The sequence below is a fragment of the Struthio camelus genome, chromosome 7 (genome assembly GCF_040807025.1).
Source record: "Struthio camelus isolate bStrCam1 chromosome 7, bStrCam1.hap1, whole genome shotgun sequence".
NCBI classification, from domain to species: domain Eukaryota; kingdom Metazoa; phylum Chordata; class Aves; order Struthioniformes; family Struthionidae; genus Struthio; species Struthio camelus.
In genome coordinates, this window is record NC_090948.1 from 16,128,144 (window position 1) to 16,413,354 (window position 285,211).

The 285,211-nt window shown below is 46.3% G+C and overlaps 6 protein-coding genes and 1 long non-coding RNA gene across 19 annotated transcripts in view; 4 read left to right on the forward strand and 3 right to left on the reverse strand.

Annotated features, from left to right (window-relative positions):
* The first annotated feature begins 11,098 nt into the window (after positions 1-11,098).
* BTRC (beta-transducin repeat containing E3 ubiquitin protein ligase) lies at positions 11,099-136,655 on the forward strand. 9 transcript variants are annotated; one of them, XM_068949821.1, is made up of 16 exons: positions 11,115-11,288; positions 27,716-27,784; positions 39,230-39,337; positions 59,946-60,023; positions 72,815-72,904; positions 104,893-105,124; positions 109,954-110,140; positions 114,633-114,729; positions 115,661-115,798; positions 116,324-116,442; positions 118,828-119,077; positions 119,765-119,883; positions 124,219-124,329; positions 125,661-125,739; positions 129,393-129,586; positions 130,607-136,655. In XM_068949821.1, exons 1-15 carry the CDS (start codon positions 11,241-11,243, stop codon positions 129,552-129,554), a joined length of 1,887 nt encoding a protein of 628 aa, XP_068805922.1. In that variant the 5' UTR covers positions 11,115-11,240; the 3' UTR covers positions 129,555-129,586; positions 130,607-136,655. The 9 variants fall into 9 exon arrangements, with proteins under 9 accessions (XP_068805923.1, XP_068805928.1, XP_068805922.1 ...); XM_068949822.1 differs by lacking the exon at positions 27,716-27,784 and having other exon boundaries at positions 11,099-11,288; XM_068949823.1 differs by lacking the exon at positions 59,946-60,023.
* Positions 136,656-142,518: 5,863 nt separating this feature from the next.
* LOC104138164 (solute carrier family 2, facilitated glucose transporter member 9) lies at positions 142,519-149,966 on the forward strand. Its single transcript, XM_068951159.1, has 12 exons — positions 142,519-142,597; positions 143,979-144,077; positions 144,564-144,724; positions 144,815-144,939; positions 145,239-145,384; positions 145,500-145,632; positions 146,034-146,221; positions 146,361-146,471; positions 147,361-147,462; positions 148,048-148,123; positions 149,361-149,488; positions 149,727-149,966. The coding sequence occupies exons 1-12, from the start codon at positions 142,589-142,591 to the stop codon at positions 149,964-149,966; spliced, it is 1,518 nt and encodes a 505-aa protein (XP_068807260.1). The 5' UTR covers positions 142,519-142,588.
* Positions 149,967-167,342: 17,376 nt separating this feature from the next.
* POLL (DNA polymerase lambda) lies at positions 167,343-178,665 on the reverse strand. 2 transcript variants are annotated; one of them, XM_068949832.1, is made up of 8 exons: positions 178,537-178,665; positions 177,961-178,255; positions 177,109-177,277; positions 173,642-173,965; positions 172,868-173,041; positions 171,868-171,996; positions 169,717-169,885; positions 167,343-169,334 (listed from the first exon to the last, which is right to left on the reverse strand). In XM_068949832.1, the coding sequence occupies exons 1-8, from the start codon at positions 178,649-178,651 to the stop codon at positions 168,970-168,972; spliced, it is 1,740 nt and encodes a 579-aa protein (XP_068805933.1). In that variant the 5' UTR covers positions 178,652-178,665; the 3' UTR covers positions 167,343-168,969. The 2 variants fall into 2 exon arrangements, with proteins under 2 accessions (XP_068805933.1, XP_068805932.1); XM_068949831.1 differs by having other exon boundaries at positions 177,961-178,258.
* On the forward strand, positions 178,291-187,760 carry DPCD (deleted in primary ciliary dyskinesia homolog (mouse)). 3 transcript variants are annotated; one of them, XM_068949834.1, is made up of 8 exons: positions 178,291-178,542; positions 178,626-178,739; positions 179,188-179,359; positions 180,310-180,378; positions 181,072-181,196; positions 181,962-182,095; positions 186,228-186,330; positions 187,557-187,760. In XM_068949834.1, the coding sequence occupies exons 2-8, from the start codon at positions 178,650-178,652 to the stop codon at positions 187,659-187,661; spliced, it is 798 nt and encodes a 265-aa protein (XP_068805935.1). In that variant the 5' UTR covers positions 178,291-178,542; positions 178,626-178,649; the 3' UTR covers positions 187,662-187,760. The 3 variants fall into 3 exon arrangements, with proteins under 3 accessions (XP_068805935.1, XP_068805934.1, XP_068805936.1); XM_068949833.1 differs by lacking the exons at positions 178,291-178,542; positions 178,626-178,739 and having other exon boundaries at positions 179,200-179,359; positions 180,310-180,390; XM_068949835.1 differs by lacking the exons at positions 178,291-178,542; positions 178,626-178,739 and having other exon boundaries at positions 179,262-179,359; positions 186,887-187,760.
* A 2,683-nt stretch (positions 187,761-190,443) lies between these two features.
* On the reverse strand, positions 190,444-255,795 carry FBXW4 (F-box and WD repeat domain containing 4). 2 transcript variants are annotated; one of them, XM_068949836.1, is made up of 9 exons: positions 255,255-255,795; positions 244,997-245,092; positions 242,016-242,201; positions 240,721-240,853; positions 238,292-238,386; positions 206,528-206,593; positions 191,761-191,901; positions 191,438-191,579; positions 190,444-191,182 (listed from the first exon to the last, which is right to left on the reverse strand). In XM_068949836.1, the coding sequence occupies exons 1-9, from the start codon at positions 255,530-255,532 to the stop codon at positions 191,066-191,068; spliced, it is 1,254 nt and encodes a 417-aa protein (XP_068805937.1). In that variant the 5' UTR covers positions 255,533-255,795; the 3' UTR covers positions 190,444-191,065. The 2 variants fall into 2 exon arrangements, with proteins under 2 accessions (XP_068805937.1, XP_068805939.1); XM_068949838.1 differs by lacking the exon at positions 242,016-242,201.
* On the forward strand, positions 254,881-256,527 carry LOC104138118 (uncharacterized). Its single transcript, XR_011142125.1, has 3 exons — positions 254,881-255,388; positions 255,884-255,993; positions 256,333-256,527. It is a non-coding gene; the product is annotated as an uncharacterized lncRNA (long non-coding RNA).
* Positions 256,528-281,267: 24,740 nt separating this feature from the next.
* Positions 281,268-285,211, reverse strand: part of FGF8 (fibroblast growth factor 8) — a 7,629-nt gene continuing 3,685 nt past the window's right edge. The window contains exons 2-3 of the mRNA XM_009665624.2: positions 284,169-284,275; positions 281,268-283,017 (exon numbers count right to left, since the gene is read on the reverse strand). Coding sequence (XP_009663919.2) covers positions 282,730-283,017; positions 284,169-284,275 — 395 coding nt within the window. The 3' untranslated portion in view covers positions 281,268-282,729. The remainder of the gene's footprint in view (positions 283,018-284,168; positions 284,276-285,211) is intronic.

The window sequence follows — 285,211 nt, forward strand, 5'->3', positions numbered from 1 at the left end:
GACTGTTTAGGGGCTTTCTGTGTGTTCCTGGCTTTGCTGTCTGATCAGCAGTGGCTCTATAATGGAGGAGATGTGTAGGGATAGAAAGAGGATAGGTAGCATGATACATAACAGGATGGGCTCAACTCATCCAGCTTCACTCACCCTAAAGTCAACACTTGGTCTGGACTCCTGGGACCATCTATGGGGACACCTCAAGGGAGACAGCTCAGTCACATGGAGCCTGACCACCTGTGCTCGTGGAGTCCTCCAGTGAGTGATGGCAATGCACCATGCTCTGCATTTCCTTCACCTCCTTTTGCCCTGGCCAAGGGCACAAAAATCCCAAGAGCTGAGACTGCTATGAGGACTGCGTCAGGCCAAGCACTCCCGGCTGCAGCTGGGATTGCAGCCCTTGGATTGGCCTTTCCAGCCAAAGGCCGGGACTGTATTCCTGGCTTTCAGCCTGAGCTTTGGGTTTTTGTGTGTTGGTACTTGGTGTGGTGAGAGCTGGGAGAAAGAAGAAATCCACTGCAGCAAGAAGAGCATCCACAGGGTAGCCGCATGTGTGCATGTACAGGTAAGAGCAGGGACATACTGCTCTGCTGTTGTGGGGAGGGGATCACTGCTATCCCAGCCCAGTTCCCCATGTGAGGGGGCTTCAGTCTTATTTATCCCACCAGCAGGTAGGAAGAACCTTAAACTTCCCCACGAGCTGGACACTGCTCGCTCCCTCCCTCCCTTAGCAAAGATGCAGTCTGGGGCTGTGGTGCAGGGGTCACTCTGTAGTGTTCCCATCGGGGAGGAAGCCTTCCTGCACCCCGCAAACCCCTAGTGAAAGACAATCAGGCTCACTGTCACCAAGCTAATTCCAACGGCATAAAAGCAGTAATGAAATTCACGGCAGGATTAGCCTCTCCATCCAATGGGCCGGCGCCACAGTGACATATCGTGCTTCTTGCCCGAATGTAACACACCATCTAATTTACGTCGTGTAGCGAGCGGGAATGAAATGTTCATAAAGAATTGCTGAATCTTGTCACCTTAACTGCGGCCCCAGGCTCTGAGGCATCTGTCAGGGAGAGGAGAGCAGAGGAGGAGGCTCCTGCCTCGCTAAGCTGCGACCAGGGCTTTGGGAAAGGGGAGATAGCTGTATTAATCTTCTGGGTCTATGTAATGGAGATTCAGCATCCAAGGATGAGGACTCCAGGATGGATGTGGCCAGTCGGGGGGCGGGGGGGAACAGGACTGTACAGCTCCCTTGTATCCTTGCTGGCACCACTCAATACAGCGTGCAGGTTCAATGGGGAAGGGGCTACATCCTCATTAATCCTCCCCTTCCTCCTGTAATTACGTGCCTGGGATGTATGTGAAGGGACCTGTACATGGATAAGGGACAGCATCCCTGGAGATCCATGTGCTCACGACAACACAAGTGACAGTCTTCATGTCTGCCCCATGTGCTGGCACATGCTCGTTAGCAACTGTGGGCATTTGCCTGTCTCAGAAAGCGTGTGCGCATGTCCCTTCTGCTTTGGCTCGGCAGCCCTGTCTTCCCCCCTTCCCTCCCCATATGTTTATTTGCAGTTAATTTTCACAGATCCTAATGGCTCAGATCCTGCTAGGGGGGATCATGCTTGCCTCTTCAGTCAGAAAGTTTGCAGAAAAAAATAGCCCTTTCCTGTTGTGTTTGAAGTAATAGCGTCTCAGTGTCCGGAGGGGAGTTGGCAAGGAAACAGGGAAGTTTATTAAGAGTAAGAGATTGAATTCCACTGGGTTTAATTGGAACTGCTTGAGCAAGCTGGGGAGGGGAGCCGTCCGGTCTGGCCCGGCCCCCTGGAAATGGCACTGCTTGCCCTGTGCGTGCAAGGGCTGGCAGGTACCTGGCTGCTTGGAGCTGGGGCTACCTCCTGCCAACGATGGGCTCCTCCCGCAGCTGCGCTACCCCGCCGCCTGCCTGGGGAAGTAGCAAGCTTGGGCTGTTTCGCTTCTTCAGGGGGATCTATCCAGGCTGAGCTTGGCCCTTTGTCTGTCACCAGTAGGTAGGATCCCCCTAAGGCTCTCGAAAGTCGGGGTTGGGAAGAATACAGCTCTGAAATGGCTGTGGAAAAGCAATATTTGGGTGTGCTTCTTACTCTAGAAGCACAAGCTAGTTCAGGGCGTGCAGCTGTGTGAGCAAGAGAGATGTGGATCCTGTCCCTACCGCTCTGACCCAGTCACCTGTGTCACGAAAACCTGCTGGGTTTTCCCCCAGGACAGGGACAGCAGAGGCCTGGTGTGCTCATCACAGCCCAGGGCTCAGCAAAGGCTGCATGGTGTGTGGCTAGGTGATTTGCAGCTGGGATACAGACTTGGGGAGAGTGTCCTAAATTTAAGTGGCCTGCTCTGGTATCTCATGCTAAAGGGAACAGGGAGTCAATTCACTCTTGGTCTCATGCCATCTTTCAGATTGCTGAGCAGTCTCAGAGTCTGATGCCCACAGATGAACCCACTCCATGGTCTCTGGCTGGGACAGCTGCTGCCTGCAGAACGAGCCCCAGTGCCTTTGGCCCTCTGCAGCGCTGGTCTTCATGTGCATGCAAAGCAATGTGGAAATGCGCCTTTGTGGCTGCAAAAGGAGCCAGGCACTGGTTCATTTGGGCTGATCCCCTCTGGTGAGACCCTCTCCTGCCCAACACAGAGCTGAAACAGTTAGCAAATATTTTATTTGCTGACCAAGGTAAATGTGGGCTCGTGGAGACGACATTTGAGTTTTACCTTGAATTTGGCTAATTGCTCGGCTGAAAACAAAACTTCCAAATTAAAGAACAACTCTAAATAATTTATAGGTTTATTTACTTTAATTTTAAGAATTGCTTCTCTTCAAATTAAGATATATTGTTTCAAATTAAATGTTTTATTAAATCTAAAATTAAACTTTTGGGGGCTGGGGAAAGGAAGATCTTTAATTTGGCCAAAATCCTGAAAACTACCTTTTCCCATTGCTTTAATTATGGACTGTGGAACAAGTGACAAATGTTACAAAGTGCTGGTTTGCTCTCTGCTCCCGTTCTTTTGGGAGACCAGTGGCTTTCTCTCTTTGGGTGGCACGTGGCTGCAGACTTCCAGTTGCGAATCCAGAGGAAGTCTGTTTCAAAATCTAGACCTCTCAGGAACAGAATTTAATCAAACCAATTTGTGGCATTAGGTTTTGCAAAGGCTTCTGTCTCTACAACCTCACTTTGTGGGTGAAATTGTCCCGGTGGCTGGCTGTGCTCCAACTTTCACAGATGAAAACCTTTCTAAACAGATGAAAATCAGGAATGTCCAAGGTGCAACTCTTCCCAGCCTTGTCCTGCTTGTGTATGGCACACTGCAGGATCCTTTGAGACATGCACACACACATACACACATATATATTGTTCTTGGTTGAAGCCCTGTGCTGGGACTCTTGAGGGCGAGATTTCAGCTGTGCACTATACCCCAGCCTCCAGATGTGACTTTCACATCTGATGGACATGAGATGTAACCTCCTGTCTGTTCTCTTGTGACCTTACCCACACAGAGCTTTTCTGCAGGTTTCTACTGGTACAATATCCAAGCCACAGAGGTCAACAGGACAGATAACTTAGCACATATGGAAGTCTATGCAGGCAGAAGCAGTCATGAGTTTGCTAGTTCTCCAGGGCAGAGCAATGTGCTTTGTTTGCACTGCACCTGGCACGGTTGAATCTGCTGTGAGGTGGGATCTCTGCAGCCTCTCTGGCTGCTGCACATCAGTGCCAGCCTTTGCAAATTTATCGGGGTTGTTAGCGTGGCCTTAGTTCAGCATGCAGCTCCCTAGATACACATGCACCTATGCACCAACATAGTCACTTTACAGCACCTTGGTGCCCCATTTCCTTTAGAAGCAGTGAAAGATGTCTGGGCTGCTCGGGTTTAAGAATAACCTCTGCATGGACTCGACTGCAGGAGCAAGTCATTGCTAAGGGCTCTTGCTCCATCTGCTCCAAGCCTACAAAAAAGACAAAGGTCTGCTCTGAGACCAAGCAGAAGGACTGTGAGTGCTTTGAGGGGGTGTTGGAGAAATACCTTCTCCCTTGTCAGCAGTGCCCCTGGCCAGCAGACCTTGACTGGTAGAAGCATATAAACCACTCGGTGTACCCGCACTCCTCCCTTGTGACCTCTTCTCCTCCCTCTTGGACGCAGGGTCATTGCTGTTGATATGTCCTTCAGTTCTATCTGCCCCAGGTTTGTAAAGCTAGGACCACAGTCACCTTTCACAGGAGGGTTAGAGCAGCAGGAGGCAGTGATTTGGGATATTCAGAGGTGTCCAATGCAGGGAGGAAGGCCTTGCGGTGCCTAGGCTGAGGTGCCTCACACCAGGCTGACCAAAGCCCGAGGACTGCCCAAGACTGCACGTAACATTCCCTATGTTTCCCTTTACCTTTAAAGGGATCCGTGAGGGAAACATCTCCTGAGGCCCGAAGGACCCTCTGGCTGGAAAATTCATTTTTCCAGATCATCCTTCAGGCTCAGAGTGATGGAGACACACACCATGAGGAGGACAGCACTATGGGGTCTGCTACACGGGGCTCAATTCCCCTGCCCCCCCCCCCCCCCCCCCCCCAGCCTGAGAAGGTGAACAGTGCTGGAGAAAGGACCTCTGAACTGGGCATGTGTCCATCAGCATCCAGTTGCTCGTGGATACTGGGTCTCTGTCAGAGGACAATTGCTTTTGGACCGGCAAACTGTAACGGCCCTCCCCAGCCCTTCGAGGCGTGGGGAAAGCAATAATCGCTGCGGCGAGCGGGCATTTGCCAGGCGAGCTCTCTTATGTAGTTACTATGTAAGTCAAGAGTATTTACAGGAGATCTTGCTGCCTGTAACTTAAAGCTTTAGCGAAACAAATTGGAATTGCCTTCTGGAGGCCATTGTTATAAATTACAGCCCCAACATCTGTCCACATCTGCAACGTCTAGACAACCCGTCTCGGATACAGGAGTGAGCGGGGGGGAGGGAGCGCAGCAGGGAGGGGAAGCAAAGGGCTTACGCCAGCGTTGAGTCGGCCGCCAGGGCTTGCGCGAGCCCCGGCCCCGGGCCCTTCTGCCTTTGAGCACGGCTGAGCTCAAAACAGGGGTCTGCCCCAGCCCAGCCAGAGGGGATTTCCAAGGGCGCCCGAGTCAGGGAGCCAGCAAAAGCTGCCTCTGCCTTCCCCGTTGCAGCCTGTGGACTGACACCAGCAACAAATTTGACCCTTGGAAGCCTCGACTGCTGTTGCCTTATTTATTGCATGTTGGAGGATGTGAAGGAAGCCAGCGCCTTCAGGCAGGCTTGTTCCTGTCTCTCCCCAGCCCCTGTGCAGTGCTTGCGATAAAGAGACTGGGCCCGTCAGCTGAGCGATTGTATTTTTTTTTACAGTTCCTAGCGCAAACCTTCTCATTTATATGTAAAGTAGCCATTAGTCATAGCTCTGTTCCCTCACACTGCCTGATGTACAATCACATTTTGCAGTGGATGAATCTTTCCACACAGCTGCTCTGCTATGAATAATCCGTTGCTGGGTCCATAAATCAGAAAAAAATCATGCACCTCCTTTGCCTGATCCTTACACAAAGTCATATATTTTACATGAGGACAAGCTAAATATTCATGAGGCTTTAAAAGGCTTTTGTGACTACGAGGGACTTGTTGGGGTTGTTTTTGTTCTGTCAGGTCAGGTTTGGTGGTTTGGGTTTGTTTTTCATCTTAATAAAAAGAAATCTTTCTTTCCCCCTTTCCCGCCACTTCAGACAGCAGTGCTGAGCCCCCCAGTGATGCTCGTCCAAGGCATCATTCCTCTCGCGTTTGCCAGAGGCCTGATGAATTCGTCGGTGCTGCCATTTCAAGGACAAGCTGCCAGAAGGTGCTGCAAGCGTGCGGATGGGTCCCTGCAGCACAGGTGTGTGGGGAGGTGGCCAGGCCTCAGCCAGCAGAGCAGCTGCGTTTGGAGGCAAAGCAGCACTCAGCTTTGTGCGTGGGGGGCCTGAGCCCGGGACCAGGCAGGCTGTGAGTCGGGATGTGCATGTTTCTGTATGTACCCCTGTACGTGCACATCCTGGCAGGGCAGCTTGAGGCTTGGTGCAGGGGCCGAGGATTCCCATAAGGAAATCCCTCCCAGGATTTTGGCTTTCCCAAGACGTCCCGCGGCTCTCTGCCTTGGCCTTCCAGCGTCTCCAATAGCAGTGATGGTGCTCTGCCAGCAGGGAGAGCCCCTTATCCCCAGGGCAGTCAGCAGACCCCTGACTGGGCAAAGACGTGGGGCTTTTCACCTTGTACCTGCTGAATCAGCAGCTCTCCACCACATCCTATCCTCCCCAGCCTCAGGTGTGATTCCCACCCTCTCTCGTGCTAGCTCTGACATGTGTCTGATCACAAGAAAAGCCAATTTGACTCGCCAACAAAGAACTGTTTGGTTTGTAATCCCTGCTTTCTGCCAGTGGAGTGAATTAAAACAGCTTGCCACGCTGGCAAATGAGCATCAGAGCTAGCTCAAGGTGCGAGGTGGAAGCATGTGGCCAGGCAGAGGTGGGAGAGGGGATGCATCTCCCCTTTGCAGCAGCATGAGGTGTAAACTCAGCTCAACTTGTAATCTGAATCCACAGCCTGACTCATCTGAGGACAAGCCTCTCTCTCTAGGCACTACTGAGTCAGCCTAGAGCAACCACTCTCCGTGCCTGGACATCTAACCTATCCCATCCATATCGGTGGCTTCACACCCTTCATTAGTACTAGCTAATGGGTACTCTCCTGTCCAGCCACAGAGTGAACATACTTCATGCTCTGTGGTCTTGGCCATGTTCTGGGTGCCGTATCCCTGTCTCACACTTAGCTGCTTCTCCCGCTCACGAGCTCTAACTCTATTGAACTTTATCTGGGTGTTCAGCATTGTACGACGCACCTACAATAAGGGCTGTTGCGGCCCCAAAGATCTTGCAGGGCAAAGGGAATAGCAAAAGGTTCCCACACTGGTAGTCTGCTCTCCTGTCTCTTCCTTTCCTTTCCTCTTCTGTTGCAACCTGGAAAGAACAAAGCCAAGGGACTGCCAAAGCAGAGGAAAACAAGGCCAAACATACACAGATGGCGAGCCCACAAATTTAATTTAAAATAATCCTTTATTATTCAAAATATTAAAATTCAGGCAATAACGCCCAAAGGAACTGCACTGATTAAAGCTCCCTAACGTTTCATGGCCAAATCTTGCTGCTTCCTCCAAGGGTCACTGGGACAAGAAGTGAAACCCCTCTGGAGTGCCGAAGAGGCAGGGCTGTACCTGCTGCACATCGTTTAACCAAACAGTTACTTACTGACCCAATCTGTTTCACTTAAAGCAAAGCACCAGCTGTTCCTTACCCAATTAATGATTGCCACAGCAAATTAACATGGCGTTACACCAGGCGTGGATGTGGTCCGTAGAGTCTAGAATGCACAGAGCAATATGCTATTGCAAAAATAATCACAGTAATATCTTTACTGTTAGGTAGCATCCTTCATCTGGAAGCTCCCTGTGCGCTCTATGGCTCGCTTCATGCAACAGACTCTGTAGTGAGGGTGTTTAGGGCAGGAAGGGAAGAATAGGATCTTGTTTGAATTGGGGGGTGGGGGCAGTTAGGGGAGCTGGCCAGGGCAGCTCTACTGTCACAGAGAGTCGGCACTGGCCACACTTGTCTGGCTCTTGGTTCCTGTGATCCAAATGAAATGTTATTTAATTGATTGAAAATCTGCTGAACTTGCGGTGTACCTTCCCTATGCCTTGAACGCTGTAGATCTCTCCAGTGTCTCTCCTTCTTCTGCGTGATGAGGGTGCCTCAATAGCACAGGGCTGTAGCAGGGATCTTCAGCCCTAGCCTCCAGTAGGTGTCACAGCTCAGCAGCTTAGCCACTCTCCTGCTCTGGGACATGCTGGACGTGGCAAGCTGGTGGAGCGCAGAGCTGGCTGACCGGCCGCAACGAGCAGCCCTCAGCAGGAACGCGCTACAAAGCTGGGCTGCAAACACAGGAAATCCAGGCAAGGTTCAAGTGTTAAGGCATTATGCTTTGTGCTGAATGTTGTTGGGTTAAACGCTGCCTCTCCGATTACTTCCTCGATCTCTCTGTGCTACGTACTGCCTCATAACCCACACATAAATTGCAACGCTCTGGGGCAGAGGCTGGCCCCTTGCCCCTCTGTGGTCAGCCTGCACCGTGGGATCCTGACAGTTGTATAAGAGAATAACTGAGTTGCGCTCTCCTTCCACTAAGGTCGAGTCCAGTACCTAAACACTGACTATCATTTTGGCCCCACTACAAGTCTGTGCTTTTCATGACCCAGAGAAATTAACCCCTATGAGTTACAGTCCAGATAGATCAATCAGCCTAAAGGGCTTTGGGACAGTGGTATCTAGTGCTGAAGCATTACACATTTCAATTTTCCTACAATTAAGCTAGCATCAAATATTATTGACAAATAAACCAGGCGATCAAAGCCCTTGAGCCCTTCACGCTGCTACAAAAAGGATCCATTTACATCCCAGCCAGCTGCATCATGCCCAGAGGGAGGAGACGCAAGCGGCCATGCCCCAAGCTTCGGCAGCTCCCAGCCGCCTCCAACACAGTTAGAGGAGCCATCCCTTTGTAATTATAGGACTCATTGTAATTACTGTTACTTATCTAATTGTGGTAAGTGTTTTTAGTGCTGTCAGCATCCTGGAAAATGCCCGGGCCCATTACAGCCAAGCATTTCAGGTGTTTCATCACTGAGAATCTGAGCTTAAAGTACAATGACCAGGAGTGTGGCTGGGACAGTCCAGGAATAGCAGCCCATGTCCTGGTGACCTAGAAGCTGTCTTTGGAAGATTTCTACCTCCTGGGACTTTAGAGGCAGGGCATACGGTTATCCCTGCCTCATTCTCTGGCGCCACTGCTCTAGGCACCTTCCCGATCCTAGCATTGCGACTGACCGGAGAGGAAAAGGCAAGGACCCATCCCCGGCGCCTGCATGGAGTCATGTCACAGTGTCACCTGGGCTGGGTAATTTGCTGGAGGACACACTCCTACCATTGGGTTAAGAGATGCCACCCAGGGCACATGTCCCTGCAAGGAGTTCAGTAATGGGCATATTCTCTGCATCTTTTCTCTTTTTCTCTCTGATTATCCTGTGTAGAAATAGGGATATGAAGGGGCGTTTAAAGAAGATGAGGAAAGGGCTGGTGTGTAGAATGTGGCAAATTGGCCTCCGTGTTTTGCAGACAAGAACTGTCTCCTTATTTCGTACCGTGCAACAACACAGCGAGGCCATCCTTGGCTCTCGGCTTTTGGCCTCAGTACCAGATGTGATAACAGGTTGGTGTTACCAGTCCCAGACACTCAGAAATCATGAGTCAGGCCTCAAAATCTGTGAAGCTGGCTTTGAAATCCTGAGGTTCCTTTTAAATAGGGTGAGTTTGCGGGGGGTCCCTTCTTTATTTCATATTTCTGGACCACAGGATGAATGCCAGTTCACGTTTTAGACTTTCCTCTATAAACTGCAACAACTAGAAGCCCCAAGCCCTGATGTAACTTCAAGTGCTCTGAGAAAAATACGGTAAAGTTGGCAACATTATTCTTACCAAATACTCTGTTCAGAAGTGTGCGCAGCAGAATAATGAAATGTATTGCAAATAAAATGCTTTGGGGATAACATTTAGAATTATGTATTTGTTCATTGATGGATTCTATCATTTTAAGATTATTCTTTTCCCCACGATTACGAGGGCTAGAAATGATTTATTTGTCATAAAATAATTTCCATCCCCACTGTTACATTGATCCCATACTTGTCAGCACCGCAGTGTTATGGGAAATGCCAGATATGGGAAGGGTTGCTGTCATTTCATAAGAATTAGCAACAGATGGTAGATAGGTCCTGGCTCTGATTATCAGAAGATGCTGGTATCATTCCTGCAACATGAAGCTTTACTTTGTAGATTGAACAGTGACAAAGAGAATGGGTTTAGGTTGCATGTTGACAAGTAAATGCTGAGGTTTGTGGCTTCTAAATAGGAAGAAATTGAAGGCACCTCACTTAAGATGCAGAGTCAAATATAGAAAGAATGTGAGTGTTTTACCGGATCACACCCTAAGTAAGAGTCAGTGCTGTGCTTGCTGTAGAGAAAGGTAAAACAAAAGGGGGACAGTATGGTAAACACCTTCCAGCCTATGCACAGTTGTTATAAGAGGGCTCCTGTCAATTGTTTTTTTTCTTGTTTGCTGCTTTATACAGCAAGGAGAAGTAGGTGTAATTTTCAGAGAAAATAGATCTAGCTTTGTTATTAGAAACAAATCTAAGTGCAAGGGCAGTGGCAGGTTGTTTTCATGTGAGGAATTGTCTTTGCAGCAAGTTTTCAACAAGTATCTCTCAGGGATGGTGTAGGGCTACTTGATCCATTCCAGTGTTGCAGGTTTCCCAATTTCATGTTCCCCTGCCAGGAAGCAACACTTAACCCGCTCGACCCAACTTCCACTCCATACTAAGACACCAAACGTTTTTGGTACCAACTCTATGCATATTTGCCATACGTACATATATGCCAGTGCACAAGATTCATTTTAGATGGTATTTGGGGCTGTACTAAAACAAGCAATAATTGACTTAGAAATCAATCGCACTCAGGCATTGAGCGCAACTGCAGCAAAACAAAACAATTAGCGAAACTTTTATCGGCACCATAAATTGCCGGTAAGCAGCTATGCGCGCTCTCAGGTGCCAGGCACCCTGGCAATTAGCCGCACCCAAGGCACTAATTGGTAACCGAGCAGGGCTCTGACTTGGGAGCCGGGCCGAGACCTCATCGGGGAAGGTTGGGGCTGGAAGGCCCCAGACGCCCCCAGGGAAGGGGCCACCCTCGTCCCCGCAGCGGCCATGCGCCCTGCTCGGCTCTGCCCTCCGTTACGCCCGCCACAGCCCCTTCCTACTACAACTCCCATCAGCCCCCGCTCCCTCTAGCGGCGCATGCGCCGGCCGGCTCCCGGCGTGCCCCTGGCCGCGAGGCCTTCTGGGCCTCGTAGTTTTCATGTCTTCCTCAGGCCCTTACTGGCAGAGCGGCCAGGGACTCCATTTCCCGTGGGCCTGCGGGCGGCGCATGCGCCGCGCGGGCAGCGGGGCGAGGTGGAGCGGGGGGGACGCGGGGAAGCGCAGGTTCCTGTCTGCGCTGGCTGCGGCCTGGCACTGAGGGAAGGGGCGACCCCGGCCCCGGGCCCGGCGGCGGTGGCGGCGGCGCAGGACTATGGACCCGGCCGAGGCCGTGCTGCAGGAGAAGGCCCTGAAGTTCATGGTGAGGGGCCGCGGCGGTGGGAACGGGGGCACCTGCGGGGGTGGGGGAGGGGCGCGGGGTGAGGTGGAGGAGGAGAAGGGGGAGCCAGGCCGGGGGGGGCCCTCGCTGGCGTTGCGGTGAAGCAGGGGGAGGTGGCTGTCCCGAGGGGGTGAAATGTGGGGGGCTGGGGAAGGGGTCTGGTGCGCGGTGCGCAGACCGGGGGGCCGCAGGTGCCGCCTGGGAGCGGGAGAAGTTCAAACCGGGCTGGGAGGGGGGAGGGGGCGCTGCGTGTGTCCGCTGGGTTTCTGCTTTTATTTGTGTACTTGAGCCTCCCTTTCTGTAGTGCGCACCAGCCCGCTGCGGTTCTTGTTCTGTTTTTCCTGCCTCTCTGCCCCCAGAGCTGTATGTATTGCCACTTTAATCCTGCGCCTCCTCCCGCTGTGTATCCCTGATAATGAATGTAAAGAGCACTTATATTGTCTAGGTTTGCGAGTGGGTCTTTGACACAGAAAATAGCCTTGGGGTGCTTGCATCCAAGATGTTCTTTGAGCGTGGCTAGCTCACTCTAGGTTTGAGGCATGATACACTTGAGTTAAAACATTATTTCATTCTTTTTTATCATTTATTGGTATTTTCAAAACTTTGGGCTACAAACAGTAAGATTTGGAAATGGAAACAAACTGCTGCCAACCAACTTGAGTATTAACTTTAGCCCCAAACTGTTCTTTCCCTAAGGATGTTACTTAAATGAATGGCAACACTTGCTAAAAGTTTGTTTTGGATCAGTGCTTTCCATGGTACAGAGTTAAGTTTAAGTTCATCAAGAAGAAGCAGTTCTATTAGATCTTCGGAACGTATGCTCAAAATGAAATTGAGGAAATGCTAGTTGCAAATTTTAATTTTTAACTGCTCTTCAGAACACTTGCTTGGCTTGCGGCTTTTAATCTTGTAGAACTTGTTTCTCTTGAGACTTTTTGACCCTTTTGCTAGTTTTCTTAAAGCTTGTCAAATTTCTAGAGTCTCAGTTCAACAAAGTGGGAAAACTTTGTGGATAGCTAAGTAGGCACGGAAGCAAGTAATAACAAATTATCCTCTTTGTTGCGTGATTGGCTGTTGGAGTATGCCAGGTCCTGCTGTGCGTGCATTTGGTCAAGCTTAGTAATTACAGTCTGCATCTGGATAGATAGTGAGTTTCATATCCGGAAAAGTTTCTCTTGAAAAGTTTCTGTCTTGCACCAAAGGACATTGTAAACACATTATCCTGACATCTCATACGCTGCTTTTTTCCCACCCCTTGTGCAAAGATTCCCATCTAAGAGTTTATTCCAGGTACTTGAAATCCTCCATAAGATTGGGCCTGGCTACCTGAGGGAATTCTTGTCCATCTTGCAGCTGGCTGTGTTCCACTCAAACAATAAAAGTCCCTGGCACTAGGGAGAGGCCTGAGTGTGAGAGAGTGCAGCCTACAGGAGCTGTATCTGTTAAGAGCACAAGACAAAGGAAAGAATGATCAAGGGTGGGGCTGCACTGAGAACTAAAAGCTAAACTAAGTTCTTCAATATTTTATTAAAAAAAAAAGAAAAACCTCTCATATGCAAAACAAATCTAAAAAGTGCAACAGAACATGTAGCCTCCCTCTGTTGCCTCCCAACTGTTTAGGCATTTTTGTTTGCAGGTTGACAGGAGAGTGAGAAAGGCTTTTGTGTAACGCATCTTAAGCTTTTTCTTTCACATGCATTTATATAATACCTGCCTCTCACTTTAGTTATGTTGACAAAGTAAATCTTTTATTGGACATTGTGAGGTCTTTCAGTCTTCCCCCTTTGCAGTTCATGGAGATGTAGCAGAAGTAGGTTGTTTCAATATGTAAGATTGTCTTATTTAACTTAGATATCAGCTTGACTGTGCTAGAAAGTCTCTTGTTTCTGTCTTTTACACTCAAAAAGTCTTTAGGTACCGCAGTAATAGCGTTGCTACAATTACCTACCTAGATTGGCTAATGCATCCTCTCAACTGATGCTGAATCATTCGCAATGTATTATCCTGTTCATCCAAGTGTGTGAAACGCTTCATGTACTGTTTTCTTATTAGAGGGGTCACAGTTTGGGTTGAAGGGGACTATGCTATTGAGTATTGATTTTTCTCAGTGACTTTCCCAAGTGCCAAGATATTTCATCGTAGTAAATATTCAAATATCCCTTGTAGGGATGGGACCTGCTACCTCCACAGCTTTGGGTGGTTTTGTTTCTGATACAGATTTCGACTGAATTTCATTTCATGTTGAAAACAGCCTTGTAGGTGGTAGTATTTTTGTCCTTCTCTAGAAAAAAAATATTACTTTTTCCACTTAAAAATAACTGTGCCTAATTTTTGGCAGTAACTTTGAGCTTCTCTCTTGAATCACAAGATATCAGGTGAGACAGACAGTTTTTTTTTTTTTTTAAATGTCTAACTCCAGCAGAAAATGTCATGTTGAAATTTTGTTCCCTGTTAATCTTATGGCCGAAGTAGATACTTTTTAGAAAATCACAGTTTTATTTCTTGTTTCAGAAATCAAGGCTATATTTGACACTTTGAAATACTGTTTTTTTCCGGGTGCAAATGTATATGTTACTTTTTGATGGAAGAGAAGAAGGTCTTTTTCTTCCTGGCTGGTATTGGCTAGATTACCTGCCAGCAAAATGATATTACATTTAGCTAATATCCTCTATTGGTTTCTCAAGCTATCTGTGTTTAGATGTAATACATATAATCCAATACTTCCAGGTTTAAGTAATTTATTTAATTATACTTGCCTCTTCAAGTTACCTCTACTTTTCAAGAAGGCCTAATTTATTTCCAGTGTTAAACTGCTGTGTATTAGTATTGTGCAATACTAAGCAACTTCTCACTGATCATGACTGTATTTACTGGTGGATGACTGCTATTTGTCATCTTGTAAAGTTTGTTTTGAATGAAAGCCAGTTGATAGAATAAGATCTTGTGAATTATATATTCCAGTGTTCTGTAACTATACCAAGGATTTTGCTAGGGTGGAATTTATGTAAGTTCATCTTGCCCCCTTTTTATGTTTCTAAAATACTGCAGATAAAATTACACTCTTCATAAAGTACAGTTTTTAAGAGACTGATGCACAAGCTAAAAGGAGAAACAAATATGCCCATTAGTTTGGGAAAAAAAAAAAACAACAAACCCTCTTGCCTTAGAGAGCTCTATTTTTATTCTTTCAAGAATATGGGATTTCTGTTGTCATAACCATTTGCAAAAGTACCAGGAATGAGGCGCTCAATAAGTAACTTCCATATTTGAATAAACTGTTTAAAAATGTAGATACAGTATTTAAAGCATGAGTTCAATAGGCTCAACTGAGACTTTGATTAAATGTCATATAAACTAAACTACATATGCCTGCGTAGAATAGTAGAAGTAGCTCCAAATGGTTCTGTTAAGTGTACGAATGTTCTGATGATTATCTTTTTAATTAAAATGAGAAATCTTTGTTTAAAGTGGCATTCTTTTTTACGGCCTGTTACAGTCTCCGTAACAATCATTTCTTAAGTCTGAATGTTTTTAATTCCAGGAATCCATTTATATAAAACTATGTTTAGACTTAATTAAGGAATGATTCTTACAAAGCTTGTAAATAGCCAGGAAAAAAGGGACAGAAAATAAAACTGACATTCACACTTAACAAAGTGATTGTTACAAGGTATGTAATATGCTATAAAAAATACAATAAAGCTCTTTTTATAAGAGTTCATATTTTTTGTTCCTCATTTTGAAAGGTATTTAAGAAAAATATCAAAGCTCTATGAAGCAACATCTGTTTTCTTGAATGGACTAGTGACAACTTCTGTTGTACTTAGTTATCTGTACTCGAATCTGTACCTGACCAGTTTGGAATCCTATGGAGGATGGTTTGGCAGGCAATAACTTGCTATATCCTGAAGTTTAACTTTCTCTTTCTAATTTTTTTTTTTTGAATGAACTGGTTTGCAGTATTTGATTTTTCTTCCCTGGGTTGTGAATAAGATGATGTTGACACTAGCATTCTTCCTGAGTGTCTTTTTCCACTTCACTTCTAAATTAATGTTTTCTTTTTCTGGGGAGAAGTGATTGTAGGAGGTTCTAATGGCCTTCCAGTTTCACAGGAGAACCAAACCGTTGTTTTTTTTTTGTTTGTTTGTTTGTTTTTTTTTAAACAAGAGAAAACCCTGAAGTTCCTTAACTGATATTCTTATGTTTGTAATAACTTCCAAGAGACTGTCAGGTGGTATAGCAAGGAATAGTCATAATTGGAGGCTGAAGTACTGAATCTCTGAATTTTTTTCTTCTATTTTTGGGAAGGAGTAGATGGACAAAAGGTTATACTGTAAAGAGGTCCTGTTTGCACTGAACTTGTAAATTTATGAAATATATGATGTCAGTAGGGTTGGCTTTTAAAGATCTAGAACTTAGTAGCTGTTGTTTTAAAGCTCTGCTTTGAAAACCTTCGATCTTCCTTACAGCGTATTTGTGTCGGTGGTATTTTGGCAAAGGGAGGGAAGCAGGGAAGTAATGAGAATAATTTTGTAAAACAGCTGGGATAGCATAGACTTGCCTGTTGAATACTTTTGAATATTAAGCAATTGTTCTCTCTAATAGTACTGAAATAACATCCTCTTGGGATTTGTTGGAACTAGTATGTCTGAAGAATTTGTTGAATTATTTTTCTTCCTCAATTTTTCCTTGTATTGCAGATATTTTTGTGCAATTGGGGCAGGCCTTAGGTACTTCAGTAACTTCACCCTTGTTTTTCTGGTAATGTTTCATTTCAGCCACTTTACTCCATTAAGTGTATGCAATTAGAAAAGCAAATGGCAAATTTGCTATCACATAACTGAAGTATTTAGTTTCATAGACTTAAAAAGCAGAATTTGTTGCACCGTGCTCTCCCCACTATTATATATACTATAAACATCAGAGAGAATAGGCTGACCTTAATATTTGCTTCCCAGCCTAAATCGCCGCCTTGCAGCAGTTATTTCCCACTGAATAAAAAGTTTAATTTCACGCCCTGATTAGTGCTAGTGTGTGCAGGTGGATATTTATTTTATGCAGCTAAACTAATCTGCCTTGGCAAATTATTTGCCAGTCAGCAGAGCTATAATTCCTCATGAGTATTTGATACTAAATTATAGTTCTCATTAGTAATATAAAGCAGACTGTTCTAACTACAACATTTGGTTAGGCAAAGGTTTTCCCAAGAAATTTTTTACAAGTTTGGAGATACGTACAGTGGCCTCAACATTCTCAGTATGCCATAGTGGTGTGCAAAATAGAAGGCGGTTATAAAGATTCCAAAGAAAAGAAAATTATTCTGGAATTCTGTATTGTATCTACAGAGTTGATAGAGAATGTACAACATTCAGAAATTGCCTCTATAAAAGGTGCCTGATGAAGAAAGACCCAACGGCGGTCTTCGGAGCATTTCTGATGCCCTACCAAGCGCTGCTCTCTGGACAGTAAATGAAATGAAAAAATAAAGCTACACTGTTTTCCTGTTGTTTATTTTCAGTGTGAGCAGTTACTGAGCTAGCCAAAAGAGAGATCTGAGACTTGAAACGGAGAGGCCGAAGAAGCTTTGTGGTCTGGTTTCATTTAAAAAGCACTTCATACTATAGAAACATTTAAAGTGGGGATCAGAAAGTATTTCCTGAGGTACAGATGTTGAGTGGATGTGTTTGTCAGCTGGATGCATTCATCCACTGTTTTGTTTTTCTTAGATGTGACGATGTTGGTAGTTTGCTTATATCATAAAACTTGTTAATGCAAAGTACTTATTTTCTATTACAAGGAAAGTCATTTCTACCTTGAAATTATGAACTCCTATTAAGAATTGAGTGAAGGGCCTCCACTGTTTTTTCATCTGTATGGATGCATTTCATGTCGTACTCGTTTTCTCAGGGATCACTGCAACTATATTTAAAGTATAAATGACTACTTGTAAAACCATCATGTTAAGCAACTTGATTTTCTTGTATTAAAATTTTCATGATAAATCCAACGTTTATGTCTGGATTAAGCTATTGCTCTTTCCTCGCTTTCTTGTTTGCTTTCGTTGTGCCATGTCTAGCCTCCATGTGTATTGGTGAGATTTGTGTAGCACTTAACCAGTCTGAGTGGCAAATTTACTAGTGTTTCTAATGCCTTGTATTTTCTTCGGTCTTCCTCATTTCTTCTTTCCTGCAGTTCAGGAGATGCTCAACAGGGCATATTACTTATATATTTTAAGTGCTTATGCAGGGCTGAGTGCAGTATTTGTTTAGCTGAGGAAACTGAAGTAAAAGAAAATGACTGTAGCATAATGGAGTCCATTGGCTGTAGCTCAGTAGTAAGTGTTTAAAATATAATTAATAAGCAATCAGACAAGAAGCTGCTTTCTGGACATGATGCCAGTTAGCGCTAAAAAACTTCTTGGTCCCACAGAAACAGCTGAGAATCAGGCAATTTGAGAATTTTATTAAATACGTCCTGCTTATTGAACAATGATGCTTTCTAATGTCTCTTTATCTGAGGTTTTGAGGAACTCTCATGGTGGAGAAATACTGCCCCTGCTTTGCAGGAGAGGAAGCTGAAGCTCAGAAATTTGCCTAGGGTCATGGACTGGGATGATTTGTGTAGGCTCGTCTGGTAATCCAGTAATAGAAGACAGAATAAAAAGCCTTGTGCTTCTAAGCGTGTTTTGGTTAATTTTACAATTGGCTAACCACCTGTTAAGATAACACATTTTATCATTAAACAAAATTAATTTTAAAAATGACTTGAAACTGTCTGGTTTTTAATGGGATCTGAATATTCTTAGTTTTAATCTGCCTCATGAGGCTTGTCTTTCTTCTGGGAAGTACAGTGTTACATCATTAAAATATCATCCCCTACTGAGAGAGAAATTGGTCCCATTCACTAAATGGAGATGATGAAACAATGACAAGTATTTCTAAAAACTGCATTAAAATTCATTTTTTTTCTTTCATCTGCAAGTTGCATGGTTCCATTAACCAAGGGTGCTCAGTCTGCTTGAAGCTATGTGTGTGCAGCGAAATCTGTTAGTCATGATGGCAGAAGGTATGGAAAGCTGCAATGAAAACTTTCAGTGTTAAATTATTTCACTTTTCCATAGTAATTTTGTTCTGAAACAAAAGATTGATCACAAACTTGCTCTCTCTAGCTGCTTCTAGTCCTCCTCTGCACTAAGAGTTGACAAAAGTCAACTTTTGTTGATTGATTTAATTTTTTTAATTAAAAATTTTTAATTTTTTTCCCCCTCACTTCTGGAACAAGGTCTGCGCATTCATCTTTGAGAGCAACAGAAAGGAAAAAATCAGGAAGAACGGGAAAACTTGGAGAGTGATCCTTTACTTCCATTCTTTGTGAGGGAAGGATGGAGGTGCTTACAGTTTGTGAGCAGGAGCCGTGCAACCTCATGACATGGTCCTCTGGATTAACCAGTTTGGACTGGCAGAAACAAAGAGCTTTCGTGTTGGTTTCATTTCCTTCATCCCACGAGAAGAAAGGAGGAGGGTACAGGGCCATACTTTGGGGGAATGAAGTTCATAATTCCAATTGTATCTTAGTGTACCCATAGTAAGTGTGCTTCTAAGTGAAGTCTAGACAGCTCATCATCTTCTGAGAAGCACCTGAAGCAAAACAGATCTGTAGAGGAAAGGGGATTTGGGAGATACCAGGCAGTGCAGAACTCTGGTGTGGTTTTCCTGTTATTTGACTTTGTGCCCCTATGTGGATTCCCTCAGTTTGCTTCTAGGAGTCCTATCTCCTAATGCCTCCAGCTAAGGACATAGTTATTGTTACAGACTGTGAGGCCTTTCAAATACAGGAAGATGGATTAAATACTCAAGAGAAAAGTGATGGCTACCTCTGCTAGGATTGAAAGCAGAGCTTGATTCCCCTTTCAAGTCAGATGCAGTCTTTTGAAGTTTCCAGACTTGCCCATTTAGCCGCCCAAACTGTCTCTAGTTATTTCAGAGAGAAATGGTCCAGCATGAGGGAAGGTCTATCATACGATATGGTCACTCTCCCTCCCCGCACTTGTAATGTGTAATTTATTGTGAGAGTAATGCAGAACGGAACAGTGATTATGTGGGAGTTGCTTCTAGTTTATGGATAGTTGGCCTCAAATTTTCTCTCATAGGAGAATTCTGGCAATTGTCCAGAGGGGTTGTTCATTGGATCTGTTCAGTGCCCTTACTTCTTATGTGCCAAAACCCTCAACAGAATTGGGAAATGCAGCCAGCTATCATTCATCTCCTGCAAATTAGAACAATGAGAAGTGGGTGTAATCTCAAGAAACTGTGGGTCAATCTTGTTGTAGATGATGTGTCTTGGAAGCCTCTCAAGTTTTCTGAAGAACTCCAGACTTAATAATGTTAACATTCTCTTCAAATATGACAGAAGGTGCTTTCCATTGCGAATAGATTTGAAAGTACAAAGGTCTACGTTCTCTGTTCATTTTTTGTAATTATTTTTCCTTTTTTTGCCTTTTGACTTGGATGACTTCAGTGGAGTGTGTTCCTCTTGTCACAGCTGTTCTTTATTTAAAAAAAAGTATAAATGTCTTGAAATTTTTCTACAGGCAAGAAGATACTCATATATATCCATATCTCATTGACCATAAAATAAAATTATATCCAGAGACAAAACAGCACAGAACCCTTCAGTGAGAGGAAGGGTTTCCACATGGGATTGAAAGAGGTCTCGTGGAGCATTGTTTCTTGTCCTCTATGCTGCATAGTCTATTTTGCAAGCTATTCAAAACAGTTCTTAAAAGTGAGGATGATTTTCTTTGCTATGCTGTTGTGGGGCTACTCCAAATTTTATTTCTTTAATGGCTAGAATTTTCTTCATGTTTCCAGCTTAACTTTAATTATAGCTAACTCATTCTCATTTGTTCTTGTGCTGATGTTGTCCTCGAATTTAAATGGCTCTCTTGTTCCCCTGTGTTCATCCCCTGGATATATTTATGGCGAGCAATCTTATCCCCCTCTCAGCTGGACCTGGCGAGGCTAAACGAGTTTAGCGTTCCTCCCCCCCACCCCCCTTTTTCTTTCCCTCACAACAGGGATTTCCCATAACTTGTGATCATCCTAATAGTCCTTTTTGAACAGGTTCAAAATTGTATTAATCTACCTTGGCCATGAGTGACCACAACTACACAGAATAGTCCAGACAAAGTTGTATTGATTCCTTGTACAAAGGTATTAACGCTACTCTCTCTCTACTGGGAATATTTCACTTGATACATTCTAGAGTAGAATTCGCTTTGCTCGTGGCTGCCTCTTATTGGGGAACCATCATAATCTAGTGAATAACACTCCCTGTGCCTGTCTCCTCAGCTGTTGAGTCTCTATTTTATAACAGAAATAATGTTACTTTGTAATTTGTGGGCATACTGTTTTGATTCTGTTACTCCAGTCTTCAAGATACTGTGTCCTTCTATGTATTTATGACAGCTCTTAAGTTTATCTTTGGCAAATATAATTAGGACGTAGGTAATTCTTGTTTTGTACCTTTTAATGAGAAACTTTTAACATTGAAATCCATTATTAATACTGGAATTGACAAGGATCAGTCTCTTCACAGCTTGATGGTTGCCTTTTCAGGATAACCTGTGATCCTCTACCCTTTTTAGTTTCTTATCCTCCTTACAACTTCAGTATTAATCCTAATCCTCTCCATTTTAACTGATAACTTCCTACACGTCATCTATCAAATGCTTAACTACTTCTAATTTGTCTGGACTTCAGTGATCTTCTTAAAGAAGAAGATTGGGTTAGTCTAGCACTAATTCTAATTTGTTCTAAATCGGGAGTAGATTTACTTACGTCTCTCATGGTGACTATTTCATTTTGCAATAGAGCTCAGTACTTAGGCTCAGTAGATTTCCTGAGGTATAGGACATGCAGTTTTCTTTGATTGGATGGCCAGTCACCTTCTGCAACATTTTAGACTTGTTCTGGCTACTCTTCTTAAGGGTGTGTGTTCTGCACAGGCATACTGTCAGACCGCCCATTAGGTATTTTCAGTTACTTCTGTTGTCCCTGCTTCAATCTTATGCCATAATCCTTCCACCAAGATGGTACAACTACTCTGGTGTTCCTTGTTTTAAGGAGGAATTTCCTGTAGTCAAGCCAGGTGAAAGAGCATTTACATCGGTGGAGTGGAGAACTGTCATAGAGCTAAATTGCTTCCAAGCAATGATTCCAAGCTCTCTTGCACTAGGTGAATAGATCCCACGCTGTAGATGTGGTGCTGTGCTTTGTGAGGGAAATGAATTGGGATAAAATGGCCATTCCTGCAAGAAGGAAATTGTTTTTTTTTCTTTTAGCCACTTTATTGAGCAGAGGAAATTTTTTTTTTTTCAGTGCTATATATTCAGAGCAGGAGAGCTCACTGACTTAACACAAAATGTCATGGTTGACTTCTGGAGTCTGACCTTGGAAGCATTTTCATTTCTTTAGAGAACATGGTATTCCTCTTACGGACTTGTCTGCTTAATGTATGAACTGCAAGTTTCCTTCCAGAATAGCTGGCACAGATCTGTTATCTCATCTCTTCTGTGTGTCTTTATTTCTGCTACCTGGAATTCAGCAGGAGATGAGGAAAGTGAAAGTTAGCACTAGCAGTTCTTATGCTGGTTAAGATCATTGTTTTCCAGTTGGCTTAATTTTATTCACCTTGGCTTCATTTTTTTTTTTTTCTTAAGCATGGAATTTTCTGTTCCCAGTGCTCTGTGTCCCAGTGAAAAATTAGTATGAGGATGAGCTTTCTGGCTTTTGTATGGACTTATGTAAGAGACAAGATGTTTAAAAAGTATCAGCTTTATTTTGCTAATATCTAGACAACGTTCTACCTGCTATTTTATACGTAAGTCTTGCACTGTGTACGCTACTGTTCTTGTTGCGTACTTACCTGGCAGAGCTTCAGACAGTAGCCTGAGAAATGTAGCTTTTCTTTGCTGTGGATCTTTCAGTCTTGAAGGAAGTGGAATATAGACTTGAATTTCAGATTTAAAAAGTGAAGTGATTGTGAAATCGAGAATGCTTTTACTCATGGGCACAAAGGGGATGTCTTTACACTGTAGTAGTAAACGTGTCCTCAAGCTTGCTGTTACTTTGTCCTAAGATTAATAGAGTGTTGTCACAGATCTCCATTTGGTTTTGAATGCTCTAGCTTAGTATTCCTGTGAGCCCTTAAAAAGGTATCGAGGTGTTTCTTGTTACTAAAGTAGATTTCCTGACAGGTGCTCCTTTTGGAGGGCATAAAAGCTTACATCTTTGTATCTGTCAAGGAATATAGATATACATTCTCCAGTGAGGGTTGTTTTTGAACAGATCCTGTTCAGCATACTCCAGACTAACTCGCTAAAGAAATAAATATCAATTTAGAACTAAATATAAATATCAAAATGTGTTATTTTGCTATGGTGAATTCAATAAGTTTCCAAGTGGAGTCAAAGCTTACTGCTTTGCTGAGTCCCTCTGAAAGAGTTTGTATCAAACTGAGGTCCTGCAGTCAACCAAGTCATTGTTTGTTCATTTCCTTTTTGAAAACTAACAAGTGGTGCACATAAATATTGGCAGCTAATGCTTTTGGTGTTGGCGAGATGCTTTTTTCTCCTAATAATAAAGATTTTTGAAATCCTGTGTGTGGTTTTGTTGAGTTAGAGTCCACAGATCTACCTATGCCTTATTTTGAGCACTCCTTCGGACAGTAGAATATGATATCTGTTTGGGTCTTGAAATTGTATGTTCTGCAGTAGGAATTCAATTTATTGCTGTAATGCATACAAACTCATTAACAAGTTCTGGGCCACAGGGGATATTTCCCTTTGCTATGGAAGTCATCTCAACTGGATGATCCTCAGTGCAGCTGGCCATGCCCTCTCATGTCAGGAGCTGACAGATCTAATTCTGCCTTTGTAGATGAGAGCCTGTTAGTTAATGGCATTGTGAATATTGTAACTCGAAGCTCATGTTCAGTATATTAAAATGCATTTTCCTATTCTTCACTTGATATTTATCAGATAAGGTGTTATATCTAATGAATGCAGTGTTATCGTCAAATAAATATTTGTATATAGAGCATAACTTAAAAGGAATGAAAATATAAGTAGCTTCACTGTTGCTTTGTAGTGACAGAGAGAGATGGCTTTAGCTTGCCTGTTTGGATGGTATGTGATGGAAACCCAGGGTGAATGTCCTCTCCAAGGGAAAAGGAAGCATTATGGTTTATATGATCAGATTCATAAAATTCCTAGTACATATATATTTCATATGGATCTCATTTTTTTCCCCCCCATTTCTTGCTTCTTACATTAAAGCAGATAAAATAGAGAAGCAGCAGTACTGTCTTGCAAGTACCATGGTAGGTTTCACTTTATAATTATCCTGCTCTGACATATTTATCCTTTCTTGTGGAAGTGGAGATGCAGATATTTAAGAACCCTTCTTGCACAAAAAAGCCCAATTTCCGCTCAGTACTTAATTAGCACTTGTTTATGACACGGCGTCTGATTTGATTTTCAAAACAAATTGCACAGTAAAGAGGCTGATATTTAAACTGTATAGTAACCACAGCTCCAGCTGTGACTCAAATATTGTAAGCCTTCAGGGGTTGTGTTTAGGTTTAGAAAATAGGAACTCAGGCCTGTAATTAAATGTCCTCTTAAAAAAAATCAGCCTTTTGTAGGGATGGAATGTGGGTACTACTGAATTTTAAATGACTGACTTGTTCTCAGAAATCATTCTGTTATTCTAGATCTTGCTATGGACTGCACAAATCAAATGGGTTAAAAATTGAAGAGTAGATTACTTAATATCAATTACGGGTTGTAGAGAAAAAAAAGTGAGCAAAATAAGTTATTCTGGCCCATGGGTTTATAAAAAAAATTACAGTCTTAATCTATAGATAGTGGTGTAAGTTCTATGGGTACAGAGAAGTGCTAAAGAGAAAGCAGGCATTTCATACAGGGTAAAATTGCATTTCAGAACTACGAGTAAGTCTCTGGTTATGGAGTAAGTCATCTGTGGTGACAGACTCCTTTTTAAAGCAAGTTCTCAGTAATAAACTTGAAACTTGAATGGCTCAGAAGGGGAAGTAGTCAGGGTGGAACTGCAAACTAGTCACATAGATTAGACTGGGAAATAGCCACAAAACGCCATGATAGAAGTTAGCAGTTAGAGCACTTTCTAAGTTACTTTTTGAGAAAGGTGAATATAGTGCTGGTTGTTAGGGGAAAAAAGGAAAATTACCCTAGCAGTCTAACTTCCAATCATGTAAAATGCTGAAGCAGATGTTAAGAGAAAATATTACTCTTATGTATGATATTGCAACCGTGAGCATAAACAGTGTGTGCTCATGAAAATACAAAAAAAAAGTAGATCTTGCTGGGCAATTGTGTTGTTGATAGAATTGCCCTGAATGGATCATAATCATCAAAGATTTGAGTGTTGATTGACAAAATAGTACTACTTTCAAACAAGATAAATATCCCTATCCCAGGTCTTTAAAAGCTGTATGTGTGTGTGGGGGGGGGGGGGGGGGGTATTTTTTTTGTTTTGTTTTTTTTTAATGTCAAGGACATATGGGTTCCTCCTCAGTTGCTTGTATTTGCATGTGTGTTATCATTGGGACACCAAAATTTGCAAAGGTTTAACCAGGTGTCCTTATCTAATTGCTTGTCTGTACAGAAGGAGATATTCTTAAGGAGGTCATTCACAGTGTGCCTAGGAGGACAACACAAATTCAGAGTTCAGGAGATTGGTTGCAAAATCAAGTTTAGCCAATGGCGAATCCATATGAATTAAACGCTCTTGAGTCAGAGCTCAGAGATTTTCATTAAGTTGCACTTTTCTGTCAGTGCTTGCATTTGAAGTCAATGGCACTCGTGCTCCTAAAGGCTCACTCATGCACAGGTCCCACTCTAATGTCTTAAGCAGCAGTGTGTGGGTAGTAACATACCTTATACGATAAGATTTGCTTCTCTTCTGTATAGTTTATTTTCCTCTTAGGTGAGGATAGGCTTAGCAAATATAGAGGAGGTGTATCTTACTGAGGTTATTTTGCAAGTATGGTGCTGAAGAATGGGTGGTGGTGCCTTAGTTTGTCCTATTTGAATATTTAACTTGTGGATAATGGAAAAATAAATTGAGTTTACAGTAACTGTTAACCTGCTGAAAGTCCTGATTACTCTTATTGCTCATACTCGGGCAACTTTATTTGGAAGTCACAAAGATCTTATGTTAGTAAGAGTTGTCTAAATAAAACACATTTTTATCTTTGTTATTGGAGATGCTTCTGCATGGGAGTAATCCTGTTGATGTAAGTATATTAAGAGAGCTACTGCCATGTTTGCTGGACCAAGGTCTTCAAGTTAAATGGTTTAAATCAGTGTCTTAAATCAATTGCTCAAACAGCTCCAGCCTGATGGGCTTTACAAATGCTAAGCAGCCTGCCAGTCCTAAGAGCCCTGTTATCCTTTAATATGTAGGTTAGGTGACCAAAACAGAGAGGGAAGTGAAGTCATTTTTCGCAGATTTGTTGTGTGTACCTGGGCAGGCCTGAGATTAGTATTCGGGTCTCGTTACTCCTGACACTGTGATTTAACCGTAAGGTCATTATTTCTGCTTGTTTATGAGGACTTTATTTATATTCATTTCCTGCTAGGTGTACCATGCTGTGCTACTTTGAAAAAGCAACAAAAACACTTGAATGAAATGTAAAATACAGGTTTCTACAGTGTTCTTGTTAAATATGTAGCGCTTCATACAGATTCTTCCATTTTCAAAACATGCAGAAATGTCAGTGATTCCTCTCAGCAATCCTGTGAGGTAGGTTAAATAAATGTTGTCCTCATTTTACAGTAGTAGAGAGACTAACCACCCATGAAGTTAATGCTGAACTAAGGATTAGGTCTCAGAGCATGATGCTTCTAGTAGTGTAATGAGTCCCCTAAAACATAGTTTGTTAATGTGTTAAGCATTGCAAGTCCAAACTCAGCAGGTGAAAGCAGTAACCAGATATACTTGACTTTAATTTATCCGTATGGTGGTGGTTATTAAAATTTGTGTTTAACTGGGATTACTGGCTAGGACAGCACGGCATAATCTTGCTGCTGCTTTAAAAGATTTAGGAGGATTTCAGTTTAAACCATAGAGGAGCAAAAATGGCTGATGTTCTAAGTCCGTTGTGAAATACTGTCGGTGTACTTTTTAGAGACAAGATTTTAGTATGTTCTAGTTCTTGGAATTTGAAATAAAAACAAGGCTCGACTAACTCCCCACCGTAGCTGTGAAGGTTTTTCATTCAGGGGTGATAAAATTTTCTGTTCAATCCAATTGTATTCTATACAATGTTACAAGTACCAAGGTAGGCACAGTTTGTACAAACTAAATATTGTGTTGACACAGGAACAAATGGGAATAAACTTGCCTTGAAGAGATTTGGTCTGAAGATTAGAAAGAGGTTTCCAGCCTTTCGAAAGGCATGGTGGGGGGTATGCATCTGCTGTTTTGGAGGGGGAGTGCAGTGAGTTGTTAAAGGCGTTGCAAAATAGTTGCCTGCAGTAAGAAAGGACTCTGGACTTGGTGTCTGAGGATGTCCTGTCTGGTCCTGTTGCTTAGATGTGATTTTAATTTCTATGCATCTCCTTTGGGCTGAACAAAGGGGGTCACAGTTGAATCCACATGATTGTGAAAATACCTCTGAACTGCAAATGGATGTAATAAAAGGCAGCATTTCATTTTTGCTATTTTTTTTTCCTAGCTGTAAGTTATGTTTTGTGCTACCAGTGCGACTGGTTGTCCTCCCTTTTCTTCAACCTGCTAAGGGAGGAAAACAAATAGGTGGAGATCATGTTTGTCTATCACTTTGAGGCATAATTTATAGCAGTGTGTGAGTGTAGTTTCCTGTTACCCCTGTGTTGAGGCTGCACCTCTTCAGGGATTTTCCTTAATCTTTACACATTACGCAGTGTGTGGTACAGCCGCGTTGAGGATAGTGACTGTAAAAACACTCTCATAGCTTGACTGCTGCTGTTTTGACACCATTTAGCTTTACATACTAGCAAAAGCATTAATGACCATGAGTATCTATTGCTGCATCCACCACAGGGGCAGCGCTTATCCGAGTGCATTTGTGTGGGAATTTTAAAGAAAAACCTGTATGCTGAGTTGAAATGTAAAATGGCAGAAAATGTAAAAATGATTTGATTGGAAAAGTGTTCTTAAAACAGCTGATATGAGAGTAGTATTTAAACAAGAACTTATTTGGGGGCTGAACCTTCATATGTGGTTTAAGACGTCTGCATTGTTTAAAATAATCCACAATTTAGACTTAGGTTAGCTAGGTCCCAGTGTAAAAGGAGGTCTCTCTTTATGTCTATTCTCTCCTAGCCGCGAATACACATGCCAAAAGATGGATTCCAACTTATATCTTCTGGATACCAAGCATGGCTAAAGCAGGTTGGACTGTATTATTGTTATTCATCTCATGTGAGGGACTGTGTTGGACACCTGTGCTTGTCTCATTAGTGAAATACATAAATGAGGGTGTAATGAAGTTATAGTGCCATGTTAGCTGATACCCTTCATAGCCATCACTGTTTTGTGTTTATGCATGCTGTGTTTGTGTAACATTTTCTCACATGTCTTATGAATGTGCACTTCTTGTAAATACAAGTTCAAAATGCAGTCACCTGAAAAGAAAAAAGGGTCAGAGTCTGAAAAGAAATCTGCAACAGCAGCTCAAATTACAGAATTAAAATGGGCCTTCAAACGTAAAGCTGCGTGGTGGTGGTGGTAATAATGGGGAGGCCAATGGGTTAAAACACATGAGAATTGCATCTAGAGTCTAATTCAGATCTGACTGGGTGAAACAAGTATGGACACTTACTCACATCACCTAACAATTGTGCAGTTTGACACAATCTGACACTGTGGGGACTCCCCACTCAGAAGTGGCCTAGTGCTATATTACTCTGGCTGTTATTAAAGGCCAGGCTTTAGATGTCTCAGCAGTCTGCCTCTAGCAATTGCTGTCAGCTTTTCACTTTTGTGAGTGAAATATTCCCCTTCAGGAAAAAAAAAAAGCTTAATTTACAAATTGCGTTTATAAATCTCTTCATCATACGTGTATCTTCATGAGAGAGTGCAGTGTCCTTGAGAAGGTATAGCTTGAAGTTGCTGTTTTTGTAGAAAGCCAGAATGATTGTGTTGTTATGGCAACGAAAAGTGGAAATATGAAAACAGCACAGATAAGCTGCATCCTGTTGTCGTGGCAACTAGAGTTGTGAAAATGATGAAATATGGTGGTGAAAGGATATGTGGTACTGTGAGCCCAACAGAAACAAAGAACCAAGTCGCTCGGGTTGAGTGGGAGAGAATTAAAAACAACCGCAAAAAACCTTAAGACACAAGTTTCACTGGAGATGCGAACAGGATGGATTTGGTTCTCTCCAGTAGTGTCTCTGTACCTTACAAGTAATAAGTGGCAACTTGTTTGTGCAAGTTGCTTGCTGCTGTCAACTCACATTGACTTCTGTGAAACTGAGGAGAAATTGAATGCTTGTAAGATGATGGAGATTGAATCCGACATTACATTTGCACACCATAACTTTGAGTGATGGGCTGCAAAGGTGCAGCGTGGTTTGGAGCTTCTATCTGAGAGACCATATCTTTCTTTCTTGTAGTCTGCACTAGTGAAGGTCAGTTGGGATGTTGAAGCTGATATTTTCTTGATTTAAACTCTGCTGAGCTGGAGGCAAGGCGTCTCGGAGGGGTCTCAACTCTGCAATTAATGTGTGACAGAGCTCAAGTTTGTTGACGTATGGGGCATGGCACCAGTTGTGTGGTTTTTGTGTTCTCTTTTATCTCCGAGGCAGACAGACCTGCATCTGATCTTACTGTATTGTACTGCCAGTGCTGTGCTGCAGGTGAGGTGTATGCATTTTGCCTGTGAAAAAAAAAAACCAAAATGCTCAGTCAGTGCCTTTCACAGGGAGACTTTCGCATTAGGCAAACTCAAAGGAAGAATCAGAGTAAGTTATTTTATTTGTATATTTTTCTGTGTGGCTGCTTTCCTTTAGGTTTTAGTTTACTGTTATCTGTAACAGTAGGTTCTGAAGTCTTTATCTTAAATCTCGTTACTCCTCCTCGATTCAAGGTAAAGGTATAAACCTGAGCTTGTGTCATCAGCAGATGCTGTCATGGAAATAGCTTTGCTATTCCAATTTCAGTGCTGTGATTTCACCACAAGGTATGTAGGTAAGGGAGTTGATACAGAAGGCTGGAAACTTACTCAAAGGAAAGAGTAAGATGCGGAGATGTTTAAGTATCTATCTGTCTGTCTATCTGCAGAGGTCAGATTCATTTGGTGTAGGGTATGTCCAAAGGCCTTACTTGTAAAAATTCTTAAAACAGTATATTGGAAAGAAAGCCACTTTTATTTAAAAGCAGTAATGTGAACATGCAGCCAGATGGAGTGGTGTCTGTGCATCACGTTTATTCCTCCTTGTGCCTGTGTGTGTGTTTAACAGAATTCAAAAGTAATGATTTTTTTCCTCAGTGTAGCTGAGTATTGATCTGCTGCCTGGTTTATATGGAATGTGAGAAGTATTTCAGTAACACATTGTATTAATGTGAGCTAGAAGCAGTTTATATTACAAATGAGGTGGAGGAAGATGGAGTTCTGCAAGAGTGGACACATACTATAAATATCCATAAAACTGACAATTTTATCTAAAAACAGTGCTGACTGGATTTGCGTATTTTCAGCCTACTTAAACTGGAGATAATAGTTGAACAGTACCTGAGCATGGGTCGCCCACACTAATGCCATTACCCTCTGCCCTTTAATGGCAGGTTTTTATATTCAACGTTGTTGTGCTGCAGTGGAGAGTTGTATTGTGTTGCTATGTGGGCTAGAGGAAATACAATACCAATGGCCAGAAATGCATGTTGCTTTCAAGAATAGGATTTTAAGTCGGCTATTAAGGTCTCTTTACTCTGTTTCCTGTGAGCTTATTCTTTGGAAAAAGCCAAACACCTGCAGTTATTTTATTCAGCCTTGATCTTCATTTAAGCCTTTCTTTGAATGGCAGCATTGTGTTTCTAGCAGCCTGTAACATCCCATCTCCTAGATGTTGACCCTTTTGAAAACAAGCTGCAGTCGACTTCTAAGGCAGGGGCGTGTGTATGTGTTAATTTGTGTATGCATATGATCAATAGGCATGACATATTCCAAATCCTGTATTGTATTGAAGCCTTTTTGAACTAAAGTGTAAAAATGGGCAAATTAAGCTCTTAATTAGCTGAAACATTTACAAAACATTACTTTGATTACATTAATGGGGAAATTAAAACTATCATTTTTGGGTGGCTTGTGACACATGATAATTCAGAGTTAAAGCTAATCCTTTTCCCTCACATACCATTGCGAGCAAGTGTGCATCACATGGGGTATGTAATATAACGCACTCATCTGAGCCTTCCTGCCTCCCACTGTCTTTCGGAGTAGAATTTTTAGGGCCAAGTTATAAACCTGTAAACATGTTTTATACTGGAAATTCTTGGTGCTACCTTAACTAGATTGGTGCCAACAAAGGCCAGTATAATTGAACAAGGCATTTGAGATATTAATGGTCTGCACTACAGTCAAGTCAGCTGGAAAACAGAGTATAAAAACCAGGACCATGGTGAAAACAGGATTCTTCCACTAGAACTGCACTTTCCTAGATGGAAAAATGCAATGACTCTAGAGATGTTTTGATTTTATTTCCATAATTTTGTCATCTGACATCCCCTCCTTATCTTCAAAAGGATGTATTCTATTTCCAGTGAATTGATATGCTTTTTAAAATTCAAATACTAATTTATTGGGAAGAAAGTTAAATGAGCTTTCTATATACAGTTCATTAATAATACTTGGCACTTGCATAATACTTTGAGAATGCGAAGTGCTATGCAGACATTTCGGTTATCCTTGAAACGGTTTTGTTTCGTAGGTGCGTAACATAATCCAGAGTGATTTCAGGGAATTGCACAGAATTAGAGATAGGAGAAAAACTATTGAAACTTCCATTTCATTTCTCCATCAGTGTGGGATTTTTCTCCACAGCTTGTGTTATGAAACTTTGAAGCTAAGTCACAAAAGCGTCCCAAGTTGGGGATGTTTCAACCCATTTCCTATTCCCTTTTTTCTTTCTGTTTAAGCTTCATAGCTGTTCAGATTCAGTAATGGTTAGGAAGGTTAGGTTTCTATTTATTATTATAAAGATAGTGATTTCAGTGTTATGCTCTTGACTCCCTCTTGTCTCAGTTTTTGCTGTTTAGATGCCAGTGCTTTGTAACTGCGAACACGTTCAATCTTTGACACCCCTCTAAGGTAGGGTAGTTCTGTTGTCCTTGCTCTGCAGATACAGGACTGAGATGCAGTGTTGCTCTGATCTCCTCAAACTTATGCAGAATGTCTATGTCAAAGAATTATATTTTGAGCCTCCTGAATCTCAGGCTGTCTTCTGCATCCTCTTCCATTTATCTCTTGTGGCATAATAAGATTTTAAATTGTTTGAGTTTGTTGCAGAATGAGGCCTCGGATAAGGTGAAGCTTAATAGCAACTGTTTTCTTATGAAATGCTCTTGGTCTTATTTAAAAGATCTCAATTTAAAGCCTTCAAATAGTTTCATGCTTTAGACCTTGGTGAGCTTGCTTTTAGGGAGTTTAAATAGGACTTACTGTTATTAATGCCATCTTTGGTGTTGCTTAAAGCAGCATGTACAAGTCTCTACTTGTTAGACTCCTGAAGAAAGATATGGCATCTGAATCTTAAAGCTCCGCAGGTGCACTCGTTTGGATTTGTCAGCTTCATGGATTAAAGAGCTATAGTTATGAGAACATTAGTATTGTCTGGTTCAGAGATGATCTGCACAAGCCCCCCCAGGCACTTGGCAACTGAGGATCTCCTATGCCTTATAGATGGGAAGTTGGCTCCTGTCTGGGGCAGGTAACTTCTATTGATCTTGAATCTCAGAGGCTGAACAACTCCTGTAACCGCTCTCTGGGGAAAACAGTTCTTCACAAACATTTATCTAAAAGCTGTGATCTGATCCTCCTGGATCCTGCTCAGGTAAGAAATTATTTGGATAATCTAAATATATGTAGACGGGCCCTTTTGGATGTCTCTTATCTTTGATATTTAAGAGTAGTTAGTGAGCTGGAATCTGTTGCTAAAAGTTACTGTATGCTAGGGAGTTACCAGAGGATTAAAGAAATGTCTGCATAATATGTATGTTCAGGAAAATTGACTGAGCAATTAGATGAAAAGTGGGAGGCTGGAGGAATCATGTACGGTGCTTTGAGCTGCTTGTGCATAGCAGAGCTTGCAGAACCTATTAAACCCACAAGCCATAGGGTGGATGGGGAAACCTCTGCACTGAATGCAGTGATCTGTACCAGGGTAAGAAGTCTGGTACTTCAAAAGTTGGAAATGTGGGAGTGTTGTACTTGAACACTGCCAGAAGATTACAGCTTCTGATTTGTGACACCTAATTGGTTTGAAGACTGTTTCCACAATGTCCAAGGAACACGTTCTCTGCTTTTTGTAAGTTAGATTCTGGGTTGGTTTATTTGCGGTTTCTGAAAATACTTAAAGGTCCTTTAATAAGACTGTTCCTATTTTGCTATAATAAAAGTCATTGCACACAGACCACTTTGAATAGTCCCCAAACATGTTTGTGGAAATGTGACCAAAGTGTCTGAACATAATAGAAGCTGAAAATTGTGAAGAGCATTTTTCTGATAGCAACTACCTGTTGCTCTTTGCGATTCTGGTGCAGTATGTGGCAGCTAGAGCTGACAGTTTGCAGGCTAGTTGAACCCTGAAAGACCCTTCCCTCAGTCACACTCTGAGGAATACTGTACTTCCCTTTCTGTTTTACACCTCTAATCTTCTTGCTGTGGAAAAAGTGCCAAGAAGTCAGTGGCAAATCAGATCAGAATTATCTTGTTTTAAAACACTAAATAAATAACTTCAGGGAACAGTGGTGTGCGATGTAAGGAAGTGTAAGCTCTAACCGTAAGTTTTCTGGATGTTGTTTTTGGCTTAATTAAGACTTACAGTTTTTAATGTTTTTCTTATTTTCAAATGCAAACGCACAAACTTTTGGAGAAAGTTATAAAAGTATTAATTTGCTCTGAGCCGTGCTGGTCTCTTTGGTAAGTTCATAATTAGACAGGATTTTTTTTTTAAATGGGTATTCTTGTCTCTCAGGTATATAACCGTTCCATAACGGGTAAATCTGAATTCATACGTTAGGGTTTTTAAAGGCATATTATTTACACAATTCACTGGAATGGCTCTTCTGGAAGTTGGGTGGCTCTCTCATGTAATTACGTATTTAGTATGCCTTGTATCCACTGTTGGGGTGGAAAAAGAAAGAAAAAGAGCCCCACGAAAAACTACTAGAATACAAACTAAAATAGAGGGGGGGAGGGAAAAAAAAGAATTTGCCGCTCATTCTGTTCTTGCAGATTTTTTTAAATGTTCTATCGTATACCTTTTCCCCGAATGAGAAGCCCATATGGTCAAGTGTTACCCAAGCTAAAAAATTAAATGCATTTGGCAGTTGTTAAATTGCAAAAATACAAAATATGCACTGGGAATTTCTTATCAAATTTCCTCCTTCTGTTCAGATAGGTATTATCTTTAATTGGATACATTTATTTATATATATATATATATATATATATATATGCACACACATGTATGTGTATATATGTATGCACACATACACACACATGCACTTTTATATATCTTATATATCTTTTGTGTGTGTGCATATATAAAAAAGAGGTTGAAAAGATGAAAAGTGAACCAAGGAGAAGAACTAAAATGTCACTTCTTAGCCAGAAGTAAATTTCTGGAATTGTTATTAAGTTTCACAAGACCAGCATTTGTAGTAACGTTTAATGCAATGCATAGAATTCTGTGATGACAGGAATAGTGCATACTGGACGCAATGTGAAAGTGATGTGTGTTTTATTTTTGGCATTGGGTTACTTAAATATGTGGCCAAAAAAAGCCAGTGTGAGTGTGAATGAAGAGTATTGGGGTTTGTTCTGTGCTTCTTCATGTTATTTGATTAAAAAGAAAAAATGATTGTGAGGAGGAGGAAGCCTCCTAACATCTGAACATGCATTTTTGATAAAGCATCATAAAGGATCAAGATTCCTAAGGCACGTTTCCTACTTCTTCTTAGAAAGAATGCAGGAAACAATACTCTGAAAACTTTTTCTTTTCAAGGAATATTGTACTTCACAGCCATCCCATTTTCTCATTCTGAGGTGATGACAACAAAAAATGGGGAAAGATCTTGTCTCATCATACCAAGATTAGGCCTAACTGATGTAGTTTTATTACCCTTCTAAGCGTCTCTCATATTTTATTTGCTCCAATTTGGGTGATAGAATTTCTAGCACTTATTTTCCCCTCTTGTTCTGCTTTCTCTAATAGTTCCAACTTGTGTCCTATTTCTGTTTCTCTTAATACAACCTTATCTGTTTCCTGGTTTAGTCAGCTGGATCAGCTAGAAAAGGTCCTATTTCTCGCCATATTTAAACTCTTCAGCTCTTGTCAGCATGTGGCATATTCTGTTTATGCACCTTAATAAATATTGGGTGAACAGGATGTTAATTCCCATCTCCCAAGAGAAGTAGAAATTGTACTGCTGTATCTTTAGAATTGAACCACATACAGCACAGGGCACTGTCCTAGAAGAGGAATAATTCTGAACGAGGAAAGGACTGAAAAGTGTAGTTAGCAGCTGACCTTAGTATTGTGTACAGTCGATCAAAAATCAGCGATTGGAAAAAAAAAATCAGTTTTCTTTTTGGCTTTGCCACTGACTTCATAAAATGTGCAACTGTATGTTACCTTGCTTGTAAATCAAAGGTGTTTTAGGCACACAGGTTATCATAAGGTTGAGTGTAGGCTTCAGACATGAATAATAGATTATTGAATTTTAATTGTTATGCATTTTAACATATTAACATATTAACGATTAATACTATACTGCTGCGTAATTATTTCTCCAAAGTGTAGAATCTCCTTGAACTAGTTTTCTATTTTTTTGTTTACAGTGAGCTCATACTTTGTTTTTTTCACGTCTTCTGTGTTCTGTGTAGTTGTAAACAGTAGTAGTCCAAGAACTTTTGTTTTTTACCTATGTAGAACTACTTAGTTTTACAGGAGAAGGTGATATATTTCTGACCTGTAACACAATTTCCTAAAACTGTATTAGTTACTCTACTATATTGTATTTGCTGAAGGACCAGAAGGGAACAAATTTGATACAAAAAAAGTCAGAAATTTTAATGTATAATCTTGTAATGCAATAGCAAATAATGAAATTAATTTCTAACACTAGCAAAAATGTAGGCATTGAATGTGTGCTGAGATTTGTCTTTAGTTACATTAAATAATTGGAATAGAGGGTAGATTATTAGAGGCAAAGCATCTGATCTGGTCAAAAACGTTCTTGCAATGCAGTTGCAAGAAGAATAGTTGAATAGTTGAAAGTAGGGCTTCACTTCAGCTCCTGGTTATTGCCCACTCGCCTGGGCCAGTAACTGTGAATGCTTCTGCTCTGTTTTAATTCAAAGTAAGGCAAGCCCATTTTAATCACCAGAGGAGCAGCTGGTACCAGCTTCTGTCAGGAGGAGGTTGTAGATCTTGTTTAAAACAATGTTCCCTGTATTTCTTTAGTGGGAAAACATATTTTTGAGTTTGAGAGAGGACTGGGAGAGGACTTAAAACTCGATCAGAAAAAGAAATCAAGTTGTTGTGAAATCATTCCCCGTCTAGCACCACTTCATGTGCTTGAAAGCTGCTTAGCTTTTATAAAGTACTTTTGGATCAGAAAGGTGCTGCAGAAGTCCAAAATATTAATATAGTCGGGAGTGAGGAACGTAGAGATACTGCTGCCTCCTGGTGCCATCCTTAGCAAGCAATATCCGCGTTCCCGTTTGGCTCTAGCCCAAACTCGGTGCCTCTGTATCTTTGTCCTGAAGAATCGATGTAGATAGACTTGAGTTCAGGAGAGGATTTTGTCAGGCAGCTTTCAGGCAGCGCACGCCGAGCCAGTCCCTTGTTTGTGGAGCTGACAGGACAAAAGTGAGTGTTTGACACGTGGCTTGCTCGGCGGATGGGGATAGAGGCTGCTGAGATTTTCAGAGATCAGGCTGTAAATGAAGTTGTTCTGTTGGGTCACTCATCTGATTTACACGCAAGCTGTTTCTATTGAAGCACCTGGGGCCTTTTGTTCATGCTTGTGAATAAGCCTCTTTTCCGTCAGCGACAGTAATTTAGAGTCTCTGCTTCCTTCAGTAGGTAAAAGGCAAGTAAGTACACTTTTCCCTGTGTGTGCGCAACTTTACCCCTTTATTTACTTTTTTTAAGAGAAGTAACAGGACTGTATCAGTATTATAAACTTTGTTACATACTGGAGTAGATCCAGAAGTCATCTGAGGTGTTGGTTATTTTTTATGGTGTGCTTCCTAGATCTAGGATAATATGAAGCAGCAAGAATAGGTAGGTGAGTAAGAATATCCTCAGGTGCAGGGAGTTCTGCAGAACAGACCTCCAGGATTTTCCTTTGTTATCATGGCAATTTTAGAGGAAGACGTTACTTTGTAAGTGCCCTGGCATAGTGGGGTACGTTTACAATTTCAGATTGCAACCCCCACCCCCAAATAGCCATACCTGCTTCTTGTAGTGACTCAGAAACTGGTCTGAGCCATAATTTGGCATGACCTTTGAGACAGCATAAGCAAGCATTGCCACTGACAGAAGCTGTCCTCTTTTTTCCCTGCCTCTGTCTTTTCATGCTTTGGTCAGTACAACTATTTAAAGTAGCCTCTTTATTTTGTTCACCTACTTTGAGTCGCAATCAGTTCTTCAATCTCCTTCGCCGTCACCAGACAAAAGCCTCAGCCAGCACATGGAAAGAGAAAGCCTGGGAGGAGGGAATGAATAGCTGGGGCAAGACTCTAATAAGTCTGTATTCAAAAAATACTAATTAATTTATTATGTATTTGTACTATATTATGAATTCTAGATTGGGTAAATGGCAAGCAGCTGAATGCTTACCTAGTGAATTTGCTTTGTATTAGCAAGGTTACCATGTTGTAGTTTGTTACTGCTTTGTTACTGTGACTTTCTTCAAGAGTGCTGATAAACAACTTGGCTTACATTAATGCATTTAATGCATTATTAAATTGGTGAGATGTTTAAACATGAAGGTACACTTAGTGTTTTTTTTTTTTTTTTTTTGCTAATGGTCACAACATCTTAATAGCTGGAGTGATACATATTGTGCTGCAAAAAAAAAATTACTGGGATTTGTAAGATTTTTGTATGTGGGAGGGAGTGTTTTCTTGAAGGTCAGGATAGCAAACAAGGAAGTACGGCTCTTTTTTTTTCCCCCTTGTTATGATACTTCGGCCGTCATTCTTTGTCTCTCAGGAAAGGCATCACCTACATTTTCTTGTTAGGTGTAATATCATAGAGATTTTGAAACTCAAGAATTTTATTACTTAAAAACCTCTTTCCTTTTTAAAGAAAGTGAGGTGAGGGAATTATTGTAGGGTGCCATAAAGTTCTAAAAATCACATTTATATAGGTTATGTTCCCCAGTAATCTTGTTACACTATTTCTGGAACAGAAGCATAAATGGCAACAAAGTGCACCAAAGAACATGGTGATAGACAGGGTTAATCTCTCTGTATCTCTACTATGTAGACACAGTAAGAAATCAGAGATGTTGGTGATCACCCTCTTTCTGCTCATTCAAGGACTGGTTGCATAGCTCCTACATATGAACTTAGTGCAAGATTTTCTAGTCCTCTTAAGAGCAGTGAGAAACAGTGGCCCGAAAGGCAGCTGTCATTTCATACCCGTTCCAGCTGCCCATTCCACTCAGACTTCCTACCATCCCCCCTTTAGGGAAAAAAAAAAATCCACAACAATTTAATATGATGAGGGGTGCAAAAAAGAGTACTTACTATGGCTTGAAATTTCTAGCTTCTAAGCTATCACATCTTGCAGTTTTCGTAACTAGCTGCCTGTTTAAAAATATACTTTTTCCCGCCTTACCAGTACTTTGAAAAAATACAGCTGTTGTAAGAGCAATTTTTATCATAATACATCGCTAAATTTAATAGTAGGGATTTAAAATGAACAAGCAATTCTGTATATGTCAGCTTTGACTACCAAAATGAATGGAATTTTCTGTGATTGGCTGCTTTGGCTCTTCTTTTGTATTTCATGTGTTTGGAGGAACAGAATCTATTTGTTGTAGTAATTGTATTTAATGAATAGCAAGGCAAGTAGAAACAGGAAACTCCTAAAAACTGTTATCAAGTTCCTAGTGACCTTGGACTGCAGGACTTTCCTTCTATCTCCTTTGGAATTTAAAAAAAAAAAAAAAAACAAGCCATACAAAACGTTTTCTTTCCCTGCCAGTATTCCGTCTGGAGTTGTCACTTCCTTTTCTGCTTCCCTTGCAAATTGCTTGCTTTGTGTTGTATTGTGTCTGGGCAGTGGCTATGCATGGAGAAGAGGCCTGGCTAATTGTAAAGAAATTTTTTTATTAGCGAGAAACTCACACATTGGCATAAAAAAGATCAAAAACTTACTTTCTTGATCCGTACTGTCTTTTTCTTGCTACTATGACATCTGCTAATCTTTGGGGAAGGAAAAGGCTCATCAGCAGTTTGTATTTTCTTAAAGATGTCTCAGTCTTTAAGGCCAGTTGCAGTTGTGTTGGTGCCAGTCAGCTAATCCTTGAAAGTACCTGTAATCTGTGCCATCCTGTCTCATATAGCCCCATCTCATAGTTGTCCTTTCTCTGCAGTGCTCTATGCCCAGATCTCTGTGGCTGGGCTGCTCCAGCCTGGCGGACAGCATGCCCTCGCTGCGATGCCTGTATAACCCAGGGACTGGCGCACTCCCAGCTTTCCAGGTACTTTCTGTCTCTCCTCGCTCCTTCCTTTCTCTCCGTCTGTGTACGTGTGCATCTGCTTCTCTACTCTTGCTTGCTTACCTCCATTTATTCTGCTGCGTACTGTATGCCTCTCCTGTGTCATGCAGAACCCTTCCAGTATTTAACACCATCTTGTGCAGATTCAGGGTGGCTCAGTACTGGGGCATTTCCATTACCTTGATTTAATATAATTATTTTGCCTAAATTGGTTTGGTACCATTATCTTTTCCATTGGTTTTCGGTTGTGTCAAAAATATACTGCTTAATTATATTTGGCAAACAGTATCCGTCACACAGTCTCCGATCTGGCTGCTCATACAGTGATTCCCTTTCTATCTAAATTTTCTGTATGCTGTTTAGAGGACTGAGGGGGTGGGTTCATTGCCATGGTGATAACTATGCCTGCATTTGTTTACTTTATTAAATTTATTAGCAGTAGTCTGGGCACTTTCACTACACAAAATTATTGCACAAGCAAGCTGTTAATCAAATGGCGAATAAAGTAAACCTATTTTTCTTTGGTCTCTGAGTCTGTTAGATTCTAGCTTTTCTCTGTCATAGGATGGCTTTCTGCCAGACAGGGTCTGTTCAGACGCTTCGGATGACCAGGAAATCTTAAAAAATTTAGCTACTCTCCTGTGGGCAGAGAGCGAGGCAACTATTGGACGAGTGGTTAGAAGCCTAGCTGAGGCTCTCAAGATCACTGCAAACATTTCAAAATGGCATGTAGATATAAATGGGGGGCAGTCAGGACTTGACTGCAGAGATGCTGTGTTCGTGTTGGATGCTCTGCTGTATCTGAGATGATTCTGTGAACTGCGGTGACTCGGGGACCTCGGGGATATTTCTGTAGAGAGCGTGCTTGTCGGAGCTCATGGTAGCATGAATGTTTATTTCAAGGCTTACGCTATTGCATTTTTTTGACCCAACCTGTGGCAAAGAGTTTTATTCAGCAGCTTTTGGAGAAACCAGGCATAACAGATAATCTAGAACCTTCCTGAAATCTTGAATCATTGTGATGAAAGTTCATTACCTGCCTCCAGAGAGAGGGATAGCATGCAAGGATTATTTTGAATTTGGTTTCTGGCTCGTAGGACTGGGAGAGTGCTGTGGAAGTAATCCCCTCGGTCTCAAGGGAGGCTTAAGTGTCTTGCATCATTTTGCTGCGTGTCTTTTTGCTGAGCTAGCAGGAGCAGTGATGGACTCCGGAAGGTGTCCTGCCAGGCCTCCTTTGCTGAAGCAAGCTTTTAGCAGAGCTTTCTGGTGGGGAGGGGATATAAGACTTTTTATTAGTCTAAGAGGACTCTGGAGACAACGGGCAGAATTTAGAATCCTACTTCTAATCCTGATTTGCATAATTTGACTAAATCGAATGGGCCTCATTTTTTGGGCTTTGTGCTATCGAATAAATCTCAGACCTCTTTAAGCTCAGGTTTTAGAGAACCTTAGCAGCCTATGTAAAGCAGTTTGTAAACTCAGATTGGGACTCCTCTCTTTCTGCTTCAATTCTTTTTGATTATTCACAAAAAGCATATGAAGTGTTTAGAAAGGCGAGGGGAACTAGCTTCTTTTAGCTCAAGATATCTTTCCTAATGACAGATATGAACAGCAACTTTACTGCTAATACAGTGCATTGATGTTTGCAATCAGATGAGTCAGCTGCACAACCATTTACTACATATTGCCTTCTTGGAAGTGCAGCAGGACTTTGACATCTGCATTCCTGCAGATTTTGAGACATTTTCTTGGATATTTAGTGACTACAGGGACTGGGGAAATCTGCCTCATTTGCCGTCTAAAATGGTTTGCTAGCATTCTTCAAAGTGCTCCTTGTTTCCTATGTTGAGGAACTCATTTAGTGCCAATTGAGAGAGAACTAAATTGCCAGCAACAGCTTCTGCAGCAGTGAGTCATCCTTATTTGAATCTATTTTTTCAATGGGCTTTGATCCCCATTAGCTTGCATGGTCTGAAGAAATCTCCCCTCTAGGAGGCATGGCTTCTGCATTTTCCAGTGCAGTAATCTAAATGGGAGTGGTTTGGAGCCTGCTTGAAGCTGCGATACTGAAATATTTCATCATTCTTTAATGCTTTCTTTGGTACTGAATCTTCAGGAAAGCATTAAAGACTGCCTTGTAGCCCAGCAAATTTTCTCATGTTAAGTTATTTTATTTTTTCCCTAGCAAGCTTGGAGTAACTGAAGGAGCATATCAATGTTCTTTGCTTGTGGCAAAAGAGAAGGTGCCATCTGGAAGGCTACTTAGTCACCGCTGAATTTGTCTAGTTATTTACATGCTTACCTTCAGATGATCAGACACAAATGTGGAAACAGGCTCTTTTTGAATAGCTCAGTTAAAGCCCTGCTGACTTCTCGTGGGAAGCATTGGCAGATAGTCGATTTAGAGATGATTCTGTTAATATGTCAGATAACTCCATTTTTCTTCTTTGTGTGTTTTTATCATCAGAGACACTTGTGTGCAAACAGGATCTTCTAGTTGCTCAGTTCCATTTGGCAATCCTCTCACACAGGGAAAAGTTTTAAGGCTAAACCCAGGGATGGGGAATAAGCAACTAGAAAACACTAGTTTTGTTTTTTGTTTTTTTTTTTTTGCTTTTTGTTTAAACCTCGTTTATCTCACAATGCTTTGCAACTATTGTGTGTGGTTGTGTAACTGAATTTCATATGGCTCGTGGAGGAAGATGGCATCATTTTGGAACATGAAACCCTGTAAGACACTGGGAAGGTGATAAAGAGGACGTTTTGAGATTAAAAAGGCCAGCCTTTTCATCTTCAGTGTCTTGGATGCCAAGTTTTACTGCACTGTCACCCATCAAAGTAACGAAAAATTATTTTGCATGTAGATTTTCCTAATACGGAAAAATGACTCAGAGTAGATTTTTTTTCTAAAAATCCATGTTTTGAAAGTTTCCAGATATGCCAACAGGTGTCTGTTTTCATGACACTTTTCCTCTGAAGATAATTGCTTCCCCCTTCTTAAAATATTTGCCATGCATGTTCAGAAGGCTCAGTTTATGTTGCATTTAATACTCTCCGTTCTTTTCAAATTTTGATTTACAGTTACACCCAACAACTGTGCTGAGAGAATAACTGTATTAAGCCTTCCAGATTTGCAGAAGACCATAGCGTTTCCTTGAATTCTTTTCTATAGGCTGTGGTGTAGATGAGATGTTTAGGAGCAACCTTACCAAAGGTTATGTACCAAGGTAATTGTAGAGGACTGTCCAGTTATTTCTTTTTACCCAGTGGACACCCCTCACAAGCACTGGGTGCAGTTTAGATTGTAAACTTTTGGAGGGAAAATCATGCTTTTCTTTCTTTCTGGAGCCTAAGCACCAAATCAAAAAGTAAAGAGTAGTTTTGTCAGCTTTTCTCAGCTTTTCTTTGCCACTTCTAAAACGCAGTAGTTCTGTAATGGGCTTTAGTAATCAAAGAGGAGGATTAACAATCTTACGATGGAGTTAGCAGCATCTTGTTGCATGTAGGAGTGTCTCTCTCTGGAATGCCAGAAATTCACCTTCTGTTCCAGACGCAAAGGTCTCGATCATAAAGAACTGCACGTCAGGGTTTGTCGGACGAAGGGGACAGTTTTCTGCACGGTTTTGAAGAAGCGAAGCCTGTCTTCCTTGTTTTTTGCAGGAAGCTTCCGCATAGTTGAGGAAGGCAACTGTGTTAGTCAAAATGAAGTAATACATATAGGAATGTATGTGAGGTTTGTGAAAAGGGAAGAAGAATTGGCCTGCTTTACACTGCTCCTTTTCTTTGGCCAGAGATCTTTTTTTTGGAGAAAGCGGTGGGTCAAAGGTGTAAATGATCTGAAGTGATGGAAGCCTGTTGAACATATGAGTTGATCTCTTCCTCACTGCTCAAATGATTTTTGCGTCTATTTTTTCTGATGTTTCTATTTTCACATTAGGAAATGAAATATTTTCTTAAAGAAGCATTTTCTATACATTCTGTTAGAAACTGGCATCCTTGTAGATTTCCTTCAGACCATTCATGCATTTTGCCTTAAAAGTTGAGTTTTTGTTCCTGAAAAATCTTATATAACTATGAGAAGCAGCAGTACGTTATTTATGGTCTTATAGTAGGTGAAAGCCAAAGTCTTGGGGTGAGCGCAAGCAGTGCATGCTCACGAATCCGTTTGCGAGAAATGCATTTAAAGGAGATCGTTTGGCTTTGGCGAAGATGTTTACTGATATGCATCGTTCTGTACCTAAGTGGGAGCGAGACAGGGTGTCCAGAGAAGAGCCTGTCAGCATGAAGACGTGGCTGCACTCGACCAAGCCTGCTTTGTATTCCCTCCTCTCGCTCCCTTCCCGTGGACCTGTGAGATGTGCCTGTAGGCTGTTGACAGGGAGGCTCTGAAATGGGTTCATAATTTTGGTGACTAATAGCCAGAGCATGTGGCTCCAGCACCCCCCAGCTGGCGGCAGGCGCTCCCCTGTTTATGAATGTAGTTAGGTGGCCCCCAACTGTTTACAAGACAGCAGAGGTGAGGTCTTTGATTGACAAGTCAGAAATGCATTAGATCATTCCCTCTGCCAGTCTCTGGTTCATGCTGTTAAAAATGTCAGCCTCTCCAAGTTTGAATGGCAGCCTGAGGGCCTCAGAAGCTTTTTGTTTTCTGAGATGGAAACACAAATTGGATGTGTGCCTGAGCGCTTCATCCTGGGCTGTAATTTTATCTTTTAGCTAAGAACCACAAGGTACATGAGCAAAGCACCCTGTAAACAATAATACTGGGGAAAAAAATAAACAAGGTCGTGTTTCTGGTACGTTGATCCACCGGTGTCCTGACCTCTATCACGTTGAACATCTCCACTCTGATTGCTGTTCCCTTTGGCATTACAATGAGAAGAGAGAGACTGACACAGGAGGCAGAGATTTAAAGTTGCAGTGTTGTTGCACATTCCTTGTATTGGCTATGAAATATTGAACTGCCACAATGCAACACCTGTTTGTTTGTTTGTTTTTTTTTCAAAGCAAAGTTTCTTGTTTGAGGTGCTCAATGTCCCTTTCTCCTGTTCAGTTGGCATATCACCTGGCAAGAGCAATTAAGGGCATGAGAGGGAATAAGAGAAGTAGCAGAAATGAAGCCAAATTAATTGTGTAGTTTTTGCACTCGACTCTAACCCCTGACCATGTTCAGACTTTCAGGAGCTTAATTGTAGGAGGACCAAGAGGGTTATCCTAGCATGGGATTGTGCAAAGAAAGTAAAGCCACTGCCCAGTGACTAGAGAACAGCTTTGATAAACAAACATATTTAAGGTTTATCCTCCTTTAAATCTAATGACCTTTATGTCTGGCTGGTTTGCTTAAGTACTACATAACCAATGCTGTTACTTGGTGGTGGCTGGAAACCTACCAAACCCTGCCTTAGGGTCCTGCTGCAAGGCCTAAGCTCTCATTTAACAGCAGCAACAACAGAAGCCTCTGTCCTTTCAGGTAGCAAAAAGAGCCTTCTCAGTGGAACCGTGGAGGTCGGTACAGTTTTATTAGGTAGTATATTGCGATTTACTATTTAGAAATCAGCATTTATTCTCCACGTATACTCATTGTCAAAAGTTGGGCATACTTAGGTTGAAGAAATGATAAAAGCATCAAGAAGTGTGACAGTATCTGCTACTGAGGAATACCTCCCTTGCTCAACTCCACCCCTGGGTGGCGAGCATGATGATTAATTTAAACTGCATTGTAGCTAAAAAGTCTCCCTTACTTCAGCCTCTGCATTAATTATCTTGTTACTGTGTAACGTGCCCTTCGTGATAAGGAGAGGGCAAGGTCTTTAGCACACCAGCATTAGTTTGGCTGATTAGCTTAAAAAATGAGAGATAACTAATCTGCCGACCAAACCTGCATTTTCTTTCCTCCCTCGTTAGAAGTCAGAAAGGTGTATAAACTTGTTTTGACAAATGGCATATGCAGCGCCACGTTGAAGGGATACAGGTATTTTTAAAAGCTAGCTCCAGTTCCTAAGGATTGTGAACATCTGCTTAGAGGTATTGTAGAGCTCCACAATGCACTAATTGAATTACTCTTTTCTGGAGTTGCAGACTGCACTAATTGAATTAGCATCAGCCTGTGTGTGTGTGTGTGTGTGTGTGCGCCTGCACACATGTGCCACCGCGCATGTGTGGGTGTTGAGCTAAGCAGAACTGGAGCCTTGGGGAGCGGGGAAGCAGTGGGGGACGCAACCATCATGTGTACTGTGCTGCTATCTCATGGCTTTCTGCGGTACTGCACAGTCTCCAGGGAAGAGAGGGAGGGCTTTCCAGTACTTGGCGTAACCTAAGGCTGAAGTCCTTCGTAACGCCCATGGTCCCAGGATGGTTTAAGATCTGCAGCAGCACTGCTTCTTGACATTATTTAATGGTTTCTTAAAAAAAAGAAAAAAACCCCTTAATTAGCCTAACATTTTGGCAAATTTTTCATGCTCCTCAAAATATCTTAGCCTAATCTTAATCTTTTTCGCATTGTATGAAGAAAGAAGTGATTAAATGTAACTCTCTGCAGTCTCCTGAGAGCAATAATAAATGTTTCAGTGTATTCCTACTGAAGTTAGCACTAGCATAGTCTGTTGTAAATCACTTGGCTTCGTTATCATTTTGATTTTGAGTGACTCTATGGGCAGTTCTTAAGAGATAATCAGTTGTACAAGATCAGTTCCTACCTGTTTCTGCCAAACTGGAAATGTGATACCACATTAATAACAACATTGTATTTTCATTTTAAAATTATCACAAACTTGGGAAATTCATGGTATACTCGATCATCCAGCGTTTAAGCCAATGTCAGTCAGAATTCAGTGACTCTTGTAAAACATAGCATGCAGAGATAATTCTAAGGAACTTTAAATGCACACATATATAGGAGAACAGAATGAGATCTTACAAATCAGGCATTTAATCATAAGCAAGTTTTAGGGGAGGCAGGGGGAAGAACCCTCAGAGTAGGAATGCACTTGCTAAATTTTAAAATTCATAGCTCAAAGATATTTATTCACTTTTGGTGCTTGGGAGGGTTTCTTTTTATTTCTCCTAATTTCTATTGGCTACTACTTACTTTGTGTCTCAAAATAGTCAGAAATTCTTTGTTATATTCTCTTGTCTAGAAGACTTAGTTTTCTGTAAAATTTCAGCAATTTCCACTGTGCTTTTTATGTGCTTTTTGTAGATCATTCTCACCAACTGTATCGGAGATGCGATGGCATTTATTTTGCTTTCATGATGATTCCTGAGATTTTGTTAGTTTTCAAATAGACCAAAATAATGTACTAGGATGCTATGCAAACTAACTAAACTTAAACTATGCTTGTCAAAATACATAAACAATATTTTGTGCGTGATTCTTTTTATTATGTTCATATACTTGCCCTATGTCTGGTGATGTTAAATAAGACTTCTAATTACCTTGAAGAATCAGCAAATTGCTGCTATACACAGAGCTGTTGTGAATTTTTTCATTTAAATTAACCTCCCACCCCCAACAAAATGAAAAACAGATTTTTTTTTTTAAATGTATGAAATTTTTATTTTTAAGTGTTGCTTTTCCAGGAGGATTCACAAACAGATTTATCTATTAAATTTGTTTTGATTTAGTCACATTTGAAGTTGCTTCTCTTTGGCATTATATCAGGTTTTCAACCTCCTTGGGTCCCTTCCAAACAGGGGAATTGTGAAACTTCCTGTGTGTGTATCCATGTATAGCATGGTCAACCATCAGCCTTTTCCCTGCCTTCTAGAAGAGAGCTTGATTTATTCCCCCAAAATACAGCCATGTCTCAAGCGAACAAAGGAAGCAACTCTAGTTCAGCCAATAAAGTTGCATATGTTTTTAGTCTTCCAGGAATATGCTTTTCACTTTTATGGCATCTTCAGAGCAATGAACTCTGCAGCAACCTTTTGATGTAGGTAATAACATTTGACCTTGCAACACAGTGCGTTCCCTGGTTGAAATGAAGACTTCCAATTTTGGATTGTTCTTCATAAAATTTAGTGTGTAGCACGAGGCATCTCCATACAGTGCCTCCTTCTGGTCAAACTCAGAAGCGAAGATGGTCATGTTGTGGGGTTGTCATCTCTAAAATAACGTTGGCGTGAGCCCAGTGCTGCCTTAAGAAGCAGTAAGTGGGAAAGAATCCGTTCCATCCAGTGTGTATAAAATGCTTTTAGAAACAATCTATTTCTAGAACCTAAATTGTCCTGGGACCAGTTCTTGATATAAAAATTCATAGAAACCTGTTTTTCCGAGTGTGGTAACTTCTTGCCATAGTGCTGTAGTGTTAGAATTCACATTGGCCAGGTTGTTCTGTAAATTAAACAGTGACAGCTTCCCTCGGGGGAACAGCCAATGTATTTATGATGATGTGCTGATTACACAAAATACACTGCAAGCAGAAAACAGCTGCAGAGAACAAACCTCTTAAAAGAATACAATTACAAATAGCACCCTCAGTATTTCTAGTGGTGAGAGTAAAATACAGCATGCTAATGCAGGCTTTCTAGTTTCTTTCCAAAGAAGAAAAGGGCTCTGCCGAGTAGAGGCTAAGGTATGGTTGGGTGCACACGCAGTGCCAATATGGAGTGGCATATACTCTGTTCCTGAAGGTGAAGGGCAAGAGCATACATACCTCAGGCCTTCTTTATAGCTGTCCTTGTTTCTTAAAAGTTCTGTGACTGCAACTCCAACAGCGTTGGCCAAGGAAGCATTGGGGCTCTCCAGCTTGTCAGCGTTTTAGCTGCTCTTTCTTCACTAAAAATTGAGATGGGATTAAATTACTAATAAATAGTTTGCATTACCAGTCTGACCGTTGTGAAACATTGTAGGAGATGTTATGGAGAGAAGTCCTGGTTTAAGGCCGATTTTTCTTCTACTGCTAATTGTTTGCTTTAAGGAAACTTTTACAGGAGAAAAAAAAAAAAAGGAATGGCAGATTTCAGTTGTTGTTTTTTCCTAGGCTGCAGTGTTTCTGTTTTATTTTTAAAAGCCCCCTGGCTTGTATGTTCAAGGCAAGGCCTTGAACCAAACGTTTTCAAATCCAATTTCGGATATGACAGAGTAAAACTTGTGGCAAAATGATATTGGAAAGATAGTGAAGATGGGACTGTGCTCACGAAGAGCCTGGAAGAGACAGTGGTGCTTTGGTGAGCCTTTCTTCATCAGGAAACTAAAAAATGAGAAGCAGCTGGAGTTGCTTTGTGTACCATGCCTCTATGGAAGAGAGAAGTTGCAATAAAGACTGCTGTAGTGGGATTATGTGTAGTTTTGTGGAAAGTAAGAGACTGGCTGTGGCAGCCAGCTATTTATTGATAGATAAATGTAATGGCTTTAGAAGTCTGGTATATCTTATGTTTGGTGGTGTTTGCATGTTTGTTATTTTCTAGGACCAGTATCAATAAAACATGATTCAAATGCTGGGAAAGGAATAATCCGTTTAAAACCAGGAAGTGTTGTCCTTTCAATATATAAATCTGATTTTAAAGCAGATGAAGTAACAACATTGGCACTCTAATTTGGAAGGACTTGAATTCATTTGCTTAAAAAGAAGAATCAGGTTTTCTATCTATGGATTGCTGGCATGTACTAATAGACTGTTATTCATCTGTCTGTCTTTTCTTTAAATCGCTTTTGAACCTCCCTGTGTTGTCCTGCTCTGCTGACATGTATCCCATGTGGCAAGAAGGAGTTTGGTATAATCACCCTGCTTTAATCAATAGAATAATTGATAAACCAGATAAGATTTAAACTGATTACCTCCCCGAGTAGAACTCCCTGAGGGCCTTGGACTCTCTTAATTTTGACATGTATGTTGTGTACCCCGTGGATGAAGTGCAGTTTGAATTATCTGTTTTTATTTGCTTAATGACGGGGAGGGTGTTAAAGTCAAATGTTTAATTAACCCAGCAATGGGCTGCGCTGTCACTTACACACACATCCAGCTGATTGAGATATCTCACCGAGAATACTGAATAGGAATGATAATGTGGCACTGAGACGGAAGATTGCTTTTTCAATCCATTTGCTGGGTCACTGCTTTGAATGTCTTATTGGATGAAAGGCATTCAGCCTGGAAAAAAAAAATCAGCATTTAAGTACATTTTGTTTTCCTGGCCCCCTCTCCACCAAGAAGTTAACTAAAACAGATATGTTGTAGGTTTAATAAGCCATTCATGTTCTAGCAAAAAGCTGCAAATAGTGGGTCTCAATAGCCAGTGATCTAGAGCTCTGTAATTTCCTATAGGAAAAAAATCTTTGCTAGCCCCGAGGTATCTGAAGACAAGCTACTGTGTACACCCCCCCCCCCAATCTTTCATTCTTTGATTGCTTGATTACCCCCCTCATTTGATGGTCTCCATCGCGGGTCCAACTCTTCATCCTTACCCAGGGCAATGAGATTTGCAGTGACATTTTTGCAACTCCTTGCTATAGTTCAAGAAAATGCTGTTTCAGAGTTGGAATTATTTTGTAAGAGCAGAACCTAACAGTGGGCTTTTAAATTGAAATGTTACAGAAGGAACTGTTGTGTTACCATGTTTGTATTTGGTGTAGCCAAATCAGGATGACCCAGGGGTTTGTTTCTTGGGTGGCAGCTGTTGTTATAAGGCTGCGGTGCTTGCTAGCCAAATGTCGTAACGTTCAGTGACTAATCCATAGCTTCACGTTCTTTCATTCGAAGATTATGTTATTTGTTTGCTTTATTGAATGGAAGGTTGGTATGCATTTACACTCGCGTGTTCTTGTATGCTGGCAAGGAATTTTCCTCAGTAGTGTATGGAAATGAACACGTGTGTTAGAAGTTAGCTAAATTTGCCCCGCCAGAGGCCAGTTAAGAGTTGGAGCTACACCACGTGAACAGCTCTGTTGCTAATTCTTTCGGTACTTTGAACCTGTTCTAAATGCAAACTGAAGTCGCTCTGGCTGCAGGGTCACCTAGCTCACGTTTGCTATGACGTAAAGATGTGGATGCCTGTATTTCCTATGGTGTAGATAATATGCTGTGAATTCACAGCAATCTAATACTGCAGTAAGCAGACTGAGTAGGCCTTTCTTTAAACAAGTGAGCTGCTTGCATCGACTCTTTTTAGGAGGAATTGTGGCTAAAAGGTTAACACAGTCTGGGAGCCAGAATTTTGGGGTTCTTGCTTTGTGCTATCCTTTTGACTTTGGGCAGACAACTTAACCTCCACTTCATACCTTTCTTCGTTTGTGCTTTCCCCCTTTCCTCCAATGGAAAATAGGCAGAAAAAAACCCACAAAGCTGGAAGGGGAAGGAATAAAACAATACAGCAGGATGAGGGCAGTGTGGCTGAACTGGATGTTTGGAAGATGGGAAGCCATGTGCCCTAAAGAAGGGGTGTAATGACTAGCAGAGGTCTTCCTGTCTACTTGACAGGAAAGCTTAAAACGAGAGATTTTGAAAAAAGGTTAAAATAATAAGAGTAGGAGATGACCAGGAATAGGAGGGGAGGGGGTTTTATAATGGGACTAATGAGACTGCATTTGTCCTTTGAGGGAAGTAGCTGTAAAAAGTTAGAAAATAATGTTTCAAGAAGGTACATGCAGTCTACAGCAGAACTAGGCAGTCATGCAACCCATTCATCAGAGCACTTGCAGTTCCTATGCAGATGAATCTATATAATATTGTATAAAAAAAGTTAATCTGTATCTAGAGAATTTTAATAAATAAAAAGTTTTTTAAAACTCTCCCCAGATTTACTGGCTCTTGCTAACTCTTGTTAGTACTAGAAATCTATTTTGACACCTTTTTTGGATGTTAGCTTATGTTCACAGCCTGTAAAGGCTGGTTTTGTGGGTTTTTTTTTCCCCCCCCTTTATTTGTGGGGGGAAATCTAGAAAACATCTGATTCCGAGATGCATCAGCACAGACAAAAGCCTTGATTTGTGGTGGGGTAAGAGGAATAATCCTGCAAACTGAGAATGGAAGTGAATAACTCCAAAATCCAGTAGTTCAACACTCTGATCCGAGTGTTGAAAATGAATTTGTGTGAAAGGAATGTAGCAAAATTAAACCAACAAGGAAGCGAGAGCCAAGCTGTGATTGATTTTGTTCTTCCATTCCCTCTTTTAAAAAGCTTCTGTTCCATGCAAAATCTGTCTTCCTGAAGTATGTGTGGCAGAAGTCTGCAGTCGTAGAGACAAATTAACCTCAGCTGAAATTGTTTGAAGAGGAATTTGAACGAGAATTCCAAAGATTGGTGAAATCATTAAAGTTGTCCTAGAGAACAGAAGAAGAATACTTTTTTTGTTCAGTGTGAGGAGCAGATGTGCAGAATAATTCACTAGTGTGAAACAAACCAAAGCATAATGATAATATGATTCAGAGCAAGTCCTGAGAACAGCTCTATGCAAGTTGCCCTATTGAATTTTTTGGAAATAAATACCCATATTATTTCTATTATACAGTTAATTGGTAGTTTTCATCTATATGTTTTGGGAATATGGGCTTTCTATTCCTTAAAAAGATGTAGGTAGTTTGGAAGTACTATAAAAGCTTGGAGTACAAGATGTACGCTATAAAACTGTGCATAGAAAGTGCTAGCTATAAAAACATATGTATACCTGGGAAGGTACTGATCAATTTGTGTTATTTAGGAAAAGAAATTCTGAAGCAGACCTGGCTGTGAAAAAATCCAAACAATAAAATTCAACTCAAGCTCCTTAAGGCTTCTTAAGCTCTAACCTTGTTATGAGGAATGGGGAAGTCGAACTGCTGAATGCAGATGTCTGTGAGTTACAAAAATAACCAGATGTCCTGATTAGCAGAAGCAAATGTTCTTCCCTTAATCCACATGAAATTATATTCAAAGGCTCTCCGGATGTAATGCTTGTGTAAATAAGGCACCAACAAACATTGGAATAGAAAGGGCCATTGGCCAACTAGCTTGCGAGGCTTGAAAGCTTGAATATTAAAAACAAATTTACCACTGCTGACTCTCTTAAATTCACAGAACAGAAATGTTAAGCAGGGCTGCTTCCCAGGGAATGTGAAAAGACTGTTCTCATTAGCCGTATTTTGTCTCTCTGTCTCTCTTTCTCACAGAGAGAAATGTCTGTGAAGCGTTTGAGAAACGTCTGTGAAACGGAGCTAAATTTTTAGAATATCCCTAAATAGCTTGTTCCCAGCACCTGGGTTTTTGTTTATTTCCTAACTACAAGTCAAATTTCCACTCTTTAAAATGGGCCGGTTCATCATATCTTTGATGTCCGTACTATCTTTTGAAATTTAAGGATTAAACTGAATTCACTGTTCCTCTGTAATGTTAAGACTCCCCACACCTTTAACTTATGCTTTCTAAGAAACCAATATTTAAAAAGTTAAATCAACTTGATATGAAACTTCTCTTGATGCCATGAATTTCCAGTATCCCATCTCATTGTTTTGAGAAAAAATTTTTTTTTCTGGTCTACAAGTTATGGATTTGAGTGAAAAAGAAGGGAAAATATACAGGATCCATTTTATAGCTGTAAAAAGTAGAATCGCATCATAGTTTCAACTGCAAAAGGAATTTGTTGGAACTTTTGTTGTTATGGCCTGTATTAACATAGATGCAAACCGAGCTTGGACTTGTGTGAACGTGTGTGTGTGAGTGTCTGGTGAGAGGGGCGGTGTTGTGCTTTTCCATTTTCACTGTTGTCAGAGCTTCAATTTTAAGAATTTAGTTTAGCATAGACACCTGAACTGTCAGGCACGGATTTCAACTTTGTTTCTTTAAGGCACCACACACATTCAAAAAGAAATAGTCCCTGTCATGAAGAATTTCTGAACAGATTGGAGCTGGGGGGAGAACAGGTTTCTGTGCAGGTAACTATGTCATCAGGGTACACATACGCACGTCAGTCTATAAAGCAGGCACTGAGCAAGAGTATCGGTTTAACTTCTTTCCTTTCCTTTTCCAGTATCAGTTGCTGCAAGGCAGGCTGCAGTTTCTCTGCCCTCTCTTTCGTTTGAATGCTCAGACTTAAACCGCTTGCAAAAGTACCGTTTAACTTTAAACTTGTAAGAGCTGGGAAACTTGTCTACGCCTTCATTCCCTGCCGAAGTCACCCCCTTGTGCCTACACATTGCAATTTATGGTGTTCTCTAAAAGGATCTAATCTCGTTGAATGTTCGGAGCAGCAAATGCCAAAGAGGAATGGGGTCTAATATTTATCTCTGCATTTTCATTGCTGTGGATCTCCCTGTGTGTTACAGCTGTCATTTTTGTTTTATCTGCTGAACAGACAGAGAATTGCCTTCAAACTTGCCATTTTCGTACTTGTTTTTTTCTTGAAGTACATTAGCCAGTATTAAGGACCATTTTTACATAGTGGAGTGGCTAGCCAAATAAGCATGAATTTGAATGTTTTAGGCTTTGTGAGAGGAGAGAAGGGAGAAGCTATTATTAAATGTTTTTAATGGATGTTTAGGCCCATAATTTTTTTTAAATGATAATACTGCTTTCAGACTGACGTTGGCTATGCCAGGATTCATCCTAGCAGCGTTTGAAATGGCTGAGATATTTATAAACTGACAGACAGCATTTATAAAATCAGGATGCTGACAGTCCCTTAACGATAACAATGGTCTTGGACTCATCTATCACTTAGAAAGGTTATTGGAAAGGGAACGTAAAGCTTATGCGTCTGTAGTCTTAGACTGGCACTTATTTCCACGTATACACATGCGCGCTCTGTGTGTGTGTGTGTTACTCTTCCCCCCGTGACTGTCTCTCGCTGTCTCTCAATCCAGTCTGGTTGATATGGGCATTGGACAATCACAGCGAATTCCCCCCCATCTTTACACAATGTTTCTTTGTCCCATTTCCTGCAATCAGCTAATGCAAACTGGAAGACAACTAACTTTGTGGCATTTGGGGGCAACAAGAAAGAAGAAACAGATTAGACAAGAGAAACTTCCTGACTGCTGGCAGGCTGCTGGCTTGTATTTGGAAAGAACGTTGTGCTTTGACTGACAAACTTAACCTGGGGCTGGACGGGGGTTAAACAGGCCTTCTGCTTTATTTTCCTCTTATACAGCACCAATCTGCAAACAGCATGCTGATGTACTGGCTTTATTCAGTGGATCTCTCTCGGCTGAGGCAGTAGCCCGCTGTCCTCGGCGAGGAGCGTTGTGGGGACACTTCCAGGAACATGAAAGAGGTTATCAGTTGTTTGCAAGCTCTGATTAAAATATTGTGTTCACCCAACTCACCTGTGAGTTTGGGGGTCAGGTTGTATTGGCGGTTTGCACTGGGAAAGGGGAAACACTATTTCACTGGTTTGTGTCAAAACAACTATTTTAATGTGGCTATAGAAATACCAGGACAGCTACATCTGGCATCTAGGTTGCCCTTGAATCATTTACTCTACTGTAGCTGTTTGGACACTGTGTTCCCACTGTATTATTTGCTTAGGGACCTGAAATACCCAAGTAGATTTCCTTCATGCAATTGGATGTGCTTGTATCACTAAAAACACACCCTGCCCCAGCTTCTGTTAGAGCTGGTGTGTACACACGCAATGGCTAGAGTGAGACTTGATTGGCTTGAGGGGCTCTATTTATCAGAGAACTCGATTAAAATACAAACTGCACATGACATCAAATTTGTAATCATTTTTCCACAGCAAGCAAGCAAGCATTTTCTGTATTGGATGCAGGTGTTTAGAGCAGTAGTGTGTTTTAAGGGCCAGTGCAGCACAAATTCTGGCCTTTGGGATAATGACAAGTGTTTTGCCTGCATAAACAATATATATTTTTTTCCCCCTGAGGTCCACGCGCACCTAGTTTCTCTCAAGCTCATCATCTCTGTCAGGTTAATCAATAGGCACCGTATGGCAGAGGGTCAGTAATCAGTGTCATCGTGCCTTTAAATCGTGTTGAAAATTTGCTTAAAGCCTGGGCCAATTAACATCGAGATGATGAATGGATGGGTAGATGGGAAGAGCCTGGCGCTCAGGGGCTTTGTGAGAAGGAGATGCTCAGCTGTTGAGCAGCAGACACCAGCGAATAAAATCAGCCATTCATGTGAGCTCAGTCCACCCACTCTTAATGATAATGTCAATCTAGCAAAATATATACACATTGGAGTTGTCATGAGTTCATAAATCAAAGGAGTTTGTCAAAGGCATTCAGATTAACGAGGCAGCAGCAATAACAAGTCAAATTTGCATAGAGAATTGCCCGAATCTCAGTAAATTATGATCCTGTTTTTCATTTGATTATTTGCTAATGTCTCAAGAGGGAGAATGATTATATTAGCATGCAAAATCTACTCCAGAAGTAGAAATCCGAGGTATAGCAGACCAGCACACGATGACAATTAATCAGTTTCTGCATACTAGCATAAACGCGCAAGGCCCAGAAATGAACTCCTTTTTTTATTATTATTTCTCCTTGCTACTGATCCAAATGGTTCAGCTTGACAGAGACTTTATATTGCTTTAACAGTGTTCTGAATTGTGCCTGCAGGCAAGACATAGTTATGCAGCTATAACCAACCTATCCATCTGCCAACCAGATTGGAATTCTCCTATCCAAGGCTTCCATTAACCCCCACTGACAGCTCCAAACAGGATTAAGAATTTGAAAGCATAAAAAATAGTTGTGCTCTTCGCATAGACATGCCGTTCTTCCTCCACCCCCACCTCCCCGCACTTGGAAAAGGGCTGCATCTGTACTGTTTTATAATTAGTGTTGGGCAGAACAGCACCAAAGAAAGCCTCCCCAGTTGGCAGGGCTTTCATTTCCACCATGACGAGTGAGGCGGTACTAAAGGTAGCTCTGTCCAATTGGTAGTCCCTGGGAGTGCATTTATCCATGTATTATATCTCATTCCCAGCAGTGTTTTGCTGGGCTATGTACACAAAATACTGCATGTCATCTCACATCAAACACTTCAGTCTAGGGGTTTTGTATGCATTGTAGCATGTTGTGTTTAGTGATGGAGGAGACTTCACGGGGAGAGTTAAATAGTAATAATTTTGTGGTGGTCTTTAAGACAACCTGCTATGGAATTATATTCTGTTAATTACAGGCTGAAGTTTTAAATGCAAATCAGATTTAAAAGGATCTCATTATAGACTGAAGCCATTTTAGGAAAAATAAACTATGGAGGGCATATCCCCTTCACAGGAACCTCCTGCTAGGGAGAAATTTTGAAGGTTAGAAGAAATGTGAGGATGGGTTTGCTGGTTTCTCTTTCTCACATTTCCAATGTCATTGCGTGACCTTGGGCAGATTAAAAAAAAAAAAAAAAAAACACCAAAAGTCTTACTGGTCTGTGGAAAGTGTGTCAGGGGCAGGTATATATCTCCCTAGAGTTGAACACTTCGTGCTTTGTAGGCTTTGGCCCTTCTCATCTTATCTTACTTGTCCGGTGCTTGTTTGAAAGGAGAGACCCCTGCACACAAGTGCAAATGCTTCTGTCTAGTTTTAGTGCGTGAAGACAGACATGCCTATGGGACTGTAGAATTTGCTTTAAGGAAAGAGAGTTTGTATGGGTTTTCAGCCATACTTGCTTTTTATGTCCAATATTTTTCTGCACTTCTTTCACCCTAACAAATTCCCTCCTTCCTCTACTATGCATCAAGTACAATCACTGCAGATCTTAATATTCCTAGTGAGTACACCACCCCACCGTCTGGATACCAAATGCTGCTTCCGAGAGCTGTGCCCGACATGTGCATTTCAGTAACCACGAGAGGGTGCTCAGAACAGTTCCTCCCTTTGTCTGCCTCTCCTGCGGCCCAGAGCATCGCTGACGTCCTGCCAAAGTGAACCTTACTCTGACCTCATGCATTTATTCCTCCTCCCACCTTGTTCAGCAAGGAGAAATATATAGATACACTGTTTAACTCGATTGCAGTATACTCTTCCTATGGCCATGGCTAAACATCACCTTATCAAGTGGAATTTGCTTCCACGCAGCTACAGTTCGTCCCAAAATATGCAGGATCTTGTACCTACACCTGGATTGATGGGTTCCCTATGCCTGAGAAATGAGCGGGAGTTATAAACATCTGTGCTTTTTCTTAAGTGTAATGCTTTCCAGTCATTCTGTCTTCACCAAGCGTAACTTACTTGCCGACAAAAGTGCATGAGCAGCGCTCCTCTTTAATAGTCTGCTGTTGGAGCTGCTGTGTTGGTGCTGTAGAATGGTGAGACGCCAAGCTGTGAACCACCATATGCACTTGGCAGTCTTTGTCTGGTCTTTGTTCAGCCAACCTCTTAGCCTTGCCACCTATAAAGATAATGAATGCAAAATGGTCCTCTGCTTGCTCTTAAAATTAGATGCTCAGCTTAAAGAAAAAGTAGATAACTTGATGCGTTGCAGTAACCAGGAATTTCAAAATAAGGGCTGACAGTTCACCATCGGCATTGATTTTCCTACTTTTAACATTTTTGGAGGGAGAATCCTTTACTGGCTTTGCAAGGCTAGTAAAACATAAGATTTAACTTTCGCAGAAAAGATTTTTTGAAAGGGGGAATCATTTTGACAGTTGTTGTAAGGAAGGCGATGAATGTTGAAAATGCATCCAGAAATAGTAAAAAAAAAAAAAAAAAAAAAAAAACCCTCCCTGCCCTTCCACAACAACAAAATTTCTTTCCTGGAATGTATAGCATTCACCTCAAATTCTTATGCCTCTTGCACTTGATCTTTTTCCTCCAAAGCACAAAATTGAAGGCTTTACTTGAATTAACCACTTACTAAACTGCATTTCTTGAGAAGAAAAGAGCAGCTTTTATGTTTGACCTTCTTTTTTGCAGATATGTGGTTCTAGCTTGTGTGATTTTTACGATCACAGTCCTTTCTAAGCCAGATTTAATGTAATAACTTGGTCCTTGGCTGTGGCCTCATATGAAAACTTTTAAAAGCTGGCCTCTTACAGCGATTTATCAGGCCTGTTTAGGATTGATTTCCATTATAAAACCCTGGTTACAGCATCCCAGATGTCATGGTGCCCTGTGAGTTCTATATCTTGTTTTAAAAAAAAAAAATTGCTAGTTGGTCTGCAGGCCTTGATTTACGCAGAATCCTCAGGACCAATTTATGACATCCTGGGTGTTTTTTTTTTTTTTTTTCCTTCCCTTATTTGCCATTTTTCAGCAAACAGCTTATGCTCCTGCCTACCTCCCGGCTGCACCTTTTCCTCCCCTTCAAGAGACCTGCAGACGTGTGAGCTGCGCCATCCATGCCTGCTCGCGCAGCACTGCAGCCTGCTTGCTTTCTGCAAGCCCTACTTTGCCACGCTGTCCACGGGGCTCAGCTCCTCCGTTGCCAACAGATGCCGCTTCTGTCTCCTGAGGTGTGAGGTTGGAAGCTGGCTCTGAGAGAAACTGGGCAGAGCAGCGTTCTGCAGAAGAGGAGGTTATTTGGGGGATGAAGGGGGAAAAGTACAGGATGCAAACTTGCACCTTGAAATACTGCTCCTGAGCTTGCCTGCAAGTAACTGGAAAACCACGCTTTTACTGGCAGAGCTCTCCCTAAGCAGTTTTTCTGTCTCTCTTTAAAACCTGTTTAGTTACTCACTACTGAACGTGTGGGAATGTGGCCTCAGGCTATGAATACTGTGGTGATCAAACTGATTTTAGATGTGTTTGTGGGATTCCCCCAAAGCTGGCTGTCATTACTCTGTCGACACAGAAGCTGGTCCTGTGCTAAGGACCACTGTGTTCCAGAGCTGCTCGCTGCGTCAGCCAGGACAGGATTTCCCCCCAGTACCGAGCAGTTTTTAGTCAGATGTTTGCTAAAGGTTGTGTGTGTTCTGAGATAAGTTATAACCTGTCTTTATTCTAAAGCAAGTAATAACTGGTTTAGAACATGAGGTTAACAGGGCAAAAGTCTCCTGGTGGCCTTTCTATGTTCAACCTGGAAAGGCCTTCACAGTTCTTCTTTCCTGTCCCCATCCCCGTTTTTCTGATACTCTCTTTCTGGAGGTGGTAGTCTGTTTTTCTGGAAAGGTCAAGGAATTGTGTATATATTAGAGGGACAAGAGTGAAAGACATAGCTGTGGTATCGAACCCCCCTACGCAGATTAAACAAACAAACAAACAAACAAAAAACTACCCCCAATCCCTCCCTCCTGACCACCTCATTTACCAGCATTTAGCTAAACGAAATTTCTGAGTGATTTCTGGTGGCCCAGCAGACTCTATGCAATTAATAAGTTAGGCAAATTAAAGCATAGGGGCATAGAGGACAAGTGCACCCATTAACAGTCTTTAGTTTTCAACAGGTTCCTGTTTTAAGTAGTCATTCTGGGGAGTTCAGAAGCATTGGTGTTGCCATACTGATCAGACCTTTCCAAAGTGGCTATTACTGGTAGTTTCAGTATAAATCCCCAAAGCCTGGGCTTCTATAATAGATATCTGCACAGTGGTGCGTTGTTGTGTTGTGGAGGAGAAATTATTTCTCTGCCGCAACAAGCCATTTGGCTAAAGTTAGCCTCCAGTAGACGTATGCGTAAAATAATACGCCCTGTGTAGCTACAAATATTCTTTTTCTTTTCTTCTCACAGAGTAACATTAGGGATAAGAACTGAATTAAAGCTTACTTTCTTTCACAGAATTCTTCTGAGAGAGAAGACTGTAATAATGACGAGCCCCCTAGGAAGATCATTCCCGAGAAGAATTCACTTAGACAGGTATGTGATCAGTCTCTTTAAAAATGCAATAAAACTTTCTAAGCTACCTGAATCCTAAAATGCTTTTGGAAGCTGAAGTCTGACTTGTGCTCATGAAAATCCTTTCTCACCTCCTTTGAAGTTTGAGCAGGTTGCATTGCACCTGAGGAAATCAGACACATGGGCTGAGATTTCACAAGGGTGCGGTCTGATGACTCTTAAGGAAAGCTAGACTGTTCTGTGTAGTGCTGTCACCTGTGTCTTTCTAGTTTTACCTTTCTCCATTTGCTGTTCATCAAGACCTCTTCAGCCTTTTCTTCTGTAATTGTTCCTGTCCTCTTTGTCGTATGTTTTGCCTTGCTTCAAGTTGCGCTTTCAAGAATCTCAGAGCGTTCTACAACGATTAAGCTTCTCATTACTCTTGAAGGTAAATTTTCTTAGAGAAGATGTCCAGGTTAATAACCTGAAAAATGACCTAATTTTTCTTCTAAATTCATATAAATTACGACTGGGTAGAAAGGAGAAAGGGCAGGCTGATAAACATAGCTCTTTATCCCTCACGTGTAGTAAAGCAAATTTCTTACCAGTTCATCAGAAGACTTTTATAATCCCCATGGATGACAGAGGGAATTGGCTTATGATTTTTGGTCGATTTAGGTAGGATTTAGTGATTTCAGATGGTGGTTCAAGTTTGCCTTTCTTTCTCCCCAGTGCAACCTTCAGGCAGCAGAAGCAAATATGTGTGCATGCCTCAGCTGCCCAAGTTTGGTGCCTGATGTATCAGAGTAAAACCATTGATGAAGGTGATGTCAGTGAATACCCAGGCTGCAGACTGAAGCAACTGAGGAGCTGGACCTCAGCTACAAGAGCGGCAGCCTCAGGCAGAGGAGTAGGGTGTTAATACAGTGCCCCGCTACTGCTATTTCTAAATGAAATTGCGAGTCAGAACTATGATAGAATATCTTTTTGATATAGACTGTTCTTATAGCTAACTTGTTTTATAATATACTTTGTTAGGAGTGTTGGATTCTGTGGGAATAGGTGTCATGTGAAGGTCTAGATGTGGCTAAGACACAGGTCCATGGAAGTCTTTTTGACAAGAGGCGATATACTTGGATAATGAGCAAGATATCAGATATCGTTGGAGAGAGGTTCCCTTGTAGAACTGATTAAACGCCTTACACCAAACTTAAAATGTTTTTGGCATCCAGCAACAAACATGAGAGCCAGCAGAAAGGGACAAAGCTACCAAGTGTCTAGAAGGAGTCCAACACACCAGAAAACCCTTTTAAAAAAAAAAAAAAATCTTAGAGTTAGCTTACTGATGACAAGCCTAAGAAGTTATGTGGTGGACTAGTTTGCTTAAGGTTCAAAAAGAAAAAGACATATGTCTCTTCTCCAAGAAAAGGTCCATCGTGAGAGATGTTAAGTCAAAAGGAACACTGGTTACCTGTCTTGTGTGCCTTCTCATCCCACTGAGTCCTTCATCCTGATTATTGGTTGAGGAGGTGACAAATATTCACACGAGCATTATACAGACCAAGAAGGTGTGGTTGCTTGACATGGGCTTCTTTCCATTACCTGCCAATCTCCAAAAGTATTCTTAGTGTCCATGAAAAGCTGCCTGTCCTATGGGTGCACAATTCACCATGAGCAAGGTGCCTTAGTATCAAGAGTACACCTTAAAAACTGCGCTGTCCAAATATTTCACATTGGAAATATTTCATATGGACATTGTTTACAGCAGAAATGATTAGCTCTGTTTCAGGATATTGTTAAGATGTTGTATCACAGTCCCCCTCTTTGTCTGTGCCCAGTCTTTGTTGTGACAGATACAAGACACAGTCCTTGGGTCTTTTGATTGTTGTGTGGCACCTTTTGTGTTGAAAACAGTGTTTGTGGCCAAGTTCAAGCTGGAGTCTTAAAGCCAGCACCCTCCTGTCTAGGGCTTAGGAGGTGGTTACCCAAGATTTTGTGTCTGTGGCAGAAGGAATTTTGGTTCTTTATGTACGCATAAATAAAAACTATCAGATCGTTTTGGAAGCTGAGATGAACTCCTTTTTTTCTCTGTTAGCAACTGGCAAGAAGCAGTCAGAATTTTCCGACTCTATGTGCAAGATTCAGACACATGCAGCCATGTGCTTTCTTCTGTCCTAATGAACGAGTAGAGAGATACTTATTGGAAAGATCTACATCTCCTACAGGAAGATATGCAATGTGCTTACCCTGTCTTATACCTGTCCATACTTTGGAAAACCAAATGACTTGATCTGCAAATGCTGTCAAAGCAGCAGTACGCAAAAAGTGCTGAACTCAGTACTGGTACCTTAGTGGAAAGATGTTAACTTGGTAAATATTGAGTGTACAGTTTCATATTTTCTGTCCCTCCCTTGAGATGCTGCTATTTAAATTTCATTATTGGGAAACAAGGATATACTTACCAGTATGGATGAATGCAGTATGTGTATGTGTGTGTGGAGGGGGTGGGAAGTCTGTTTACCTAACTAGTCTTTCTAGTGGGAATGTCCTCAGATTTAGTCCTTTTCTGATGGTTTAGTTTTAGGAAATGGATGAGATGCATCAGACCACTTCTGGGGAAGCATGGTGTCTTGATATGTTCAGCTGAGAAGTTTAAGTAAGGTGCATTGTCTTGCCTTGTTTGCTGTGCTGGTATGCAGCCTTTGCCATAAATGTTGCCTCAGGTAGGTTTGTGGTGCAGGCATACCAGAAGGTGTAACGGTTACTTCAGCTTCCAGAGTTGCAAGCAGGCTGAAGACCCCTTGCTTAGTACTTATGGACCTCTTACTAGGAGAAATGTAATTCTTCTGTTGATTGAAATGGCTTTTGTAGAAGGGCGTCTTCAGAAGTCTCAGCAAGTGGAGCTGTGTTCCTAGCATGATGGAAGTGAGGGGCATGGCCACTCTTGGACACATGAGGGGCAACAAAGCAGAAGACAAGGAGATGAGCGCTGGGAAAAGAAACAAAAAAAGAGAGTGAGCTTGACGCTGTTCGCTGGAATGGTAAAAAGATCTGTGCTGTGACAGATTTTGAAGTAAGGATGCAAATATTCAGTTCTTGCTGACTGCTTGATCTGACAAAATTAAATTTTGAGGGGGTAAACTGAAAATCATAGTATGAAAACAGACCAGAAAAAAACAATGACAAGTGGCAAAAGTTTTTGGCAACTTTATTTAAGCTAACAAACGAATTTTCGCACTGCAAAGTTATAAATTAATTTTAATAGGCTGATCCAGATGGTCCATTTGGAAAATGGATAGCTTGATCTGTTGAAAATTAAACTAAATTTATCTCTCTCATACTTCAAACTGAAGTAAGCGTGAGAAGAGTGCCCATTAAGTCCAGCTCATACAGATGGACCGGCAGGTCACACATGGGACTAATCTGATTCATTTTAAAAATAAATGCATGAGTTATTGAATCAGGTTCCTGTTTCGAACCCTGTGTGTGAGCGTGTGTGTGTGTGCGTGCCGCCCTTTCAAAGGGACTCGCAAATGCTTCAGTGCCTTTTTAACCTGTGTGTTTCCATTTTAATTCAACTTCCTTGCCAAAAAACATAATTAGCTTTCAGCGCCTATCATTTAGCGTTAGACCCAAACGCTAGATTGATTAGGTCAGGCATTTGTTATTTTAAGGGCTACGTCTCCATTCTTCATTTATGAAGAACATGAGCTCAATAGTCTTGGGGAGAGAGCTGGCCTTTAGAAACTGCGAAGGGGAAGCTCTCTGGGGGCCCCTGCAGCCTTTTAGCTTCTGGGTGTTTTAAACAGAGCCATGAATGCAGATTTGTAAATTTATTGCAGTGCCATCTGGTTTTTTTGCAGGAACCGTATTATTGTTGGCTCGTATCTGTCTATTGTGGTGGTCACTCCCCGGGAGCTTGCCCTCATAGTCCTAAGGAAAGTGATGAATAGGGGGGGTCAACATGAATAGGTCACAGGGCAGCTGTCCGGGGCTGCCCTGAACTTGATTACCCCGCTGGTTTTTTTAAAGAAGACAGGCACAATGCAGGTTGTTTAAAAACCTTCCCTGCCTTCTCTTCGGCAGAGTAGGAATGAAGTGCCTTTTGCTGCTGTGGTTTCTTCTGTGGGCGAAGCTGCGTGGGGGGAAGCGATGTCGAAGGTGCCTTGTGGGGAAATGCTGGCAGCAGCGAGATTGCCGTAACGTACCTCCTGCAAACCGCGCTTTGGGCTCTGCTGTCATTCTGCACAGCTTCCAGATGGAAGTCCAGGGGAAGAAAATCTCTGACTGTTACCCCATTCAAACAGGCCCTTTAGCATTTTCAAGAATTTTCCCTGTTAGCGTTTTGGCACAGGATATTACTCCGTTCAGTCGTAGGGATTTTAGATCGCTTTGTAAAATGACATGTAGCACCCAAAACACGCTCTAGGCGCAATTCCAAAGTTAAAACAGGCACAGTCTGCTCTTAAGAGTTTGAAGTCAATATACAGGCAAACTGTCAGAAGCAGAAAGCAGTTAAAGAAGGTAGAGCAGAGGACAGAGAAAAAGTAGCAGTAATCCCTGTTCACTTCTTGTCGGTGGCTTCACCTGCTTCTGAGGACACCTCCGCTCCAGGTATATTCTAAAGCTCTCCAGAAGCCCTTCTGCTGTGCAGGGTTAATTCCCTCTTTTCAACTGACGGGGAAGGTTACAAGGTGGGGAGGTCAGAAGGAAGAGATTTTGTAGTTCAAATTTTCCTCCTGTTGGAGAGCCAGCTGAGACAGGAAGTACCTCTTCTGTAAGGTTACCCTGTTTATCTCATCTTTTGTGCTATAAATGTTTGCTAGTAAAGAGCTGCTGGTTGAAAAGCCTCCAGAAATGGATAGAAATACAGCCTAGTCTTGCATGTAAGTTTGTTCTTTCTGTTTTTTTCCTCTATTCTCAAACAAAAAATAAATCAATTTCTCTGTAGCACTTAATGCATATTAAAAAAATGAGCGAACCTGGGTTGTGCCGAAGTCTTAAGTTACAATGGGAATGCTGCCTTGTGGCGGAAAGGCCACTGGGTTCTTTCAGCGTTGGTGCTAATAGGAGTCTGTCACCCCGCTGCATTTCTGCATTCCTCTGTAATTGAGTAAATTGCGAGTGTTGTCTACTCCCCCCTGCCCTTTGTGTCCATGTCCACTTACCATCCGAAGAACGTGGGCAGTGATAAATAAAGCGCTGAACAGGGCTCTCAACTCTTTGAAAGCAGCGTGTTGCCAGCCCCCTAGTTATATTTCTTTAAGTGTTTATGTTTTTCTGTATTCTTTCTCTTGTGTGGCTGGAACCCTGGGGATCCAAAGCCATGAGAGAGGCCAAGAAGCTAACAAAGTAGCTGTCCTCTTGTTAGCTTGTTCCTTTCTTCTTTAAAAAACAAGATGAAAACCATCTGGCTCAGGGCATTACATTTTCCTCCCCCATGCACCTCTATAGATGAAGAGTTTCACCTGCAGTGAGGGTTTACATTGATTAGGGAGGGAGCAGTAATTCAAGCCTCTATCCACTTCAGTGATACTTTGCAGTCTTTAAAGGTGCTGACCCATTGAGTTAAACTGTCAAGGGAGGATAAAAAAGGAGCTTCATCCCAGGAGGTAACAGCTGCCAGGTTTTCAACACCTTGTGCGCTGCTGGAGAAATGTCACAAATTGTCAATGGAAAGAAAAATCACTTGGCTGCCATCTTCCCTTAATGACGAGCCTTATAAAATGAAAGATTTAAGGGTTTTTAAATCAGCAAGTAGCTGCCAAGGAGAAAAAAAATCCTGGGGGATTTTGAACAGTGGTCCAAACAAGATTATAGATTCCGCAAATAATGCATCCAAGTTGGACTAACCTGATGCGCTTGGGATGGGCAAGGTTATCTTTGCACGGTGGGGCAAGAGGGAAGTGAAAGCAGCAGCAGTGGCACAGAAGTCTAATGTTACCATGTCTATATTAAAAAAAAAAAAAAAAAAAGTCTGATTCATAAGCCAGTGAACTGAGAGAAGACATACTGTATTTCTGCTCTTTTGAGGACAATTTGTTTTCAAGCAGCTACCAGATGGCTAAATACCACGACATTTCCCTTCTCTTTCTTTCTTTCTTTTTTTTTTCCTTAACAAGAGATCCTGTTCTCCTTGCTCTTTGTTTTTGTTTATTTTAATGCTTTTACTTCCCTGAACAACCCTGTGGTGTCTGGGCATTGTGACATGCTCTTTTTCCCTTGCACTGATGGATGAGGAAAAAAAGATCTTGAGCTTTAATGTAATTTCAGATAACAGGCAGATTGGAATGAGGTTTTTTGTTTGTATTGTCTTGAGGTTTTTTGTTTTAAGGGCCTTTTTTGCTGTTTGTTTTAGGTAAGTCATTTTAATTGTACTGAGTAATTAGAAGGTACACACAGCCGAGGGAGCTTTGTTATGGTAATTGCTCAAGAAAACCCACTCCCCAACTACCATGGCCATGTGTTGAGACGCTTCTTCCCTCTAGTGGCAATATTAAGGACTCTGGCTTTCACAGTAGGCAAGGTGTAATTGCAATATGACAAACTGTGCTTTAGGGAAAATCCTGTAAATGATCCAGTTTTTTGTTTGGCTAGTCTTTATTTTGTCTTATGACTTTCCGTGGAGACTAGCCTTCCCAAGCCTGGGCTACAGATAGCAAAAATTTCGTCTTAAGAAAATACTCAGAGCAAATCATGGGTAATGTCTTACAGCTTGACTTAATTCTAGTCTTCTTTTTAATTACCTGTTTATAAAAACGTTTTTAAATTTGTTGAGATTACTTAATTCTTTCAGAAGCACCTCATTTGAAATAAATAAATAAATTGCATTTATTTTAAATAGTCCATGTGAAAGAACCTTTAAAGGGTAATTAATGCAAGTCTCCTAAGACTCTAAGTAAGATGAAAGCGATCTTTCCAAACCTGCTAGAGTGATTTGTTTGTATAACTTCCCACTTCTGCTGAATTCTTCTGAGTCTAATAACTTTTTTTCTAACCGTTTGGCAATTTGTGCTTAGCTACAAAAGCCCTTGTTCAAAAAGAACAGTTTAATAATCTTTTCCCTGAAAATGACTTGAAGGGAGGGTATGGGTTGTGTCTTTTTGCTGTGTTTTTATTAGTGTTATCTTTCTCTGATAAATCATGTAATTATTAACTATTGTGGGGGGGGAATCTTATTGAACTCCTGGGTTGCAGCTTCTATTAAAAAGTGGAGTTTTGTTCAGGGACTGGGGATTCTCTGGATAAACGGCCAAAGAAATAGATTTCTGTTAGCAGAAAAGCTGCGCGCACACAGTTCTGCTTTGGGTTCAAGACTTCAAGTTGGCATTCTGTGATCATCCAGAGCGACACTGGCACGAATACAAACGTTTGTGTCAAAGAACAGGATTAGTCTTTATTTAAAAAAAAAAAAAAAAAAAAAAGTCGGTCTATAAGACCAAGTCAGAGAAGCATTAGAAAAATGTAACCAAAGACACTTATGGAATGAGATCAGATATAGCTCTATCTTTAGTGAACTACAGTCTAGCGTCTCTGTGGCATTTTAAGCCTTCGGCTGAGAATGAATACAGCTTTGTGGTTCCCCTGCTTCTGACATGATTTGGTGCTGCCATATATTTGTAGATTTTTTTTTTTTCATTAGAGCTTGTTTTGCTATAGGGCTGCTTAACGCTGTTCTCAAACGGCTTTTGCAAGGTTAAAGGAATGCAGCCTGGTAACAAGTTTGTGTCATTTTAAATATATACCTCCTAGTAAATAAGGAAGAGTCTTGCAATCAATCCCTTTTAGTGTGTTATATGTTTCACCTGACAACTAAACCCTCTATTGATTAACCATTACTTTGTTAGATAATCTCGTGTCATTGAAGCCAGTGTAAAAATTAAACTCTTTAAAATGTTTTACCCTAGCAGCAGTGTGAAAATTGAAAACTTGTTCAGAATTACAGCCAGCTTCCACAAAGAGAGTAGTTTTCAACAAACTGGTTTATGTTTGCATGCTTTATATGCAATATAAAAACATATTAAAGCACTCCAACGCAAAGCTATCTGCCTGTGGCGTTGAACCAGGCTACCATTTCAGAGTGCTTTCCCATGGCGAAGAACCCTCTTATCTTGATGAAAGGTGAGGAAAAACTTGAACAGTTTCGGCGCAAACTAGATGAGATTGTTAAAAGGGTTGAGCTTTAAAGGTGAACTGAGAGATTTGCTTTTCTGAGACTTTGTTTCTGGTTTTGATTTTTGTCTTTTCCTTCTGGACTAGTCATTGATTCCACGGGCATCTAAACCAATGAAAGGAGATACTCTGACGTTGCAGGGTAATATGAGACATCATCAAATGTTTCATCTAAAATGTAGGGCTCTGACTTACTACTTGATGACACAACATTCATTTTTCTTTCATTCAGGTCTCCCCACTAGTAACTGTTAGTGTAGGAACACAACTATGAGAGTACCGTATGAAACCAGATGTCCATCTATGCCAGTATCTTGTGTCTGAGAGTAGCCAGTAAGTGCTGCCTTTGGAGAAATTTTGGCAACCATATAGTAATACTTACACAGTGTATTCTCCCAGCTTCTCGTGACTTCTGACTTCATAAGCCAGATGCAGTGCCTTTGCATCCTTATCAATACATTTCCATTGAAGCCTACTAAGTACAGTGACATTACCTCTTTTTGCCCCTGCGCTTTAAGGAGAACTAGGTTTTCTTCCAAGTTTTTCTTGAGACCTTTTTGAACATATTGTAGAATATCCCCATGGATCTTCTCTGGCATTTATCATTTTATTCATTGCACGAGGTGAATGCATTCTTCAATGAGAATGTGAAAATAAGAATAGAAGAACTTTGTAACTGTACAGACACAGTAATGGACATTGAACTGCTGATCACTGTTGGTATGTTTTGTTCTCAAATCTGCATCCTTATGGATTGATTCCGTTATACATACTCCTTTTAATTTTCTCTCTATTTTTTTTTCACATCTTTTTTGAGAATCAAAGAGCTACTGAAGGACTAAACGGTTGTCTAGTAATTTAGCTACTGAAGGACTAAATGGTTGTCTGCTAATTTAGCAGCTGCATGGATCTTTACATAGTAAAATTACTGTACAAAAGTTGATCCTCACAATAGAAGTACGTTCTTGTCCCCATTCTGCGGGTGTCCCAAACGCTGGGAGGGAGAGATTTAAGTATTGTTGTATTGTTATCCAAGGGCAGAGAGGCACTAAGAACACAGGAATGCCCAACTTAGTCAGACGCGTGGTCAGTGCTCTTGTCAACAGCAGCGTAGGTGGAAGATGCTGTTCAGGGAAAGCAAACAAATCTGGCTACTTTCTGTAATCCGTTCCGCTCCTTCTCCTGCAGCCTCCATAGTTGCTATACTAGGATGTCAAGGGGATATCCCTGCCAGCTACTCCATGGACATGCTGTCCATGAGTGTGTTTTTTCTCCTTGCTGATGTTATTTCCCTCCGTAACATCCTGTGGCAGCAAGCTCCAGAAGTTCGCTACTGGCTGTGTGAAGAAGGGGTTTCTTTCTTTTGTTTTAAACTTATCCTCAACTGGTTTCATCAAGTGTCTCTAGTTCTTGCATTATGGGATTTGAAGAAAAAATTGTTTTGTTGTGCTGGAAATTCAGTTACTGCTGTTCATACTAAAATGTACTGTCTTCTGTTTGAATGCAAACAATAAAAATTAAGCAGTTATTTGTAGCTGTATTTTGACATGCACACACCTTCTGTATAGTAGTGTAGTGAGTTTCCTTCCTTCGTAGAAAGTTTTAGATTTGTTAGATGTAGCATTTATTACTTTGTATTTTATATTTGGACTGTCAGCTCTTTCCCGTTTGCTAACGTGAGAGGAAGTCTGTTGTAAACTTGGCTTTTAAAAAACTATTTTGCTTGTGCATACCTGTCTTGGGTGGGAAAAAGGCTGAGGAGAGCTGTGTTCAGTTCATGGCTATGCCACAGGCTCCCTTGTGTTATTGGTTCCTTTCAGTATAAGTTTTTGTGGCTGAGCTTTCCCTGCCTAGAGTGGAGTTAGTATTAGCTTTCTGTGGGTCAGGGCCTGTCTTCAAATTTAGAAGGTGTAGTAGGTAAGTGGTATAGAAATACTGGTACTAGAATGTTAGGAATGAACCTGCAAATGAAAGATTGCACGTTTATGATAAAACAGATGGTTTAAATATACACAAATGTAAATAATGAAGAAAAAAATCTTGTAAGCTATTCATGGTTTTTCACCTTCAGAATCTAGGTTGGATTTGACTAATGTGATGCTTTTAAAATAACGCGTTATATTGTCTGAACATTAGTGCAAAGCAGATGGTATCAACTTTCTGTCCACCAGTTGAGCCACTCCATCTAAGCCACAATTTATAATAGTTTATGCTATTCTGATCTCTCTTCTGAGGAGAAAGTGCTGTGCATACCAGAGTGATGGTTTTATGGTGTTGGCAAATATTTGCAAGAGGCTAAGTTGAGTCCATCAGACTTCTGTTTGCTTGTGGGCTAATCCCAGTTTGAATCTAAACCTCCCCTGCTGAAAGATGCACTCTGTTTGTCTGCGTGGCGCTTTGAAAGGATTCATGTTTGAATTTTTCGGTTTCTCCTTCTGGATCCAGAGTCAGAAATTGCTAGCTGGCTGCTAGTCGCAGCAGATACCAATGTTATGTCTTGTAAGGAGATCTGCTGGAGCCAGGATAGTCCGCATTCCTGTCTGTCACTGGTTCTTTTCTGGTTAGAGAGCTCACTGAGAAGTAAAACGTAAAGTGATAAAGCAGTGGAGAAAAGCAGGATTTTGTGCTCCTTTTTGTGCTTCTTTTTTGTTTTGTTTTTTAAACTTAATCAAGTGTAAAAGTGGTCTGAAAAGAAATATAGATGGAAAGGGCTGTGAATTCCTGAACTGCCTCAGAAGTGTCCGTATGGTATCAGAGCAGTGCAGACCCGCCTGAACCAGTATACCAGTTTTCTATGGTGAGCAGTAATGAGTGTTTAACGAGGATCGTAAGAACCTGGGTGGACAGTGAGTGATGCTTCCCCTGGTTATAATCACCCAGTTCCCATCCGTCAGTGCTTACCGTCCTCCTGAGCCTGGAGACTGTGTTAGGGCTGCTGGGTTCGTGGACTTATCTTCTATTGCCTAGCCTAAACCCCTTTTAATTTGTTTGAAATTTTTGCCTTTTTGACATCCTTGTAGTGTGTGTGTTCCTCTGCTGTTTTGCTTGTTGCTACTGGCTACACCTTGCACGTAGTGTCAGGCCTGTGGCAGAGGGAGGAAAAGGAGAGATCGTTTGGTTGGTTGGTGCTTGGCACAGAGAGTAGTGCATGAGGGAACGTGGCTCTGATGACTTAGCTTTGGAGCAGAGAGAGATTTAGGAGCCCTCACCATGTCAGTGTTGCCTGCAAGTTTTGCAACCTGTTGCATGTTTGGGGTTGAATTAATTTAGAACGAAACAAACAGAAATCCAAAGCATGCCCTGAAAGAAGGCTCTTGAAAGATTGTCATTATAGGGAGGGAACAGACAAACATTGCGCTACAAATCAGTGTGTGTTCATCACTTAAAGATATCATGAAAGTTAATATGTTTGCTTTGGTTTTCTTGGAGATGTCTTTGTGGCAAACATTGTGGCAAAAATTTCATTCTTTTTCAACATGCTTCTCAGGTTTTCCCCACATGACTTAACTATTTTTGGTAGCAACATCTTCTGTGTGGTCGCTTGTTACTCTTTCAGTGAGGTGACTTTGTGTTTTCTTTTGGGCTCCACTTTTGCTTGGGAGCAGTTTTCTGGGAGCAGCCACAGACCAGTCCTTTATTGCAGTGTTCCCAAGAAGGTGGACTGGCTAAGCAGCTGGTGCACAGAGATTGCTGTCTGCCACACTGATACTTTCCCCTTGTACTCTTCTGTCCGTCTGTCTCTTGGTCAGAACAAAGATTGTAAGTTCTCTGGGGCAGAGAATATTGTCTTCTTGCAACACAAGGCCTAGCATGGTGAGGTTTTAGTCCGATACTGGAGCTCTTAGGTGCTACTAGCCTAGTACTACTACCAGTAAAACATGAGCTTAATCAAGTAGTAATTAACAAAATGTTGAAAGTAGGGGGGAGAAGCTTCCATTCGAAACTCCTGAGTTCTTCATGCATATCAGTTTAAATAGCCAAGAACTAAAATATAATTTTAAGCACACTTAACTAAGTATTGTTTATATGCTGACCTCCAAAAAGGGAGGTGCTATGAGAAACACATTTTGCAAAGGCTCCCAAAGTTTGCAGTCCTGGTTGAGGGTCCCCGGTGCAGGGTCTCATGAATTAAAGAAAAGACATTCTACTTTGAAAATATGAGCTTCCCAAAGTTGGGAGAATGAACTTTAATGGGTGAGATCAGACATGCGTTTGTTCACGTTTGGTTGTAACCTTTGTAATGTTCCCACGTATTTTAACCTGATAAAGAGATGAGATTTTCATTAATGTTTGTCATCTATTTTGGTAACTAGCATATAGAAATCTCTGTGCTTTAGTTATTTGGCAGTTCAGTCTTCCACAAAATACTGCATAGCTGAGGTCTTTAAAAGGAAAAGAGGAGAAAAACTTTTCCAGTCTTTGTATCTCAGAAGTGTAAAAAGGCGTATAGCTGCTCAGAGCAAACGCATGCCCTCAGCATAGGTTCTTGATGTAGACTGGCTTGTGTGGATTCAGAACTTTCACACCTTAGGAAAAAGGAAGTGGTTCAGAAATGGAGTAGAATGACTTCATAGACGTGTTGTAGGTTTTTGTGCCAAAAATGGGGTGCCTAAAATAAAATTTGTGTTCTTCTATTCATAACCTTTTTAATCTTCCTACAGACCTACAACAGCTGTGCCAGACTGTGCTTAAACCAGGAAACAGTGTGTCTAGGAAGCACTGCTATGAAGACTGAAAATTGTGTGGCCAAAGTAAGTAACAGAATGGCTTTGGTTTTGAGGTTTTTTTTTTTTTGGCATTTTGTTACTGTAAGCAAAGAAAAACTCTTGTTGAAGTTACACTTGGGAAAAATATTCAAATAGAAAGCAAATATTTTAGATAGACTTTGCCAGCTCTGAAAGCTCTACAGTGAAGAATAGAAACGTACTGTTTTCCTCTCTTGGAAATGATTATTTAAGTCCTGAGTTGTCTGTTTCATTCTGCTATGCAAGTAATAGGCTTTTCCAATGGGATGGTCTACTCCTGCCGTGTAATTAGCTGTGGCAACCTCAAGTGGTAAATGTCCAGATATATTCCAAAACTACTGCATGAGAACTCTTTGTATCATGATTCCCTTTCTTAGCTACCGGGGGGATGTGCAGAAGGAACTGTAAGGAAAGGCCTTTTAATTAAAATAAAGTGAATGCTGTATTTAGGAGAAGGGGAAGAGGGAAATATGGCAGCGGGAGTGGGACTAAAATGGATATATTAACCCATACGAGAAATGTGAATGGAAGCATTGAGATGCCAGAATAAAATAAGATACATGCACGACTGGTTGTGAATGGAAAAGATTCCAACCATGATGCAACATGTATAAAAAGGCTGGCGCAAAGGATGCGTTTAACCTTGCATCAGCTTCGTATTTCCACTGAAGGGAAGTTTAGAATGGGCATGCAGGACAGCTCAGTGCATGCAGCCGTCTGTTACCAAAACCAGCTGACATTTTGTTGCTCCTCTGCCACCACAACCAGACCACTCTAAAGCTTGTTCTCTCTTCCATTTAGTTATTCTTTGGATCTTCCTGAAGTTCCTTTTTTCTCATACTTCTGAATGGTTGTTAAATGTGCCTCATCCCTTCAGGGCCCACTTTTGTGTACCTTTAAAATAATTTCTCAGGCTAAGTCTTTGTGATCGTTTTGCTGGTGGGATTTGGATGTCCCATCACTTTTATTTTCTGTCAGTGAAGATCAGAGAAGTTTTTCCTGGTGCTTGCAGGTAGCCTAGTGCTTGTAAACTGTGCTTGGCGTACAAAGTTACTTTCTAGGGGAGAGGCACTTCTGAGAGAAGTGAGTGCAAAGTGCTGATATTTAATCCCAGCACCTACGTTCCCAGCTCCAGATTGCTGATATTGCACATTACTTCCCAAGGCCTCTTATGATACAAAATAGGTGAAACTCTAAGCGAGTCACCAGAGCAGCTCCTACTGAAATATATGGGCCTACAGCATCATTCTCATGTCATGAAGCAGGTCACAGCAAGCTCCAGTAAACTCGTGCAACCCACCTGCTTTGTACCGTCTTGTTTGACCTGATTGTCTTACTAAGGAGCAAGAATGTGTGAGAACTACAACTGCTAATTTAAGTGATGCCTCTTTTAATTGAAGTAACATCCCTTTGAAGTGGTAATATCCCAAATTGAAAACTTTCCTGAAATCATATTTTCGGTGGAATTGTGTGAGAGGTGTGGGGAGGGATGGAGGCAGGTCTGGCAAGACTTGTTTCATATTATTTAGGATGAATTTCAACTGTGGCCCTGGAGCTGGAAAAGTGTATGCTTTAAAATATCATCTCGTGTATGTTATCCTACAACTTGTATATAAAAAAAACGAAAAAAAAGGGAGGCTTTTCTGGGGATATATTTTCGCTAGTACTAGCTTGTGTCACCATTGTACTCTTTTTCTTTCCCTTTCCAGCTACAAAACAAAGTGAAATAGGTTCTAAGAAAGCGTATATCTTTCAAATTCCAAGTGTTGAGGCATTTATAAATCCAGTTAGATGCAGATGGCTTAGTGATGGCATAGGCAAATGGCACAACTGTTAAATGTACCCTAGGTGAAGGGCTTAAGTGGGATTTAGGGAGTTCAGAGGCCTTCTCTTAGCCTTCTGCACATGGTGAGTTTTATCCTCTGTGATTGATGTGTTCTTACAGCCTTGAACATTAAAATGTTTTGTTAAGAGAGTGAATACTGGAAAGGATGAGCGTGGTTTTCTTTATCTGCAGCACTTTTCCAAAAGTATTGTAGGATATTCTTGTTTTCTTCCCCCCCCCTCCCCCCCCCCTTTTTTTTTTTTTTTTTTTTTTTTTTTACTGGTAGAGAAAGATGAAAAAGATTACTTTGGAGATCACAATTTACCTTTCCTGATTTTGTCGTGCAGTATGAGCTCTGGCTGGGAATCACAGTCAGCATTATCACATGCTTGTCAGAAGTGTCAGTTAGTCTGCAGGAGAGAATGTTTTTTTCTGAAAACAGAATTCCTGATTCTGCACCTACTTTCAAGAAAGAAAATGGTGTGCTGTGACGACTATATTAATGCCATTTGCTGATTTTGTGCTTGATGTTTCTAAAGTTTGTTCGAAGAATGACATGCAGTTTCCCTTGAGGCCACACACATCAATACTGAGATATCTTTTTACAGACTGAACCACTGCCCATCCATCAAGCTTTCTTGTGAATGAGTGCTTCTGTGCAGACCTTCAGCCTGTAACTTACCAACCTACTAACTGGCGTTCTTTCTAAAACAGAGGAAAAATAATGAAGCTTAAAATCAATATATACATATTTTCATGTGTGGAACGAGGCATAAGGCTGCTGTCTTCTGGCCACTTGAGGAAGCATAGGTTTGTTAGGAAACCTTGTCTGCCCGGTCTTTTATTTGATGTTGTGCTTACTGTCTGCAGCCAGGTGCACAGTGGCTTTTGCAAGCCTCTTCATTATCTAGTTTTATTTAGACATTTAAAAATAAAACCGAAACGTCAAGTTATAATGAGTCTCTGTATGTTGTTCTTAGCTTTGCTTTTCTGCTATTTATTTGTCCTCTGAAACCCCATTGTCTACAACTTGGACATATTTGGGTACAGTCAATTAAATAAGGAGCAGTAGCAGTTGTTTCAAGAGTGCGTATGTTTTGGCTGAAGAGGAGGGGCTACATGTTTTGGCACACAGATGTCACCTGTGTGATCTGCAGCATCAGTTCTCTTTCCTTCTCAGCAGTCTTTCCATCCATCTTTTCATATCTTTTCACCTATTGCCTTTGAGCGTTCAACAAGTGTGATATATGTTTAGCCTAATGTTTTTAAAAAGGAAGTGCATTTTCTAGTTGTTTTTTCAACAGACACACACACACAAAATCCTTCTGTTTGTCCCTTTACAAACCACAAAATGTCTAAGAGAGGGTTTCTTTCATGATGCCACTGGTGTGCAACTACAAGTGGATGGCTTTCTCAGGAATTGATGCTATGTGCTTAAATAAGGTAGAAATGTAGCATGAACGTGAGCTCCAAGGACAGGGTGTTTGGTTTTAATGAGGCTTATTGAACTCTGGCCAAATGAGCATCTGTTCCTATTGTTTGTTCCATATTTTATAAGCCAGTATCTTCAGGCCAGATAATGGTGTTGGTGTGTGCTTCATCCTCAATTAGAGAGGGGCACAGTTAAAAATCCCCTGGCATCTGGTATGTCACTAGGACTCTTGTGATGCTCCTTGGTGTGCAAACAAGTTTCTCTTCCGTTCTGCATCCAGGGCCACTTCAGTTCTGTGGTGACCTTCACGCTTTTTATCTGCTGTTCAGTGAGGGATGCTCTAAAGTGTCGTCAGTCTCCTTGGCTGAGTCTTTGCTAGGATGGATTATATATATTCCTGATTTCAAAGAGTGGTCTTATCTTTTCACTCTTGCATAACAGGGACTGTATTAGGCTTGAGCTTGGCTGTTCAGTTAGAGTCTGTTAGATTTTGCACTTCCCTGGATCATAGAAGTGTCCTAATTCAAAGTGCTCTTTGCTTTCCAGCAAGAGGCTGGTGTATAGCTGACCTCACAGGTTTCTACAGACGATACACATTTTCTGTATTCATTAGAGAGGTCTTTATTTTTTAGTAACTCCTGCAGTCTGTTCCAGTTTGCCTGTATCTGCCATATAAAGAAGTGTTCTCAGTTTCATTTTGCCCGTGAAATCCTTTGCTACGTATGCCAGGGACAGGCAACCTGCAACACATCTGCCAAAGGCAGCGCAGAGACACGTTTGGGATGGTGTGCAGGATGCCTGGGTTTCTGCTTAGCTCTGAACTCAGCGGCAGCTGGGAGAGGTTCACTCTCCCTGTCTACCATCTGAGGCAAAGGAAATCGGAGGAAGAAAAATACAGTCTGCACCACCCTTGAAAGATCAGACTTCTCTTGCATATTATCGTTGGTTCTCCTTTTTAAAGCCTCAGCAAACCCACGGCCCTATGTTTGCATTCCTAAATTTACTCTTGTGATAGGAAAATGTCCTATTTCACAAAGCCATATATTATTTTCTTATTTCTTGATCATATATTTATCTCAGAAGGAATTCGCAGGGTCCTTATATGAAATGTTATATCTTCCAGGGAATCTTCTTTGATAGCTGCTCTTCATATTTTTAAATTCGTACACTGTAGTGATTACACTATTGAACTAGGAATCTATAAAGAGTTCATACCCTTTATTTCTAGCGTTGTGATTTTATTCTCTGTGGCCATGATGGCTCTTCTTGCTCCTCTTTGAAAGGGAGCTGAATGACACTATCCGTACAGGAATGTTGTGAAATTTGACTGTATGACGCTTTTGAGATCCTTGGATAAAAGCTCCGGCTTAAGCACACAGTAATGTTGTTCTGCCTGCTCAGCATCCCGTTTGTAGCATACGGGGGGACAGAGCTATGTTCTGCTCGGTTCTGGAAACACATGACGAGGCTTGGCACTTCAAGCGTGCTGAAAGAAATTTTATTTCAAGGATGCTTGGTATTATTTAGCTATAGCTGTACTTTCTATGTTCAAGGATGATTCAACTAAAGCAGGGAGTGGTGGAAGTTGTTAGTAATTGAAATCTGCCTTCCTTTGTGAGTTCTTTCTGCATGACTACTCCTTCAGCATTTTTAGAATAAAAATAATCCGCATAGTAATAACATATTGAGCTTAGAATTTTTATATGAATTCAAAGGAGAAACCACAAGTACTCGTTAAAAAGCAAACATTTAGGGTTCCATGCTGAATGTACCAGTTGGCAGTAGGACAAATTGAGCTGAAGAGCGTCCCTCTTGTGCTCTCAAGTCCTTTTATGTCACAGATTGATGGCTCCTCTTTCCTGAGAGTGTCCCTGCATTTACTTTACATGAACATCACAACCAGCTTGGAGTTCTGCTGTGATGTACCACTGAGTTGGTATATCTTCAAATAACACACAGCTTTCCGCTGTTTTTAAGTCTCTCCAGTCCTTTGAAATTGGAATTAGAGCAATTTAGTCCTAGAGGAATATTATTCAAGTAACTATATTCTGTTTGCTGATGCTCCTTCAGCAGTTTTATTTAGGAAGTATGTTCTTCCATATCTTAATTTTTAGTATTAAGCTTCTGTGTAATGATGGAGAGGAGGAGTCAGCTGACATGCTTCCAGTTCCGAAACTCTCGGTAGCAGTGTTCCCTTTTGTATGTTGGGATATACATTTCTCTGGGACTCCAGTTATTGAGAAAATTGTTTGGATGGAAAGGAATTGCAAACTGAATAAATGCCTCCTCAGCCATTGGCTGATGGGGGTTTAAGCATGTCGCCTAACCGTTTTTTTTCTAGGTATTCTCTGTAAAATGAGGGTAATGCGAATGGCTTGTATTACAGTGACATAGCTGAGGATTAGTTAATGTTCTTAAGATGCTTTGGAACTATGAATGCAGCGCAAAATTCTCAACATTTGGACAATTCAAGTGGAAAACAGAGGTTTGTATAAAAGCTTTGACCTAATAGAGATCCTCCTTCCACAGCAATATGTCTATTTTATCTTAATTGTGAATTTCATTTTTATTTATTTTTTAGGTCAAGACAATCTTTATGCTTTAGCTCCCCCCCCCCCTCGTCTCTAGTAACCTCTTTGCAAATAACTGAGGAAGAAATGTGATATTCCTGCTCCCCCCAGCCCACCCCACCATAGACATTCTCCAGATTTTGATAGACTTGTTTTATTTATTTCCAAAATTATATCCGCAGGAAACAAGCTGTTTAAATTCAGATTATGCTGAAGCAAAATGGTCCTGGTATGAGAAGCAACGTGCTGTTTTATGAGCGCAGAGTCCCTTTTCTCATAACTGATTGATAGTAAATATTTTCCTGAAGAATTATTGCCAACCATGAACAGTGCAACTGTTTCACTTTTTTTTCCGTGCTACTTGCTGTACCAGCCATTGTCTGTAATTAAGATCTACAATTCACAATGCAGACGTTTGCACTTCCTCTGGGTCTGAGCTATTTATAAGGCATTTCAGCTGTTCAGAGTTTCTTTTGAGTGTTAAACTACATGTAAACAGGCTTCTTTAGTTTTCAGTTATGCAAACACTGTGAAGTGGTTGTTTTTTCTGTTTCTCTTACCACCCAACATCACTTTGTGTGTCAGCGAAGCCACAAATTAAAAAAGAATCACAGTTTTTTAAGTGTAAAAGAAACATTGAAAAAATATTAATTTAATCCTTAGCTCTCATAAATTGCTTCATAGCTGAGGGTCCCTAAGAGTATTCCAGAGATGAATTCTTAAAGCTCTGCAATAAGGATGGTCATGTGGGGAAGTGAGTAGATCTTTCTGCTGTCATACCTCAGTCTTGATATGAAAGATAATTCCAAAGTTCAGTCAGCTGGGTAGAGATGCTTTTACTTTTTGGAGCACCAGCTTTGGGAGCTTGAGAAACCAAATTGCATGACCTGCGAAGCTGAGTTCAATAAAACCTTGGAGAGGCTGCCACAGGGACCTTGGAAACTGCCCCCTCAGGTTTGACTGAACATCAGGGAAAACTTTTTTGTGATGAGGACAGTCAGCTGGAACAGGTTGCCCAGGGAGGTTGTGCACTCTCCATCCTTGGTGGTTTTTAGGACCAGACTGGATGAAACCCTGAGCTACGTGGTCTGACCTCAAAGCTGACCCTGCTTTGAGCAGGGGGTTGGACTCGTGTCCTCCTGAGGTCCCTTCTAGCCTGAATTAACTTGTGATCCTGTCAGTGTACAGGTAATGAAAATATAATGGAAATCTTTTGAGAACAAAGACTTGACCTGGCACCCTTAGTCAGAATTCCCCTGCACATGTATTGCCATGTAGTGTCACATGCTGTAATTCCACCCCACGCATTTGCTGTGTTTTGGTGATAGCCTGCGTAAAGGATTGTGATCTTGAGGTCTTCATTCGAGACACTGTCACATTAAACTTCTAAGGACTGTTCGCCAGGGTAAGAGTTATGAAACTGGGCTTGCACTTTTAAAATGCTGTGGGATCTGTCATGATGGAAATGTAAAACAGTTTGGAATATAAATCATTGATGGTTTTGGTGGTAAACAATGTATAAAAGTGTCGCTTCCCAAGTGGTCGCCTGCAGCGGCAGCACCCCCAGGGGTGATAGAGAATGCAAATGCCATCATCATGGCATTGACTAGATACGTTTTCAGTATTTTTCAAATGTAAGGATTGAAATAAGTTGTTTGAAAAATATGACAAATTCTTGCATGAGAGCTTGTGGTGTGAAATCCTGGAATAATCATTTCATACTGTCACCCACTGCAGGGATGCCATTGGCGTGGCCAAGTGTCACATTTCAGAAGGCAAAATGAGTTCTGAGTTTAGGCTAGCAAGGGAGCTGATAAAAAGGAGCCCGTTTTTGCAGACCGATCTAGATTAATATGGGGTAAGTTGCAACATCTTTACTGTTAGGAGCGGGCTGGGGAGGGGAAATAGGATGGAGCAGGTTCATCATCAGGCATGTACTGCAGCATTGCCCACTGATGCATGCCGGATCACCCGCACACAGAGATCACATGGCTCCTCCAAAAGTCAAACGATCAATTCGCCTCGTTTTGGCTCTGTACTTAATGCACAAACAGTGCGATCTGCAGGGCTGTAATTGCATTGTTAGGGCCAAGGAACAAGCCTGTGCCTTTTCAGCAGACAGCTGGCAGGGAAAGAGGCATGTTGTTAGGAAAGAGAGAGGCAAGGCAAATAAAATTACTGCTAACGCTCAGAGATCGGCAGGAGTCCTACTTGCCTAATCTTACCGGTGGGAGCAAGCGGCTGTTGTAATCCAATTATAGCAGCATAAGCAATTTGTTAGACACTCCGCATAATGTAACAATTTCCCAATAAACTCTGACTTGTAATAACGTCGGCAAGAGCCCACATAAATCTGCCCGAATGGTGGGGGCTGGAGCGTTCGGCTGGGGGCTTGTAATTTGTGCCATCAGCACGTTTTGTGGAGTGTGGTGTGGTGCAGTCTTTCAGTGCAGGAATTTTAAGGAGAAAAGCACGGCACGCCCCTCCAAGAGAAAACCATTAGCAAGGGTCAAAAGAAATACCAAACAAAGCTGGGAGGTGGCTCTTCTAGGAGGAAGGAGAAATCAACCCCCAAATACAAAACTCTAGCTGATAAGGATTTAAAAATATTTAAAAAAGCAGTAATGAAAATTATCATGTTTTAAATTACAGCAAGGGGAGGAAGGGGAACTAGAATTACATCTGTTTTGGGGGGGGGAGGTGGAGGGAGAAGAATACACTTCCTTATGTTTAATCCTTTTAAATATTAAAAAAGGAGCTCAAGTATTGAAAGGGATGCGCTGTGCTGTACAAGATAGAGAAGCCGCAGCTCCTGTCCCAAGCAATTCATAATCTACAAAGGGAAAAATTAAACCTTTTCTGGTATCCAGTTACTCTCCCGTTGTCTTTCTTTCAGCTCCTAGCTGGCTTCATGCATATTGGCACAGCATCTTGATGATGTGTCTGAGAGATAAAACGTAGGTCTAGAACCATTCACTTTGAGCGTACCCCAGCGAATTTAACTTTTTTGGCACAATGATGAATGTCCCCTCTGGTTCATGCAGATCTACACAAAGAACTAATCTAATTTAGATATTATTTAAAAGTAAAATCAGTCTACTGTGCCCTGCCTGTCACTCTTGGAGCACGTTGCGAGTTACAGCATCGTAGACACCGGTTTACGGTTTATGTGTAGCAAGATTTAAGATATCATATTTCTGTTAATCCCTCTATTTAGCATTTCCCTCTGCTAAGATGCAGATAGGCAGCAGCCAAAATAGCGCAAGGTCCCTTTATATACAGCGTAGAGACTTTCAGTGGTCCAGGATTTTAAATGGAGTTCTTGCCCCTGCTCTAGTGTAAAAAAGCCTGACTTCATACCGCTAACCATACTTTATGCATTTCCTAGCCGTGGATTCCTGTGAGCCTTCAATGTGGAATGACATTTCTGCTCTGACTCATTCCCAAGGCGCAGCAGCACAGTGCTTTCTCGTAGGGGAAAACAGTGCCCAGCTGCATGAAACAGTTTCTCTCATCGTTCGAAACTCCTGTTCTCGATTCCCGGGTTTTGATGCTGGGCTACGTAAGTTCTTTTACTTAGCAAAAAAACCCAAACCAAGTCGTTGACCTTGTGCGTACAGCCCGCACGATTATGGCCGTAACATGTTTGTCTTTATGTCAGCATGATGGTTGGCATGATTTTAGAGTGTGTTTACATATTCACCTGGAGTCTTAGCAATGAGCTGGTTTTTATTTAAACTGTGAAATAGTAGCTGCGATGTGCAGGCAGGCGTCTGTGTGGGTAATGCTGCATATTTTGCCGTTCTTTATGTGGAACTCAAGCCTCCATTGTTCTTAATTGTCATTGTACGCCAGCGCGTCAAGATAACAGGCTGAGACGGTGACCCTTGCCGGAAGTATCCTAATAAATATTTTCTCTCAGCATAAACATGTACAGAAAAAGCGCGTTTAAACAGCGCAGGTATTATCTTAGTTTACAGAGAAGCTGTATCAACAAACTGCAGTGCTTCTAATAAAGCCACTCAGTGTCGGCGTTTAACTAATGGCTGATTTTCATGGCTTTGACAGTGAGCTGTGTGCGTTATTTTCTCCTGATATTGTAAAAATAATGAGAGCAAATTAGAACAATCAGTTTACCCGGATAGCTCCTGATTGGAGGTGATGGGCAATATGGCAGCGGGTAATCCATCTTCGGGCTCCTGTCACATTAACTTCAGCAGCGTGGAAAAGATCAGGCGGAGCGAGCGGGAATCCTGCCCAATCAGAAAGCCCAAATTAATGAGAAGAGCATTGTTCTGTGATCAACCTTTTAATTAGCGAGAGCGGAGACGGAGGGCGTGCTGAAGCTGGCAGCACAGCTGCACAATGCTGGGCATGTTTTCTGCGAGGGGGAGGAAAAAACATGGGTTTTAAATTACCCCTTCTGTGCTCCCTGCACACCGGCAGTGTGTCTTCATTCGAAACCCCTTAAAAGATCTTAATAAACAGCCGCATCCAGGTTAATATTGCAAACGTGGCTGTTACTAATGAGTAGTTTAGAAGTAGGTCCTTTCAGGGGTCATTTAGGAAAATGTTGATCACTGTTTTTTTAAAAAAAAAAAAAAAAAAAAAGGAAAAGGGAGAGAGGCAGGGTTTGGGGTCGGTTTTAAAGTTTCACTGCATCAAGGAAAGAAGAGGAAGGAGACGGATAAAATTAGAGTAAGGGACTGCCTGTTTTATAACACCCCTCCTTATTTAGTATATGTTTGAAATAAGATTCCTTGGCATATATTTGAAATGAGACTCCTCAGTTAAAAATACTGTGCGTGCCATGTGTCTTTAAGCAGCAAAAAAGAGGAGAGAACAGATACGGCATTAATTTCCTGATAGGCTTTTTTTGTTGGGTTTTTTGTCTGTGATTTTTTTGCACCAACATTTTCAGTTTATTCACTTACGAGCAAGAAATTATAATTTGAAAGATTTGGCTTCTGTATTTGCTGAGATTAACTTGATATTTTTTTTCCTAGAGGACTGATAAAATAGCAGCTTTTCTCAAGTGCACCCTAAAAATAAAAATCGGAATTAATGGCTGTCAGATCTGAGTATCAGTTTTAGAAAAATTAGATATGTTTTAAAGGGGAAAACAATAATACTGGAAAAAGGATGATATTAGGGAGTGATTTCTGGGAAGGAAAATAAGAAATATGATGAAATAGTACTAATGCCTGCGGTGCGGAGGAATCGAGCTGCTTCCATATGAACGCAGTTCCTGTTCTTTCTTGAGAAATGCATCGTGTTTTTCGGGCATTACTTTTCTCCTTCCCCGTGATTCCCGAAGAAGTTCTAATGCCTGAGGAGCAAGGCTCGGTCTTTCTGCTTGCAGTGTCTGCACAGGTTTTCTTTCATTTTTCTAATCAGGCTGCTTACGCGGACTCTATTAGCTTCTAGGTATCCCACTTTCTGATACGGAAAAAACAAGTGAAATAGTTTGAGTGTGCAAGAGAAGCCAAAAACTAGGGTTGTGCTATACACAGCTACCTGTACAGGCTGTTGGTGTTGCTCTCCTGTAAGCACTCTCCCCCTTAGTCAGTTTGGGATTGCTTTTAGGTAGGTAGCAATAAATCAGATGTGCTAGAAAGCCAGGGTTGTGGGGGTACGTTTCTGTTTTGTTTTTCTTCTTCTTTTTTTTTCTTTCATAATTCTAGGTGGACCTCACAGTTGTTGGTTACAATAGTATTTTGGACTTTGTTACTTTGTAGCAGTAATGTTACATCTTCCCTCTCCCTCCTGTTTAAAAGTGAGGGGATGTTGTGAGTTTGGTAATTTCCAGGTAGTTTTTAAAGCTTAAAACACATCCCTGCGAAAAATTAACCTGATAAACCACAGGCCAGTAGTATTGTCTAAACCAACTGTATTTGTGATGTACTTGTTAGTGGGGCTTACGCTTCTGCCTGTTAAGGTTGTCTGCTATTTGCCATTATGAGAAACTGCTTCAGTTGTTCATAACTTTGCTACTATTTAACCCTTTGAGGTAAAATTTTATTTCCTCCTCAGTTTGATTTCCCTCCCTCCCTCCCTCCCTACAGCCTGAGGCAGAAATAAAGTTTGGTGTGTGGGCCGAACAGGATTCACTTAAGGAACAGCTGTTCAATATTTTATTTTATTCTTGTGGTTTATTCTGTGCCCCAGGCTGTATTTATTGCATGCCTCTCAAGCCCTGGTCAGAATATGGAAATATGAACTTCCTCCTGGGGATTTTCCTGTAGTTTGAGTGCTTCTCAAGCCTTAATTAATCCTTCCAGTGTTTCTTGGGGCGAAGGGTGGACTCGCAGCCTCCCTTTTTGTGGAGGAGTTCAAAAGTTACTCTTACAGCTGAAATCCAGGGATGAAATAGTTTATTTATAGTAAGCAGCAAGGCCCCGCAGGAGGCATATTAGATAGGAATTATGGCTCTGGATTTTGAGACATCTTTTGTCTTTGTCGTATTCTGCTTTTCCATCTCAGTTCTTCTGTCTCTAAAACAGGATAATGCCGCTTAACATTCCCTCATTAGACATTTGGGGATCTGCAAAAGTATCAACTGAAGCATGTTTTGAACTTAAGCGATATTTTTGCTTATATACACCTAATGCTGATCTGGGTTCTAGTCCTCTAGCCCCCCTCGCACTCCCCAAGTGTGCCTGCGTTTTAAAAAGGCTGTATTAGAGATGCATCTTGGGACACTAGCCACCCCAAGAAGTTAAAGAATACTTGCAATCAAATTTGCATTCAGATATGATCCTCACAGGAGGCAAGGGGAATGTTTAAGGAAGAAGTGGACTCTTTCCAAGCCAGCCGTTTTTATTGCTGTTGCTTAAAACATCAAAAGATGGCAAAGCTTTTTTTCTTTTTTAATAAAACTCGGAACCTAGTAAATTATTCCACTGCTGCTTAAATCAGTTTGTTCCCAAAAAGGTTCCCTTGTAGCATGAAAGTAAATGGCAAATTCCTGCCTGAAAGTAATCTTATTGCAGAAGAATAACAGGGAAGAGGCGATGTATTGTAGAGTTCAGAGACTCCTGACACCTTAAGTATGGAGCCGCTACCGTGACTCTGTAATGGGATGTCCCAGCATGGGGTATAATATCATAAATAGTGTAAATATGCCACATGTGAATTAATAGGCAGCCTAAGGATTATTAGTGTTTACATTTCTGTTAAAATGAACATACAGTAAATCTTAATTCTTTTTTGACCGAATAAACTTTTGTTTTTCTAGCTCCCAGTTGGATTTTGCAGCTGACTGATTTTACCCATGTTAGATGGTCTCAATTGATTTTTGAAGCCTATTTTGTGTTAATTTTATTTGAAAATGGTTGTATTTAATTCTCTGCATTTTACATTCTCTTGGTGTACTTTTTCTGCATGTCTCTCTTGCCACCTGCACACACTCGGTCTGTTCTGTCCCTTCAGTTTAGGAGCTGCTTTGAGAATGGAGGTTGCTCTCAGTCCCCTGCAAGCTCAGGAAAAAATCATCCTCTGGGATGTCTTGCTTCCCCTTTTACCCTTTCACTCTGAAGGCTTTCTCTACTGGATTTTAAGACCAGAATTGTGTATTGAGTGTTACTGCTTACCGTCTCCTATCTGAAGCTCAGATGGCTTAGAGAGCATTAAGGTAACCTTGCAGTGCCCTGTGAAGCAGTTGTACAGTTTCTCAGGAAAGCAGGGGGGGGCGGCTTAGCCATGATCAGACAGAAGTCTGAGCAGAGCCAGGAGTAAAAGTTGTTCTCTAGCTCTACCGACTATTCAGTCTCGTGCTTTAACTGCAAGTTCATCTTTCCTTTCACAGAGGTATGTGCTTGCTTTCCAGATTCTTCACTGATTTTCATCACAGCTTGAATAAGTGTCACCTCTTCATCAGACTCTCTTAAGATACTCCACGTGTGAACGTAACTTTCTGAACATCAGAACCGACATAAAAAGGAAACCCAGAGAGGAATATACCCACTTCTATAAACCTAGTGATCCTCTGAGCACACCACAAAGGCTTTCATGTGCAGCCAGGTTCTCAGACAGTGTTATATGTGCTTGGAAGAGAGTACAGCAGTATTGACTTCAGCAAACTAAAGAGATCCTTACCCAGCAGGGACTCCTCGCTAGAGAGCTAGCTTTTGTCTTTGAATAAGCTACCCAAAAGGCCTATACATACTACTGCAGGGCAAAAAGAATTTGCCTATCGATCATGTGTTCCTAGCTGACATGCTCGCCCAGTTTGGATCTAATAAAGAAAATCATTATGTAATTAGAGTCCGTACTAGAAGAAATTTTCCCAGAACTCTTCCCTCTTTCCCCCCCTGCCCTGTAGCTTTCAAACAGCTCCAACAGGCTCACTAAACTCATTGCTAGAAGCAAACACCCCATCAACCAAACACACACCAAACAACTTTGTACATAAATAACAAAATGCAAAAGTTCCCAAAGCCTTTACTTGTAACTAGCGGCCCCAAGCAGAACATCAGACTCCATGGATCCTATACCCATGCACTTCCCAGAACATCCTATGTTTTGTCCAGCACACCAAAAGCCTTTATGGATGCTGTTTGTGAAGCCAAAACCAAACCTGGCTTTACTATGTTTTAGAATTTTTCCCACGACTAGCTAAACACTCCATATTTTACAAATTTCAGTTATCCATTTCTTTCTCTGCCCTGTGATGACCAGTGAACTTTGTTTCCTGTCCACAGACACTAGCAACGTCTTTCAAATTTTGTCTCCTTTTTTTTTTTTTTTTTAGCAAAATTAGGTTCGACCATTTTCAGTATCTATTTAAGTTAGAAAATCTTTTTGTGTTTGAAAAACTAGATTGAAAAGTATATCTAAAGGTTTTAAGTTTTTTTTTTTCTAACTGTATAATCAATATTACTGTTCCCTACAAACCCTTCCTCACTTTAAAATTATAGTAGTATCTTTTTATAGCTGAAGCACTTTAAAGTTTGGAAGAGACTAAGCTGTTTACATGATTTTAACTGTCCCCTTTTCATATATACAGTATGAGTCAACATGTGATACATGGTAGCTCTCTGTTTCTCAAGTAATGCAACATGGAATCTGATTTATTCGATGTAAGTACAGTAAACTTTTTATACATGTTAAACATTTGTAAAACATATGTAAAAACGTAAAGAGAACATTTATTTAAAGAGAAATCATTTCATAAATTTAACTATTAACGTTTTAATAGCCATGCACTTATTTATAAACTGTTACAGAGTGTAATTTTTCTTTAGAGAAATTATTAAATTTTACCTAAGGTAATGAAAACAATACAAATATGATATAAAAGCACTAGTTCCCAAAATACATCTTGTAGGTCCATGGAGGTAAGACTGGAGAGATATGAACTTACAGGTTGCATGGATGAGTTATCCGACAGGAAACAGGAGCAGCACTGTTGAGCCTGCAGGCCCGTTTCTTGCAATCCTGTTTAATAAAACACATGCACTTGAGATGGCCCAAAAGATAGGCGGAAGTTTATTAGAGAAATAACATGAGGTTCATTGGTAAATGAACCTGGTAAATGTCTTTTCTTTCATTTCTGACCACTGTCACTGTAGTAACTTTGGATCAAGTACTGATTATTAAGATCTCTTCTCATATGAAAGACCAGATCCGCAGGCTTCACATGCTGTCCTCAGGTGAAGACTCCCGTACCTCCAATATTTCCTGATGCTAAATTTAAGAACTTTTAATCTTATATGGGACCTGAAGTGGCTCAGCATAATAATCTGTCTGGAGGTCAGACACTTGACTCCATCATTCCACCTCTCAAGCAGATGACCATCAACTGGCAGGACAGTTTTTCTTCCTGCTGGCCATGAGAGTTGATTCAGAACCATAGTGGGCTCCAGCTGGTACCTGTCTTGAGTTTTTGCCTCATGGTTGCAAGAATATTCATGAAATGCCTGACAGCGCAGAAGTGTGTGTCGGGATACAAGGTTTCTATGGCAACCCATACCCAGATAACGGGTCAGTTAAAAGCAGAAGCCAGCAGAAGACTACAGCAATGTTGAAATTGGCCAGGTATCTTTTATTTAATTATGGAGACAATAGACAGTTGTCCCTGAAGACAATAGGGTTCATAGTCGTTACAGCTGACTACCAGCAGGTCACAGCCTCATCTTCCCAGTCATTGGTAAGTGAGCTTAAGATAACTCCTCCCTACTACCTCAACAAAAGTGCTTACATGTCTTGGACTCTCAGGTCACTTGCGTTTCCACCTGCCAGCTCCCATCGTCATAGGTGTGGTTGAGGTCCCTGTGCCTCCCATCCAAACATCACCTGAACAAACGGCTCAAAGTTTTGCCCCAGATCCCATGGAAGTTCACTTGGAAACAATGAAAGTATGAAAATAGATCGTCTTCTCTGTTTCTATGTGATGCATTTGTGATAAGTGCATCCGAGACTTGGAGGGGCATCCTGCTGAACCACCTGCAGACACAGTGGATACAGCCTCAGGGATCAATAAGAGGTTACATATGAGTCTCCTGGAGCTGAGACAGATGGATAAAGGCATACCAGAATGAATAACTTTTGTGGAATTCAGCAGCTCGATGCCTAATAAAAAGGTTGTGGGTCATGCATTTGATAAATCTCAGGTACGCTTAAGCTGATTGTGCACATACTAGAGTGAAAATCAGCACCTCCTTTTTTGGGTGAAGCAATTTCCATTAACCATGATAGAGAAATGAAACCCTACGTTTGTATATTTATTTGAGGGGAGCCCACGCTCATATATATTCTCACTTGCTGAAAGTCAGTTTGGTGAGTTGCCAGTCAACCAGATTGCATCTGTGACCTCTTGGTTATATTCTGAGCCAGAAGGTGGTAAATGACCTCGTGCAGAATGGGGCATTGCTTAGTATGCATCATTCCACCTACTGGGACCTCTCAGGGCACTGGTTCCAGCCCCTTGCTCTTGCAGGCGCTACTTTGTCCATGTAATGAACTTACTGAGTTTCATCTTACAGCCAGTTAAAGGTTAGTTTGACAATTTTCCCCCCTGCTGTTTCCATCAGAATATCATTCCAGAACCTGGTTGTTCTAACGATTAGAAATCCTCTCCAAGTTTCCAGCCTAGCTTATTCATGCCCGGATTGTACCGTTGGTTCTTATACTTGTGTCTTCCTTTTGTTTTAATAGTACCTCTTCCCTTTTTGGTGTTTGTCCACATATATTTGTAGAGAGCGGTCATATCCTCTTTGTCTTCTTTTTTATTAGGCTAAATGAATGGTCCTTGGGGAGTGGCTTAGTTTAAAAAATGAGGAAGGAGAAGCAGTGAAGACATCTGAGTGGTTGTGGTTGGAGAGTTTGTTTTCTAGGAGGAATTAATTTACAGTTGCTTTTCTGATCATTCTGTCTTACACCCTCTCTAACAATTGTCCTAAACTGGACTGCAGATAGTAACGTTCACCTTCTTGTAGGCCCAAAGACCTAATTCTTCAGGCCAATGCAGAGTTTGTATTTTAACTGTCATATTAAGGTAGTGACACGATCCAGATCACCTGAAAGGAGAAGGAAGCATGGGCAAATGACTACGTGGTTCTCCATGTTGTTATCTGCTCTTCTGGTCCCTTCATTCTCTTGGAACGTTGTTCTGCCCTTTGCAGAACTCAACAAATACAACTGTTTGACTGGATTAGATCTCACTAGTAGTCACTGTCACTAATTGGCAGATTTTAAAATTCTGAGTTTTCTCAGAGGGATCCTAGAATGAGAAATAACTCACGTTGTGCAGTAAAAGAAACTATTCCATATTTTCCTTCATGTGTATTTAACACAATCTGTAATTTACAGAAATAGATTTGAATTAGTCTGCCTGTGGAAGCTTATATCCAGGATAACTTCAACAAGGCAGGCAGTCCCTTGTTGCATATGACTGACAGGCGTAGTTCAGGTTGCAGTTTGGAGATAGACAGCAATTCTCACTATATGTAGATAGCAACCTTGTTGAAGGAAACTAAAAATGAGCGTACCTGGTATTTAAAGCAGCTGCAATTATTTGATTCATCATAATAGTAAATCTGGACAGCCAAGCAGTCCTTACATACTCAGCGCATGAAGTAGTTTGAAATCTGAGTATGGAAAGGATGTTATACACAGCCAGATTTGGGTTCTGCGTAGAACAGGCAAACTTACTTTTATGAGAGAAATATGCACTAAATCTGTGAATCACACTCTCTGTCCTAATTGTGTGCACAGGTTCAGACTTAAATTTCTTCTCATTTCCATAAATCTGAGATCTTTCTGTTGCTTCAGAATGCAAACTGAAACCCTTAAAACAATGGCCTCATACTGAGAATACAGTTAGAATGCACGATGATTGCAGTATTTCAGCACAGATTTTTCTGACCATACTTCTACTGTTAATAATGCCAGTTGTATGCATGTATTGTTTTAAGTCACCGGATTTTACAGAACAGTGTGATTTGCAGAGTTAGAACAGATCATTCTCCTTCTATGTTATTATGGATATATTAGCCCCATCCTGTATCATAATTTATAATACCAGGCAGTTCTTAGGTGCGTTGCAAGATGTATATTTTGAGATTTATTTTAGAAGAATCTGAACGTGATTAGGCATTACAATCATTATTGTTTGAGGCTTGAATTTTAAAATTGGTTTAGGTCATAAATGAGTTTGAAATTTAATGTTTCATTGAGAGCATGAGCTACAAGGCTGAGACAACACAAATAGTTGGAGGGAGAGAATTGACAGTCAAGACTCGATGTCCAGTCAGGTCCCTTGCATACTACATGCTTCTGTTAAGTGAAATAAATAAATCAGCATAAACAACTGTTACCTGATTTCAGTCAAAACCTAAACAGCTTGTCTCTCCAAAAGCCTGGGATGCATAGATGAACTTTGTCCTGGGGAACATGAGATGAGAATCACAGAATCACTTAAGCTGGAATGGACCTCAGGAGGTCTAGTCCATCCTCCAGCTTAAAGCAAGGTCAACACTGAATTCAGAATTTATTGAATTCAGAATTTATTGAATTCATTAGTCCCAGATAACCCCCCACTATTAGGTAACTGCTTCTCCCAAGTGTGATGTATACAGGACTTCTACCTTACAATTCAAAGCCTAAGTCTGCTACTTCATCCAGAAATGAAGCCAACATGTGGAGTATGTGATGTGTTTGCATGGGAAGAGCTGCATTTGGTACTAGCTTGCCTCCCTTTTATTTCCTAAGATAGCGCCAAGGTCCTCACTGAGTTATGGAATCTGGAAGTAACAAAGGCACGAAAACAAAGGTTACGATGCATCTCCTATCTTCATTTAGGAAGTAGTTTGCCCTAATTTATAGAAGTGATCCAAGACCTAGCGAGATTCTGTAGTCAGGCATGCAGGTGTAGGGGAGTATTGCTTATGCCATGTCTCATTACAGCTGTATCAGCCCAACCTCTGTCTTACCTGTTTCTGATTCAGAACCGAGTCACAATTATTTGTAGACAGTGGGGAAAGCAGTTGGACTGCTTATCAGTCTGAAGAAGCATGCAGCTAAATATTGCCAGCATCATTACTGAATTGCAACTGTGCTCATCTTGCTTTTGCTTCCAGTGTCCTTTTGCTCACATTGAACAGGTCAGATTAACTGACTGTAATCCTCTCTTGCCACACGTGAAAGGTGTGGACAAAAAGAGAAGTAGTTTCCAACTCCTTTCTCCGAGTTCTCTTGAGGGGATAAAAGAAACAGCCTTGGATGCCGTCTGTGCCATGCGAGGGAAGAGGTCTGTATGTCAGGAGTTGGGTGCAGCAGCGGGGCTGTGTGCAGAGAGTTCAGGACCGGAATGGCAAGGGCAGCTGTCGGCAGGGACAGAGGGACAGCGGCAGGTTATGCAAGGAAGTTTGTGTAGTTTTTGTCAGGTGCTTCTGTCGTCTACTCGGGCCTAGTTACTCCTAGTCTTTCTTACTGGACTTGTCAGAGAAGAGAAAAATGTAACTATGGTTAGCATAACACATCCTATTGTATTTCTTCTTCTCTGTCATGCAGTAATATTAAAATTACAAACTTCTAAAACCAAGCAATGTTCAGAAGGTCCCCTGATGGTTAAATATTGAAATTACTGTGATAAGTAAAGGAATTTAACTAAAGTGCACCCTCTCTAGGGCAATTAGGCTCAGGGAGCGTATTAGTTGGTTCCACATTTGTATTGATTTTAAGACTTGTATTCAGGATGCAGTGTCTTGAGGGGAAAGTTTGCACTTTTGTGTAGCGTGGTATGTGTCATTTGGTGTTGCTTGCTCTCACCAAGCACCTTTCATACAGAGGCCTCCAAAGACTTTACCAGCATTATACCTTGCTTTGTCTCTGTGTGACATGTATTAGGATACATCTATTGAACGGATAGACTGTTGAAATGGAGTGATTTGCCTACGGCAATTCAGGAAGATGAAGAAGTTAGGAATAAAACTCAGAAAGACTTGGCTCCCATTTTCATTTCTAATTTTTACATTGTACTGCCAGCTTTCAGTTTATCAGGAATTAATAAGTAATAACCTATGATTAGAAAGGTCTGCCACTCTTTCTGTTATAAGATGTCTCTCTGCCTTCAGCAGAGTATGCAGAACTCAGCAGGGTTACACCTTTTGGGTTTTACTTAAGCTAAGTTACTCAATGTTTGATGCTGAAATGGAAGCACGTAGTTCACAACTACCACTGTGGGCAACCTGTCAGCTACGTTGGGATGTTTGGCAGCTGCAAGGGAGAGTGAGGGTAACAAGACTTTTTTATGCCATGAAAATTGAAATTTTCAACACCTTTTCCATTTACTTTCTTTTTTCATTGTGCATTGTACACGTGGCTGACATGATAATCCCTCAGCTGGCCTTGAGTTACGTTTCAAAATAGAGATCTGTTAATTAGAGCAATCTGAAGGTTGTTAATCAGTTATATTTAGAGAGAATTTCTTTTGGCATTTGTTTCTCCAGAATTTGAGGTAAACTAATGGACACATTCTTAATTATTCATGTGACAGCAAAAAGTAAAGCAAATAAAAATTACAAGCAGCATTACCCAAGTGCTTTGCGTGGCACCGGACAGTCACAGTTCAGCATCTATGGCTTTTCTGTTTTGAGCGTGCTAGAGGGAGCTCTAACCCCTCGATCAGAGGAGCAGGCTATGAACGGTGTGTATCTGTTTGGCTTGCTCTCTGGAAGGAAACGGTGGATTCTCTTACAGTTTAATTTTATTTTGTATCGGAAAGTTGCATATGTTTTTTCCAGGCATAATCCCAAATTGCTCTTTGTAGAGGAGGAGATGCAAATGGTGTGTTTTCAAGTATACTAATACTAGACTTAATATAGGCTATTGTGAGCTGTCTGGAAATAGAGGAAGTAAGTGAGAGGTGATTGCATTGTAGAGGTGTTTAACAAATAGCATTATTAGTAAGGTCTAATATTCTCATAGACTTGTTTTCACCAAGGAGGATAGTTCTCAGAATAGAGGACCTAAGGTTATTTAAAAGAGAGTATATTTAAAGCTATTGGAAGGAAAAGCTACTTTACTCAGCAGGTAATTGTTTTTTAGATGTTTAGCCAATTATTATAGTAGAAGTTAAAAAAAAACAGTTAGTCGTCGTTAGATAAATTCACAATGGGATGCATTAATGCATAAGGATATAAGAAATTTCTCACATGGTGTGTTCTACACAGTAATTCCATTCTTGGTATGACAGGAATGTAACTCGCTCTCAGAAGTGGGATGAAAAAATAAGAGGAAAACTCGCCTTGCACTTGTACAAAGAAAAATGCAGATAGATTGAAGTTATTTTCACCATCTGTTAATTTTGTTTAAAAGGAATAATGGAATCATACCTCTTGAGTGAAAGGTTAAACATTACATGGGACGGTGAAGGACAAAGTGGGGCTAGCAATTATATTCTGACTCAATTTATTGGTTCTTGTTACCGGTTGTTGTATTCAAATAATTCCACTTTAATTAAGTCTGTTCTAAGGATAGAATACTGTAAGGCTTCCTCCTTCCTCTAGTTTGAAGATCTTTTTGAAAGATTATTGACAGCTAGGCACTTAGCAAAGGAGGAGTCTCTACTGCAATAGCCTGTGACTAGGACTTGTAGGTTCCACTGGAATTGGATTATCAGTTGATAGAGATGAGGTCTTCTGTTCAGATGTGAAACCAAATATGCCTTCCTGAAGAGAGATGATGGTCAGAGCTATTTGCTTGTTGTTCGGACCATTTTTTTTACCTTTTTTCTATCCTGTTGTGACTGCAAGGCGGGAAAAGGGAGGGTTGAATACCAGTGTAGAGACACACTCAAGGTTCGTGGAGGGTTAAACAGGATAGATTTAATAAGGGACTTACTTGCTCTCCAAACTGCACGGGATGGCCCGGGAACCGTGTGAAGAGGCTGCTGATGGGAGGCTGCTGGACACACAAGTTGGACACCCAGGCAGGACTCAGCTCATATCCTAAAGGCCCCTTAAATCTACTAGAACAATGTTCGTATCTCAGTTGTGCTAACCTTGAGTAGCTACTGGCTGGGAAGCAGCTAGACATTGTTGACAAAGTGGAATATGCATATCTGGCCTTGATGGCAGTTCGGTCAGCATGTAGAGAACACACTTGGGCTGCTATTACGTACTCTGCCAGTCACCTGACTCCTTACCAGATCTTCCTCAGGTGTTCTCACTACACCTGTACTTTCACATATCAACAGTGTTTGCCCTAGCTCAGCCTAGTGTAATTTCTGAAGATATAGAATGCACTAGAGAATGTCCTTAGTTTGTATTTTGGGAGTCTGTTCCTCAGGCCATGAATATCTTACCAGGTATTAATGAAAGAATGGACCACCACAATCCTGGAACATAAAAGCTTAGAAAAAGTTCAGTTGAGATGAACATCTGGAGGTCTCTAGTCCAACTGCTTACTCCAAGGAGGATTAACTTCACGTTTAGATCAATTTGCTCAGGACCATGCCTACCTAGATTTTGAAAATCTCCAAGAAGGGAAATTTCTCCTCTTTATGTCCAAACCAAATTTTACTTGTTGCAGCTTGTGCTTGTTGCCTCTTGTCCTGTCATTGTGCACCTCAGAAATGGCTGTCTCCTGTATTACCTCCCCTTAGGTAGGGGAGGACTATTAGATCCCCCCAGTCTTCTCCAGGCTGAACACACCAGCTCTGCCACTCTCTCTGCGTATGCCACGTGTGCCAGCCTCCTGACGATCTTGGTGGTCCTCCACCGTGCTCACTCCAGTTTGCCGACAAGGTGACATGCCCGCAAGGCTAGCAGAAAAGCTCATCTCCAGAAGACGATGTGTATTAGTGGGTGACAGTTATGTGATTATCTCACAGGGGTTACGGGAGGCTACAGAACAAACCTGTCAAGGTAGTGGCCGCAGCCTACTGACCAGCTTTGACCTGATGCTGTGCAAGAGTATTTCACAGACTTTTCCTGTTGCAGCTGCATCTGTAATGGCTTCTCTCCCACACATGCTTCAAATCCTCTCTCCTCCTTCTGCCCCATTATTTTTATTTTTGCTGCCTTCCCTCTGTTGGTCCACTCAGGCAAAAGCTACCTGCTACCCAGTGACCTGCTGCTAGCAGCAGGGGTGTGATATCTATCAGTGCGGACTGATGAGATGTCCTCTTCTAGACCTAGCTGTGCTAGTGGAGAAGAATACCACGCAACCTTCGTCCGGCTGCTGCAGGGTGCTGCCCTCCAGGATCTGTCAGCAAAACTGCAAATCTGCTTTCAGTTAAGATGAGATGTTTTAGCTTAGACAGTTTAAATAGCAGGTCTTTGCTAACAAGCTCATTTTGACTGAAATAGGTTAGGGAGTGCTCCTGTGGCCAACTCTACCAGCAGAGCTAAGCAGTACGTTTTCAGTGGGAATGAGCATGTACGTGAATCTTGCAGCTCTTCAGAATGCTGCTGCATTTTTGTTTGATACATATCTCCTGTTTGCCCCGGAAATATGTAGTGCTCCCATAGTTGGGAAATGGTACACGATAGCCGACCTGTATACTCATGGTTTGCAGTTCTGAATCACCAACTCACTCGGCCTTGGCTGAGTTGTTTGGTGTGTTTGTGTCCTCTTCATTGTTGGTAGCAAAATGCTTCTGCAAGGAGAAAACTTGGGGAAAATTATACTACTTTGAGCTGTGTTCTTCTGGGCAAACTATCTTAGAGGGCTTCTGTTTTTTATAATAAAAGCTTTACATAGACAGAACGATAGCATTTCGAAAATTTCAGTAGCTTTACTGAGTGCAGACAGTAGGTCTTTCAGGTCATTTCTTTCCCCCCTGCAGTGGTGCACTGTTCCCAATGGTATAGTCTTCGCTCTTCAGCTATGTTTTAAATCATTCAAGTCCACGTACCTGTTCCTTGCTGCTTTTCTCTGTGAGTTAAGGGAGTACTTGGAGCAAAAAGAAAATCAACAGTAACACCTGTAAAGAGAAGCTTGACTCAGGCAGTAGATCATGCTTGGGTGTTTTTAAAAACAGAAGCAACTGTTCCAGGAAACTATGAAACTGCTGCTTAGAGCATAGCTGATGCCTTTCCCTGCCATAAATGAGCCCTTTGCTTCTACTGGCTCTTACCGGATGACTTTAGTGGACTGGTTCTCCAAGTGATAATGTGCATGTTCCTTCCCTCCGTTAAGAGTAATAACATGTAATAGTCCCAGCAGTTCCACCCTGGTTCTGGTAACCGTTCTGAGGAAGGAAACATTTATTTTGCTAACTTTCACTGAAAATGATCTATTATCACTCTAGGATCTGCTCTGAAATTTGCGTATGATCAATTTACACCTGTGCTCTGAAATCTAGCTCTTAAGAGTGGTGGTGTCTGTCCTCCCCCCACATCTGTCTAGGTATGCATTTGGTCAGGGATCTTAGTTTGGGAAAGTAGCATATGCCAGTGTTGTGCTGATACAAGCAGATTTCTCATCAGCGCTTGTTGTTTTCAAAGGCAACTTGGAGTTAAGGGGGGAGGAGGAGGAGGAGGAGAGGGACTCCCAATTCACATTCCTTCCTGGCATCAGAGAAATTTTATTTTGGTAGTTTTTACCAGCACTTAAAATCTAGATGGAAGACCTATATCAAAGGAAAGTTTACACTAAGAGCCACGAGATTCCAGACAATTAAACTTTATTAGTCTGTCTGAAACATTAAGTATTAGCTTAAAAGAATAGTTTTTTAATCTCCTCTCCCTGTTGCTGTTTACTGTTTAGCAGTGTGGGAGGGGAGCTGCTTCTCCAGCAAGGTATTATTGCTGCTCTTTATATGGCTGGTGTGCAAATGTGCATGGCTCAGTCCTGCCTCCCCAGTCCCTTGAGAGATTCAGCATGTTACTTCTGTGGTGTGTGCAGCTTTCTCTGGTCCTAAAATAAAACAGCCTTTTCCCTTTCTTCTGTGTCTGAGGTAATATCCTTCACCAGGTGCCCTTCAGGCTAATACCATATCATAGGTACTTAGATGGTACCTCTGAAAACTATTGGCCCCCCAGGATTTCAGAAAGTACAGCAGCTTAGGCTGCTGTGTCCAGCTTAATTCCAGTGATCTTTCATCTGGATGTATCCTTTCTTATCAAAGTTTTCCTGCAGTGTGACTAGAAACCAGATGTGGGCAAGCAGCTAAAAGCCAAAGACAGGCAGAACTGCTGGCTCTTTGAGTGTCCAGGGGGCTGTTGATTTCAGTATAAGCGTGTATTTTGAATTTTCTCTTGAAAATAAGTAGTAACGATGCTGTGGTTTCTTTCATGGTGCTTTCTTTTGACTCTCAGATGTGATTGATGATCATCTACTTCTGGGTTATGTTTGTCTTTCGGAATGTTTCAGTGAGCTTTGCAGCGTGGAAACTAATTCAGTACTGAGCGAGCAAGTCCGTATATGTGCTAAACCCATGGTTAACCTCACAGAGTCTGTTATATGAGATGGAGGCAGGCAGAAATGGGTAGCTTCTAAACTGAGCTTTTAAAATAAAACTAAATGGAGTGAGTTGTTTAATGATCTAGCATTGTAGCTTTTGAGCTCTGTCAAGTCAAACGTTGAAAAGCAGGTTCACCCACCGAAAAAAAAAAAGAGAGAGAAGCAGGCTAGCCTTCTCTTGTCGTTCAGGTGCCGGGCTCACAAGATCCTGCTCTTTGTGGTGAGAGCCCCGCTCTCTCCCCCACCCAGTTCTCAAAGCAAAGGAGCTCTTTAATAGTAGTTGCTGGTAAGGAACTACAAAGGACTTCCTCCCTCTTTGCTTAGCCTTGGCGGTTTGGGAATCAGTTCTGCAACATTTGGTAATTACAGGCCCAGAGAGGAAGAAGTCAGCCATAGAAATTGAACCTGTGTCCTGTTAATTATGCTATGTTACTGCCTTTAGGCCATGCAAACAAACCCATTTTGACAGCGTTTTAATATACTATCTCTATCCTTTAGTATGGAGGACTGGGATAGGTACTCAGCTCCACTTCAGCATTTTTGTTACATTGCTACATTGGAGGGGTATTTCATCAGGGGCAGCAGCAAGCAGATTCATGGCCACACAAGTAGCTTTGAAAAAGCCAACCATGCTAACATTCTCGCGCTAACAGTGGCTTTACAGGCATCAAACTGAAATCTCTCACTGCCACAGTTGTACTTTTTAATCCCTCTGCTTTTCCGCGCAGCTTCTAGCATGCTCCAGAATTCCTGTGCTTTGTGCTGCGGCTGAATCTAGTTTCATGTCTAAATTCTCTGTACTTTTTTTGTTGTTGTGGTTAATCTTGAAGAATATTTCAGGATGTATGCACAAGTGTGGCTTTACTTTCATTGTGAAGTTACCCTTTCTTCTTCTCCCACCCTGCACATACACCTCCATGGTACCTTTCTTTGTCATCCCATTACTCGTTTTTTCCCTCAGTGTCTTTTATCTTGTGAGTAAAGTTTGAACAGTACGCAGAAAGTTAACTGCCTGGAGTCTTTTAAATATAAGTAACACGCACCCAGTAATAAGCTGTCGGTTGTTTTTTTGCTGCCTGCAAAGAAACATAAACACAGCGCTCATTTCTGGCAGGTTTTTACTGTCAGAGTTTCTCCTATTATATTTATCTTACAATTTGCCAGGGGGTGAAGTTATTAAGTTTTAGCAGCAGCCATCGATCAAGTTCACAAGTTAACACGATAAAGGCTCTGTGCCGCTCCGATCCGGGAAAATGATGATCCTCACTCGGTAATTAACTAAATGAGAAAGTTAAATCTTACTTGAGAGCTGGGAGAGATGAAAGAGAGGTGTTTGTCAGTTTCTCAGTGGAAATTAGAAGCAGTTTTCTGCAATTCCCTAAGCTGCTGCTCTGTCATATTTTACATAAGCACTGGGAAAACGTCTTGTAATTAGTGCTGTCATGGAGGATTTTTTTTGCTGAAGGATGTTGGAATAATTCATTAGATTATCAAGAAAGGCTTGTGTCCTGAAATGATTAGCACAGTGAAATTTAAACCATTAACGATAACAAGTTTAGAGCTTGCTGCAGTGCAGAGGCACCCGGGGTATGTCTGTGCCTATTTCAATCATTTCTTATAATTAAACATTATGTCCTCTTTTTTCCTCCCCTTCACTAAGACCCATCCAAAATTCCTGTTAAGGTGGCTCTGTCTAGATCGGTGACTTAACCACAACTGGCAGTGCAAGCAGCTAGAGGTGAAATGCTGCAGCTGCAAATAAGCAACAGAAGGCATCTGAGGCAGAAGCTGTAGTCCCAGGGAGTATGGGAAGGAGGGGAGGAAGCCCAGGGTGACCTGTTGGTGCTAGGATGTCAGAAGGAAGTCCCTTCTTTTTGTCTGGAGGGAAACTCAACTGAGAAATTTGCAGTGGTGATATAAGCTCTCAGTCTTCCCAGAACTCCAGGATGAACATGTCATGAAGGCTCAGAAGGTCCCAAACCCTGCTGGGATTGCTGAAGCCACTCTGGAATTTCTAGAAGGAAACAGTTGCTCTTTTAAGGGAAGGAGATGTCTTTTTACATCAAGAAGTGTATAATCTGAATTCGTCTACACTATGAAAAGTCCCTTAACAAAGTCCTCTGCAACAGTTAGAGGACACTGAGTTTTTAAAAATAAATAAATAGAAGCTAATATGGGTGGGGAAACACTACACCTGTATTAGAATCAGAGAACTATGCTGGTGCTTGTTTTTTTTTTTTTTTTCTGTGCTGTAGAAGGATCCCTGGTCCCCTGTCCCGAACAAAAATAAAAATAACCTTCGTTGTCATATATGGGTTACTGCTATGATATACCAGGGTTATTTTGTTTTCTGTGCGGAGCAGTAGACTTACCCAGGCTTTATTTATCTATGTTGAAATATTGCTCTTTCCCATAGTTGCAAACCGTTATTTAGATTAAAGTCCTTTATATATTAGTCCTCTTCTACTTCACTGGGCATACAAATGTGCTTTGTGTTAAATGTAGCCATTTGGAGAAATAGTCTTGTAATTATGGGCTGCAATGGAGTGTAGTACATAGATCCCTGAGCTAGTACCAACCTGCGGCAGTCAATCCCCTGGGTGTCCTGACATAGCTTGCTAGCTCAGGTACACTGCCGAGGGAGAGCACCCATACTGTTTTTGCACATGAGTTGGCTTGCCTAGAGCCATCCTGGACATCTCTGAGCCCTCGCTTATGGGGAGGGCCAAACCTGCCTTCCTAACTTTGCCAAAGAGAAGCAAGAATGGCTTTCACTGTTTTAAGTTGGCAGTTTGCTGCTTTACACCCAGACTTTCTCCTAGGGTGACAGACTACCGAGGCTTATGGTTCTTTGCCACTTTTGGAAGTGAAGCTTATAAAAAGAGTGAATGTATATAGTGCACTCAGTTGAATATTTAACAGAGCAGTATGCACTAACAGTTCTCGTATTTCCAGATTAGGCCTGATTCTTGCACCAGGAGAGGGAAGAGGTTGTAGACTGTTGCACGCTCCAGCAAATAGTTACTGTTACGGTTCTGAGATAGTTTGTCATGAACTTGAGGCAGTGGCTCAGAATGGTTGAGTCATCAGGCTTTCTCAGGAAGCCAAATTGATTCTCTTACCGCTAGTAGCTATTACCCCCCCCCCCCGCTTTAATAATACGGATGCTTGATGTTGTTTTGTTGTTGCTTTTGTAATAACAGGCCTTTTTTATTGAACCCCCGGTGGATTTTCAGGAATCTTCAAACTGAACTTTTGGAATTTTGTTCTTAACTGTAGCTGCAGACGTCCTGGGAGAGGTGCATGTTGTGATCGAGTGGCTTTGGAGCCCTGTGACTTTGTCTGCAGAATGGGTGCGCTCCGGGGTCTGCCCTGTCGTCCTAGTCACAGGCCACAGGACCTGCTGCACACACTGTGGCTACTTGCCTGCTTTTCTTTGCTCCTTTCAAAGGGAAACGGGGGCAGCGAATGGTACAAGCTAGGTCTCAAGCTGACATGGTTAGAATGTGGACAACGTATGCACATGGACCTAAAAAAAATACGGTTTAGATGTACCACTAGTTTAGATGTACACACTGTGACACATACAGTGCTTTTCATAAACGTGTCCAGTGAACAGATCCATTAAATAAACCTAGAGATTGTCTTCTACGAGCACTGGACGATGCACTCTTACTTTACTCATCCTTCCCACCCTGGGGCCCTGCATTCACTTGTGACTGAGGCAGAATGACTTGGCTTGTCCCATCTGAGCCATGTGTTTGTATATACATAAGCCATTGCTTGTTTTTTGCAGATGTTGCAGCTTCTGTTGGATACCCTAGGCTGAAGTTGTAGAGATTATTGGAAAGCTGAAGCTTCCTGGGAGGTGGGTGGTTGGAGGCAAGGTGCGTAGGGCTAGAGTGTCGTGCCGTTCTGTGAAAGGAGGTGCCCCTTTCCTGATCTTTGCATGTCAGCTGTCTCCTCTGCTCCCAGCTCAGCCTATTAGTTGAACGCCACAATCTCTCAAATTGGAAGGCAGAGGTATAGGTTTTTAAAAAGTGCTCTATTGAGACAGCCTGTTGTGAGATTGACTGCGCAGCAAACAAAATGAGAAATGAAATGAGATCAAGCTTGTAAAATACAACATCTCTCCACTGTCTTAATCCAGCATTTTCGGAGGGGTTTCTGTTTTGTGTGCAGCTTAACCGCAGCAGAAATGACCAGAGAGTCCCTTAAGGCCGATGTTCAGTGCAGTCCACTGGTAATCATTTTATGCCAGGCTATTGCCAGCTGTGGACTTTGCCAGGAAGATTCCAACCTTTCTCACCAAGGAGTTCATTCCCACTGTGTCTTTAGAGATTTCTCTATATAATAGTTGGCCCGAGAGAGATTACTTCTTTCCTCCTGCCCAATACTAGGTTTATGACTCGCTTGCAGTCAGCACTGTCTATGTGATGACCAAATGAAATAGCGCAGCTCTGCTATCAGTCATAGCCCTTCGCTAACATGGTCTTACTGAAAGCTCAGAGAAATGAGGAGAGGGTGGAGAGGGGTAAAAAGTAAGGTTGGAAACCTTGAGATGTAGAATTGAGCATTCGTAACGTGATAGGTGTTCTGCGATCTCAAAGAAACTTAATTCAAGCCATGATACTGAAATAGAAAAAACATATTCATAAAAATGTCAGCTAATTACTATGATTTTCTACCAGGCGAAAGTCTCTCCAGCTCTGCTGGATGTGCGGGAAAGAGTATTTAAGTTTTGTGGATTTTCTCTAAAAAAATGAAACATAAAATAGAAAATAAATGAATAGTTCAGTAGGTTTTAAAGTTACTGTTTTTGGTGTTCCAGTGTAAGAATTTCCATCAGGTAAGGGAGGTATTGAGGTACAGGATTTCTTTATTCCAGAGAAATGAGGAATTTCAGCACTCTAAATCCAGTTTTGAAAAACAATTTCTGTGGTCGCTAAACAACTCACTAGCTATGTTTTAACTCATGAGTTAATCCATGCCTTGATAGTAACTAATTAGGTACTGAGGTTTAGGTGCTCATTTTTTCCTTTAAAGTCAATAAAATGTCCCTGTTGAGGTTGACGCATGGAAGTAACATTCAGAACAGAACAGAAATATGACATTCCTAAATATATATTTTATATAGTCTGATATTTGTAATTTGTATTATTTGATAATTAATAGAGAACTACTAAATGTATTTTGTAAGTAAAAAGGATCTAATGACATTGATTGTTGTAGCAGTGCTGTCTGGTGTTAAACCATTGCAGTGAAATAAAGAATGTTTTCTATAGGAATTATGTACAGTAGCAAAATGAGAATTATTGGGGTCAGTGCTGCATGGATACCTCATTGCAACAACGTTTTAAAACTTACTATAAATGTGTGCCCATAGTATGCATTTTTAGATTGAGGTTATAAAGAAAGGAGCCTGTAGGGATAATTAATCCTGAAAAGAAGTAGAAAAGACATTTATTTAGCATTTAATACAAATTGTTTGTTTGACTGGTGAGGGAAAAATAATTTCCCAGCAAACAGTTAATTTTCCTTGGACAAATGATAGACTTGCAATGCAAAATGTGTGCTTTTCTCCCAGGTGAATCAAGCAGAAATTATATCTTGCTATCAAGTAGTAAACTGAAATGTCAGTATTTTGTTATGTCCCGGAAACTCTTTGAGTTGAGCCCTTCTGACAAGATTTAACAGTGCTCAGAAAGTTTAAGATGTTTTATACTGTGAAAGAAGTATGTACCAAATATCAGGGTGTGTTTCAGCTGGCTTTACCCTTGAGGTATAATTTTATACTAAAAATAAGTGCTATTTAGTTTTTTCTTACCCATTTCATGCAATTCCTATTAATTTTAGCAGCAGTCTATTCTTTTTAAGAAAAATAACATAAATACAGTTTTCTGTTGGTGCATTCAAGTAATTGATAACTGTACATTAGGAATCCATCTGCATTTTACTGTGTGTAAGATGTAAATAAAGTTGTGTTCGTATTAAATTGCTATTCATAGTTTCTCATCTAACCAGAATCCTTTGCGTGCAGCTCTGGTGCAAAAAACTGTGTTGCCCTGCAAGGGTTACAGCTTGCTGTGGCTGCGCTTGGAACATCAGCAACAAGTGGGATCCATGATCTTGGCCAACTTAATATAGCAAAAAGCTTTTTTTCCTTCTGTTATTTAAAAAAAAAAGAAAAGTCATAAAACTGCCTGAGCTTCTTTTCATGTGTATGTTTTGGGTTATCTCTCCTTCCCTTTCGCAGACCAAACTTGCCAATGGCACTTCCAGTATGATTGTGCCCAAGCAAAGAAAACTGTCTGCAAGCTATGAGAAGGAGAAGGAGCTCTGTGTCAAGTATTTTGAACAGTGGTCCGAGTCTGACCAGGTGGAGTTTGTGGAGCACCTCATCTCCCAGATGTGTCACTACCAGCACGGACATATAAACTCATACCTCAAACCCATGTTACAGAGGGACTTCATCACTGCGCTGCCAGGTATTTTTGCAAGCGGAGGAAGGTTGATTCTTCATTTTGTCTTTCAGAAAACACTTCTACTTGGCTTTCTGTGACTCTGGCCTGTCTTGCTGAAGAGTTCTCGTCTACGATCAGTTTGCAAAATAGATGATACGTTTTACAATATGAAATGTAATAATATTCTGTTTAGTATTCTTGCTGTCTCTCAAGGCGTATCTAATATCAACATGACTTGGCTAGAAGTAAGTGATAGATTTGTATGTAAAGGGGACGCAACCCAGGCCGCAGGGTAGATGGTTCTGCTCATAACGCCCGTAACGATGCATGAATAACAGAAGTTTTAAAAACTACTCTTTTTTTTGGTCAGTCTGGCAAGCTTTTCCTCTTTTTTTTTTTTTTGTTTCTTTTTACTAGTAGTACTAGTAAAAGTACTAGTTTCCTGAAGCCATTGATTTGATTATCTGTGAATTACCAGCAGAGAATAACATATACCAGCTCAAAGAACAGAAATGTTATGTATATATTTTTGCAGCTTGGTAGAGCTTTTCATTGAGAGTATTGTCCCAGCTATTCTCAGATCTGGCATTGGGTGAATCTCACAGAATACATACATGAAATAAGGTACATACAGTTTTGTACTGTTCCCGTCTCATAGATGAAAAAACTGAAGCCGTGGGAGATAAAACATACTCAGATGTGTACAGCAAAATAGAGTTTCAGAACCAGTCAGAGATTCCTGGCTTTGCGTTCTTTTTTCAGACCATTAGATGATGCCTCTATAGATAGATAGGTAGTTAATAGATTAGCATTGCAATGGCTTAATTCCTTAGTTTCAGATGGACCTTGAGTAAGAAGTGGTACAGTTTTTGCCTCACAAAAATTTCTTGCACAAAGCTTGTTCTGTGAACACCTTTGGAGAACTGCTGAACTCCCACAATGTGTTCAGTCCAGTCATTTGGTTTCTTCAGAAGGGATTTTTCAACGTGAAATTTAAAGTCTAGGGCTGAAAGAGGAAAAAGCATGTTTAGCTGTGAATCTTACTAAGCATAAAGGCACTGGAGGAGCATTGCTATGAAGTTAAAAATATGTAGACTCTCTGGATTTTTAAGCTTATTGTGCCCAGCAATCAAATGGCTATTCTAGTGTTTTAAAAAAAAAATCTTAGTTATGCTAAGTACCTGCTTTATTTGAGTTTTTAGTAGTCCAGTGGCAATAATCTCATGTACTTAGAGCAGCTTTACAACTTGTGGAGCTGTTCTGTTTCAGAAAAATGGAAAGTATTTTGAAAGGGCATTGGTTTCTCCACTTTCAAAGTTGGAGTATACATATAGCTATATACACAATTTTTCCAGGTCTTTCTCCACAAAACTCCATGAAAGAAAGCCAACATATGCTTCAGGCTTTTTCCTGAAAATTTTAGGCAAGCGTTAGAAATATTTTCAGAGGCACCCAAAATTTCCCTGCCGTACTGTGTTTGTTAGTGGTTTTTCTACGATTATCAAGTAGCTCTGTCTTTAAATTTTGCTTCCTCAGAGTGTAGAACAGATAGGAATTAGGGAGCTAACATCTGAGTATTTGAACAGTTGTGGGAATTGTGTGCTTAAATAATGTGAATCAGTTTGCATATTGGTGAAGTGCTAATGTCCTAGTGAATATAGTTTTAAGGGAGAAAACGAGTGGCAAGGAATTACACTGGTTCAGGCTCTGCAGTCAGAGAGATGCAAAACGTCAAGGGTATGGGCACGTTTCTAATAAGGCAAATAGGAAAAGGGTGGGTAAGAAACTGCCTAGGAGGGAATTGTGTTCATGTTTGTGCAGTTTGTAAGTACTGTGAAACCTTTGTCACCAAGGTATTATTAAACGCTTTTTAAAAATTAAAAGATCTCGAGGACAGAAGAGGGAGAGTATAAGCATTTATTTAAACCTAGAGTTATGAATTAAGTCACATAATCTAAAATAAGCTAAGCTCTTTAAGTATTTTGTAGCTTTCTCAAAACCTCATGTGTTCAGTAGTTTCGTTTTTACTCCTTCATTCTCTCTCCTACTCTCCCCTTCAAGTAAATAAAGCAATAAAATTACTCCAAAATCCTGATATATCTTGTCTCTGTCCTCCTAGCACTGTCCCACAGAATGACCAGAATTTCAGGGAGTTTTATGCCATGAACACGCATTATTAATACAGAGTAAAATTAATTCAGGTTATTTTCCCAGTGCTTTGGACAGAATTAAAGACACAGATTAACTGTGCACTTTAACAGACTTTGTTCCCTTTCTAAGAAGTAAGGTCTCAACTTAGAATTTCCAAGCAGCTAACATTTTTTATGAAGAAAGTCATTTTTGTAAGGGCTTCATGTGTGAAATAGCTGAAACGTTCATTCAGCTCCAGCTGCAAAGGACTACTTTAAGAGTCAGTACTGTACTGTATAAGTTGGTGTAGAAGGCTGAAGGGCTAATCATGTTTCACATTAGTTTAGCAAAACCTTTTGTGAAAGGAACCTTCTCTTTTTTAAGGAAGTGATGTTCCAGGAGATATATATCTGAGCGAGTTGTGCTGTTCCTAAGGAACATATTAATTATAAAATTGAATTTGTAGCCAGGCCAAAATAGCTCTGCCCTTTCACTTATTGTACAGGGACGATATTCCTTCTCTACAGAGGGTTGAGGATCAAAGGCAAGGGTGACTTACGGTGATGGAAATACGTAATCCACCTCACAGCAGCAAGATTTAAAGTGTAACTACTGATGGTCCAGAGAGGCCAGGTGGGTCAGAGACAGAGTTGTGGGTGAGGATTACTCTGCCCAGTTTATGCAGTGTAGCCCTCCGTGCTTTATGCCACTGATCTGTTCCCCACATGAAATAACTTTTGCTCTCAATCTACTTATATAAAACCACCAGTATGCATACCACATGGGTGGGCATTTGTAAATGCCCTAATGGGTGGGTGGGTGGATGTCTGTGGGCTTGGCGGCAACACAGAGTGGGAAAGCAAATAGGCAATTTCCACCCACTGGGAAAAGCTCAGGATTGCAGGGTATCAGGGATGGGGAAGCAGGACATGATTGTCCACACTGTTATCCACCTGGCTGAATTGTGGAAGTCCTGCAAATTCCAGTTTTTCACCAAAACATTGTCTTTCTCTTTCTATGGATTGCCAGAATGTCAACCTAAAATCACAAACATTCTTTTTAAATAATTTTATGTAATAGATGTATATGTCTGTTCAGATTAAATACATGCTAAAGGCTGCTGATGCACAGGTTGACATCTAATTTTGCATCTATAAGGATAAGAAATATCGGGCCTCTTTCTCCACTCTCTGACTGCATGTGATATCGTTCACATGCTTTTTGCACTTTATGAATGGAAGCATACGATGCTGGGCATCAGCATAACTGACCCAAAGCCCATTATAAATGTATTTGAAAATGGCTGTACAAAGATACAGGATGTTGCAAAGGTGTAAGAGGAGACATACTGAATTCTCTTGTTTTCATGCTGGGGGAGATAATTTTGAGCTCTGTTGGTTAATGAAACAACAAAGGTTGGCGCTCGTAGTGTCTCGTGAACTCTGATAAAAATCAGCTGATTACACCTCAGTATGTGTTTGCTGAAGTATGGCCATGTGACTGTAAAAATGCATATGCTGCTTCTTCCTTCTGTGTCACTGACAAGCAGAGCCTTGTCTTTGAGGCTGTTGTTTTAAAAGCAAGCAAAGATGCATTTAACTGTGTTCCAAATGTGAAGAGGAGGGAAGATGCATGTAATGCCAATCTGCCATGCTTCGTTTTTGGTTGGTCTGAACATTATGCCTGGGGGATGATGGGGTCTGAACTACGACTTCCACAGAGAGCCTCTGAAATTTGACCTGTGAAGTGAGATAATCTCTTGACTGTGTGCGTCTCACTTGCGAATTAAACCACCTCCAAGAGAAATTGTATTCATGGGCTAGACATCTTATTCTTCTGAAGTCTTGCTAGAGATAAAATTTGAGTGGGTAAGGGCAGATTTTTACTGGGTTAGTCTGTCCAGTCTAAGTAACATAGAATGACCTTCCCTGGCCCTCTGGGTATTCAGGTTACATTGCGCTGTTAGGTGCTAACCAGGCTATGGAGCTAATGCCCTGTAACTGCGGTTGGTTGCTTGCTTCCTACTCAGTTGCCTTACGTTTTACTCCAGCCATGTTGACAGAAAGCCACTCCTGGTATTTGAACTGAAAAAATATTTGTAAATGATACCACTTTGGTGCATAACTTTCTCCACCCACCGAAATAAATGATGCTAGCAAACCTGCTTCACTTTCTCCTTAGACAGCCGCTTCTTCCCTCTTCACGTCCCTGTGCATCTGCATATCTTTCCCTCCCCCATGTCTAAAGGTACCACTACCCTTCAGGGCACACATTGGGAATATATATTTTTTTCTTCATTACGTTTAAAAGCTACTGCTTTAGCAAAAACAGCTTTTGAGCCGTTGGAACATGAGAACAGCTGTAGCAGTGAGATGAGAAATGGTCCTAATATAGAGAGATTTTGGGGGCTGTGTCGCTGAGTTGGAAACGCCATCCATAGAATATCCCCCTAGTGCTAAAACCCATCGAAATAGATTGGAATGACTTCTTGGATTCTTTATTATTTTTAATGACTTGTTGTGTTATATCCAAAGGAAGTTGGAGAACGCTGTTCACTCCTGAACTTAGCCGCAAATGCTCTTCCGTGCATTTAGTCAAGCTCTACATATAGAGGAGTAGATGGAAAGGCATAGGGAAGAGAGGGTATCTTTGTACGGGGCAAGGGGAGTAGTTTTAAACTGTTTATCTCCCCAGCAAATAATGCTTTTTTTTTCCTCCCCTAGCTCGGGGATTGGACCACATTGCCGAGAACATTCTGTCCTACCTGGATGCCAAATCATTGTGTGCTGCTGAGCTGGTGTGCAAGGAGTGGTACCGGGTGACATCGGATGGCATGCTGTGGAAGAAGTTGATCGAGAGAATGGTCAGGACGGACTCGCTGTGGAGGGGGTTGTCAGAGAGGAGAGGATGGTGAGGGAACTGCATCTTCACCCCTTTTGTCCCCACTTAGGACAGTAGGTGCTGTGTGTTTCAGACCATATTTGAAATGAGTTACTTGGCACCCCCCGAAACATGATTTTGGTTCCAAACCTGACATTTGCTTACAGCAAAATTCCAGGGCTGGGGAGTAAGGGCTTTATGTGGCTATGCAGGCAATCTGGGGGCTTTTTCCTCACCTCACTCATGTGATCATGCTCTTATGCCACTGTGACAAGTGAGATATACAGACTGAAATTTTTTACGCCCAGCTGTCATTCAGTTCAAATTAAGAAGCTGTGTATGCCCCAGGGGAACACTAAACTCATCAGCAGTTCAGAGCAGAGCTTTTTTAGGGGTGGCAGTGGGGCAGCATGTGCAATGAATTAGTTTCTGTTAGGTCTGTTTGTTTTCCTCAGCAGATTTTCACTATTAGATATCTGTTTAATTTTCAAACTGGAAGCTGAGGGTAGGTACCACGGAGAATAGGGGACTTTAGAAATGCAGATAGATTAGTTAATAATCATCTGGAATAGCCTTACTAGAATGTGGGTCTCACTCAAGTTTGAAGCTGCTCTGTTAACATTTCATTAGAACTTTTCCTCTCAGGGGTACGTCCTTTAATACATAATTTTCTTTTCCAAGGGTGTCCCTAGGATGTTGGCAGAAACGAAGCTGGGTATGAATATTTCATAAACAAGATAAAAGTGACAGCTCAGGCATTTTGGTTGCTATTAAAAAGAAAAAGATACAGAGTTGCAAACAAAGACTTGTGTTTCACAGTTAATTTTGTTATACTCTTTGTCTCAGGAAGTGAAGGCAAGTAAATCACAATTATGAAATGTCCTTCAAAAATAAGTACTCTGTTGATCTCCTTCCAGTAGCGTAACATGTATAAAAAGAGTAAAATAACTACAACCATGACATTGTTAACTTTTACATCCCCTTTTAGTGCCTTATTCTCTCGTGGACTTTCGTTCTGTATTGTTGCAAGTCTGAAGAGGTCCTTGAGAGGTTATGTAGTCTCTCCTGTTTCCCAAAGGCAGAGCCAACTTTTTCTAAGTTATTCTAGATGTTTGTCTAATTTGTTCTTAAAAACCTTCACTGGTGGTCATTCCCCATGCCTTAGTTGGTCAAGCAATTCCACTGCTTCGTTATCTTTACTGTTAGAAAGATTTTCCTAAAATCTAGGCACAGTCTTTCTAGCGGCAGTTCAGCCCATTTTGTTTGTCCTACCCAGACACAGGGGAAAGTTTCTCATTCCTTTTTTTGCAGCAGTCTTTTACAAGTTTGAATATAATTGTGTTTCCTATATATTGGATGCACTAAGTAACCCTATTCCTATATTTTCTTGTCTTCTTGTCATTCTTGATTTACTTGGTTTAAGCCATCTCCAGTTAGCCCACCCCATTCTTGGAGGGTGATGTCCTCAGCTGGACATATTGCATCTGCTGAGGCCTCACCAGAGTTTGGCAGTGTGGGATGGATTGCTTTGCATGTCTTATGGAGGACATTCCAGTTAATGCTCTCCAGTAGAAAATGTGCTGCTTTTTTTTTTTTTTTTTAACAGTAGTATAATACTGTTATATAACTGTTCTAACAGCCTTTTCTGTAGAACTGCTTGGCCAATGTTTCTCATCTTGCATGTGTATGTTATTACTAAATCGTGAACTTTGCATTTGTCCTTATTGAATTAGATTCTATTTATTTCTTACTATTTCTCCATTTTATCGGGAGCATTATGAGTTTAATCTTCACCTCCAAAACGCTTGTAGCATCATTGTCCATATAATAAAGGTACTCCCTGTTCCATCCTTTGTCATTAATGAAAATGCTCTGTAACAGCAGATCTAGGACAGACCCCCTGCAAGACCCCAGTTGCCTTCCCGTTTGACAGTGCACCATTGGTAAATGATGTTTTCCAACCATCTATGTGTCCACCCTTGAGCCCTTCCACCGAGACTGTATTTCTCTAGCTGACACCTAGGTGTCAGAAGCCTTATGAAGGTTAGGATAATATCACAACCATGTCATAGAAGAAATAGAAGTTAGGTCAGTTTGACATGATTTACTCTCTCCTGATCAATGTTGGCTGTTGTTTGTCACCTTGTCATCTTCGAGGAGCTTATCTAATTGACTGTGTGTTCTGGGACCTCCAACCTGTTGAAGCTGAGCTGGCCGGTGCACAATTTCCCTGGGTCTATCTTATTCCCTTTTCCTTCCTTTTTTTTTTTTTTAATAAAATAACTACATTTGCCTTTTTCCTGTTCTCTGGAGGTTCACCCATTTTCTGCAGCTTGTCAGAGATAATAGCTAATACTTCTGAAGCTGCTCCTTCCAAATTTTAGAATTAACATCAGTACCCCTTACTAGTCTTACAGATACATGCTATTTCTAAAAAAACAGTTACAAAATCCTGCTTCTCGCCTCAAAGAGGCTGTTACCGCACCTCTTCCTCAGGTTTACCTGTGTCCTGGAGGTTGTTCTTCTGACACAGCTGGAGCAAGTCATGCAGTATCTTTCAGACTGCCCTCTGGTTAGCTCTAGAAGATAAAACTGCAGGCATGGCAGGGTGGTTAAGAGAGGCAGACAAGAAATATACAGTGTAATTGCATCTCTGCCGTACGGAGCTTTATAGCTTGTAATCAGCTCTATGAATGGCACAGGGAAGTGACTAGGTGGACAGTTCGGAATGATAGATGACTGGTATTATTTGCTTACAGCTTCTCACTTAGCTTGGCACATGGGCTGCCTTATTTCAAGCATTAGCAGCTTGTGGTTTACAACAGAAACCACCCAGTTGTGTGGTAGCCTTCACTGCCAACTTGTCAGGGAGCAGTAAGGGTTATACAGATTTAGAGAAGAATAAAAGCAGAAGCCCAAAATCTGGGCACTATTTTGTCCATCCAAAGAGCTAATTAAGTTGGCCAGTCATCAAAAACAGCAAACAGTAGTTTCTTTTATCCCAGAGCCGCAGTTCAGTGGTCACTGGGATGCCATGGAAATTCCAGCAATCCCTTAGCTGAACTGTAAACAACTGACTGTATATGCCCCAAGGCATAGTTATAGTTAGTAGGTAGAGACAAGACCTTTTAATGGGTCAGCTAGTACAGTTGGAAACAATAGACAGGTTTTCAGGCAGATATGCTCATATACAGGTTGTCCTAGACATCCCAGGTCATCCAGGATGTGCCCTCAAAATATTTTCAGTCTCCCTGGGCCAATAATTTTAATTCTGTTGCATGGACTTCCAGACTGCTTCACAGTGGATTACAGTGAATAAGGGTCCATCTATAGAGTGGTTTGCTTGCATCCATCTGGCCCTTCCTCTCATATATTTGTCCACATTGAGGGTGGCTGCTAATCACTGTATTTGAAAACTCAGATGATTCCTCTATCCAAAGAGGAAAGCAACTCTCTCTCAAATTGTACCTAAAACAGTTTGGTCAAAGAATTTTAAAAATGCTTTTCTTGAGCATTTATTATTTTGTTTGTTCAGTACTATCTACCTCTTACGATCTAGAGGCCTTGGTTCATTGCTGTGGTTTCTCTAATTCAGATTTTGGCCAGAGTACAGCAGGGCAGCTGATGCACAGTCTCTCAAATGAGTTTCAAGGTATACTGTTTGGAAAGGAGGAGGAGGAAATGCACAAGGAAGTATTGAACAATTAATTACACCATAATGGAGAAAGGGAGGGAGAAGAGGGGTGCTGGCCCGGTGTAGACTCTGTGCCTCTGATGCCAGGATTACACTCGGAGGCATTTGTGCCTCTCTCCGTTTTGTGAGGCATGTTGCCAGGCGGAACAGCAGTTAGTATGCCCATGGTGGGGTTTACTAGCTTCCACACCGTGTTTGGTGGCTTCTTAACTTCAGGATGAGGAATTAAAGTTTTTTACACAGCAGGTAGTGATTGCCGTTTGTGGATTTTTGTTTGTAGCAAAAATCTAGCTTGGGATATGAGTATTCCAAATCAGTATTGAAATGAGGAAGGCACCACAAATGAAGTGTTGCTTACCAAAATCTAGTAGTAGCAGTAAAATTTCCATGTGCCAAAGCTGTTATTGCTCCTGCTAATGCCTATCAAAGCTGAGCTTGAACATGTAGTGATTTGATTCTTTCATTTCCTTTGCTGACTTTCTTTTCAAGGTGACATATGATAAGGGTATATGTGTATTGTGAACATGAGCCATTCTCATCTCATCTTGAGATAAAGCGGCTAATGTCCAAAATAGATAATACATTTCCCTTCCCTGTGTGACTAGTAACTGCTTTCTCATGAATTTATCAGTGTCTGAGTGCAGCACAGATAGGTTGCAGGGCAAACAGAACAAGGAACCATCCTGTCTTGTGGAGTAAAATTAAGTGTGAATATGAATCTGTCTGCACTTTTCAATGGTTGTTATGCATTTGTAAAATGCCAGGAAGACCTTTCTCCAAAAAGCTGAAACAGATTTGTGTTCAGTGGGAGTATTCTTTGTCTTCCAGGGGACAATACCTACTTAAAAATAAGCCTCCTGATGGGACTGCACCCCCCAACTCCTTCTACAGAGCACTTTACCCCAAAATTATACAGGACATAGAGGTAAGAAACATCTTCCAGGTATAGGTGGGTTTTTTTTTTTTAATTCCCCTGGTTCATTCATGAGGCTGAAATTTTGAAATTGGTTTCATTAAATATGATGTGTTTTGTGTTTGTCCAGAGTTTGTAGATCTGGGATACTTATATGAGGTCTCAGGGCTTCATCACTCCCTTAGACAAAGGATGAGTTGGACTGCTCAGACAGCTGTTTGAAAATGGAATCACAGAATAGTTGAGGTTGGAGGGGACCTCTGGAGATCATCTAGGGGCTCTGAAGATCATCTGGTCCAACCCCTGGCTCACGCATGGTCAGCAGTCTAGACAATGTCTATGCATGTCAGGTGTCACAGCAACACCATACCATCTTGATGTTCTCTGTTCCCAGTGCAGATGAGACCTAATAGGATGCTGTGGGAAGGTATCAGGAGCTGAGCGAGGGAGAAAGTACATTGCTAAAGACTGCAATCCTAAGACTCAGGGAAACGGGAAGCAAGTTGGCACTGTTGCCTTGTATCTAGTAGTGAGCAAAATGGCATGTTCTGGCAGTTTCCCTAATGGCCAAAGAGGTGCTCACGTATTGCTGTGGCAGGGTTGTACAAGCACTTGGCTAAAGCTCGGCTGAGACTCTCTTCAGTTATTTAATCATTGACTCACAGAGACTTGGAGACAAAAAAAAACCTTTTAGCTCACTTGTCCCTCACCATTCTAGACAATGCAGAAGAGTTTAGCAAAAAAAGGTTTTCCAGGCCTTTCTCTGTTTAATTGATTTTATCATATGTGTTGCTCCTTCTGGAAAACTACCATCATCGTATGAGCCGAACTGCAGGAAAAGGTGCAAATAAAAGTATATGCTATCTTCTCAAAAAAAAAAGGGAGAGGGAGATGGTTCTGTGCTTTATTTTTATTTCTCTTTTGTCTCCTATCTCTCCTCAAGACAATAGAGTCAAACTGGCGGTGTGGAAGGCACAGTTTACAGAGAATCCACTGCCGAAGTGAGACGAGCAAAGGGGTTTACTGTTTACAATATGATGATCAGAAGATAGTAAGTGGCCTAAGAGACAACACTATCAAGGTGAGAATTTTCCAGGAGGGCGTACCTAATCGCACATAGTGCCTACCCCATAAATAATATTATGTCCTAATTTCAGTGGTACCTGCCAAGACTCTTGTTAAATGGTTTACTATACCAAGAGTGTTTTTCTTCAAAGTATATAACCTGGCATTCTCCTTCCCCCACTGCACCCCTGAACAGCACGTATGCCTGTTGTATCTGGCAAGAGAGACCCTGTTTTCTTACTAAACAGACTTTGCTAGCAGAGTTTCTGTCCGTCTGTAGTTACAGACTATGTAATTACTGTGCCCTGATGAGAAGGGTAAAACCAGCATTCATAATAAAGGCAGAAGTACCAAAGATGTTAATGTATTGCATCAAAGAGCCCATGGAAGACTACAAAGACTGGCCCATGCCACTAAAGAAGTTCTAACTGCAATATGGATGATGCATTGTAGTAAAAAACAGAACAGCCAGACCAGTAAGTACTTACTGTGTGGTGAAAATCTTACTTAGCAGGGTGTTTCTGAATGTTTGCCATCCTAGATCTGGGATAAGAATACATTGGAATGCAAGCGAATTCTCACCGGACACACGGGTTCTGTCCTGTGCCTCCAGTATGATGAACGGGTGATCATTACTGGATCTTCAGACTCAACGGTCAGGTGTGTGTTCTTCATTTTAAGCTTTCTATTTGCACCTAAGATCTCAGCCTTGTTAGCTGCTGAAATGATCTTTCTTTCAACATGTGCTGTTCAATCAGTTCCATGAAGTAGTTCAGCACATTTGTTGAGGAATATACTGTCCTTGTTTATCAGATATCCATGCAAGTGGCTGTCCAGGAGAAATGAGAACTTAAGCAAAGGTCAGTCAAGCTCAAGATGACTTAGGAAGATCATTTTGTTTCATCCCTGGTTTTGCATGTTTGGACGCTCCCTGAGAATGTTTTTAAATTCTCCTTGAGAATAACTTTTTAAAAGTTGGCTGAAGTTCTGAAAGCAAGTTTGAAAGTTTTAGTAACCCATTGTCCCTTAATTTTAACAAAAGATGGGTGACTAGATCTCCTGTGGGTTTATATTAAATTTCAGCATGACGCATCTTCCTATTCAGTCTTTCTAACCTTGTCCTCCAGCCTCTGGTAAAAGGCTGGACACCTCAAGTCAGCACTTGAGGTGCTTGCTTTCACTTTGCAAATGCAAAGTTCACTAGACATATTACATGATTCCAGTCTAAAATCTGCAATGTAAATACAGCCACATTTGAATCAGTGAGTCACAGTATGAACCTGGAGATGAGGGAGCAAGTCTGTCTTCTCCATACTGTTATGTATTCTCTTTTTGTCAGAGTACGAAAAACGCCCATGCAGTGAAGTTACAGATGACAAAAATCTGTGTCAGTCAGCCTTTTCTGAAGCTCTTAGCATGTGTTCCTATGGTTGCAGGATTCTCACCATGCTTGTGTGTAAGCTACCACTGTTACGGTAGTGACCATTAAATTCAGTCCCTTACACGTGATGCATGCAGGCCTGTGATGCTGCTAGATTTTTGGGGTCCTATAATTAGTAGGAATTCAGAATTTAGGCAACGCCACCTGCCTGGAGATCTAGCACTACATTAGTCAGTATGGAGACAAGGGGGTAACCACGCTGAGCTAAACACAGATTGCAAAAGGAGAGGCTGGTCTCTGTAATAAGCACTATCATTTTCCATACCAGACCAGGCAGGCCAAATTGCAGACTGGCCACTTGCCTAGAAATACTTTTGTTTCCCACTGTATCTATAAATGTTTGCTCAGACCCCAAAGGCACATGAGATGCATCACTTTTATCCTTGGGTCTCCTCAGGAAGAGGGGCTCCATCCAATAGACAGTACAGATGGGCTCTTAATGCTTCCCAGATCTCAGGGATGCACTTGTCCAGGGAAGTCAGTAGGTCTCCAGCTCCTGTTCAGTTTGGCAGTCCTGTCTGCAAATTGCTTGTATGCTAATAGCTCAGGTCTGTGGTCTCTTTCCTTTTGCATTCTATAACTGGCAGCATACTTTTCTTTCATTTAAAATCCAGAGGTTGATGTGTTTCAAACTCCATGCATTAGAAAATAAGAGATTGGAAGTCTTTCTCACATCTTGCCTTTTCTCACTGCTTACCTTACTAGCAGAGGAAAGCTTCAGCTTCCACAGTGTCAGTTATGTTTGATAATACAGCTTTTTCTGCTCTCGCTTAGTGTAGCTGGGATACAGTTGTGATACTACCAAAAGAAATCTCTTTATGGAGGGTTAAAAAAATGTGCAAACAGAACAGCTCCAAAAGAACATTTTTAAGGCTTAAAAGCTCCATTTCAAGTCATAGAAGTTCTGTATTGAGCCCCATCTAACTTTTTTCATCCTAAATTACCTTTCATCTGAAACAGTTCATTCCAATAATATTAAATTGATGTAAAAACTCTGTCTTAAGTTGGGTATTCAGTACATTCCTAGAATGTAGCTGTGCGCCAGAGGTGTTGCCAAGTAAATGCAATCCATTGTGCAACTTTTGGCAATTACTTATATTTGTTTGAAAAGTGTTATCTTATCTTCTGCCTCTGTATAAATTAACCTCTTGTGTTGATAGTCCTATGAGAGAGGTCAAAGACTAAATCTGTTTCTGAACTTGCTTCTTACCAGGTCATGTTTGAGTGCTCATAGACTGGAAATGGAGTGTGTATTTGGCTTAGATAACCAGGAACCATCAGCCTTTAGGGCTGTCAATCTCATACCTTTCCTTAGCACTAAATTCCCTTAATTCAGGAATGCTTTTTCTGGCTGGGTTGTTTTTATGGTGTTAACTGCATTGCAGGGTTTTTGGCTGCTGGTCTGTCTCAACATATCCATAATCAACAGGTTTATATAATACATCTTCTAATGAAATATTTAGTAGATTTAGATATAACTTGTGGTGTTTGCTTCTCTAATATTGCTAGAGAGTTGATTACCTTCCTCCAACCCCTCTCTCTGCGGAAGTCTACTGTATAGCTTTTAACCCTTTTCCTCTCTGGTTTAATGCTTGAAATTGCAGGGTGTGGGATGTGAACGCAGGCGAGATGCTGAATACACTGATTCACCACTGTGAAGCAGTACTGCACCTCCGCTTTAATAACGGCATGATGGTGACGTGTTCCAAAGACCGTTCCATTGCTGTGTGGGACATGGCTTCCCCAACAGATATCACCCTGAGGAGGGTGCTAGTAGGGCACCGAGCTGCTGTCAACGTAGTGGACTTTGATGACAAGTACATTGTATCAGCATCAGGTGACAGAACTATAAAGGTGAGGTGTTTCAGAGGATTTTTCTTTACAGCACTGGGAATTTAATAACCAAGGACAATAACCAGGCAGGGAAGACAGTCTTTGGCCGTTATTACACAGATCTTCCTTTAGAAGTAGTGTCCTTCTTGCTGCTCGTTTCCACTCATCCTTCCTCTGTTGAGCTCACAGAAGTTGTTTACAAAGCTGTATGGCACACCTGATACAGGTACCAATGCAGCTGAAAAAGGACTAGTATTTTTTCTGTGTTCTTTTTCAACCCGACTAGTTCCATAATGTGTTTCAGCATCAGTCACGCAAACAGTTGTCAGAGGGCAGCATGAGGGCAAAAGGAAAGGTGAGTGGATAGGCGTCTCTTAAACGTTACTGTTGTGATCCCAATCTGTAGCATTAAAACTCAGAAAAATCTGGTTCCTGTGTATACGAAATCACAGTCTGAGAGTGTTAAAGCCTGATTTTGGAAGCTAATTCTAAGCCAGAAAACCTTCTACATACAGTGACCCAAGCTGCTAACAGTTGCAGGCTGTAGTCACAAGTCATTGAAAGGATAATTCTCCCAATCTTAATTATAGCATTGTCAATTACAAACATTCTACGTTCACCTATATAACACACAGATACCAGCTTTTGTTAGTCTCTTCTTAATAATTTTATCTCTGTATGGTTTCCCCCACCCCTTTTCTGTCACAGGTGTGGAACACTAGTACCTGTGAATTTGTGCGCACCTTAAATGGCCACAAACGAGGCATTGCGTGTCTGCAGTACAGAGATAGGCTAGTAGTGAGCGGCTCTTCGGATAATACTATCAGGTGAGAGACACGTTCCCCATTGCAGAGTTTTGTACAAGCACGTCTCTGTTTCCCTGGGACGTGCGGAAGTTAGATATCTACAGTGGTCTGTACCCTTGTCGTCTTTGAAATATGCTTCCTTTGGTGTAGGACATTGGGAACTCCTGGACGGAGATATTAGAAGCCTTTTTTGCAGTGTTGTCTTTTATCCTCTGTATCTCAAGAGGCCCATACTAATCAACGAGTTGCAATGCTCTGACAATTCTAGTGGATGAAAGAGCTGGCAAGTACCACTTTCTGTGATGTCCTCTTGTGATATTTTAATTGGGCTATGTGTCTGGTTAAAGGGGTCAGATTTGCAGTAAGAAGCATTTAATCCTCTCCAGAAATCATCCTGGGTTCTTGCCAAACTCCTCTTGTGGTACTTGGCACCTGGTAAAGTTTGGAACAGCTGGTTTAGAGCATTAAGTTCAGTTTGCTCCCTTTTGCGCTTCTCCAGCTGCCCTGGTTGCAATCTGAGATTTAACTCCTCCTAATATGAGCCAGGATTTCTCCCTACTACCTGCAGCTGCTGATAGAGAGATGTGCCACCGTCACCTTCACTAGGGGCATTGAGCAAACTTGAATAATAGTGTGAGTGACCTAGGGAAGTGGCTCTATCATGCAAACAGGAAGAACAGCCTCCCATTTAGTTTCAGAGAACTGTGTGCCTTCCAATAAAACTTGAAAGCTGGACAGCCTAGGCAGAAACACTTCACTTTCCATGTTAGAAATCATTTCTCCTGAGTGAAAATTATTCGTGTCGCTGTTTGCCTGTTGGCCTTTTTTCCAGCAAGCTGCCTCCCACTGCTTTGGGTTCTGTAGGAAAATGATGGTCCTTTGGTTGACATCACCAGGTTGTTGTACCAGAATTTACTGTAGAGCTGTCTGAGACCATGGCTGACGAGGAAAACAGCTGGTCGCAAGAGAGAAAAGCTGAGGCTTTTCTCTCTTAAACAGGGGAAAAAATGTTATAGGCATTTGATAAGAATAATAGCACAACTTATGATGGGAACTCCTGCACTTCAAATACTAAAAATATCCCTCTGCAGTTGGTCCCAGAATTAAAGTAAGAAATAGTTAAATAAGGCAGCGCTTAGGTCAGATTTCAAAATATAACTTGTAATATGAATAAAAATAAGTGTCACTATAGTAATAACACTAAAGAGGAATGTGATTACTTTTATGCTCACACTGGACAAAATCCCTAGTTGACAGAGAAATTGTGCTAGAATTTTAGGAATGTCGGCAGTGAAGCTTAATGGAAGTCAAATTTCACAGCTATGTGGGCAAGGCACAAGGCTTACCTGTACTTTTCTTTCAACCATGAGCAGAGGGCACATGTCTATGGAAGGGTGATTAAAAAAGGGCCGATTACTAACTCCTCTTCCTGGGTGGTCTGATGTTTTGTATGTTTTGTTTTAATCTACTGTAAAATACCAGGTGCTGTGTGTTGGCCTTAATAGAGGTTGCAACCTGGTATGGAATTTGAAGTTTGACATTCCTCAGTTGCAAGGAAGCTTTTTTCCAAAAGGAAATGAGACTTTGTGATTTCCAGTTCTGCACCTGCAAATCCAAAGAGCATTTGACATAGCTGGGAAATTAAAATCATTCTTATATAGAGAAACTCCATGTCTGAAAATGATTTAGATTTTGTTTTAGGCCAGAAATTTCACCAGCGTAAAATGACATAGCCCTATAGGCATCACTATAATTGTGCTGATTTCCATCGGGTGGAAACAGGCCCATCAACTTACGTAAATTCAACCATTTCAGTATCCTGGCCTCTAGGGCCAAAGGTTTTCATTACTGCAGACAAGCTCTATATAGAAAAGGAGGAAAAAACACAAAATTTAGAACAAGAAAATAAAGAGAATTGGACTACGTCATCTTGGGTTCATTTTCCAAATGAATGGTTGATTTGCATTTATGTATTCAACCTCCAGTGTGTGTGCACACCCTGGAAATCTGATACTGGCCTCTTCAGATAGCAACTTTCTCTCTAGGAGATGGGGATTCAGGCTTACCTGCATTCTGCACATCTTCCAACTCTGCCAGGACTTCAAGAAAATTAAAGGGTGAAATTATTGCAGGCCTCCCTCTATTTCCAGATGTTTTCCCAAAGCTATATGAAGGAAGAGTTTGTAGTGTCCTTGCCTGCACGTGCTTTGTAGTGAATTTTTGTAGTTAGTTCTTAAACCTAAGAATGGTTGTCTTACTATTTGCTTCTTTGACTGTTTAAAAGAAGTAGAAATTTGAGAAGGTTATCAAATCTGGGAGGTGCACTTGGCACCCAGTTCTGCTAGGCTTCGTGGAGCTGAAGATTTGAGATATGCTGCTCTTACATAGTGGTTATCCCTTTTGAACACAAAGGCCCATTCCCCACCTGACTAGGGGTGTGATCATCTTTTCTAATCCCAGTCAGATTCAGCTAAAAACTCAAACTGAAACCTGTTAATAAAGGCCTGAATTACTGTGATGCAGCCTCCCAAAGCTGCTGGCAAACTCAGGACTGATGGCAAGGAATGGAAACACATGGCATGAAAGTTCCTGGCACAAGATTGCTCTTCGAACCTTTCTGCACCAGTTCATTTCTGGCCTTGTCCATCCTGATGACAGTCCTTGGGAAACTTAATGCTGTCTGACCAGCCAGAGTGCCTTTGGCTGACCTTTGCCATGGAGTTGCTTGCTCTGACCTTGACTGGTGTACTGCTACTAACATAAAAACTGTTGGGATCTTCACAGATTCCTGAAAGATGAACTTCAGTGATCAAAGAATCATCTTCTGCTCCTGCTTGGCCTCAAATGTAGGCATAGACAAATCCTTCCCGAGCCCTGAAATGAAGAAGGAGTTCTGTTCATTCCTCCATTGTCCAAAGGGAGAGCAGCTTGTTTTGGCAGGACTGCAGAAATCCTTCTGCATCAACCTTCAGCACGCATTCACTGGCTCTGGATTATTCCCTGGGGGAATCTCAGGAGTGAAATATGTGGGGACAATTTCTCTCTCTCTCTCTGTGTCTCGCTCTCAAGGAAAAGTGACCTGAGCCCTCAGCGGCTGTGCTGCTTTGAGATGAGTCACCCAGAGAGATTCCATGAACCACCCATCTTCATCATTACTGTGAAGTTCACGTCAGTCTGAACGCTAATTTAATGAACACTTAAGAACTTTTGTGACTGCTCTCTTCTTTCAGCTGTGTGTCAGAGGGCCTCAGTAGATACTGCTGTTAAAAGATTACTGTTTGTCATGAGCGGGGAGTATATCATCCAGAGGTGGAATACATATAGACAATACATCTCAAAGAATTTCAGTTCTTGGAGGCAAATAATCTTTTTTTATCCATGATAATTGAGAATTATGTCAAGAAACTGACAAAAGTGTGGAAAGCAAATAGACTTATTTCCTAACTGTTTCAAGCATTTCTTAGAGATTTCTCAATGTATTGTGTAAGTGTAAAAATTGATATATTTTAATTTATTCTCCATGGTAAAAACCCTTCACGACCCCAAAACTCTTGAGTTATTTACATTTGAGAATAACACATTGCTGGGTCTCTTACTGGAATGCTATGTCCAGTTTTTCATGCCAGAATTTTTTAAGGCTATTGGAGTATTAGAAGTGGTTCAGCAGAGAGCCACAGAAGTTCTGAGAGCAAGAAGAAAAAGCATTACAGAATAATAAATTTAGGACGCCCAACATTTTCGCTTCCACATGAGGTACCTTGATTACAGACTAAACATACCGATGGTGGGAGAAACTGATGAGTAAAAAAGGGCTTGTAATTTCTTGTGCCCGTCACCACTATATTGATGCCTAAATTTGTCTGACATTAGCTTCCAAATCAGAAATAGGGGTATAAAGGCACAAAAATAGTCATATACCCTGTGAAAGAAATTTACCCATTGCAACAAGATGTCAAGGGGATTCATAAGCCTCCCTCTCCTACCATCTTCGAGTCAAGGCAGGATATTTTTATGAAAAATGGACTTCAGTAGACAAAGTTACGAGGCTCACTGCAAGGATAACTGAGAGATATCCTGTGGCTTGTGTTACTAGATCTGCAGATACTAGGCCTCTCTGGTCTTAAAATATCTGGATCTCTGAATCATTTTGCTTGTGGTACTGTAACATAAAAGGGTCACGTTGGAAAACATGCTTCCAGCTTAACTGCAAGAAAAGGAATGATGAAGGTAGTTGGTTCCTTCTTTGTTGTTTCATCATAGACTTTATTTCTAAGTTTCCGTTAATTACAAGAAAGGATCAAAATCGTTCCTTGCAATAATTAAGTCTTCAAAAATTCTCTTCCTAATTTCTTCCAGGCTGTGGGATATCGAGTGCGGGGCATGTTTACGAGTACTGGAAGGCCACGAAGAGTTGGTGAGATGTATACGCTTTGATAACAAGAGGATAGTCAGCGGTGCATATGATGGGTGAGGCTGTCAGTGCAGTCTAGATACCTTGTATCCTCCTGTCTCTTTTTGTCTCTCACATCCTGCTTTGCTAGACATTCCTTATAAAGGTTAGAGTCCTTGTCTGTCGTAGTGAGAGGCTCTTTTCATGGCCAGTAAATGAGAAGCATGCTGCAAAGTACACTTTCTTTTCTTCCTTCGAAAAAAGTCAGTGTGGTTTGATGTGTGTAGTCCAGTTCCTTAGCTCATAAGAACATCTAACAGACTTGATCTGAAACCTCGTCTAGTTGAACCACTGGTAAGAGCAACCTGCAGTTCTCTCTCTGTGAAAGTAAGGTTTTTGTGGCAGATCAGAAACCTGTCCATAATCAAAAAATGCTACTGCTTTTTTACAAATGCAGCACATCTTTTTAACAGCGTTTAGTTGTTCTGTGTGCATGTTTGCATGTATCACTCTTCCCCATAGCAAGAGATCAGGTCATGGCTACCTGCGCTTGGTTTGATAACAGAAACAAGGCTCATATAGCAGTTTAGCAGTATCGTTCTCTCTTGCCCTTTTATGTTTAACTCTTACAATTTCCCGGTTTTGATGCCTTTCCTAGTATATGTTCTAAGACAGGATGATATCCATCTCCCTCCAGGCCTCAGCAGAAGTCTGCATAGCTGAGTTTTTTAGCTGTATCCCAAACCTCTGAGAATTTGTTAGCAGTGCTGGTAGCAGTGTGTGAGCTGTGGAAGAAGGGAATGTTTCTGATCCTTCCCTCTGAAACGTTCAGCATTTGCTGATTCAGGGGGAGACATGTCTGAAATTTTCCATGGAAACCACCTGCAATTGCTATTTGCAACAACTTGCTGTTGCCACAAGTTTAGGTTGAGCAATTTTATTATGCGCCACTGCTGTCCTTAGAAAAGAGAAAGACTGGTATCAGGTAAAGGGGAGGAGGAGTTCCTGCTTAGAAAGTCAGATAAGTGCAGGGGCTGACACACAAGAATATTTTCTAAGATAGTAGCACCTGCCTTACACAAATCCTCACATTCTTTCCCAACTGGGATTGTGTCTTTTGGGGCATTTGGCCAGGTGTCTGCGCTAATTCTCTTCCATGTTTCTATGTTATTGTCACCTGCTTTTGTGTGTTTTACTTTATGTTAACAGCACATTTTTCTCCCATTAAGCTCTGGGAGCTTTACAGAGGAGAAATGCAAGAAGCAGGTCTCAAGAGCAGAAAAAATTCTGTAATTTTCCATGAACTTGTGTATTAGCTGAGTTGTGCTAGTAGTTAGTTTTTCTCAGTGAACACTTCCTTTCTTCTCTTTAACAGAGCCATGATGTTTGTCTATTTTTTCACTACTAGGAAAATTAAAGTGTGGGATCTGGTGGCTGCTTTGGATCCCCGTGCTCCAGCAGGGACCCTCTGCCTGCGAACCCTTGTGGTAAGAGCTTTTGGTAGGGGTTGTGGAGAGGGTAGAAGAGCGAGATTGATCAGGACAATTTGAGCCATGAAAGCTCAAGTCAGTTTAGCTTCAGTATGCAAGAACTAGAAAACAGGGTCCCAAGAAAGCTGCAGGTTTACTAAAAAAAGAGGGAGCTTGAGGAGCTTGAAAGTAGTTGTCTAATATAGATTTGATAGACAGTCATAGAGGGTCATTTATCTCCCGCATAGTCCTGTCATCACTGCACTATTTTGCATCACTGTAAAACTGAGGATTATCTTCAAGTAGATGTATTGGTTTGTACTACCATTAGGCATAATGCACATACTTCCATATGGCTAGAGGAGGTAGTTATATCTTTTTATTTGTGTTTTGGGTGGAGGGGGTCTGACTTCTTACGGAGTCCAACTTTTTTTTTTTTTAACATTACAGGGTAATTAAAAATTAGAACCTATGGCAGTTTCTTTCATTTTTGAAGTTTTATTCTCTGACTTTAAGTTCATAACTAAATCCGTTTATGAGACTTGTCCTCTTGTCCTTCTTGGAATCCATGTGCCAATGGGTTTTCTTCAGCTCACGTATATATCTAACGATGTAGTCCATGCTGTCGGAGTTGTTGACATGAAGTTTCCTGAAGAAAGGTAGTACGTTCCAAATTTTGGAGGAACACGAGCAAAAGCAACCTTGAAATTGCTTTTAACTGGCTTTTGGGTGCTTAAGGAAAGAGAGGCTGATGACTGGAAGGAACAAACAGTGAAACTGTCTCATCCTTAGACAGTGACTACACTGGCGTTGCTCTCATGCTGTCTGTTGATATGTAGTGGAGGTCTGATGATGGTGTGGTGAAAATGTCATTGTGTGAGTGATAACATCATTCACAGCCATGCTTAGCAGTGGCTTTTCACTGGTTTTAGAATACTGTGGGAAGGTTGTGAGAAAAATGCCAATGCAGTCAAGGCCGTGGGATGGTTCCTGTAAGCATCTCTGCATCCCATTCACCCCTAAAACTTGCAGTGTTGCTGCTCTGACAATATTTGACCTGGGGATAAACGAACATTTCAGTCCGGTACCAAATTCACATTGAAAAAGAAGTACTGAAGTTCTTGTTTTTAGAAATGTTTGGGCTATGATGCAGTCAGTATACATTAAACCTGTTCCTGCTGTGGCGTGCAACTGATGTCTTTGCTTTAAACCAACAGCGTACTGAGGCTGTCTGATTCTCTAAACATGTGGTTACGTCTCATCAGCTGAGCTGCTCTAGGTGACCTGTGCACTCATCGACCACCTGAATTGTCCCTGTTGCTATACATTTCACTAATGTATTTTACTTCCCATTTGGCACAGGCTGCGAGGGTTTACAATGACTCAACTGACAGGCAGTAGCTCATTAAGCCACGCTAACTCTTTTTCAATCATGTATTCGAACCATAAGCTGCAGAGTACGAGTCTGTGAGAGCCTTGGATGCCTGCAGGTACTATGTTGAAAAACATTCTTGTTAGCCAGATAAAACCGCATATAGTTTCATGGCTGAAATCCAGAAAAACCTTTTGTCATTGGCCACTCATTTGCAAACTGTGGAACAGCTCTGCGCCCATGAGCACATATCTTGACAATCTAAGACTTCAGCATGCTATTAGTAGTGTTCCTGCTCCAGCCTGAGACAAATGTGTGCCTAGTAACCTGTAGCCTTAATTTAACTACTGTGATTTCCTCTACATTTTCCAGCAGTGGACAGCCCAAGTGCCCCAACTAATTATATTATAAATCAGAAGCGGTGGGATGGAAACGCTGTAGGAATCTCAACACATGGATACTCATAAATCCCTATTTGATAGCAATGGAGGAGGCCAAAAGAGGAGGGGCAGAGGAGGCTGTTGTGGTGCTTTTAGGGCTTTTCATGTTTATGACAACAGGGTGTCCTTATACCCACTTACCCTTTTTTTTTTTTTTCGTCTCTTCCCTCGGCCTCCAAAATTAAACCTGGCTGCACAATGAACATCGTGAGTCTCCTGCTGCTCGTGTTCAATTTTCAAACAGTAGGAGGAAAGCATGTAGATAACGAATGCTCGCTGCATGCCAGGTCCTTTCCGGTTTTGTCTTCTGTTAGCTGAAAGAGAGTATGAGTTTGACGGCAGCTTTCCAGGCTCAGAATAAGCACACAATGCAGCTTTCCTTATCAGCTAAAGAATCCAAGTCCCTGTGGCCTCCACTTGTGAGGTGCAGTCTGTTTATTGCCCCCGCCACTGCAGGTGCTATTGGACTTTTATGACAACCTTCCTTAGCCTGCAGTGACTGGGGGAAAAGAAGAGTTTTCGAAACAGTTTTTGGACATACCCATCTCTCTCAGTGTCTCTGTGAGCGAGCGGGTCCCTCAGTGGATCTGGCTGTTGTAGTGATATTTTTCAGCAGGGACTTCTTTACTTCACTGATGTATCATAGAAACTGGAAACAGAGTTCCCTTTGGAATAGGTGGGGTGTCAGGAACCAATAAAGTATTTTTAAGACAAATTCAGATTATTTGTTTAGAAGTTCAGGAAGGTTCCAGTGATTGGATTTTTTTTAAATTTATCTTACAAATAGAATCTGACTTTGGTGTGTGCATTTTCAGTTAATTTGAAGATTTAAAGATTCCCTTAAATCAGCTGTTGTGTTCTTTCCATGCTTTGCAAACCAAACTTTGTTTCTGGAATCCGGTGCCATAAGACAGAGGCTTCTCATTTAGTAATCAACTATTCTCTTTTATCTGAATATTTGAAAAATCTGTGTTTTTAGTATTAGAATATTGTTAACCACATTTCTGTTCCTGACCCTAGGCCTCTTGCACCATGTGAGCACTGCAGAGAAATATATATTAATGGAAGAGATAGGGCTTGCCCCACTTGCATGGTTTCTGTTCCCTTCTCACTGAGGAGGAGGAGGCCACTGCTCAGTCTTGCAGCAGTAGGCACTGAGAAAAAATAGCCGGCAAACAAGGGAAAGCATAGTGGATTTGCTCTGCAATATCCAGGATCTTGCCATTGCTTCCTGTTAATTGCAGTCTGAACTCTTGCCAAATCATCATGCCTTTTTCACTCAGCCTTAGAGCAGAATGCAAACTGCCTGTAAAGAATGCCCTTTCTAGATCATATTTTTAGAACTGCTTAAGAGGAATTATTACTGTGTCACTGGACTTTACAACAGTCTCCTCAGTGTCCTCCAGTGTTAAGCTCTTTCCTCTTCAGCGGTAGTGATGATGTCTAGTCTTGAATGCAAAATTCTCATCTCTTCCCCTTTAACCTACTGCATATGGCAATAATGTGATTTTGGGAAAGAATTACACAGCAGAGCAAGAAAGACAAAGCATCAGGCTGAATTGTATTGTAGAGGGAGCTTGGTTTGTTCTTCACAGGGTGTGTATGGGGACTGAAGAGGTAATGGGGTAACTATAAACTTCCTGCAAGCCCAAAACTCAGAGATGGCAAGCTCTCTTCACCTCACTGAAAGAGGGCTTAGTTTATGCTGTGTGAGTGGTGATGTACAATGTGTCATGTGGGATTTACTCACTGAGATATTCATTCAACCCTAGAACTGAGCCCAAGTTTGTCTTCCCTGCTCTATCCCAGGAGCCAGCAGCTGTGTGAAGTAACATGCTGCATCTCCTGCTTGCATTTAGGAGCATTCTGGAAGGGTCTTTCGACTTCAGTTTGACGAATTCCAGATCGTCAGCAGCTCACATGATGACACCATCCTCATCTGGGATTTTCTGAATGATCCAGCTGCCCAAGCAGAATCCACTCGTTCCCCGTCCAGAACATACACCTACATCTCAAGATAAATAACACTACACTGTACCTCACACTTGCACAGGTAAGAATAAATACATAAATAAAAAGAGGCTCAAAGGTGATACTGGATGTAGTGCCAAGCATGCTGCTAGCTGGACCAGTCAGTATTTCTCATCTTGGATGAGCAGCAATTACAGTGTCCTGTAAAAGGGCAGAGATGTTTTTGATACCTTAGAGTAGGGGCTTTATCCTAGGATTTGTGGCATGTGGTGCCTATGAATTTCCCTGAGGAACCTTTCCTCCTCTGTCTGTCGTCATCAACAATTAAATCAGCTATCACTGCTATCTAGAAAGGAGGAGGGTTTCTGCAGAGCGAGTAGAGCAGCTGCTGCCTAACAAGGGGATGCAGATGGCCTGACCCTGGGCAGTTGTCACCAGGCAGGAGGATTTTGCCAAGAAGCGTCAGCTTTGTTCCCTCCCTCTGAAGTGGTGACCGTTCTTCTTGCTCTGCAGCAAGCTAATTCAAGAGAACAGTTTGGCTGGGAGAGGAGACGCTGAGGCACAAGCCCAGGCAGATTAAATCAAGATGCGTCAATGTGCAAAATCATTTATTCATAAGGCCTAGCCCTCCTTCTCTTTACCTACTACCGCATATGTGTTAAACTGCTAATGTCAGAGCTCGACTGGTTTGCTCATCATCTCACCCTTTTGTATTGGACAACGCAGTGTGGGGAAGAGATCGTATTTCTTACGCTTGAGTCAGTTGCAGAGTAGATTTGATCCTTGAGAGCGGAGTGGGACAGGCATGATTGCTCACTTTGGTGGGCATCACCCCTGTTAGCGGCTGGAGAAAAATGGCAGAAGGGCTGACAGACTTCTGCAAGAAGATGTTCACAGTGACAGTGACCATGCAAACGCTCTGTTATGGAGCACATCCTATATTCTGTCTGTCTGATGGATAAATATACAGTCATGCTCCAGAGCTGTCAGCCCAGCAGTCTCCATTTTCCTGAACACGCTGGTCAGTCAGGTGTTCTTTTAAATCTTTAAAAGATTTAGTACGAACAGGATTTGTTTGTTTTGTTCTGTTTTTTGTTTCCAGGACTCATTTAAGCTGCAGTATTTAAATTATCTGCCAATGCCAGGACAAAAGAACTATCCACGTAACCAATACTTGCTGAAGAGAGAGGCTCTCAGACTTGTTTCTGGAACAAAGTTGGCATGCGGTTGATCTCAGACAGGGTCTACTCAGCGCGGCTGACTGCTAAAGTGCTGCTATATCAGAAGATGACTTTTATCTTTCATGAACAATTAACATTTTTAAACCTTCCCTTTTTTTCCCTTCCCTTTTTCCCCCTCCTCCCCATCTTCCTTTTCACTCCTCTTCCCTCTACCCTGTTTGGTTCCCTTCCAGCCCCAGTCACAGATGTCCTATGAATATATTTAAGATGTTGCCAGAATGTGTTGCTTTGCTGTTAAGCAGAAGACTTGTAGCCACAGTGCACCCTGCTGAGAGAGTCACTTCAGGGGAGGGAGGGTGGGTGGGGAGAAGGCTGCTACTTTCAGACTGAAATCAATATCCATTGCTGGGCCTTTATAAAAGCATTCAACTCTGAAGAGCAAGAGAAACACTTATAACAGCCAGACCAGGGGCCCTCCTCCCTGCAGCTTTTGGCAGTTCTGACTGCAAAGCTGTTTTTTGCGGAGAGAGGACCCTTGAAATTTGACCATTATGAGCCAAATCCATCTCTTTCCTCTCCTGCCTGCTCTGCTAACCCTTTGGAAGCTAGATGTATATTGTAATCTCCCTTAACATCTGCTTGGCTGGGGAACGCTAGTCAATGAAAAGTTAAACCCTCTTCTGCCATAGTCCCAAGCGTGATGGCCTGGGGTTGAGATCCAGTCCCCCACTAGCGTGGAATGTTGGCTGAGGGTGGTATTTCACTAGCAAAGGGGTTGCCTGAACCAAGGACATTCTTCATCTTGTTGTTGTACCTGGAGCCAGTGTGTTGCTGTTGGCTTAGGAATCATTCTGTATGTGGGATGAAGTTTGAGGCTGGGGTGAGGAGGAGAGCTGGGCATAGCTCCTTTCTTTCCATCCCCTTTCCCCTCAGAGAGGCTGTAGCCCGGTGCTGGAAGTGGAAGCTGCTAAGAACCTTGTGGAGCTCTTGAGACTGAGCCATTCTAGCAGGAGTGGGGACACTACATGCATACTCTATCCACGACAGCAAGATTTTGCTCACATGCACAGCGGTGGGGCACGGTCCCCTGGTGATGGCAAATGGCTAAATGCATGTGGCCGTGAGTACGATCAGTAAAGTTAGCAGTAGCTTGAGGATAGATCTACAGCATTTCTGTGGCTGGCTCTTCCAGAAAGCATTAGGAGGGAGAGCCTTTGGTGTGCTTCCCTAACCTATGTGCATGCTGCATTACAGTTTAGGGGCACAAGACGATTAGCCCCTTTACTGATGGGGGGGCTGGATCTTTGCTTTGCAACTGAGGCTTTTGTGAATTGATGTAGTTTAAAAGAGAAAAGTAGCCCTGAAGAGGAGGGACATGGGGAACAATTCTCATGTCTCTGAACTAGACAGAGAGGTCTGGGAAAAACAGCTGTTTCTGCAGAGCTGAAATGGATTGCAGCAGGCCTGCATTTGGATCAGGAAAGATTGTGTAAACCAGTCCCTGGGTTATTGCAGGTTGGGCCCACGTGTTTTACTGTAGATCTTGAATAACCCCCACTGCCTTAGTAGGGAGTTGCTCCAGTCCCACAGTAGGAAATCAGGGCCCTTTGTCTCTGGGCTAGAGAATTTTTAAGCAGAATTAGTAACACCCTCTAAACTTGAAACTTGGCAGATGGGAAATTTTATTTAGCCATTCTCATCAACTTCACTTTGCTGGGGAAGCAGTTGCATCGTTTCTACATGCTTGGGATGCAGTTTTTCCACCAATGAAATTTTGCAAGGAGCTGAGCCAAGAGTCCCTAGAGAGCAGTCCAGAGGGCTTAAATCATTTTGGTGACAGCCAAGATGGACAAAAGGCGATGGAGTTATGGAGGAAGGGACAGCCAGTGCTTGCAGAGTAACTGGTACAGCTCTAAAAGCGCGTGAGCAGCAGTGTTAAGCACCCAGCTCCATATAATTTCACTGAGCCCGAAACTACAGCAGCGCTAAAGAGTGTCTCAGAGCATGTGGTGACACTCCTGTTTTCTGTTTGTTTGAACTACTATTTAACTACAGGTTAACTCTGTTAAGTACCGTTGACAGTATGACCTATGTCTGCAACGTCTTTAAAGTTCTGAGTCTCAACCATAAGCTCATCCGCAACTAATTGTGGCACTACTTTCAGGTCTAGGAAGGGTGTTTGGGATTTCAGGCAATTAACCATAGCAGACGTACTACAATCCCAAATCAAAACTGGCTGGGGAGTGTAGAGAATCAAAGTTAACATCCCAGACTTCCCTGAGCTGAAGTTCTGAGTCTTATGTGAACGTCGTTCGTCTAAGTTCAGTTTTTACAAGGTCCGCAGTGTGGTCACCTGTAGGCAGTTTATACAACCTTGGCTGGAGATTTAATAGTCATTTTCCATCCTCAGTTTGTCTCATCATCCTCTGTCTTCTATCTTCAGGTTATTGTAGAAAACAGTGATCTGTCTCCCCAGCCTCTGAAGGCTGCAGAGCTTTGTAATATTCTAACTGCGTCTTTGAGGATAATGCCTGAAAGGAATTCTTTTTTTTTCTTTTTTTCTTTTTTTTTCTTTTTCTTTTTTTTTTTTGCGCAAGTTAAGAGAATTTGGGAAAACTAAAAGACTAGTTGGCCACAGAGACAGCACAACTGCAGATTGTCATAGCCCTGCTGCTCCATGCTGCTGTTTTGTAACTTCTAAACACTGTAGGGTATTTGAGCGGTACTGTAGTTTGAACTCTGTGAACTCTGCTGTATAGAGCTGTTTAAGGTACAGTTTGTGAGCAACAGCTGAAATCCATGTTTGGCAAATGGTAAGAACAGTGTCTCATTGACAAGAAGGGACTGTGTCTGGGTACTTAAATGCAGAATTGCAAAAGGGAGAGGATTCCTACCCCAGTTCCTGAGTTGTACAAAGTTTCTGATCGCTAAGAAGGAAACTGAAGTTAACTGATCTAACTTGAACTTGAATCTGCCACAGCTTGACATTTGCTGGTGTTCATTGTGCACCCAGGGAGGAATGAGTAGATCTCCCAGTGTCAGAAGAAAGTGGCTCTTTCAGATGTCCTCCCTAAGGGGATGTGTGTGTGTGTGTGTGTGTGTGTGTGTGTGTGTGTGTGTGTGTGTGAGAGAGTGTGCAAGAGTGCATGTGAGAGAAAGGTTTCAGCATGAACTGAATGGATAATCCCTCAGCCAGGTTAGAGTAATTGCAGATTTTGTAATGAAAAGAACTAGAAGGTGCCTGCTAAAAGGAGATAAAAGCAAGGTTTGGAACTGTCTGTGGGCTGTAAGTGTTGCACATCACTTTGAAATGGAATGAAATAAGATGAAATACCTCTGCTGCGTAGAGATCGTCACTTCTCCCACAGGTAGGAAGCTCACAGTAGCCTTCCCCCTTGGACTATGGGATTGAAAGTACTGGAGGTGTGGGACATTAAGAGCAGGACAATCCATTATGGCCACCCCATCTCCTGCTTGTGACTCCTTTGGCAATGGGGCACCGTTTTGCTGCAGATATTTCTCATCCTCAGAGGAATACAGCTTGCTTTAAAATATGCAAATAGAAAATGACATGAAGGAATTTTGCAGCTGTCTCTTCTGGAGCAGCTCCCTCTGCTCCCCGTTAACCTTCAGGGACAGATACATTCTCTGTTGGAACAGAAGGATTCGGGTGACAATTTTAGAAGCCTGAGATCATCAGAAATGTTGAAATGCTTTAAACTTGTTTCTAAACTGGAAGCTGACTTGGACCACCATGCTCTACCTACCCTCCTCCTGCTCCAAAGGATCCTTTTTTTCCTTTTTCTTTTTCTTTTTTTTTTTTTTTGGAACACTGAAAAAGCTGGAGAGTAACATGCGCATTTCTCTACTCCCAGGTATGTGTTTCCTGCCCCTGCCATGTGGTCCTTTCTCAGTCTGAGCAGAACTCCAGGCTTGGGACTGAGGTTCTTGGCATCCCAACTCCAATGGGGAGTTGCAGATGTTCAGTGCATCTCCAGGTCGAGCTCTTTGCCTAATTCTGTTAGCTTCCTTTAGATGCCATTTTAGATTTGCTTTTTGTGGCTGACGATTCCTAAACTAGCTTGTGGGGGAGCATTTGTGGTTGACCCACGGTACTAGCTGCTCTTCCTAGCTAGGGAATCTGATGAAAAGGAGCAGCCAGTCTTCCTACTGCACACTAACTCTTAACTGAGGGAGGAAAAGGAGGAGATGACTCATGTGGTTGAAAGCTAGGAGGGGAGTGTGGGGATGGAGATGGATCTCTACAGAAGAGGGGACAATACTGAAAATAGCCTAGCTTGTGTACTTGGCTCAGAGGAAAGGAGGTTTTCTGTGAGAACACTGAAAATCATCAGGAGGTAATGAAGTAATGCCTCCAAGTGCCTGGTCAGTTGATGCCCCCTTTTAGATTGCCCTGGGGCATGAGGAGAGAGGGACAGTCTAAATTACACTGGCCAAGAGAAGAATGAACTTTGCCAGGGTCTCCAAGTGGCATGCATGATGCATCTGACATGCTGAGCGTTGCCCTGCTGCTGTTCCCCCAGAAGCAATAAGCAATAGCTTCTAGAAGGAGAGGGGAACAGCAGGTGACCCAGCTGTCCCCCAAAGGAGGTCTTCATATGAAATCCCTCCTTCCTCCTGCCAGCAAATCCCTGCTGGGTTGATTGGCATGAGGGGCCCACAGTCTGTCCCCACTTTTAATGCAGAGAATTATTTGCTGCAGGAGCAGCCGGTCTCTTGGGTGCGTTCCTTCTCCTCAACCTCAGCGGTGGGTTGAGAAGAAAGGTTACCTGCTGAGGCTGAGCATTTGACTTCCCCTTCTTTGCCCTTCACCCCATATTTTTTTTAATAAGGTGTAGCCTTCTGGCTACTGGCAAATTCCCAAAGCTTCTTTCCCAGGGTAAGCCTTGACATACTGCCAGTATGAATCATCCTTTGTCTTGTCAGAAAATTTTTCTCCTGACTTACTGCTTGTTCCCAAAGACCACTGGTTTTCCCTTTTGCCCGGTGCATATCCCACGGAAGTTGTCACCCGTGATTGATCCTCAGTGATGCTAAGCTGATCCTCTCAAAACTGCGGGGATTCTGATGTACATAGATGTACAGCCAGCAAAGATGTCTTTAACATCTGTAACCAGCTCCTAAAATAGGTCCCTTGTTTCAACAGCCTATCACCCTGAAAGTTACAGTGATTTCTGCTCTGGCAGGAAACAAATGCAGCTGTAGCCAGAAAAGCAAGCCTGAAACAGCAACCCTCCTCACACAGCGTCTCTACTCCATGTCTGTATTGTGAATTACAATCGGTTGCACTACAGGCAAAGTGTTTTGATGTGCTAGTGCTGTAGCACAGGTTTACGTATAAGCAAAGCCCCACATGCCGAGGCGTTACTGCTGGAGAAGGGTTGGCCAGCTTATCCCAAGCTGTTTGCAGAGCCAGCAATTGGACTTGTGAAAGGAGCTAGCTGTGAAAAAACTGGGCAGTTCAGTGTGAGATTCTCATGTTGCTTGTGAGAGCGTAACTATGCTTTTGGCTTTTGTCCTTCTCACGTGAGGCATTGCAGCGCTCACCCTATGCACAGTTTTAACATGGCACAAAAATATTTTGGACTTCAATAAAATTGAACTGATCCAGCTTCTCCCAATCATTTTACACCACTACCTTTATCAGAGCTCCATGCCTACCAGGCCAACCTATGCTGCATCACTCCTACCTGCTCAGACTGAGATGGATGTGGAAGTGGGAGAGGTGAGAAAGGACATGGTTTCTCCAGAGTTTTCTGTTTGTTACTGCTATATTTGTTATCTGGATTCTTAAGTAATGAGTGCTTTGAATTTTGTGATTATGTTACGGTGATGTGTAGTTAACGTACTAATGTTCACTTGAGCTAGGATCATGGTAACAGTGTGTTTTTTTTTTTTTTAACTGTTCAGAAAATAACTTAAATACAAATATAAAGATTAAGCTGTGAATCTCTCCTGTTTTCCTTTTGGAGTGAAGGACCTTGTCAAAATATAACGCCTCTGTGTTCTTTGAGCTCTGCTATGTGAGTCACACTTCTGGTGCCGCTGCACTGTACGTGCAACGTTTGCAGCATAAACATCTGGAAGTGCTGCTGCTGTACGGTGGACAGCTTTGCCCCAAGTCCTGGGTAGATGCAGCTTTACATGATGCACAAAATCTACAGTAGTCAGCTCCGTTTCCGAGCTGCCGGATGTCACTCGTTGATGAACGCAGCATAAAAGGCTGCCCTGGCGGTCAGAAGAAACACTTATTCCTAAAGCCACAGCATACTTTTTAATTAAGAAACAGTCTATTCATGGCCAATGGCCTCTAGCTGGGGCAAAAGAGTCCACCTTGTAAGTCAGAAAATGGATGTGACTGACACGTAAGAGCTAAACTGTCCTGCCCGTTAAAAAAGGGGGAGCACGCAAAAGGACTTTATGCTTTTCCGGATACTATTGCGAGCTCCTGGTTGAAGAAGCACAAATTTGTTTCATAAGCTCATCAGAATCCTGCTGCTCAATAATGAGTGAGTAATTGACGTATCTCGGCACCAACGTGCAATGCAACGGCTTGGGACGCTGTCGTGCTTACGGCCAGCCCGAATTTTAACACCAGCAGCCTTGCCCTCAAAACACCTTTCTCCTGGAAACTCTTGCTTTGATAGCAGCCGTGGATCTTTTCATTTTCCTTAACAGCCCCTTTTAAAACAAAGGCTGCAGCAATTTTAAGATCCCGACTCCTAGGGTGGTCAGAAAACAAACAAACGCTGCGCTCCTGCCGGCTCTCTCCCTGCTGGCTCCATTCTTGGGAGCCAGCAGGGGACTAGAGATTGCGAAGCCTCCTGCTTTTCCGAAGCGCTGGGAGCAGGATTCCTGTCACTTCCAATCCCCTTCTCTCCTCCTGACAGGATTCCCAGCAGCCGGGTTTTCGCTTCGGCAAAGGGGGGTTTATATTTACACCACTTTAACCTTTTCTGTCCCCTCCCTGTTCTTTCCTCCCATACGATAATCTTCGTCCATCGTCTTGGTTTGCTCTGTAACGCAGGATGCAGCTTGACTTAAACAGTGTGAGGCTGCCAGTGCACACGAGTGAAACCCCTTACCTTTCGTACTCGTAGTCCCTGGTCTCCTTGCACCTTTTTCTGGTTTCTGTGTTTACCCAAACAGACAACTATCACTCAGTTCTGCGTGAAACCGATTTCACGCCATTTCTTAGTTATTCTCTCTCCTTTTCCCTGATGTTTAAAGACAATGATCAGAATATTTGTTCCAAATTTCTAAGGCTGGGGCAGTGCTCTATTGCAGGGCACAGGCTGGAAAACGTCTTCCAGTATTTCTGGCAACGAGTCCAAAAAACTCAAGAGTTGACGTGCTGGTGTCTTTGAGAAAGAAAAGCAATCTCCATTGTAAATTTCCACTGGAAAAACGAACACCACGGCAGCCTATCTTAAATAGATTCAGTGCTTAATTACCCTTTCTGTTTAAAAATGTGTGCCTTATTTCCACTTCAAATGAAGGAGGAAAGTAATGTTTACCATAGCTTCAAATTAACAGCATATGATCAGCCTACAGCTTAAAAAAAAATATTTGTTTTTATATATTGTATAGATGTGTTTTCAAGAGTATAGTAAGCTTTTGCAAAGGGGAAAGTTGGCCAACTTAGACCTGCTATGCAAATTAATGTAATTCCTACCAAAAATGCTTGGGGTGAATCCAGCAGTTGGATGGTGCTGGGCCTGCTGTGTTGGTTTGAAGAGCGTAGGGCTAGTGAGTCTGGCGGTGGGGGAGGCAGCTCGGCCGAGGACACGAGCCCTACGCGGGCTCTAGTGCTGCCTTGGATGTCTTGTGGACAAGTTGTCACCTTTAGCAAACCCCATGGCTCCTGGCTCAGATTTTTCAAAGGTAGTGTGTAGCAGAGCCTGCCGCGTAATAGCAGACCTTGCGGCATTGAAGGGGGTGTGGAAAGGACTTTGCTTTCAGTGGCAGTAAGACGTGAGGGGTTAAGGGCCTGGCACCTAGGAAGCCGCTGCAGAGCTGGAGGCTCCCACGTGCTCTGCAAGGGCTCCTCCAGCAAATTCCAGTTTTTCTGGCAGCTGCCAGCTGTGGGATCTTCAGAGCTTCTGCTACCCCCACCCAGGCCTGGAGAAACCGGATTTGCCAGGGAAGGAGCACGTCTACATCTGCCTCACACTCTTCTGTCCGACCCCCTGAGGACAGGGGCAGGGTTACCCTGGCTGTCCTCTCCCATTAGCCCTAGGTGCCAGGAAGAAGTGATCCCTCGGAAAGTTTCTCTTTTCCAAGTACTCAAGTTGCTTCACAGCCAACTCACCCCCTGCCCGGGACACTGGCCCAGGAGGAAGGCACTTGAGCTGCCAGAGGGGAAGAGCACCTGAAGAAAATGAGATCCTGCTTGGGCACCATACTCTGCAAATCTGAAGTAACCCCTAATGGGCTGCAGCAATCTGAGGTCCTGCCCTGTGCCTTCCACTGGCTGATCCTTGCTTGGCAAGGACGGCTGTGAGGACATGTGAGCCCTTCTAGCAAGCTCCAGGAAGCATGTGTGTGAGTGCAAGCAGCTTTCCTGTGCTCCAAAAGAGCTCTAATATACATGAATTATATCCCCCAAGGGGTACTCTTGTTTCTCACCGGTTACCTTCCCATCCTGAGCTCCCTCTCATAAGTGCTTTACCAATGTGCACCTGGTTGGCAGGAGCAGCCCTAAATCTCCCTGATCTGCTGGGGACCACCGAAGTTGGATAAGGAACATGAACAGGAAAAGCTGGGTTTGAAAAGGCCTCACCTGTATGGATAAATAGCCTTCCCGCAGCCAGAGAGCAAAGTAGGATGGGTTTCCAACCGGCTGCCAGCAACAGAGCGATGCACGCGTGCTTTGCAAAGATGCTGTGGAACAGACACCAGTGTAAGCAGTATTTTCACAAGAGACAATGCTGGGTTTCTTCTGGAGGCCACCGCTGTTGGCAGAAATGCAAGTCCCTGCTTAACATCACGTGGCTGATGTGTCCAAAACTCTCTGTCCCATGCCCGAGACACCCCGCTGACATTCACAGAGGCAAACCAATGACGGCTTCTCCTCTGGGGGAGACAGCAAGATGGGGAGGCTGCTGAACAGTCTCCGTTTCTCGTGCGTCAACTCAGAAAGGGCAATGCTGGCAAGCTGCTCTGACCTTTCCAGCCGTCTGTGAGCGGCGAGCAGCTCTGCCTGGCGCCGTCACGCTGCGCTCGTGCTGCGGAGGCTCCCTCTTTTCCAGTAGAGTGTGAGCTGTCTGGGCAGAGATGGGGTCCTTGGCTGCTAAGCTATGCATCTCTTCATATTTGAAGCGGCCGTTGCTTCCTCATGGAGCCCGTTCTAGTCCTGGACTAAACTGTGCTGAGCAAACACCAAGGGGCAGCATTGGCAACCATGTCCTTGCTAAGAGATTTCCATCTCACCTTGGAAAAGGGCACGGACGCTCCCAGCAGACCTTTTCCTGCATCTTCCCCAGCCCTACGGAAAGCCTCAGGCTGCATATTTCTCCGCAAGTGATTTATGTCATCGCTGTGGGGCCCCTCGCTGCAGGCTTGCGGCCTGCCGGTGTCCCGGCCCCGGAGTGGCTGCGCAGGGAGGCAGGAGGCTCTGTGCCGCTCCGTGGGGCTGGTTCTGTCCTTCCCTCTGCACCAGCTCCCTGGGGCAGGACGGACTCTGCCTCTGCCTGGACTGCAGGCAGCTGGGCTTTGCTGAGCCCTCGCGCAGCGGCAGGGAAGCGTCCGAGGAACGGGGACGCCTGTAAATTATGGAGACGAGCTCCCTTGGAGCAGGGGGCAGCAGATGCTTCTCACCAGCACGCCCCCATGTTGCTGTCACCCGGTCAGGTCGCAGGACTTTCTCCAGTTAGCTCAGCTCCCTGGGGGCTCTTAATTGCCACCCCAGGCTTTCCTCCTCCTCCTTGTCCACCCTTCCTCTTCCCACCACGTGCTGCTCACCTGAACATCTGCTGCTAAATCTCTGCTCACAGTGTCCCAGTAGCTGCTGTGAACCGGTGTCGATAACCCAGATTTATCCCCTGAATGAAGGCAGCAGCCGCCCCCCTGGCTCAGAGCAGCGGCTGCGGACGCCCCTGCTCAGTGCACCAGTGCTGGAGTGAGGACACAGCAGAGGGGCTGGGATGGAGCTGGCGATGCTGGGGCCGAGCGCTGGGCTGGGTGATGGTGAACGGCGTCTGTGGGGAGGGGATGGGAGGCTCCTGGAGGGGTTTAGGGGGGGATTTGCCAGGATGGCTCAGGAAGGGGAAGCCAGGCTCCCGGAGGGGGACACCACCGGGGAGCCAAGACTCGGGATCCCAGGCTACATCACATCGGTAGCTCTCTTGACCTTGTTGGCTCCTCGTCTCTCTCCAGCTCCCCAGCAGGGACCACCGGACCATGTGCATTTAACCCTCTGGGTGCTGGTCCCAGGGACGAGCTATTTGCCTGGACAACTGGAGCGGCGGGACAGCAACCAGGGGACGCAGCAGGGCCTGGCTTATTGCCCCATGCCCTGAGTTGCTGCTCTGCCCTTTCTGAGTGTGGGGCCTGGGGTGAGCGTCCTGGGGGCGAGCATCCCCCGGCTGCCCAGCAGCATCCCCGCTCGCTGCCGGAGGCGCTCTGCGCTGGCCTCTGCCCCCGCGGCCCTGGGAGGCGGGATGCGCCCGGCCCTTCATCGAGGTCTCCGCAGCCATCTCCAGCCGCGGAGGGAAAGGTGATACGGTGGATCGAGACACGGAGAAACGGAGGCCTGGGAAGATGTAGGAGCCCTTGGAGCTGGCGCCTGCCCTTGGAAAAGCCGAACTGCAGCAGGTTGGAAGAGGATCGTGGCTGCGGCGGGGGGCATGGTAAATCTGTCGGTGGGCTGGGGGCTCGGCCGGAGGGGTGACAGGAGCTGGAGCATCCTGTGGGATCCCAGCTGTGGGAGGAAGAGGCGCCTGGATCAGCGGTGTCTGAGAGACGTCCTGGCAGGGGCTGGGTGCGAGGGGCACGGGGAGCCCTCGGGGAGTGGGGCAGGTGGGGCCAGCCTGCCGGGGCCTGTCCCTTTTAAGCCCTTGGAGCTGTCGCCAGCAGTGGCTTAGTGGGGTCCCCATCCTTTCAACTGGCTGTTCAGCAAATTAAGAGCTTGCTATTAGGCTGCTAATTAAAGGCACTTCATTAGCAGCAGGGGAGGCAGCTCCTGGCCGCAGCAAAATTGGATTCCTCTGAGCTGCCATGAGCCGCATCTCGGCTCTCCGGGGCTGGGGGGCTGTGGCCCGGGGGGCGAGGGGCCGTGCCACCACCGTGCCCACAGCACGGGCAGGCGGGGACGGCCGTGGCGGGGAGCACAGGTTACCAGCCCTCCCACCCCCCGGCCTGGCGGGGTCTGGGGGGGTCTGATGGGGGTGTCTGCCTGTATGAGGCTGTCCCTTCGCCCCCCCCCTCCCCCGGCAGGGGCCACGCAGCCGTGCCACCCGGCACGGTCCCACGGGGGAGATGCCGAGCCAGCCTGATGTCACCCACAGCCCCAAACTCCTTTCTCCAGGGCGCCAGCAGCCAGGGGTTAAACCCCAATATTTCAGCTGGGGGCCAGGGGCCCTCTGAAGTGGCCAAAGGTCACATGGGGGCTCCCTGCTGTCCCCAGCCCCGGAGGTGCCAGCCTGCCTCTGCCCCCGGACTCCTCCTCCTTCGCCCGCTCAGGCGCCTCCAATGAGCCCCACGGGCACCCAGGCTGCTTTGCCTTCCCCCCTCCCTCTTTCTTCCGTCTAAAACTGGGAGAAATGAGTCGGGCAGACAGACTGGGGCTGTCTTCCTCTCCCCCTACTCCTCCTCCTTCACCCCGCTCCGACCGCGGCCTCATCCCCACGGATGGGAAAGGGACCCGGCACCCCGGCAGGGAGATGTCTGGGGTGAGCGCCGTATGGGCAGGGGGCTCTGGGGATGGGGGGGGGGGCTGCCCCATTCCTGGTCCCGTTGTGCCCCTTGGTATCCTCTCCCCCCCCAAACCATGGGCAGCCCCTCTCCCCAGCTCAGGATTCCTGGTGGGATTAGTGGGGATTTGGCATGCGTGAGCCGGGAGCTGCTGGGTGCTATGGATCCGGCTACTGCGCTTCGGGAGGGGGGCGGCTGTGGGGAGAGCCGAGGCTCTCCGGACGCCTGGGCCCTCTCTCTGGTGGAGGGGTGGGACTAGGGGGGCTGCTGGGTTGAGGTTTGGGTGCTGGGACTCAGTGCTGCTCCTGGGGGGACACAGGCTCATCGGCCACCCCTGTGGCAGCCTCGGCACTGCCCAAGCCATAGGGGCCTTGGGCCGCTTACTGCTGGTCGAGTGCGTCCGTTCTCCGGTGGAGACAGCTGGGTGCAGTGCCTGAGGGTGCCCCTGCGGGGGGCACCTCGGGGGGGATCCCAAACCCCCTCACAGACAGCTGAGTTCAGCCCCTGGGCTGGTTGGGGGCAGCAGGGTGTCCCTCTGCAGCCATCACAGGCGCCGGTCCTGCTTGTCCCCCCGCTCAGCCAGAGCAGGGCTGGGGACCTTGGCAGCTGAAGAGGAGACGGAGACAGTGACGGCTTCCCCAGCAGAGGCACCGGCTGGAGCGGGGGGGACGGGCTGCCCAGCCTCCCCCGGGGCTGGCTGTGGAGCAGAGCCAGGCCATTAGGGTGGGCTGGGACCTGTCGCAGGGGTGTGCACTATTCGGGGCTCAGAGGCACCCAGGCAGGGGGCCAGCAGCTGGGCAGCCCTGCGGCACCACGTGAGCTTTGGGATGGGGCATCTCTCCCTCCCCGCTGCCCTTGCTGCTGGCTGCTCCCTCCAGCCCCGGGGCAGGCTCAGCTTTTTGCCCCAGCTGCTGGGGCTGGGTTTGCCAGGCAGCTGGGACAGGCCTTCAGCGATGGGCCATTGCCAGGGGGTTAAAGTGTCATGCTGCAGCCACTCGACCAGCCACGGGGAAGCGGGATCGGCTGGGCAGGGTGCTGAGCGCGGGGCTGCGTGGGGCTGCGGATGGCAGCCCTGTGGCCAGGCTGGTTTTGCAGCAGCAGGAGCGGCCCATGCATGGGCTGAGCCCTGGCTCCTCCCCAGGGCCGGTGCCCTGGCTTGTTTGCAGCAATAAAATCCCATGGACCATGGACGGTGGTTGCCACTGCCTGTGCACCAAAGCAGGGCTTTGCTCTGCCACTGGGACATTCCCCCGCCCCCGCTACAAAAGGGGCAGTGACCGAACACAGCTCGTTTCATGTGTGACCTTGACCCCTGCTCTCCCTCTATGGGCTGATCCAGTTCCATCTCCTCTCTCCCAGCACCTCACCTTCCCGCTGCTGTCGGTCACTCTCCTGGTGTCCTTTGGCTCCTCCATGCTCTACGGCTACAGCCTGGCTGTGGTGAACGCGCCGGCAGTGGTAAGGGGTGGCCAGCCTGTGTGGGGAGGAGGGGAAAGCACCCACATCTCTCCCTGGCCCAGCGAAGGTGGAGGCACCGCTACCCAAAAGCCCAAAGCCAAAATGCTGGATTGGACAGAGTCCCCTGTAGAGAGCGGCCTGGGGAGAAGGACAGGTCATGGGAGGGACATAGGAGTCCTGGCTTCAGGTTTCCCCCCAAAACTGGTCCCTGCCAGAAGGCCTGGTGGTGAGGGGAGCACCCCACAAGCTGCTCTTGCCCCTCCTGCTTCCGCTTTGCCCAAGGGCATCTCTAAGTCATCCTTGAAAGCCTCTGGTCCCATCCTTGGAAGCCACATCCCAGTCGCCACCAGTCACAAGCTGCCCCATCTCCAGACCAGGTCTCCTGGGATGCTGTAAACCCATGGTGTGCTGCCCGTGGGGCCAGCCTGGCCCGGCTGCCCCTCTCCCAAAGCGCTCAGTGCCCGTGCGTCTCTCTCTGCCCCGCAGCCCATTAAGGCTTTCTACAACGCCACGTGGTCCTGGCGGCACGGGCACGGGCTGGCCCCCGGCCCCCTCACCCTCCTCTACTCCCTGACCGTCTCCGTCTTCGCCCTGGGTGGGCTACTGGGCTCCATACTGGTCGGGGTGCTAGTGGCGCGCTACGGCAGGTAAGGGGTGCACGGGGGGACAGGGAAGAAGGGAGAGGATGGGGATGGGAAGGGCACGGAGGGGCTGTCCTGCTGCTTGTACCCTACCAGAAACGGCACGCTGGGCCGCAGCGCTCTCCTCGTCCTCCTGGCCGGTGCCTCCATGGGCTTCAGCCGGGACCTGAGCTCCCCCGAGATGGTGATTTTCGGCCGCTCCATCATGGGGCTCCACTCAGGTAGGTGCTCTTTGGCCCCCGGCCACTCCGGGGCTGTGCACGGCCCTGGCCTCACGGCTTAGTCCCCTACGGCCCTTTTGCAGGGGGCTGGAGAAGACCTTGGGTCCCCCACGGTGACCCCACCATGGTCCCTCCATGGTGGCGGTACAGCAAGGGGATCTCCACTGTGGGGTGGCCGGGGGGGGGGGTCCCCTACCATGGACAGTGCTGACCATGGGAGGGGATGCACCGGGGGTCCAGCTGGGCACCTTCTTCCAGCCGCCTGTTCCATCGCGGTGCCTCCTGCCCTGTCCCTCCAGGCATCTGTCTCAGCGTGGTGCCCCTGTACCTCGGAGAAATCGCCCCCAAGAGCCTGCGAGGTTTCCTTGGCCTTGTGCCCAGCATCTTCATCTGCCTGGGGGTTTTCTCAGCGCAGGTCCTGGGGCTCCCGGAGCTGCTGGGCAAGGTGAGCATGATGCCCCCCCAGCCTGCTCGTGCTGGCCCCCAGCCTGGCATCGATCCACTCTGTCGTCCGTTCCCCCCCCCCCCCCCGTGACACATCCCTTTTTGGCTCCTTGCAGGACAGGTACTGGCCCCTTTTCCTGTCTGTGGTGGTCGTTCCTGCCTCCCTCCAGCTCCTGCTGCTGCGCTGCTTCCCTGAGAGCCCGCGGTACCTGTTGGTAGAGAGGAACAACGTCCATGGTGCCACCAAGGGTGAGGGGTGCCCAGAGGGTGCTGGGTGCTGGCCAAGGTCTCCCAGAAACAGAGTGCTTCCTCACAGCGTCCTCCTGCACACAGCTTTGACCCCAGGCAAAGGACAGCCCACCTCGTGGTGCATCTCCCAGCCCTTTGGGCCTTTAAGCCCCTTACGAAAAGCTGCTGAGGCAGCCCTGGGTTTGGAAGGGCCTCTCCAACCTCATTACTCTGTAGCCTTGTCCGCAGTGTCCATCACCGTGGTGTCGGGGCACCCCCTCGCCTCAACCCCGGAGGTCAGTGAGGTCGCCTGGGGAGGCTGCCCCAGGTCAGGGGCCGAACCCGCGCCCCAGCCCTCGTAGCTGTCAGCGTCCGCCCTGCAGCAGGGAGGCTCGTGTGGGCGACTCCCGCTCTCCCCGCAGCGCTGCGCTGGTTCCTGGACACCACCGACGTGCAGGATGAGATCGAGGAGATGAGGGAGGAGCAGCGGTCGCTCTCTTCCGTGGAGACGGTCTCCGTCTGGCAGCTGCTCCGGGACCGCTCCGTCCGCTGGCAAACCCTCTCCGTGGTGGTGGTGAACGCTGGCATGCAGCTCTCGGGGATCGATGCCGTAAGCCCTGCAGGGTCCTCGGCCCTGGGACCTGGCTCTACAGAGGCTGAGCTGAGACCTGATAACTCATTTCACCTCAGGGCCATCACGGCCCCATCGCTCCATCCTCCCCACTCATGCTAAGTCCCCTCCTCAGCAGATCTGGTTTTACACCAACACCATCTTTGAGAGCGCTGGCATCCCGGCGCCCCACATCCCCTACGCCACCGTGGGCACCGGAGCCATTGAAATCCTGGCGGGGCTGGTCGGGGTGAGTGACGGACAGACGCAGCCTCCCGGGGCATGGTGCCCTGCCCATTCCTACCGCCACCGCACCGAGGGGTGGACGGTCCCCAAAGGCCCTCGGTGCCCCCCTTTGCTGGTGGGCAGAGGGCTTGGCAGGGCCTGGGAGCAGGGAGCCTGGATTTGTGGGGTCACGTCGAGGAGGGGTGGGAGATGGGGGCGAGGGGGTGGCAGGGAGGTCGAGGGTGATGGGGAAGGCTAAGCGGTTCGTCCTGGCTCCTGATTTCATTGTCACTTTGTTAACAGAGCCGATGTCCCCGGCTGCCCCCAGCCAGGCAGATTTAGGGGGGGCAACTCACCCTCACTGAGCTGCAGAGTTAGCGCTGGGCCAGGCAGATTTATGGCCCTCGTCCCATCTGCGAGTGTCACCCGGGGCCAGCCCGAGCCACCCGGCACTGAATCTGCTCCCTGACAATTAGCGAGACGGATGGCAGGGGGTGATGGCTCCCAGAAAATGGGGCAGGGCTGGGGGGGGGCTGCTCCCCTATCCCTGGCGCTCAGCCTGTGGCAGAGCTGACCCCCCCCCCAAGCCCCGGCTGACCCCCAGCCCCTGAGCCCCCCGGCCACCCTGCACCCAGCCCAGCCGGCTTGCTTGGGATCGCTGCCGCCAACAGCCCCCGGCGGAGGCGCCGAGATGGGTTATAAAATTGCAGGCATTTGTTCTGCTGTCAATACCCTGCCCCGCGCGCGCCGGGTCCGCGTCGCGCCTCCGCTCGGCCGGAGCCCGGTGCCTGCTAGAGCCGCAGCTGGCAAAGCGCCTGCTGCCCTCCTGCCGCGGGCTGCCGCCAGGAGCGTCTCACCCTGCTGGTGCCCCGTCCCCCGGGGCGCTCCCGGCCACCTCTGCTCTCCCTCGGCAGTGCGTCACCATCGAGAAGCTGGGCCGGCGGCCCCTGGTCCTCGCGGGCTTCTGCTCCATGGGCGTCTGCTCGGCAGGCATCACCGTCTCCCTGCTGCTGCAGGTAGGGTCCGGCTGCCGCCGCCGCCGCCGTCCCCACACTCCGGCGCAGGCGAGGCTGGGGGCCCCGGCACCTTAATGAGAGCAGGGTAATGAAGGGGTGGGCACTGCCCCGGGGAGGGAGGTGTGAACAGCAATGAGAGGTGGCCTGGCTCTTCCAAGCCATGCAGAGCAATTTGGTTTCCCTTCAGACTTACAGGGAAGGAAATTTCAGGGCAAAGAAGAACCAAAAAATCTCCAAATCCGCAGAAGAACAATCCTGTCACTTCTGGCTGGGTTTTGCAGAAATAAGTGCACTCAGGGGGGCAGCTTGTGAAGTGCTAGGTGTGGGGGGGCCCTTCCCTCCTGCCCGCTCCCAGGGGACAGTCCCACAGCCCTGGGGATGCATCGGTGCCATCAGTCACTGAGCTTTGCCCAGGCCAAATCTCACTAGGGTTGTCCTGAGGCGCCCCTGGCTCTCCTGCCTCTGCACCGCGCATCCCATGCGAGGTGTTTGGGGCCGCAGCCGAGCCGGGGGGCAGGTGTGACCTGGCGCCGGGGTCCCGGGGGAGCACGGCGCAAAGCTCAGGGTGTCTCGTCCCCTCTGCAGGCAGCCCTGCCTGGGATGCGCTATGTTGCCGTTGCCTGCGTGGTCGGCATCATCGCCGGCTTCTGCATGGGACCAGGTGGGTCCTCCGGGAGCAGGGGGGCAGGAGCCGGGGGTGAGCTGCCGGGGGGGGGCAGGAGCCGGGGGTGAGCTGCCAGGGGAGCAGCCCAGAGACGGGCTGGCGGAGCCAGCGGGGCAGGCGGACCAGCACCCTGGCCCCTTCCCCATGGCCTGGCCCTAGTTTTTCATGCTGCATCCTACAAGTAAAACCCCACTGCAATATCTCTCCAGCATCCTACATCTAGGCCAGGCTCCAACTCCTCGGGATCATCCTCACTCACAGACCACGCTGGGAATAAGTCCTGATGGGCTTCCCAAGGCCCCTCCAGAGGTGGCATCTGCTCCCGTCCCTATGCGGCTGGCAAGAGGCTTCGTGCCCTTAAATAAGCGTGGGCTTGAGAGTGGGCTCAAAAAGCGATGAGTGAAACCTGGTCTGGTTTACCCAGTTGATGTATTAGCAGAGCTGTTAGCAGATCTATAATTCATCCTCAGCACAGACTTTCTTTGCTGTAATTACATCTTTAATTAGGATTTTAATGGCTCATTGTTCACAAACAATGATGAATAGGACTTTTAAAACAAAAAAATATATATCTCTATTCTGGGCGAGCTGTGAGTAAGAGTCCATCAGGAGCTCCACTCCTCCCTAAATTAGTATCATTTTTTTGTTTTGTTTTGTTTTTTTTCCACTGGAGTATCTTTTATAAAGAGGTCCCTGTCAGCTCTGTCCCAGGCAATGGGACCACTTTAAATGTCATCCAGTGCCAGATCCCAGTGTGTCCTCCAGGGATGTGTGCCAGACCCCTCAAGCAAAGGGACACAATCCTGGGACCCAGGAGTCCTGAGCTGGTGGCACATGGCAGGAAGGGCTGTGTCCTTGCAGCAGAAGTAGCCACAACCTGTGTCCAGTTGTTAATGCCCAAGTTGGCTGAAAGAACCATTTCCAGCAATTCTGGGTTTTCTTACCCAGTACAGACTAGGGAAAGCTGGTTTGAAAATGGCATTTGTGTGTCCTGTGGGAAATTCTGGTGCCTAGAAATGCAGTTGCTCTTCTTTCCTTCTTGGGAAAAGGCCACAGACTCAAAACTTTGAGCTACTTGATAGAAAGTAATTTTCTAAAATGGAAAGCTGGGAACAACGTTATCCAAGACACCAAGTCTGTACTAGATTTAATATATCAGAGTTTAGGCAAATTATTGCAAAGTGAGGGCCCAGAGGAAAGCAGGAGGGGATTGACCTGTCCCTCCCCTGCCCAGCCGGCGTCCCCTTCCTCATGACGGCCGAGCTCTTCACACAGTCGCACCGCCCAGCCGCCTACATCGTCGGGGGGTCCCTCAACTGGCTCTCCAACTTCACCGTCGGCTTCGTCTTCCCCTTCTTGCAGGTACCAGCCCTGAGGGGCCATGGGAGGAGGAGGAGGAGGGAAGGCGATGACCCCTGCTGGTCTCCTGGGATGGGATGCCAAGCTTGACCCAAGCCCATGCTCCTGGCTCCGCTGGAGTCCAGGGGTGCCCGTGGGAGCTGGCCCTGGGAGGGACAAAGGGAAGGGCAGATGCCTTGTGCCATGCCCAGCTTGGGGTGCATGGCTGTCTGCCCCATGCCAGCTCTCTTGCTGCCCCCAGATGTCAGCTGGTGCCTTCTGCTACCTGTTTTTCTGTGGTGTCTGCCTGCTGGTGGCCCTCTATGTCTACCTCATCGTCCCTGAGACCAAGAACAAAACCTTCCTGGAGATCAGCCAGATCTTCGCCACCCGCCGCTCCTTCCGGTCTCCCCCAGCCCACCTCGTTGGGATGATGAAGCTCAGTGGCTATGGGTCTCTGGAGAACAGCTCACCAGAGGGTCTGGGCCCCCATCTGCCCTGACATCCCCCGGCACCCCCCACTGCAGGAACTCACCCCAGCTGGGAGCACAGGGGATGGTGGTGGAGCCTCTAGGCTGCTGGTGCCAATTCACTTGAGCTCGAGCCAGCTCTGGGTCTGCAGGACATATCATACTGTTGTGCCTTATGCTTTTCCCCACCCTTCTCCTGCTCCTCCAGCCCAGTGATGTGGGTCACAGGTGTGGAGGGGCTGGGTGCACCATCCTCCCCTCCAGCACCCTGCTCCCTCCAAACCTTCCCAGTGGTGGGAGGGATGTGGAGCTGGACCCATGCCATGTGCGTCCTCCAGGCAGACCGGCGGCACTGCCAGCTGCCGTTGCAAGGTGGTATCGTGGGTGAAGCAACCCGCCTCCAGGATTGGCCACGTTGCTGTGGCCAGCAGGTGCCAACTGGCAGGCATCACTCCTGTGCCAGAGAAGCTGCCTTTCCGAAGATGGCACCTCCTGAAACGCCACAGGCAAGGTAACCCCTGGAGCCCAGGCACATGGCCATCACCAGAGCTGTCTGCATGAGGTATTTAATAAAGAGCATTACCTCCAGGGCTGGGCATCTGGCAAGTCTGGGCATGGGGCGGGAGATACCTGGTGAGTGGTGGCATGGTGTGGCCCCTTCCTCCAGCACCTGGACTAATTCTCCTCCCTACGTGCTTAGCTGTGTCGCTGAATGTCAGAGTCCCCTCTCAGTTGCCAGGCGGCCAAGGCTATGGTCAGGGTGCTTCCCAGACCCTGGCATCTCAACCAGGGGAAAGAGGCAGCCCTTTGCTGAGCCTCCTGCAAGGGTGCTCGCGTGGGACTGTGCACCCTCCCAAGTCTCTGCCCAGAACTAGGCAGGCCCAGGTGCATCTGCACCCCTTCCTGCACCTGCCGGTCACTGCCACCTGGGGTGGTCTCTGAGTGCCCCACGTCTCAGTCCTGAATCCAAAGCCCCTAAGGCGCCTCCCTGCATGCAGTGAAGCTGGGGGCTCCCGGGCAGAGAGACCCTCTGGAAGCCGGGTTTGCAGGGAAATTTATTTTGTTCTGGTATGAGGTAAAAGCCAGGCAGCGGGGAAAGCTGCGTGGCCAAAACCCTCCAGCTCCAAGGGAGACACCAATGGATCTAATTTTTGCAAATAATCGAGCCCTCTTCCCCCCACCCCCTCCACTCTGTGACAGGCTTGTGGCTTGCGCGTTTGGTGGCCAGCTGCTGGCTTTACAGATCTGCAGGAATGGTCATGGTCAGTCGTTGTGTCCTGCCAGGAGCTGGCCCTTCTTACCTGACCTGACAAAGCCTCTGGGAGGTGGGAGGTGGGACCGTGGCCTCCAGCACATGCCGAGAGCGGGTCCTGGTGGCCCACGCACTGCTGTGACCAGTTCAGGGCACTGCACCCATGGGGATGAGAGCTCAGCAAACTGGTCCCCCCAGGGCCCAGCCCCACTGTCTCCATCACCGGCAGCTGGCTTGAGGCCTCTCCCTGTGGCTCTGCGCGCAGTCTAAGGGACATCAGTCAAAGCCGGGGTCACAGCTCAACAGCATCAGCCGCTTCTCCCTCCCTCTCCCTCCCAACTCGGCTGCTCTCGGCAGCAGAACAGAGCGGTAAATATGTGCAGCATTACATATGTATAATGGAGTGTAAATAACCCCAAAAAGTGCATTGTAAATAGACTCCAAGTTTATCCTTTATTAATGAGGCACTGAGTGCCCTGCTGTTTTAGAGCAGTGAGACTTTCATAATATCAAAACCTAAATTACACTTGTGTCTCTCATTCCCAGCAAACGACAGCATCATTTCAGGCCTCTTTGCCACTGGTATTTATTTATTCTGGTATTTATTTATCTTTCCCACCCAGCACGCGGGGCAGCTTGGAAGATGCCCCCTGCCCTCCGCGTGGGATGCAGTGAGCCCCCTGGGAGCAGTCCCGTCCCTGGTCCTGGGGAGGCTGCAGAGCCTTTGTTTTTCTTTATGGCCAAGGGCTGCTCTGGGCTGGCTGGAAGAGACATGGTCGGCCTGGGCAACATGGGGTAGGGGTCCCCTCCTGCCCAGAGCTTCAGCCTCCACCAGAGCCAGGAGTCCCATCTCTCCAAGGACTGGAGGTGACTGGAAAAATCCCATGGTGCCTTTTGGGTGCATTTGCTCTTGGGGACACTTGCCAGGGTATTGTGCCACATCTCTCCTCCATCCGGACCTGCAAGGGAGGGAGCAAGGAAACCCCATGGTCATGGGGCAATAGCTTTTCATCAGCTTTTTCTTTAGGATATTGGTCAGGCTCTCTGGGACTGTCAGTCCAACCTGGGCCAACAAAGGCAGGATTAGGGCTTCCCCTCTGCTTGCTGTGAAATGTTTGGGTCACTGCTTTGCCTTCACTTTGTGATGGCTTCAGGCAACACCCCAGGCAGGGCCCAGCACCCACATCCTGGGGAGCAACGTGCAGGGGATCAACTCAGGGCTTCAGTGCTGCACATCCCAGGGAAAGGATTCGTACATGCTTGGAGGTGGCCCAGATGATCTGTGTTGTCTCAGAGATGCCGGGGGGGGGGGGGGGTGTCATATCTTCTAACAGTGTTCAAACAGACCATGAAAAATTGGAGAAGGTGCAAGCAAGAGTCCGAGATACGACGATGCTGGGAAGCGCTCCTGATCCTCTTTCCTTTGCAGAAGAGAAGATGAAGGTGACTTGCTGCACATGTGTAATGACTTCTCCTGACCTACCCGGTGCTAAAGAGTGGATGAGTCTAAGCAACAAAGTGTAACACGTGCAAGGCTGGAGCTCACCCTAGCCCCACTGGAATGGGAAAGAAAGCTCCAGATGAAATGGGCTCCCCAAGGAAATGGCAACTCCCCATCCTTGAAAATCCTCAGAGCCCACAAAGAAGCTTTTCTGGAAGGTGTCTGACTCAGGATAAACTGTCACGGCCTGATGGGAGGCTGCTGAGACACCTCTATGGGTGCCCTCTGGCACTCTGTGCCAGCGCTGGTGGCTGGCAAGCCAGCAAGTGTCCCTGCGCCATGTCTGGGCAGGCAAGGGGGTATTTGCACCCTGCTGATGCACAAGCCCCTGATGGCCCCTGCAGGGATGGGCTGCTGGGGGATAGCCTGCCTGCCTGCCTGAGATGTCCCAGTGGCTAGGAGGGAGTCTGGGTCCTGCCTAACTGTGGGACTGACCGAGCCTCTGGTGCTGAAACCTGCACCCGTTTCAAACACCCATCTCCACAGAAGAACTTATTTGCCTCTGGTGTGCACGGAGACCCCGTAACCAGTTGCTCTCTGCCCATGCCATCCCCCTTTGCTAAGCTAATGCAGCTGTTCCTGGCTGGAGAGCCCAGCCACACTGAGCAGAAAAAACAATCTTCGGAGCTGAGCTGCTCTGTGAAGCTGCTTGCCACTAGATGGTACCCAAAACTACTTGGCCACCTCTGCTGCCAGCCCCAGGGACCACCTGGAGCACCTTGAGGTGCAGTGATGGAGGGCAGAGCTCGCTGCTTTGCAGCGCCAGCTTAGGGAGCACAACCCTTCTGGGCCAGGCTAAGGCCACTGTCCCCTATCATCCAGGCTGCTTCATGCATGCTTTTCTCAGCCCTGTTTTGAGCCCGGTGAGCCACAGGCTTCAGGATGCAGGACACGGGGACAGCATTGCCCAGGGGAGGTCATGTCTCAGGTGTGTCCCGTGCCTGCAGCCTGGGCCCCATGGATGCCAAGGCCCCAGGACACGTGCTGTTTGAGTGGTGGCTTGCAACCCCTCTGGTCCCACCTGCTCGGGGCTGTTTAACACAGAGCAAAACTGGCAGCAGCCAGCCAGCGTGGTGCGGGGCTCTGTCGTCAGCCCTCTCCAATTTCCTCCTGCGAGCGCGGGGGATCCAGCTGCCAGACTGTGCAGTAGGGAGGAAATGATGCATCTGGTGGGTCACGACATGGGGAGCAGACCACGCTGGCGTGCTGCCTTCCGCCCTGCGCAGCCGAACCACTGCCAAAGCACAGTGTCAGTGCAGGACATACTCCAGGCCTCCTAGTGCCCCTCTACCCACGCTGGTGCCCTGTCAGGGGTTAAAGAGGCCCTGGCTGCATTTTGGGTAGGCAAAAATTCAGTAGCATGGAAGCTCTGCCCATCCTGGGGAGCAATGGGGACCAGCCCCACTCCACTGCCTGCCCACAACTGCTCACAGTAAAAATGCCAGGACAGATGTGACCCAGAGAGGGAGGGTTGCATCCCAAAATTAGGAAATCCCCCAGATGAGAAGCCTCCACAGGGGCTGCAATGGGACAGGAGGCTCTCAGCACAGTCCCCGGGTATGTTTTGTTTGGAAGGGTGATCTCAGCTGGGGAAGGGTCCTCGGTCCCTGAAGCCAGGACAGAGGATGGAGGCCAGGAGAGAGCCTGCGCTCTGCTGGCTCCCGTGGCCAGGACTCAGCCCCACAAGCCTCTCCTCTCCTCACACTGTGGAGCAAGCTCCCCCCTGGGCCAGCCGTTCAGAGCAGCTCTGGGCGAGCACCCTTTCGCAGGGAAAAACCTAAAGCGGATGATTTTTCTACCGGGGCTGTTCTGGGTAACGGGCACTCAGGACGTTTGCGAGCAGGAGAACAGTGATTTGCCACTTTCTGAAGCCCCAAATATTTCCTCCGAGCCAGCCAACCCCCCCAACCCTCTCTCTTTAAAATAAAAAAGATACAGGATGAATTTAAGGGTATATCTGGAAAAAAAATACTGAGTTTGTGGCCCTATGGGAAAAGAAAAAATTCTTCTCTGTGGCAATGCCAAGCGGGGCAGCGGCCAGCCGGGGCGGCTGCTCTCCGGGAGCCGGGCCCTGGCGCGGGAGCGCGGCGCTCGGCCGGTGCGCGGTGCCCGGCCTCGGCGCCGGCGGCGTTCGGGTGGCGGAGGCGAAGGTGCCCGGCGGAGGTTGCGTACCGGCAGATGGCACTCCCAGAATTTATTGCTACAGCAAGCTGCCTCTCGGAGAGCAGTCATGTAGGAGATGTCCTATTATATGGGCAGTTGACTTTAATAGTCATTGTGTGCTTAAAGCACAGCAAAACAACAGTGGGAAAAAAAAAGAAAAGAAAAGAAAATCCCCACTCCACTTGGATGGCCCTTTTCCCCCCAGCCCTGCTAGTCTATTTGTACAGTAAATTAAAAATATGAATCACTTCTCTCTACTGCCTCCCCAAACACTCATCCTGTCAGGCTCTGTGTTGTCTTCATTTGTATTACCTTAATTTAATGTTAATTATGTTCTTCATTTACAAAGAACAAGCATTTACACTGCCTGTCTGGGGATTTTCCACGCTCGCGGTCCCCACGGACGCGGCGGCGAGGGGAGCGGCGGCGACAGGCGCTGCGGAGGGGGCTGTCAGCGCGCCGCGCGGAGCGGGGGGAGCGCGGAGGCTCCCGCGCCGCCCCCCCCCCCCCGAACCGCCCTTTGCGGTGATGATGAGCGCTATTGCCTTTCGATTTATGAAACCGTATCGCCGCCGCGCTTAAATCCCCTCTAATAAATCGCTCGTAAAAGGTCCTTGGCCAATGGAGGGAAGTGATTTATCGCGAGGCGCTGGGGGTTTGGTGGGGGGGTGGGCTGCCCCCGGGGGGGCCGTCGCGGGGCTGGGAGCCCTGCCGCCGCCGGGCAGTCCCGGGAAAACTTCCCGGAGGCCTGGCCTGACACCTGCGGGCTCCTCGGCCACCTTACGGGCTCTGCGGCACGGGAGGCAGCGAGAGACCCTTTTGCAGCTGGGCCGGGGGGTTCCCTGTCGCGGGGGGGGTCCCGGGGGCCCTGCTCTGTGCCTCAGTTTCCCTGTTAGCACCAGGGTAATTATCCCGGCCGCAGCCACGTCCCACCGCTTCCCAGGCACGCAGGGGCAAAAGGCTCCTGCCAACGTGCAGGCAGGAAATATTTATTCCTGGCAGCACGAAAATGGCCTCAAAGGATGGGGGGCAGGTCCAGGCCCTCCGGCCCCCCGGGCCCCCCCCCCCCAGCCCAGCCGGGAGCTCTGGGACCGACCGGAGCAGCTGTCGGACGGGGCTCGGGGGCTGCTCCCAAGGGACCACTGGGCTGGAGCAGGGGCAGGCGAAGAAGCGTTTCGGTGCCGAACCCCCCATTTCCTCCCCGTTTCTGGGGCCCTGGGCTATGTCGCCAGGGCTGCATTTTGGGGCTGCAGGGGGACAGCCTGAGAGCTGGGGGGGCCCTGGGCAGAGCTGCTGCGGAGACACCAGCCTCAAAACCCCGCAAAACACCCTAAAATCCAATTTAAAAAGAAAAAAAAAGTAAAGAGAGAAAGAAAAGCCCAAACCTTCCCATCCTGTATTAATACCCAAACTGTAGAAAAGCACAAAAACAAACTCCTCGAGCCAGGAAAACTCAAGACCCTCAAGCCCCCTCCGCTGGCCACGCTCCTCCCTGTCAACATCACCCCCCTTTCCATGGCAAGAGCCCAATATTATTGGGGGGGGGAGCAGCCCCGAGCCCCTTCTCTGCTGACCTGGCCACACCAGTTGGGGAACGAAGCTGCCCGGAGCTGAGACCGCCCACTTCGTGACACGAGTGCCTCCAACGAGCCACGTGGGGCGAGGGCGAAGGCGAAGGGTGGACCGGTGGCGGAGGAAGGCCCTGCGCGCCCCTTATTAGCGACGGCCTCTCAGCTTCCCCGGCCCCAAATAGCTTTTAAACGGGTTTCGGGAGCTGATGCGCACTGTTAAGAGGCCGCGGGCCCCCTGGCCCTGGCCGCCGCGCAGCCTCGCCCGCCCGCCCGGCGACACGCGCCCGCATGCTCGCGCTAACGTTTTAATTAATGACAACAGTTTTTTTATTTTTTATTTTTTTTTAATCCCCCCCCCCCCCCCCCCCCCGCCATGAGCACGTTAATGTGTGTTCGCAGCCCGGCTGATCCCCACAGCCATGGAAATATTAGGTTGACGGATGTGGTCTGTCGCCGGCGCTCCCTCACCGGGTCTGCCTGTCAGCTCGCCGATGATGACATTAACACGGGAAGAAAGTGATGACAAATGCCCGTTATCAGGGAACGAGGCCTGTGACAAATCGCACGGCGCCTCGCGAGCAGCCCCATTACGCTGTAATAAAAAAAGATGGATGGCTCCGCGCGCCGGGGCCTGGCGCTAATGCGATTTCGCCTGGTCTCTCCGGCTTCTAATTAAGGCAGAGACCGGCGAGCGGACAGGCGTTCCCGGGGCCTGGCCCCCCGCGCCCCGCTCCCCCGCCGCCCCCCGGCCGCCCTGGCGCCCGCGGGGACCCGCAGCGGCCGGGGTGACGCAGCGCCGCGGGTGGGCTGGTGATTGGGGGGGTCGGGGAGGGGTCCCCGGCTCGGGGACGGCTCTGCTGGGTGCATGCGAGGTGCCTGCCGCCACGGGGTTGGGGTTTTTTGGTGGGGGGGGGGAGGAACGGATGGCAGCAGCCACATCGCTCGCAGACGAATGTCACCTCTACCATCTGCTGCAGCAGCGCGAGGAGGGGAGGCGGCAGGGAGGGTGGCGCGGGGACAGCCACGGCGCGGGGGAGCCGCGGGGCGCGGAGCGGCCACCCACGGGCGCACAGCGAGGGGGCAAAGCCGGGTGACAGCCCTGGGTGACAGAGGCAGAGGCACGGGCAAAGATGGACAGGTCACTCTGTTGGTCGTCCAGAGGACTGAAGGAGACCAGTTATTTTCTCCTTTTTTTTTTTTTGGTCATTTCATAAACCCAGCTGAATTGAATGGCTTTTCTTTTTTGCTAGTTTTTGCATCCTCCCCTGTCATTTTCCAGCTCCTTTTGTTAAAAAAACGTGGGGGAGGGGGGGAAGAAAAGGAGCAGGATGAGATAAGAAATCTTGTGTTTAAAACCGAAGAGGGACAAGTTTGCCTTGACTGTCCTGGCCGACACGCACCCATTCAGGGCCTTTCTGGCAATGAAAAAGAAAGGGGAGGTTGCATACTTGCTGTACTTGCTGGGGTTTTTTTGGCTGGGTTATTCCCAAGAGCTTGCTTGGGTTCGTTCTCCACACTGGTCACCGCTATCGCAGATGGCAGCAGCTTCACTTCTCTCTGCTGAGTGCGGCCTTTCGCCCACACTTTGCTCTCCGCAGTGCCAATGCTTTTTCTCCTAGATGCACAGCTAAGCTGGGTTTCCTTGGGATGGCTCCATGAGCAATTCCTTGCCTGATTTACCGGTAATTTCAGGGAGCTCTTTAAAGCTCCCAGTTATTTACAGCTCTCCATGCCCCCTCCATGCCGCATGCTTCAAATGGGGTTTTTACAAACCTGAAATATTGCTGGAGCAAAATTGATCCCAAATGGCGACCATTTCCGATCAGAGTATCCTACCTCTGTAGTAAAAGCCACTAGTCTGGATCTGGACTCACCTCTCTGTACTCATCAAATTTTACATCCCGGAGGTATTTTTAGGCTTGTTCAGCGTGAGAGCTTAGCAATGTCCTTCAATATCTTCCTCTAAATGAAGCTCGCAACCTCTGGTGCTGTCTAGCAACACAGACTTGGCCTGCCCTCCTTAAGCCAGTGATCAGAATAGGTGCAGAGGCCATGGAAATTATTTGAAACAAATCACCTTTCCTGAGAGCCAGCCAGCAACGCACTGAGCTCCTGCTCCTGTAGCAGGTTCTGCTCAAGGGACTTGCTTCCCCATGGGCTAGCGTGGGATGGGGTTGGGATGGGGTTAGGGTGCTGCACCTGGATCTGTCACAGCTGACGCCGTGCAAGCCACAGGCAGCTGTTGCCAGAATCCAGCTTAGCCCTAAGATGGACCCTAAAAAAAAGATACCCCCCCCCCCCCACAACATTGGCTGTATTTGTCAGGGACCTGCAATGGAATAGCGTGAAGGGTGCGACAAACATGCTGTGGAGGGCTGGTTCACGAAGCTGCAAGGCTTCACAAGGTAAAAGCTTCTTGGATGAAAAATGGGGAGCAGAAATGCATTGTCAGTGTGAGAAGCACAACAAGCGTCAGCCCAATACTGGCCAACCTCTCAGCTTGCAAAGGCAGCAGAAAGCGTGGCGGGACCGCACGCAATCGGCTGCAACTGTGGCGCAGCCAGGCAGGCCTGAGAGGCTTTCAGAGCAGTGCCTGCCTGGCTGCGGTGGTGGCGGCCAGCATGCCCCAGTCCTGGGCACCACGTGCCACCAAAAACGAGCCCTTCCCATTGCAGGCAATCAGCTATTGCTTCCCATGGGAATGTCCTACTGTCTTACATGAATATGGTTTGCCACCATCGCATCCTCATCCTTCCCCAGCAGATAGTAAAGACGGTGTGCCAGCAAGGCCAGGTGGCAAGGCCATGCTGCCCCTGCTCTGCTGCGCCACTTCAGGAGGCAGAAACCTCCCCGCCAGCCACTTGTTTTTAAGTTATTCTTTTTGTGCTCTTGTAACTTTTTTTTTAATGTGCTCCCCTATCCCTGAGTAATGGAGAGTTCACCGTATACTGCAGCTTGGCAGGTGCTTTTTATATAATTTCCTAGGGTTTCCCCCAGCACCGTTCAGCCCACCTTGACCAGCAGGTCAAGCTGGCTTCACCCCAGGATGGGCAGCAGGAAAGTGCGAACTGCAGCAGCTGCTTGGTGGGTGCACCCCCCCCCCCCAACCCCCGCAAAGCCAGAGTGTTGAGAGGGTTGTGGCTGTGCTACTGCCCCTCAGTTCATACTCCAGGAGAGAAAGGCCAGATGTCTTTAACTCTCCTGGACACAGCAGGACCATGCCCCAGCGGCTATTATCTCCTGGAGCGATGCCTAGGGCCACGCACCCACTCCTTTCCCTGGGAATAACAAGGTTGGAGGGAGGGAGCTGGGGAGAGCAGGGGCTGCTGCAAGCAGGAGCAGGGGTGGCAGCTGAAGTAGGTGACCCCCCCCCCCCCCCCCCAAAGCTCGGCTCTTGTAACCTGGCCATGTTCATGGGCTGGTTCTGCAGTTCGGCTAGGAAAGCAAGCATGGCTTATTGCAAACGGCCAGAGTAGCAGACCTGGGCAGACGCTGCAGGCAGCTCACCTTGAGATCCTGCTTTGCTATGCCTGAGCCAGGTCCTCCCTGGTCCCTAAGCCGAGCAGCGCCTGGGCAGGGCAGGAGCTGGGCTTGGAGACCTGGGGCCCTCCCTGGCTCTGCTCTTAATTTGCAGGAAGCCCATCAATCCATGTGTGCCTCAGTTTCCCCCCAGCGAGCAGCCAATCTGCCAGGCGTGATGCTTCCGACCTAGGAGCCTCCCTGCGTGCAAAAGAAGAGGAGAGCGCAGTCAGGAGAAGCTCTGGGGAGAGCCAGCTCTCTGGCTGGAGGGCGCCAGGCTGGGAGCTGGGGCTGCTGCAGCCCCCGCGGCTCGGAGATCGGCTGTCCCCGGCTCCAGGTAGCTGTGTCGCTGCGACGAGGAGCCCTGACAGCCCCCCGCCCGCCCCGCATCTCCCCTCCCTGGTGCCCTACCAGCCACTTCACTTTCCCTGTAGCTCTGCTGACCTACCATTAGTTATAAGGCCTGAGCCAAAGCAGGAGGTCAGAGCAGGCTGGCCTGGACATAAATCAGCTCCCTATGGGCAAGGAGACGGCGGGACGGGAGCGACAGGCAGCTGCCAGGTGCTGCGGGACTCCTCCTCTCTGTCCTGCCACGTTGTCCATGAAGGAGGCCTGACCCCCTCCTCACATCCAGCCTGGGGACCCTGCTGCCCCCCCCGAGTCACCCACTCCCCAGGCACAGGGCTTAGGAGGGCAGCCAAGACAAGGGTCTGTGCTGCTTTTAAATGCATTTGTGGGATTGCCTTCCCCCAAATCCTGGACATGGCCAGAGGGACTGCACTGGAGAAAGAGCCTGAGACCCCCCCCCAGGGTGAAGGGAGGTGACATCTCCTGTAAGATATCTGCACAGGGGTTTTTGCCCTGGCCCTGAGGCAGGCAGATGTCCTATTTCATGAGCCTCTGCATGACAGCAGGTTTCCTCTCCATCAGCTTTCAGTTGCCCCTCCCTGCAGCCCCTGCCTTGGATCGCCATCCCTGGTCATTTTGGCATCTGCCGAGCCATGCCAGGGGAATGGGGAGGCTTTGGGCCATTCCCAGGGGGAGGTGAGCACGTCTGGGCTACCTTCTGCCCCCGGAGGAGGCTGAGAAGGGGGAGCCATCCTGATGGGCACCAATTCCTCGAGTCGGCTGCCCAAAGAGATGTCAAGGATGAAGCGGACCCAAAGCATCTGGCTTGTGAGCTACGACTAACCCAGCAACAACAGAAACTAAACCTTCGCCCTGGTGGGGATAACGAACAGTGATACCTAAAAGCGGTAACAGAGCCTCAGATATCTGCATCCTCCTGGTGCTTTTGGAAGTGGCGTGGACAAGGGAACACAGGGAGCCAAACAGTGGGAGCACGGTCCTGGGCCACTTGGATAGGGGAAAATCCAGCTGAAGGAGCACTTTGCAGCCAGCCCTGGTTACAGGGGGACAAGGGAGGTGGCAGACTTCAGGCAGAGAGAAAAAGAGCCCCCCTCCACCCCCAATCCCCAGCATCCCAGAGCAGAGAGGCCAGGGACAACTGCAGAGGGTCCCTGCTTTGGCGCCGCCAGGGGCCAATGTCCAGGCTAAGGGCAGGGGAGCCTTGCCACGGCTGCAGGGCGAGAGCTGCTATGCCGCTTTCTCCCAGGGAAGTCGGGCAGGTCTCTGGAGTGCAGCGGCAAGGGGAGGGAGCTGCATGGAGACAGGAGGGCTAAGCCTCCAAGAGGCTCAAGAGGGGCAGAGGACCAGCTCAGGAGGTGCCTACAGCAGAGCGGGAGGCGAAGGTTGTCCATCCACTCTCCCGGCTATGGTGCAGAGTAGCGTAAGTGCATGCATGTGTTCATAAGTGTGTGTGTGTGTGTGTGTGTGCATGTGCCAGGAGGGACCAGGACACTTGCATATGCAAAGCATGAGGGTCAGAGGGGCAGCACCCATGGGGCTGAAGGCCCGTCTTGAAGGCGTGGGGGTGGGGGGGCCATGTATGACCAGGTGCCCTGCTGCAGGGTGAACTTAGTGTAAGCTGAAGGTCTCTCCCATGCCAAGGCTGAGCAGCCCAGCCTGGAGGGCCCTGCAGCACCAGGCACTGGGCTGCTTCCAGCCGGCCGAGCATCGTCGTTACCCAGTCCTCCAGCTCCCTCTGCTGCCATCTCAGCAGCGAGGATGGTGGCGGCCGGGGCCGAAAACATCAGGGCTGGAGCTGCTGGGAGCAGCTTTGCAGCCACCTAGAGCCCCGGGGTCCCCAGCAAGGCCCTCGTCCCACGGGCCCTGATTCACCTCCAGCGTGCTGCAGAGCCGGGCCCCAAACGGGGCAGCTGTGCAGCGAGGGCAGGCGCAGGCACCTTCTCCCGGGAGCGAGGCAAGAGATGAAGCCTCTCTGACTGGCAAGGAGACGGGCAGGTGAGAAACCACGCGTGGCCCCGAGGAGGCAAGTGGAGCCAGGGTTTGCTTTTTCTCACAAGAGCTGGACTGCAGTGTCCGAAGCCACAGCTGCCCTGAGCTAGCACGGCTGCCAGGCCTGCTCCAAGCACACGCTGCCACGTTTCCATTCTTATATATATATATATATATATATATATATATATATATATATATATATATATATATATATTTCCCTTTTGCTATTTTCACCCAATTTCTTAAGGAAACTTGAATTAGGGGAACAGAGAGTGTTTTCACATCTGTCCCTTGCTCCTCAATAACCTCCAGCCTATTGGCTAATTCCAAGCAAACCGGACGGTTCTGTGACCGTCGGGAAGCGTGGTGGCTGGCTACAGCCCCCAAAGGCAGAGCTGCAGCACGAGCTCAGACCCCACACCAGGGCTCCAGCTCCAAAAATACAGGCGTTTGTAAACCACACCATCCAGATTAGGTGATTTTTTTTTGTTTTTCCTCTGGGTAGACACGTGTGGCCACACACGTACGCCACGACTGTCAGGAGCTACAGCACCACCAGTCTATTTCTTTTTAAAACTTGACATAAGCAGGTTAAATTATCCCCAAGTAACACATTTGCCACGAGAGGGGAAGGATCGGCGCTCTCGCTGCAGCCGGAGCAGGAACGCCTGCCTCCCGTTTCCCGTGCTGACGGAGAGCCTGAGTTATGGCCCTGTTGGAAAGACAGCGGGTTTGTAAATGCCTCTGTTTGTGCTGTTTTCCAGCCCAACGAGAGCCCATCGATCACCAGGGCAGAAGTAAATCCTGTGAAGGGAAGTGAAAGCAGGAAAGGCTGAGACACACGGCCACCGCTGTGCACGGACGGAGGCTGGCACCTCCTCACGGGACACGCTTGGGTCTTCTCCAAACCTGCTCCCACGTAGGGCACACGGGGCAGCAGCGCTGGACACGCCTGACCCCCCCTGTCACTGCTGCATAAGAGAGGATGAGGGTCCCTATGCTAGGGTCCCTATGCCATATATATGTGACTTGTGGCACATATATTCAGTGTGAAACAAGGCTGCTTTGGGGGTGAATATCCTACGGAGCAGGACAAGGTGGCTGAGATTTTCCCACCTGATCAGCGACTGCTGCAGGGCTGGACCAGGCAAACCAGCGGACGGACACACAAACGAGCTGAGGAGCAGCCGGCACGGCTAAGGGTTCAGCTTTACAAAGCCAAGAGCACCAACAGCTCCCATTCCTCCGGGTCCTGCTATGCCGGAAGGGCTGCCTGTAGAGAACTGACTGTTCCAGGTCCCTGCAACTATACCTTCCTCCTCGCAGCCACATTTACTGCCCAGGTGTCCAGAAGGACAAACCCAGCTGAAGGACGGGGCTGTTAGCTGGCCATGTCTGACAGCCAATAAATGCTACCAAGGCTCCTTGGGAACCAGGCTGCTGTTTGCCACGCACCTGGCCAAAGAGCAAATGGTCTCCAGAAATATGGGGGGGAGGGAAACTGAGGCGTGGGGTAGCAAATCGAGTCGTCCTGGGCTTGTTCTGAAGCCTCAGCACTAGGCCCTTCTGCGGGGGCTCAGGATCAGCTTTTTTTACAACCTCAAGCACCCGCCGTAGTGCAACCAGTGTTGAGAGACTTGTGTGAGTGATATATAAAAACTGCTTTGAGTGAATTTTCCCCGAAGAGACAGGCGAAAGACAGGCCATTTGAATATGGGTTGAGATTAACTTGAAAAGCACGGGGACTTGTTTCTCCCCAGCCCCATGTTGCAATAGCTCTGCAACAGCATCCCACGGGGCCCCCCACGGAGCCCCCCACGCCAAGCCCCCCAAAGGGATGCTCAGTGGTGGGAGCTGCAGCGAGCATGGTGGAGGCATCTCATAGCACCACAGGAACGTGGTAGACACTAGGGTCATTTCAGACCTCCCTCAAAAAACCTTTCCCTAGGGCTGCACAGGTCATGGGTACTCCAGGCTCAGAAACTGCCCCATAAGAGCTGGTATGCCTTGGCAACATGGTGGCTGCCCCTGCCACCTGCCTGAGCCACTGGCACGGATCACTCGAGGACCACCACACCACAGGCCACATCACGGTGGCCCTGCCATCACCTGGGTGGATCTTCCTCCAGGTGGAGACCACCGGTACCTGGGAATGGAGACTGGGATGCTGAGCACTGACGTCGGGACCCTGCTGAGTCCCTGCTCCCACCGCCCAGGCGGGGCATCGCTGGCAGGGCTCTCTGGCTCCGCATCCCCCTGCTCCGGGGATGCCCTGCAGGGCCTGTCGCACCCCCGCCGGGTCCCACGTGCACCCCCCGCCTGCGCCCCAGCAGCCCTTGCCTCACGCGCTGCGCCACACCGACGTCGCCTGGCCATCAATAGCGCTTGGTTAATTAATTTGATGGGAACAGCAGGGACCGCACTTTGCATTTAGTGAACTTCCGAGAACTTCCAACCTCATCTTCATAATTGGCCTCATAAATTTGAGGAAAGAGAGAAATCAGCAAAGCCAGAGGAGCGAGGGAGGGCGGGAGAGGCCCAGCACGCGGGAGGGCAGGCGAGCGCGTGAGAAGTGACTCTATTTGGTGTCCTTATTTAATTTTATTGCACAGATCCATCTTCACCCGCCCCCTCCCTGCCTAGCCCTTTCTCTCCCGCTCTCCCTGCTGGGTTCACCTAATCATGATAAATTCATATTCATTTCCCTGCCTGCTTCGGCGGGGGGGAGCAGCTCCGTTACATTTGCCCGGCCATGCTGCCATTAGCAAATATTTACTCATGAATATCAAGTGCCACCGTTATAAGCCAAAACACTCCTTCTGCATCCCTTTTTCCCCCAGCCCAAAGCCCTCTGCCAGCCTGCGCTGGGGCTAGCATGGGGGATGGAGGAGGGGTGCCCTCCTCCCCGAGAGGGACTGGGGTGGGAAATGCTGCCGAATGTTTAGCGCTGCAAGGACTTACCTGGGCTTTTTCTTCTGTTGACCCCTGGGCCTGATGGGGGGATTTGTCTGCAGCCCCCAGTCTGTGCCCATGCTGGGGAGGGGGCACAGGGCAGGGCTGGGGGTGGAGTTTGGGGGTGGCAGCAAGGGGCTTCGCGGCAGGAGCTGAGCGCCCGGCCCTGCTCCCCGACTTCCCACTCAGTCTCAAAGTGCTGCTGCGTTTGGGTTTATTTTTAATTTTCAGGATGATCAGACTCACAGCCAGGGAGGGCAGGAAGGGGGTGTGCTGGAGAGGGGGAATATCCAGAGCCCCTTCCTGGGAAGCAGCAACCAGCTGACAGCCCATTAGAGATGCCTCAAACCTTCACCGCTCACCCTCCTGCACCCGTGCCGGGGGCTCAGCACCCACAGCCACCAGCCTCCTCCTAGACACCCTGGGAGGCCCCATCCCTCCAGGCCCCGAGCCTCGTCCCTTCTTTGCACACATGGTGTCTCCAGCGATGTGCTCCACAGCCAACCCAGCCTGACCACTCCTTTGGAGGGGCCTGGGAACAACAAACCATCAGCACAGGGGACAAGTCAAAGACAGCGGGGCCACGTCCCCTGCCTACACCGAGGTCTCTCATCATCCCTGGAAGCAGTAACACCTTCTCAGCACCCCTCTGGACGCCCGAGGTGCCATCGCATCGCTCCCTTCCCTCTTCCAGATCCCGTTGGGGCCGGGCTGTCACCCTCCAACAGTGGTGAGGGAGCATGGCTTTGCCTTACACCAGCACTAAAAGCCACCCAAGGGAGGTGACCCCCCATCCTTGGCTCACTGGGCTGCAGCTGCTGCTGGCCACAGGAAGGCCTTCTGCCCCCTCCGCAGCTCTTGGGCAGGGATTTGGGAGGCGGGCATGCATGCACAGACAGCAGGCCCCTTCCCTGCAACCCCTGGGCCGGCTGGGCTTGTCGGTGCCCCCCAGCAGCCTCCCCTTTATAGGCATGCACTAGGGTCACTCAGGTGCCAGCTTCGCTGCAGCACAGCCCTGGCCCTCGGGCATTTCTGGGGCACCCTATCTCCAGGAATCGGAGGGCTGGCTGCAGAGAAAGGGGTGTTATGTCCCCCCTCTGCCCACCACCCCCCGTGCAGATGAAATTCCCCTTCGTGGGGTATCTCTGCCATCTGCCCCCCAGCCTGGGGACGGCTGAGCATCCCCGACCTGACACCCCAGGATGAGAGCTGCGGCACAGGGCACATTCTGCAGCGTGAATTCTCCCTTGGGCTGAACGGGGCTGGGCCGAGGGGCAACTTGGGTCCCAGGGCCCCTTCCTGAGGGGCTGGGTGAACAGCCCTACTTCTGAGCAGCCCCACACCTCCCTGCATCCGGCCTCCCCTCTAGTAAAAGCAGTGCTAACAGCAGGGCCAAGCCTTTGATGGTGCTGCAGCACCCATATGGCGCCACAGTGGGTCTGATCCCCCTTCGCCCCCAGCGAGCCCAGCCCATCCCTCGCCTCTCCTCACAGGCCCCTGCCCTGGCCTCTGCCCACCCCAGCAGCTTTCCCTCTCCATCTCCCTCTTGAGGACATCTTTCTTGCTGCTCATCTCCATGCAGAGCCTACCACCAGCCCAGACTGTTTGATCTTCTAGCCCATCCCCCTTGGCTTCCAGGCTGTTCAGATTCCCCCAGGTCAAAAAAGTATTCCCATGCTTAAGAGGCCAAGCTGTGCCCCAGGTTCCAGACAGGAGACAAAGCAGCAGACAGTTCCCACACGCCCTAATATTTGATACAATATGGAAAGCTGATGGCAATTCCTTCGTGGCCACACGTCCGGAGGAAGAGCCCAGCCCAGGGCTCAGAGCCGGCGGATTGCTCCCTTCTCTGGGCTTCTACGCAACCAGCCCCAGCTCTGCCACATGGCCACATGGATGCCAGGACAGAGCCAGGTCCTGCTCTGCCTGGACAGCCAGAAGAGGTGACACAACAGTGTCAAAGTCTCCACTGTTTTGTCCCGGCCTGCACCCAGGACAGGGAGCTGGGCCAGCACGGGAGGGTCTCCAGGCCAGGCAGAGGGAAGAGTCCCAACAGCTGCAGGGCAGAGAGCAAAAGGACAGAGAGATGTCATAGATAAAAAGATGAGGAATTTATTATCCATTTTCAAAGCACCAAAACATGCCAAAAGACATTCACTTCCATCAGATATTCGGGAGAGCAGCTGAGCTGACAAAAGACACTCCCTGGGTCGAGGCCTCCCCAGCAAACACCCGAGCCCCGCTGCTGGTGCCCAACAGCCACACCTGACAGTGCAGAGGGAAACTGAGCAAAACCGCCAGGTTCAATGCCCTTGTGCATGCCCTGGCAACAAACTTGCAGCTTATCCCTGCTGCATGTCTCGGGCACAGCAGAGGACAGAGTGGGGGTGGCCAGGTGCCCCACAAGACATGGGAGCAGGAGGCCAGGCCAGGTCCTGGTGGAGAAAGGCCAGCAGGAGCCCTGCAGTCCCACCACAGAAACACGCACCCATTGCCCCCCTGGCAGCAGATGCCTCAGAGCAGTATCTCTGCCAGGAGGAACCGCTGCAACACCCGCAACAAAGACTGAGCACTGAAAATATCTAGGAAATTCATCTCCAGAATATAAAAATAATTGAGGTTTCCTGAGGAATAAAATTTACTCCCTTGGAATCAAAGGGGTTAGCACACACGTGCGTTTATGCACAAACATACACACACACATAAACACACACACACCCCTCACTTCTCTGATCAGCAAGAGCAGGTGACTCCCTGGCCTGCCTCCACACATACAAAACGGGTCAACTTTGCTTTGCCCAAACCAGAGCCATCTCCTCATGCTCATTGCTGCCTCCCGTTGCCTCCAGGCCTCATACACACCAAACACACAGACATGCCAGGTTACACTCAGTGCCGTTACATTCAAACCCTTCCTGAGCACGGCCTCCCTGAGCCACGAGGTTCACGTTTCCCCCCCCGCACTTGGAGGAAAGGGGAAACTGTGGAGCACTCAGGCCTAGATGGGGGGAATCACAGCTCTCTGTAACGGAGATCCCCAGGACATGCTGGGCTGGGAGCAAGCGGGCACAGCATGGTAAGCCTCCCCCAAGCCTTACCTAGCACCAGGGAAGACCGGTGGCAGTCACAGCAGCCCAGCCCACGCAGCGAGACCCACCAGAGGACCCATCTCGCTGAACCCAGCCAGCTCAGATGGAGGGAGGACACAGCAACAGCACAGGGGGATGCTTTTCAATCCCTGCAGCAGCATTTGCCAGCAGCACTGAGAAGGGGGAAGGCCTGTTTCAAGACCAGGCCAGCGATTTTTGGGTTCAGGCATAGAGAGAGATGCATCCCACTTCCTCCATTCCCATGCACTGAGAAGGGTTAGATCACAAGGCTCTCCAGCCCAACCTTCTGAAGCTTCCCCGGGGATATGTGGGAGAGTCACGCTAGGGTAGCGGAAGGCAGCAGCTCTCTTTGGTAGCCAGGCTCTGCCTGAGAGCTGGTCGCCTCAAAGCATGCATGTAGCATCAGGCAGCACTTCCAGCATGGTCCCAGCCCACGCCCTCTGCTGGGTAAAGCCACAAAGCTCTGCTAGCAGCAAGGCTGCGCACTAGCGAGGAGCCTGTTTCGGGAGGGACACAACAGTCACCACAGTGCAGCACCAGCGGAGTCAGCATCCTTCAAAGCAGTGGCACTACACCAGGTACAGGGGGTTGGGTGACAACAGTGTGTCACCAGTCCCGTTCTGAGGGCTCCCGGTAAGGCAGCCCCAGCTGAACAAAGACGTCTCTTTCAGTAGGGGTAGGTAAGATATGGCCAGACCCCACCTTGACACCGCCAGGGCCTCGCACCACAGCTGAGCTGAGGGCGTGCTCTGACAGACTCATGCCCTTGGTCTTGGCCAAGGCCCGCATGGAGCAGTTGAAGTGAGCCGAGCCGGTGAAGTAGAGCAGGGCACAGGCGAACTCGCTGTAAGGCACCACGATGATGTCCAGGCGCCGATGATGCCGGGCTGGCCCGGGTAGACGACACACCCCCAAGTACTTCTTTTGATCACCGTTGTCCTCCTGGCTCACCAAGTCGTCTGTGAGGAAGCCTGGGGAGAGGGAACAGACACAGAGAAGGAGTTGAGAGGCAGAGACTGACCCCTCAGAGCTTCCCACTATCCAGAAAGTAAGTGCTGCAGGGTCCCCAACACCAGCCTCAGCCCTGACAGCCCCACACAGATAGGAGAAGCTGTGCTGAGCTGCAGCAATACTCCCTCCTTAATGCTGGCTGGGGAACTGCCAGGAGCAGGGCCAGGACCCAGGTGCAGTACTCTAAGGATTTACAACATATCCTACCTTTTGGGAAACTGTTGCCAGCCCCTCAATGGATGCCACTCACTTGTAGCTCAGATCTCATTGCTTCCTCAGCTCCTGTTTGCCCGTGCTGAGAACTGCTTTGGGCATCACGTGCCAGCCCCTAAGCTCTCTTACCGCTCCTGCGGAGGCTGTCGAGCAGCTTGCTGAACACCCCACGGTGAGACTGCCCATCGGGGTGAGTGACCAGCACATCCACGTCTCCACAGGTGGCCTTCCCTCGACGGTAGGAGCCACATGCCACACACACAAGCCGAGGGTTCAGGGCCTGGGCTGCTTGTCTGACCTTCAAGAACAGAAAGAGAGGGATGAGGCGTCTGAGGCCTCTTCATCCCTCTCTTGAAAAGTATCTTGCACCCTCCCTTGTACCCCACCTTGCAGCTTTAGGGTCTCCATACAGACCAGATGCTCAACAAGCATAGCAAATTACCCTGAAAAGGTGGCCGGCCTGCTTCCAGGAACCACGTGAGCTTGGGTAGCTCCCACGTAGTTCTGTCCAGCACAAAGTCATACAATGCAACGGTCTACTGTGATGCTGCCACGAAGCAGGCCATCAGCAACCAGGGCAAGCTTGGGAAATGAAGCAACACTGAGTTGGCAGGGTCGGGCACAACCTGCCAGAGCCCTCAGTCTCCGAAAAAAACAGGAGGGCAGAGGGTTTTCAGCACTCCCTGTGGGCCAGAAGGACAAAGCTCCCACTGGCCACAAGGAGAATCAGTTGAACACGAGATGGTCACAGATCCCTGAACTAGAGATGGTCTCAGAGCGAGTTTCCCCAGCAGGACCCAAGACAGAAGAGAATCTGCAAGCGCCCCTTGGACTCCACTCCTGCCTGGGTCTCTGCCTCTGAAGGAGAGCTGGGCTTCCTGAGGAAAACCACAACCATCTCAGCGTTTTAGAGTGAACTGATGCCAACAGGCTGCTGTCCGCAACCAGCCACATATAATCAGATCTTCCCCTAACGCAGCCACCCCTGGGCTGGACCCCAGCCCCTGGTCTGCTCAGACAGCGCTAGTTCTGATGGCTTCATTCATTAAACACTCGAGAAGGGCTCCCAAGTCCTTGGGCAGCAGCAAAGTATTCTCTGTCTGACTGTGCCAATCACCCTGCTGGCAACAAATAATTAGGGGCCCACTGACAAGGCCATCATAGGGGATGGGGTTCAGAAAGGCTGTGTCCATGCCCACAGCCCCTTGTCACTCTTTGGGATCATCCTTCATTAGCAAGAGATAAACCCATTAACCTTTGCCCCAGAGGTGCTCCAAGAAGCCACAGGCCTTTCTCATGCGTAGCAACCCCTCCTCTGGTGCCCTTGCCCCCCTTCTGACTTTAAATGAAGATTTCTAGAAAACTCCCAGCCCCACCCAAGAGCCTAAAAGCTCCTCAGATCTCCCTGTGACAGGCAGCACAGACAGTGACTAATCCCTTATTCTCTCTCCTGGGCCTGGATCAGAGGTGTGTGCGTGTGTACGGAGGGGAGCACAGTAATCCCATCAAGCTAACAATAGACCCACCCTCAAGAGCTACCTCCTCAACCCAGCCTGCCTGGGAAAAGGACCACTAACTGCTGAAACAGCTAATCCGGTACACCAGACTGACACCCCAGCAGGAGCCTGGCAGGAGCGTATTCTTCGTGGCCAGGCCCTGTGGCCGAGTGACAGGGTCACGCTGGCTGCTGCTTCCATGGTGATCAGAGAGCATGGGGGTAGCAATGACAGTCTCCCCTAGCTCTCTGCTCACTTTAGGGCACGTTGGCTTAGCACCCCATGACCCTGGAGTGTCGTGGTTTACTAGAGCAAGCAGCACCCATTATGCAGCTTGAATCCCCTTTGCTTCCCGTTAGGACACCCCTGCTTGGACACTATGCTTGACAGCCAGCTCACAGGGTGCTCACGGCTTCTTTTAGAGAAGCACCCTGGAGACAGCTCAGGGGCCTTGGCTGCAAGCAGGTATCTCAAAGGAGATGAAGGACAGGGAAGAGAGCTGGAAACCTGCTCATTCCACTATGCCAATGCAGCCTTTTCCAAAGCAGGGGCATGGTGTGGAAGTGGCACTCAGGAAGTATACCCTCCTCCTTGCTGAACCCTCCTACCGGGTAAAGCAGGTGCTTTGCGTGCCCATGTCCCAGAAGGGTCCCCCAAGCCCTGATACTGCTCAGGGGTGCTGGAGAGCTCAGCTTTAGCAGAGAGGGACCCTTTCACAGCCTGCATCCTCCCATCAGATGCCAGCAGTCACCGCGCTCCAAGATCCTGGGGCCGAGCTACTCACAGTCTGTTCTATTTCTGCAGCTTCCTCTCGAGACATGCGCTCCAGGAAATCCGCATAGTGCTTCAGTCCCACGGCCTGCTGGCTGGTGAGAGATGCCTTGGTGCGGATATCATCCAGCGTCCGGAAACCCTGGTTCAGATTGTGTGATGATATTCAGACATCTGCTAAGACTCTACTTTTCAAATGCTTTCAACTAAGATTTAGGGGGGATTATATTCAACCTTTCTCGAGTCCAGGCTAGTCACAGCTTCTGAGAGCACGTCGCTTATAGTCTGGTTCCTAAGGAGAAGGATTTAAGCAATCCCACTACCCATAGGCACCTCTAATCTCCACCCCACAATGATGCTGAATCTCAACTAAACTTGACAGAAGAGTAGTTCTTAAGGTACGGTGTTCCTACAGCTTGAGGGAAAACAGGTGATGCAGCTCAAGGAAAGACATCAAGCCCCAGTAAAGGAAAGTCTACAGCGTGAACACAACCATATTTTAGATAGGAAAGAATCCAGTCACAATACCAAACACTGCAGGAAGCCAGCTGTCATTAACTGCTCAAAAAACAAACTGTTTTTAGAGAAGGAACCCACCCAGTGGGTTGATCACTCATGTGACCAGCAGCTGGATCATGAGCTTTCATGGCCAAGACGTCCTTGCTCAAGGCTGGTTCTTAGCAATATCATTGCTATGCTACTTGAGTGGTGCAAGATGAGGTCCAAGCAGTGATGCTAACCAAAAGGCAGTGTGTTCCCCATCTCCCTCTATTGCACATCTTGGTCCTCTACCTGGCCCCATCCAAACTCAGCTCCAGCTAGATGGGCTCCATTTTCCTCTGAACACCCCCACTCCGGGACCAAGCCTTCGTACCTTCAACTGTAAAACCAGACCCAAAGCCCATTCCTGAACACTGAGCACTAGAAACTATTTGTGATGGCAATTCTCCTGGTGTCAGAAGTGGTTTTCTAAGCCATAGTCTGGGAATCTCTTGTGTAGGCACTAAACTTACCTGTTGGTACCACATCTGGGCTGTCTTGACCCCTGCTCCCCAAATGTTGGAGAACAACTCCAGCACGGGCACGGTCTCACTGATGTGATCCAGCTTGCGCAGATGCCCACTCTCCAAGATCTCCAAAATCTTCTCTGCCATCCGCTTCCCAATCCCAGGAATTTTACAGGCTTCCTACACAAGAAATGAGAGGAGTTAGTGGCAAAGTGAAGGCCACAGGTGAGCTGAGGAGCTGTTACCCACTCAGAGCCTGGCTACCCATCTGAACAGTAACTGATAAGTGACAGGACTAGTTCCGTGTGCTGCTCTCCTCTCCGCACCAGCCTTACATATGTAATGCCAAGTGGAGAAAGAGAAGCGTGCAGAAGAGGACCGAAACACTGACACACCTAATGGCTGGGCCATCGCAGTCAATCATGCTCAGATCCAACTTGTCTCATAGACTGTCCCTAACACCTGCCAGCTGGTGATGTTTGAGGGGAAGGTGAAAACATCCCTGCATTCTGGCTGGGAAGGCATTTACTTCATGGGCACTCAGATCTGGCCTTAAAAGGCTCAGACTCTACTTTTCTGGTGATCTGAAAACACTACAGGTGGTTAATGAGTCCAGCTCGCACTGGCTGCACAATTTCCATCAAAACCCTCCCAGCAGGGAACTTCCAAGGCCTGAAAATAAGCTATTCCACACAGAGAAAAAGGAAGGGATCTGGCTCAAAACAGAGCCAGGATGCTAGGTCCATCTCCCTGCTCCACCATTCTGGGAAAGTGTTTTACCTGGTAGGACGTGACTGGTTTGTGGTAGCTCTTGAGTGCATTGATGGCTTTGGAGTAGCCCAGAGCTCTCCACTTGTCCCCCTGGACAGAATAGGCCTTTGCCAGCACTTCCAGCTTCTCTGTGATAAACTGGTTGTGATTCTCCTTCTTGCTGTTGGAGGACCGAGCACAAACCCACTTGCTGGTAGGCTGGGCCACTGTGGAAGAGCTGTCACTAGTCTCCTCTGATGATTTCACAGGGTAGCAGCCAGAAATCAGTGCTTCCAGATCTCCCTGGGTGACGCTAGCATCTTCTCCTTCGCTGTCTTCATCATCGGAGACTTTCTTTAGGGAAAGACAGAAAAGCAGCTATGTGAGAATAACCGCATGCCTCGCATATGTCCCCTTGGCACAGGGTACTCGTGAGAGTAGAAAGTCAGAGCATTAACCAACCTCCAGGGCACGCAATGCTCAAATTGCAGCCTCTGGAAGTTGCTGGTTGTATGTACACCATAGATCCTAATGCCGCCAAGCTTGGTAGGCACCTTTTGAAGCTACACGCACCTCTGACGCCCAAAACACAGGAAATGGACTGCTGTCCAGCTGTGATCCAAGTACACCTGCACCTCCTATGGCCAAGCCTCTAAGACCTAATTGAGGGAAGATACTGGTTAAATGACCAACAGCTGCCAGCGACCTGGCATGACAATGCTGAAATCCCTGACTTGGGACTCCTGACTCCCTACTTCCACAGGGAAACCTTTCGCTGCTCTGGTGGCTGCGTGCGTACCTCTCTCTCACATTCAGACTCTACATATTCCAACCCAAGACACAAATCACAGGAGATATGCGTTGAACTCTGTTTTCATATTACTGACTGAAAATCTTAACAGGGTAGTAAATAACCACCTCCCATTTTTCCCTCATGGCTATCTACAAGAGAAAAGGGGGAAGGAGGAGTGAGACAAAGGACTCCGCATTCCTCAGTGACAGAAGAAAGATCCAATGTATGCATTTGCTGACACCCTCAGCATTAGGATGCCTCTGTGTGGACTTAAGAAACAATAAGCCTTGGCTTCAGGTAACGAACAAAAGGGGATAAAATTGGGAAGCTGAGCAGAGGCTGTGTAAACTGCTTTGCTCACTGGGGTCCCCCTCTCTCCTGACGTACAAACACAGGAGCTCAAAAACAGCCAAGAGTTCCTGTACCGTGAAAGCAACTTCAAACGGCAGAGGGCTGCTTGGGATGAGCCCAGCAGTTACATGTGGCACATAAGTCCTGTTATAAGTTTCTGATGAGTGCTAGCCTGACTAAGGCAGAGCCCGCCTCTGGTTCTGCTGCCTGGGGAGGTCTGGAGACAATTCCTGCAGGATTTACAAAATACAGAGCTGAAGCCTTTAGGGAGAAGAGACAGGATGTTCATTTGCTTTCCCTTTTGTGATCTTATTTTATAAACTCTGCAAACTGGGTCAGACTGAGGTTTTGATAAACTAGTTTTATTCGCCTTGAAACTCTGTACACGTGACTCCCTTAAGACGCTATGTTCCCTCTGAGGGCCACACAGCCTTAGAGCATGCAGTTTGGCTAGCAAGTGCCTTAAGAGCATTTCAGGAGCATTTGACCCAGCACTACGCAGATGTCTCCAAAGGTGGAGCATGCCATTCCTATTTCCTCAGCCAGCAGTGTCAGAGAGGTAAAATTGTACACAAACCCCAGAATCTCCCATGCTTTGCCAAAGCTGATGGATTCCTTACAAAAACACACAAATCTGATTAATCCTGCGAGCTTCTAAGCTACTTCAGAATCCTGTAGCAGCTGACTGCCATCGTGTGCTAGAGCTGGGTGAGAATGAGATGTGCATGGTTTTGTCTGCAGCAGAGCACAGGACCCAGGATAGCAGCTGACGGCCAGTAGTTGAGGCAATACACTGCCTGAGAAGGAGGCAAGCAGCTTGGAGCAACAGCCCCACAATTCAGTCTGCGAATAATTGGCACAACTTGCGAATGCTGCTCTGCAGGAAACTACCAACCAATAACAGAGTTCCCTCACAGAGAGCTCACATCCAAACACAGGACCTCCCGGAGCAGCCCTTGTCCGGTATAAAATACTGGAACACTCACCATGCCCTAGAGAAGAACATTCGCCCAAGCTAGAAAGGACGCTGTGCTTAAATGGAGGCTATTTCCAACCTAAGAGTTCAGCTTCAGCTTTTCTGTTAGAGCTAGGTCTTAAAAGTACTTGGCACTGTCTTTAAAGTATGTCCAATGGATTCTCCTCTCCTCCCCAAACTAACCTAGTCCAAAGCTTGAGCCAAGAGATTTTTCTCCAGTCTGCAGATGGTTCTGGGCACAGATTAACCACAGAAAATATCATCGTTTGAAGCAATTTAAAAGAAAAAAAAGCAATACGGTTTCAAACAGACTCTAACTGCTGTCTGATCACTAAAGTAAACGTGAGCAGAAAGCAAGGCAGCTGCCACGGGATCCATAAGAGTACAAAAGCCCTTTCCTTCAGTTAAGGGTGAGATTCGTTAATAAAGACTGCCATTAAATTAACCAGAGTTACAAGAAACAATAAAGATGGGCTAACAGCAAAGCTGATGAAGAGATTAGAAAGCAGCAGCCAATTCTGTCTATAACACACTGGATAGTAAGTCTGAGAAGGCGCTCCCCACATACACATTCAAGAGAAGGGGAAAGCCCAAAACAAAGGAGCCCTCAGTGGGCTGCCAGCTAGGCAGGAGCTGCAGGGTTTTATGAAACAGAATTGGCAACTGTGATTTTGGAGTGTGCAGGCAAACTTGGCATCAGAGCACTATGAGATGGCTGTGGCTCCCAGAGGTCTGGAGTAACTTTGCTACAGATAGATCTGGACGATGCCAACGCCAAAAAAAAAAAAAAAACAGCAAACGAGCAAAATGCAGAAAAAGAAAAGATAGCTAAGGTCGGGTCTGGAGAAGGCGACTCACAGCAGAGGCCATTAATAACCCAGCATGGATATTTTAAGCACAACACACAATCATTTGAGTGGCAACCTGATCTATTGCACATGTGTCTGAATGGGGTGCTTGCCAAGAAGTGGAGAATGGGTCAGTATGGCTCAAGCAGGAACACAGAATGAAACATCAGAGTTTCCTGAAAGGGAGATATTCTCGGCCAGGGAATATTCCCCAAAAGGAGGCAGAGGAAACATGATCACCAGAGTGAGCCTTGGCCTGATCAAAGCACCAGGACTGCTTCTGCTGGAAATGTTTTGATGGAGACAGGAATTTAAGGGGTGTTTTTTCCACTTTTAACACCTAAAAGGAACAAAGAGAAGCAGTAACTACGTCCACAGCCCAAATCTGCCAGCACCAATCCACTGAAATAGCCAAACGCCTTCGCTTTCCTGATGTTTTCTGGCATCATAGCCCTGCAGGGATGCTCTTAGCCAAGAAAAGCAGTATGCAGGACCCATTCACAAGAATGACCTGTGCTGGAAGCCTCACCTCAGCTGGCTGCTGCTGTCCAAGGATGCCCAGGGTTTGCGGCAAGGAATCTCCCAAGCGTGCTTCAGCCTTTGGTTTCACAGCTCCGTCCCCTGACTGGGGCTGGATCTCTTTGCTAGCCAGGAGCTTCTGCTGCTGCTGTTTTTGCAGTTCTCCCTCCTCCAGGTACCTGCCATAAGAGGTAGCATAAGAGTAGAGCATAAGAGCAGGAAGACTTCTCAGCCCCCAGATGTTTGACTAGGAAATCCTTCTGCAATTTTTAGGGACGGAGCAAACAACCAACAAGAATTTTGCTCTCTCAGATCACAGATTCATTACTTCGGTCTTGGCTCAGTCTCCCAGTCTCCATTCTCTTCGTTGACCTGCACCTTTCACTCCTATCTACCTTAGTCTTAGACTCTTCCTCCAAAGCTCTGCCAATACATTTTGATCCTAACCTGCAGCTGCCTGCTGCTCCGTTTGTGTTTCCTTGCGTGCCTAGTAGTCAGTTCTCTCTCTATTTTTCATCTGCAATAAGCAAAAACAGCATTTAATTCTCAACATTTCTAAAAAAAAAACCTCCTTGCTATCACTGATGGATTAGGAAGAGCTGCCTTGAGCACCTGTAGCAAGCAACAGTACTCCTGGTAGCATTTCCGGGCTCTATTCCAAGTTCTGCTATCCCACAGACCAGTAACTAGTCACAAAGCGACTAAATTTCATGAACTATACAGGGGGAAATGACTTTGAGCCATGCCCAAGGGACCTGCAATGAGTTTCAGTCTAAGATCTTGAGCAGAGGTGAAATACCAGTGCAGCTCAGCTTGGAATAGAGGCACTGTGGGGGAGAACGACAGCCTAGGATTTGCATACCTGCAAGGGATAAAGACACTGTAGCCAGTGGTACTCAGCAGCTTCTGGTCTCTAATGCAAGCACTTAGCCAGGATGCCTTCACTAGCTGCAACCCTGAAGGTAGCTTGGGTAACTTAAGGAGCCGAAAGGCACGATCACAGTCCATGTCTTCAGCCACTATGACGTGCGTCACCTCCGAGGAGAGGTGGGCGTGGACCCGACCCCCATTCTGGACAATTTGCTTGTGGAAGATCTCTGCCCTGGCTTGGCCAATGCCAGCTCGCAACACATAGGCAGTGACTGGTTTCAGCCACTCTGCTGAGGAAAAACACAGGGCAGGAGGTCAGTGTGAGAGAAAGAGTGTCCCAAACCAGTCAGGCTACCTCTCTCATGCGGGACTCCTTGGGATCAACCGCGGCAGGCAATCTTTGGGGGCCACCAGCTGCAGGCCTGTGGCTGGACACACCAAACCTTGCCAGTCGCGGCCTCTACAGGAAAAGCACCTGGGCCAGAAAAAGCCTCTGGGAGAAACACATCTCCAGTTAACAAGCTGGGAGATGAGCACTGTATACGCATGACGGGCAGACTGCACTTACCCTCAGGTACCCCTGCTCCTTCCTCTTTGGTGATCTTTGGAGGGATGCTTTTCCCCGAGTCATCCCTCACCTTCTTCCTCTTGGGAAAGGCCTTGACGATCCCCCGCGGCTCCATGGGCTGCGCGTCGCTTCCCCGCGGGAGGGTAACGCTGCGAACGCCGAACACCGCTAAGGAAGAGGAAGGTTGCTCGGCACAGTATCAGGCAAGCACCCCAAGCCAGGCTCCGCTCATTCGGCTCGCAGGCCCGGCCGGCGCGGGGCCTTCTCCGTGCTGCCTCGCCAAGGCGCGCGCGCCCCGGGGGAAACACCTGGAAGGGAGGGCGCAGGACCCCCGGCAGAAACCGCTAAGGAGCCACTTAAGACGAGCCTGCTCGAGGGCCCTGGAAACCACGAGCAGCAGGTGCTCGCAGCACAGAGGCAACGCTCTGTTAACGACGAGGAGCTCCTTCCTGCCCGGCCAAAAGCTTCATTTCCCACGGGTGTTTTAGGGAGGGAAACACCCCTCGCCACCGGGCGCGGGCAGCCGCCGCCGCCATCACCGGGGCCTCAGGCCGCAGCAGCGGCAAGAAACCCCCAGCCCGCCTCCAGCTGGAGGCAGAAAGTCGCAAAGGCCGCCCGGGCCAGCCCGACAGGTTCCCCCCGTCACTCCAGGCCCCCCGCCACCCCTCTCACCGGCGGGCCCGGCCCGGCCCGCGATGGCGGCGCTTCCGGCAGCGGGCGGAAGCGCGCGCGCTGCCATGGCGACGGCGGGCGGCCGCCATGGCGGTGCCGAGCTGGCTGGAGAGGCTGCGGGCCGCCCGCAAGACCGCGCTGGTGCAGGACGGTAACCGGCGGCCCGGGGCGGCCCTCCGGGAGCGCAGCGGGGCTGGGCGGGAGGGGGGCGCTGGCGGGCAGCGGCTTGGGGCCCTGCGAGCCCGCGGCCATGCAACCGGGGAGAGGGTCCTTGAGCGGGGGACAGGGCCCCAGACTGGGGTGGGGGTGGGGGGGGGACGACGACATGGCCCCTGAACAGGGGACAGGGCCCCAGACTGGGGTGGGGGGGGACAGGGCCCCTGAACAGGGGACAGGGCCCCAGACTGGGGTGGGGGGGGACAGGGCCCCTGAACAGGGGACAGGGCCCCAGACTGGGGTGGGGGGGGGGGACAGGGCCCCTGAAAGGGGACAGGGCCCCAGACTGGGGGTGGGGGTGGGACAGGGCCCCTGAAAGGGGACAGGGCTCCAGACTGGGGTGGGGGTGGGACAGGGCCCCTGAACAGGGGACAGGGCCCCTGAACAGGGGACAGGGCCCCAGACTGGGGGTGGGGGGCAGGACAGGGCCCCTGAACAGGGGACAGGGTGGGACAGGGCCCCTGAACAGGGGACAGGGCCCCAGACTGGGGTGGGGGCGGGACAGGGCCCCTGAAAGGGGACAGGGCCCCAGACTGGGGGTGGGGGGCGGGACAGGGCCCCAGACTGGGAGGGGGGGTGGGACAGGGCCCCTGAACAGGGGACAGGGTGGGACAGGGCCCCTGAAAGGGGACAGGGCCCCAGACTGGGGGTGGGGGGCAGGACAGGGCCCCTGAACAGGGGACAGGGTGGGACAGGGCCCCTGAACAGGGGACAGGGCCCCAGACTGGGGCAGGGGGGCACAGGGCCCCTGAACAGGGGACAGGGCCCCAGACTGGAGGGGGGGGCAGGGTCATACATCTGGGGACAGGGTCGTAAACCCAGGGACAGGGCCTCCGAGAAGGGGCTCCGTCTGCCTCCCACCCTCACCGCCCACTTTGCCTCTAGGGAAGAAGAAGGTCCACTACCTGTTTGAGGATGGCAAAGAGATGGCTGAAGAGTACGACGTGCAGACGGGTCAGTTAGTGAGTAAGTGACGCGCTCGGCTGGCCCCCAGCTGCCCCAGGCGTAGCAGAGCGAGGCGAGTGGCACCAGTGCGTGCGTGCGGCAGCAGGTCTGCGCTCGCCAGCCTGGGGTAATCTCCCGAGGGACCTCCTGGTTAGAAAAAAGTTGCTCCCAAATGGCCCAGAAGACAATTCTGCCTTTAGCGCCCCTGAAATTTGTAGGGATGTAAATAAGGTCCAGCTTGGACCCAGAGGTCTCTCCCTTCCAGGGCATAGCAGACCTTATTTTAACCCAGGATCTCTCCTAAACATCCACTCTGTCACAACAGGCTTGAAGGGACCGAAAGGGATTGCCCTCTCGGTCTGTAGCACGCGCTGGGGTGAAGTATGCTTTTTGACAACTTCTGCAACCGCAAGCAGGCAAGATGTCAGTTTGGGTCTTACCCAAAACCACATCAACTGCAGTGTGGCACCTGCTGCAAGCCCTCTGTGGGTTCAGCACCGACTAACAAAAGAGAGAGACTCAGTGCTGATTTTCTGACTTTAGGAGCTGGCCAGCTAACTGATCGACTTACACCTAAGTGGAAATGACTGGAATTAAGGGAAAAGGCATATCATCTCAATGGGCTGGGCAATTTTGTTGGCTATTTTCTGGAGTACTTTTTATGGAACAGAATAATGAAAACCCTCCTTCTCCTTTCCACAGGTAGAAAATGGCGAGAGAAGAATGCTTTAGGGGGCTCCGGCAAGTGGCAGGTTGAGGTGGGAGAGCCAACCTCACCTCTCGTGGGAACACTGGAATCAGAGCTCATAAAGGAAAGCAGCTCCAATGTATGTAAAGGGTCTGCAGGCACCGCTCCGCCTAGAAACCTAGCCTCGTGCTTACAGTAGTAGTTCGTAGACTGCAGATCACTCATAGCCCCAAGAGGCAGCCTTAGCTGGCCTAGTGCTCATCCCATAGGTGTGGGGCTGAGCAGAAAGGGCACAGTTTAGTTTGTTTGCAGTCTTCAAGAGCTTTGGAGTTTCCTTAAGTAGAGAAACTGTCTACGTTGCTGTGTTGGCTAGCTCCTGTTTTGGCTTCCAAAAAATAGCCTCAAAGGAAGGCCAGTGCCTGGACAAGTCAGTGGATGGAAAGCAGAGGCAGTGACCATGAGAACATGACACCTGCAGTGCATAGCACTGCCTGTATCAGCTTCTCATCCCAACAGCTTGCAAGGCTGTTAGTCTCTAATCTGAAACACAAGCACAGCCCTGCACAGCAAACTGGGACACAGCCAGGACCAAGTGCAGCAGGTCCCTAGGGTAGGGGAAGAGGCCCGGTTTCCACATAACACTGTCGTTCAAGAGCCCCTCGTTGAACATTCCCAGCCTCCTACAGGCAGGGCAGGCAGTGAGTGCCCTGGGTAAAGGCTGTGCCATAGCAGTGCCAGCTTTAGGAGACTGATGCTCAGGCAGTTTGAGTTATTCCCTGCTCTGCTCGAGTGTGAAGGAAGGGCTGCCTCATGTGAAACCTCTCAAGATAGTACAGGAAGAAGGGCTAGGGAAAAGAGAAGACACAACTGGAGGGGACTTGCTAAAGGTACTTGTTTGCTGCAGCCTGTCTTCATGAGGAAGGATACCCTGACCAGCTTCCAGTGGCGGATCCGTAACCTGCCCTACCCCAAGGAAGTTTACAGTGTCTCCGTGGAGAAGGAGCAGCGCTGCTGTGTCATCCGGACCACCAATAAGAAGTCAGTAAGGACAGCACTGCCAGTGCTGAGAGTCCCTCGGGGTGGGCTGGCATAGAGGACAGGCTAGTGATGGCACAGGGGAGGTATCATCTCTTGGCTTTAGGCTCTGCCATGCAAGGACTGAGCAACCACAGCCAGTATACACAGCTGAGTGCCTCCTCCTGTCTGATTTCCACTCCCAGGTACCCCAGACATGTCTCTGGTAAAGCCCCTCAGCTCTGCGCTGCCCTTCACAAAATTATCACACAATTCCAGTAACAAGATGTTTGCTCTGTCCTTTCCCTGTCCAGCAGCACTCCTGTAATAAATAAAATAGGACCCCCTCCCCGACCTCTTGAAGCTAGAGTCGCCAGCTCTAGATGACGGAGCATTTGGATGACACTTTGATCTAGTCACATTTCAGAATGTGTGGAGCTGCAGGATTCAACTGGTATAGCATAAGTCATGTGGGCATCCAGGGAGACCTCCCTCAGTAAACCTATCCTGTAGTTATAAGGCAAATGATACAATCTGGAGGTGGCAAGAAGAAGAAAAGTCAGAATCTTGAAAGAAAGTGTCACTATATTCTACAGAAGGAATTTGAGATGGGAGCAAAAAGTGGCTATTAAACATCATCTTACACAGTGTCATTGCCTGGCCTTTTACCCATGGAACAAGGGACATAGTGTGCCCCAGAGCTTTTGCAGCCTCAGGTAAATGAGCAGGCATGAGCTGCAAGGGGAAGGGATAAGCAAGGAGGGCACATTAGGAGAACAAGGGAGGATACTGGAAGATAAATGAATGCCATTTACCAACCAGGGTACTATGCCAATATGGAAAGGTGGGCAAGGTGCCCTCTGCTTGTCTTCTTTTCCCAGTGTCACTGTAGAATAGAGAAAGATCAGTCATGAATAAGAACCACCCCGTTATTTTCCAACCGGCTTCCTGCTGTCTTTAAACTACTCCTTGTAGCTGGCTGTAGGTGGTGCTATTGGCAAAGAACTCACTCCACTTTGGCCACTTAAAGCCTTTCAGATACCAGAAACCACAAATCTTTAGGTAAGGGTTTACCACATCAGAAGCAGCGGCAAAGGGATGTTTGAACTCTGCACCTGAGCACACCTGGATGCTCACAAGCAGAAGGAGGTTAGACAGAGGAAGAAGCATCTGTCCCATGAAAACAGCAAGCAGTTACAGCGCTACGCCAGTGAGATGTTTGTCTGAATCCATGCAGAGGGATTCACAGGGGAAGAGTGGCCATTTAGTAGGGAGACTTATATAAACAGGACAAGTTAATGAGAATCCCATCAGCTACACATGGGTACCCGTGGAGCTATGAGCTATGATAGGAACCAAGTATGTGAGCCTAATTCCAACCTCCGACTATCACAGACAGGCTTATCTACGCCCAGTCCTACTAATTGTAGAGGGTATGTGGGAACTTCCTTGCCCACTTAAGTGCTCTAAGGTTATAACGTACCCACTGAGGTCATGCCCTGCCTGATTTAAAGTTTTTTGTACCACCCTCTGGACCACAGTAGAGTCTCCCACAAGCAGTACACACCTGCATGCTTGTTGGCTGGTGTGGGAAATAGCTGAAGAACCTGAAAGCTGCCCATGGCCTGCAGATGAAGGCTAAGGGCTTCTGGAATAAAGCTGTAAAGTCACCTCTGTGGGACAAGAACCACTTTGCTGTCAATAGGAGCAGGGACAAACTCCAGCACCAGAACACTTGGTGCAGGCTCCACAGTATCTTAGGTCATTTCTCCTGGGTCTTGGCCAGGGCAAGGCACCACTCAGCAGCTAATTCCAAGATAGCAACACAGGCATGGAGTGCATAGGGAGAGTGCACATCGCTACAGGAGAGAAAGGAAGTCTCAGAGCCTCTCCAGCCCTTGGAAGTCAGCCACGTTGCTTCTGAGCAACAGAGCTGTGCTGACTGCCAGCTGGAGGCACAAGCAAAGGGATGGGTTGCCAAGTCGTTACTGAGTCGCTCAGTTTCTAAATTCTCAACATAGCAGTAGCAGTTTTCTCTACAGGCTGGTAAAAAGTGGGTTTCCAGTAGGAAAAAAATAGAGGCGACTTCACATACGCACTGTGGATCTTGGGCCAGGAGCCAGGCTCAGAATGCAGTACTGCCCTTGGCCATGGGGTGAGAGACGAGGGCAGAGAATCTGCCTGCCTCGGCAGGGATAACCACCCATGAACCGCCTCCCCAGCCAAGACAGGAGCTCTTCACTTCCACCAGTCACTCCCATTCCCTCTGGCCACAGCAAGGGCTGCTCAAGTGGGATTTGCTTAAAACCTCTTGCTGTAAAATAAATCCATTAAACTAAACTCTAAAAACAAACCCCAAAAGCCTCCTCCCCAAACGCCAAACCTGATTCAATTATTGTAGCGAGAGGCAGTGGTAACGTTAGGAGGAGGAGGGGGTGGCCAGGCAGATCTGGTTTCCTTTGATCTTGTCACAGATTTTAGTTTGAGGCCAGCCAAAGCCATTCTTCTCCTCTTCTCCTTAGTCCTGGGGCAGCAGAATGCTGCTGTTTCATTGATGACTCCCAAGGCCCTTTGAAACAGTGGTTTTTTTTCCTGTGTACTGCTTTTTTTTTTTTTTTGTCTAATCGGTAAGAAGTTAACACTTCCTTAACATGTCTTTGTGTTCATCTAATCTCTGCTGTTTAACCTTTGACATCTCCCTTATTATCCATGTCTGCCACCTTTTCCAAATACCGACAGCAGTGACAACACAGAACAACACAGAACGGTTTGAGCCCTGCGGTAACAAGCTGCATACATTCCTCCTGCTGCACCAGGAGAGCCATTTGCCCTTTGTAGCTGTTTTCACTGTGTCTTGGAAAATAAACTGCAGCTTGGGCAGAGGTAGCTAGAAAGGCCAAGCTTCACACACAGCCAGCTGAACGGAGAAGAAACCCTTGTGGCATGACAGCAGCCAGTGCCAGCTCTGGGCACCTCAGTGCTGGCTACAGGCCAATTCCTTGGAGGGGATTTCCCACGGGAGTGTTGGAAGAGACTGCAAACCCAGCCATGCCTCTGGGTGGGCATAGCTGGGCATACACCAGCTAGTGCATTTTGTGAAGCCCCAGAGAGAAGCAGTGGATACAGGTGAAGTCATGGCAAGGAAGAAGGGTCTTGGGCAAGCCCAGAAACAGACGAACAAAGTTCTGGTCACAAAGCCTTAGGAAATCTCTTAGCTATCTAGATGGCTTACAACCCCTCCAGTGCTGCCTGAAATGTTGCCCTTTCCTTCATATAGAGCAAAGCCCAAGGTGGGCTGGAGAAACAGGGGTTGGGTAGGGAGCTGGCAGAAACCTCTCTATCCTCTACCTAGATATGAGAGGTGATCAGGAAATTGAGATAAGAGACCAGAGAAAGAGCAGCCAGGAGAACTGGCTGGAGAGCTCAGAGCAACAGGACAGCCAGCAAGGATAGTGTATGGAAATGCTGCCGAGCACTGGCTCAGGTGACTGGGGGCAGCCACTCCTGGAGCTCCATGCCCAGGGGTGTGCCAGAGCACCGTGGTGGCACCAAATCAGGAGGTGATCCAGGAAGCATAGTAGGAGCAAGCAAGGGGCCAAAGGATCAGTTTAGGAAGGACTGCAACACAAAACCATGCATCGCTCAGGAAAGTAACAGTCACAGGGCACAAGGGCTTTGACAGCTGTTTTGGCAGGAGCTAATGGGAGCTGGTACTTATGGGGGATGAGAGGATGTGAGCAAGGACAAAGACAAGGGATGCCTTCCAGTATGGCTGAGTACTCTGTCCCTAGCTATGCCTGCCTGGCACTGCTTGAAGGCAGGCTGGAGGGACCACGCCTGCTCCCAGAAACCAAGGTCCTTCAGAACTTTGCAAGCTCCGATTTCCAGTTTGGAGGTTTGTTTCCAGTGCTCTCAGCAGCCTAGGGGAACCAGCATGCACACAGCATGGCACAGGGTCCTCCTGCCAACCCTGAGGAGTCCATTGCTCCCAGCTACCATCCTGGGAGCTTGCCTACTTATTGCAGACCCCAGTACTCTGCTTGCATGAAATGAAGGCTGAGATGCGAGACTACCTCTTTCAAAGCAGTGTTGCATAGGCCAGCACTGCTAGCAGGGGAAACCTTTCTCGTTTGTCTCTCTCCTCTCTTATATGCAGGTACTACAAAAAGTTCCCTATTCCTGACCTAGACAGATACCATCTCCCCTTGGATGCAGCTGCCCTGAGCTTCACCCATGCCAACAACACCCTGATCATCACGGTAAGATTTTGGCTACATGGAATAGAACTTTGCCCTTCTCTTCATGTCCACAAAGAAGTTAAATTCTTACATGTGGGGAAGTGAGGTAGAGCAGGGAGATCTGCTGAGGGTCACTGATGAGCCCCCTTCTCTGTCACACAGTCAATGAGAGTTTCAGGTTACACCGGGCATGCTGACACTGGACAGGACAGCCCAGGCCCCAGGAGGGGCCCCAGCTGCTGCTCAAGGTGACTTGCAGGTGGAAAAGCATCTGTAATGCCCCATTTTCCATGTGTCCCATCCCCCAGGCCTGGACAAGCTTCCCCTCTCAGCAGCAACAAGTTTCTCTTTTCTCAAAGCAGACTCTTTCATGCTCTGTGCATGAGTGTTAGAGTCCAAGGGACTGCTACCTTTAGAGCCTCTGTTTCTCAGCGTTAAAATCCCTGCTGCTTTATGCCAGAGAAGGTGCACAAGGTAGAAGTTAGAGAGTAGCAAAATAGGGACTTACCTGTTGGAAGGAGCATCCAGAGACAGGCAGATGCTTTTCAGCAGCTGCTACTTGTCTTCTCAAACGTAGGAGCCAGCTACGAAGAGAGCATCCCTCTGAGGGAAGCTGTGCAGCAGAGCTGGGGGCGCACATGCAGAGGAAACAGGCCAAGAAGAGGACCTTGAGCCCTTCTGAGCTCCTGTCTGCTACAGGCCAAACCCTTGCCAAAAGGCACCTGCATCCGCCGCTAAACTGCATCTGAGTGAGGGGACTCTGAGGGGAGAAGAGACAAACTGCAGCTCTCACTTCTATCTGCCTTTTTTAAAATGCATGTGTACGTATATGTGTGTGTGTGTGCATATACACATATATATGTGTATACGTGTACATACAACATGTATATGTGTGCATACAACCAGCAAACAAGCACACCAGGGATCTGCACAACGTAGCTTACCAGGATATTCCTGAGGTGTTGCAGGCCAGGACTTCATACTCAATTGGGAAATTTTGCACTGTAAAAGCTGCAGAAAAGATCCTGGCAAATGTCCCTGATCTGAGAGCACCACCTCTCCAAACAGGCATCGGAAGCAGCCGATAACAGAAAGGCTTCCCCTCGCAGGAAAGCCCCAGCTGGGCTGGTACCACCCAGAAAGAGCAGCGCTAAAAACCATACTGTTGCTTGTGGCCTGGCCTCAGTTAGGCTGCTTGGATGAGAGGGCTAACAGGAGGGCTGAGAGCATCTCTTTCTGTCCTATAGTACCAGAAGCCAAAGGAGATCCTGGCTGCAGAAGAGGAGCTGCAGAAGGAGCTGAAGAAGATAAAGGCAGCAAACGATGACGACGGCGAGTGTAAGACCCAGTAGGCAGCAGCTATTGAGAGGCTGGGGTGGGGGGCAGCTCTCTGGCACAGCTTCATGGTATTTATTCTACTTTTGCTAATAAAAATTAGTCCTGTTAACAGAGCCAGTTTGAGGAATCTTTGCAGGCTGTGGGAAATGGCAGGGCAATCTCATTCCAGTCTGGTCTGCTGGTTTACAGACATTTATGATCCTTCTATTGGTTGTGGAAAGCTACAACAAGAAAAGGAACTGCACTACAGCCTCAGCCAGAAGCCCTTTCCCCATCCTCAGTGAGCAGAAGCAGCATGAAAGCTGGGTAGTTCCCCATGAGAATTCCCTCTGCCACCATCACTGAAGGCAGTAACATTGCAGAAACTCAGACTCCCTCCTGACACCCATTACCTGCCTGAGATGTGCTTAGAAGCAGCTCTCTCCTGCGCTGTTGCCCAGGGTGCTTGTCTGTGCACTTAGGAGGATGCCACGGTGAGCCTGGTAATCTCTGCAACAATATCAGAGCTTTGAGCTGATCAGGGAACAGCCTGTGAAATAGGGCAAGATACCCAGCTGCTTCCTTACCACTAGCCGTTTGCAATGCAACATGCAGAATGCGGGGCTGCTGCACAGAGTACAGGAACTGAAATGCAGCTCTCCTCACTTGCATGACACAGAGAAAGGTAGCAAGGGGGCTGTCCAGCCAGCTTAGGAGTAGCAGCAGCCCACCCTTTCCGTGGCTGGGCACAAGCGTGGCCTGTTGCAAATCTCAGCGTGGAGTCAGCCTGGAGAGAACATGCCCCTGGTAGTGCTGCTTTATCAACACACCCTCCAACTTGCTACTGTATCCAGTCCACACCAGCCATCCCTACAGATTTATGCACGTCTTTTCATTCATGGTTCATATCTGAAAAGCTCCTGCCTAAATACCCCTATTCTTAAGTGAGCAGGTCATGGGCTCCCAGCACAGCTCACCTGACAAGGACTGCTTTCAAATCACAAAAGCTCCTCAGAATCCATGTGGCACGTCTGTCACACCCAGCAGTGAGGGATGACTGGGTGCCTCCAGCTCCCATCTGCACAGTTGTCCCAAGAGGATGGAGGCACCATCCACTATGAGAGCTCAGCACAGCCAGTACACCAGCCCCACTTGCTCAGGCAGCTTCCCATACCCCAATGCCACCAAAGGCTGGATGGCACAGCCTTCTACCCAGCAGTGCCGACACCCCCATGTGGCTACAGCTCAGCTCTAGACTTCAGCTAGAGGGAACTTAAAAGCAGCTACAAGAGTGCAGGACCCACCAACATGGGCTGCAGAATGGAATAGGTGCCACTAGGATGTCAGGACTGGCAAGCAGCAGTGTTGGCAACCAGGGCTGCCACAGGAAGAGACTCTCACACCAGGGGCACCGTTCATCTGCTTGGCTGACGTACAGCAGCTCACTCCTAGTCTGGGCCTTGCCAGCAAAGAACCTCTCCTCCTACTCCATGTCTACTTCACTTCCTTCACAGCCTCTCCCTGGGGACTCTGCCAAAGACATTGATATCTCCATCCCCTCTCCCCTCCTGCTTTCATTAGAGAACCTGCAATGCACCAGAACCTGAGAATAAACAGTTCCCCCGCTACAGACCTGTACCATCTCTGGTCATCTGTCTTATACTCAGTGATACCAATAGCCAAGTGATTCCCCCAGAATCATTATCTTGGGCCAGCAGTCTTCAGGACATATAGCTTTGATTTGATGGAAGATTGCTCCAACAATGGCATCTTTTTACAGCAAGACATCCATACGTTGGGCACTTAAACATCACATCTGCCACTCACCCTCCAGGAGAATAAGGTGCACCACAGCAACTACAAGAGAGCTGGCAGCAAGCACGTATGACCTGCCAACAGAGCTGCGTCAGAAACTGTGACAGGGAGCTCTGTTGGAAAGAGATCCTTGTGAGGATGTGATTCTGTGGCAAAACCACACTTTTGAATTACTTTCCTGTCTCACAGCCGCTGGGAATGGAGGGCTGCCTTCACGCAGGTGAAGGAGCTGGCTGGTTCTTATCCATCCCTGCTAAGATGAGGGCTCCAGCAAACCTCCCTCTTCCAATTTGTGTGGATCACAAGGGGAAGAGCTGCCTCTTGACAGTGGAACCAGCCTATCGAGTCCTAAAAAAGCAGCATGGCAGGTGCTTTGCCCTGGCAGCGCTCACAGTTTGTAATACAAAGACTCTCTTTTCCATGTCTGGGATACTCAAATTCAGCCCAGTAGAGGTGATGCATCCTCTCCCCCAAGGAGGGCCAGGCCCCAGACACTGCTGCATTCATCCACCAACATCCACGGAGCACAGAGCACATTGAAGGCTGTGCTCCATGAGACCTAGCTCTGGTAAGGTGCAGAAGGCTGATGCAGAAAGGAGCAGAGCTCCCTTTTATGTGCCTTCAGGATCCCAGTAAACCGCATCAGTTCCTTGGGGTCTGCAATAGTCTAATGTGCTGCTTCAGTATTCAGGCAGCAAGGGCTCAGGTCTTTCAAATAAGGGCAGGCACGAGATGAGCTCGGCTACCGAGCTCTGAAGAGGGGCTGATTTACAGTGAACTGGAGATCCTGCATTTGGTTTCTTGTTTGAATAAGCAATATGAGGTCCAAGATCCGAGGATCTGCCTTCAACACAGCAGTGTCACAGGGTCTAGTCACAGATCTATCAGAAACACGCAGACAGTATCTGAAAACAGGCTCAACCTCCTCTGCCCATCCAAGCCCCTGCAGTCAGCTGGCACCCCCACAGCCCCTCTGGAGTTTGAAACAAAACATACAGCCTGTTCTGTTTCCCTTCAGTGTTTTATTTAGCAAAATGGGACTGTTCAGCCCTGCCAAATGCATAGCTCGACCTGATAGCCAGCTTGGGGAGGCATATGCTGAAAGCAGGCCTGGCTCTGCCTTTTAGCTTAGTTCTTGCTCTTGGCTTTGAAGGACAACACAAGCAGCTGTCAGGAGAGCAAGCACAGGTGAAAGGTAGGCCCTGCTCCAGGCACCTCCCCTTCCACCAAAACACTGTACCCCCAACACAGCCTAGATTTGCTTCACATGGCTCAGAGCTTGGCTGATCTCGAACTGACCAGCACACACAGCTGATGGGGCATCCCAGCTCAACCTGCCCCTCAAATGTATCCACAGAAAGAAAAAAACATAGTTAAAAAAAAAAAACACCCCTGACTTGTACAAAATAAAAAGGGTAAAGGACAATTGGCCTTTATTTTCCACTAAAGAGCAGGTAAGGTGGAGAAAGTCTGGCCCTTTGTGCACTCTTGAACATAGCTTTCTGGCAGGCAAAAGTCCCTTGAGAAGTGTTAGGGGCCACTCTCACCTCTCCTGCCCTGCAGTTCCCTGAGCCAAGTGTCAACTCTGCTGAGTTGGGGTGACCAGAAGCAGCCATGGTGCTCCTCATAGGGCTGTGAAGTCTAGGACGTGCAGGGCTGATGCCAGGGCAGCATACAGATGGGTAGTACTGAAGCGGAGGCAGTACACAGGGCTGCTGGTGGGCGAAGACAGGTGAAAGCTCTGCAAGAAAACAGGAGAATCAACTTTTCCAAGAACAGCTCAGCCATGAGACCCCATTCAGTGTTGCACATTACAGGCCCAAAGGCTCAGATGCAAAGCAGATTTTCCCTTGCATATAGACTGGCGTCTCTATGGCAGGCTCACCCCAAAGACAGCCCAGCAGCCTTTATGCTTCATTGTCCAAAGAGAAAGACACCCGGCTGCCAGAGCATAACCCAGAAACCTGCTGCTGCCCATCCTCCAGCCAGCCCTCACCTGCAGGCACCGAGTCTGCCGCTTATCCCAGAGGCGCACCACGCCATAGTAGGAAGAGCCGCTGGCAATCATATGGTTCCCATCACTCCTTATGCAGTACAGGGCACTGTCGTGGGGCTCTTCCCACTCCTGGACGCACTTCCTGCAAGGGCAACACAAACCAGTGTATGGCTGAGTCTACCACTCAGAGCCTGGACTGGAACTGAGGCCCAGTGTGCCCAAAGGAACCAATTCAGCTGCAGGCGAGACCCCGGCCATGGCACAAGGAGCATCGCTCCAGCCCCAGAGCCTCTGCAACCTCCGTGCCAGCAGGACTGGCTCACCTGGTGCTGGTCCGTATGTCCCAGTAGCGGATGTAGGTGTCATATCCACATGAAAGGAGAAGGGATGGTGTTTCGTAGAAGACATCAAGGACTCCAGCTCCACGGTGGAAATCAGTTCCTAAGCAGGTCAACAGATGACCGCTGCAATGAAACACAATAGGGGAAGTCATTCAGATCACAGAGTCCTTCTGTTGCAGCAGGCCAGAGCAGAGATGGTGTCACAAGAGTCTCTAGATCTCCTTTCTGTGATTTAACAGAGCACAAAAGCCTGTACGGCTTTGCCCTCCCTTCCCTAACTTCTGCTGCTGATTGGGCCACTAACTGTCATGGAGGGTGACCAACAGGAGAAGCAAAGATGTGAGAAGAGCCAAGGGACAGGCACAGGTGACCCCCAGCAGAATGGGATTGCCTTCCTTGGCACAAGTGACCAATACACTGAATGATGGGTCTCTGTTTTCACAGGAGATGATTCCCAACTTAGTCAAACTCCAGATAACCTGCAATAACTATTTATCTGATCAACCCCATCCCATCCCTGACTCTGTCCTTCAGCATAGTTCCCTCTGGGGCATTTCCTGACATATCTTTGACACCCTGCTCAGATCTATAGGCAAAGTAGACTCTCCTGCTCCAGGCCACCATGGCTGCTCTCCCCAACCTCCTCCAGTTCCACTTCATGCTGCAAACACTGTGGCTGCACATGACAGGCCAGGAGCAGCCATACCAAGGGCTGCTCTGGAGATGGCTTTTTTTCCCCCCCCCCCCTCCCCTCATTCCTGGCCTACCGTGAAAGAGCAAAAGCAACATCTCCACAAAGCTCTAAGACAGATACTCTGTGGCCATATCACTACGCTTGTTGTATACGCAGAGTCAGCGGCCAGACAGTGCCCAATGTGAGCCCACTGTGAAAGGGCCCTCTCTGCCAGGCCACCCAGGCAGGCTGGGAGAAGGAGTTGGAGTCCCTTCCCCAGGCCATAGAAAAGTATGCACCAAGCACAGGGGACAGCCCATCTCCAGCATCACTCCACCTGCCCCAGCAGCCAGCGATACCCAGCCACAGCATTCTCACAGGAACGGAGGGGACAATCTGCCCAGCTGCTTCAGGTGGCCACCTATTACAAACTCTCTTTTTCTTCCTCCACCTCACACCCTCTAAATCAAAAACCCTGGGCACAATAAACCTTGAAGCACCTGCTTTTCAAACCCTGCTGCACGGCCGCCCTCTTCGACAGGCTCTTGGTTCTCTGGACAATGAAGCGGTCCTGAAAGCCGACAGCATGGACCCCGCAGTGGGGTCACTTCCAGCACCCCCCCCCCCTTATTTTGTTACTTTCTGGTCCTTGATCCAGCATCACACAGTTCTGAGGCACATTGCCAAATGCCTTAATTCTGTCTGTAATCTGGGCTAAAGCCCTCGTCGGGGGATAAAGACCACACAAAAGGAGAAATAGAGTCCTGGGAGATGTTAAAACAAGTAAACACCTTTGTGTCAGGAGAGAGAAATCGCTGATAAAGCAGATTAGCGCCTCGAGCCCTGGTGTCCCCAGATCAGAAGGCGAGCCCTGGCCGATCTTTGCAGCCAGCACGCTTCTATGATCACAGAGCTGGCGGCATGCTGGGGCCAGCCTGTTTCCCCACAGTCACTCTCCAAAGAGCAGATTATGTAGAATAACAATTTCTTTGTGGCTGTGTAATTCCCTCCGTGACCGTGGCTGTGGGCAGCTACATTGGCCCTTGATGCCAGGGCCCTAGCAACCATTTAGAGAGGCCATCCAGCCCTAGCGATGGCCCCCCCGTGCAAACCTCTCGGACAAGCTTTAACATCAAGTGCATGAATTAATCCCCCCCAACATGAATCCAGGGGTGCTGGCTTATTGGACTTTGTGTTTCTCCAGGCAAGGGATCGAGGGGATTCCAGGCTTCAGCCCTTTGCAACCTTCTCACAATACATTAACCCTTGGAGAGTTACTTGTAAACCAGCCCAGCAGCATCTCTGCACCTGTAGGCAGGTCAGGAGGTTGAAGCATTTGCAGTCTGAATAGTGGCAGCGAGAGCTGCAGGACTTGGCTGGAGCAGACAGGTCCTCAGCTCCACCACGGAGTGTGACAGGGCCGAGCATCACTGAGCTCTGGCACTCTGCTACCCCTTCAAGCACACAGATCCCTTCCGTCTGCCATTCTGCAAAGCCAGCAGGACAGGTGGACATGCACACAGCCCTTCTCAAGGCCTCTGTGCAGCCTTCCTGACCCCTATGAGTGGTAAGTGTGGCCAAGTGTTCTAACACTTTCATCAGAGGTAAGAGGAGGAGTTAGTTGGCTGCTCTCCTCAGCAAGAGATGGGGAGAAGTTGGGCATGGGACTGGCTGCCTGGATGACCCAGCAAGGCCAGCATGAGCTGTCCTTGCAGCTCACTTCCCTCCCCAGTTCCCATTACCCAACTCTACTGCCAGACACGTAGAAACTTTGGCACAGGAGTCATGCTTGCACTGCTTGTGAGACGCACAAGGAGCCAGACTGCCCAACCTGCACAGTCCTCAGCCAGCTGCTACGGCAGGAGCAGGGAGCCGCTCACAGGAGATGAGTGGTCTCAGAGGGCCCTGGGCAGAGGGCAGCGCCAGCAGCTCAGACCACTCTCTCCTCCTTTCCACATGCTGCTGCTTCATTTAGCTTCACAGGGTACCTGTGGACTGGTACCCATTACTGTGGCCCTAGTGGCTCACTGCTAGCCAGCTCTGCCCTGGGCACGTTGCAGTTCAGGGGAGGAAACTGGGAGGACAGGCAGTACTAACTGGAGCTGTGCAAGGGCCACACAGTTCAGCACAGACCTGGCAGGGTGACACCGCAGCTCCAAAAACAGCTGACAGGAGAGAACCAGTTCCAGGGCTCTGCACTGGGCCTCCATACAGCCACGGAGGCCACAGCATTTGGCCCATGGCAGCCGAGATAGGCAACAGGTGGTAGCCTCTACCAAGGATCTCTGAACTAAGCCAGCAGCCAACAAGCCCACATGAGCCCTTTTAGCTCTGTGGGACATTCAGCATGGTGAGAAGACAGCAAAGCAGAGGTACCCTCGGCTCTAATCCTGCTCTGGCAGCTCTCCTAACCATCCTCCGTGTTTCTGCCCATGCCTGCAAGGCTGTCCCTCAATGAGCACCTTGCACTGCTGCCTGTGCTTGCCAGGGAAGGGGAGGTGTTGGCAGCCTGGTGATGTCTCTATGTGAAAAATGTCAGCATCAAACACCTAAGAGCTCGAGGAACAGAAGAAACCAGAGAGATTAGATTCCTGCTCTCAGAGTTTCTCATACAGCAGTGAACACCACCCAGGTGCCTGGCTCCTAGTACTTCTCCATGCCTTCACACCTCACTGCAGTGGTACCCAAGCATCTCAGCAATCAGAGTCACAGCTCTTTTCCTCCCTACACTTCCCTTTCTAGCCATGACAGGAAGAAAACAAGCAAACAAAAGAAATCCCAAAACAACAAAAAAACAGGATTAGCTTTTCTTGGTAGGCAGGAAAGGAGCACAGATGCATGCAAGTCACTGCAGCAAAGACTGGTTTGGCTTTGCTGGTTTATTAATCTGTTGAGTTCTCCTGCCCCAAGAACAGGTCAGCTGAGAAGGTTTCAATTGAGAGGTTCAACCCCTGCGCATAAAAGTGGTGTTTCAGCAGTTTACAGAAACACCACCTTACGTTACTTGCTACAATGAAGTACTTACAATCTGACACCAAGGGAGGAGAACCCTACAGACCTGGACACTTGGCACACAAACTAAAAGACTTAAGTGTTCTGCCATGGGGGCAGTGAAATTGATAACAGCGTTGAACACAACCGAGTAACTTTTCCCCTGTTTTTCAGCAGATGAACGTGTCTCTGGGCCAGTTTCAGGAACCAGGCAACATGTCAGGCTAGTTCCCTGTCTCCCCAGCACATGCAGCCATGGTGGGAAGCAAACTTACTGCCGACAGAAGTTTCCTAGCCTTGGACTCACAAGTTAGCACCCCTAAATTCTCCAGTCTTCACCATCCAAACTACTCCCTGCCCTTAAAGCCCAGTCCCTAGCAGCTTCCACTTCTTAGGGAGCAAAATCCAGAGCCTACGACTGAGATAACTCGTTAAGGAGCAGTAGAAAAGCAGCAGATATGCCAGCACATCAGCAGTGGTTTGTCTAACAACTTACTTAGGCAGAAGACATCAACTCAAAGAGGAACGGCAAACTAGAAAGACATGTGATAGCTATCATGAACCTTGTTTCTCTCCAGCCTGCAGAGATCACCAGTGCCAGCCAAACACAGCAGGAATCAACCTTTTCCTTTCCTTTTTGCCCTCTGTGTCCCAACACCTTCTGAAAGCCAGCCACCTGATCTACAGCATCTCAGAGGCCAGGGTGCCCTGTCCTTGTTCACATGCTACAAAGGTTAGTGCTACAGCAAGTGACTGTGGAGCCCAAGCAAGAACAAGCACATAAGGTCCATACCACCTCACCATCATGTCCTTGCCCTCCAGCAACAGCAAATATAGGCTGTTTCTCTCCCAGGCCCTCTTCCAGCAAGGCAGCTGGTTAGCGCTGCAGATGGTGGGAATTTTGTTGCGTTGTCCATACTGAACAGCCTGGGCCAAGAACATGCCAGGATTCAGTCCGCTTGCTGGGTGGCACAGACGGAAACAACTCTGTGCCGGTGGAGATCCGTGGAGCAGAACTACAAATGCGGTAGTTCAGGTTTCCAGGAAAGATCAGCCTAGAGCCCAAAGCTTGCAGCTTCAGCACCTTAACCACAAACCATCTGGACCAATGCAGGGCCAATAGACAGAGGTAGACTTCAAGTGCCAAACAAGAAAGCTGCAGGCTATGGTGCAGCAAACATTCCTAGTCTCTCCTGCTTACTCTAAAGCACCTAAACAGACTGAAATCGTATTGGAGTCATCCTGTACCAGCCTACAGAGAACAGAGCCAGACAGGATCCTAGAGCCCTAGCACAGGAAGGCTGTGGTAGCACATGCTCTCCACTCATTGCTGATGGAACAAGTTATTTAAACAAGGTCACTATGCCTGGGGAATACATCAAACTGGTGAGTCCAAAAATGAAAGGTATTTTGTTCAGGCATTGCAGAGAATCCTTTGATGCCTCTCCATCAATTTCCACATTCTTCAGAGCACAAAACAATTTCCATTACTTTTCAAATAAGCTATTTAGTTGGAATTTCCATATTTTACTCTTTTCTTGCCATGCTGGAAATCTATTCATCAGCATTGCTATCCTGATGTCTCCACAAGATAAAAGCCTACTAGCCAGGAAAGTGAGCTACCGGGAAAGAGCAAAGATAAGCTGGTTTCTTTCTCTAAGTTTGCTTTTTTGTTTATAAAAAAGCTTTAGACTCTATTCCTCCTCACCCCAGCAAAATGAATTCAAACTATGATCAGACTCCAAGACAGGGTGGGCCACGGGGTGGCCCAGAAGGATCACTTCCAGATAATCCAAGGATGCTGCTCTCAAAGTTGAAGCCATCTCCACCTTCCAAGCCAGAGTAATTACTAGTGCGAGCGAAAAAGCTCAGGATTTCCCTTGGGCCTTGCTGAGAGCCAGAACCAAAAAAACACCCACACCTCCCTCCTCACACCCTGTTCACTTCTTCAGGTCTTGGCCAGATGTCTCTGACACACAGGAACTACAATCCAAAAGCTGGGATGAAGCAATGAACACTGTTCCTCTTCACCCTTACTTTTTTTTAAAGTAAGGCTGATTCACTAGCATTGATATTATCCAAACATACAGCAAACACATTTGGTATCAAGAGTATTCAAAGAAACTCCTGTGAATTCAGATCTGCTGAAAACAAGAGATGTCGGAATTTGAGGACACATTCATTCACTCTGGAAACCTCATCTGTGAACTGTTATCATCCATCAGATAGGAGAAGCTGTTGCACATAACCATGTGGCCGTTCAGAAGCTGAGCAGTACTTTAAACACTTTTTCTAGCTCCGTTAACTACTTGCAACAAGCCAGTTTTCAAGCATTTACAAGAAAAAAAAAAGTTACTGGAAAGACAGCTGTTCAGTTCAAAACAGCTCAATATTTGAATGGAACATCAAACAGAGAAAGGAAACAAAACCCACTTAAAGACAATTATCCACAGCAGTGTATGCACAACTCCTGTCAGCCCGTTTGGAGAAAGCACCAAAACCGAAGGGAAGAACTAAGCTGCCATCTCTTCCAGGTGCTTCACAACCAGGGCTGAGGCACCTAAGGGATGCAGAGGTTATGCTAAGAAGGGAAAGGCTTGGTCAGGCAACATCTATAATGTGCTTAGGGAGAAGTATGACTCCTTAGTAAATTCATTCTTCTCAGGGTTATCCTACCCCAAAGGTGTCTCCTCTCCAAGGCTACTAATTCTTGCAGGGAGGGTGGAATTGGCTTGGGGTGTTTGGAGGAGCCCCTCCATCTGAAATGGCTCTGAGATGTGGTTATAAGGGATTTTCAGGAGAAACGCCCTTCAGCTTCCCCAGCACAGCTGAAGGGATTCAAGGCAGTAGGGGGGAATGACACCAACGATGGTTTGAGATTGTATAGAGGCGGGGGGAGAGACAGAAGAGGGAGTTTTGCCTTCTTTTCTTCTGCTTTCTCTGAATTGGCCCACACACGCTTTAAATGGTCCAATAAAAAGATACAATTTCTTTACCTTTCCAGCTCTGGGACCCTGTGAGTTTTTGTTGTTTGGGTTCCCGTAAGGTTAAGTTCAGAGGATAAACTGACACGCTGGGCTATGGGAAAAAGCCAGTTTCTTCAAATAAAGCCACAACGGTGCAAAAGAGATCCTGCTGGGGCTTTTATTTGGGAAAACAAACAGAAATGGCACCAAGCCCTTCTGCTTTACGAACCAATTTAACTATAAAACCAATGTTCTCCCTCTCGGGGGTGAGGAGGGGAGAGAGACAGGACATGACAATAGTCCAAAACCTTGGGGGGAAAAAAAAAATAGGACAAAAAAGGTTGTCTGTCCTCTTTTCTTTCTTGTCTATGGCTTCTTTTCTTAGCACACGTGTGTTCTTGTAAAAACGATTAGATTGCAATTTGTATAACATGGTGACCCCCAAATTCAGACATTTAACCCCTTTTCTCTGCAAGGAATGTCAAGAATGTCTTCTCTGTCTTTCTTTCCAACGGGAGGAGTAGGGGGGGATTCTCTCAAACTGTGATTTCTTGAGGGAAGAGAAAAAGAGGGAGGTGAGGAAAAGAAGCAGGGAATTCTCAAAGCCTCTCGCCTTTCGCCCCACTTGTGTGGGAACAGGCGTCTGTATTGCTCCCTTTCTGGACAGGGCTCTGCAGGTCTCCTTTAGTGGGGAGACAAAAAAATGGAGAGTCCAAATCAAAACAAAGCCATCTGTTTAAATGAGCTACCGCTAGCCAGTGGCAGAGGGGGTTCCTCATTCACTCCTTCCCATTCTTCTCTCTTGCCTCTGTTGATTCTCTCTCAACCCAGGGAAAAATAAAGATTGCTTTTGCTTTGGCTCAGAGGGATGAAACTGATTGATGCGCTTGGAGTGTCCAGCCCCCACCCACGCTCTCCAATTGTTCGGGGCCTTGTAAAGTTGTCATAAATACGCCTGAACAGGAGTGCAAAGGCCACAGTGTGCCCTGGACATGCATGCATCCAAAGGGCGGGAGTTGGCCTCATGCGACGATGAAATAGGGCCAAGATTGCAACGGGAAGGAAAGGATTTAGGATAAACACCTGTATGTTCTTACTTTAAAAAAAAAAAAAAAATGCACCAGAGGCCTTCAACAAAAGGAAGGCAGAAGGTGTCCAGCTTGTGACCCAGCTTAGGATTCAGAAAGGTGATTATAAAGAAATAAAAATCAGCAAAGAACTACAGGGCCCCAAACTGTTTGAGAATGTGCATAGTTCATGGGAAATACATTGTACGTCCAGGCAAGACTGAAGCCATCCACTACACCCAAAAGGGAGAAAGCTCTGAACAGAGCAAAACTGCTGAGATAAGCAGTCATCCAAGAGACAGATTCTTAAGACCCCCTGCAGCAGCCAGTGTTCTCCAGCGCTGGCACCAGTAGACTTCGTGTCCTGATTCCAGCAAAGCCCAGGATCTCAGATCAAAGCAACCAAACCCTATGGTTAAGAGCTGTAGAACTGAGGCAGGAATTTCCTTCCTACCTTGTCAAGTGATTAACTCATGCCTGAAGGCAGGAGACATTTACGTCTAGCCTTGCTCCTCAAGTCACAGGTGGGATGGGTATCTCCATGAAGAATACCTGCTTCTCCTTTGCCTCGACTGACTTCTCAACTCTCCATCCTATCTATGTTACTGCAGGTAGAACGATTCCAAGTACCAAATTAGAAACCCAAAAGAGACAGTCATTGTGCCAAACCGATTTAATGCAAGAAGGCCAAGGAAAGGTTTTGCCTGAAGACTAGAATTCACCCTCCAATAGACCTCACTCTGTTACCTCATCAACGGTTCTTTGAGTTTTGGGGAGAAGGCACAGCAAACACATTCCTGAATAACCAAAGGATGTCTAAATGAGAACACTCAGAACCGATGCTTTAAAAATAGTAACCAAAGTTATCTGTGGAGGGGTGGATGGTGAAAACAGTACAGCAAAAGACAAGCAGGAGAGCCTCAAGAGAAGAGCGAGCAGCAACCTGAGAAAGAGGCTGTGGATCATTTCACTGCAGTGAGTGGAGGCAGCAGAAGGCACGCACCTGCTTTCACTGACCTGAGGCAAGCAAGGCCCTGAAAGCTGTTGAGCTCACTCCTGGACAAGTTTTGAATAGATTATTGTAATTTAAAGACCGTTCAGCCAAGGCAGAGATGCTGAGGAAGGAACTCAAGCCTGAAAGGCACGTGAAGCCTCTTTTCCATTAAACCTAGAGAGAATTTTTTTCAGCAAGAAAGATATTTGGCATGACCAATGCACAGAAAAGCAGAGTGGGAGAGGGGATTCTAGATCTACTGCATAGTATTATGATTCTTCTTATGAAAATGTTATCAGTACCAGGATAATATTTGCTATTGCTCCTCTCTCCTATTCCACTGACATCTCCATCCACTTCTCTGTGTTTGAAAGCCTGGGTAAAACAGATTCTCCACCCTTCTTGGAGTCGGTTATCTTCTCTTTCAATTTAGCAACTTTGGTGCTGAACCCCATTTGCTCCCCTTCACCCAACACATACCTTCTTCATAAAATTAGAGGGTTTCAAACCTGTTTAAACCCTGGAGTTCAAAGGTGTGGAGGAAGGGCCTGCTACAAAACTTAGACACAAACCTTTAGAGTACAATGGTAAGAAATCTGCTCACATATCTAACACCAAGCCTCTACATAAAAAGCTTTTGTTAAAAACATTTAACAAGTTTTATAACCAAGAACCACATGCAGATACTCATCTCGTTTATCTACTTCCACACAGAAAAAAAGCAGGGCATGCCAGGGCACAAAGCCAAGGAGGACTGGATTAAAACAGGAAAGCATCAGCAGTGATTGGCTTCTACCACTAGCCCCAAAACAACCTACAAATAACATCCAGTAGCTGGGAGAAGAATGCAGCCAGTAAATTCACCCATTATACAGTCAAGTCTCTGGACCAGAGTCTCCCTCAGCTCCATGCTTGCAGAGCCTAGCACTGTAGGGTACAGCATAAAACCAGGGTGCTCAATTCTACATAGTGCAACCGTCCAATTACACTTGCTGATCAAGACCGGCACAAGGAGCAGAAGTTTTCAAGCCCTCCCTCCTTCCTGACAATTGCTCATGTTCTTTCACTCAGTGGCTATAAAGAATCACCAAAGCGGATGCAAATCAACATACACCGAGGTTTCAAAGCCAATAACTGATTCTCGCCCACCCTGCTGCACAGGCAGGCACAACCTAGCAAGCTCTCTGTGAGGCTCCCATAGAAACAGATACCAGAGATCAAGCAGCAGCAAGGTAACAAACTTCAGCCATCTGCTTGTAGTGGTAATACTTACGCTGCCTCTCAGAAAGACAGACCACAACACAATAGCACTAGCGGCAAACACGGATTACTGAACCTGCTCAGCAGCTGCCCATCTACCCTGCAAGTCACCTCCCCATCCCTCTGCTGAGCACACTAGGTACACACCTGAATCTCCTTTCTCCACTCCCAAGCCACTTTCATGAGTCCTCTACCGTCCACCTCCCAAAAACGTGCAGACATCAAAGGCACCTGCCTTGAACACCTGAAGAGCAGGGGGGCCCTGACGGTCAAGAAATGCAACTCTGTATCTTCCCCTTCCATGCACACTCTCTCTTTTTTTTTTTTCCCCCCATCCCTTTGAAAAAGGTGGCAGAGATAAATGGAGAACAAAGAAACAAGAAAAAGCCACAGCTTTGGCCCACACCCTGCCTATTACTTAAGGGGGAAGGAACTCTTCCGAAAGAGGAGAAAAAAAATGTGCTCAGACACAATGGCTCAAAAGGCCAGGCAGCAAACCGGGCCACTTTGTACTGCTAACAAGGGAAACCTAATTACAGGAAGAGGGCAAAGAGGGACAGATAAAAGGGATACAAAATTTCAACATCTGTTGCCATAAAGGGATAAGAAGTGGGGAAACGCAAAGTGTCAGTTTGGTGTCAGTGACGGCGTAAAGCCACTTTCAAAGGGCTCAGGAGAGGGAGAAAAAACGAAAGAGAAATTAGAGGGTTCTTAAAAAAAGAAAAAGAAAACCCACACTCTGCCAAAAATGCTTTCAAAAGCGGGGAGGAGATGGACAAAGACTGGGTATTTAAAAAGGTAGAGGAGCTGGGGTGGTTTGCCCGGCACAGCTAACTTTGGCTCCGTTTACACAACGGCTCTCATGCCCTGGGCTTGTCATGTTGTGTTGCAGGAAGAGAGAACGCAGGATTTGTGCATTCCAAGCGTTTGCAGCGTGGGGACTGCCACATCCGACAGAGCAGCACTCCACTTCAGACATCAGACTTGGCAGAACAGCTCCAAGAGCTGCTGAAAAAATGCCTCTGGAGTGTCATACCCTGAGGAGAAGCATCCTTGAGGCATTTGTCTCCTAAAGACATGCAGACCACCATGATATACTGGGAAGCAACAGCTCTCTACAGCTAAAGCACACTGGTCTACCAAATGAGATAGGAGGTAGGAAGAGAAAGAGGAACAGGTTGTGAAGAAAGTTTCCTTCTCTCTCACTTGCCATTAAGTAGCTGTTTTGCTGAGCCGCATACTAGCACTGGCAGATGAGAAAGGAATGTCTGAGCAGAGAAAGGCGAAAGGCAGGTGCACATGCACAGAGAGCACAGGTACGGAGCCAGCAAGAGGGCAGCTGCCATCATATCCCTCACTGGCACAGAGAGGCAAGAGATCAAGGAGTCAGCAAGATCTGATCCTCAATGCAAGGGCACCAGTTGGCATCCAGTGGCCCTTACTGACTGCTATCTGTTCTCTTTTCCTGTGCAGACCTCTAATCATCCGCATATCCCTCGCCTTGATCCTGAGCACTGAGTGGCCAGAAGTGCACAGCAACTTCCCCACAATCTGAAAGTAATCTGATGGTGCAATGTAGCATCTGTCAGGTGAGCTTTGTCCTCTAGAAGAGCAGCCAGCCAGCTTCAAAAGCAAAAAGAAAAAATCCTCCTTCATTACAGGAGAAAGGGCCAGGTGTGGCAGCAGCTGGAATTTCAGCCATCAGAGACAGCGTCTTGGCATTACGCAGTCATTCCCCTGCTTTTAGATTCCCTTTGACAATTGCTTGTTGCTGCCTGTTGCGGCTTTGATCCAATGCCATCATCTGAGCAGAGTCAGAAATGAAAGACAGTTGTGGGGGTAGGATGTAGCAAGAGGCGTTTCCTTTCCCCACTAAAAATTTCCTCGCCTCAAAACCCAACCAGTCCTTTTCAAAGCCCAGAACATGTTTCCAGGTGAAGACATTATCCCCTTCCTCTCTGAGGGATGAGAATGGCTGCCCCAGGGTCAGAGAACAGCGAAGGTCGTAAATACGAAAACATACCATGACCAACAGCTACAAGCATCAACCCAGGACTTATCTGGCCTGGAACTAAGAAGATCAGTACACAAAAGGTTATTTAAGCTTTAAATCCTTTTGTAGCATGTTCCAGCTCTCAGCTGTGGGGAAAAGACCACCTACCCCAAGGGAAGAGAATGTCACAGGAGCTGCTGCAGTATTACTTACCCACGCCCATGTACACAAAACCCAGCTAACTAAACTAACTTTTAGGTCTTGGAAAACACTGGAAAAAATCAAGGTGATGCTAATGAACCTTGTAGTTTTAAAGAACATGTCTTAAGCATCAGACTCTCCCCTGCCCCATTTTTTGAGGGAGAAATTGTTCTGTTTCTGTTCTCAGAGACATGTCTTTACCATGTTCAGCCTCTGCGGATCAGACTCCGGTCCTTCTTGGCCACAAGAATAGGGTAATCAGCTAACTTGGAGGGCCTGGGTAGAGTCTGACTCTCTGCCAGACATTATCAGAACACAGCTAGCACAGAAGCAGCTTTTCAATTCTGAGTTTGTGTTTCCCTGCCACACTCCCACTTCTGGAGTGTCAGCATGGAGACAACATACACAAATCCCAAAGCAAGAAATTGGTATTTCCTGATGAGACTGCTGGGGGCCCTAAAAATGAGTCTAGAGCTTTGCTTTTTGTCTAGGAATAAGAACAGTTTATGGAGAAGTCAAGAGCTGCAAAGACAGCTCTGTACTCCCTCACCATGAACGATCTCATCGAGCTTCCCAAGAGGCTATGTGCTAGTTTCCCCGGCCGCGCTCCCCACACCACCTTTGCCTGGCACACGCTGACGAGACTCCCAGGCCATGCACGGCTCCCCGCAGAGGAAGAGCCCCAGTGGCGCAGCGCATTCCAGCTGTGACAGGTGAAGAGGGAAGAATAAGTTTGACACTCCAGCCATTGCAACAGAGGCCCAGTGAACTAGATTGCCTTGGCTTTTTTATTTGCCTGTCACTCAGGCTTTGACGTTATTGAAAGATCAAACTCCGTAGTGCCTGTTCATTACCTTAATCCTATTTTCTACACAGCTTTATTATCTCTTCAGGCTTCCTCAGGAAAGGCTGCCAGAGAGGCAACCCTCTCCCCCCTGCCCCAGCCCGTCTTCCTCACTCCTGTCGGATGCCTCTATTCAAGAGAGACCAGGAGGAACGACGGGCAGGGGTATCACAGTCTGCATCCTTCTGGGGTACTCCAAAGGTTCCATCGGGTCACTAAGAAATACGCACTGCAGCTGAACGCACTTGGGCTGTCTTTCCCTCCCTAGTTTATCCTTTGCAGGATGTGTCCTTTGCCAAGTCTTTAATTTTATTACTTCAGAGAAAAAGAAACAAACTGTTTTATGTTTGTATTTGATGCAATTGACTCAGGTGGACAAACTAAACTACATGTTGGAGGACAACTGTCCTCAGATCAGCCCTGCATCCCCACCAATCCCCCTCTACCTCCTTTCCCCAAATGCAGCTCTGCTGACACTCCTCAAGCCCCTTCTGTCATTGCCCCCTGCACATTCCCCCCCCCCCCCCCAAAACTTACCAGCTCACCTCACGCCTGATAGCACTCCCTTGATAAACTGCTCTGTGCCACTCCTACCCAGAGCATACCAGTCTTGGAAAGCTGAGCTGCTGTTCAATAATCCTGTCAAATATTTGCTATCTGTCCATCACTACAGAAAAACCCCCAGGCTGAGAGTCTCAAATTTGTCAGCAGTTGAGTCTCATGTCAGGATTTGAGCCCAACATTTCCCCAGTTACTAAGGTCAGCACCTTCACCAAACAGAAACTACTCAGTGGCCTCAAATCAGAGGCCACAACAATTAACCTCCAACGCTTATTAAGAGCGAAGGAAGACAACAGGCCTAAGTCATTTCATTAGATAACCTCTTGCCACCTCTCACCTCTCTGAGCTACAAGAAACACCAGCCAGGACAAGATGACTGTAGAGCCTGTGTTCACCTTCGGTTCTCATCACTGCAGACCAGTGGGAGAACGGGAGGACGCAGGTCACCCTCTGCTCTCTTATGGCTCTACTTAAAGTACAGACTGAGAGAGAGGAAAAGGAGGGTGTAATAGGTATTTTCTGACTGAACATGGCTAATGAAAAGAAACCAGATACAAACACAAACATCTTCATCAGGCATTAAGGATGGCTGTGTGCCATTAATTAGGAAAGCTGGGAAGAAACAGCGCTGAGGAAAAGAGACTATATATCCATGGAGGCTTCCTGACAATGGTGATGAGTATAGCTGTGAAACTAGACAGAAGAAAAGCTACTCCTGTGCCAGGGGTTTCTCAGTGAGCCTAAACAAAGCACATGGTAACAGCCAGCCACTTCCATCTTCCATCTGGAGTAATCCATAGGGCAGCAACAAAGCTGCCAAGCTGAGTCAGGCTCATCTGAGAAAAAAAATATCCCATTCCAGAGGCTATGGTTAGCCTCAAATTCACAATTTTCCCAGACTCACTTCCTCACCCTCCAGTCATCATCATTTCTACTGCTCTCCAGAACCGTCCTGTTTCCTCTCTTAGGCTTCATGATCAAGATGACCCATTCCAAGCAGAGCTGCTCTCTGCTGTACCAAAACCTTCCCCTCCCCACAGCTTTCCACACCAAGTGGGTTTTCCCTTCAGATTTCCTTAACTATCCTTTGCCCACATGAACTAAAGGAATGATCCCATGCCATCTCCAGCATTGCATTTCTCACGGTTATTCACTTCTCTCAAATCAAGTCACTCCTCATAACCTGGAAGTTCACTTACCTCTCAAAGTCCCAGATTCTCAAAGGGGAGGTGTGTCCACAGCAGGCTGTCCCAGTCACAAATGAGCTGTAAACAAAACAAAATAATAAAAAAAAAACAATTTACAAATCCTCAAATCCTTGTGCTCTGAAGACAGCAGCAAAGGGACAGGGGCTTCCGAGCAGCCTCAGTAGCTGGCCTGAACTTCCCAGATGCAGCAGGCCATGACTGCAGAGCATCGGCAGGAGACACAGATATATCCGCGTGTGTGGAGGGAAAGCCTAGAACAGGAACAGCTGCACCTTCAGTGACACTTTCAGAACAGCTAGCACAGTACTCAAGTCATTCCATATACTGTCAGTGAAACCCTAAGCTGCTGAGAGACCCCATGGAAAACTTGCTGTTAACCTTCTGCTTCATGGTTTGCTTCTGCGTGCTGGCAAATTCCCAGCACGACCATGAACTGGCTGCAGCATCATAGGCCTAACAAATAACAGAATGATGCAAATTGGAAGGAACCTCTAGAGGTCTCCAGTCCAACCTGCTCACAGCAGGGCCAATTTTAAAGTTGGATCAATTTGCCCTGCCCAGTGCTTAAGCTCTCTCTACTAGAGATGCCACAGCATAACTCTCTTGCAACAATATTTGGCTCAGTTCACACTTTCCAACAGGGTCCATTCCAAAATCCTCTTTGGCAATATTGTGTCCTTGCTGTATGTGCTGGCTCCAGAAGTCATCCGACATCCGCTGGCCTTAAACTAGTCGATAAGACATGAACTAATCCTTAAACTCAAGCAGCCTAAGCACTTGGGTGCTGCGGCTCTCCACACCACATTGCTTGCATTGTGCCAGCTTCCTGTCCTTGGTCCAAACAAGAGAAACCAATCCACACAAAGATTTTCCAAGCAAGCTAAAAATGACCTCTCACAAAGCAACATTTATTGCAGCTACTGAAAATAAAATGCCAAAACTATATTTAAAATCATTGCAACAAGGATAGCATGAATGCAGGAAACAGTCACTACTTTAAATACAGGCTGGATCTATGCTTTGCCTAAACATCTTTCGCAGCATGACATAGGGACTGGCAGCTGAAAGAAGAAAGCAAAATAAGTAAACATGCTTTGTCCATAAAAATAGCATTTTTTAAACATCCCTTTGACCCTCTACAACATTCTTCTTTTGGCGGTCAGAAGGTGTCTCCAAGGCTTTAATGCACAAGGAATGGGTTCTTGTAATCTCCTCAACTTCTGTGAGAAGCACTACTGCTGGTGTTACAAACAAGGTACTCCAGCAGTGAAGGTGTGAACATACACTCAACTTGACCAAAGCCAGAGAAGAGCCTTGGAAAAGCAGGGCCAGAACTCAAGACTCTTTCTAGTCCTATCTCCATATTTTAGCTCAGCAATGGTTTTCCCCAAATCATAAGGTTGAAGCAACACTGCCAAGTATACTAAGCAGAAGAGGCAGGCAGCTACCATCAAACTATCTCAAAGAGCTACAAGAGCCAAGGAAGGGCCACAGCTACTGAAGGCTCTTTTTTTTTTCCTGGTTATAGCCCTCCTCCCCAAGCACACACACACCTGGAGGTGTCCACACAGGTACCATGACCCTTAGCTGCCAGTTAGGGATGGACTGGGCCTGCAGCACCTAACCAAAGCTATTTCAGAGTCCCTCCAACCAGGCTGCTTTACGTGCAAAATCCTAGGCTCACTGATAGAGCATGTGCAATAGGCTCAATATACCTGCAGCACAGGGCTCCCTGCACATATGCTTTAAGAGTGCGCACAGGCACCCTTCCCCATGGGTACCCTTCCCCAAGTGCCTGACCAAAACCTGAGAGTCCAAGGAAAAGCCTCTTTAAAAGCTGATTCCCATTTCTGTGCAACAGCCACAAGGGCCAGTTAAGAAAGCGTGCAGCGTTTTGCATTTAGACACAGGGTTTCTGCTTAATACCTGCCTTCCCTCTACCACAGTGCAGGACAGGGGAGCACTTCCTGCTTGCCATCCTCTCCCATCTCAGGGCAGAGAGGCAAAAAGGACTCACTCTGACAGCTCACCAGTCAAACTTCATGTCTGCAAAGCAGCACTTTGGTCAGGGAATCCCTCAGCTACAAAGCTAGGTGTGGAGTTCTGTCCCTCCCTCTGCAAACATAATCCATTAATAACTACTAAAGCCAATTACTGTGGTTAGAAACATAATAGCAGCCAGGGAGTCAGTCAAGCAGGCAATTGGGTGCTTAAGATTTTTCTTTTGGGGGACAAGCTGACTCTGTCCCAGCAGAGAACGCCCCCACATGGGAGACGGGCTCCTTTGTGCAGAAGGTATGCAGCAAGGCTTTGATGGTTGCCACAGGTCTAAATTAGCATGGAGGCACACCAACAGGGAGAAAAAGGTGGGAGGAACAGCAAGTTCTAATCTCTGCTCATGCTGTCAGTTCTGGACTTCAGCTTTTCCCCCCTCAGTCCTCATCCCCCACCTCTCCAAAAACTAGAGCGTTAGATGAAGAGAGCGCTCTCTGGCATCACATACAGGCCTCAGGGCTACAAACAAGTCTCTTCTGGGTAAAGCTGACTCTGTTCAGTCAACAGGAATTTTGTCTCATACTTTAGCAGGATCAGGTTTGCAGGCCTTATCTTTAACTGGCTGGAGCCCATTAGCAAGCAAAGAGAAAGACTTCTCCCAGAAGAACGGAGCACCTTCACTGCTGGGATTAGAGAGCAGGGTCCACAAGCAACACACAAGGAAGCAGTGCCTGCGAGAGACTGCCAAAGCCTGAGGGTGAACAGAACTTGAAGGCTGGATTCCCTGGGGGATAATGCAGGGCCCCTCACCTCAAGCCTGGTGTGCAGACAGACAGCTCCAGCCCTCGGGCCTCTCATGACTGGGCATCTTGCTGAAGTGCCAGTTTCACTCCAAGCAAAAAAGCTCCACATCAGCTTTGACAAGTGTGAGACAACATGCACATTGGAGCTAAGCATGTGAAGCTTAGCTCCAAAATATCTTCCAGAGGTACACGCGCAGGACAGCATTAAGACTTACCTGCTCTCTAGCTTAGTAAGCGTTACTTATTTTGCCTACCAATGCTTTTAAGAGTCACAGAGACTGAGGACAGACTAGATTGGGAAGAGGAAAGCACAAGATGCCCTACGTAAGTTAGCACAGGTATGTCTCATCTCTTTGAAGTACATACGATACTACTGATATACACAGACACCAACTGGATGGATCCAAGGGGTATATAAAAACTGCTATATTAAGTCCAAGCTTCAGATGGGCTTGGACATGCAGAACTTCTTTCCCCACTAAGCCTTCCCCTGCCCTGTGAGAGTTGCTGGGCACCATGACTATGAGCTCCTTCCGAGAGGCTCCTCTAAATGGAAGATAAGCACCATTGCAGTGTTACTACAGCTGGGTATGTCATCTTGACAGGGATTCCCCGGGAGGTAAGAGCAACAAGTGAGCCAATGTAGTATTTCTACTTCTGCTGTGCCAGGAAAGCTGGGACTTTGCAGAGCACTTGGACGCACATATTTCATGCTCAGTCTGCTTTTGCTGCCTACAGTAAGGCATTTTCCAACTCATCTGAGATTCTGACATTCTTCCTCCCATTTGAAACTCTCTACTGGCAGGGAAGGAAAGGCCTTCTCCATGCCACAGAAAAGGAATCCCATTAGAGATCATCCTCCTTAACAGGAGCTGAGCCAGGGGATATGAGAGAAAGCGCATATTTTGGCAGCGCTGTTGGAAGAAACACAAGAACTTCTCTCCATCTGACTGACTTGTCGCCATTACAGATCCCATGGCATTTCTGGCAACAGCAGCAGTGTACTGGCTGCAGTCCAGCAGGGATGATCCCATCCCTGCTCTCAAAATACCGACTGCCCAGTTTCACCCCACCTGTAGCATCCCTCTTTATGCCATCCTGGACAGAACACTGCCAGATATGGCCGAAACAGCTAGGAAGAGATTGCCGCACACCAGATGCTGTTTGTCACGAGGCTTGAAAATAGTCTCAACTCCAGAGATGCAAATCCTGCTGAACAATACATACCCTCCTCGCTGTCCACCCAGCCTTCAGGGCAAGCCCTGGCTTAGCTGGTGATTCTGGCTATGCAAAGCCATTGAAGGGACCTGGGTGAAACAGGCCCTTTCTAACCTCTTCTCTCTAAACTTTCACCATGCCCCAGGCTTATGCCCTTCCTCTGTACTGTAAACAGATTGCTTCCCAAGTCCTGTTCCGCTCTTTGGGGATTTCTAATCCAGAATCTGTATGACACGTGCAAGAGCCTGTTCCTTCCTCCCTCACATGCACCCCCACCCCCTGGAATTGGACATCGTTGTTCCATTTTGGAGACTATTATATACAGAGACTCATCGGACCGGGAAACAAAGAAGTTATTACTTGACAGAGCCCTGCAGCTGGGAATGTGGAAGGCAGGGGGAGAGGAGGGGGAGCACCAAGGGAGAGAGGACGGAGGGGGCTGTAGTAGCATTATGAAAGCAATCAGCAGAAAAGATAGCGCGAAGATGGGAAACTTTTTTTTTTCTTTTTTAAGAAGTCTTAAGCGGGGTAAGAAAAGAAGGAGAAAAGGAAGCAAGTCCAAAAGGAAGAGTGGAGAAGAAGAGGAGAGAAGGTAGTTGATGCTGGCAGTGCCGCGGGTTAAGCACACGGGTCTGTGGGTTTGTGTAGCCTTTGATTCAGCACTGACACGCTTTGGCAAGGGAGGCCACCAGAGCTGTCAAATCCTTCACCAACGTGCCCATCAATTGTATTCAGGTCTCCTCGACCCGCACTGGCATTTTAATTACTGTTGGGTAAACTAATTTGTACAAATGAAGGCAACTCTGCCTAATAGAATATGCAAGCTCTCTGACCTCTGACAGGCAATGACACAAGATACAAAGGAGGCAGAGGAAAGCTTTTTATCAGAGCCTTATTACTCTCTATTACTCCAATTAGTTAAGCTCCAGTGCTCCTAATTGGGGGAAAAAATTGCAATTAAATCAATTTTTGATGGGCTGAAAGTGGGTTACCGAACCGCCCTGCCTGTGAAACACTGATATTATAGCAGCAAAGGTCAAAGTCTTTGTCGGCACCTGTGGGGCCCCCACCTCCCCTCTCTAAGCCCCTCTGTGCCCCCCCAACACACACACGCAGCCCACTAAGGCGAATCATTAGAACATGTCATGTCTTATCGTGGCCGCCACCATCCTGCTAACCTCATCAGTTGACATCATTATGGAAGGCAACTCCTCCAGCTTGAATACAGTGCTAAGGTCACACAAACTTGATGGAGCCCCTGCTGAAGAGCCCAGGAGGCTGGGGAGCAGATGCAACAGTAACAACATTGTGAAGGGGAGGGGCGGGGGGGGGTAGAAAACTCAGTGCCGTGAGTTTCAGCACCTCCAGCATGAAGCTTCTCCAACAGTCCAGATACATACAAAGGGAGAGAGACAGAGATAGCGTGTGGAAGCAGGTGCTCCTTCCTCAGTGGCAAGTCACTTGTGAAGGGAGAAGAAAAAAAAAAAAAAAGGGGGGGGGGGCAGGGGGGATAGAAAAAAAGACAAAACATCATCACCTCAGCATTTCCTTCTCCAGAAAGGAGTGGGCACTACTGACATAAAAAAAAAAGGCCCCACACGCCTTTGACTCTGGCAGTGCTGGACAAAACCAGGATCAGGTGGGCAGGTAGGACTAGTGCTTTCCCTTCACATCCCTGGAGGGCACGCTGCTCCAGACTGATTACTTTAGCCCCACTTTGCGCCTCTTGCGGGAAGACTAGAGTACTGAATCAAGCACTTTCAGTATCTCAGAAATAAAACAAGGCAGCTGGGTTATACAGTGCCAGCTCAGTAACCGCAAACTAAAGAAATACATAGGCATGTGCCAGCTGGACTACACACACCACATGCACGAGCGCATTCGGTGGATCTGCTTATGAAAACCAAGTTCCAAGCATTTAGTCTTGATCCTTCAGGGAAACCAGGGCTGAGACCAACCACATGAACTGGGGTCTAATCCATGTTTTGAGCAACAGCAACCTCAGGCAGTTCCGCTTTTGCAGGGTCACCATTCAGGTAGAGAATCAACCTACAGTTCAGCGTATGTTCAGAGGGCACAACACCTGTGTTTGAAACCTCAAAGTTTACCCTTACTGTTTTAAGGCCACAGTCCTCTTCTCCAAAGCCACTAACAGACAACATCCTAACTAAAGAGAAACTGCGCTCTACGAGCAAACAGCAGGCCACCCAGAACCAGGGTACAAAACTGGAAGACAAAGCAAGTCGGTGGGATCTGTCTGGTGACAGCATCCACAGGAAACTGGACAGTCACCAGTGCTGATCATGCTCTCTCCTCTACAAACAAAACCTTGCCAAGCTTCCCCCTGCCTTTTCCCCACTGTCTTCTAACACCACAGAGAACTCTTAAAATCCTGTGAAATAAAGCTATTGCCAAGCTAATGCAGGAAGCACTCATATGCACGGGAGAGACAGTACAGAACTACAAGATCTAAAATACTGATTAGATAACATTTTCTTAAGAGAGCATTCCTTTTAAAGGGGAAAGTGAAACTATTTGCAAGAAAATAAAGAAAAGAATTAGATCACTGTGGAACATCTAATATCACAAAGGCCAAAATATCCATGGAACCAGTAGTGGGGCTGCTCACCCACCCTGTAACTTCCTAGTTCTACAAAGTTCCTTTTGCAATGGGAAACAGGTTGAAATATATTTAAAAGAATGAAGGCAGGACAGATAGAATCAGGAAGAGTCCCTAAAGACACTAAAGATTGGCCAAATTAGACAGCCAGGTGTGATGGCCCCAAGAAGAGAGGGTATTTCCAGCCTCTTTTGTTACTGAAGGAAGTCACTGGAGGTCTCATTCTGTCCTCCCTGAAGCTGGGAAGAGTTTGCCATTGGGGAAGCACACGTCAAAAGGAACAGAGCAAGTGAAGTGACTAAAATCAGCTTCAGTTTGCCTCTCACTCTGAACTCAAGCCCAGCAAGGTCCCTTGCCCCAGCAGTCTTCCTTGTCAGCTCTCTGATGAAAGCCTTTTTGTCCTACTTCCAGAGAACCATCCGTGTCCAGACCAAGAAGATAGGCCTCTGGTCAGGAGCACCTGGAAGCCTATCAAAAGGAACATCAGCATGTAAGGCAGTCACACCATCAGCACATAAGGCAATCGCACCAAAAGTCTGGTCGCTGTAAATGGGCCAAAAATCATTACTTTGTAGAACAGTGAGTGCAGAAGTTAGGACTGGAAATGCTGTAGAGGCTGACGGCACATGAGGTAACTGTCCAAAACCTGAAATAACAAGGGCAAGTTGCATCCAGTTTACCACAGCCCTACGATATCCCTCTGGCTTTTGACTCCAGACTAAGTCTTTCCATATTCTTCAATCCTCAAGGGCTCTCCTGTCCTTTCAGTCCCCAGCCAAATGTACCATACTCCTCCCACACCCTGCCAAGCAACACTTCAGCTCTGGACCTTCAGAGTTTCATCTTCAGTGCAAGGAAAAGAGGACAAGGTGCATCAGACTCTGACCTACGCATTTTCTATTTGCATCATTGGCTGCTCTTCTAGGCTCAAGCATATCCGCATTGCGCTTTGTTAAGGCCTTGTTTCAAGAGCCTGCTAGTGGCTAGGCATTCTCCGGTCCCTGTACTATTCATCCAAACTCAGCATGAAAGAGAGCTTGGGTTCTCTTCCACGGTGCTCCGGAGCTGAGCTTACATCTGGGCCCAGCTGCTTACCTGCACGTAACATTGGTCTATATTTAGACTTGATAACAGGACTAAGCTCACTTGCGCAAGCAGAGACCCATTGCAACACAGCCTCATCTTTGTTCAGCAGTGAATAACATTGCAAAAGAGAACCCATAGCTGAAAACAAATGACCAGGCTTGTTCCACAGACTGGAGAGTGCTGCCACATTTGTTGCTGTGGCATACGCACGAGGCTGAAGCAAGCAACACGTCCCAAGGCATCAGCCAGCTCAGGGTTGAATTGCACTCCTGATACGCATCATAAATTGCACACAGAAAAGCTACAGAAGAGCTCTGCCCAGTCCCCATGGATGCTCTATCAGGGACTCAGCACAGAGAGAAAACAAAATGCAAGAAAACTGCATGAATGCCTCACCATTTACAACCACTGCCGCTCCAAAAGGAAATGACGTGCTCTCACAAGGAGCACCAGTGACACAGGCGCAGAGAGACAGACTAAGAACTCATGCTGCCTTGAGCCCCAGGTGAACAACTGGAAAGTGGTCCTCAGAAAGGAGGCATTTGCATTTTGTACCGAAGGGCGCTGCAGAGATGCTGAGTTGAAACAGAAGTCTCATGTTCGAGGCAGAACACCAGTGCATTTGAAAGCAGAAATGCTCGCGTCATTGCCTCCTGCTTCATTTACTGCACGTGTCAGGGTAGAGGGAAGTTCAGCTTCACCTCTCCAACCCCCCTACTTGGCCTACAGCTTCAGATCCTGCTCCAAACTTAGAGACTCATATATTGGAGGACAGAGTAAATGCTTTTTTTTTTTTTTTTTTTTTTTTTTTTTTTTTAAATCCTCAACGGCTCAATTCCCACCCTGGTAGAGAGGAATCACCTTTACTCTAACAAATAGATTAAAGACACCCAATAACCATACCTCCACCCTGCGTTCACTGCTTTGTTGCCTCACCCCCCGTTGTCTGCCCAAGTAATGGTGTATGCCTGCCTGCTGCCCATTACTTCAGAGTCCTGCAGCAGGCCTATTCTGGGAAAACAGGCAGCAGGATATAGAACACATGCCCCATTTGTTCTTCTATGAAGAAAACCTGAGCTCAATGATATTAAGACAGAGAATCCACACAAGAGAGACACGCACACAGAACTTTTTTTTCCACATGGCGGCATCCAACTGGAAAATACACTGTATTAGACACTAAAGAGTCTACTCACAGACAGCCCTGTGAACACCAGGACTGTTCTGTAGCTAAATACCACCTTCCTTTCCCAATACGCCACCTCACACATGGCTTTGGGGAAGAGGAAAACATCCAGAACATAACCACACTCCTATTACCTCTAAAAGTTGATTGGGAATCCTGGGTGGACCCTGTAGATATTCCTATACACATAGGATACTCAAAAAATGCTTTCTACAGTGCTGCTGTCATTCTTCAGTACGTCAAATAGAATTCTATTTGTGGCTGCACAAGTACTGCTATTGGGTTGATGTCATCCCTGCTCCTTTATTAAAAGGAAAGGCTAGAAAACCCATGCTTAACATTGTAAAATCCTTACTTTCATGGTATGTCCAGCACTGTCTCCCCTCCCTCCCTGACCTCTGCACTTGCCAGGCAGGGAATGGTTGTTCTGCACAGAGGGGTCTCTGCAAGGACTCTCTGCATCCCTAGCTCTCTCCAGTCCCTATTTAATCACCAACTGATGTTCATATTATCACAGGGAAAAAAAGAGACTCCTTAAGCAAAGGAGAAATGCCATTCAATGTGCAGCTCAGGCACTGGTCTGAACAACATGTACGAACATCATTAAGGGGACAGAAAGCCAGCACCACAACAATTTCTCCTACGCATGCTTACCAGGTCTTTTTTGAACAGAGCTCCCTTTGTAGGCATTCACTGGGGTTACATCTTGGAAGAATTGTAGAGAAACATAACACTGCTGAGAAACCACTTCTGAATCTAAATGCAGGACCATGTAAGAGAGACATTTCTCTGCTCCTATCACAGAAAGCCTCTTAAAAATATCTGGGGACTCCAGTGTGAACTGACCATCAGGTTGGTCCCCAGGACAAGTTGGTTGAACACTGCTACAGTAGAGTTAGTTCAGGTCCACAAGACAAGTTGGTAAACACTACTACGGTAGAGTTATTTCAGCTTTCACTCATCAGTAACTGGACCAAAACCTCAGAAGACATTTTTAATTCTCAGAAGCTATAACATTAGAATGGCAAAAAAAAAGTTTCTGCTAAGGTTATATTTGTGTTTTGAGGAGTTTGGGCTTGGGTGTTTTTCTTTTTCTTTTGAAAGTGCAGGGAAGACAGCCACAGATGATATCGGGATTGCTTTAATTATGCTATGCATTTCCCCATCCAACATCACTAGGACAATCTCAGTCCTCTGCAGTAACTTCATCCCACGCTCTCCTCTTGCTCTACAGAAGAGCTATTTAAACTCTTGCTACCTACAGACTGGCAGATACTCCTGTTAGGTGCCCACGGGACAGCAGGCTCTACCCCAGACTGCTGCACATGCCATCAGCAATACAGCACAAGGGCAGCGCAAGCTGACTTCATAAAATCTCCATCTTGAGCAAATACACTGGCTCCTTCCACCTAACTGAATAGGAGAATCAGGTGAAACTGCTGGCTGAGCAGAAGGAGAACACGGTTCCCTGGATGAGATGCATGCAAAGGTATTAGACACTGGACACCATCTGCTTGTGGAATAAGGCAGGGTACCTATAGATCTTCAAGTATCTTGGGCAGATCTCCAAAGGCACTCAATTCTCACCCATGTGCACACTCACCTCCAGCCTCCACACCCAGCACCTATCCCTGCCCTACTGGGCTCAACATCTTTATCCTTTCCCCTAGCCTTAATGGGTAGGGCACCTTGAGCCTGACCCTCACCCACCTCCCCAGATCCAGCAGCTCCCTCGAGCTCAGTGCTCTGGGCCCACACACAGCCTTACAAGAAGCTCTGAACTCCAGCCTTTGCTTTCTCAAAGCCTGCCCAGGTGTAAAGCTCCAGCGATTCCTTTTTCTTTGCCATTTTCCCTCCCTCCTCCCTCTCCCTCTGTCCCCACGAACATTTTCAGGCCACACAGTGAGCGGGAGGTTGGAGTACATGAGGACCACTGCAGCAGTTGTGTTGTTTCAGGCCCCCCCCACGCCCAAGACAATTTCTAAGAGCCATTTCTTACCTTCCCCTCCCCTCCGTGAAATGATTTCTGTTAATTGCCTGGTGGGAATCACTTATAGGTGGGGGAGATTCTCCCCCCACACACATACCCTGGCCCCTAATTGGCTTATTGAAGTTTTAACGGGGCTTTCACCTGGAGAAGCTGGTAATTATTCCCTTCATTCCCCTCTTGCTTGTACCTGTAGCTTCACACTTGGGGCCTGCCTGACTCCACGGGGGGGGCTTTGTTCCCTCTAACTACAGGCCCCACACAAATGGGCCCAGCAGCAGGAGAACGCAGCAAAGTGGTAATTTTCAGCCTGGCGTAATTAGCCAAGGTTCTTTCAGCCCAAACTGCTGAATGAGGAGGGGGCTGTCGGGGAGGGTGCGCCATGTGGGAACGGCAGGATGGGGGCCGCTCTCAACTGTGGACAAAGGCCTCGTGGGGGCTCCGATCTGGGGTGAGCAGGAGGAGGGGGCTGGAGCAGGATGGCCTGCTTGGCCAAGCGGGGGTGCATTCAGCAGCGGGACATGCTCTGAGGAGGTCAGCTCATGACATGCATCTTTTCCCTAGCCCTTAGAATAGAGCAGTGGAGGATGCCAAAAAAAAGGGGTAAAGGAGAAAACAGATCCAGGAATGCACAGCAGGAGCATGTAAAGAGGCAAGCTGCAAGCACAGATTCTAGAAAAGCTTGGTGTAACCTCCACTCCCAGAGCAGGATTTCTAGCAGCACCTTTGCACCGAGACTGGGAAAGGCACCAGGCTTGCAGAGGGGAAACACGATGTTGCAGGTCCTAGATAGGACAGCAAGAACTGTGCCAAGGACAGAGAAGGTCAGGGAAGACTCATTTACATCCTCCAACATCTGCCCCAGAAGCTAAGCAACAAGCAGAGCTAGGAGGACAGCAATGAAGGCTCCAAGTTCTCTCTCTGCTGAGCCATTTCCTGCTAGCAAAGCAAAACTGCTTTTCGTAGTGGAAAAGCAGCTCCGTTTTACTACAAGCTTTTGATTCTGCAAACCTATCAGGGAATAGCACTTGCCATGTGTGGGTTGGCCAAACCACTTGGTTCCCAGTGTATCACTCCTGTGCTGTGCCAGACTGCAGCATCAGTTGTCCCACAAACCAGAGACCTGCGTCTTGTGGTATCAGCAGAGGTGCTTGTGAGCCTTTAGGCTTTCTTTGAATTATCACAGTTCCCTTTGAGATAGAAAGCTTTGTTATAGTTGGTCAGCTCCAGGGCTGCGGGCAAGTTAAACTTGCTCAGCTGATTTGGCAATCATAGCTCCAATACAGTGGGATCTCCATTTTTCTAGGAGGCCCAAGCCTGATGAACTACAGTCTTTAAAATCTCATCTTGTATCCCTTATAAATGAAGCATCCTACTGGCAAGCAAGAATTGCCCCAGTTTGAAAACTTCTTCTGCAATGAAGAAGAGAATAAGGCAAGCAGCCTCTAAGTCAAAAGGAACCTTCTGCTTTCATCAGAGCACCAATTAAATAGGTGTGCCAAGCAAGCCGTAGGAGATGATGTAATTACAACATTCCTGCCAGCAAGAAAAGGAGATTCATACAGACTCAATGCATAGCAAGGAAACAGGCAGCACAACCCCCTCAGGCTTGGATTTGTAGTTTCTGGGCCACCTAAAAGAGATATATAACTGTGACCCAACCCCCATGGCAGGTTGTTTGCAAACTGGAGAAATTACATGATTCTACCCCACAATACTCTAGTTTCTCTTCAGATCATGTAAATCTTTCATCTTTTATTGAAGATTCTCACAGAGAGCAACATTTCTGAATATCAACCTAACTTTGTGGGGTCTCACCCAAGCTGCTTTAAGTACTCGTTACAGGGATGAATTCAGCTAGACACTGTGCGCCCTCAGCTCATCTATACTCAAGACTTCTTCCCTAAAAACAACCTTTGGTGCTTTTGAACAAAATACATTCGACATGAAATCAGTGCCAGCATCTGAGAACCAGAAATCAAGAATAAACAGGCTCAAACTGACCAGGCCAGTTTGGAGGCTAAGCAAAGTATGGCAAACAATCCCTGCACTAGTGCAAAAAGATATGCAATGTTGCCTACTCTCATTCTATATCACGGACCCTACAGTATCAGAGACTTTCTTCTCAAAACGCTCCCTGGGGTAGGAGCAAGGGGAGATATAAAGTTGAATTAAGTAAAGGTTTCACTTCTCATTAGTTTGGAGAAAAGTCTGAATATATGCCTATGTGTAGCAAATGCTTAAAGAACCATAATACAAAAGAAGAAAACCTCTCCTATTTTAAAGGCACCTCCTTTCTCTTTTTTTAAGCTTCAGGATTGTCATTGCTGATTGCAATATATTTTCAGATGTGGTGATTGGCAGAGTTTCCAGTAACAAGTATTCTTAACCAAAAAAAAAAAAAAAAACCCACGCATCTATAATGAGAGCTTATCTAAACTTTTCCATTAGAACATATGAGAGAAAATGACTTTTCAATAAGACAGCAATCCCTGCACACTGGTGAGGTCAGGGGGAGGGGAGAATCCTTTCAGGTTTGCCAGAACAACTAAAACCCAAGAATGTTTCAGCTTAAAAGTAGAAGCAGGAGGGAATTGGTTTTCCTGGTACCACAAGCCATGACTTATTTTTGTCTTATTCCTTTTCTCACACACATGCACGTACACCAAATTCAAACTTCCCAAATTAGGAGAATTTTGAAAAAAAGTGATCAGGATGGTGAGGAAGACCTTGCGACCAACTCCTAGTTTCATCACCTTCCCAGTGACCTTCCCACAAAGGCAGCAATTTTTACTCCACACAACAATGCAGAAGCAGGAGCTGCACTTGAGTTCAAGTTTTCCAGGGTGGGGGGGAGAAACAATCACTTAAAAATAGTGCTTGACTTTCCTCCTCTGCTCTACAATATTCAAACAATTTCCTAATGAAATCTCAATTTCCTAATGAAATCTAAATGAGTTATTCTTATCCAGTGGGGTGGGGGGGAAATAATGCTCAGAGGATTTTAAGAAGCCAAAGACCAGGAAAGGCGATAGGGGAGAAGGGTGCATATATACACCACACGCCGCACACAGAGCGATCCAGGACAGTGAGGCATGCAGACACAGGTGCTCTTGTGGAGGAGGCAAGCAAAGCCTCATCTGCGTTTAACTCAGCCATGAAATGACTGCTAGGGCTCTCCTGCTCTGATCATTCCGGCCCCGACACGGACATGCTCGCAACAACTTCAGCTCACTTACCCTTAAAGCTTCCTGCTCCCTGCTCTCTGCAAAGTGATTTGCTTTGGGGTTTTCATGCTAAGAGCATTTGAAACACGTTAACCATTTGTCCCTAAGCAACGAAAATCCAGAATGAAGCCTCTACACTCCATCTGGAGAATTAGGGCATGCTTGGCTGCAAGCAAGGACCAGAGTGAGAAATAAAACCTGCCAGTCAGGCCAGAAAGGACAGTCCCAGCCCTGCATGCAGAGAGAAACAGACAAGATTTCATTAAACAACTGATCAGACAACGCACATCTAAGGCACAAGGATGCTTAGTGGGGACCACTTCCCACACAGCTCCTGAACTACCCAAAAACCCACCGAGCAAGTTTTGCAGCAGCCAGAGGTCAAACCATCCTGACATCGTTATAAGACGAGACATAGGGTCACAACACAAGTAGCAATACTTCTTCAGTACTTCTTCAATATCAATATCTGTAGTCACAGGCTTGCCAGCAAGGCAGGCCAAGAACTAGTGAATTCAAATTACAATTGAGTTTAGCCAATGAAGATATGAAAAGGATTAGACAAAACAGGGGCGAGGCACTAGAGACAGGGAAAGGATGAGGCAGGAAGACAAGGAACAAATTATTATGATGATGCATGTAAATGTATTGACAAATAAAAATGGCACAGAAAATGGAGCAGGAGGGAAAGGATCATGCTGGAGGGTAACTGGAAGAAGCCCCTTCAGGCACACATCTCTCCTGAGTCTGAAATGGAACACAGGAGTCCCTAAAACACACTGTCCTTTGATGTCAGGAAACACCACGACAGAGGGATATCAAGTATCCCACTGCCTCCTACCTTCAGTAGGTTGCTGTGTAGGTGAAGCAGGACAACTGCTATCGGTCAGTCCTCCAGCACTTCAAGGAACAGAAGTCTGGAAGTTTTAGATGCACAGGCAGCTTTGTGGGCCGGAGTGTGAAACCACAGTTTCCTCCTTTCCTTTCCACGTCCCCGCCCCATTCCCATGCGCTCTAAGATTTTAGGAAGTCTCATCCAAAAACACAGTATTCAAAGAACCATTTTTACTTGGCCAGTCAAGCACCCAAATGAAGAAATGCCAGAACCAAGTTTGCTCACACATCCTTCACTCAACAGAGCATTATTAAAATGTCAGTATTTCATTCTGCAGCCATGTGGAGTGTCCCAGTCAAAGCTGTCACAGGATCTTTACCATGTGCACTGCAAGGGCTCCAGTTCCATGACCGCGAGTTCAGGTTAGGTTGCGTCTCTGTGGACTGCAGTCACAGGCTGGACTGGGAGGAAATGGTGAGCTTACCACATCTAAGGGATATCTAAGGGATGTGCAAATGCAAACTCTAGCCAGGGAAACCCTAACCTCCTGAACATTATAAGCTGGAAAGGAACAACCAGGAAGAGACTTTTCTGTGCTTGTCCTGTTTCTTACCCTCCTCCCTAGATGCTCACTATTGACTACTGCTGGAGACCAAATGCTGGACTGACTAAGCATGGTCAGAATAACGTAAGAAATGCCCAGCTTGCTTGGGCCGTGGCCCCTCTGACCCACTGCTCTGTCTCCAGCAGTGGTAGCAACAGATGCTTTTTAGGGAGAGTGTGCAAGGCCAGCCACTTTCTCTGGTCTCTCTCTTCATACTGCCACAATATCCACAATTGCCACATTAAGGATTTTAGAGAGTATACTCCCACCTAGTCCTTCTACTAGTCATTATGGACCTGGTGTCCATGAATTTGCCAAATCCATTTTTAAACCGCTGATATCATCCACCTCCATAACCTCCTGGGGCAACAAGTTCTACAAGTTCACTACATGCTGTGTGAAGAAATACTGTCTTTTGTCCGTTTTAAACCCATCTCCCAGTAATTTCAGGTGTCCCTAGCAGGACACCTGCAGGATTTGGTTAATAGCACCTCCACACTCAAGCTTGTTCACCACTATCATATTTGCCATATTTCTTTCCAGGCCAGTTTTACGAGAATAGCCTAATGGAGGCAATCAAATGTCAGCGCATCAATAATTCTGCAGCGTGCCTGACTTGGGACCAAATATGGGGGAAGGCCACAAAAATAAGATACAAAATAATTACAGAGCCGTTTGTTTGGTACAGAGGAACATCCCACTGCTGTACCTTGTCTTCAGGTACACACACTACCTTGTTGACGCATTGCTCCTTTTGTCCTGGGACAAGTTAGACTGCATCGGTTGCTCCCAGAGCTTTGAGGATTCAACCACTGTCAGTCCCTCCTGGGCCAGCAGGGACCTGTATCACTGGCTTCACTGCAAGTGCTAGAAAGGTAATTCAGTTCTGAGCACCATCAGGGAGTCACAGACCAGAGTTCACGAAGCAGTGGACAGAGCCTTTACGCAGCGGGAACAGTACTGCTCACATGCGTTCAATACTACCAAAGTACCTGATATTTCTCACCAAGTACTAGCAGCATGAAGTCTTGGCTCTGCCAGGCTACAAACTTTTCTAAGTGGCCTGCATACAATTCATGTTCCCAGATTGCTTCGAGGGCCTCAGAAGACAGATACTGGGGAAACGTTATTGCTTTTCTAATTTCTGGAGCAGGCTCTCTAGCTTCTATCCACTATCTAAAGGGAGAAACTCCGGTGGAGAGATATATGGAGAAGGAAAACGTGCTCTAGGCCACATGCACTAAACCATACTCAGAATAAGACTGAAAATAAAAAGCAAGAAAAAAACCTGTTATATCAGGCAGTCCTGCTGCATCCCTATCCCTTATTAAATCTGCCTGGATGTGCAAAGCAGGTCACCACACAAAGCACAGGTGCAAAACACAACACAGCTGCACCAGGAGGGAAAGACCAAGCACAGCAAAAGTAGCAGTTGCTGCTCAGCCAGCTTAGTCTATAATTGCTTCCTCTGATCAGCTAATTTCTTAGTCTCCTTTTCTTCTTCTTTTTTTTTTTTTTTTTTGGGGGGGGGGGGGGGCACACAGATGACCACCAGATTTCTTTTTTTTCCCCTGAAGGAAACAAGCTGTTGGGTTCCAGTTTGCAATCCCCTATGCAGCCCCCACACTCATAAATCTCTGGGACTATCAATCACCTTGGTACAGATCTCTCTCCTCAAAGGAAATGGGCTCTCTCTATTAGCTGCCTGTGTCTACCAACCATAGCAGGGCCTCATTTCAAGTCCTCTTTGATGGACGGCTAGACTTAGAGGAACACGTACCTCAGTCTCAAAGGAGAGAGGGCAAGGATTTACTAATTAGACAGGGCAATGCGCATTAAAGGCTGGATTTAATACCTGGCCCCAAATTAGCACTCCATTTGTGAAGTGTCAAGATGCCTGCAAAGCAGTAGGAGTATATCCTAAATGCAGGCATGTGCAGAGATGGTGAATGCAGCATCATGAACCCACACCTCCTCCTTATAGCAAGAGGACTGCAATGGTTGTGCTTCCTGCAGGTGGGAGGGAAGGCAGGAAAGGGCTTATAGATCCTAGATAATGAATGGTGCAGGACACAGTGACAACACCACACAGAGAAGACGGACTTCCCAACCTGCCTTTCAGTCTGGCATGGTCTCACACAGCTCTGCAAGGAGACCAGAGGCAACAGGGCCAAGGAAGGGTCATAGCCACACACCTCTGTCCACATTTCCAGTGCCTGACTCCACTCCCAACAGAGATGCACGACACCACTTACCTGGGGAACGCTGAAGCTTAGCTGGGAGACTCTCTGGGATGCTACATCTTAAAAAACACCAGCACACCAGCCAGACTCACAATAGCATATGTTGAGAAGTAGACTTTCTCATTCTTCAGAGGAATCAGTCTCTCTTGAGGACTGCCTATCTTCTCTTAAGTCGTTTGTTCTGCTCTGAGCTCCGGCATCTCTGGTCCCTCAAAAGCAGGAGAGGGGTGGTGGCGACTGTTTTAAAAGCAGTCTGCTAAACTCATCAACAGCCAGACTGCTTTTGATGCCTTTGCTCATATTAAATAGCCTCGTGAGCACCTCTTGTGAGGCATTGAAATGGTTCTTCTCGCTGGGAATGGGATGGGACACATCATCCTGATTTGTGCCAGAACAAGGGAGAAGCCCATCTCTGAGTCATGTTTTCATTTGTTAATTGTGTTTTTTCAGGCCTGAAGGTATTCCTGTGGGCAGCACTATGCTCTGTGCCACAGGCAGAGGGAACAGAGGCCTCTCACATTTGTGCTCTAGAAATTCAAAGCATGTCCAAGGCAGATTTTTACTCCAATATTCCATTATCAGAAAGCTCCCAAAGCTGTCAAGCAGAGCATTAGCTAAAGGCCTAAGATATACCAGGCTGTGGCCAGAAGGTTTTGCTCCTGAGGACATTTCAGCGTGAAGCTTAAATACCTTCACCAAAGGGGATGCTAAATGCTCTCGGATTCCAAGCTGGTAAGTGTGACAAACACGTCCAGGCACGACAAACAGAATACTGTTTCGGAGAGCTTACTTCACCTTTTCCAGCTATTACTAAACCACTAGCTGGAGTATGCATGGGGACACGAGGAAGACGACTGGTCTATAAATGCAACTGTAGCTCAATAGCACTAAGCTTCCAGCTTGTCTGCTTCAGGCTTGACTCCTCCAGGTGCTTCAGCAAGAAGGTACACTAGAGTGAACATAAGCAGTACGGCTGAATCAAGTAAACACTTTTGTACTCGGGGCTGTGGGCAGAGAGTGCACAGCCACAGGACCTCTAGCCCTAAACACCAATGGCCTAACCTTGCTAACTTATATTTACAGGGACACAGTCTGCTTCCACAAGTACAAAGTACAACCTCTGTCAGGGTTTGACATGGGCATAAGCAAGACCCGGTCCTGCAAAAGCTCAGGTTTATAAGCTTTTGTACATAGACAGACATCGATTCATTGCTCAATGGGAACCTAAGAAGATGCCAAAAATCCAGCAGCAAGGTTAAGTCAGAGATTTACATCTATCGATTCTATAAATTCCATTCTATAAACTCATACCATCTGGAACCTCGCCCTGGGCATGCAGATGACAGACCGTGCCCAGGATAGGATGAAGGGCAGTGCTGCTGCAAACATCCCTCCCACTCCACAAGGAAACACTTTCTGTACAGGCAGGGCCTTTCCCCCAGCAGTTTCCTACAACCCACATTCCAATACTCACATAGTCCCTCCCCTGAGTTGGAACAGGACATTTTGTAGTTGTAGACTGGCAGAGCTATACACTGTGCCTGCCATACCTGAAGCACCTCTGCCTTTTTTCTTTTTTTTTTTTCTTTATTTCTCGTTTCCTCCCCTTCCCCTGCCTCCACTCCTTCCCCAGTGAGCTTTGACTGACAAATAATCCAATTCTTATTCGGAGCAAAGAAACTGTTAACTCCTACTCCTAATCCAGAGATCCTTCATAAATTATTTCTGCCACCCATTCATACATAAAAATATACATGTGTACAGAATCTTCTTGAATCCCTGTTTCTCAAGTTGGCACAAGCTACCTGGACCACAAAGGCCTAGCGGACCCATCAGACCTTTCCCATTGGAACTTAGCTATCACCCTCCCAGGGACATCACAAAACTCCTGTTGGACACAACAGCTCTAATCAGAGGCAGGATCAGACAGACATGTCTTGAACAAGTGCTTTGCACTTCACGGACTTGACATGCAGTTTAAGGCAGGCTTGAATTGATTCCAGTGATCTTAGTTATAAAATATATAACACTATGCTTTGGACAAACCAGTGCATTTGGGATGCAGACTGTAAATTTGGTTGGGCAAGGGCTAGCACTAGTAAGTTGCCACCACCTTTGGCTTCCTCCAGAATTTTGAGCTTTCTTTTGAGCTTTCAGCACTAGCACCCAACTTCATGTGCACACAGTCATCACTTGCTGCTCTTAAGAGACAGAGAGCTGGTGTTCTGCTATCATTCTTCTCCTCGTAGCAGCCGAAACTTTCCTCCAATATATTCAGTCTTTTTCCAGTTCTCTTCCAAACATATTTTTACTTTTAGAAGCAGTGGGGGCAGGAGGGAATCCCCTGAAGAGGCCCAGTGCTTCCCTCCTTGTAATGAAACCCTGTAATGGAATGCCCTGCACTCCAATTAGGAAGAAATGCTAATTTTCTCCAGTTGAGCACCCCCTCTAGATGTATCTAATTTGTTTCACTGCTTTCATCTCTCCCCTCCATCGCATTTTCATTTAAAGGTTATGATCTGTTTGTGCCCTTCATGCCGCGCCCTGACAAGACACCCCTATGAGAGGTTGCAGGGGCCACGTAGCCCTTCCTAACCCCCTTCCCAAACAAAAACTGAAGCTTTTTTCCCTCCACTGCCTCTTTAAGAAATGCAGAAAGATGAAGGGGAGGGGCAGGGAATTGGGTAGACAATAATTAAAAATAAAAACTAAGCCCTTTTGCCAGTAGGGTTGTTGGTTATGTTTTCAATAAAAAGTTAAAGATCCTTGCACCATGACAAACACCATTATGATCGCTGCCAGGCCACCTGGGATTTAAAAAAAAAAAAAAAAAAAAAAGAACTTCATAGAGCTTTATTATTGCTGCATTTAGGAACAGCTGCCATATAAGAACACCCTTTTGCAAAAGGCTTCAACATTTGTTTAGGTTCATGCTCCTTGCAGGGCTGGGGCATACATCCTCTCCTCAGTTGCCACACAGATACTCCGGTGAAAAAGGACAAGGCAAGCCAATTCAACTGAGGAGAAAGCCTCTGTAGAGCACTTCCCGCCCCACTCTGACGAGTTATGCCCTTTTCTGGGAGCTTGTGGTTTTGATATGCTCTTTTGGGAGAGCAGGGGCTTGAGTTGGATGGTAAGGGCCTTGGGATAGCTCTTTATAGCAGCTGTAACTTTGGCCTGCCCTGGTTCTGGCTGGGGACAGGCATGTAAATCCTCACAGGAGAGCCAATCTTGACTGCATTCTTGCCCAGAAGAGTTTTTTTTTTTTTTTTAAAAAAAACAAAGGCTATGTCCGCAGCACATGCAATACAGATATCCAGATTACCAGGCTGATACCACACCACCATGCCCTTAGAGAACATAAGGGCCTCTTCACCAAAAAAAAAAAACTAGCTTTCATCCTACCTCCACTTTCTCCCACAAGGCCTCTCCGCATCCTGTTTCTCAATCCCTTTCCCTTACTCACAGGCCTCAAGACCTAGGCTATGGCTGAAACAAAACATATCCAGAGCCAGCATTAACTGGGAAGCAAAGGGGCACTGTACTCTTAAATAAAACAGTGTCCGTGGAGCTGAACCCAGGGTCTCCCCCACGTGCACACACTGCTCCTAGGCTGAGCCATTCATAGCTTTTGTCCAGCTTCTGCCACTTTTGCATCAATTCTCTCCTTCAGTTCGTGGCAGCTAGAAAGGAAGTCCCTGATCTACGCTTTCTAGACACAGCTTTCACCCCACATCTGTTGCCAACACCCTACAAGCTGAAAGACCCCAGTCAGCTTCTTCGGGGGCAATGCAGCCGAGTGGACCCAGACCGACGTGGAGCAGGAACGCCCAGGTTCCAGCTGTGGCACAGCTTGGAACAACCTGTTCTCCTGGGAAAAGGAAAGGAGCAGATGAATATACTGCACAGGCTGAGGGCTGATCAGCCTGTTCCTGGACAATAAGACAGAGCTGGAAAAGTACTGCAAGAATGTTTTCTATTATTAATAGGCACTTTGCTAATTCTGCCCAAGATAGCCAGCTCCCTCTCAGTCATTTCCTGCTGTAGCCACTGAATCCCGTCACTCAGAGAGCTATATGCTCCATTACAAGCCCTTTCCTCTGTATATTTGCAATCTCTCCAAAGGCTTTTGCAGAAAGTTCTGATGGTTCCCCCTCTTGCCCCCCTCCACAGCCACAACTCCCTCGCAACTCAACTTTCTGGGACCACAGACAGGGAGTGGGTAGGAGGCACACAAAGATTTACTCTTTGGAGATACCACCCTTGCCCTTTCCTCCCCCCAGGCCCCCCCCCCCATCTGGTCCATGCGAACAAACCCCGAGTGGGAAACAGCGTTCAGAAGAGGCCTGCGTCTGGGCCAGCCGCCTTTCATCCAGGAGATGCCTCTTCCCGTTGGAAAATGCAAGCATTGTGTGAAAAAATTTTAATATATTCATGCACATTCCTATAGTTCGCAGGAGCGAGCGGGTCCCAGCACCCTCCCCTCCCTGCCTTCTAAATGATTTTCATAGGCAGCGATGCACTGGGAATGCCACCTGTTTTCTCGAATGCCCGCGAGTATGTAAATTGTGGGAATATGCGGGCCAAGCGCTGTGGTTTTATTGTGCTGCAGAAAAGATTTTACTAATTACTTGCCTAAACTCCAAAGCTGTACGCCTGGTTTTTTACAAAGCGGGAGAGCGAGGAAAGTGGGGGTAGGGGGAAGGGGGGGAAGGAGAGAGAGAAAGAGAGAGTAAAGGGAAAGACGGAGAAGGAGAGGGAGCGCAAGGGATGCATTTCAAAGTTTCTGTAGCAATTGGATGGGGGGGGGGGGGAGAGCTAGGCCCAATGTGAAATCATAGAGGTCAAAGGTGGGTCTCCCTCCCTTGTGAGAAAGTGGTGAATCAGGACGGTTTATCAAACGATCATTTTCTTTTGAAACTGGGAGGCAGCGGCTGGGACAATTCTGCAGATGTGCTTGATGAGTTTGGGACAAAAATGGGCCGCCTCCTCCCCCCCTCCCCCCTTTAAGGTCTCCCATCAGGGGTTGCTTCTCCCTCCACTGCTTCCAAGACCCTCCCCTCCCTTCTTCAGTGGTCAGCTGAGACCCCCACCCACTGCTCGCCTTTGTATTCCTGGCCTTTGGACATACTGACAGGGCCCTTTATGAGACCCCAATCAAGACCCCCATGTCACAGGTACCTAGTAGAGATACCAGACCCTTTTCAAATGAGGAACAACAAGGAAAATATGCTGGCCCATTGTCCCAGCACGGCACCAAGGGAGATGAAAGGGACAGGCTGCTCCCTCTCTGCAGACCGCCTGCCAATCAACCCCAGTTATTAAGGTCACGATGTGGAAATTCTTTTGACCTACACCTAATCAAAGATGCACCAGGGCCTTTTGAGACAACACGGGGGAAGGTGGGAGGGCAAGCATCCCCCTGGCCTCCCCACCCATAAATAGAGCAGAGCTTCGAAAGAGAATTTAGTAGGAGTTACCTCAACTAGTGCCCAAGCACACTTGCCCTCAGTACCGCTGGGGCAGCTGAGCTGGACTCCACATTGGCATCCAGGTTCCAGAGAGCTTAAATTAGAAGTTTTCCTCATGGAAAGTTACAGACTGAGCAACACCAGAAGCGCCTCAGAAGTCACACTTAAGTGTGACAAGTACTAAGCAGCTTCTTCCCTTTCCCAACAGCTTTAGTTTTCACATACTCTAGGTTTCACAAAACGCGTTCGGCACCATGCGACACTGGGCCCTGAAGAAGAGCCGTTTGGACATGAGTCTATGAACTTCCAAAAGCTGAAGCGCCTGGAAGAAAGGATGGATGCTAGTGGTGCACAGCAGACATCTTGAATCTCCATTGCATTATACAGAGAGAATATACCAAGATAACGTTGATGGAAATAGTTTTTGGGACTATACAGAAACCTCTCACAAGAGAGGAGTTAAGATGCACCTGCAGTGATACTGGATAGAGTAATCAGACTAGTACAAAGTCATAAGAGTGTGGGTCAGATGGAATCCAAGAAGTCCATTCCACTACTCAGCTCCAGAGCACTTGGAATACGGATAACAGGATCATCTGCCCATGAACAACTGTACTGTATCACTCACTGTCTGAGAAACATCAACACATGCTCAGTAACAGAACAGTTAGACACAGTACTTCAACCTGACAGCAGTGACGCAGGAGTTGACAGACTGCGGCCTGTTTCTGTTACAGGGAGATTTTTTGCCCTTTTTGTGTGAACTACCACAATGTTTTGTCTATATAGGAAGCTTCCACAAGTGCATGGTGTTGAATGAGCTCAGAAGAGTCATGTACTACAAAACATGACCACCACGACTACTAAACACATGCAGGACCAATTGTGAAGAAACAGGAACTTCTGCTATCCCTTCTTATGCACCCCATCTACCAGCATGCAGGGAATACCCTTCCCAATCCCACTGCTAGGTTGTTGCTCTCATCCTGCTGGTGTTCTTCAAAACTTATCCAGATCAAGCTGTGAGGGACGGGCAAGCAAACTTGAGGCAGTGGAGGAGGGAAGACATGAACGGTGAGGGAAATCTCAGCAACAAAACTGCAAGTGCCGCTATGCTAAACACTTTGCTCATATGATGGGTCATTTTCTTCCTTTCCATGAAATACACCAGTTCAGTTTTGCTCAGAGTCCCCCAACTGCAGCCTACTAGTGCTGCCTACTTGTTGGCAGATAGGAAGAGGATGATTCCAGAAGAGCTTTGGGGCAGAGACTGTATTTTCACATGTGTTTACATAAGTCATTGCCATTAAATTCTAACCAAAAGTTAGCTAGTGGGTTCCTAAAACTGTCTCCTTGTTCTTCAGCTCCTACAAAATTGCTGAAGCAAGTGAAAAATTTTTTTCTTCTAGATGTTAAACTAACTACTGCCTATACCATAAATTACTCAGCTACAACAATACCTGGCCTGGTTTAGGTTATCATAAGCCAAGATCCAAAACTGACACTGCCAACTGTCTCCTCTACAATAAGCTGCAGTGCTCAGAGCAGACATGACTTCAGTGCTGCAGCACAGAAGATGGAGGTGAGGTTCTTTTTTCAAGGCAATATCCTCCACCATCTCCCTCCTTTCAAATGCCAATGGCAGGCTGAGGATGAGCCTCCCACTGTTCTCAGAGTAAATCAGCACTCCTTTAGAGAGGCTAGGCTGCTATCTTAGGACCCTGCAGCTTGACTTCCCACCTCCAGGCATCCTCTGAGTGACACCCCCAGCCACATCTGGAAGGATAGACAGTAGAAGCTGAGCCTGGTTAGAGGCATCCACACCTGGGGCTCTCACCTTGCGAGAAAGGTCCATCCCTCTCTGTCCCCACCCCCAAGAGCAGCCCTTTGAAAGGCAGGGGAGGGAACAGACAACACACTAATTGTAGGAGTTGAAACCTGGCATACTCCTGCCCATCCACCTCAGCAGTCAGTGTCTGATTCTCTTTGAACCTCTGGTACAGCTTGTCAGGTTGCTGCCCTCCCCAAAGAAGATCAGAAAAAAAAATAGGGCAATGATTACTATTGTACACTGATTTGCAAGATGGAGAAAGAAAGGGAGAGAGTTTGGGGGGGGGGGGGGGCAGGGAACCCGAATAGCCTCCATGTGTCAGACTATGAAAGGGCAGCGATTCCGAAGCGGCCTGAAAAACAAACCCTTAATTTAAATGTTAATGAAAGTGCTGAAGAGACATCAGAGGCTTTAGTTTCTCTACTAGGAGCAGAATCACCAGGTCTAGAATTTATGACCCCCTTCACCTCCCCTCTCTCCTTCTCTGCTTCATCAGCCAGTGAAGTTAGGAAAGTGGGGGGGGGGGGGGAACTTAACTTTAACATTAACTCCACACTTCCACCCTGGGATGCAATTGCTAAATTATCTGTCGGCAGGACACTGATCAAAGGTGGAAAAACAAAGGCACGCTGCACAGCCAAGCAAAGGTAAACAGCCGCCAAGGTCTGGTGAAGTTACCTTCTCCCCCTGCAAGTCTAAAACGTGAAGAAAAAACGATCATGAACTGGAAATAGAAACCTCAAGACACAAGGCTGCCAGCCCCCTCCCAGTCTAAGTTTCTTCTGTCACATCGATTAAACACATACAGCTTCTCCTGTGCAAACCAAGCAGCCCAAGAAAGATGCTTCCCCCAAGCTTCCTGAGGCAGACTTTTCCCTCAAGCAAGGGGAAAGATGAGAAAAAAATTGCAGGAAAAAAGCCTCAATATGCAACATGGCTCCACTGGATTAGAAACAGATGTTTGGGATCTAATTCAGTTAGCTACTGCCTACCAAATCCTCAGCCCACCTGCCCACAATCACTTGTGACCCAGTTCACATATGTGAAACGTACGTGAAAAGAGCTACAGCGAATAGCTATAGAAAATATAGAAAATATCCCGTAGCTATAGAAAGTATACACATTAGTATTGCCCAAAAGTGACAAGGATGGAGCACTCCAGTAGTCATGTGAGGCACGACAGGCAGAAGAAAGAAATTGAAGAAGAGTTGCACAGTTTGTGGATCTATAGTAGTGTTCATTCACACGTTTGTTCCTAGGAAAGATGGAAAATGGACGTGTACGTTCATATGTTCATCCATGTGAAGACGACAAAGGAGAATCATCATCACGCAATTATGAAAATAAAACAAACTTCTTCCTCCCAACATCAAGGGAACAGTCAGGGCACACGGATAAGACACAGGTGTCATTTTAGCTCCGGAGGGGAGAAACTGGAAAGAGAAACTGATACTCATTTCCTGCTCTTCAGTTTAGGGGTGAAAGAGAGCACCAAGTCAGATACGACTATTGCATATATCTAGAAAACTGTATCCAGATCACTCTCTGAAGTCAGTGAGAGATGGTAGTTAACACCACCTCTAACTCTGCAAATCCTCCGTGGGATCTCACAGTCAAGCAGGGTTCTTCCTGCCCCTACTTAAGAAACAGCTGCAGGTCAGAGTGTCCTCTCAGTTACTCAAACCAACCAGGCTCTACAGAGATCCCCAAGGACAGCAGAGCTATTGCTGCCTGCAATTTTGCTGGCAATGCACAAAGCAGAATAAAAACTCGTTCCTTCTCCCATATCCTAGCAGACTCAGAGAGGTTAACTTTACAAAGCTAGGTCAAAACAGAACACCACTACAGCCAACACCTCATTTTCGTGTGCAGTACGGGATGTCTGCTGATAGAAGTGGAGCAACAAAACAAGGAGGGGAGGAGAGGGAATATTATTAAGGACTTCAACTGCTGCACGTTATGGCTCCATACGTACAGTTAAAATTACTGCAAAGTTGCTCTGACTCAATTGAGTTGCTTTGCCTTAATGCAATCTACAAGATCAGAGTGGAGATTTTCATTTTGACAAAATGAAACAAGATTAAAAAGCAGCCTTGAAAATTAATCATTTTGATTATTCCCAGGGGAAGAGAGGCCCCTTACAGTCATGGTGCCTGTCAGTAACCCTTCTCCTTCCTTCCTTCCTCCAGGAAGTTTTGGGTATGTTTCACAGTTTGCCTGAAGTTGTCTGCAGGGGCAGAAATGTCCCAGGTATTACACCCCCATAATCTTCGGGGCAGTGGCAACTAAGTTGACAGAGATGCAAAGTAGCATCTAAAAAGACAGGAGTCAGGTCTCAACCACAACACTGGGTATAAAGTAAAGAGACAGAACAAACCCGGCTTTTTAAATTCCACTGCTCACAGAACTACCCATTTTCCTTTAAATTAAAAGCATTCAACATAACATAGCTAGTATTTGGTACAAACTTTACTCCTCTACAGAATAAACTTGCATTTCAGCAAGGCAACGTTTGCAAGCAGAGATCATGTACTCCAGTAGGCCAGATGATACAGTTGGAAAGGGACATCTTTTGGGTTCACACACCAAAAGCACATCTCTTCCACAAAAGGGCACATTACTGTTGTCTGGCATTCTCCAAACTTGCACCCAAGGCTTCCTAGCTCTCTGTCTACAGGTTCACATTAAAAAAAAAAAAAAAAAAAAAAATCATTTTTGTGCCTCCATCATCTTTTTTCTTAGGTTGAAAGTCAGCACACTTGGAGTGCAACACAGAAACTACCTGTCATGATAAGTATTTAAAACCTAAACAGCAAACACCTATGGCCAGACCCAGGAAGTGAAGCCAGCTTAAATTTGAACACATTTTTAATCCAACACCAAGGAATTTCTGAATCCAAGGTAAATAATGAATTCAAAGTCTGCTTTTATTCTCTCTCTCTCTACAGTTTTCAAGCTTCTCTATGATCAGCAAAAAAAAAATGCATTGCAACTAAGTTTCCTCTAAATAAAGGGTTATTTCAGTAGCACAGCATATATCATCAGCCTTATATTTCTGCAGCCATAAATGCCAAGCAATTAGACCCATTTTCTCCATAAACCTATCCCTCAAATTAAATGGTGTGCAGTGGTCACTTCTCTTCCCTGGCTACTGCCACCTCAGGGAGTCACAAAGCATGAAGGTGCCACTATTCCACCAGAAAACCCTGGGTTTGCCTCACTTTGCACATTTGAATTGGTCCACTGCACTCAGGCTTGCCCTGGTCCCTGAACACACATAAGTCACTGCAGTAAGCACCAGTAAAGGAAAGTTCAACATCTGCATGATGCAGAGTTCAAAAGGCAAATGAACTCGGGGGGAAGGGGATTACAAGCAGCTAAGAAACATGGTTTAGGGTACGCAGCCTCCCTGTAAATACAGCATTTTACTAACCCTTGCAGAAGGACAGCTTTGGAGACCAGCAAAAGTTGCCAGAGCAAGCACAGGCACTCTATTTTAAGGATACTCTCAGGCTTCTTTAGTCCCCAAAGTGACAGGTGATGTGGGCCCTGCTATCCCAAGTGATATCACTGATCAGCAAAGGTATGCAGAAGACCTGCTGAAAACCTAGAAGGAGCATAGTGCCCTCTACATCCTCACTGCCCTGCAGGACAGAGCTAGGGAGTCCCAAGGCAGTAATGCTCTAATAAGGCACATCTGTGTGGCCTCTTAACAAGGCCATTCCACAGCTGAAAAGGTAACAAAGGACCAAGCACAACTCACTCCCATAGCAATAGGAGGAGATCCAGTGCTCCTGGTACCTTTCTACTGCCTTTTCTCCTGACTTGATCTCCTTAAGGGCACATTCTGTTTGCAGACTCCCTCGGCCAGCTCAGCATCACTGCAGGAAAAACAAGGAAGTTTTCTCCCTATCTCAGCACATCTACAGGAGGAGCTCTGTACTACTGCAGGGAAACTGCAGACAACCCAAAGCAGAAAAGCCAGAAGAGGTGCCTGAAGCCATAGGAGCTGCAGTTTAAGAGAACAAATATACATGGCTGAAGAAGCCAACCTGACTATCCCTAGGAGGCTATGGTTAACTCCATACACATTTCTTTTATGGATGCACTGGTCTTGCCTACTGACCTTTAGTTCGGGGGTTCGGGCACCGTCCATTAAAGCAGTAGCCCAGCAGAGCAGGATTACAGCAGAAAACTCAGTTGCAATGTGCGTCAGGGCTGTATGGGTTACTTTGTAAGGAAGCGTCAGTGACACAGAGGGAGAAACCATTTAAAAGCAAGAAGGAAAGGGTCAGCCCTGCCCATTAACAGTTGGGATTCAGTAAGAACACAGCCCTGACTACCCTAGAGAATCTTAGTCCTGCCTAGCCTCCAGGTCAGGAATCTGCAACGTCTCCAAGGCAATTTTTAACAGCTAGAGCTGGGGAGCTCCCTGCTCCTACCCCACCGTACACAACTGTTTTGAGCTGTTCCAGAGCTGTGTCTGCATTAGAGAGAGACGGTGGTTTCTCTGCAATGATGAGCCAAAATACTTAAACAGTTGAAATCCGATTCTGCACCAGCTCTACACGAGCAGAACTATCCATTCTTAGGGAAGGGCTCTCCATCTACACCAGCAAGTGAGAAGGGAGAATCAGCAGGGCACATCAAATGTTTAGGAGGAAGAGGAGGTTACGGGCTGCGTTCAGCCTCTCTGAGGAACAGATGTACCCAAACTCTGGCCAGAAGGATGGGGACTGCAAGGGAGGAAAAGCTCTGCACACAAGTGCATAGGGAATGCATACTGGTGAAATATAGGCTCTTGCAAGTAAAACATAGGCCTCAGAGCTCCCCAAAGAAGACCTTGCTAGAAACCAGATATTATCTTTTTGATACCTCACCCTCATTAGACAGCAAGCAATAAAACCTATTAGTGAAAAATTCATCTCCCCTGCCCCTTGCCCTGGCCCTCCCCCACCACATGCCCTCCTGCTCTGATCCTCTCTCTCTTCTGGGATGGCTGCGATTTGTTCCGAGAAGCGACAGGTTTATAGGTTAGTCGACACCTTCTCTCTGTGGAATTTTAATTAACTTCTCCCATCGTCAATATGTTAAGGAGCAGGGTTCCCATTATACGAGGTCAGCAGCGTGTTTCAGGCCCTGCTATATCAGCCGTCAAATTGAAGAATTAATGACGTGGCTAATTGGCTCTAATTCTCCACCCCCCCCCCCAAAACATATCAGGGGGGAGGGAGTAGGGCTAGTGGGAGAGGCTGGTACAGTCTGCAGCCTCAAAAGAAAATGAGAGTGCACGATTTAAGCCCGCTTGTTCATGGGGTAGCTGTTCCACAGCCTCCCATTTATCACCCTGCAGGGAGGAGGGGGTGGGGGGGGAAGACAGTGGGTAAATATTGTGACAGAGAGCGTGCACAAGTGTGCACGCCAGAGAGAGGAACACTGTCCTGACAAGAGGCCACCTCAGTAGGTCATCACTTAGCAGTAGGAAGCAGCAGGCTGCTGGGCTCTTCCCAGCCATGGCACAAGATCCATGGCCAATCTACTGGAAAAGGGGCCCCAGCAGTGCAGAAGATACAAAGGGCTTCCATCTAACATCCTGCAGCAGCATTAACGCACATGGCACTACTTCAAAAACGTTATCTATTTCAAACACTGGGAGCAGCGGGGCAGGGGAAGAGCAAATACATAGCAGGCCCAGAGGGTCATTTCCCTGATAACGCCATTAGCTCCAAACCACTAAATTTCTGCCGCTTCAAAACAAGCTCAGAAATCTAACAAGCACAAAGTTATGGGAAATATTTTGGTATTGCATAAGCCTAAAATTCACTAATTGCAGATATGACAGGGAAAGCAACAACGGCTCTTCTCCCTCCTTCCCTTGAGGAAGGCTGAGGAAGGATCCCTCTTACAGAGGGCCAGATGAAAACTGCAAAGAGACAGATCATTGCTGGCCAGTGTAAAATTTTAAGGGTAAGAATTTAAATGTCTCAGATGTTCACTGTCTCATGAACAGGAGCACTTCGGTAATCTACTTGGAGAACACTGCTATAGGTATTGCCCATACTTCCCATGCTGAAGCTGTAGTTGTAGCATTACATCTGTATTAGCAGCACAGGGCTACGGGCAAAAGAGCCTGGAAAACTTCATCCTTGAACTCCACTTCCACCTTCCCCAATTCAGCATGCTTAATTTCAAAGAAAATCAAGCTTTCATCATTGCAAATAGGTCCAGGCTAGCCTCCCAAACCAAAAAGCAAGGATTTTTCTGCTTGGTATCTCTTCTTCCAGAGAGAGTTCAGTATAAGTTGGCATACTTTCAGCGCAGAAAACCTCAAGACGATCTGGCTCATTGCTCCTAACTACAAGGCAGAGTAGGGTAGAGTTGGCTATGCAGGGGAGAACAAGCAGATGGCACCTGAAGCAGTAACAGGAATGCTGTGGCCATTTTCACAGCCTGCTTATGAAGGAACCACTCGCTATACCGGGGAACAGAGATCACATGCTCTTTCCTGAGTTCCTGCTGAAGGCACAAGCATCTAGATCAAGTCCCTGAGGTGTCACAGTAGGGCCTCAAAAGAGATTTGCAGATATGTATCCTATCCAACTCCTCACTTCTCTCTGTTGGAAATTGGGAATAAAGAGATCTCAGTTACCTTAATAATGGGCTGATAGCAATGGACCACACTCGATCCTCTGTCTGCACTGTGTGTAGACACTGCCCAACTCTGCCCGCGGACAGGGACCAAACCTAGAGAGAGAGATGCATGTTATGCCAGATCACCCAGAAGGTGCAGAAGGTAGCATGCACACAGCTAATGAGCTGCCACAACTGCCATGCTCCCCTTCCCTGAGATCTTCTGACCAAATTTCCCCTACTTATTTTTAAGAAGTAGAACCTTCAATCAGAGTCAGAAACAAGCACTTAAAGTTGCACAAAGACTCAGCTTATGACTAGGATCTTCCATCCCACTTGATCATAGGGAAAAGAGAAAGCACCCTGATATACTACGTCTGAGGCAGCACTTGGCACAGAGATTTCTCATCTTCTGTAGTTAAAGGAACAAGCAGCGGGATTTATTCAAACCTCTGCTGTTCTCAAAGAGGTCTGGAAGGCTTTGCACCGTCCCTGGAAATATTTTCATTCATATTACCTATCAAATTAATTGTTCACTGTCCTGTAAAAGAGCTTTGCGTAAGGCCATCCCCTTTGGACCAGGTTTCTTAAGAACACCCCAGGCTATTTTCAGAGGCCCCTTTTGCCCACTGACAGTGTGAGAAAAAATCCTTCCCTCCCCCATCAGTGCACACATCCCCTTCCACTAGTTCACCCTCCCCATCACCTTTGACTCTGGGTCCTCACAAAGCCCCCAGCTTCTCCCTGGGGCCTCTGCTTGTGGCCCTCACTTATCCAGCACTGCCTCCATTCTTGGCTTATAGGGCCTGAGCACCCCAGTCCTCTGTAACCGACCCGCAGTGTTTCACTTCAAGACTTCAAAGCCGGGAGTGCCCTATTTGTTTGTTTGTTGATAATGCCCAGGATTGCAGGCTATTCTTGTCAGTGGGGAATTTAGCACCTAGTGTCAGCAAAAGCAGCAGAAAAGCTTAACTCTTTTAAGGCATCCCTATCTCCTACAGGTTAAAAATATTGCTCAGAGCACACTATCTGGTGCCTATCACACAGGAATGTACATTAGCAGCTCTTCAGGGCTTAGCCCTAATCAACACTCAGCAGAGCCCTCAATAGCTTAGACACTTAGAGCCCCTTTAAAAGGCTGGTAGGGATTCCCTTCCACCCTCCAAGAGTCTCACTCATGCAAACAAGACAACCCACAAAAGAGATGATAAAAAATAAAAGGTGAACATCCCTAGAGCCTGTGCTGTAGGGAGCGCTGGGTGGGCAAGATCTCACAGTAGTTCCAAGAAAAACAGCATTAATTCCTTTCTGGCCTTCAGGAATTTGTTCTCAAGGTCAGGGGAGCTCTGTCTTCCTGCTGCCAGCGAAGCAGCAAGAAGGCATGCTCCCAAAAAAGAGGCTCTGCAGAACAGAGAGGAACAGCCCTGCTTAAATGCCAGCCAAAGCAGCACCCCGACCTTGCTCACAGGAGGCAAGCAGCATCCCAAACAGCGCTCTTGCCATCTGAACGCTGCTCTGCTTGGGAGCGATTTCACCCAGGAGCACAGGGAGACCAACTAGAACAGATAGGTTAATGCTGCTCAGCAACCTGTCAGGTAGTTACCCATTAACACACACTTCCTATAAAACCTTGAAAGCGATATTTAGGTCTCTTTGTCCCAGCTTCCCTTCTTAAACAAGAATAATAGTTTTCCCTCTTATCTCCACTAATGCTCTGCAACACGTACCAGGACATGAAGGGTATACCAGGATCCTATCCTGAGCAACAGCCAAACCTTTCAACACAGAGCATTTACCAAAAATGAAACTGGTGGTTATAAAGATGCTACGGCCACTGCATCATGCTACCAGGATGAGGGTGAAACAACTTCATGGAGTTTCCTGAACTGCTGAAACAGAGCTGGGTACCAGCTCAGGAGAGCAGCTCTCCAGGTCTATGCAGGAACCTGGCACTGTCAACCAGATCAAAGGACAAAAATCAACAAGGCTCTGCCTCAAAAAGAAACAGCCAAAAAACATGGTTCAGTGATGCCAATTAGAGGAGAGGAGAAAAAAAAAAAAAATCACACAGAAGCTGGTGGTTTCCATAGCCTAACTTCACTCCTGGAAACAAGGACATGCTTGAGATACATAGGGCAAATTTCAAACTAACTGGCTTGGATCTCCACACTGTTGTGTTAGACAAATGCACAGTGAAAGAATCTAAGCATTCTATGCTTCAGCTTAAATCAGCAGCTGATATCCAAAAGTACTGCCAAACCTCTTTCTTAAAAGCCTGGCACAGCAAATATCTTTTCAGAGACATGAGCCAAGATACCCAGTGCTCCTCCTGCAGACATACAAGTCAGGGCTCACAACAGTTCTGCTGACACTTAAACATTCATGGCACGAGACCTCTGTGGTTACTTCTGTGGCAGCACCTGCAGCAGCTGGATCATCACTGCTCACCTTTGCTGTTCTGTCCCGAGAGCCGCTCACAATGAGGCCGCCTTGAAAGTCCACACAGTTCACCTCTTGTTCATGCGCAGAAAACTTGACACTGTAGGAGCCACGGATCTTGTGAAGGACAATATTCCCATCCCTGAAAAACAAATCTGGAGGTGGGAAGCCCATTTCAGCTGCAGACCCTTTGGCTGGCCAAGCACCTTCCATTCATGTTTGGGAGTGCCACTAAAAGGCCATGACTGACCTCTCAGGGGAGCTGAAGTTCAAGCAGCATTATTAACCCTCCACTGCCCACACATCACCTGTTCTCCTAAGATCCCACTTCTGGCCATTCAAAGACTGATTTGCTGCACACAACAGCTTTTGCTGGGCATCTTTCCACCTGGGAAAGACGAGTTTAGGTTAAGCCATGCAATTCAACAGAGCAGCCGTTCCTCCTCCTATTGCTTTGAGCTTGCCAGAATCCTGGCTGGATGCTGAAGAGCGGGAGTAAGGGGATAAGCAAGCAGGTAACTCTCTACCATGTCTGAGTCTCAGCTTTTCATTCATTCCAGAGCAGCTGCATCGAGGATTGTGTTTTGAAGCAACTACAAAGACACTTAGACTTTTTCAACCAATAAATTTTCTAGAATTTTAAATGCATGCCTTCACTGCCACCTGGATTTCAGTTGTGGGTTTGAGGGTGGTGGGCGGTGGTGGGGTGGTGGTTGTTTTAAAAAACAGGAGGGAGTCAAGACATCCAGTGCAGACAGCCACGCTTCTCCCAATTTTGTGCTGAAGTGCTGTGTACATGAATAGCTAAGACTTTATAAACAGTTCTGTCTTTTCCTTTAATTTAAAAAGGCCAGTCAAATGCAAAATTAATTGGAGAAGTGTTTGCATGCTAGAAAGCCTGGGAGTTTTCCACCTTTCCACAATTATATCAGTAGGTCTAAAAGATATACTTGTCTCTAGAAAGCTTTATGCACAACTGCAGTCCCAGTAACTAGCAGTTCTGAATATTAGAATGCAGTCTAGCTACCCTGACTATAACAGGGAAAGAAACGAACCATGCAGATCAGTCAGGATTACGTGGCACCTATCTACACAATTTCAGAAGAGAAAAGGGCAGTCTCATGCTGTTAACAGCATGAGACAACTCCTCCATTGCTTTAGAGGAGTTTTTTTCAGGACAGAACCAAATCATGCACAAGGATGCTCTATGGCAGGATTAACCTGTCTGCTCGGGGCTGGAGTTATGCAAAACCTTTCCAACTTCACCACCACGCTCCCTGGGCTCTCTCACACACCAAACTTACCCCCCTCCACTGACGACATGGGAGTTGACAAGAACAAAGCGACATACGTCCTCCTGGTGGCCAGAGAAGATAGCTTGAGGATGGCGCTGCAAACCTGTACTGTCTGGACAGAGCCGGTAGGCCTCGATGTTCTCAGCTTGAGACAGGTACAGGTACTCACCATCCAGCTCCATCCAGGGCATCAAGCTACAGACAGACAGCAGGTTAAGCGGAGAAGAGAAAAATAAAAAACAAAACAAATTAAGAGAGAGATCACACACATACCAACAAAAGCAAAAATTCACTCAAAAAAAAAAAAAGACAGTGGAGTTGGAGCTGCTGGTCACATGCAGAAGCAGCACTAAATATAATGGCATGGCTAAGAAATTAAGTTTCTCTAGCAACATCCAGAACAGATCACATTGCTGGCATTTTTCTAACCAAGAGTTGAAGAAAAAGACAAGCATGGAATCTCTGAAAGAGAAGATGGCCACGAGTCTAGTGTGTTTAGATAGGAAATACTTAAGGCTCCCTGACCCCTCTTGGTGAGCTCTGCACTTTTTAAGAAACTAGACTATCAGGCATTCGTGAGCTATGCCGAGGATTTCTAACAGCCTTCAACATGAGGCTCTTTGTATGAACACACACAGTCCTGATCCTGCACGTTATTTGCTGATGTCCTGCAGAGAACACAAAGCTGCTGCTGTTTCACACACGTCTGAGCAGAGGAGCAGGTCACATCACACACAGATTTTCCTATAGACAGGAAGAAATCCTGCATACTCTGTACCCTCACATATAAGGCAGCAGGGTGAGAAGCAGGAGCTGGAGAGTATTCAAGAACTTTGTGCTCCTCATGTAGAGGAGGTGTTTTTCTACAGTCATACCTCTTTCACTTCTGAGCCAAAAGCAGCAGCAGAGCAACATCTCTTGCTCTCTGTTGCCCACCTTTCAGAAGGGACCATGCATCCTTCTGTCCCTTACTATCAGTGGGACAGGGGGCAATTTCCCTACAGAAAAGGGCCAGGCACAAAAGCCATGGCCTTCTTAAAGAGCTATTCCAAGGCACTTTGAAGATGGAAATTACAAGTGGAAAAAATGCTTAAAAACACACACAGCAACAAACTTCCTGGGAAACGGAGAAAAAAAGAGAAGAGGAGACACTCAAGCAATATCTGAATTAAGTGCCTCATTGCAACAAGTTAGTTTATTCTCGAAATAAAACCAAAATACAGAATAGGCTACAGCGGGCACTTAAGCTGTGAGCTCTTTGCTCAAGATCTTGCCTTTGCGTAGGCACCAGAGAATCAACAACTAGACCTTCTGGATATGGCAAGGCAAGCTACAAAGAGACACTGGCCTCATGTCTATGGGGCACGGATGCATGAAATTGTCTCCACACTGCACACTTGTTGACGAGTGCACCAATACCCATGCAAACACTGACCAAAACCAGAGCCTTTCCATAGAACAACCTTTCAGCTTTTGGGGTGTTAAGGAACAAGCTGCTTCGAAAGCAGGGGTTTCTCATAAAATCCTGTGTCTCTCTTTTTTGCAGCTCATTCATCCTCAGAGGTCAGGATTTTCTGTGTCAATAGAGCTGTTACATACAGCCACCCCACATACCGTCACAATAAGAAACTACGAGCAAGCAAGAGGACAAGGTAGTTTATTAGACATAAGATGTCTGCTTGCTTGCATCTATCTCTAGTAACAGGCTTTTAGTCACAGGGACAAAACAGTTGAGCGTAGGTTATAGTGTTCATCTGGGATTTGGTCATATGCATGGAAAAATAACAGGCACCTTTGCAGCAGCAGCTTTGGTTTAAGGCAGGCTTTGATTTCCTCTTCCTTCCTCCACTCCCACGCAGCCCTCTAAAAGCAAGTGAATATCCAGCTTCTTTAGACTATAGCCAGTTTCTATGGTTCTCCTCCTGTTGCAGTTTAGCTTTTACCTTTTTTCCATAGCTTTTTCATAAGGAGAAGCAACAAATTTGAAAGCAGGATAAATGAAAGTTAGGGCATGCAGTTTGGATGGTGGCCTCATTAAATCAGTCCTTGTATTTTCACTTGGGAAGCTGGTTTAGTAACGATCTCAACATCCACAGAGCCCTTCTTCACAGATGGTCTCAAGCACTTCACAGGCAGGTATATCACCTGCACCATGAACCACTTTGTTCACTACGGCTGTCCCCAGGGCTTTAGACACACAGTGGCACCATTACCCAGCACCTCAATCTACATAGCACCAAAAGGCACGTAAGCTCGGTAGTAGGTCTCTGTTCTTCAGCAACTAACAGACCACAGTCCCTCTCATTTTCCCCTTCTGCCTGATGATGCAAAGGCTGAAACCTTAGACGTACTTCTCAGACAAGAGACCCATCTCACTCCTTGCTTTGAAGAGTAGTACACCTTTGCAAGCAAGATTTTGACAGTGACAATCTCCTGTAATTAGTGTCAAATATACATTTTGTTAGTAGAGCAGGGAAGCATAAGGTAGAATGGCAATAAATGTTTAAGCTTTGTATGTCCAAATCTAGGGTCAGGACAAAGCACATGAGAACACAAGCACTTTGAGGATACACAAAGAACAGAAGTCCACATATGGGGCCAAGGCCTGCTCATTGTGAGAGGAGGACAGAAAATTGGTGGTATACAGCAATAGGTAGGCAAGCTAGCTTTTAAGACACATAGCAGTTTGGAGTCTGAAGTAAAGATTACTAAATCCAACTAGAATTGCACAGGTCAGAACAATGCCAAACTTCAGCTCCTATTGGAGAGAAGGACTCCTGGCTCTCAGAGTGAATACCTAGGGCAAGACAGCACCTCCAGTTATCCAACATCCAGCCAGCCAGCAACATCCGAAACAGGAAAGTGACATCACTTGTAAAACCCCACGAATCAAAGGGAGCATGAAATGTCTCATTTCAGGGCACAGATGCAAACCCAAGGCCCCTCAGCAGCTGACACAGAACAAAGTAGAAGAGAAAGGAGCCACTTGCTTGCGTTTCCATTTCAGAAGCGTCTCCCTCCGGCAGCGTCCATGTCTCCAGTTCCGAGAGACTTTCACCCTTTCTTTCACTGGAACACCAGCTGCTCTGCAAAGAAAGAGAGATGACATGAGCAACCAGGACTGATGTCATACGGAGAATAAACACAAACAAGCTGGCTACAGGTATGTTCTCACTCTGGTTCCACAAATGATGAACTGGCAAACGCTGATGGGGCCTGAGCCACACTTGAGCAAGGGCACTTGTGAGTACTGATGAGGCAGGAACACTGAGCAGACTGGGTGTTCATCAACAAAGCAAGCCATCCCCACTACCAAAATGACCAAAGAAACGGAGCATGACTCTTCTAACAGAGACTAAAGAAAGCCAACACCACACAAGAATAGGTGGAGGAAAAACTAGTCAGGAGTACACTGAAACTGGAAGTCAGAAGAGAACATCTAGCCAGCACTAGCGAAGAAACCTCTCCAAACCCTCACCTGCCTGACAATCACATAACTAGATACAGTAACTAGAAATCAAGACACATTCAGACTAAAAATAAAATGTATTCATCTGTACAGCCCTCCAAGACAAACACACAAGTAAAACTGACCATCCTTTGCCACAGCTCAAAGGACAGAGAATCCCACTGCACTGCTGGAAATCTGTCTACTTACAGTCAAAGTTACTAAAAGATTGACTGCAGTTCATACCCAGCTGCTCAGATATAAAACAAAGTCATCTGGAAAATCACTGGTTTAGCACACAAGGATACCTCTTACCTCCTCAAGTAAACCAGTAATGATGCAAAGTAACAATGCAGGATTTGCCAAAATGACCTACGAGCTGGGACAAGACAAGATCAACACAGCTCAAAAGGTGACCAAAGGTAGGTACCACACCTGCAGCCCAGGTCTCCTTAGTGTCTAAATGACTACTTTATTAAGTCACCCAGTTCAAGCATCTGTTTACCATCTATTTTGTTTTCATGATCCAGGGCTGATTGGGGGGGCGGGGTGGGAGAGGCAACTTCAATTTCTCTTTTCCTCATATTGTAAGCTTAAGTATTCAATATCTTAGTGGAGCCACTGGTAGAAAGCATCAGAGAAGTACGAACACAAGAAGCTTTCCAACTCATCCTTTGTAACTGGGGGTCGTGACATTTCTCAATGGCAAACAGTTCCCAGTCACATAGGATGAAAGGAAGATCAGGGACTGGTGCCCACACCAGGACCAGTTCCCTCCTCCCACTCCCATAGTGCCCCCAATCCACTTCCCAAAAGTGACATTTTCGGGTGCTCTATCATTTTTAAAACAAAGATTAGCTCCCTGTAAATAAACATCTCCTGTGGCTGTTAATGCGTGTAGGAATCTCTAACCTGGCCCTGGGGCCTGGCCAGATTCTCATTTTCCCAGCCTTTCCTCCGTAGCCTCAGGCTCCTTTTTCTCTGCTCACCCTTCCCTCCCCTTTTCTATACTTTCCGGCACTTAGTCACCATTATAATTTGACTGCATTCCTGGGCATGTGACCCATTTTAAACAAAAACAGAATCCACACACAGAAACGCTTTTCGTCCCCTAGAAACCTTTGCAACTCTAAGTTTATGATCAGTAGAGCCACACCAGATGAAGAGCTCAGAGATTCCAAAATTCATTTTTACTTCTCCTAACCCTTAAAAAAATACATCTCTAGAGTTAGCCTAGGATGCAAGAAGAGGAATTCCACTTTTAAGAGAGCGCTTGCTGGAGTTTGTGTGGCCAGATACCATCTGAGATGAGGAACGCACAGCACTGAAAAGTCAGGTCAGGTCCAGCAGCCTCCTCACTGCTTATTACTCTCCCAGACAGAGTTCAGGCTCTCCGCCTACACTTAATTCCATTCATTACTCCAAAACACTTCTCCGCCCCAAGCCTCAGCTAAAATCTGTACGTGGGGAGAACTTAAGTCACTAGCTTTCAGTGATGGAAAATGCACTCATGCCACAACCTCCCCAACACGTACTGGCCCAGCCAGACATCCTGAGCTCAACGCACAAACCCTAAGACTAAATATAATTTCCAAGGCTCCAAAAAAGGTGAATCCAAGGTCAAAAAAGCAGCTTCCACCTCATATAGCTGGTCACTCTCCTAGTTGAGATGGCAGGCCTTGATCCTCCTGCTGCTGAAAGAGGAATTTCAGAAGACATGGTCATGCATTGGCTTCGCCCAGGGTACCAGTTCACTACTTACAGTTACTCCTGGTAGCAAGGCACCCCGTTCCTTCATGCATGTCAACAGTTCCTATTTGGATGGGACAATGTGTGTGTTGGGAGGGTAGTTTGCTAGGGTTCTGGCTTCTCACCCCCATCCCATCCCACCCCACCCCCACAACACACACACTGTTAGTGGATATTATTTTTTCAGCCTGCTTTCTCCACAAAGCAATTACGGACACTAATTTAAACATGTCTTAGAAACGACCACCTTTTATCCCCCCAACATTTCTTCTTCTTCAAACCAGAGGCAAGAGAGGGAACTGAACATAGGGAGAGCGTGACACAGGGGATGCAGAACTTGGACTGATACACATCTCCCCTTTGCCGAGACCAGGGCAGTAGAGACTGAACTGTGGCAATTTTCAAATGTTGGTCAGAGACATTTAATCCCCGATAGCAAGAGAGGAGTTAAATCCAGCCTACTGATGGAATCAAGTGCTGAGATATAATTTGATTTGCTTCTTCAACAGCACTCCCCAGAACAACTCCTAAAATACATCAACAAAGGTGATGAGCATCACAGCAATGCTCTAGAGCAGTTCTCAAAATCTACAAAGTTAAAAAGGGTATCACCGCATAATCACTTGATAAAACCGATCCTATTTCTCTCCTACAAGGACTCTTCTGTTTCAGTCTTTCTGCACATGCAAGTCTTTACAAACTGCTCCACAATTATCTGAGACAGTCAACAGATGTCATACACCTACAGTGAGTGGCTGACTTAACCAAGTACCTCTCACTTCAGCAACTGGATTGAACATCAAAAAATTCAGGAGCCTAACCTACCTCACAAAGCCTGATGCTACGTAACATGCAGCAGAGAGACCACGATCCCCCAGCCAATGAACAACTTGACCTTCCTTAGGACAGAATCCAGCAAAACATTAAACCACATGCTTAAAATTCAGCACGTGCCTAAGTGCTTTGTGGAATGAAGACCCTGGCATCCAAATTTTAAGAAACTCCACCTAACAGCAATACTTAAAGACCATGGGAGGCTGACTCACGGGGGAAGAACTACCCTGGTTTCACCAGGGCCCACAGAGCACAACACTGGAAAGCATCTGGTGCTTACTGGGAAGTCATAGCAACGTGCCACAGCTGCTCTTCAACTCTGAAATACAGTCCAGCATCCTAGAAGGATGGCAGGAAACACAGGGTGAAGGAACATATGTGAAAAATCAGCAAAATTCAGCCAAGACGTCCTTAAAGCCCCCACACGCATCAGAGTCCACCATTTTACCAGCTGTGCCGAGGGATCACACTGTAACAGCTTAAAAGTTGCATGTTTCAGAAGATACGAGACTGTCTTTGTTATTAGCTAATTAATCCAAAAAGCACTCTGTCAAGAGCCCAAATCATACGACACAATATGTGACCTGAAGCTAAAGCATGCTTCCAGTTGCATGCACTCCTGATGCAAGTCTCCTTTAAAGACTTTGTTACAATAAGAAAGAGAAGCCAAACATTTCTTATAGCCTGAGAGAGAGTTTCAGGATAAAAGCCATCTCAACCAACCCGCTACAAGGATTTTTCATTTCCCCCTTCCTACCTCACCCCACCCTGCAGAAAAAAGTTAAAGTATTTTGCTCAAATTATGGATTTCCTCTCTTTCTTGGCAGAGTTACCAAAAGAAATATAATATTCCTTCTGGAGCACACTTCCCAGCTGTGGAAGTGAGAGACTGGGACCGTCCCCCCCACCCCAGCACCGCTGACCCAGGTGACCTCAGCCACCATGGCAGTTACTGGCGTGGGCCCCAAAAGAAAGCAAAGAAAGAAAGAAACATTCAGCCAGAGAAAAAGCACATCTCCTAAAGCTTCACCTCCAGCAGTCTGTCCCCTCCCCAGCCAAACTCCCTTGCCATCGTGAACAGTATTTCTGCGAGAGCAAGATCTTTCTGTGTTTCACTGCATCCCGGGGAGGTTCCTACTGGCCATCTACAATTTCAGCATGTGCCAAAACAACGGTGCCTGCAACAACACATACCACGTTACAGAAGATAACACCAACATGTCATACTGTATATTTTCCCAGCTGCATGGAGCATCCTAACCCACAGAAGTCCTTCACGTTTTGCTACGCTTCAAGTGCTGAAGAGCTCATCTGGAAATGCGTGTCTGCAGAGACCTGCTGAGACTGAACCTCTTCTGTGGACAGAATCTGCTGTCTGCACCAGAGCTGTCACCAGCCTGCCTCAAGCCTGACTCAGAAGGGTCACTCAGAGGAACAAATAGGTCACAGTGGCTAAGCCCCACTTTCAACCTTGGCCCTGTGGCAGAGATGCCTAATACAGGCACCAACTGCACTTATTTGTGTAATCAGGACACACCTGTTGAGTGGCAGGGTCTTGGTGCAGTTGCAAGGCACGGGCCACCAACAGACAGCTGAGAGAGAAGAAGTTATTTATGTCAGGAGCTCCTGTTGCTGTCCTCAACAAGTCGGCCTGCTTTCAAAATGGCTCTTCCAGTCTAAGAATTCCACCTGAATTCCTTTAGCACATGACCCTTATTTAGCTTACCGCCAGGTTCACAGTCTGTCTTCTGCGTGCCCCCTCACCCTCCCATTTGACATGGATTCAAATAACTGTGAGACAGAGAAGGGCTCCGCAGACTTCTCTTGCTGTTCCTTGTCTCCTCCGGAGCATCTATGCTATCTCAGATAGACATTACCACACTCTAAGCCAGATCAGTCTGCTCCCTCCTTCACAGGAGGATCTTGCCATGGGAACATGGCTGGAAACTCCAGGCAGGACTTTGCCTCTCTCAAGGAGATATACAGACTCTTTGGAGCCAAAACCTGAGCTGCTTCAGAAAAATGAATAGCCCTGGGAAGATCTGAGCAAACCTGCAGCTGCTCAGCAGTAGTTATGTACATTCTGATTTGAAAGTGTAGACTGTCAGGGATAGAATGAAATAATACACAGCTACTCCACTTATGCAAGTTATAGGAATAATAGCAACAGGCACGGCATACATTCGTCAAGCCCTGAACTAGATAAAATTCTTCTTACGCTTTGAACTCATGAAGATTTTAAGGGGAGGGCAGGCAGACCAGAAAGAGCTCTTACAAGAAATTTCACCTTCCCAGAATAAGCAGCAGTTTATACACTGCAGAGCCATACTGACAGATCTATCCTGCCCAGAACTAGCACTTTAAAGAGGCATTAAGAAAGAGTCTAACAGGAGTTTCTAAAAACCACTGAGTTTTCCAGCACAAAGCAATAGCTGTGTGCCCTCTTCCAGGCTTCTGCTGTTATTGCAATATCCTCCCCAGGGTATTCTCCTCTGCATCATCTACACCGCTTCACTGCCTTTCTCATTTTTGACTTATTTGGCAAAACAAGTTTTAAAAGATGAAGGAAACTGAAGTAGCTTTACAGGCATACATGCTCCCTTCCCCCTGCAGTAGTGAAGGCAGAGGTCTCCTATAATTGCTGCCGTTTGCATTTGGACTTGACTCACAGAGATTGGCCATTTCCTGCTCCTGCAGGTGTATACACATATGTATATATATAAATAAATAGATACATTTTTTTCCAATAGCTAGAGAAAAATGCTGTTTTTATTAACTCATAGAAATGCTTTGACAAGCTCTTAAATATTCAAAGATGATAAATTCACTCATGAAGGAACCTATTTTTCTGAACTTGAGAATACAGGACGATCCCAGTGGGCAAGGCAAGACTGGAGATGGGGAGAGAGAGAACAAGCCATGGAACATTTCTATATTTTGACAACAACTATTAATATATTACAAAGAACACACTGTCAAGCTATTTAGGTTGCGAGTCTAACTCATCTTCCAAAATTCCTTTGTAGCAAAGAGGAAATAAGTTTAGCCCAGCTGCAACTTTATTCCTTTCTTCCATGCTTTAAATAAAAAACCACCTTGCAGCAAGCCTCTGCTTCTCCGATTTCTCCAGTCCAAGGTGGTCCAGGGGGTAAGGCACAAGATGAGGGCTCAAAGCACCACCATCTATTCCTGGCTCTGACACTGACCTGCTGCACAGAGGGCAGCTTGGTTCACATCTCTCTGCCTCCGCTTCCCCTCCCAGCCCTTGTTTACCATGTCTATTTAGGCAGCAAGCTCTTCAGGGCAGAGACTGCTCTCACTGAGCCTGCACAACAGCTGGCAAAACAGACTCAGGCCACCAGACACTACTGTTGTAGCCCTAGTCTCACCAAAAAAACCCAAAGGCTTCATGCTACTGCTCAGCTCAAGTTTAGTCACAGAAGGAGTTATTAAGCCATTATTCTTCTGTGAGATAACAATGTTTTCCTGACATACGGTTTTGAACAGAAACGCTCCATGAACCTTACATCATGAACGTAAGGCCTGACTCTTGCTTGGGCAGTTCTTACGACTGAGCGAAGCAAAACTCTTCAGCAACTCTTTTTAACATCCCCCTCACAAGGTCTTGTTGCACTACAGGATCATACATAAAATTAATGTGATTGTACAGAACAAGTGGCAGCCTGACAGAGAGAGGCTTGTAGGACAGCTGTTAAGAACCACAGCATACTTCCAAAACAGCAAGGTAATATTTTATTAGCCATTCACTTACTGCTAATTTCAAGAAGAAGGTACATTTTTAACACTAAGAAAGAGGTTAAGAACCTTGCTGACTGGCTGAATGTACCAGAGAGGGCAAATATGAGACTGTCAATGTTGCGAATATGCCTTTCAGCATAACAGCTAGTAGCTGGGATTACGTCCATATCTTCTTTTGACAACATTAGCAAATCAATTTAAGGTTGATTAAGTCTAAGTACATGTCCAGACATAAACAAAGCAGGCAATTTTTAAAGGTGCACAGTCAAGGTGAGAAGTAGATCTCTTCATAAAATAATTTGAATAGTTTCAGGTACTGCAGTTTCTCCTTTCCATGCTTAAAATAGCTGGGGTTTTGCAGCCATTTTCTTATACATTTTCTCTCTTCCCTATTTTGGCATAAAAGATCCTTACAGACAAGCTGACCATGCAAACAGTTTTTTCACATGCAAGCTAAAGCCTGTTCCTCTGATCTTGTTACAATAATCTTCAGATATACCTAACAGAAACAGCATTTTAAAGAAATGGTGTCATTTTCAAGTTAATCACCCTTTAAGAAACTGGGGAATTGGGGCGGGGGGGGGGGTAAGTTTCACAGCTATCTTACACATTAGGCTCAAATTTATCTCTATTTACAAAGCATTAACAGATGGCTTATCAAAAGCCATTAACAGCAGAAATGATCAAACTAGTACTGAGATGTTCTTTGTTCTAAACAGTAAATATTCCCTAGACTAGTTTTTAACTTGTGCCAGCCTCCCTGGGACCATCAGTTTAAGATATAATGTTAGAACCACACATGTTATTTCATTAAGCACATTTACCATAAACGGTTCCAGCCTTCGCTTTCTCAATTGTGGGTAGTATTGCACAAAACACTCTATCACACAAAAACCTCTTACAAACGAAAAAAACAAAGTGTTCACCTCATGCAATGCTATCCAAAACATGCAACAGAAGCTCTCAAGTGATTCAAAACTAGGCTAGACAAACCTCAAGATTTGCCCCATATCACTAAGCAAGAAGAGTTATCAAGAAGGTCCAGCTATCCATCTTCTTCATCACCGTCCTATTTACCTAGTGATATTTAGCTTGAATATCTACTAAGCTCAAGTTTAACCTCCAGTGAGCAGCCTACCAGGTTCCTATCTAGAATTACTATCAGGAAGAAAGATTGTGTGCCCAGAAGCTTATCTCTACCCCTTCCCCAGCTTGCATCACATAGTCCAATAAAATACAGCCTCTCTCCACAAACCTTACTCCCTCAACTGCAAGACATGCATCTTGGAGACATGCATGAGGGGCGGGTGGTATAGAAAAGACACAGCTATTTAAAACCCTCAAACTGCCCTGGATAGTATTCAACTCTTGTTAAGCTAAGTACAAATTTTACAACTGCACTGCATTCCAATACATGCATTCATGGTGATTCTTTCGGGAATGTACAGATACCCAGTCCCCTCCTCCTGAGATAGGTCCTTGTCTTTATCTGTTGCCAAAACTGCCTACCCTACTGGAGCAAAACTGCAAGTGTCCCAAGATGCTGGCACCTAGTGAAAACAGGTGCTTGGCTTTCAGGTGTTGTCCAAAAGATCTGGCACACTATCTACTTCAAAGAACTGAAGATTGTGAGCCCTCCATGAGATCAGAGGTAATTAAAGGATTCACCTCCCCAGCTACACCTCAAGGCTCCTACATAACAAACTTGCAACGCCACTTGGTGTATTATCTATGCTTGAACTTCCTAGCACCAGGGCACCGATGAGCAGGGCTAAAAGCAGCGCTCAGTAATAGAGATGTTTAAATAAAACTTGAAAATAAGACTCAGCACAAAAGCACATCCTAGAATTACTGCAGAAATTGTTCACAGCAAACCTAACAGCATAAAAAACCCTATGAGTTTGACACTCAAGTACCCTTCCTTTCACTTACACCCTCTGACCTAACAAAGCTCTTCTGAAGCTGTTTATAGACCTGTATTCCTCCGTGGGGGGAAACGGTGGTCCTTGCATATGCTGCACCTGCTCTGCTGTACACCTGATCTCTCTCGCAACCAAAGCGGCATAGTATCACCTTATTCTTAATGAAAAAAATACAGAACTTCATTTCCTCAGGAGACAAAATAATATATCACAGTAGACAGAACCACAGCAGACAGAACCCAGGAGTCACAACGCACAGCCATTCTGCAGCCCTCATTCCCGCTGACTTCAAAGTTCAGTTCTTGGCTGCGAAGTCCATGGTCTGCAACCCCCACTCTACGAAGACTAAATGGTTGACGTGCTGGACTGAAGACCCAACACAGGGATATTCACCACCACAGAGGTTCTGATCTTGCTTGCAGCAGCTCTAACTGCACCTCTAGCATCTCTGCTATTGATGAGACAGCAATATGAGACAGCAAAACAGGCCTCAAGAACTGACATGAATCGTAAAAGAAGGGATGTCAACACAAAGCGTTTAAGGGAAGCCTACTGAGTCACTGAGTGACACACACGACCCTGGGCTCTGGGCTGGCAGCAAAAGGGAAATGCAGGAAGTAGCCCATAGATCCTAAGAACATAATTTTTGTCTTGGGATCCCTAAAGTAGCAGAGAAAGCCCATGTTGTGCGGCTGCCTCCGAGTAGTGTTTTGTACACTAGTAAGTTTGAGAGAGGAAACACCATGTTTGGGTTCTTGCCAGCTAGTGCCAAGGCCCAAGCCCAACAAGGTGCTTCACCCAGAAAGAAGCTTTGTCCCAGCAAGGCTCACGTCACACACAGTAAAGTCAACGCGGCTCTCACCTATTCTTAACCTAAGATATGCTAAGACCTGAAAAAATGTTAAGGCAAGAAGAAAAAGGAGACTCCTGCCACCAAAAGTTTAAAACCCAGAGGCACAAGGTGTCCCAGAGTCCCCTTCTCTGTGGTAGCAGGAGTAACAAACAACAAGCCGCTCCGTGAGCGGGACAATCTAAGAAACACGTACTGCTGGGGCCTGGAGAAGGCGGTTTAGCCGCCGGGGGGGCCGAGCTGATCCCAGGGATCTCCTGCCCCCCGCCGCCCCCCAGCGAGGCCGGGCCTTGCCCCACAGCACGCTCGCCCACTTCCTCGCAGGGACAGAGAGCAAAACCAGCGCATCCCCGCCGGCCCGGGGGCTGCGGCGGCACACGCAGGGCCCCACGCCGCCACACACGGTCCCTCCCCTCGCGGGGGCGGCCCCGCGGCGGGCCCCGCGCCGCGGCCCTTCCCCTGCCCTCGCCGCCCCTACTGGCGCAGGCCAGAGACGGCGCAGCCGCGCTTCGAGAATAGCGCGCCCCCCCCCCCGCCCCTCTGCGGCAGCGGGGAGCCCCCCCTTAGCGACTACGCCAGCAGCGCAGAACGCCCCTTAGCAACCAGCTAGGCCGCAGCATCCCCGGCCTTTCCCAGCCGCCGCCGCCGCCTCCCCCCCGCCCTTCCGCCGCCGCCGCGGCGCTTACAGGTCGGTGCCGAGCTGGGTGAAGCCGGAGTTGAGGCAGCCGCGGGCTATGCGCCTCCAGAGGACATCGCGGCTAGTGAAGAAGCGCAGGCGGCGGCAGACCTGGCCCAGGCGGCCCAAGGCCTGCGCGTCCAGGTAGGAGCAGATGAGGAGCAGCAGCTCCTCGGGTAAGGCCCAGAGCGGGGAGGAGGACGAGGAGGAGGAGGAGGAAGGGGGGGGGGAGGCGGCCCGGGATCCCCCCTCCGCCTGGGGGGATCGGGGGCTGCCCTTCCTCCCCATGGAGCAGCAGCTCCTGCCCCTCCTCCCCGGGAGCCGGAGCTGCTGCTGCCCGGGGGAGGCCAAGCCATGGACGGGGGCAGCCGCTCCCCAGTCACATGGGGCAGGAGCCGCTGCCTGTCACTGCCCCCCTCCGGGGGAGGAGGCGGCGGCCGGGGGGGGGGGGGGGGCACAGGGCCTGCCGAGCCCACCCTCATTAGCGAGTTAATTCGTTAACGGGAGCCACTGGGACTCCCCCGGCCTCTGCCCACTGCGGAAGTGCCTCCCCGAGCGCCCCCACCCAGGCACACGGGTCGGTATCCTTCACAGCTAGGATTAATAACGTCACCCTCCCTGCGTGTTTATTAACAACAGGAATAATTAATGGTGGGGATGGCGATTCCAGGTAGCCAGAGCATGTGCTGCAGCACCTGGAGCGGCCCCCGCTGGATGCAGCAGCCCTGCAAAGGAAGGTGAAGAGCAAGGTGATTAATGTTCATTAATTATCCTTGAGCAGGGTCAGGAGTGCCTGTCACCCTTGAAAAGACAGCAGGGGTCAGCTGGTGTTGCACAGCAGTTTTCAGCTCTCCCAGGTTCCTGGGCCTTTTGAAAGAAAGGGTCTTCCCCATGTAAAAGCAGGCCCTGCTTGCAGCGGATTTAAGGCTGGCTTTTCATGTGGACACTTCGGTGCAATCAGTTCCCCATCCAGGGCTCCACAAAGCAGGGGCTGAAAAGTCTTCTCACGTGTGTGCGTGCGCACACATACATGCACACCGCCAGAAAGGAACACTTCATAATAACTGAGTCATTGTTGCCATCCACAGGAGCCTGGAGTACTGGCAGCACAGAATGATCCTGATCCAAAATGGCAAAGCTGCTCCCCACAGACAGTGCAGCAGGAAAATATGAGCAGAGTGTTGTTATTCGTTCTTACAGTATTTTCCACTCTACAGAAGATTGAAATGTTTGAGGAAATTTCTCCTTCAAAATTAAAAGATAAATAAATTGTAAGAAGTTCATCATCTGCCTAGAATGCTTTGTACAGGTATCACTTACCCACCACGGACTGCATCTCCTCTTGCATAGTGGTGTAGGAAAATGAATTTCAGCGTATAATGAGGTTACCATAGCAGACAAGCCTTTAGACAGCACTTACGTCCTGTTCCAGAAGGTCATCGTGCCTGTATAATCTCAAGCATTCAAGTATTCATAGGACTAAATCACCAGCTCTGGAAGCCTTGTATTCTACAGGTTCAGAGCTGCTGTCTGAGGAGCTATCTGGTCCATTTACATGAGTTTTAATACAACCTGGAACTCAGGTTCTATTAGTTCCAGAAGAAGGCAAAAGTTTTATCAGCGTTTATAACAAGTGAATCAGATGGCCCAAGTAATTAGAATATTTCTCAGCCTAAGTTTTTGCTCAGGGAAAATAACAGCACATCTGGTATGGGGCTTAAGTAGTCAATTGAAAGGGAGGTAATCTAATGAACATCACTTTACATGAGTTTATGGAAAATTGGCATGAACACAGTTTTGTATCAAATTAACTTGGTATCTTTTTGATGACATTAAACGTAAGTAAATATAATTCACTTTTTTGTAATCAATTGACAATGTTCAAAACGTTAAATACATTAAAAGCTGAATAACTTCTCTGTCTTAAATTGTTATTGCAAATACAGATTTATTATCAAGTTGGTCTTTTTCAGTAGGTCCCACAGAGGCAGTTTGTTGACCATACACAATTTAATATTTGTGTTAGTGACCTAAAAAAAAATCTGAAATTGTTATTGGCAAAGCTTTGTAGGAGGCATAAAGGCTGAGGGAAGAGTAAATCATGCAGAGGGTGCTCATGGCTGCAGAACTCCATGTTAAGTTTAGACATAATCAGATTGTATGTATTTCAGTCAAGCCAAACGTAAAGTCTCACATCTAGGAACAAAGAATGTAGGTCACACTGAAAGGATGTAACTCTATCCTGCAAAGCTGCAATTCCGTAAAGTCTTCATTAAGATGAATAATTCAGTTGAACGTGAGCTCCTTCTGCAGTGCTGTGACCAAAGGGCTAGTGCTGTCTTGGGAAACAAACAAGAGCTGGGAGGTTCTTTTACCTCTGGTTTTGACTCTGTTGTGACTGCTTTGGAAATAATTTGTCCTGCCAACATTTCAAGAAGGATGTTGAAAAACTAGAGGGGTTTCAAAGAAGAGTAGCGAGAACGATTACCGGACTGTCAAACATGTTTTATAGTGAGACCCAAGCACTCAGTCTATTTAGCTTTCTAAAGGGAAGGTTAAGGTGCGAGTTGATCTTACCTTATGAGCACTTAAACAGGAGAAGAAAAAATCTGGTAATAGCAGGCTCTTCAGTCTACCAGACAAAGAGATAAGAGCTATGGACAGAAGGTGATGGGAAACATACTCATAAATGAAGCACATTTCTGTAGTGAAGAAAATTGCCTGTTCAAACAGCTTATCAAGGTTGGTGGTAGTTCACCATTACTGGGTTTTTTTAAAACAATATCAGCTTTTTTTCCCCCTCAAAGATACAGTCTGGCTGTATCTTTATCTGGCTGTATCATTAGGGTAAGATCCCAGTGTACAACAGCCTTCAGTTTGTGCCAGTGCCCCTTCACCAAGGAAACTACTTAGTGCACTCTAAAAGGAGCCTGGCTGCAAAGTAACATGTCGTGTGGCCCACTCGGAGACCAAGACCAAAGCGTGGACAAGTGCGGCTGTAGAAGTGGGCCCTTAGCGCCTTGCGATCTGTGACCCAAGGGATAAAGAACTATGAAAGATTTCAAGCAGATGAAACATCTATTTGCATGCAGTAACTGTGGAAAGGACCAGATGTGATCCAGACAGGAGGCACAAACAGCAGTATGAAGAAAACAATGAGATACCTTGCTCTTAAATATAAGCTTTGTTTTCTAGTGCAGCTAATTGCCTGACAAGGTACTAGCAATTATTAATCTTTGGCCAAAACCCGGATATTGCCATCAATTATTTTATTTGTTTTTGAGAGAAATGGACCTGCAACTGCATACATTTATTCTTAGGCATGGTTTCAGCTACTGCAACTACTATGGGGCTATCAAAGCTGCCCATCACACAGCCCTCCTCACCGTCAGAAGTTTTATTACTGTCACACTGGTTACAGTGGTAAGCAGTGAATGTTCAGAGCCTCAGAGGAAAGGACCCAGTGGTACTAGTCATCTCAGGAGTGGAAAAGGAAGTACACATGTAGGTGTCTGCAGGCGCAGAAACCAAGGAAGGTTCAGAACCTTTACTAAAATTGTACATGTAGCATGATTATTTTCATTGTGTTTTTTTACTCTAATAAAGGATTCAGTGCAGGTGCTTAGTGCAGTATAATCATATAATCAATAGTATTTTCTACTTCAAAAATCTTGTAGTCAAAAATCCCAGTTTTATCATAGCTCTTGGCTGCTCTGAACCTCTTGAAAATAGAGTAGGATTCTGTGCTGAAGTCACAGATCATTCTAGCCTCTGTAGCTAAATCTAGGATCTGTAAGCTAAAAATGGGGGCTTGCACCCATAAAATACTTAAACAGCGTAAGTCAATGAAGTGCAGCTCGGAAGAAATACCATTTCAATACCTGCCTGTCATTTTTGTGCTGTCTTCAAGGGGTTTTATTCCTCCTTGCAGTGCCCTCAAATACACCTTTTCAGCTAAAGACACAATCATGTGGACAGCTCTTTGTTTTGTTTTTCCTTCCAACCAACGCTTTTGTGTATTTCTGAAACTTAAGACACCTCCTCTGCTACTACAGTACTTATCTGTAACACCATCGCTTTGAGGGATTAAAGCAGGTTACTTGTTACACACTTAGATCAAGAGTTATCTGAGTAGAAAGTCTATCCCGTTAGGGTTGGCGGAATCTGTTTTTGATCTTGAGTTGTTTTGATTTTCTCTGAGAGCAAGTAACATGTTATTTTAACTTCTGAATAAGGTGTGCTACCTGACTGTGACTCTTCTGTTTGGCAGAAAGGATTAGAAACCTCCACGGAACTTGCACTCTATTAAAGCAGAGTGCTCGCCATTGAGAACCAAGGAGCTGAATTGTTTTCAGATTATATATATATGTGTGTGTGTGTGTGTGTGTGTGTGTCTTTCCCACATCAAAGACTTTGATGGAAGCTGTTCACGCTATTGTCAGGAATGCAGGGACTGGCACAAAGGTGATTAACAAAATTGCTTTTCTGCAGGAGAAGCACAAAAATTATCAAAGGATTAAAGAGGATAAAATTGAAAGGTTATGCTGAATTTGGGGTAAATTTTTCCCTTCTTTTCCAAATTATTCATTTTGATATGATCTTGCCTATAGAAGGTATGCCAGAAGAAATCAGAATTAGAAGATATTTGGTATGAGTTCTGTTGAAGGACAAGAAAAAAACTTCCCTTAAAAATAATGCCAGCAGGCCCTATTCTGTGTGCTTCCAGACCACATCTGTAAAGAGTTTTTAGTAAGAGCTGAGGGCACCCAGCCAGCAGCCATTCCCACAAGGTTCTCAGCAGTCACAGGATCAGGACCTTTCTTCATAATGATGCCAAAGATTCTGAAAACAAACCATTTCTTAAATCAGTTTATCATCAGTGATGCCATTGGCTTACCTTTCTCACTACACTCAGCTGACAAAGATACTAAACTAAGGGGATCGCTTTCATTATCCACTTGCTAGGCACGTGCAGTGGTTTCCTATTTTGATCAGCAGCTGAGCTGCTTGAATGGTTTAAGAACAAAACAATAACAAATGGATTGACAAATATTTTAGTGCAACAAAACTAACAGGCCAGCTTCTGGAAGCTGTCTCATTTGGAAAACTGCAGTGTAATAAAAATGTATCAGTTCCCATAGCCAGCACAATTGTCTCATCTTGCTGTTTTAGACTCCATTTATTGTTCATTTTATTTTGACTTTTCCTCTATTACCTACTAAGTACTGGCCCTATCCCTATTCCTTGGCTTTGGCTTTTGAGTTTTGTTTGTTTGCTTGTTTTGCTAATCTGTTATTTTCTGGAAGTCATCCGGATGATTTTATGTGTTTTTAACCTCATTTATCAAAGTATTATCTAAAGCATCTGTTCAGAAAAATGTTCATTTTAACTGTTTTCTCAACAATGACCTTCTTCCTCCCCCCCAGGCCACATCAAGTTGTCACTCACCGGACAGCTGTGGAATTTGGAATCATTCCTTTTAAACACTTTACAGTTCCAAATGGTAGATTTCTAATGGCACAATATGATTGCCACAAAGATCTTTAAATTTCCCAATCCTCCAGGCTTCAAAGGCTGGACCGTCCTTGATCTCCTGAAGGAATGCTTTTGAATCTTGTGCTTTTATAGGGACTACCTATGAAGATATTTTAGGGGCTTTTCCCTTTTATACTTAGAGCCTGAGGAACTAAACATTCAAGTTCCCGCTGACTTCTTTGAGAGGAAGATCAAGACTTACAAAGTTATTTCTAGAGATTTTCAGCTGAGTTTTCATTATTTCCCCAGGTTGTTCCAAAACATTTTGGTGGGGTTCGAAAGCAATGTAAGAGTATCCTCAGAGTAGCAGTAGTTATGGTACTCATTTTATCCTGCATCTGCCTTCCACCTACATGGCTACTTCAAACAGTCCCTGGCCTGTCCATGAACAAGTCCCACAGTGTCCTAACTCCTCATGTGCCCATGGGCACAATGGAGTCCTTTGCTCTAGAGGATGCACTAGATGAAGTGGAGCTTCATATCTGAAGCTTCACTTACAAGATAATAGTATGGAAAGTAAGCAAGCCTAGTTGTGCTGGTAGTTTTGTGTCTGTCTTGACCAGGCAACCAAGACATAGCCTAATTATCTGTACCAGTTATGAATTCACAGACCCAGAATTACAAGCGTTCTAGGCTTGCTTCATCTCTCTTCCCCTGCAGTGGAGGCAACATTTCACTAGTAGTCCTGTCTTGCACGGTAGAAAAAAGTAGACTTGAAAAAGTAGACTTCTTTCAATCAGGAAACTGACATTTTCTGTTTCTCACTGGTTAATTCTGTCTTCCCTTATCACTGAAACTTCAAATGGCTGAATTCTGTGTTAAGATTTATAGCATAGCCAAGCCATAAAGCGGATTCTGCCCTCAACACCAGCCTCTTCCAGGACATATGGTTTGAGAGTGAGATGGGAGTATTCAGGGGGTCTCTTATTAGTGAGGCACACATATATAATCAACAAGTAAAGAATGTACAGAATAAGTTATCCCTCTGTCCATACACTTAGGACTCTGGTCCTGCAATAGGCTACCACATGAGCCTGAGGGCCCACCTAGCAGATTCATGTGCAGGTTTGGGGCCTTTGGTTGCAAATTCCTTGGGACTAAGTACTGTCTCTTCTATATTGCTACAGTACCTCATGTGACAACATGACCTGCTCATGTGACAACATGACATGAGTCTGTGATTGCAGACTCTCAGGTATTATTCTAAATAGTAACTAATGATCAGTCACTGCAGTAAGAGTATGTTTAGATATCCCATATTGCTAATTCATGTGATTTTTAAGTAGGCCTCAGCCTAACCTCAGCTTTTGTGACAACAACAAACTGCAGGAACAACTAATTACTAACCCAGTTTATGGGTCAGAGAACAGGCCTTAGATCCTCATTTACACAGGTTTCTTATGATCATGCAAGCCCTACATCTCCAAGGCTATTTTTTGTTTGTTTGTTTAGATCAGTTAAAAAAAAATCCCACATCCCAAAATAGAGAATGTTTTCCTTTGGAACTGGAAGCAAACACACTTGATGGCTTTAACATCTGCTGGACAACGCGTGGATGGGAGGTGGGCACCTCACACAGTTTTGTGACAAACACATGTGCGCACAGCGTGTCAGATTATAAATCCAAGAAGAAAGAGTCATTAAAACCCCACTTCTCCAGCCCACCTGCCATGAAAATAGGCCTTTCACTCTATCTATTTAAATAGAAAATGAATATTGGGAAGGAAAATGCCAACATTCCCGGGACTTAACTCAAAATCTCTCCCTCCAATAAAGAAAGTTTGTCAATTGAACGTAAATTGATTCATTGTCTGTCTCTCATCAGGACCCATAAACCACCCCAGGCACATATGCCTGTGTTCTTGCCAGAAACCAAGACAACACATTTTCAGGACCATCCCAGTCACATTTACATCTGTCATTGACTTGTTCTTCAACACTACATAATTCTCAAATACATTTTCTGCTTTTGCAGCATGTTAGTGCCCGGTATGATTTTTGGGTGACAATTCCAGCAAGATTAGCTTGCTGCCCAGCAGAGCAAGAGCTCTCACAGCTCCACTGCAAGTCAAATCTTGGAATGCGGATCTTGGAGTGCAGATCTGCTCCTGGAATGGAGGAAAGGAGAAAAAGCCACTTGCACACTGGATCAGCTGTACCAGAATTATTCACATGCCATAAGTGGTAAACCGATCCTATTCTTTCTCTTTTCCTCTAGGCTTGCAATGGACTCATCATTGTTAACATGCCTGAATTATTAGCAGCATCATACTGAAATGCAGCTCAAAAGACAAAGCAGCCAGGCTGAGCAAGATGCCTGCGGTTCTGCGTAGAGGACAAAGGGCTTCTGACTGCCAAACTTCATTTGTAACTCTTGAAACTGAATTTACTATTATATGATGACTGACAAACCACAATGCCTCTCATAGATTATTCTCCTCCCCTGTAGTCGTACTTCACCTATTTGGTGACTGTGAGCATTATAACAGCATTAGTAACAGTTGCAGGAAGAAAACACCTTTTTTAAAGGGGGATGAGGGGAGACTGACAGGGCTTTTTCCTCTTCATGCACACAGATATACAAATGTGCTTTTTCGGCATGAACTTCCAAACAAGGAATCAGTAAAGACATCTACTTGTGTGTTATTATTTTCCAACACCCGCTCTGAAGTGCAGGGCCCATTTGCTTAGTGGATGTCCCAACAGGTGTCTGGAGATGCAGGTGTGTGCACAAGCAAAGTCCTGAGCACAAGCACAGACAAAGATTCAAATACCGGGGCCTTTCAGCCTGAACCTGACACTGCCACTTTAAAATCAGAGACACTGACATCAAAGTTTTCCACTCCCCAGAAGGAATGGACTATTTTTCACCCTTCCAAATGATGTCTCTCATCTCTCTCTGCCTTTCCTACAGCCTTGCCTCTCTCTCTCACACACACACACTTTTTCTAATACCATCCCTCCCTCTCCACTTCAAACCATGGGAAAAACCCAGGAAAAGAAGCTTGCCGACTAAGGGACCGTTTCGCTGCATTGTGTTTTCCAGCTAGACCTGAACAGGCTGAAATCAATTCAGCGCTCTCTCTCTCCCTCTCTCTCCCATGTCTTTTTTTGTTTCTCTTAGATCGTGCTCTCTGCCTTAAGAAAGCCCAGTTTAGTTATATCCATCCCCATAGCAATCAAGTGACCAGTAGTTTTTATTGCTTGTAAAAACACGGTATCTTTTTCATGGGAGTTAGGTTTTCCTTTGGTTTGAAATGCCTCACGAGCAGTGGTAACAACCCACAGAATCTTTGATCAATTCTCACATATCCATTTTACGTATTTTTAGTAGATCCATCATCAGAAAAGTTAAGAGCTTAGTAATTAATATTCTAATATATTATGCCACCTCATTGCATTATTGGCAGAAGGCCTGATTTAACAGAAGCACACACAAATATCTGTGTCTGATCTGAATCACTACATGCTCTAAAAAACGTACATTATTAAAGTTGAAGTCTAACTGTTGCTATATTAATATCCTCTGTTTTTTATTTGCTCCTACCTTTTAGAAGGTTTCAGTTTTCATTCTGAAATTTTCCAGGCTTGCTCCCAATACCAAGGTTATAACTGCAGGGTAAGAACCAGAGTAGAATACAAGAAGGTTCATTAGAAATTTGAACAGGCGAGGTCCAGCACAGCAGAGGCAGGAGGCCAAAGAAGGCAGAAGTGATGTGGAAACAACCACACTGACTCTGTCACTTAAATTTTGATAGTACCACCTGCCGACAAAGGGACAGAGTTAAGGAATGTGTGCAACCTGACTTCTGTGTCTCCCAACCTTTGGAACAGTTAACTGTGCAGGTAGTGTTCCCTTAACATAACTTTTGCTGTCCTTGAACTGTCCAAGATCTCAGGGCAGATGCAAGGTTGCTGCAAACATAGTTTCATTGCGCTTAATGGAATCATGCTACTTTACCTCCAAACAGGGTATCATCCAAAGACAATACAAAAATTAGCCGTTTGGCTTTTCCAGAACTTCCATAATAAAAAAAAAAAAACCAGCAGCCAAGTCTAACTACAAAACAGAAATATCTGGTGAAAGCCAAACAATACTGTCACCACAAAACATTTAAGTGAAAAAAATGAAAGTGTTGCAAAGTTGTGAGTTTCCACCACATCCAGCAGGCCTGAGCCTCAGTGAGGATTTTATAGCCTGCCCTAAAAAACCAACAGTTTCCCTGTCAAACTGGGGAGCGTCCTGCAAAGTCCAGCCTACTGATAATGGCACGCCAAGAGCTTCTTCTCAAGTTGCCTCAGTTAGCTGCAGCTGGCCGCAAAATGACAGGGAGAGGTCTCTCAGGTAGGCAGCTTCAATTTGCTTTAAGGACGGATAGATCAAAACCAGCACTATAGAAACCCACTCACCACTTAGAAGGTGTTCAGTTCAGGTCATGTTATCTGTCACCCCGTCCCTGAGGGACATCCCATTTAAGAAGTGGATTGTCACCTTCTGTGCTGCCTGCAGTTTCCAGCTGGAGCAATCCCAAATGCAGGCCGTTGAGCTAAAACTTGCCTTCCAGATTGATAAACTAAAAGACAGCTGTCTGTCTGTTCCCGGCTGCTGAATACCTATGCAATTCAAGCAAAACTGCTGGGTACTCTGCATTGCTGGAAATCTCATTTTATTTAGGTGCCTAAATACTGTTTTCCATGTCTAGCTTCAGACTCTTCACATTACACGTGCTGCAACCCACCTGCATTTTGTGCTGCTGTGATATGAGCTTTCATGATATAATCCCAAATTATTTCACAAAGGGAAGAACACAAAGTGGGATATTTTTCCTCTGCTACTTCAAATACACATGTAGCATCTGGAAATTGCCTTGCAACTTAAACTGTTGAAGATTTGTAACCAATGTCTCCTATGTATCTTTGCTTTGGCAGCGCCAAGAGTATTGCCTAATTATTTTCAACCAGCTGCACAGCTTTTCAGAGATATGTTTCAGGTGATTAATTATGACACTAATTTTGTGCAATGCAGCCTTTTAGGTAAAGGAATTGAAGAGCTGAGGCATTCCGCTCAGCAACAATGTTGTTTGTTGCAAACATACCAGAATTGTGTGTGTGTGTGCTTATAATATTCTCTGTATTTAATAAAGAGTGAACTGTGTAAATACAGCTAACTAGGTACTTTTCCTGTAAATGAGGTTATGCTGAGTAGAGCGCAGTGCAACAGATTCTACACAAAATTGCAGAAAAGGACAAATAAAACACCATACAAAGAAGAAATAATGTATGATCACAGATTTTTGTCTTAGAGCGCAAATGCAAGTGGCTAGAGTTGAGATCAACTGTACCTGTGTTACCTCCTAATTACCATGCTTAATCATACAAACGTGACAGTCTTCTGGATGTTTTTTCACTGACCTTTTTTTCCCTCCTTTTGAGGAAAATAACATTTTGATACGAAGAAAAAAAATCAAAAAGAACTAAAACACAGGGCAAAGCTTCGATATATTGTCATTGTTGTCAGCATATTTTCAGGAGCAGTTTCCCAAGAGCTCAGCATCCTATACGCTGTGATCTCTCCTGAATGGTCTGACTCCTTATTTTACGTAATACAAGCTTTGAACCTGATTATGAGCTGTTTCAAAGACTTTTAGGTGCTGAAACTGCCTGACATCTTCAGTTGCCTATTTCAAGGACTGCAAAACTTTCTAGCTTACAAAAGTTGTCATGATTGTGTGTAAATGCCATCTCTTGGGACTCTTGCGATAGATACTGTAGGAATGCTGTTCCCCTGGCAGTAGCCAAGAAGGATCCACTTGCCTGCACATCTTAAAAACTCCTTAGGGGAAAAATGCTTTCCCTGCAGGAAAACTCAATTATGTCCCTAAAAATCCTCGGAAGAGGGTCAAAAATAGGGCACTCTCTCCAAGGAACAATAAATATGAAAGATAAAAAGGGATTTGGGCATCACAGAGATATTTTCCAGCTCATGTGAATAGGCGGACAAGAATGGACATCTGAGCAATTGGAACTTTGTACAGGACCATAAAGGCAGCAGATGAACATTGTATTAGGAAGACAGAGGAGAGAACTACAGTGAGAAAGCAGAGATGACGTTGAGACACTTTGGGTGGGGGGGAAGGGAGATGGTTCGTTGGGCCAAGTGACCTTTTCCCATCCAGCAATTTCTTCTGTCCCAGTGCAGAATGACAATGGAAACCCAATGGCAGCACAATCCGGCATCCACACCCATGCCGAAACAGATTCGACTCGACTGTGCTGCGCTGCTGCAGCCATGGGACACTGTGAAACAAGCCAGACCCAAGTTTCCAACTTGCCCTCTTTTCTGTTGTTGTTGTTATTGCTGTTTGTTTCCATTCACCCCCTTTTATTCTCCATTTTTTTTCTATCTTGACTCTGATGGGGGCTCTTTTTGTGCAAAACAAGCCCTTCTGATCTCTTTGAAAGGCCAGCTCATGTCATTCTTCCAGATCATCATTGTATGACATGTTTTTATATCAGGCTGACAAAGGAGCTATTTGATCAGGGGGTATGGTGTGTGATTGTAAGAAATTCAGCTAGCCGGTGGCAACCATTGTTCCCCAAAGCGGCTCCCTGACCCCATTCTATTCAAGGAAAAACTCCCTTGGAGTGGCCTCTATTCATTGAGTAACACCAGTCCGCAGTCTCACTCCAGGAGTATGCTCAATTCAGAGGTGTGTCACCGATATTGCCCATCAACCAGCCTTTAACTCTTTCATCAGCGTTAGGTTTCCAACACAACAGCTGTTATCATAGGACAAGCTGGGGAGCAGGGGTTAGTGGTGCATTCCAGCTCACTGGAGCTCTCCTTATCTTGAAGAAATTTAACCTTCCTTTCAAAAGTTGTCTTGGAAAATATCCGTCTGCTGCTTTCTGCAGGGCGCAGCTTGAGTCGTTTGTCTTCCTATCCCTTTGCCCTGGAATGTCCCAGTTCACTATTCAACTTCTGAAATGCGTAACTCCTTTTAGAGAACTAAAGGGTAACGAGTGCTGGTTTAAATGGTCTTTGGATTTGACCTAAAATGATCAGTTATCTTCCCCTGTTCCAATGCAACAGCCTTTCCTCTCCCAAGTAGACTTGTATTTATGAGTGAGTTCATGGCATCAGTGCAACTACTTGCTGTGAGACAGGTCATGCAGCTGAGGCACATCTGTGTCCTTGTGAGACGTTTCATCCCACGTTGTCTGCAGAGAAAGCTTAAGGTATTCCCGTGAGCGCCGAGAACACTATTCACACAAACTGTTCCTGTTTCCTTGCACTGAGCCCTCTGTGCACTAACTCAGAGCCTCCAAAACACAGGGAAATCAGTGAAAAAGCTCCCATTAGGTTTAAGGAGCTGTGGATGATGGCCATGCTCTTGTGCTTGCAGTGGTTATAGAGCATTGCCCAGCAGCCAGAACAGGGTCAGACTCAGGAGCTAGATGCCAAACAGCTAAGGATACAGCATTGTAATGATCAATGTTTTTGAATCCTATAGGGAGAACTGACTAAGTGAGCAGGATTAAAACTAGCTGGCCTGCTATAAACAGGTACACAAGTCACTGCCAAGGCCTTGGAGGAAAACTCTGAAGCAAATTAAATTCAGTGCATCCACCTTAGCATGGCTCTGCTTCATTCTTCAGTGCATTATTTTTCCCACCATGCAATAAGCACATCCTCTTCACTCACAAACCAGCCGTCTCTTGACATGTTCACAGTGTTCCAGGGAGTAGAGTTACTTGCAGGACCTCCTGGTGAACTGTTTGCTTGCTTCCTGGAGGCCCCCAGTGGGAACACAGTCCTGGTTTCAGTGTCGCAGCTGGACTCCTCCAGCAACCTTCTTCACCTGCTGCAGGTGGCCTGCACTGGCACTCAGCCTTCCTCCACCAGCACATAGCCTTCCTCCACCACACAACCTTCCCCCACCGGTGCACATCCTGCCTGGGGTTTGGTACCACCTTGGTAGCAACTATCTCTGGGATCCGGATTTGTTAATAAACTCGGGCTCCCTCTGCTGGGACAGAGCACAAAATACTGGGGGGTCTGTCTGCAGGACCAGGTTATTTTGCTGCTGAACTTTTGTCTTTTTTCAGTGACATTTCAATAGATGTCACGATGAACCCTGCGTTTTCCTCCACTGGATGATAATGGCAGAATAAACAGCAACGTTTTGTGCTACAGCAACCTTCACTGCATGCTCCAAACCCAGTGGAAAACTTGCATTAAACTTCCAGTGACCTGTGAAGCGATTTGGCATCATCTCCCATTTACATAGAAGTTGGGAGGAGCTCAGGTGGCCGGTGATTTGTTCCATGTCATGAGCTGATATCCTAGGCGCACTTCTCTGCTTGCTGGGACACAGGCTATCCCCAGACCACAGTGCTAGGGTTTGAATTTAACCCCTCCAAGAACAATCCTTTAAAATGCTTCTGTAGCAGGCCTGTTCTCCACCATGCAAGACATTGTATGAACTTCAGCTGTCCACAAAGTTTCCACCAGACTGGGGAAACCCTCTCCTTCCATCATGCAGGTGCATGCTCTGCAGCCAGACTCAGCTGTGTACATGGAAAGCTGTTTCTGGGTGGTGGACATGTATAGTTGCCTCTATGTCACAAGCAGATGTTTCCCTGCCTCCCCACACAACACTAAGCTGCTGCCCCATAGCTTACAAACAATGGCAGAAAGATTCCCGTGTAGACCTGCTAGCCAAGTGTTTCCAGCATGCAGAGATGTAACATCCCAGAGCAAAAGAATTTAGTAGGACAAAACACTGCATTAATAGGGGCTATAAGGATAAAGCTAGCAAAGGGAAATTTAGGTTAAATCTTAGGACAAAGCTCCAGGCAAGAGTGAAACCTTCTAGAAGAGAAATGCAAACCTAGTTCTTGAAAAGATCAGACAAAGCTGCAGTGAAGATACTTTAGGGAGGCATTCCCACTGGGTCAAGGACTCTCCCTGTCTGCTGCCTATGAATCCAGCATGCTGCATTATCTGTATGACCTTTAATCCACCCCTAGTTACTGTGGAGAATGTTACTACATCAACATTTTTTCAGACAAAAACTGCAGTGTACATTGAATTAATGCATTTCCTCAGCAAAGCTGCTGCCTTCAGCGCTCACTTCAGTGTCTCCTGCAGCAAAGCTCACTTCTAAGGTCAAGCAGACTGAGCTGGATGCTCTAGTTTCAAGGAAGGTCAAACTCTCCCTTAGCAGCTCAACACCATCCAAATAACTCAGGAAGACCTGTTGCCTCCCATGAGAGCAATGCCAGCTCTCTCCAGTAATTCAGGCACTCAAATTGCGGCTAAGTCCAAAGCACTGTCCTGCAGTGCCTTGGCCTTCACCCTGCTTATACACCGGCTCGGTTTTATAGATTAATGCTGAGACTTCTGTGCATAGGCTGTTAGCAGAGGTATACGTTCATTGCTTTGGTGTGGAAGAATATGTATGTCCCTAAAAATATATAGCAACAAACGACTTCAGAGTTTCTACCTCTGCAGGGATCAGCCAATAGTTTTAAATCAGAGCAAGTGGCTCTGCAGAAAGGTCTTTGAGGATGAGCGCTCCTCAGCGTGTTGGTGACCCTCCTCTTACCTTCCCCATGCTCTTTGTGCCCTTCCAGCACCTAGGTGGCTGCTCTTTGGGCTTGCAGCTTTTTGCATCCTGGCTGCCTACCAGGGTCCAAAGCTGCTTCAAGTAACTGCAACAGGAGTATGCATTTCCTTGATAAAAACCTACAAGGGAGTGCACCTAGAAGTAAGTCAATATACACAGAGCTTTCCCACGTGGATGGCAACCAGGAATGAAAAGCACCACAAGTAACAACGGTTTGAGCACACAGTACCTGTGATACCTCCCAGACTATGGAGCAGATTCTGACCTCAGGGCCAGACATCTCCCCGGAGAAGTTAGCGGAGCTCCTCTAGACCACAGCAGCAGGACAGGGTCCGGCCAGGCTCACCATGCTGTGCAGTGTGCCCAGCTCTGGGACAGGCCAGCTGACAAACAGCGAGCTGCAGGTGCTACCCGGCAGAATAGCTGAGAAATAGTTGCCCACATCACCAGGGTTTTGCCTCACCCATTGTTTCCCTAAGTGAGGGTCCACTGAAGTGGCCCATTAGGGGTTCATCTGGTCTCAATAGCAGAAGCTGCATGTTTGCTTGCTCTGGCTGCTCTTGAGATGACAGGAGGATTAAAAGCCCACATGCTTCCCTGACTGTTTGGCACTAGGTTTCCTTTTCTCTCCATGGACATTCATTCCCAGGGAACATACTTTAGAAAGAACTAGGGTCAGACCCATACCTTCCTCTTCCCCTTCTCCACAGGTGAGCACGGCTGGCTTACAGAGAGCAATCCTCTGTCTCCTGCACTTCCAATGGGGACTTACCCTGGGTCCTGCTTCCTTTAGCAACTCTGCACCTTGTGTCTTTGCTCATATCACAGGAGAGCCTCCCATGTCATAGGCAGCAAATGCAAAAGACGCATCGTGTATGAGGGAGTCCCAAGTCAGAGTTGAGGGTTTGTCTGAAATCCCAGCTCAGGGAGCCTTGTGACTAGGTGAAAAATCTCAGCCATGGCTTTTCTCCTCCTTGTAGGGACATTTCTCATCTTTGCTGATGCTCAGATAGGCTGCCCCTCCCCCCACCCCCAGGAGCCCCAAACTTGATTTGGGGAGCCCTGACAGGTGATTAGAGTGCCTGGGCACATGGAGCGTCGGGGCTGCCGCATCTCGCTGCACCAGCTGGCAGCGTTGCCTGTGTAAGGTAACCTCGGCATCATGCTGCAGCTCCTCCAGGGCCCTGGCATTCAGCCTTGTACTGGGAACGGTAAATCTCCTTCTTCCAAAGGGCCAAAGGAGAGCATTCATGGAGGACAGGCTGCTGCTTTGCTAGAGACTGTCATCAAGCGCAAGTAATCCCCCTGCACTGGTGTCAAGTGCAAGGCAAACCTTTAGCTCTATAGGGGGAGGTGGTGAAACCCTCAGCTCCTCGCAATGATCTGTCTGAGTGGGAGTGAAGTGCAGACACTTCGCTGGGCCCTGCAACCGAGGCCTCAGCGTGTGTCAGCAAGCACCTCTCTCCCCTCCCGTGCCCCCCAGTCTTTTGGCAGGGAAGATGAGGATGCCCCTTCACCAGCCAGCAGGGATTAGCAGGAAAGAGATTTTCTTCTTATTAACAACTTTTACTGAGGGCATGATAGCAGTGGGAATCAGGCCAGTGAGCCAGGTGCTGCATCTATTGCAACATGCAGCAATCATGCCCTAGCAAATTCATGGTTTTCATGACATCATCCTTTCCTCCCCCAACCGAGGTGTGCCCCCCTCCATCCTTAGGCCACTCCTGGGGAAGCACTCTAGGGCAACGTCGTGAGACTGGAGAACAGCTCTTCAAAACACAGATTCTGCCAAAATCTTTGGTTATACAAAGACCTGTGTGCTCTTTGCTGTCCCTGTGGTGGTTTGGTACAGGAGAACTTTGCAAACATGGCCAGTCAGGATAAGCAGGTCAAACCAACTCCACTCCTATCTGAACTAATCCAGAGTGATGCTACTGAAGTCAAAGGAATGACTGTGGATTTACCCCACTGTAGCTGACAGCAAAGCACAGCTCAGACTTTACCAACTGCTATTTGAATGGCCAGAGATGGAGTTCTCCTGGACAATGGAGAGTTTCAAGATTTCAGTGTTCTTTATAAAAGAAATGCTATCTTTGCTTTAGAGAAGTGCTTCAGCCTTTGCCTAAGTCACAGTAGGCAATGGACGGGAGATTGTAGCTGTGCACCTCCCACAGGGACCGTCCCTGCTTTTGTTCCTCAGAAAAGACAGGCATTACAATGTCCCCAGCTGAAGGAGGGTTACATCTCCACAGTCAGCTTCAATCACTCCAAAAATCCCTGTAAGCACCTCTTGGGAAACATCAGCCTCGAGCAGGGGACATCATCCGTGTGGGTGGTCACTGCATCGTTTGTTCCTCAAGATCCTGGACAGAACCAAGCCAATGTCAGGCTCCACTGCTAGACACCATGGCCAGATCGCTCATCGCTACTTCACAAGAGCCAGTTCTTTGGCTTCACTTCACGTCCAGTTGATAGACTGGAATCAGCTTAAACAATAGCTGCAGGAGCTATGTGAAGCCTGGAACACCTGCTTTCAGGGCGTGCAGAAGCTTGGTCAGGTTGGATGGCTCTGTAAGCTGGAAGAAAAGGGCACAAGATCAAGTGCCATAAGTTGAAGTTAGGCAATTTCAGACCAGAAATACCAAATAACACTAAAATATTGAATCAGTGCTGGATATCCTTCCTTCCTTTTCCTCAAAAAAGGACCATGGCCTTCACTCAGAAGACACTGAGTGACCTGACGACCTGTTTTGCAGAAGATGACCTGACAGGCAGAATAGTCCCCCTGGCCTTAAAATCTGTTCACATTTGAAAACAGGTTCCTTCCAGCTGGGATATGGGACAGGGTCCAACTTTCACTCAAAGACAGGGAATCAGATGTGAGCTTTAGAAAGAGATTAATATAGTGGTTTTATACTTCATTTATAGCTCCAATTATTGATAAATACATTGCTTCATCCATTGGATCACTTCTAAACCTTTTTTTGGTCTCTTGTAGATTGATTCAGCTGATTCTCAGCTCTGCTGGGACTCCTTTGGGATCTTTCTCTTTCTGGGCATTGATTGCCCCCTCCCTCTCTCTAAAATGGAGTTTTGCCACCTCCTTTCAGCTCCAGCTGTAAGATCTGTGGGGCTTACTCTGCGTCTGAGCAGAGCCGAGAAAAACACTGGTTGTTGCGGTGCAAGTTATAAGGAGGGATAAGGATGTGGGACTTCAACAAAATAACCCCGGAAAGCTTCTACTGTTTCTCTTGCCGAATTCTCTGCTGAGAGTTGGCTCAGTTGTGTTGGCTGCTGAAAGCTAAGCCAGGCTCCTGATGAGCATTTTCAGTTTCTAAAAAAAGCCCCCAACAAAATCAACCTTTTCTGTTCGTAACTGACCTTCTCTATTTTGCGGAAAAGGTCTGAGCAGGCAAATCTCATCCAGCTCCAGCAGGTGAGAGGCACCCATTACCCTCTCCTGGAAGGATGCATTTAGCAACAGCTGCAAGAGGAATGAGAAACACAGAAGATGTACTGATCAGAACTGCTGTATTCAGCCCAAACAGTTAAATACACAAGCTGCAGATGAAACATTTGTTCATAGACCTGAGGGGCTGGAAAGCTAGATTCTCAGGTCTTCTGCTTACTCTGAAGTTCTTATTTTTCCACACGCTCTGACAATCCAGCTCTCCAAAGATAGAAAAGAGGAAGACTAATTCCCAGGATGCAGGAGCTCACTTCCCAGCACACGGGGAGTCCCAGGCAGCAACTTGACCTCCTCAGACTCGGCAATTAGGGTGGCAAGGTAATCACAGAGTGGGAGAGGACAATGCTACTTTTAGTAGATACATGATGAAGTAAGCGTCTTTGTTCTATTTGCACAAGAAATATCTAGTACGGCAAATTACGGAAAACATGCACTGTGCTGGATACATACTGCTGGGAATCTGGGATGATGATGGCTCCTGTGAAAGGGCTGCAAAGGCATGGCACCAGAGGGGACAAGATCTGCACTTGGAAGAACCTTGAGGGAAAAATCTTCAAAACATCAATGTGAGACCTGAGTACCTGTGTCCTGCTGAAAGACGTCAGCTTCAAAAACAGAGCTAAGGGTTCAGTGCCAAGACCCTGGCAGGAGCACAGCTACCTGACTGCCCTCTGCACCAGATCCATGAGGGCCATAGCATTTTACATCGCAGCCCTCACTCCCAGCCCTGTGCCGCTCTGCTACCCAGTGCTGTCTGAGTGTACATTTCACAAGGTCAACAGACTTCCACCTCTGCAATGAGTCCTCTGCATTTTCAAAGTATTTCCATAAACAGGTGGCTGTCTCCCTCCTCCCCATACATGCTACAGCTTGAACCAGCCACTTTGATCATGGGAAAAAACATCCCACCTAACCCCTTGATGTAGCACCAGCAATGTGTTAGAACGAAGCCGACAGTGCACAGCGGAGAACCAGAGCCTGAAATAGCAGAGCTGGGCAAGCAGGGAAATGGATTAAGATCTGACCAATATCTTAAACAAAACCCTGCCTGAGCCTCATACTGCTGGCCTTCACAGGGACTTGAAGAACATTTTGTCACTTTAATACGGGCACTCACCTCTGCAGGTAGGTCTGCATTGCCCGCCAGCAGACACAGGCCAAAATCCTGGGCTGCTCTGGAGGTGTTCCCAGGCTCGCATATGCTCATGGGAACTGCTCTCCCTGCACAAGTTCCCACCTGGCTGTGCTGATGGAAATGGTCTGGCTGATTTGTGGGAGCACCTCGACATCTAAACCGGACAAACTAATCTTTGCAGATTTGCTGGCTGGAATAGAAACTGCTAGGGAGTGGGACATGGAGCAATTTCCATCCACAGGGTGTCTTGAATGCCACAATGATCCACAGGCACAAGCAGCTGCTTCCTACCTGGAGCACAGTACAGTGGCAGTGCTGGCCCACTGGATGCCAGTCCATCCCTATACACCTTGCTGACACATGCTTTAATCAGAACGGGTAGAAATCCTCACCGTTGCCTTGCCTGCTCTACTAGCGTGGGACAGCAGGCTTTGTTTGTCTGAGCCAGTTGCCTTCGCCAAGTCTTGGCTTTAATGGCATTTTGTGAAGCAGGTTGGCTCCTCCACTGCAGCCACAACTGCTGAGAAATCAATCATTACCAGCAGTTAGCTGTTTGATGGTTAACAGCCTGAACTGAAGCCAAACTGGTTGTTAATTGGGATAACAACTGATTTCAAGGGGTTGTTTTGCAGAGCCCAACACTCCCTGCTATTGACTTGGAGTTGTAACTAGCAGCCAGGCGGCAATTAATGGAGCCCAGGGAAATTCACAGGCCATTACCAAAGGGCTGGCTCCCAGCTGGGCAGCTGCTTCTCATGGGGGTGACAGGGAGCACAGCCACGTCCCGGGGCCTGAGCACGCAAAAAAAGCCAGTGCCTGAGGTCCTGTCTCACATCCTGGGGGCAGAACATCTCCTATCGATGCACAGTCCAGGCCTTGTCATCCCACATTTCAGCTACTCCTGAAAACGTGCGGTGTTTTTTGGCTGTTGTAAATGCACATTTTTTTCCTGGGCTGCCCTGCTCATGAACACCCAGAGGGACACCCTCCAGTCCTCCTTCAAAACCTATCCATGGACTTTCCTGTGCCGTGATAGCAACCAAACTTTTGAGAATGGTTCAGTCTATTGAGCTGACTTGTGCCACCTGTTACAGCTGACCATACAAAATAGCAGGTCTGAGGGCAAGAGTTGCTATTTACTATGTGAAAAAGCCCATTAAAGAAAAGAAAGAGACTCTAGTCACCAGGATGTGCTGCGACAACATAAAGAATCGGTTTAGATTTTTCCTTCTCCTTCTGTTATAAAAGCTCTGAAAGAGGAGAAAAAGCTATTGGTCATATTGGCAGGAGAGGTGATCCTGGGAAGCAGGGACCCTGGAAAGGACCTGCTGATAGTGCAAGCTTGCAGGACCACAGCAGTGACTGAAAGGGGAAATATAGGGGCTCCCAGGGATGGGCTGCAGATCAGACCCCTGCGGAACTGGTGAGGTTCTCTCTGCCCCCAGTGTCCCATTCCCAGTCCACAGTGACAAAAGCACAGGCTAAGCAGAGTGAGCAATACCTGGGCATGGTTAAAGCGGTTCTTCCCCACACAGCCTTGCATCCATGAGCCTCTGGCTTAGGACTTTGCCGCTGCAGATTGCACCTTGGCTATCAAGTCTGACAGCCCAGAGGCATCTTCTGGTGCTGTAACCACTAAGAAAATAGCAGAGGTGCTGCAAGTCTCATGACTCCCAAAAGCATCACCCCTATCCTCAGTATAGCACATATGAAGCAGGTTTCTTTGCAGGATAACCCAGGCCACTATTCAGGCATTAAGTGCAATTCCTACCCATCCACACACAAACACTCTCATACGCAGTCAGTCCTCTAGCCACTGGGATAGAGCCAGCAGACAGATGTTCCACCAGGCGCATGGGTTGTCACTCCAGAGGACGCATACCATGCTTCCTCACATAAGGATTGGGGTGGCCTGGCCATGAAGGGTCTTCTACAGAAAAGCCATAGTGGTCACCCCAAGCTGCCTACCCCAACCCCAAAGCAGAATATAGCCACAGCTCCATGGGACCCTACCCTGAAGCAGATTTCCAAAAGGAACAGTGTGTAGTAGTCCCCATTTCTAGGGGTGAGCTCTTACTGCTATAAGTGTGTATGGGGAGGGGGCAGAGACACTGTAAATGGGAAGCAGAGTGGTAATGAGGAGCAGATGTGTAGGTGCTTGGAGCACCCCAGGTGCTACAGAAGTGCTAAGTGTTATTATCATGGCGAGGAAACAGGCTGTGAAAACCCACTGCACTCCACATCCCCACACCGGGCCTTCTCCAGCATCTAAGGCCAGACCCTTTCCATCAGCCCCAGGGAAACTGGAGTCAGCCTGGAGGTGTCTTTGGCCACAGCGGTGCTGGGGACACCTGGGTTCAGAGTGGCCACACAGAAACAAGAGGAGCAAAGAGAAAGAAAGGCTCAAGAGGAGAATTAGATCTGGTGCACGCATGGCCAAGAAGGCCTGGTGCCTTGCCATGGCATGAAGCAATCTCACAACACACGGGCTGCAGTGGCAGCATCAAAAGACATTTTGCTACACGGGGCTCACTTGTGACAACCCTGTTGAAAAATACCCTTCTCATAAGCACCTAGGCCTGAAGAGTCACTCTCTCGGGAGAGGAAAGGACTGAGCTCATTTCTGGTCCATCCTGCACTTCCCTCCAGCATGCTTCCCTAGCACTTGGGTCACTGCAGACAGCATGTGGACTATGGCCAGGGCCCTGATGGCACCGAGCAGGCTGCAGGGGAGTGCTGAGCCCTCTTGCTGGCAGAATGAGGCTTGCAGGGCCATGGAGCGAGCCAGTTTGATCTGGACCAGCTGTGTGAGAGCAGAAATGTGGGATCCCCCACTGAGCCCCGCAGCATCCCTGTTTCTGGCTATAAACCCCCTTCCAAGGAGGGGTCGTTAGAGAGTGTGGCCAAGATGATCCACAAGCCAGGGCCGTCCCCCGCCCCCTCCTCAAGAGGGATTGCTCTCACACAAATGAAATGTGTGTAATTAATGGGCAGGGGGCTGGACAGGTCCGAGATGAAAGCGTTTCCTGGACTTGTCCTTCATTTGCATGGTATCAGAAGCTGTTCAGAAGGTGTGACTTTTCCCACAGGGAGCCCTCAGCTCTGTGGCACAATAAAGCCAGGACTTCTTACTCAGAATTAATTAAAGGCGGGGGATGGGGATGGCAGGGAGATGTTTGAAAGCTGAGCCTCATGCAATAAACAAACACCCTAGTCCTTCTTCCCGAGCTGGGGCATGCCCAAGAGGGCCCTGGTGAGCCCCGTCACCACTGTGACACCATGCAGCCTGTCCCGCTCAACAGGCACCTTCCCCAACCACACCTGGTGGAAAAATTCTTATGCACTGAAGACCTACAGCGTTTACTCCTTAAGGGAGGGGATGGGAGTAGATACAGCGTTCCAAACAGTTTGGGGCTCAGTGGGTCAACCCTGGTGCAGTGGGGGAACGTGACCAGGCAAAGGCTCTGGGGCCTCGCCAGGGCATGCTCCAGCCTCTCTATTTCGGCTTTTGCAAGTGGTCCCCGCTCTAGCAGTCTGGAGCTCTCTTCTTGCCAGTTTGGTTTAGTTCTGCCCACTTATCTTTTCTCTCTGAAAATAGCTCTTCTCCAGCCCTGGCATTGCCCCAGCGTGTTCTGGCAATGCAGGCATATGTCCTCCTACCCTGCGCTTGCTGGCTGAACCAGCTGGGCTTCCCAGTCCCGTCTGGTGAGGAAGACTCTCCCGACCTTCGTTCTACTCCGGGCCTCTTCGCTCCACCTGCCCTGCCTGTGTCCAGATGGGACCATGCGGCGAAGTCCTATATGCCCAGGAAAATGGATGCACCACTGTTTAAAGCTCAGGACCAGGCAGGACTCATGCACAAACAGTCAAGAAAGTCGTCTCTCTTCCTTCATCTGCCAGCTTCCTCTGGCCAGGCGGTGACAGTGAGGGGGCTGCAGGGTGACACTGTGAGCAGTGGCAGTAGAGGTGGGCACTTCCCTGTCACAAGGAATTTGCTAGTTTGACTTTCATCCTCACCAGCCTGCCGGTTCCCCCATCCCAGCTTCCCAAACCCTCCCTGGGCGGAGACCACGGAAGCTGGGCAGTTCCTCCTGCTCCCCACTACTCAGGAGGAGGAGGAGTTTCTAATGGAAAGAAATGCCCATTTCCAAAGCCTCCAGGCTGCAGTGCTTTCCTGAGCCCAGCCCTCGCACAGTGTCCTGCAGCCCCATGGCTTTTGGGTAGCTGTGATTTTTAGGTTTGGTCCACACACACACACACACACACACATCCACTCACGTATCTCCTGTTGATGAAGGAGGAGGGAAGCATCGCTGGTTCCCCAGCATTGGGGCTGATCAGCATGGGGCTCATGCTTGACCCCATATATTCAACTGGCAGGCAGCGTTTCTGCAGCCCATGTGCCTGGGGGAAAAAGAAGTATCAGAGACCATTTCCCCTCTCTCGGCACGGGTGGTGGGAGCTCACACACCCAGCACCCTACGGGGCCCAGGCTACTGGGAAGGGTGCAAGCTGCTCCAACGAGGCCAGGAACCAGGCAGTATCAGTGCAGGGATAGGGTATGAGGAGTCATGAATTAATTCACTTACTCATTAACTAAGTAGCAGTGCACTCTTTAATCTTCCAAGCAAAGGCAAAGCAACATTTGCTGACTGGAAGCTGGGGCTAGACAAATTCAAGCAATAAACAAAGCCCAAATTGTAGCGCTCCTAGGCAGTATGGTAACCCAAAAGCCTTTTAATGAGAAGAGGCTAATTAACTGTGGGGCTAACTTACCTGGGAAAGCAGATGCCTTCCCAGGAGCCAGGCCTGTACGCCTTTCCCAAAGGCGGGCTGTGGCAGATGGCGTGAGCCGGGGGAACGCCTCACGGTGCAGAGCAGCGACGAGGACACATGCAGTGTCCAGCCCTGGGCTCAAGCCCTCGTGTCCTCCCAGCCCTGGGATGCTGGTGGCCCAGGCACCGGCTATCTGCTACTCGCAGGACAGGAGGCCAGCTTGGCCACAGGCTGAGCACCCGTGCTTTCCCCTTCCCGCACCATCCCCTTCCCACTGGTGGGGACGGGACTTCTGCTGACCCACGTGGAGCCAATCTTACTTCCCTTACCTGGAGCAGCCGTCCATCACAAATCCACCCAGGGTTCACAGAGCCATTAGGAAAAGCAATTAGACAAATTAATGAAAGAAAAGCACCCATTAAAGACTATCAAACACCATCTCTGACCTGGGAAGGGCCAGGAGCCATTCACTTTTATTCCCTGCAGCCCAGAGACTGCAGAGCAGGCTTGTCAGCTCTAGCTCTGGGCTTCTCCAGCCCACGGGTCCCCCAAAGGATGGCCAAACACCAGCCACCTTTAGCAGAGCTGTCCCATGGCACCAGCATCACCCACAGCCTCCGTGGGACCACTCAGCCCCTGGGGTTTCCTTCTTGAAACTAAGGATGTATATTGGCAGCTCAGCCCAGATCATGGCATACCAGCCCAGCCTGCAGCATCAGCTGAGGATGGCTTGAACTCAGGCCTCACAGATGCCCCCCTGCCCATGCATCATCCTGGGCTGTGGACATCCCATGATGGTAGCAGTGCCAACAGGGCTCTTGCACTTCTACACTTTTTTTTTTTTAAAAACATATTTAACAATTCTATTTTTGTCTCCTTCCATACCTGGCTAAAAACACAATATGCCTGCTGTGCACCAGCACCACTCTGGGAACCAACCATTGGTTCCCGAGGGCTGAGCAGCCCTAGGAAGGGGACAACGCGGTCCCTGCTTCGAATGCGGGGACAAATTCCCCTACAGGCTCCTCTGAGCAAGATCCAGGACGGAGGCAGGGATCCACCAGCCCTTTTTGGTTTACATGGCACCAAGAGCTCCACAAAAGCTGCCTCAAGGCTGGAGGGGAACAGAAATCAGCTCTCTTTTGGAAAGCCTCATCTGACACCTAAACCACTGGCCCAGGTCAAAGCTTTGGCTCCGTTACAGTGTGGCCAAGCTCAGTCCCAAAGGGGACTGTCCAAGCAGGGCAGGGAGGTGGCATCCACCCATTAAACGGGGAATTCACTGCAAGAGAAAAAAACCATGATTTCCACAAGTCTCAGCTGAGCCTGTGGTCCTGGGGTGTCCTCCCATTTCCCATCTCAGCCCCATCCTGCACGCTCCATCTTTCAGTTGCACCAGCCCCAGCCCCTCCCTGGAAAGCAGGCAGGCTCATGTAGACTAATACAAATTTTTAATGCACATATTAAATAAATATTTCAATCATTTTAATATTAAATTTGTACACAACCAAAAAAATCCTCAAGGAAACAAAAAAAAACCCCAAACAATCAAAAAGATTGGATTGAAAGTCATCCCTGGTTCCGGCTCCTATCCAGTGTCTTTGTTTGCCCTCCCCGTTAAGAATAATTGCTTTAACCCTTCAGAGAGAGGCGCAGTCCCAGGGCAGCACATTCAGAGCCAGGCTGGCTGGGGAATCTTCAGTCAAAAGATTTGACATTTCCCCCCTTTCTTTTTTTTTTTTTTTCCTCTTTTTTTTTTTTTTTAAATAGAAAACTAGGCTTCTGTCAACACAGAAATTTTTAAAGAAAACCACCCCTTTCCTAGAAGGAAGGCAGGCAGTACTTCTCAGAGAGCAAACCTGAAAGAGACAGCTGAAAGTTGCAGTGTCAACCATAAACTCAGTATTACCACAAAAACAGCCACAAATGGCTACCAAGTAATTTTTAAACATTTTTTTCTTTTTAATCTGAAGGATGAAAATTTCCATCGGATAGAAAATTAAAATAAAAAAATAAGATTAAAAACAAACAAAAAAAGTTTTGGTGAAGAGTTCACATTTTCCACATGGAAAAAATACCAGTAACCAGCCTGCTCCATGGCAGTCATCACCTGCTGCCTCACCTTAGTAGCTTTAAAAAAATTGCCAAGGATGCTCTTGTGGGTAAGAGGTACCAAGTCAATTCAGGACTTTCTCTGGGGCGTCCATCAGCCCATCTGCTCCTGAGGAAAAAAAGTGGAGTTGGGAAGCCAGTAGTGTTTTCTGAAGGATCCAACGAGCCTCCAACAGCCCTTCACTCAGCTCAAGAAATAGGAATATTTGAGGAGGGAAAACTTTCAGTGGTCCTAACCTGCAATGGGCGTTGCGGTCAGCCCCCCCAGGCAGTCCCCACGCATCCACAGAGGCTGCAAAAAGGACCCAAGAGTCCTCAGGCCACCTCCAAATTTATTCCCCCTCCCCTTATTTGCTGACTTCTCCGTCTTCTCCGGTAAGCATTAGTTCAGTTCATTTAAGTATCGCACTGCTCTCAGCTTTGGATATGATTTTTTTTGTTTTTGCTTGTTTGTTTTAAACGGCAATTTTTTTTTCTTTCCCCCTAGAGCTACAAAAATACAAAACAAAATGCGACCCCAAACACACTAGAACATTTCTAAGCGAAGGGATTTCTCCTCCCTTCACAAGTCTTCGAACATTTCATTTCTTTTAAAGCTGGAATACAAAAATAGAGCCTCTCTTTTCCTTTTTTTTCCTCCTTTTCTCTTTTTTTTTTGTAAAAACAAAACAAACCCCCAAAGTTAACAACTAGAGCAGTTTTTTTTCCTCTTCCTTTCTTCCCCTCCCTTTTTTCTTTTAATAACCGTATAGGAAAGTCTCTACATATAGTCCAAGCTCCTAGGAGAGTCCTCCAGCCAAAGGGGAACGCAGGGCCCGCAGGCAAGTCAAGGGCCTGCCCTGGAGCTGGAGTTTCTAGTCCTTTTACTTCTCCGGTTAAAAGGGTAATTGAGGAACTCAAAGCGTCTGTGGGGCTCGGTGGTCTGGTGGCCCTTGGGGAGTCGTTTCATGAAATGCACCTCGCGCTGGTGCTGCCGGGTCTTGGAGCCCTTGCGCGGGCGGCCCTTGCGGGTGAAGGCCATGTACCAGCCCTCGTACTTGGCGTTCTGCAGCGCCGTGTAGTTGTTCTCCAGGACGATCTCGGTGAAGACGCAGTCCTTGCCTTTGCCGTTGCTCTGAGTGGGACAGGGAGAGACGTCTCAGCATGGGGTGGCTCGGCCGGGGGTTTTCTTCTCGCCACCCCTAGCTGAACAGGCTGTGGGGGTTCAGTGCTTCTGGGCCCCTTTCCCACCTCTTCCCCTACAGACCAGAATTGCCCCAAATCTACTTTTTCTTCAAAAGCTGCCATCCTCCCGCCACCTGTACGCGCCCAAGCAGGAACCGCAGGCAATAGGGGTGGATGCCACCCGTCACGAGCTCACAGCCCCGGTTGCTGCCAGCCAGCACCGTCCTCGGGCTCCCGGGACACCGGGCACAGCCAGCACCACTGCAAACCACCATGGCACTTGATCCAGGCTTGATTCCCATTGCGCCCACCATGGGACTTTTATCCATCCTAGGTGCTCCTATCCTCCCCATGCCGTGGACTGGGTTCCCCAGCAGCTTGACCGCAAGCAAACACTAGGGTCTGTTTGCCCACCCGTCCTACCCTCCTCTGGGTAGAGAGGGGAGGCTAGGGGTCGGGGAGGCAACGCAGGGTCCGTAGGGATGACGAAGAGATGCCCACAGATGCTGAGGTGGCTAAGGCATCCGCAGCCTCCCAGTTGCACAGAGCAGTGGACAAGGGAAGGGACACGTGGTGGCCACATGGTCCGTGTGACCAGCCCCGGAGAAGCACCCGCAATGGCAAATCCTCCTGGCAATTCGCCGCCCCACGGGGACGGCGCAGGCCCAGCCGCCGCCACCCCCAGGGAGGGAGCGCTGTGGCTCGGAGGGAGCGTGACTAACGGGTGGGCCGCGGGGCCCGGCCTCGGGGCCTGCCCCCCGGAGCATCTTAACATTCCTGGCGCTTGTACCATGTAATCGGGGAGAATAGTGGAGCAATCCGCCTATTTGTTCGGGGAGATACGAGGAATGTGCCCCACGCGGCACCCGCTCGCCCCTCCTCGCTCCCCCCCTTCCCTTGCACCGCCTGGGCGGCCCTGCGCACTCATCCCCCTGCTCTCCAGAGAGCTGAGCCTCTGAGAAACCCCCATCCCAGCCTCCCCATCCCCACGTATTGGATAAAAACTCCGTCACCCTCCCGGCAGGCACCAGGCTGCTCACTGCGTTTCCCCGGCCCCTTCAGCTCTCTGCGCGCCTCCAGGGCTGGAGCCCCCCACCCTACCTTGCCAATCAGCTTCCCTTTCTTGTTCATGCAGATGTAGAAACCCGTGGCGGCCCCCTTGATGCGCACGCGGCTCCCGAAGGTGTCCGTCTCGACGATGAGCTTGGCTGGCGAGAGCAGGGGGGAGGAACAAGAGGGAGAGGTCACAGAGGCTCCAGCAGGCGCAGGGCTGGGGACCCGAATGACGCCAATGCCAGGCAGCGCTCTGCCCAAGGGCATGTGCCGGGCAGAGAGAGATATGGGCCAAAGACAGCCCCAAAGCCAGGATATAAGGTTAACAGCCAGCCTCGTCCCCTCTGCCTTGTCACTGTGTCCCCACACGACCTCAGACAAGTCCCTTTGCAGCTCTGCGTCGTGCCGGGGGAGCATAGCTGTGCCTTGCCCACCTTCACGGGGCTCAGCGGCTAGGGCGCCCCAGGCACCTCCCTGGATGGGAGCAGCGCACACGGCGGACGGAGAGCAAACCGGCCACCCTGCAGAGCGAGGCAGGGCTGTGCCAGCCTGCAAGTGGGAGGCAGGCGGGAAACCTTTGGCAGCACCCAGCTCGCTGCCCGGCGGCCCCAGCCCAGGGCACGGCGCTCTTCGGCTCCCTCCCGGGCCAGGGCTGCAGGAGGAGCGGTGACTTTGCAGCTGGCAGGGGAGGCGTGAAGGGTACGGCCACCCTCTTAATGCCTTTCACCTTTGCGCGAGTCGAGAGGGCGTATTGATTTGGTCTCAGTTTTTTAATGGAGGCATCGATCTACTTCCGAAGGAGCTATGCAAATCGCTGGGTCGATGGGCCGCCTATAAATAGACCTGTCACCTTCCGTCCCCTGCCTCCACCCTGGGAACCTGAGCCCCGAAGCCATCCGTCCCAGGGGACAGGGGAGGATGGGACAGGACAGCCTTGTCCCCAGCCCAGTCCTCCTTCGCCCCCAGAGACAGCTCCTCTCACCAGGAGACGTGGAGCAAGCCTGGCCTGGGACGGTGGCTACCTGGTCAGGACTTGGAAGGGCTGCGCTGTGGCCAAGCACCAAAGGCTCCCTCCCAGCAATACAAACCCA

Excerpts from the sequence above, each read along its gene's own strand:
- FBXW4 (XM_068949836.1), bottom strand. The coding sequence starts at position 255,532 with ATGGGGAGGAAGGGCAGCCCCCGATCCCCCCAGGCGGAGGGGGGATCC. Across the intron at positions 242,202-244,996 it reads CTTCTGAAATGGAAACGCAA|CTTGATGCCCTGGATGGAGC; the intron begins GCAAGTGGCTCC and ends GTCTGTCTGTAG. Across the intron at positions 240,854-242,015 it reads CATGTCGTCAGTGGAGGGGG|GGATGGGAATATTGTCCTTC; the intron begins GTAAGTTTGGTG and ends TTTGTTTTTCAG.
- DPCD (XM_068949834.1), top strand. The coding sequence starts at position 178,650 with ATGGGCTGCGCGTCGCTTCCCCGCGGGAGGGTAACGCTGCGAACGCCG. Across the intron at positions 181,197-181,961 it reads TAAAGGAAAGCAGCTCCAAT|CCTGTCTTCATGAGGAAGGA; the intron begins GTATGTAAAGGG and ends TGTTTGCTGCAG. Across the intron at positions 182,096-186,227 it reads ATCCGGACCACCAATAAGAA|GTACTACAAAAAGTTCCCTA; the intron begins GTCAGTAAGGAC and ends TCTTATATGCAG.
- BTRC (XM_068949821.1), top strand. The coding sequence starts at position 11,241 with ATGGACCCGGCCGAGGCCGTGCTGCAGGAGAAGGCCCTGAAGTTCATG. Across the intron at positions 72,905-104,892 it reads CTGAAAATTGTGTGGCCAAA|ACCAAACTTGCCAATGGCAC; the intron begins GTAAGTAACAGA and ends TCCCTTTCGCAG. Across the intron at positions 105,125-109,953 it reads CTTCATCACTGCGCTGCCAG|CTCGGGGATTGGACCACATT; the intron begins GTATTTTTGCAA and ends TTCCTCCCCTAG.
- LOC104138164 (XM_068951159.1), top strand. Across the intron at positions 144,940-145,238 it reads CATCATGGGGCTCCACTCAG|GCATCTGTCTCAGCGTGGTG; the intron begins GTAGGTGCTCTT and ends CTGTCCCTCCAG. Across the intron at positions 149,489-149,726 it reads TCGTCTTCCCCTTCTTGCAG|ATGTCAGCTGGTGCCTTCTG; the intron begins GTACCAGCCCTG and ends TGCTGCCCCCAG.
- POLL (XM_068949831.1), bottom strand. The coding sequence starts at position 178,651 with ATGGAGCCGCGGGGGATCGTCAAGGCCTTTCCCAAGAGGAAGAAGGTG. Across the intron at positions 178,259-178,536 it reads AGGAGCAGGGGTACCTGAGG|CAGAGTGGCTGAAACCAGTC; the intron begins GTAAGTGCAGTC and ends GTTTTTCCTCAG. Across the intron at positions 173,966-177,108 it reads GACAGCAGCAGCCAGCTGAG|AAAGTCTCCGATGATGAAGA; the intron begins GTGAGGCTTCCA and ends CTTTCCCTAAAG.